Here is a 230,081-nt window from a genome sequence, read left to right on the forward strand (position 1 = left end):
TCAGTCTTTCAGTGGGCTTCTTGGCAAACAGCTGGCTAAATGTGAATCTTTGTCCATCGTTGCTTTTCAGAGGATCGAATGCTCTCTTCCACGAACGCTTGACGCAATAAGCTTAAGTAAAGATCAGAAATACTTACATGACATTGCCATTGCTATTGATGCTGGTTTTTGCTCCCCAGATCTAGCAAATCGAGATCCGGGACCAATATCACACTCTCGTTGGTTGACAATTGCAAACAGGTTCCTACGATTATACATTTCTTTGCAGGAGCCATCTAAAGATCTCATTCAAATTATAAAATACATTTTGACTGTATACGCACCTCTATGATTCGAAATCAAAACAAATTCGTCAATAGTTGACGGACCTAAACATATTTTAGAATGTATTAAAAAATGTAGAATCTTATCTTCAGAAGTCCAGGCAGTAGTTCATAAGGTTATTCAAACAAATTCCTTTTTTGCCCATCCAGAAAAAATTCTTCTCTCGATGGTGGTAGATGACAGTGAGCATGTCCGCGATCTTGGATTGAGGCGAGTTCTGAAAATAAAAGAAATCCCTTCAAAAGACAAAAATATTAGAAACTTTTTGGTTCCTAAACTGAACTTTGAAGCAAATGAATATTTTGAGTTAATTAATTGGTCTGAAATGAAACTTACCTGCCCTCCAATTTTAGACAGCCTTTCTTCTGAAGATATCTTGCAATTAATTTCTGATAAAGAAAAACCTAAATTAACCATAGATTTAACAAATATTCCATGCCATACGCAAGCTGTGGAGCGTTGCGTAAAACTAGTAACTCAAGCGTCCTCAAAAGTGTATGGGAACGAGAGACGTGATGGGTTTATAAGAGCAGCACTCACTTCTCGTACAGTTATGCCTCAATTTGACACTAAAGCAGACTTTGCCACTCCCGAATAAATAATTTTTCATCTTTGGTTGGTTGGTTGGGAAGGGAGTGGGTGGAACTCGTCGTACAGTCACCTTCACGCGGTGAGTTCTGAGTCGTCCAAAAAGGGCGGGCCAAGAGCTGTACACAACTTCTTTAAGATAGTGTGGTCAGTGGGCGCGCTAAGAGGGGAATAATTTATTCTACTTATATACTCAAGAAGACTTATACAAAAATTAAAATAGAGAAACTAACCACGCGCAATTACGTAAATTTATACAAAAAATGACATTTTCCACTTCTTTTCAGGGGCTGTAGGGGCTTTGATAGAGCGGTAGACGTTTTTCTTTTCAAACTATACCTGATGTTGTAATAGTCTACAAAAAATGAACTTTATCAACATCATTTCCACCTCTTACAATTTTTCGAATATTTGTTCAATTTATTATAAAATTTGTAAATTTTAAATGCAATGCGCGAACGGAAGATATTAACCGATTTGAAATTTCTTTTTTTTCCTGAATTTGTATTGATATGTAGCAACTTTTCCCTGCTATTACGATATGATTTGAAAAAATTTACGTATTTCACTCCGGTCTAATATGCATTAATCACCTATAAATCCACCAAATTAATATACCCGTTCACATTTGGCAGATTACCTGCAAAATTGACAATCTGCTGTCAATACTGCATTGAGAGATTTTTCTTCATAGAAATTATTTTGGTGGAATATTTCGGTGGTTTTGGTTTCTTTAATTATTATTAACGATATGAGGAAAATACAAGGAGAAGGAATAGCTAATTTAATTGCGCAATTGACTGCTAATAATAAACAGTTGGAGGGAATCCGTATGCGACGTTTACTGAGGTTGCAACAAATTATGGCAGCAATACGCATGGGATATTCTATATTATAATACATTTTATAATAAGTAATAAGAGGACAAAACGTTTATGGACACGCGCTTTTTTCTGTAAAATGAATCCCTAATTAATAATAATTAACACAAATTTTATTAGAATTATGTTTATAGACCTGTTTTCTTTGCCGGCATCCATTTCATTTAGTTTTTATTTTGATGTTTCTCATTACAATCTTAATAATAATTATCGATAACACAGAAAACATAGGGTTGTATATAAAAAAAGTATTATCTAGGATTATTTTATAATCTCAGATTTTGGGAGAGCAATTTTGTATGGGAAATCGCGCTTTTTGATTACGGTTTTGAGTTAAGCGCGAAAAAGTAGATCATCTACTTAGATGTGAACCTATTATTAGGTAGCATTTATCATAAAGTTTGTATTGAAATTGACAAGGTTTTGAAAATTTTCAAGTCCATTCTCAACCTCACAGCTATTTTACATTACAATATTACGTAGTGGAACATAGATACAAGAAATTATATTTGTTGCACGTCATTGCAAAAGCCGAATTTCCTACTTGAGTTATGGCTTTATGTCATTAGATAGCGGCTTATTGTTCGAATCCTACTCTACCAACGCTCGTTTGTCTCCTACACACACGAAACCGTTAAAATTTCATTTGCTGCTCTCTAAACGGTGCTTTCCTGTTCTAACAAAATGCCCCTTGTCCTGCTCCTTGCAACCTGTCGCTTTAAGTAACAGTTTTGATCGAAATCATTGCAGGAAGCAAGTGTCAGAGTCGATTGCAATTAGTACAAGAAAACCGCCATTACAAATGAGCAAAAAGTTTAATATATAAGATTATTAACTACCTTGCAACACGCAAAACTGCGTTTGGTTACTTCCTAGACCCTCCAACTATGTTACAGAAAAGCAGTGGCACGCCTTAAAATCTTAACACCCTACTAGAAATTATAGCCTAACTAAATTAAGGAAAACCACTTCCTCTGCCATCCTAATTTTTTACATTTACTACCCACGATATGATCTCGTTCTCATTCGCAGGACTTTTAATGCACCGCTGCCACTGTTGGAATGTGTGAGAGTCTAAACGCGCAATCACAAAGATTTTATCGCGTCCACTGGCAGGAAGAGTGTAAGGAAATGAAAAAAACTGTCACACAAAAGCACCCTAAAGGAGCTAATGACAGCAAGCAATGGAACATCCTTCGCCGCGTACTTAATAGAGAGCAGCCCTCTAAAATTCCGTTGCCCGATTGATCGGTTCGTTGCTCAATACTGGAAGGGAGAAAACTCTTCGCCGAATAGCACTCTTGCAAGGCAAAGAGCGCAAACTCGATGCAAGGAGAGCGCGAGTTTTGTTGTCACAAGCAACCCCGCTAATGCTAACAGTTCTCAAAAATTGCGCCACCACCAGGCCGAGTATAAAAGCAGTTTTAGGCGCGGTAAGTAGTCAGTTTGTCAGCAAATGTGTATGAAACTAAACGTTTTTCATTAGTAGATTCGAAAGCAGTACAATGTTAAAGTGGACGGCATCAGCGCAAAAGCTAAATCAGCTAACACCGAACATCAAAGCGGCCACCACAGCGTTGCACCACAATGGCACACCACATCCACTAACTGAGGCAAAGCGGCGACATCGTCGTGCCACCATGACTAACAAGGAGAATGTACTCGTACCATACACCTCAACTCCGATGCGCATGCGAGAGCGCAACAGCCCACTGGTGCTTTCGCCATTAACGGATATTTTGAATGTTACACCGAAAACTTTGTCACCGCTACGGACCACGAGTACAAGCACAATCAGTCGACCACTGCCCACTCGCCGCCATTCAACAGTTGGACTTTTTCTGCATACGGCGCCTAACTACGCCACCACGTTGCCACGCTTCGAGGAGGAATACTCGCCCAGTACAGCACTGCCTACTGGACATCAAGTAGCTTTGAGAGGATTGCTGCCCGACCCCTTTCTGAGCAATCTTCGCTACTTTAGCACGCCTGAGTTGGCCAAGCGGAAACAACAGGAGGAACAAGAAAATCTGAGGGCCGACAGAAAATCATTGCCACGTAAGCTGGAAGAAGATTTTGCTGAAATTGCGCGGGAATGTGGCGGCGACAAGCAAAAGAAGCTCATCAACGATGAGTCACACTCGGCCGGTATGAGCGATCACACTTTGGATAAGCTCATTGACGCTATTTTAGACTCGGCATGCAAAGACGAAAAGAAGAAGGTTAGACCACGCAAGTCCTTTAACCTACGTCGTCGCACACTGCTCAAGAATCAAGCCGAGCAAAAAGTCAGTGAACTAGTATTGTCACCATCCTATGCCGCTGGCGATGATCCAGCGAGTGATCTTAGCTTTCTTTTGGGCGAACCAATGTCGAATAGTAAGCAAACGGCACAGAGGAGTGCCAAAACATTACCACCAACTCCTGCACCAGCTACACCGTTACCCGGCACTCCCATGTCTGCTGAAATGCTGCGCAACATGCCCACACCTGACATCTCCACCAGCAACTACAAGTGTACAACACAACGACATATTCTGCGTTCAACAGCTAGTGAGGAACCATTAGATACCACCTTCCAGCTGGAAACACCAGTGCGACTGCCCATGCAGAGGAAGCGACAACGCCGAAAAACTATGACAGTATCGATTAGCGGCAGCACAAAGCGTTTTAAAACCGATGGTAAAAACTATTGCGAAGTCGGACTGGCTTTGCCGTCGATCTATGTCTAAGGATATAAATAAGGATAGAATGAAATTTATCGTTGATCTTACAGTTGCCGTTATATGAAGTTATTACTGTTTAAGTTCTGGTTAAAAAACTATTTTTGTTGATTTGTTGACAAGCTGGGGGAAAATGCTCGCTTATTACGCTTTTAGTTTTTAAGTCTATTATTTGTTTTTACTTTTAGAGTACTTATTTATTTATTTATGTAAGAATTTGTATATGCAATTTTTAGATTTAAGTTTTAATATTAAGAAAATTATGATTTGATTTTATCAAACAATAAACTGCTTCGTCATTGGTCAAGATTGTCATCACAGTGGCTGAAACATCCATTGATTTTCAAGTGAAATAAACAAGGTCACTCATTGCTTCTTTGAAAAAAATATTCAGTTTTTTAATTCTCAATGGCTTAGTTTCGTTTACTCCCCTTGGAGCCAATTTTCAAATTTTATCAGCATCTATCAAATGCCTCTTAACTTTCATGTTTCACCAACTAATGAATAACTTCAGCGTAATGCAGCAGCTGCAAAAGCGATAAATTTGTTTCAACGCATTATACAAATTAAATTTATGGCTTTCCGGTGGTAAGCCCTTCTGCTCTGGCCTGCAAGCGAAGCGCAAATTGATTATTTGAAATTTGGTAAAATTAATGAGGAGGAAAATTGAAATTGAAGAGACACTTTTTATTATTAAAACAGGTTGCCTAATACGGATTCAAAGCAAAGGGTAGCCCTCGTCTTTAGTGAGGGCGTTAGAATATTGAAGCCATTGCAATCACAAAGTGTGGAGGATAGTCTGAACGAGAATGGGCAGAAATATGTAGCGTCGTCGTAGCTACAACTTCTAGTAGGAACCTTATCAAAATTAATCTAATTCTTAACTTGCTAACAATAAATGCTAGCAACCTGAGCAGTTGCACCCACATAATTCCATTTCTTTTTAACACGCTTTTTTATACTTCAAATATTTCGCCTGCATTTTACCCATCTGATCTTATTGCTGCAACTGATGCAGGTAGCAGTCAGCAAAGTCTTTTGGCGCATGCCACGCCTATCAATTAGCTAAGTCATTTGTTTTCTTAGGTTTGATAGTCCAAACAAGCATTCACTGCTTACGCTCAGGTGCTCTTCCTTACCACAGGTACACCACACACACATACATATGGACCTATATGTGTATACGAGTATGACTAGCAAGGCTGCCACGTTAGCTCATGTTCTGCATTCCACGGTTATCGGTTCACGCCTTTTATTTCGGCACATCTCTCCGTTGCCTAAGCAGCTGTCACCTAACTCTAACTCTACCCATCGATTAGCGCGACACTTGTTAGTACTTCAACGCCTCTAACCGCTGCCTCAGCTATGCACATTCTGTCACCACCACCATGCCACAAACCATTGCGATCATACACCAGCATGTGTGTTGGTTACTCACAAATTACTGCTACGTAATCCTGTTTTTCGAACGACAGGTTTTTCTATCTAATTCGATTTCGCATTTTCTGTGGGTTTTTCCTTCACACCGAGGGTTTTTTTTTTAAATGCATACGGATTTGGATTAGAACTCAGTTTGTCAGTAGCGTCTGGTGTCAGTTTCATGGATTGTTGTTTGTTGTACGATGTTAGAGTAGGAGTTGTTGTTACCATCGATCGTGCACGTGTTTGCTGTCTGAGGTGAATGACAAATTGAAATTTCGTCTTACGAATTGCAGACTCTTACCACCGGCTCCCCGTCGGTGCCTCAAGCATTGGAACCTGCTGGTTGAGTTTAATTGGAATTGTGGTTCCGAATGTGTTGTCCTTCTAATTGAGTGATGACTTGTGGTAAAGTCAATTCCAATTGTAAAATTTAACAATTTAAAATTTGTGTCCTAAACGGAGCGACTTAAAAACATTTGGCTGTTTGCGATGTGTACCGACAAATACTGTGCAGCATAACAAATGAGAATTCCATATAATTTTAGTTGAAAAAGACTTTTCGGTATACCGCAAAATGTCCCTGAAGTGGTCGGTGATTGGACAGTCATTTCTACATACGATATCGCAACGACTCAGTTTTATATGCGGCCAAGGACCGTCAACTTAGCAGCATTCCTCAAGCGGCTCATTCACTGGCTATTCCACCCATTCCAGTAGATCATTTTCATTTAGGTTCAAAGATCATTTAAATGTAAATGAGTTTCCCAAGGCTCGAAAGCAGTAAATGAGGAAGCTATTGTCGAAACCCGGGCTCATCATTCTAAACCCTTTCTGGTCTGTAATTGTCATTGCGATTTTTTACGAAAAATAAAGCGGGAACCGCAAATAGCTGACCATTAATGCCTCAGAGAATGTCACTCAACTTCCCATTACGAAATATTTGTATATCTGCCATAAGGCATGCCATACTTTGCGTGTCAATCAGTTCATCACAATGTACCCTGCCTGGCCTCATCTCAGCTGCATCGACCGCGTATCTTTCAAGGAATGTTGTACGAGCAGCGTCACCAAAAGAAAAACTTCGGCAAAAAAAAAAAACGGCAGTCTGCCACTTTGTGTGCTTCTTCGGCTAAAGTGAATCCTTTCGTGCCCTTGAGCGACGCGCATCTATAAGTATTTTACTTTACTTAATTCTGCGGCTGCGTGCGCGTTTTGTTGTTTTTGTTGATCTTATTTGCAGGGCGTGATTTTTAATTTTCGATTTCAATTCATGCAATTCTGGTACATAACTGCTGCCTTCGAAGCTGTTGGCTTCCGCCGTTTCGGCTGCTGCACCTTTGTGCGCTTTCCTGCTGCAAGCAACGACGGCTGACTCTCGTTTGCCTCTGCGCCTTTGCGGTTATTATTGCCGTAGGCAATTTTGCGAGTTCCTTCGGCTGACGGCTGCACTAGTTGCTGAGCGAAGAACGAAGAACGAAAAACGAAAGGAGTGCAATTTGCGAAATCGCGCAAACATCTGGGTAGCGATTTACCTTCATACAATTTTTTTAATTTATCCTTTTTGGCAGTCACAGCAATGACTTGCAATGGCGGTGCGTGTGAATATGTGCGTGTTTGTCCTAAGTATTTATTTAAGCACAAAAGCATTTCCTTGCGGTGCATATTTACTTAGGCAGGCACAAAAGTTTTTTTGGGCAATTGTTTCCTCACTTTCGAAGTTTCTGTACAATGCCATAAGACATTATACTTTTGGGCGCTATTTTAAGTGAGAATTTATCGAAAATGTTAAAACTTGTTTTTAAGGCAAAAACGAGTATTTTTGAAATGGAAATGATTTTCCATGTTCGATGATTTGCTTTTCGTCAACAAAACCTATCTTAAACGCTATCCCACGCTACCACAGACGGCCCTAATTATCTTCACCAGACACAGCAGTGCAGAATCCTTACAAAGGCTGTGCCTCTAACTGCATCTAATTATATCTGCTTAGTTATTCCAAAGCCACAGCAATGCACAAACCCTAACACATTCACAAATCCACTTGCGCTCACTCCTCACAGGCAAAAGTGTACATAAAGAGAATATAGGGTTGAGGAGATTTGCTCTATAACCTGCTATCGGAGCGCTGCTGCTAAGTAAAATCAACCAAAATGTAATTACGTACTAGGCAAATATTATGCAAACATCCTGCGCGCCCTGCAGTGAGCGGCGTGAAAAGTGTACAGCCGTGCTTTGCCTAAATATTCGATATTCCGTTTTTGTGTGTTGTGTTGTTGCTGTTTAGGCTTTACAAAACTAAACAAGATGCAAATCCCCTTTTTATTACCAGCAAGGCTAAGCTCAGCGGACTCGGTGATTAGGCCGCTAAAAAGGTAAACGCCAGTCAAAACGAATAATTATAATTCATTTTGTATGCCTGTGTGTGCAAGTAGTTTGTTTATGTGCAGATTTAAGGATGTGTGGCCGCACACGCCCATTCGGCAGGGTAGAAGTCCTGCCGTGTTGGAACGCACACCCCACCAAGTGAAAGTTGACTCAAACTAAGCTATGGAAAAAACATTTACATTTGCTTTTGCATAGGCTTAGAGCTTCGACCGTTTTTTAGGTGCAAATAAACTGCATAGAAAGGCGATTTTGTTTGAGACATTTGCAAGAAGGTTACATTTGATATTTATGGCAAAGACGTGCGGTCTGTTTTACTTACGTTTAATGATTCAGGTATTCTGTTCTGGCCTGATCTTAATTGTCAAATAAACACTTGTGATGCCAAATAAATTGACAATAAATTCAAGCCATGAATTCAATTTTAATCACATAGTTTTTTGCTTACAAGCGTAGAAAAGGAAAATAAGCTGACATCGCTCGAGTTGCTTGGACTTGCAGCTTAAACCTCAAATAGCTACCTCACGATCTGTTTTTATACTTAAAGCTTAAGGGCAGCTTCACACCATAATGCAGATAACGACTCCTTTTCGGTTCATTTTCGATCTGATAAAATATTATGAAATATGAAGCAATGCACGCAGTCAATACTATACGAAACAGCCAAGTTTCGGACCAATTCCGTTTCAGTTACGATCAGTCTCAAAGAAGCTTTTGAATAGGTTAGATCGAACTTGGAATCGTGAGCTGATTAAGACTGTATAATGTGAATATATTAACATTTTACAAGACCGAGAACGAACTACGATTGGCCTATGGTGTGGGGTGGCCCCAACTGTGTTTCCGTACGTAATAATAGCCCCAAGTCCTCAGGTCAACCGTTAGACATTTGCATAAACACTATATTAATTCCTATCTTCATTCCGGTGAAACGGCATTGGGACAGTAGCTTACAAAATTTTCAATATTTTACGGTTTGAAGTTACAATGCCTGATATGAGCGAGCACTAAAACTGACATCGAAGTGCTGTTCGCTGTCTAAATCGTGTTTGCTATTATCTTTAAGTATGCTGATGGCAGATAAGGAAGAAACACAGTGTCCATGGCCTTTTGCAGACTTTAGTGTTTTGTTTTTACAAATAATTTGGTTCGTTTTAATTTAGTTCCCTGAAAGATCTACATTTTTTACATACAGATCTACGTTCTTGCTGTATGAATTTTTACATATTTTTTTCACATACATAAAAATGTTCATATATGTAGTGCCTTCCATCGGCATTTCCATTATGTACGTCGACTCCCACTTGACTTGCGCGCTTTGTTGCTTTAACAATCCCGCGCTTGCATTCAATTTTAATCTCATCTGCCACGTAATGAAAGCCACTCAAAATGATTCGCACATAAATCCGGGCTGAGTGCGCCGAGACAGGATATTTGTATGAATGCTCGTGTATGTTCTGGCCGGTAAGCGCATTGTTTTGCACCCTCAATGCCTCCTCGGGTCCTGGGAGGTGTTGAGTGATGAATGATTCCCGTTGATGCGGAGGGAGGGCGATTGCCAAACAGGGGTGGTTGCGCAAAGGATGTATTTGTTTGCAATTACGATGACATACGATTTCATTTTTTTATATTTCTCTGGCTGTTTATATATATTTTTCTTTATTTACAAGCATTGTGCAGTTTTGGGAAATTTGATGAAGTGACAAAGCCAAGGAAGAAGTACGCGCGACTTTATTATTTTTGACTGAATAGCTTCTTGCTGACACCGATTCTCCAATATTATGTATGAAAAATGATATGCGATTTTTTTGTGGTTGAGTTCGAAAACTGCGCATTCACTGTTGCTAAAAGGACATGAATAATTCCTCCAGTATCCACATGGAAGTCTTTAAAGTCTTCTGCTCTCAATGGCACTGAAGACATCTGTCTGATGGCTAAAAGTGAAGAAAAGAAAAATAAGTGTACAGAAAAAAGCCACAATATGACAAAAGTACTTGAGAATAAACGAATCGGGCAGAGAAAGCAGTCAAGTACCCTAGGAGACCGCCAGATCGGTTATGCTGAGACTGAGTCATTGTAACCGTTTCGATTCGCTTTTTTTGGTTTGAAAATAAAAACAGCAGCATACTTGAAGCAATCCAAAAGTCATCATCCATTAATTCAATGTTATTGACAGCTGAATAGTTTGTGGATGTATTGTTGCAACATGTACCACTTCATTATGCAAAAAATGGCGCCGCATTAAATGAGAACTACAGAATGCAGCATGAATGCAAGGAAAGTCAAAAAGTTAACGTAGTGCATTCGGCACTTTGCGGCGCTTAATAGAGGAATATGCAAATTGAGGGTACGTACTGCAGTATACTGCAAGTTCTGCCGCGGCAGGTTAACTGTGCCACATGCGCCGTTGGCTGCATCTCCTTGTTATTTCTATACCATCAACCTACTGACTCCGCTAAATGGCACCGGCGGGTTTATTAAGCTATCAACCCACTGAGAGGCTGACGGTCATTTCAGCCGCCCTCATTAGAAAACCACCCCTAAAAAGTGATTTTCCTAAATACATTAGAAACTACGCGCAGTTACAATAGTTTGCTGCTGGTGCGAATCTAACCCTCCTGATGCAGCGCCGCATAATTTACACATAAAATGCACTGTAATGGTGAATAAAAAGATTTTAAATATTTATAAAGCATTAGGAAGCTCGAGTTTCCACTTGTGAGGGAAGGAAACGTTTATTTCCAAGCGATTGCGCGCGTCAGCACGCGCTCTCAGCTGCCCAAAAAAAAAATATATCTACATGAAATTCCAAAAAGGTGAGGCCCAGCGCAAGTGCATCAGCTACAAGCTGGAAACTTTTTCCGAAAAACAGCATTTCAATGGAAAACTTATTGGCGGTTGTGGCAAGCTGGTCCAGTATAGACCACTGACGACGATAACTGCGAGCAGCATAAAAGCTGCATAAGTTTAATGGAGTGAAAATAAGTGAGGTCGGCAGTGACGGCTTTTGCGCTGGAAACTGGCCGTTCAGTCGTGTGCTCACAACTTTACAATGGTGGAAAGTGACATTTAGCTGTCATTGTTGACAGATCAAATGCTACGTTTAGAGTTGAAAAAGTAAGAGGAATGAACAATGCGAACTATGTAAATACAAAAGGCAGCATGTGGAAGTCGAATAAATAGAAACTTTGACATCAGTGAAATGTATATAAAGTCACAAAAAACAACTAGCGGGGGTTGAACTACATGTCGGATGGACCACATGAAATGCCAAACCTAATTTAGTGAACCGACAAAAAAGGAATGTAAACAGATTTTCCAATAAAAATACAATGCGATAGGGAGTACAGAGGAGAAAAGTTAAATATTATAAGAAGATGCATTTAAGCGGAACATAACCGAAATTTTTTTGGATGTAATACTGTTATCCCAAGTGAAAATTCATTAAAAAATTTGTAGTGTTGGAGCGTTTTTCTGTATTTAGCCACTAAAGTTTTGGCAACCATAACTTTATTGTATTCTCACGTTTTTAGTGTTTTTGCAGGGAATAATGAATCCAACTTGGATACGCCTTCAAGAAATACAGTTGAAATTGAATGCAATTTGCCAACATTTTCTGGATATTGTGGATTTAGTGGACATAATACACACACATAATACCTTTCCACTATTAAACTAAAATTGTTCATTAGTCCACTGTGGATAACGCGCAAAATTTTTAGAAACGCCCAACGATTGCGAGACAAAATTAGTAAACCAAATAGGGCTCAAAAATCATAAACATTTTCTATACTTTTGTTATCTATAAATCATAAGCAAATTTGGTACAAGAAACTTTTTTATCACTTTTTAAGTTTTTTTATATCGATTTTTTAAAAGTACCTTGAGTATATAAGAAAAAATTAGAACAAATTCTTTCTGAACAAAGTGTTTTGAACTAGTCTGTATAGCGCTTGGAAATTCAAATCCAAGCAAAAAATTTTGATATTTTTAATTTGTTAAATTTGGAAATTACTTTAACCGGCAGTTTTAAGTTTCAGATAAAGTTTATTAGTTTTTCTTTTTAAATTTATTCAAGTTAACTCCGCGCTGGTACACTAGAAGCAGAAAAGGCTTCAAGGCTGGTATTACACAAAATCTTATGTGAAAGTTTTTGAGCCATTAAAAGCCCATATTAAGTAAGGCCAAATGCCTGCTCTTAACTATTCCACATAATCCTGTTGGGTCACGGAATTACCAAGTAAAGTATGCGGTGTTCGTTACATAAGCACGCGCCGATTGACTTAGTATTGACGTAAAATCATGCATGCAGGTTTGCGGTCACGTGCGCATGCGCAAGCGCGGCTCACCAACCCACTTATTGCGGCAATTTAACGTTGCTCTAGCCACAGCAACACTTCATTTGCATAATCAAAATTTCTAATATTTGTTGAAAATTCCTATGAAAAGTAAATAAAAAGAGCAAATAACCGCTGGCGTAAAGGGGTGGCAAAATGGTAGAATTATGAGTGTCCTTTAGAAGGGCATGACAATATGAAAGCATTTTCGAAAGTATTTGTTTTGCATGGCTGCGAGCTATTTGTGGAGGAAGAGCTGCAAAGCACAATAAAATTGATTCATGTTGGCAAGCATTTAAGTTGATTTAATGCGCTATGTCGTGGTCGTCATTGTGCGCGTAATGAGATCACGCGGAGAAATTTGTTTGCGGCAGCGTGCTGCAGCCTAGTAACAGCGGATGTGAAAAAGTGAAAGATGGACTGAGTGGCGGTGGAGTGCGATGTGCACACGCAAATGATAAAATACTATGCGCGACATACAAACACAGCACAAATACAAAAATATGACGTACAAGTAGAACTAATTAAAAATTTATTTGAAACAAAACTCAACTTAAAAATCAGAAAGTACGAAAATGAGAGTTAATGGCATTGACTGGTTGCGTTGTTGAAAATTGTACACAAAAGGATGGCAAAGAATCTATCATTGTCAATCTTCGAACCGCAGCAAATGCTTATATCCACAATGAATTAAGAAAAGTACACACCGAAATAACCGCGTTGGAAAATCCCATAAAAAATGCCACGAAAGTAAAGAAAAATTGCATTGAAAATTACAAACAAAAGGCAGCAAAAAAAAAAAAAACCGGCAACACCAAGACCCAGGAGACAACTTGCAGAGGCTTTGCACAGTTGGGAATCGCATTGTTGGTAATGGCTTAATGACGTACCGAGCTCTACACTGAATTCGTAAAAAAGTGCGTTAAAAATTGAATTAAAAAACACTAGCGTCCTGACAATGAGGTTGGTGAAAAATAGTGAAAGCAGGCAGAGGCTGACAGAATAAACATTTGGATTATTAGAAAGTAATGAGGCTCAAAGTCACGTGGGATTTAAAAATAGCAGAAACCAATTCTTTAAAAGGGGGAAAATCACAATAAAATCAAAAAGCAGATTAAAAAAGTGAGCAAAAGATGGCGAAGTAATGGAAATAGTTGTTTGCCAATATTGAAGAGAGAATAATGTGCGCACATAGCATCGCATATGCATAGGATGTAAGAAAGGGGAAATTTAAGATGGTAACAATTTCATAGAGGGAAAAACTCGAGAGAAGTATTAGCAAAATGGAAATTCCACGGGTGGAGACTAATGGTATGAAACAAGTAGGGATATAATATCCAATATAAAGCAGAAAAAATGGTATTATAATTTTGTTATTCATTTTTAGCAATTATAATTTTTTTAAATATTTAAAGCTAAAACAAAAAACAATGTTAGCCACAGAGAGCTTTGTCTGTATATTCATCCACGGCGCCCCTTTCAAAAACATACACATATATACGCATGATGGTAACCATGCGCTTAAGTAAAAATTTTAATTTCTTTTCACTATGTATGCCAATGTAAGCTTATTGCTCATCGTCCATTCCTTTCACACCTCTAAAACCCCAGAAATGCTTTCCCATTTAAAATATAATTTGTTTCGCATTGGACACAACTGAGTTCATTAAAAGGTAAGCCCTCTAAGACATTAGGACATAAGCCCGATAGCAAGAGGTCATTTGTTTGTGGGTTTAATAAAATAATATTTACATTTACTCAAAAAAATATATTTATTTTTTATTATTTAAAAAGGACAAAATTCTATTTTTGCTACCCATTAGCAATAACGAAATTGATGTGATTTATGTATGCGAATGTATTACAGTTGGAAGTGAAAAGGCATATTTAACTCTCACCCAAACGAATTTCACCTCAAAATTTCACAAGAAAATTCATTGCAACCAATACAAATTTTCTTTCATTTTCGCACGGCGATCTGTAGATGATTGCGCTGGAAACGTAAAGATTTTTCTTTCTTCTTTGTACTACGCCGTAATTGCGCATGTCTAATCGCATTTTGAATATTCTAAGCTTAAGGATAGCTAAGAATTTGGCTATGCAAAAATTTATTAGTGCGACGTCAATAAAGCATTGCAATTATTGGCATGTTTCACAGCGCTCATTCCCCGACTGAAGCGACGCGCCCGGGGAAGGTATACAAGGACGTGGGGGAATGTGCATAGGAATGCACCTAAGGGATGCTGCGTCCAGGGAACGTCACAATGGGATTATTATAAGCACAAAGTTTATGACTGTGGCGCAGGCCTACGTTGTTACCAAAACAATTTTCTTTATTTTTTACGTTTTTCTTGCAATTTAGAAGAATTTATTTTTATGTATTTTAGTGTATTTTATGACGTTCCATTGGGACCGTCAATAGAGGTGGTGAGGAGGGTAAGTATAAACCGAGATTTGATTGCACGTCTGTGTACCTTTGGTGTGTCACTTTGGCATCAACTATCAATTTGCGTGGATGTTTATGTGTCCGGTTTTGTTTTCACTTTTGATGTTTTTTTCTTCGCCTTACAACAAACGTGGAAACTTAATAGACATATGAAATAGGCTCGTAAAATTTAATTAGCAATTTGATTTGTTTTCGTACGTATGTATTTAAGTATCAACACCGAAAGTAATTGCGAAAACGTCATAAAATGTGACTCCTGACAAGCTGGAGTACCTTTTGAGGGAACTTCTCTTTGTTCTTTTTGGGAATATCTTAAGCAAAACAAAGCAATAATAATGTCTACCGGCAAGAAGCATAGGAATAATTAAGTTTGAGTTAATGAAATATCGAAATGTGTCAAAATTATGAGATTATTGGGGAAAAATATTAATTATGAAACTACCACAAATATATCTACAAGGAAAGGATAACAAATCCACAAATACTATTGATTCGAAAACAACTAAAAGTCGCCTGGTCTAATGTTTGATATTGTATGAAGAAGGAGCTCCTTGAGATGTATCCTAACCCAGGCTGAGTTTTTTTTTTAATTAAATTATATTTGATGGCAAAAACTGAATAAACACGAAATTAAAAAAAATATTATTATTTTAAGAAAACATTTGCAATAAAATAGTTTTTAATGCGCAGAAATTTAATTTACACGTGCAAATTACTTTTTAAATAGTAATAAAAAACAAAGAATGGATTACTGCATATTCACCATTTGACGTACATTAATTAAACTGGAGAAAACTCAAACTAGAGGAAACTCAACATGTGAGATTAATAGATAGTTTTCAATTAAAAGGAGGCTATTAGACAAAGGAATATAGTAGGAGTTAGAGAAAGGAATAACCCATATCGTTGACACCCTAGACTCGCCTTGGAAAATAATTGTTTAATATGGCGTCAGTGGGTGATATTGGGAACGCAAGCGTTAATAAGAGTCCTATTTCAGGTCACAAGCCTCACCACATTCAATATTGAAATATACATTTCAGTGACTATTTCTTGGTATTTAGAGCCTAATGCTAAACCCATATCAGTTGCATACAAAAACAGGAAGTAGAAGCGATAGGAGTCATTTTACAGGTGTAAATGGTGTTGTTCGCAATCTTCTTTTAAAGAGCTTCATTGGAATATATTTGGAAACATGCCTCGGAGGAAAATCATATAAATTAGGAGATTATCAGTTTTAACACCATCGTAGTAATAGAGCTGTAGGCCTTGAGATATTATACCCATTAATATCAATTCGTATAAGTAACTCAAAAAGAAAGATGAAATTCTTATCCATATTGCACTTTTTGGCTTGAAAGCCAACTGGTCACAAAAGTTGTGAACAATCAGAAAATTGTCAGTTCTTTTCAAAATGTAACTTCTCATTAAATTTCACCAGTTAGAAAGAGAATTATGATGTTTTGAAAAGGGTTACGTCAGAGACCCGTTACTGTGTGGAAGCTCCACATGTTTATGCTTCCATTGAATTGCGACGCATTGTGGCCATATGGCTGCACCGTTTCCAGCTGCGGGATTAACTCATAAATTATACAAAACGCCTGGTTACGCTTCCTGAAAACTGTATTTTTTATTTATTAAATTTACATAAATTTAACTCCTGTTTGCAACAAAATAAAATTTTCATTGTCTTCACGTTGAAGAAACATTTGGTTGCCCTTTGTTTGATTGTTTAGAGTTTTAGATAAGCATCGACAAGTAGACGACAGCTCTGAAGTGGTTGCTATTTGAGCGGCAGTATTAGTGCTGGTGGGTGCATGCGGTGAGGGTTACAATGTAAGTGACAAGCGTTTTGGTTGCACGCTGGTTGCGCACGCGTGTCAAGTAAGTCACCTTGGCAGCACTTATGAGTAGACCTCGCAAGTACACCATCATCTTCACCTACAACAAGAAGCAATGAATAAATTAACTCTGCAACGGCCATAGCTTGAAAATTCGATTGCGATCCATCGCGAATGTGAGTGCACCAACAAAAGCCACATAATTTCATTTGTTTTATTGTAGCGCTTTCTACTTGACTGGCAGTTGAAGTGCACTTGAGCGTTGGCTGGCAACCCTTGTGGCGGAGCGCGTGCCGCGTGCCATATGCCTATACGCCTGTGCTGGCTTCGTACAATCTGCAAATTAACACCCTCAAGCCAGCGCGCACGATTAGCAATGCCGTACACAGCCAAAAGCAGTACTGCGAGCGCCGTGTACGCGTAATTCTGCTTGACCGCATTAGTTTGTGGTTGTTGCGCCCACCACTTCACGTGTTTGTTGCTGTTGTTAATTTTGCAGTCATTGCAGTATTTTTGTTGCTTTCTTTGTGGCAGCGCTGCTGGCCTAATTTAAATTACTGTAATTAATACAATGACATTGTGCGGTTGACCAATGTGTCCTTATTGTCCTGACACAATGAAGATGGTTTTGAGTATGGCGAGCGTGGCCGCAGCTATTAAGGGTATTGTATGTACTTTACGCTTTTCTTTTTATTTGTTCGAGAATTATTAATTTCGTACATATTATTATTAATGGATGCAGGAATACGCGAGTGGGTGCTAATTTCGTTGCTTTGTTTATGCGTATTAATATTTTTTGTTTCATTATGTATAAAGCGAGTCGCCGTAAAAAAAATTTAACGGAAATTTCCAAAAAAAGAAAATTAATAATAACATGCCACTTATTGCATAACTGTTCATACATAATTCTAAAATCATGAACAAACTAAAGTTGCCTTATAAAAACATTAATGAATATGTAAACGTTTTAAACTATTATTACGACACTCACAACTCTCTAAACGAAAACAATTTCCAATGGCGTGATTAATGCTTTGCGTTTGCAGATTACCCGATTATTTGGTTGCACTACTGACCGATTCATTAACAGATTCACACAGCGCAAAATACTGTCCGTTTAGTTAAAATTCATTCTCCCTACTACTTTTGCGAACTGAATTGCACGTGTGATGAATCATTAATCAATTTGTTGAATGGAATGGATCACATAGAACTCTGCTCATTGGTTGGTGATGACAATTTTAGCACTCAACATCTAATATGTTTGGAATGAAGAAAAGTCCTGACATGAACCCGTATATCATTAGCAGAGTTAAATTGTGACCAACATGTGGTCTATTGAACATTGAACAGTGGCCGGCCGTACAGACATTTGAATGTTGTTGACCAGAGACAATTTATATGATCCTAGAAGTCCACGGTGCTTGCCTGTCGATGTGCGCATGCAGGTGCGGTTTTTTTAATAAATCAAGCATCTTAAATCCTTGAAAAGAACAGGAACCGCCGTTTTTCATGCCAATTCCCATAGACTCTTTGCTTTTATTACCTTTTAGTACAGTAATTGAGTTCTGAGTGAATGTCCGGGACTCCATTTTCTACACTCTACACTTAGTTTCAAGTCCTTAATTATGGGTTTAGGTATTATTTTCAGCTTAGGAAAGTTTGAAATTATGTGAAAATATTATTGTTTATTCTAGACTTAGCATCCGTATCGGCGGGCACGAAATTCTTTATAATTGCTTGACAGTCATAATAGTTGGAAAGCTACCCCTTTATTGTTCGGCTTTTCTATAATAAATGTATATAGTAAGTAGGCAACACAAACACTGTCCAGTTTATCCAGGCCAATGCTTCGATTTCCCAGTTTACTGTTAAATATGTTCATTATGCTGTAGTTAACATAACATTACTGAGTCTTAAGCACAGTGTTAGTAATAATACCTACAATGTAACCTTCATTTGGGGCTGAACTTACATAATTGAGCACTGCCGAAGGTGAAAATTGTCAATCAATTGCTATGTTGTGTAGTCGCTAACTTTCCTATACCCGAAATGGGACTATTCCTGTACACAAGGAATGAGCTAACCCTCCTTTACTTGTTCTGATACTCTTATTTATATATCTCTTATTAGGGACAAGACGTCGGTAATTTTTGTTACATTAGTACTTAATTTTGTTATATTTCGCTGAGGCTCTCGATATTCTGTGATATTCGCTCTTGTTTGTTTTGAGATTTGTGTTTAAATACTGACCTCAGTAACTTTGTAATGAAGTTTGAATCGCATTATTATTCGAATAGTACGTATCTGCTGAGTCCTGATATGTACTTGGGCACTAACACATGTAGATAAGTACATGAGGTATTGTTAATATTTTTACTACATATCCATATTTTTTCAGCCAAATCATTGCGTAAACCTAGTTTTGGAAGATAATAGCGTCAGAGCTATTAATTACTAATGACAAAATGTCGCAAGGTATGGTTAATCTGGCTTTCAAAGCATGCTCAGCCATAGCTACTTATAGTCCTGGTATGCCTTCTTCCTTTTCATGTCTTATCTTCTAAAATTACCACACATATCCTGTTAAACATGGTGTAATATCTTTGTTGCTTATATTTTTTATGAGTATTTTTATTTAGCAAACAGTAGCAAAGTAATACAATGCGACGAATGTTCGACCTTTTCTGCATCTGACCAAATGTGCGCTGGATGCACTTTTGTGGCCTGCATTGAGTCATTTTATGACTTTTATGTGGACCTAAAATTCGATGAGTGCTATTCCCAATTTTTTATGGTGATTTTATGTGTAAAGTAAAGTTAATTATGCAATTTGGCAAAGAAAATTCGTTCCAGTTCATTACTTATTATTCAAAATGTGTTTGGTTGGCCCAAAATTCTAATTTATTATTAGATCTCATTGAAAATAGATTTTTTATGCTGGTGTGAACTTTTATTTACTCGAACGCCGTTACTTTGGGTTTTCAGTTCACGCATTTTCAGTATCATTTGCCAACCTTTAATCATTGTATTTATTTAATTTCGTTGTCAGTGAAACGCCATTAGAATAGCGTGCGGCCGATAAATAGAGTAATTAAATATTTATGTCCAACACAAACAATTCACCACTCGCCAAAATCCCTTCAAATAATTCACCTGTGTCAGCTACTTGTCTTTACCTGCCTGCTGGGTGTGAATATGAAAAGAAAAAGGCGGCTCTATAAAATTCTCATTAGCAATTGATAAGATCAAACGTCCGGTTAGAATTTCACACAAAGTTGGCGTACCGGGCGGAGAAAGTAGTTTGCGTTGAATATTTCCGTTTTCTCACGACTCGGCAGCTTGTACCAGCGCGCCCTAAAACTTTTTAATGTGTTTCTATTGGAGTGGAGAGACATCCCTCGTCCTTGGCCATCATGCTGAGGTCACGTAAAATTTCAATCCAACACTTTCACATTTATATAAATATTACTTGAGCATACATACATACCTACTTATATGGAAAGTTGGGTGAAATCAGCCATGCATAGAGTGCCGTTTTCCTTTTTAAACCACTGACCACATTCAAAAATGCCGGGTCACTCGGTTAGAAGAAAAGTGCTAAATGTTTGGGACTAATAAATATGATACATATGATATATATATCTTGGGTATTGGCGAATATGCGGGGTAAGGCGAGAGAGAGTAAAAGAAAGAAATGGCGTATCCCGATGTAAGAATTCTCCGGAGGATCAGTAAAGTTATAAAAGGTCGGAGCAGGAATAATGAATATCATATTTGCTAACTGTCATATAGTCGATTAAGAAAGGTTTCATCTCAGGTATGACTGCTTACGTGCTGCACAGAGCACACATACATACACACAGGCTATTACCCAAAGCAGGGCAAGCAGTTAAGCCTGTGTAAATGTTATGAAATCGTAGCTGATGATATCCGCATATTAAATACATCTACATTCATATGTCATCTCACTTTTCAATTCGGTACTGATTCAAATGCTTCCAAAATCAACAGCTGTCCACCAGACCCGCATCTACTTTTGTCCCGCAAAACACATACAATGTAGCTAAATTTGCCAAAAATTTCATTTTATTAGCATGCAATATGGGTTTTATTCTTGAATGACTTTTGAAAGCGCTCGCCGGTGCAGTTGCACTCAGTCACTATGATCTGTACAACATCAATAGAAATTGTTACAAAGCAATTTTGCATGCTTCATGTCTCGTGTTGTTTTTTTATTATAATTTTATATTATTTTATGCTGTTTTTGTAGCAGCTATTGCATATTCATCAGCGAACAGTTGAGCAACAAAAGTACGCAAGGATGTTTACCGACACTACAAATAATACGCAGCGGCTTAACTTGTTTTACTCGAAATATTTTCTTAAATCTATTCATTCATACTTATTTTTATCTGGCGTAAATCATCTCCAATATCCATCCATATGACATATGGACGTTTAATTCACATTAAAGTTTTTTTGCCGCTCCTAAAACGTCCAAAATGTCTGCGATGATGAATGCGCGCTGTGTGAACTGCCAAAAATCCACATAAATATAGGCATGCACGTAAAAATCTTTCATTTACCATACTCCGAAAGCGCTGCGCAACTGCATACAAAACTGCATTGTTTTTTGCCACAAGAACCAGAAAAAAAGCCGAAAAATTCCCACTAAATGCCGCGCTTTTCGTCGAAGGGCTGCAAGACTCTACATAGCAACCGAAACAGCCGCGTTGCAGAAGGAAGATGCGCCTCGAAAAATGTAAATTCACTGCTAAATTTTAATTAAAATAGGCAGCTAAAATCAAAATGTCTAAAAAATGAAAAAACTTGTTGTGGAAGCGCTTCGCGTAACGCTAATTTGTTGCATTTGGCGCCGCGGGTAGCATCATAGCGCGCAACCGTCAGATCGAACGGCAGATCTGCAAGAAGATACGCGCGTTGCTAGATGCTGCTTGGGTGCGTGGATTAGTAAGACACAATTATGCATATGAAGTATAAAATACACGTTGAAGGGTGCATGGACAGACGGTCGCCGGTCGAAAGGATACATGTGAGGTGAAAGGATATCTGGGGTGAGGCGCGTTACTGACAAGACGCTGTTCATTTTTTGTGCTTACTACTCACTTTGTTGCATGCGGCATTTGCCTACAATGGCTTTGTGAGTTGATGGATTTTTTCTTACTAATTTTTTGTTTAGGTAAATAAATCCAAATATGTTTTACACATGTGCTCAATGCCGAAGCAACAACGTAGCAAGAGAGGTGGCAGCGGGCAGCGCAAGAGGCGCATCCTTCAACTGAATGTACGCGCTTGCTCCATATGTAAGTTTGTTTCTGGGTGGTATAACGCCACGCGGTATGTATATGGGATTGGCAGATATGACCATATCTCTGCCTGGCGATCAAGGTTACTGGGCTGTTGCCTTAATAGTTATTTGTCTGCTAGAAATTGCATATTTTTGTGCAAACTTACATTATTCAAGTCTCCTCCCTATCTGACAGAGAAGTTGATACCAGTAAGGTCTCGCAGACACAACAAATTCATCGTTCCAAAATTTAATTTCCTAGCATAATCTAGATTATTTTTCATTAACGCTGTTAAAGTGTGGAACTAATTACCCGACACTGTGAAGGCTGGACTTAACAGATTTAACTTTAGGGCACAAGTCTATAATTACTTTAAAAGTGTTTGATTGCATTAAATTAGGGCATTAAATTTCTCTCTACATTCTCTAATTACTACTTTTTTTTTCTAAATCCTTCTTTTCTTTTCCTACTGCTTCTTTTCTTCTTATTATTATACTTAAGTTAAATATATTGGATTGATTTGTAAATGAACTGGTGTGAGATTTAGATTAAGAAACTTGTATGTTAAAAATATTCCAGTTGTTTCTGATATTGTTGAAGTACTATTAAAAGACCTTAGGCTTACTATGTACTATTTATATAAGCAAATAAATAAATATTTTGTGTAGCCATTCATCAGAAAGTTTAACAGTTTTCTGTTCGGACTTGTCACACGATCTTTCCACCGCTGATCCACGGTTGGCCAATTCGTCGGCAATTTCGTTTCCTTGAACACCGGAATGTCCCGGAACCCATATAAGTACAAGCCTGTTTTGTCTTGCGACAGAATTAAGCCTCTTCTTACATTCTTAAACAATCTTCGAGGTTTGCTTCGTGTCCTCCAGGGCCTTCAATGCAGCTTGACTGTCACTGAAGACTCAAATCTGTTTCCCGCTCCATCTCCTCTTGATTATCCATTCGGCTACTTTTAGGATGGCAAAAACTTCTGTTTGGAAAACAGTTGCCATTCCCTCCATAGCATAGTGATAGTTATTACTATCGTTTAAGTACCATCCGGCTCCAGACCCTATTTCATTCTTGGACCCATCGGTAAAGAAAATATCCGTCAAACCTCCCTGAATGCATTCTGGATTGCTCCATTGCTCACGCAATGGAAATCTGACATCAAATTTCCTTCCAAATGAAACTGTGGGTATCAGGTCATCTTTAGATGCCAAAAACAGTGGATACTGCTCCGACAGCAACTTAAAGATTTTTCTGTGTCCCGAAGTTCCATCTTCGTGCCAGAAACCATATTTATGGAGTCTACACATTGCTTTTATTGCTTCCTGTTGTATCTTAAGATCCAGGGGGAGTAAATCAAGCATAGCATTTAGGGCATCACCAGAGGTTGTATTCATGGCACCCGTGATTCATAAACATACACTTCTTTGCAGCCTGTATAGTTCCCGGATTGTGGACTTAACTATGCTCCGTCGCCACCAGACCACAGAAGCGTAAGTGATTATTGGTCTGATAAGTGCTGTGTACATCCATGGGACCACAGCAGGTTTCAGACCCCAGGTTTTACCAAAGGCTCTACGGCATTGCTGAAAAATCTTCAATGCGCGATTCACCTTCAGTGAAACGTGTGTCTCCCAAGTCAGCTTCTAATCCAAGATTACTCCTAGATATTTAACTGTATCGGAAAGACCAAGTGTCACACCTTTCAGTGTTGGAAGATTGAGTCCATGCAATTTCCATTTTCTCGTAAACAAGACTATGGTTGATTTGTCCGGATTAACGGAAAGACCTTGTCTTATGCACCAGTCATCGATTTTGTCAAGAATCCTCTGCACTTTCGTGCAAAGCCTCTTTAAGGATTTATCCGATGTTAGCGCACATACATCGTCCGCATATGCTTGGACATGAAAACCGCATATTCATCTCTCCTAGTAGAGAGCCTACGACGAAGCACCACAGCAGCGGAGAAAGAACACCCCCTTGGGGACATCCTTGCTTGGCCCTGACTGTGATTAGTTCGTCACTGCTCCCACCAGCGGTTAACAACCTCTCAGAGAGCATGGAATATATCCATTTTAATTATGGTTTGATTAACTCCGTGTCGTTTGGCAGAAGAACATATTGAGCCGAAAGTGGCATTATCAAAAGCCCCCTCAGTGTCCACGAACACGCCCATTGTGTACTCGTCAGCTTCCAGCCGGGCTTTCATCTTGCTAACAAGATTGTGTGATCGTGTGATCACATGATTTTCCACTCTGGTAAGCGTGTTGATTTCTACTAAGTGGACTTCTCGACAAAACCCCCACTCGAATATGTTTCTCCACCACTCGTTCTAGACTTTTCAACACGAACGATTGGTCTAAAACTTTTTGCTAGGGAATAGTCATCTTTTCCTGGTTTCGGAATAAATACTACTCTTACGCGTCGCTATTGGGATGGTATATAACCAAATGCAAGACAGGCTGTGAAGATCCTTTTCAGGGCCTCAATCAGCCTGTCTCCTCCTTTTTTAAGCACCGGGTCATGATTTGTGTACAGTTACTTACATTATGTAACCAGCGTTGATGCTGGATATATTCCGTCAGATCCAGGGGACTTAAAGTTCTCAAAGGAAAACCTTATCGATTCTTTTGTCACTATCCAACTAGCAATATACCAGCTGTACCTAGAGGTTCCACCGTTGTTACCTTTATTGTTCATGCCACTCTCTACTTCAAAGAGAGTTCTACTACAGGGAAAATGGGTTTCGAGTAGAGCATTAAACGTTTCCGATTTGGAATTGGTGTATGAACCATCAGGTTTTCGAATGGAATCCAGCCTTACTGAGCGGTCTAGATGAAGGACCTTACAAAGTCTCGCTGTTTCCCTCATTTCTTCGACGTTTCTGCAGAAATTTCTATAGCGGGCAGCGCAAGAGGCGCATCCTTCAACTGAATGTACGCGCTTGCTCCATATGTAAGTTTGTTTCTGGGTGGTATGCGCATCTTTTCAGTGTAATTGACTCATTTGAATGGGTTCACAAACACAAAAACACTGGCATCGAATGAAAATCTAGTAGCTTAAATTCAGATTCGGTGGAAAATTGTGAAATCTGAGATTTCGCTTCGGCGATAAGCTTCCCTCATTTAATATAATATCATTAAGAGGTTATTATTGTAACTGACAGTCAATAAAAGTTTCAAAAAGTGGAGTGGTTTGGCACTTCGTCATGTAAAGGGAACAGATACTATAAATGGAGTTAAAGATATGAATCTTTCATACTTATAAATGACTAACATTGAAATATTGTTTATTTAAACACCGGCAGCACTGCCAAAGAAGTCGAGTACTAGTTTCTTTTCACAGAAACGAAAAGAAACCGCAAAATAAATAAAGAGATTTCCCATAAGAAATGCGAAAAACCAAAATTTTACATTTAAAGTTCGCGATCATGCTGTAATCCATAAATGCACAGTAAATGAATGACTATCAACATATCAAAGTCAAAAATCATTGATGCGTAATATTTTTAAATTAATCGGAGCCGAATTCTGTTCTATTCCCCCTATTTTTAACGCCCAACGCAGCCATCTGCAATTTTTACACCCGCTCACTTTTTCATACAGTACATTTTTGACGTTTGCAAAATTTAATCGAATGATATTTGTAACTTTTTTCGTAAGTGACTTTGACTGTCATCAGCGCGGTGCGAGTATGTCAAAAATGACACTCATTTGACAGCGGAGCATGTGATAAAAAATGAGTACCGAAAGCACCGAAACACCGCAGCGCAGCCTATTGAATATAAAAAGAGGCGGACAGTTGCTTTCATTTGCGATTTTTAGATTAATGGAAAAGTGAAAGTAGGTTGGCACAGACCGATGAAATGCATGTAATTATCTAGGCGCATAGATGTAGGAAAGCCATTGTCGTTGGTTTTTTACTACACTCCGCAAAATGACTGGCAAATTTTCCAGCATTTTGAAAACCGAAACCGCAGTACTGGGCATATTAATATTTTAGAGATTTTTCAGAACATAAGAGCGGATCGCATGCTAGAAATAGTTTTGGAGTTAAATGTTAATTTTGCGTTGAATAGACACTGAAATTGAAAATTGCAATTCGAAAAGGTCGAGCTAAGGAGCACCAGGAGATTTGGTGGCTCCTAAAACACTCAGGCTAAACAGCCCATTATATTTAAAGCTCTGGAAAGGGAGTAGATAGTCAAGGAGGGAAGGAGAAAAGTATCAGAGAAAGAGATAGGAAAGAATAGAGACAGAGATAGAGATAGTTAGTCCTGTGAGAATTTTCCAGATTCTTTGGCAAATATTCTGTAAATATTCTCCAGTTTTAGAGAACGAATATTACTTATTCTCATGACATCGGAACTCAAAACTCGTAGCCGTGCTCTAGCAAAGGCAGGACACTCACAGAGAAAGTGCTCAGTGCTATCTGCCTCCTTCAAGCATGATGGGCACACTGGGTCCTCAATGATTCCAATGGTGGTCATATGCTGGCCCCATTGGTTGTGTACTGTAATGATACCGACCATCAACCGAACTTCTTTCCTTCTCGACTCCACATCATGCCATAAACTTCATGTGGCGTTTAATAACGCCACGCGGTATGTATATGGGATTGGCAGATATGACCATATCTCTGCCTGGCGATCAAGGTTACTGGGCTGTTGCCTTAATAGTTATTTGTCTGCTAGAAATTGCATATTTTTGTGCAAACTTACATTATTCAAGTCTCCTCCCTATCTGACAGAGAAGTTGATACCAGTAAGGTCTCGCAGACACAACAAATTCATCGTTCCAAAATTTAATTTCCTAGCATAATCTAGATTATTTTTCATTAACGCTGTTAAAGTGTGGAACTAATTACCCGACACTGTGAAGGCTGGACTTAACAGATTTAACTTTAGGGCACAAGTCTATAATTACTTTAAAAGTGTTTGATTGCATTAAATTAGGGCATTAAATTTCTCTCTACATTCTCTAATTACTACTTTTTTTTTTCTAAATCCTTCTTTTCTTTTCCTACTGCTTCTTTTCTTCTTATTATTATACTTAAGTTAAATATATTGGATTGATTTGTAAATGAACTGGTGTGAGATTTAGATTAAGAAACTTGTATGTTAAAAATATTCCAGTTGTTTCTGATATTGTTGAAGTACTATTAAAAGACCTTAGGCTTACTATGTACTATTTATATAAGCAAATAAATAAATATTTTGTGTAGCCATTCATCAGAAAGTTTAACAGTTTTCTGTTCGGACTTGTCACACGATCTTTCCACCGCTGATCCACGGTTGGCCAATTCGTCGGCAATTTCGTTTCTTTGAACACCGGAATGTCCCGGAACCCATATAAGTACAAGCCTGTTTTGTCTTGCGACAGAATTAAGCCTCTTCTTACATTCTTAAACAATCTTCGAGGTTTGCTTCGTGTCCTCCAGGGCCTTCAATGCAGCTTGACTGTCACTGAAGACTCAAATCTGTTTCCCGCTCCATCTCCTCTTGATTATCCATTCGGCTACTTTTAGGATGGCAAAAACTTCTGTTTGGAAAACAGTTGCCATTCCCTCCATAGCATAGTGATAGTTATTACTATCGTTTAAGTACCATCCGGCTCCAGACCCTATTTCATTCTTGGACCCATCGGTAAAGAAAATATCCGTCAAACCTCCCTGAATGCATTCTGGATTGCTCCATTGCTCACGCAATGGAAATCTGACATCAAATTTCCTTCCAAATGAAACTGTGGGTATCAGGTCATCTTTAGATGCCAAAAACAGTGGATACTGCTCCGACAGCAACTTAAAGATTTTTCTGTGTCCCGAAGTTCCATCTTCGTGCCAGAAACCATATTTATGGAGTCTACACATTGCTTTTATTGCTTCCTGTTGTATCTTAAGATCCAGGGGGAGTAAATCAAGCATAGCATTTAGGGCATCACCAGAGGTTGTATTCATGGCACCCGTGATTCATAAACATACACTTCTTTGCAGCCTGTATAGTTCCCGGATTGTGGACTTAACTATGCTCCGTCGCCACCAGACCACAGAAGCGTAAGTGATTATTGGTCTGATAAGTGCTGTGTACATCCATGGGACCACAGCAGGTTTCAGACCCCAGGTTTTACCAAAGGCTCTACGGCATTGCTGAAAAATCTTCAATGCGCGATTCACCTTCAGTGAAACGTGTGTCTCCCAAGTCAGCTTCTAATCCAAGATTACTCCTAGATATTTAACTGTATCGGAAAGACCAAGTGTCACACCTTTCAGTGTTGGAAGATTGAGTCCATGCAATTTCCATTTTCTCGTAAACAAGACTATGGTTGATTTGTCCGGATTAACGGAAAGACCTTGTCTTATGCACCAGTCATCGATTTTGTCAAGAATCCTCTGCACTTTCGTGCAAAGCCTCTTTAAGGATTTATCCGATGTTAGCGCACATACATCGTCCGCATATGCTTGGACATGAAAACCGCATATTCATCTCTCCTAGTAGAGAGCCTACGACGAAGCACCACAGCAGCGGAGAAAGAACACCCCCTTGGGGACATCCTTGCTTGGCCCTGACTGTGATTAGTTCGTCACTGCTCCCACCAGCGGTTAACAACCTCTCAGAGAGCATGGAATATATCCATTTTAATTATGGTTTGATTAACTCCGTGTCGTTTGGCAGAAGAACATATTGAGCCGAAAGTGGCATTATCAAAAGCCCCCTCAGTGTCCACGAACACGCCCATTGTGTACTCGTCAGCTTCCAGCCGGGCTTTCATCTTGCTAACAAGATTGTGTGATCGTGTGATCACATGATTTTCCACTCTGGTAAGCGTGTTGATTTCTACTAAGTGGACTTCTCGACAAAACCCCCACTCGAATATGTTTCTCCACCACTCGTTCTAGACTTTTCAACACGAACGATTGGTCTAAAACTTTTTGCTAGGGAATAGTCATCTTTTCCTGGTTTCGGAATAAATACTACTCTTACGCGTCGCTATTGGGATGGTATATAACCAAATGCAAGACAGGCTGTGAAGATCCTTTTCAGGGCCTCAATCAGCCTGTCTCCTCCTTTTTTAAGCACCGGGTCATGATTTGTGTACAGTTACTTACATTATGTAACCAGCGTTGATGCTGGATATATTCCGTCAGATCCAGGGGACTTAAAGTTCTCAAAGGAAAACCTTATCGATTCTTTTGTCACTATCCAACTAGCAATATACCAGCTGTACCTAGAGGTTCCACCGTTGTTACCTTTATTGTTCATGCCACTCTCTACTTCAAAGAGAGTTCTACTACAGGGAAAATGGGTTTCGAGTAGAGCATTAAACGTTTCCGATTTGGAATTGGTGTATGAACCATCAGGTTTTCGAATGGAATCCAGCCTTACTGAGCGGTCTAGATGAAGGACCTTACAAAGTCTCGCTGTTTCCCTCATTTCTTCGACGTTTCTGCAGAAATTTCTATAGGATTCAAGTTTGGCTTTCCATACTTTTTTCTTATATTCTCTCTGTGTAAGTCGATAATTAGCCCAGACCTCTTCTGTTTGGGTCTTTAAGGCCTTATTAAGAAGTGGACCGTACACGAAGCTTCGACAGTTCAGGGTTCCACCAAGGAACCGATTTTTCTTATATTATCTCTGTGTAAGTCGATGATTAGCCCAGTCCTCTTTTGCTTGGATATTTAAGGCCTTATTAAGAAGTTTCCTGGACCGTACACGAAGCTTCGACAGTTCAGGGATCTACCAAGGAACCGCTTTCCCCTGTCTACTTTGCCTGAGTGGGCACAGTTCCTCAAAGCAATTGATTAAAGTGCCTTCTAATTTCTTAGTAGCATCTTCAATCATTTCTACTGATTTGAGTTTTTTCAGGTTTGGTAATCGCTCTGTTACAAGCTCACCACAGCTGTCCCAGTCCACATTTCGCGGATTCCTACCGGAAGGTATTGATATTGTATCAATTCCTAGTCGGAATTCGATAAGACGATGATCAGAAAGAGAGTCCTCTTCCAAAACTCGCCATCGGTTGATTTGATTTCCAACTGACCTATTGGTAAGTGTTAAATCAATCACCTCTTGTCTCCTCTTGGTCACAAAAGTTGGTTTGTTACCAGTTTGAATGACCAAAACGAATGACAAGATAAACTTCAGTAACTTGCGACCTTTGGGGTTGCATTTGCTGCTTCCCCATACAATGTTCTGTGAATTTGCATCACAGACCTCTATTAGCCCCAGATTATTGGATTCTGCATACTTGACCACTTCTCTTAGACACTACTAAAGGCCCTTCCACATAGAGCCTTGGTACTTTGATGAAAAAAATGTAAAACTGAGTATGTAGAATTACTTTATATAATCTATAGTTTCACGTACATATGAAATTTTTCCTGGATAAAAAAAAAATGTTAGTTTTTCTCGCGCGTGTAACCAATTCTTTTAAGTTTGCATGGAGATAAAGGAAATATCTTTCATGAGTTAAATTATTCTTCTTAACGTTTCATGGCTTGGAGAGAGGTCTCTCTTCACGAATTTGTATCAGTTATTCGTAAGAAGTATGCGAGTTATACACTTTTTTAAGTTTCGTGTCAAAATAGGAGTTACATGATATGACCTCAGCGTTTTAAGTCTCGCGCTTCAGCTATTTTTTTAAATTAGGAGCCAAAGCTAATTGCATAATAAAATGCAAGGCGAACGCAAAAGTTTCCGGACTAGTGCTAAATTAAGAAGACGAAAAAAATTTGGCAAATCAGACAATATGAACTGATTGCCTAACATTTTTTGAGTAAAGAAACATATAATTACGTCATAGTTTTTACCTGATTTTACCTGCGCTATGTTAAATAACTTTAACTAACCAAAGATCATCGACATCGAAGAACGGACAATCATTCCAACCTGCATAAATTATTTATTTTACACTGGGAAGTTAAAATCTTCGATATCTTCTGTAGCATTTATTCTAAGTTTACAGCCAGAAAATGATCACCTTAAACAGGCGTGTTGAAAACCAACAACAATGTTCTTAATGAACCGTTAAATACCTTTCGAGTGCTTCACACATTTGTTTAGAGCACGCAAATCCTGAAAAACGATACTTTGAATCAGCTGTACATAAAAAAGTAAATAATCTACTATTTGCTCTCAGGCACATCAAAATATTTTCCCAACAAATCATTGCAATTTACATAGGAAAGCCATAACTCTCCAATTGCACCAATAATGACAAACGAACGAGCATTAGTGAGTAAATGAGAACTTCTACAGCAAATCTTTAACATTGTGTGTGCTTTCTTCCCACTGCATCGCATTGGCGGAAGGGGTTCGATGACTACATAACTACATATGTATGTGTGTATGTAGATGTATCTGTCATAGTGCAATCATAAATTTAAAAAAGCAGCGGAGAATTTGCCAAAAATTAGCCGCTATAGTGGCGTGACGAGCGCGCTTAATCTTTGCCAATAAATAGGTCACAAAATCGTTGACAGGAACAAAACTAATTCGCTATCGATTTAGGAGTGAAAGACAAATTACATGAATATTAATTAAAGGATCAAAGGATGAGCGGATTTCACAGGGTTGTGAGTATTAGCACCCTTGCACGCCCGATCAAAATTTCACATATGTATTTTTGCATATTTAATGAGCTGCCTACTTTTACAAATCGGCGGAAGAGCACTTGCCAGTAGCTTTGGACAGTTCGCAGCCTGGGTAGCCTCGGCATGAGCCCTTCGTAGCAACCTTTACTTTATAGTATTGCTATGTAATGCAATTTATTTGCAATTTCTGAATTTGATGCGCATTTGAAATTAAAAATGTTTCAGATGATGCGAAACCTATCGATTACAGTGCGTCTGCAAAAGGGTTCTCTGCTGATAATTTTTTTTTTTTTAACTAAGACGTTGATTCGAGTGTGCCGCATTGAAATTGCATTCTAATGCACGGCGAATGTTGGTTGCATCTTAGTTTTCTAGAGCAGAGGGAAATATTGTACTCACATAAGAGCAATAATAATGCATAATGCATATTTTGATTGACAGTTGTTTTTGCGGCAGTGTAAAGGGTGGCAGTAGAAGTTATGTCGTACAAAGGAATAATTATACTATACACATTTGTGTGCCTGTAAATAACATATAGTGCATTTATGTAAGAAAATTTTACGGTAACTACTTTCCATAATCCGTATTTGTGGTTTGCGCTTTGTGAAGTTCAAGAAGAAGAAAATCTAACTTCTTTGTATTTAATAGAACGATTCCCGAATTTTCCCCAACTTGCCTTCAGCTCAGGAAAACGTTGCTCATCTGACATTAACAGTAGCATTTCTGATTTCATGCACTTTAAATGCCAACATAATATCACATTTATAGCACTCCAGTTACCCAAAGGCACTCAAACGGTTATGAAATATTTGACACATATCGCATAAAACTCGCATAAATTGCTGCACAATGGACTTAGTAGCTGCTGATGCGCCTGAGCAACGTAACAGAATTCAGATTTAGAGCAGCGCAGCTGAGGACGAAACCCAAAGGTGTAGTAATATCAATAATAAACAAAAGAAAGTGAGAAGAAAATTAAGCGCTCAATAGCGGCACACACCCACACATTAGCTATAATAGATGCTACTGAGCGAACGTTCATATGTACATAGTATGTACATATGTATTGGAGCTTCATTGACATACACCAATAAAAGAACATGGAAAAAGTTCATAATGGCAATGATACTGCATCTGGTCAAATATTTATTCGGCGCATGCAAAATGTTCAAAGTGAAAGCCAGTTGATTGTCAGTGACCAGCAGGACAGTAGCGGCAGCGTCATTATTTAAGGAAATACATATATACATATGTATGTGTATTGACACATGACAAATAGATATACAAGTTTACAGTGAAAACTAACAACAACCATATTATATCCTCTACACCACGTGCACATAATTTTCGCAAATATCTTCACAAATATTGAAGAATTTTTACAGAACGAAAGCAGCTGCCTCATTTTTCACTTTCAAAGAAGTGCAGAAAGGAAAGGCTCAGATTAAGTGAAAGAAAGGAAAGTAGCAGCAGAGTAGGCAACGAAATGGGAGAGAAAACACGGAAAAGTAGTTCGTTCTCTGTAATGCGTATGTGTGTGAGCTCGTGATCGCCCATTCACGTGGTTGCGCCGATTTGCGTTGGTTGGTAGCCTTGCTGTATGTATTCACTGCCATTTCTCATGTGAGTATATCAATAGTCAACAAAACAAGCGGCCAAGAAAAATAAACTGTCACAAATCGTAACAAGCGCAACGGATCGACGCAGCTTCTATCAAATCACCGAACAGTGGCGGTCCGAAATAATCAGATTAATTGTATTTTTCATGGTAGCAGTGGCGAATTCGATGTTTTCTAGTTGGTGTATTTTTCCATGATATGCAGAGGACTTTGCAAAAGCGGTAAAGATGTACATACAATTTAGTTCGCAGAAACTGAGGGTTTGCCGGAAGTGCGATTATTTTTCACAAACGCGCGTTCTGGTAATATCTGCTGTGGTTATATAAACTTTACATCTATCTTGGCGGAAAGAGAAAGTGCTTTTTTCTGAGGTGGCTTAAGCTGCAACTCGGTAAAAATTAATAATTTAATTTTTTTTTGAAATTACAGATATGTGTACATACAGGGTGGGCCATATAGCGTTTACTTTTTGAACCACCTATTTTTTTGAGAATGGTAACACAAATGACATGTCAAATGTGTTCATAATTTACTTAAAGGTTTGACATTTACGAAATGAGACGCTATACGCTTGAACAAAATTGGGAAATATTAAAAACCTTTTTCCAAAGTGGTGAGTCTTCTACTCAAACTGTGAGAAATTTGAAAAAAAAATTCCAAAAAAAAGATTTGCCAACAAGACAGTTTGTGGATCAATTCATTAATCGTGTTCGTGAAAGTGGATCGTTTGTTGATCGGAAATTTGAAAAAAAAATTCCAAAAAAAAGATTTGCCAACAAGACAGTTTGTGGATCAATTCATTAATCGTGTTCGTGAAAGTGGATCGTTAATGGATAAAACAACACGTGGACGTGCTCCTACAGTGTGTACGCCCGAAAACATTGCTGCTGTAGCCGAAAATGTGCGTGAACATCCAACAACCTCAACTCGTCATCGTTTTCAAGAATTGAACATTTCACGCACTTCTTTGAGGAGAATTTTGCATTAATACCACGGTATGAAGGCTTACAAAGTTCAATTGGTGCAAGAACTGAAGCCTAATGACCATCCAATGCATTTTCGGTTCGCTCAATGGGCAGAAAATCGTTTGACCGAAGATGAGCATTTTTACCGAAAAATTATCTTTTCTGATGAAGCTCATTTTCACATCGGTGGCTACGACAATAAGCAAAATTGTCGGATTTGGGGATCAAAAAATCCACACGTTACTGTAGAGAATCAAATGCATCCACAACGAGTCACTGTTTGGTGCGGTTTTTGGTGTGGCGGCATCATCGGGCCATTTTTTTTTCGAAAATGAGCGAGGAGCCGCGGTTACAGTAAATGGCAAGCGTTGCCGTGACATGCTCAACGAGTTGTTTCCAAAAATTGAAGAGGATGACATGGACGACATTAGGTTTCAACAGGACGGTGCAACTTGTTACACTCGAACTTTTGGCTACTGTTTTTGAATTCCGTTATCAGTTGGCCGCCTCGGAGCTGTGATTTAAGGCCGTTGGACTATTTTAAGGACAAATGCTATGCGAACCATCCACAGACGATTGATGCTTTAATACACTTAATTTAATTTTACATGGCCCACCCTTTATATTTGGACAATATTTTCTTACATTTTCATTGCAAAATATGGAAAATATGGCGAGTGGCAGTGAATCTCCGAAGATAACTCAAAAAAAAAAAAACCTGGTTTACGGTGCACATAATAAATTTCAACAGAATCATTTGGATTTTTTTCGATTACTACGCTCTCTAATTTTATTTTACAATGGATTGAATTCTCAAACAGCTCACAAAATTTATATATAATAGTAAATATTTAATCAGGCTACTTGATATGTATTTGGGCTAACGAAATATGGGTACTGTTCGGGAATTTTAGGAGTCGTTCAAGCTGCAGTTCAGATACATTCTAGTCTTTCAAAACTGAGAGCACCCAGCTAGAATAGTCTAGTTTTCGAGATACATCTTGGTTACAGAGGTGTGAAATATCTCATTATCTACTTTTTTTTTTCAATACTACCCATTCCAGCTTCAGTTCGTAGCAACGTAAGTAAGAGCAGCTTCAAGAATGAATTGAATTCATATGGACTTTCGTTAACTCACATAGAATATTGCACTATGAGTTTTGCTCATCCTAGTCATTCAATCATATTGCCTTGTTATTATTTTTATTTGTTTCATGGCTGTTGATGTACCATATTATAAATCTTACTATTTTTATTCTATTTATTATCTTTATATATATAGAAAAAAAAAAAAAATGGGCGCTTACACTTGATGTTGTTTCACAAATGGAGGGACCTACAGTTTCAAGCCGACTCCGAACGGCAGATATTTCTAAGAGGAGCTTTTTCATGGCAGAAATACACTCGGAGGTTTGCCATTGCCTGTTTCACCGAGATTCGAAGCTACATTCTCTCTGTGAGTTCCGAATGGTAGTCACGCACCAACCTATTCAGCTACGGCGGCCACATGTTCTTATAGTATTAATAAATTGTTAAATAAATAAATGAAAAATGAAGGAATTATCGGTCCAAACTGAGCAGGAGTCGAAGATCTCAACTCCTATACGATATACTACTACTACTTACATTAAGATTACCCTGACTTCGTTAAGTGTGAATAGAACTTTACGCACCAGCAAAAAGCTCTACATCACTAGAGCAAAAAAAAAAAAAAAACAAAAAATCAGTTTTATTTTGGTCTTTTGCTGATTTATACACAAAAATTAATCTCATTTTCCGAACAAAGCTCTGCCACATACTCCCAATCGCTCGAGTATTCGCAACAACACATCGCATGCAACACTAAATCAAAATAATAATAATAATATAACACTCATATCGTTTCTATTGGCTGTTTATCCAGGTGTAGTATCTCAAAGCAACTCTTAGTTCCAATGAAGAGCATTTGGTGCACTTACCCACTCTTTATTACCACAATAGCCCAGTAGGAGACACGAGAGCCAATAGCTACCATCAATTGTAGTCTCGTGTCAATGGTTTACTCGCTGGATCCTTATTTGCTCTCCCAAGACGGCGCTGAGAGCAACCCCGCAACTACCCAACCACCAACTGCGCCGAGAGCTGCCGGATATGGCCAGATCGAATCGCGCAGTGTAGTTCGCACGCGCCACCGCATGCCAGGATCATTCGAGTTTACCTACTCAGAGGCGACAGACGTGTATAAGCAATTTCGGCTGTGCAAACATAATTTTTGCAATTTTTTTTGTCAAATATCTTGGACTTTACGGAAATTTTTACACAAATTTTTAAACACGTAAATGAAAAAATTGTGAGTGCAAAATAAAAATAGACGATGTTGTGAGATTTTTATTTATCTTTTGAAGATTTATTTTAACAAAATTTAAGTGTAGTGAAATATAACAAGAGTTTTGAAAAAAAATTAATATAAAAATTATTTTGTGTGCGATGGATTTGAGAAGCACGTGACGTCTAGCAGTAGCTGCAGGTGAGTGTGAAGCAGTTTTAGCTCAAAAAGTAGACTTCATTATTCTATTTTGTAATTTTTTGATTGATTTGTGTCAGTCGTTAATCCTCCCATTTCATCCCATTCTTGCAACCTTTGCATAACTGGTGACACGCCTTAAAATATTTTACATTTTACGCGGCACGTAAATTGAAAAAAGTGCACTAACACACAGTTAAATATGTGTGCCTAACAAAATTGTTCCATATGTGCTTGAAAAAAAGGAATGCAGAAAAAAAACGATCCTAGGGATATAATTCGTCTTAATCGATTTTGTCGGTCGTTTATTCATTCGCCCATTTCGTCTGCTTCCACCAATCCGCCAGTTGCCAAGTCCCTCTTCGTTTTTTACGCCTTGCATCTTAACGGCTTTTGTTCTTCCCATATCGCCCGAGGCGACCTTCAAATTCCCTGTTCCCTGTATTCCTCATACCGCTTCTTGTCTCATCATTTGTCTCGGTAACTGCACTAGTTCTAATTTTAATTTATCTAATTTCCAACCCCTCTTCAGTGGTACTAGAAAACTATACTGAGAAGCAAACACCTTTGGCGTAAGCCAACAATCTAAACGACGTTGATTACCTTCAGCCATCCCTCTCGGCACAGCACTCCGTTTGCTGACGTCCTTAAGTCTGCTGGGTAGAGGAATTGTTAGTGCTGATCAGCTGTAGGGCTGAGGCGGTAACGGTATGCGTTGCTGCTTCGTTAGTTTTTCTCCTCTTCTGGGGGTGACGTGTATGGATTACACCAGAGATGCCACTTTTACTACACGAATACACACGTACACGTACACGGACACACACATACATTTCTGCAAGCAATCCACTTTTGCCGCATCGTATGTATGCACATATGTTGTTGTTTATTCGTAGGTAATCTTTTTTCATTTTTTTCTATCGGTTTGTTGCTTACAATGGGCTGCAAATAGTTTCACCCAGAGAACAATCGCTCTACATTGCTAACCGCATCCTCATTCTGAATCTTGCCTCATCAGCATCTTGTTCGACCTCGTTCGCCGGGCCAGCTAATCTTCTGCTCTTGTCTTCTGCATGCACACCTTTTCTTTTTGTCTGAATGCGTACTTTCTTTTTAGTCGATTTTTGAGCGATCGACGACAGTAAGCCAATTTGCTTAGCGTTACGTATCCCGGTGGGTTGTTTGGCCTAGTCACACTCATACACGCAGCCTTAACCCAAGGTGAGAGTAATCTGTAAATGTTGTTTTTGTTACGCCACAGATTTTCCAATTTGTTGTTTTTTATTCACTAAGTCTTAACATACATTTTTTTTGTTTGGCAAGAGAGTTTTCTGCTTAGACAGGATGCTTTGCACCTTTCACTGGTATGGCAAGCTGCTGGCTGCTGGCAAGGGAGTTAATTAAGGTTGTGAGTAAGAGTTTTTAAATAGTAGGTATTTTTTTTTTAAATTTACTGTATAGCCCGGCATATAGGAGAGGAAACAGTGACGGCAATAGTAAACCTCAGGCATATACATAGACAATTTTTTGGGCGGAATTATTAAAAGGGTCAAAATTAATGGAAGTTTGTGGAAAAATAATTGTAATTCTCAATGCAATTGAAGATGAAGTGCCAAGAGAAATAAAGTTCATTCACTACGCATTTAGGAACAATGATCTCTGCCGGTGTTCCACGAAGGAAGGAGTGAGTTCGCTGGAATAAGGAAGCAAGAATGTGTTAAGTACTTAGTGCTTAGTTCTGTTTTGGGTCTCATAAATAAAAATTCACTGTAATATCCCAGCAAAGCGCAGGCTGATCAAATGGCTTTCTGCTTAACCTCAAAGTCGGCTAGTCGGTTATTTATTTGCTATATCGTACCGATAACGACTGGATATAGCTTAAGACCTTAGAAGGCATAGTTCTACAGTTAGCTTTAAACTTAATAAACTTTTCTAAGTGCAATAAATAAATAACAATACCGATTGGATATTACTACCGAAGTCATTTTTTGCAAATCGTTACTTTCTAATTCAGAAAAGGAGATATTTGTGATCAATCTGCTATAAATAAATATAAATACCATTGGATATATTTGGGATCATATTGTGAATGTGTAAATTTATCGGAGTGATAAAATATCGTCTCTGTGTGTAACACTATGTGACGTCACACATGTCTTTCATGTAAGGCTAAAAGATATTTTGGCTCTATGCTATAATTGATATTTAGGTGTTTTACTATTTTTATCTTATTTCATATCTGAGCAGTTTTTCTTTAACCTCGTTTTGAAACAAGTTCTTTTCCTATATGATCTCTCAATCGCACGGCACCAGTTATCCGTATGATCATATCTAACCCCCTGCGCGAATTCTCCCTTCTACGTTTATGTTGCCATTCAACCCATTCTCCGCTTTCTTCTTTTTATTGCAAAGCATTTACATGAAATAGCAGTAAATCAATCATACTTTAGCAAAATACTTCCCTAAACAAACTCGCTCACTACGCAGCAGGAGTGCGCAAAACCAATTCCTTGCAAACTTCCTGTTAAAAATATTTCGCAAAAGCGCTTGTCCGTCTGTATTGCTTTGTGTGGCCATTCATTTGCAAGCGCTTGCGCTGTCCCATACGAAGGCAGCCAGTCAGTTGGCCCGTCTTATGGCAGGCTGTTTTGGTCTGCGCGAAGCTGAACAATGTCAAGAACCCACTTAATAAACACCCAGAATCGCCTTCCCGTTTCATTCGCCAGACACTGTTCGCTTTGCCACACAACAATTATTGGAGAGCAATTTAGAATTTCCGGAAGGGAATTACAATAATAATAATTTATAGCAACAAAAAGCATGAAGAACAAAACAGTAAACGGCTAATAAAGCAAGCAACGTTGCATGCAAAAATTTGTGAAAGTCCTGTGGAAGGATTTGCGCTCATGCAGATTTTCATGTTTGGGTAATTCTTACATAATAGGACTCTTGTCTCTTTAAAGGGTTTGAAGGCTTTTTATGTGCTTTTCATTGCATTAACAAGCGATCGTGTAAGTCTTCATACCATCAGTTAAAATAATAAGAAAGATGAACTAAAAGAACAAGATAAACACAAAGATCATAAGTAGAAAAATGCTATAAAAGTTAAAAATTAGAAAGTCGGAAAATGCTTAAATTTAATTAAAAAATTGTGAAAGTGAAATTATTTAAAAAACAGTTCCGAAAACCATTTTAAAACAGCGTCGCAGCGTCATTTTATTTTCGAGTAATTGCATCCAGAGCCTGCACGAGTGTATTTTGAAATACTCTACGTAATGTATGCAATAAATCCCTTTAAAACTAATTAGACGCCAACTTATTCAGACAAAGCGCGCACCCATTGAGGCAGCTAAAAACCAGAAATGCGAAAAAGGACTTGCATGCGAAATTCCAGAAAAAGCAGAAAAGCACCAACGGCGACTCCGGCAAATTGAAACTGATTGAATTGAATGGCAATGAATGCATTAAATAGCCGCGAATGTGGCCCGCATACAAGCCAGAAATAATGTCAGAAAGTGAATGTACAAATGAGCAGATTGGCTGTCTTTGCGGGATGCGCGGAATGTGGTTGATCGCGTACGCAAACCTGAAAGCTTCTGTAGCGGTTGTCCCCAAGGCACACACACAAACACACACACGTCCACAAACATTGACAACAAAAGATACAACAGAAAAATTGAAAAAGAATTTAAAAAAATATTAAAATCAATCGCAACATTTCGCAAAGGGCGAAAACGGGTTTCCAACGCAACCACCAATAAAAAAGCTCGGCTGGTGAAGCGCGGCGCGTCTTTAAGAAGCGCCTGTGCAGCGAACACGTCGCAGGCAATAAATGCACCACCAGTCGCCAGGCAAGACTTGTAGCAAAAGCAACATTGAGACAACGTAACTTGCGTAAAGTTCTATTATTTAATTTTTGCGATTTGCTTCTTTTTCGGTTTTTCAAGTAGTAATTTTTTTCGTTTAGCAATTTGCTGTCTGTGCGCAGTTGAATCCGTCCTTTTATAGGCAGTAAGTAAATCATAAAAATTACCAGTTTTAAGTAACAAACTGGAATTTTATTAGTAGTAAACAAAGCATTTTAGATTTGCAAATGATGGCGGTGGTCACAGCATCTCTCTACTTAATTCTGTACAATTGAAATTTGTACTTGCCCTGGTCAGAGCGATGCGCGCAATAAAGGACATGTAAGGCTATGCATTTAATATACTTGGGGGAGAAAAAAGCAAGAAAGATGGCTGTAAGGTACGCCATGCTTCACCATGAGATGCTTGGAAAGCAGTAGTTTAGAGATTTGATAAAAATAGAATTTTTGGTTGACGGTTTGGTGCGATTTATGACGTGGCGGCATCAACGGACCTTATTTCTTTCGAAATGAAGAAGGAGACACACCATACCGTCAATGGCCCTCTGCATAGGTCGATGTTAACGGCCTTTTTGAGATGAGAGCTTGAACAAATCGATATAGCCGAGTAATGATTTCACCAAGAAGTCCCTACATGCAATACAAGCGACGCAGCGCTCGAAGTTGTGAGGGAGAGATTTGACAACTGATTCTTTTCACGGCGAACTTCATCAACTGTCGCCTTGAATATTTCTTTGTGGCTAAGATAAGCTCTTAGTCTGCGCTAACAAGCCATCCCCTTTTCACGAGTTTGAGGCTATAATTTATCGAAAATAGAACCGATCTCTTGAAACACTTGAGCGTAGCCTGGAAGCCTGGTATTATGTAGCTTCAAAACAAAGCCAGCATCAATTTAATATCTTACACCGTTGTTGTTTTATTAATATTATTTTTCCTATCATTGATCTGATCACCCTATGCCATATGTAGTGTGCTGATAATAGAAATGATTGCCGTACATATAACGAATTGAGGGGATCCAATTTAAATTTGCAAGTTCGCATAGGCAGTAAATATTTCGATAGTAGTCAAGGCCTAGACAGCGCAAAGTAAGGCCTCTAAGGTCTTATTCATGGCACAGCCAAGGTGTGCGCGGCATAAAAGCTACACAGTGTGACAGCTGTCAGTCAATAGAAACCACTTTCGTGCATGCCTTCGCATGCCAACAAAAACACCGGGTACCCATATATAAACATAAATACGTACATATATACATGTGCACTTGGAAATGAAAAACAAGAGCAATCAAAATGTTACTTGCAACGCGTATCCTTGACAAAGAGGAAAAAGGTCACATTCAGTCATGTGACAATCAAAGTTGACTGAAAGTGAGCGCGAAATTTTTCCATAACAACAATTTAAAGAAAACTAAAAACAAGGCATTTTCTCAGCGTGAGCAAATTCGAGCAATCATTTCGATTGCTTTTACGGTACTCAAAGGACGATGCTGCGCATAGTCGGAGGATCACAGCGAAGCAGCCAACAAATGTCACAATTTTACACCGCTGATCAGCGAAGCAAAAAAAAAAAAAAAACAGAAAGAACAGAAGCAGGAATGCTGTTTTACTTTCTCTGCATTCAGGTTGAATTCAACAATAGCGACAATAATAGGGCACGAGGCTCGATTGGTCGGCGCAGAAAGTGGCAGCAATTTTCCAGCGTTCAACTGGTGAAAGTCCATTGCATGGCACTAGAATAAAGGAAATCAGGCAAAAGAGATGATAAGAAGCTAGGCTGCGCACATTCAATACACATTTGCTTGCCCAGCTCTATGCGAAGGTATGCGTTTGTACTGCGCCATGTAGGTGAAAGGACGCTTATGCATTGGCATGCAGTGTAGGCGCCTTCCTTTTATTCACCTTTGATTTGTGATTCAATGACGTATTTCAGTTACGCTCAAATGATTATCTCGACCAGCGCTTGCCTCCATGCCCCGCTATATTTTGCTTTAGAGAAATTTACTTTTTTTGGTAGCTGATCCATTCCTTTGTTTGTCATCGATTGTGCGTTAAAAATGCTGGAGCAGCTGCCAAGCGAATTCTCGAGATTACATTTTATGAAAATCAATTCCAAACAAAGGAATTAACTGTATTCTAATAAAAGCAAATTTTTCAAGTATAAAATTGTGCAATGCAAGGAACTCTTAAAGGCATCTGTCTGATTTTCCACAGGTGGTATACGACATAATCAAAATTTCATGAGATTTTAAAACAGCGCGAGAAAGTTTGCCAGTTAGATGAAAATTTTAATAAAGAAATTATTTCTTAGTGCAAAATTGAAACACAGCAATATTAAAGTTATTTTCATCATTATTTTAAGCTCCTGAACTTGAGTTAGTCTCGCAAATTCGTTAATTTTGTATACAAATAAAATTATGTCATCCGTTATTAAACTAAAAATTCTAAAATATTTTGTCAACCTCTAATATGCATTTCATTCGCGTCGCCCTGTCCTTTTACATAGATTGCATTCTTTTGAGGCATCCTGTTTTCTGGTCTAGCAAATACAACAACCTCTCCGTGTTATTCAGATAAACAGACAGTCGCGGACATCGAAAATTACTATCCACAGTTGTTCAAATAGCGTAAGTAGCACTCATAACCCTCTGAAGCCAAATTGTTTACTCTCGCTTAACTTTTCGTTCTGTGAACTCACCACTGTTTTATATATTTTCTGCAGAGTTCTCGTAAACATGGTTTATGAAAAATCTAAATTTTTAGGCGAGCATATTTATCTACTTTTTATTAGGAATTTCGGAATTAGAATTTATGCTAATGCCGATTTTTTGTTTTAGTGGTAGAATTGTTGAATATTTTTGTTAAACAAAAAACTAAAAATTAAATGTAAAGTCTCTTAGTGTGTTTTGTAGAGTATTTATTTTATTCTATTCAGTAAATCTCACTGTTCCAGTATTTCAATGCCGCTACAGCAATGCTTAAATGGACAAAACAACAAACATTTTCGTTTCCTCTAGACGTCTCTCAACTACACACAGAACAGCCTTTCAAAAACAACAACCCCACCTCCAACACTCATTCGAACCTAAACTTTAATGTCGTTTCCAACATTCGATCATCGCGCCCTATTAAACGACACTGCAGTGGAAATTGTCTAAAAGCCCATCCGCAATTTATCGTAGCCAACAATCAAGCCTCCAAGAAAATGCCCACTATGACGCACGTCCTCGAACGCCGGCGCATTCAACGCTACTCGCTTGACAATCAACTGGATACACATTCCCCGCGTCGCGTCCGCCATTCACTCACCACCGCAGCCAATAAGGAGAATTTCGGTGTCCATTTTACGCGCAGCTCCTTCGGCAACACGAGCCTCACCGCCTTTCAGGATCTCAGCAATGGCAAGAGCCCGCTACGTCAAACACAAACCAATGTGACTTTAAATGTAAAGCGCCAAAATGCAAACAATAGCGGTACGCCGACAACGCGAAACCGTTTCTCTGATGACTTTGCCTCCGGGGAGCCGGAAGATACGCCTTTGAGCCACCTTCGCTTCCGAAACGTATCGCGCGACGATTCACTCTCCTCTTCGAGAATGGGCGATGTGACACTGGATCGCATGTTGGATGCGATTATCGAGAGCGCTCGCAAGGATGTACAGCGTATGCAGGCAATGCGTCCAACAGAAAGTGATCAGCAGCAGCAGCAAGTGGCACTCACGCCCGGCAGCGACTCGCCGGCCATTGTCAGCGATAACGAATTGAGCATTCACGAAATGGAGGTACGTACGCCAACGCATCTGAAGCGACAACGCGTGGTGCGACGTAAGAACACCAAAACAACAGATACACGTCGCAAAATAGATGCGCACGTGGCAACGGCAACGGCAACAGCATCGCGGATAATTTCGCCGCAGCCATTGATCGGACTAACTCTGCCCGAAGGCATACCGAGCCCAGACACGCCGCTCTTCAAGAATGTCGACACGCATAAAGCACAACTTTCAGCATTTATGATCGGAAATAATTATGCGGCTGCAGTGGCAACAACGATGACAGAGACCGAACTGCAGCTGCAGCAACGTTGCTCAACGCCGACTCTGGAAGATACGCACTCGATCAAGCGGTGCCTCAGCTTTTCATCTGCTAGTGATGACGAAGACGACGTGGACTTCAGCAATGCCGCAAAACGCAGTTCGATGGCATCCTCCAACACGAGCTCCACAATGGGCGATCATTGCTGTTCGGAGCGTGCCTCACGTAACTCGCAGGGCTCGTGGAAAGGTGCAGGTGGTACCGCAGTGCGCGGCAATGTCGAGTTGTCCATACATGTGGAGCGGCAGCAATTAAATGTACATGGTGAGTTCCAATTTATTGGGCGGTGGAGAGAATTTAAATATCGTAGCATAAAACACTGTTACTTTCAATTACTCCTTCTTCTTTTTTACAGTTATACGCTGTCGTGATTTGCAGCGTCCGAATGGCTCTACTGCGCTGAATGCGTACGTGAAGGTGGCGCTCATAAATAACAATCCAGCTACCAAGGCAGCGGAGAGTTGCTTCCAACGCACTGCTGTGCATCGACATTCGAGTCGGCCGTACTTCGATCATAGGTTCAGATTTAATTTGGGTGCGCAGGCGGAAACTGACGCTACAGGTGCAGGCGGACGTCTACAATTGGCAGTGTGGCACCGAGACCGCCAACTAAAGTGAGTACGATCGCAAAGAGCTCACTGGTATAAAAATTCATACTTCTTAGAATTAGATGGTTTTGAGTTAATCGCTGGTTAAATGCACGCAGAAGCCGTGATAGATGCGCTTGAGCTCCAAATTTCTAAATGGCATTGGAGTGGTACAAATTTCAGATTATTACTCATACAAAATTAGTTTCTAACAACGCTGTTAACTATTTGGAGCTCTGTCAACGCATTTAATAGCGTTTCGATATATGTATTGAGTCAAATTTAACCAACGATTAAAAAACCAGCCCCAAATCGCCTTTTAAACATTCCTATTAAGCAGGTTTCGAGCTGTAAAACAAGTAAAATTTTCCCTTAAGCAGGCGTAAATCCTTTAACTTTTGCCAATACGCTACCACAGTCCTAATTGTTGCGCCTGAATATTTTATGACCCACTTACATATTAATAATTGAAAAAGCAAGCGCTCACTTACTAAGCCTCCAATGTCACCTCCGTGCTCCGTCTTGGCGCTGGTGTGCCTGTCGTCTTTAGGCTCTTAGGTTTGTAATTAAAAGAGTGACAGCTAGCGTTCATTGTCCTCGCCAAATATAGGCGGGGAGAGTAAATTGGAAAGGACGAACGTATCTCATAGGTCTTACAGGAAGAACGATTATGCGTTAACCCACTCACACATACCCATCCACGTGCTTGTGAAAAGACGGATTGTACAAAAATGGCAACAGTGCCGCTCATAAAATGTCATTTATTTTTAATTAGGATGCATCAATTTGTTGCCTTTGAACAGGTGGAGTAGTAAATTTAAATAGAATTAATTAAAAAGTGCAACATTTGATGGAGTAAAAATTGTCGCGGCCCATTAGAGATTTGCCTCAATCTATCGCCATGCCTTTACATTCTTCAAAGCTTGATATACTTAGTTATTAGTTCTTAAGTTGTATTGTTTGCTTAACTGCTAATGAAATTTTTCTAATTGCAAGCCCCGCTGCAGACGGTTTTTTTCCTTTCTCTCCTTATTCAATCTTCACACAATCAAAGCATACTTTTCCTTTCATTTGCTTTGTTCGCTTTCACCATTTCATTCCTTTTCAATAGTGCAGCTAAATGTGTTCTTGGCGCTTTTTGGCTTCCACTCCCTCTATTTCGCTTGTGCTTCTACCCCTCACTTGTGCGTTTTTGCAACACAGGCTTGTGTAGTCTCACATTTGTCTCTCGCCCCTCACATCCTAAAAATATGCTACACGCAATGCACCTATAGCGCAAACATTGCGGATTGAGCGCTCCAGGCGACGCCGGAATAAAGTGGCAATGAATGGAAAAACGCTTAACGGGTGGTAAACAGATAGCCCAGCGCAGGGCGGAATGTGGTAGTCTGTGCAATACTGCACGCGCTTTCGTGCATTTCCACCTAATTTTTTATATAAACAAAGTCACACGGCCTAGTTGAGCGTCTCTACTTCGTTGCTGGTGTGTCTACATGTCAGTCCATCTGTTGGTGTATATGTTAAACAGTAGTGGAATTTTGGCGCATGCGAATTAGATGATTAGCGATTGAAAGCGAGCGAGCAAGAGAGCAAGCGGAAGTGAGAAAAAGTGGAGAGAAATCGGATGAACTGTCGGAAAATGGTTCAACTTGTGGCATTAAGATGCGGACAGCTGTTTGAACTGGGATCCACAGCACATGGCTAGCCATTTAAAAATATATGCAATTACAAAAACTTACACAAAAAAAATATTTTACACTTTTTTATTGTTTCAAATTTTTTTGTTTTTGTCCACTTTCTAAATTCAAAATTCCTCACGACTGAAACTATTTTTCTCTACTTCTTATCTACTTCTCAATTTTCTCCCACAACCCCAACATCATTCTAACCTCAAAATTCAACCCCGCTTTAAGCATTCAGGCATGTAAACAAATTGTCGGCTGCCGGCAAAATTAAACGACTTCACGTGCACCCACCACTTGTCAGCTCAGAGTACATCGGCACGCAAGCTAAATTCCACAAATCAACCGATTTCGTAAGCTTTTCATGGGCGCTCTCGCAAAATTTCGTACGCTCTGGCCATGCGCTCAGCTGCGCCTAGTTTCATGCCCTCAAAAAATTTCTGGGCGAAATTTTCCATACTCAAGCTCGACTGAGCTCAGTTTGTCCTTTCTGCTGATGGTGTCAAAACGACTTCGCGGAAACCGAAACGCTATCAGGACGGTCCAAACAGTGCTTTCCATAGCCTAGACTGAAGTCAGTGGGGCACCTTGTGCAAACATCACTAAAAAGGCATACATATGGAAAAATAAAAAGCAAAATTACTGAGCACCAGCGAATTATGTGCTTGCTGTATTCTTTCTGGAATACTGACGAAGAAAATCAATTTTCAATCAAATGTGGCGTTCGCTGTGAAAAGTAGGGTAGAGAAAAAGCAACTGGAACATGCTTCAAGTGAAAGTATGTTGCTAAATTATATAATTCATTAACGCGCAACGATCGAACGAAGACGAGCCGAGCAGCATGGAACTCTAAAGTGGATAAGTGAATGTGACAGTGCTGGCTAGCGCGAGTTGGTGTGCTGGTGTATATGAGTTGAAGCAAATTGTAGCAAAAGTATTATTACCAAAGAAATATTTTCCGTCGAAATGCATGCACATAAATGATACCAAACACGAAGGAAAGGATATTGAAATGAAAAAATCAATAAACTCTCAAATAACGTGATTGAAAAAATATTTAAATATCGCATTTCATATCCTAGTTTTCGATACTTCATATCTGTTTGTGTGTGATTTTGGTTGTGTGCGTGCGCCTGTGCTTATGGCGTGATTCCCGTTAACTTTCTTAGATATTGGGATAACAGGAAGCGAAAGAGCAACTGCAAAGTGGAGTTGCCGACCGAGTGAGCCATCGAACTATGAGTGCATAGTAAAATGTGAGAAGTACATCAACGAGCCAGCTGACTAAGCGACCGAAAGGCGCACGAGGCAAGACGCTCATGAAATGCTTGCCTCTGCAGTAAGTTCGCGAAACGGGAATTTCATGTGTTGGCATTTCGATTGCGACGCTTATGTCAGCAGCTAAAGCAAACAGTTAACATTCGCCCGGTACGCAGCGGTCTTTTCGTAATCTCCTCAACCGCCTGCTGCTTGCACTGGACTGTCTATATCCATTTATATATTATCTATATACATATACATATAATTCGCATACACATATGTATATGTATGAATATGTCTACAACACGTAGAATATCAGTACAAGCAAGTATACACAGTCGGGCTTACATCCGTATCCGGTTCCCTATACAATTAGATTTGTGTTTTTTGAATTTGCTCCGTCTGTGTTTGCCTGTTTGCAGTTGTGTGACTGAGTGCGTGCGAGCAATGGCAAAGTGTGTTGTGCCACAGCAGTGAAACAACGCACCTCTGAGAAGACAAAGGACAGCGCAAAAGGTTAATCGAATATTCTACAATGATGTAGAGACGCACGTAAAATCACTGTGAGATAATCGAGTTCTTTTTGTACGGCGACGTTCAAATGTAGAGCGCGTGAATGCACGCTTAGCATGTAAAATAAAAACACGTTTCGTGATTTTTAAACGCGAAGAAATTTAAAAACAAGAAAGGGAGTGATTGCGGTTGAGCGACCAGAGTCAAGGATAGATGTGCAACTATCAAGCAACGGACGGCAGAGAATGTAAGTGAATAAGGAATTTGAAAATTTTATGCACGCACAACATTTTCGATACAATAACTCAAATAAAATGGAATGACACAATGCGATACAAAGCACGAAATGCACAAGCAACAAAACGAAATATTTTAAAGTAAAACGAAGCTAACAAAAATTAATCAAAATAAAAGAATGCAAAAATTTTTCTAAATAAATGTTTAGTATTTTTACCTAGACTCTTGAAAATTACCGCACTGCGCTGCCAAAAACCTAACCTAGCTTTTCAAATTTCATAAACTGGATTCAAAGTTTGGCAGAAACCTGCGATATACTGTAATAAAAACAAAACAAAAAATAAATTAAATGAAAAAACATTAAATTAATCAGAACAAAGTTAAATGAAAAACTATGCCAACTTAATTTTTAGAATTTTAAAATGACCAGACTGTGCCTTGAAAACCTAGCATTTTAAATTTCACTACGATTTTCCATCAAAAAATCACATTTATTTAGTCGCCAAAAACTCGGTATTTATTGTTTGTTATCATTCAATTTGTTTTCGGAGCATAAAATGAATTTTAAAACTCATTCGCCACAAAGCTGCCATCATCAGCATCACCACATAGCAGTCGCACACATACAGCAGCAAATACGAGCAATGGCACGTGCCACACCTGGCACTCAGTTGGCAACAACTCATTACCACAACTCGCAGATACGAAGGAGCCTGCCCCAAAATTTCCACCGCGTTAATACCAATAAAATCAAGCATCCACCTTCCACGCTGCCTGTGAACTCGTAATTTGCTAATGGTTTTTTTTTGTAGCAAAAGCAAAAGGTGAGAACAGACAGACATTGGCGTGGTGTTGCACAGTTGTGGATACGAGCTGCTGGAAGGACGTGTTGGCATGCTGCCGACTTTCGCGCCATCACTTCCCATGCTTGCAGCATGGTACACGCCACTTGCTGCTGCACGATCCATTCGCAAATTCTCACTTTTTACAGGCGCACATTTCCCACATCCGCACACATGCTTATACATGTACGTGTATAGCACAGCAGGAGCGGGGCACAAGGGAATAATATTCGTAATTTAGTGCTAAGCCAAGTGAACGCCAAATGAAATGGAATGAAGGTGATGGAGCAAATAAAAAATAAGAAGCAAGTAGAGATAGCATTTCGCGTGGATGAAATTCGGAATGAGCGGAGTCCGTGTCACGCTCTTTTGAGCCAAAATAAATATTGCTTCAAAGCTACGTTAACATGCATACATGCACACGTCCACTGCCTGCTCGTCTCGACAAATCTTTTTCTGTACTATGTTTCGTATTTTATTGCTCCACTTTCTTTGAGTTTCGGTTATTGATGAGCAGCTGCCGCAGCGTTGAAAGCGTTGCAGTGGTAGTGTTGGCATCCACGGGGCTGCTGGCGTTTGGTGTTTGTGTAAATCGTGGCAAGGCATACGGCCACATAGCTAGTATTGGGAGATCTATTCTCCAACTCACTCTGCTACCAGGCTACCCTCTCTGGTGCCGTCCTTGTGGCCGTTGTGACCTCTGTGACTGCTGCTGTCGCTACTGGCATCTGTAGTTATTTATAAATGAGTTTACGAAAATTTGGTTATCTTTTGACAATTTATATTTGCTTATTCGGTGGAGACTTTTGTATTGGCGGAATTGGTGAAGCAAAAAATTGAAACTTTTTTACACTTTTTTGAAATCGGGTTTTAATTGAATCATATTTGCTATATCTGGCGATTTTTTACTATACATTTTACTTTCGCTTGGCTTTGAGAAACTTCAAATTAAAAAACTTTTAAATTATAATTAAAATAAACACCGAATAGTGAATTTATTTAGCCATTGCGGTTACGAGCATAAAAAAGTTTCCAAATTAATTTTAATTGCCAAACTTTGTCTGAAATGTCCTTTCACAGAAGAAAAAAAAATATAGTGCTGCAGGCATTTATCATAAAAGTTACTTTATAAGTGCTTAACTTTTTTCATCTGCAAGCGAAATGCTTAGTCAGCAACCACAAAACAAATGAAGTCAATTCATTGTTGGTATCAAAAAATATCAACTGGAAATTGAAGAAAAATTTAGGCGAAAGCATTTGTAGCTGTATAGAGTTTTAAGCAGTAAGCTCCTAAAAATCAGTCTAACGATTTTTGCAATAAAAACTTGATAGAACTTAATAGAAAATTTGATTGCCACTTAAGTCATGAACCATTTTTTTTTTAAATTTTAGATTCTTGCCCTTTGACCGCAGATTACATTTCGATATACTTGAACTTATACTTCCCTTTTCTTTAGGGTAGTTGCAACCATGCAAAATAATGACGCTCACAGGCACAACTAACTCACTCACTTGTCCTGGCCATTATTTCGCACTTTGCACTACTAAGTAGCAAGAAGAAACTAGCTTGTGTAGATTTTCTATGAAGTTGTGGCTATGCCACGAGATAAGCATATCTTGCTCGCCAGCTCGAACCAGCAACGACAGCCATGGGGCTAGTCATTTTGTTCAGTTGTTTTTGTTGTGATATTGTAAATTTGATATTGTCGTTGTTGTTGGGTGAGCCATTTGTTGTTTTTATTGTTATTTTGCGTATTTGTTCTAAGAACGGCGTCTCTGCTGCTTTTTGTTTCTGCTTCTGCCTACTTTGCTCACCAATATTGCCATAATCAATGGACATACATACTTTGTTGCACAACTGAAGGCGCATGCATGGGCTCACTTATATGCAAGTGTGGGTATGGTGGCTGTTTGAAAAGACCTGTGCCATTTTAAATTTTCTAAAATGTAATTAGATGTGAATTTTGCTTGAAAGTACTGCTGTGGAGGGCGCTGTGGGTGCACTCCACTTACCAACGAGTAAATCCACACACATATCCTTAAGTCCTATGTATGTTGGCATGCCATTTCAAGCATGATGCAAATGACAAATGTCCTCAAAACACTCGTCTGACATAATAATGAAAGCAAAAGCAAAACGAAACATTTATGCAAGAGCAGCAGCAGCAGAATGGGCCTGGGTGTAGAAATATTGAACTTGCATGCGAGCGGAAAAGCACAATTTTAGGCTCAGTTTTGTAAATGCTTCTAGAACAGACAAGTAATTGCTCGGTATTTATTGCATAATTCTTTTCTTCTCACTTACAAGAAGGAATATTTCTAAGCGCATGCAGTGCGTATGTAGTAGTAATATGTCTGAAATAGATTTCTAAATGTTGCCATTCTATATCAAAACATCGATCATAACGAGAGTGTTGCTGCTATAAGCTGTTGTTGTGTTTGTTTTTCTGCGTAGCCTGCGAAGAAACACAGCAATTAATTATGCGTTAATAATTTTGAATATCTATTAAAATTACGCATGCAAATGCCTTGTCGCATTAATCAAATTTTTATTAACAAACACCCACCCACAAGCATAAATACAACATACACAGATATGTAACCATTATGTAACATTTGTTGTAATTATGCCTGCAAATAACGTGGATGTTATGCGAGGTTACTTACATGGAAATAATTTGCAAACAAATGCGCACTCGTACTCATACATGTGCATTGTTACAGTGTGTGTATGCTGCTTGCGGCTATGCTTTTTAGTCATTATAAATAGGCAATAATTCCGTTACGGTTATTGAAAACCACTAAGCTACGCCAGCAATGCACATTAACGTCACTCAAACGCACACCATTGTATAAAACAGTAGTAATGGGGAATTTCAAGTATTTTTGGGTGCCAAGTGTTTTGGTTCTACAAAAATATTGACGGTATTTTGCACGGAGCTGATTTTGAATGCCTCCAATTTGGACATTTTTCATAAAAGCCTATGACATAGCGACCTGGTTCATACAAGTATATAAAAAAACTCTAAAGCACTGCGGAAATACCTATAACAATTCCTAAAAAGCAACTCAGAATGTCAAAAAAATTGATATTAATGACTCTGAAAGAGTGTTTTTTTTTTGTTTTCAAAAAAGCAAAGGCTTCCTTATACGGAGAGATTAATTATCAGAAAAGAAAAGGAAAAATGTGAGCATTTTATTATTCATTTTTTGTTTTTTGTGAATTTTTTTATGTATGAGTATTTATATCAAAAATATTAAACTTAAACATTTTTTTGCTTTTTTTCCTACTAAGATTTGTCTTTGAGTATCAATCATCCCAGAAGTTTGAGTATCAAAGAGTTTGGAAAACACAGCCGACACAGTTTGCCTTAGAAATATATTTATTCACAAATACTTTTATAAAGCCTTACAATTTTTTGTTCGATTTTTACTGGACACACTTTCTGGTTTGAATATTATTAATTTTTGCAGTTCAAGCAAAAGTAATTTTTAAATGCACTTTAATACCAAAAGTATTTAATATCTTTGCAATATTTTTGGAGGCTTATTTTTAGCAATTCAGCTAGCGATTTTGATACACATTCAAATTCACATGTTTGATTATTTCTGCAAGTATTGAACAAGAAAAATATTTCAAGCGCTATTCCGACAGAGTAAGGCTACTGCGTTTAGAAAGTATAGTGACCCCCTTAGACTTATTTGCTATGTTGAAATATGCATTGCCACACAAGTGAGTACATTTGCACAGGTTGGCTGAAAAGTATCGAAAGTGACCCCTTGCAGCCAACAGACCAAATAACATTTCTGTGCTTTCATTTGAACACAAACAAAATTATTTCGAGCTGTCATTTCATTCCTTGCCTACAAGCCATTTGAATTGTGATGCAAGTGTATTTTTTTAGAATGGAAAGAACTGAATACCGGACTCAATACCGAATTCTTTGTTTTTGTAAGTTCCTTATCAACAGAAATTCATTGAAAGTGGAATCGAATGTCTACTTGAATTCTGGCTGCACAATGATGAGGTTTAGAGTTTAAACGCGGTTGTACAACTGTTGAAAATAAACAGCTGAATGCAAAAACACCAGAAATCATTCAGCTAGTATTTAGCATTGTTTGTGGACGTCTAAGTTTGACTTAAGATTAAATTACTGATACTATGGGCATCTCTGATGAACGAAGACTTACGTATTGAAAATTTGTTCTGAAAGTTAGTGGCGAGTTCGTTAAGAATTCAACAAAAAACTGTGGAACAGTATTCTTCAGAGGTCCCAGAAAATCGTCACAGAGATAGCATAGAAATATTGGAATTGCAATAAGGATATTGAAATTTAGGGAGTTTATGTGGAATATAAATTAAAACATTCACTTTGTTTTATTTTTGCCTTCTCACTTTTCGACCAACCTGTGGCAAAGTGTACGAATACAAACTATAAAAATATTTTTCAATTCCTTTCGTTCAAGTGTTTATAGTAGCTGGGCAGGTTGGCTATTTTCGCCATTGATTGCATTAAAAATACAACAGAGTTTACTTCCAACTTTCTATTTACTGCTTTCCCTACTTTCTGCAGTTTGTTGGTTTAGGCAGCTACTAATTTGCCACTTGCCTCGCTTCTTCGGTTGGATACCTGTAATGTTTAGGTTGAAAATGTCATTTAAATTTTTAATAAGGCACTCAAATTTGATAGACACATACATATGCTGACTATTTCTTTTCCTTAAAATGCAATGGCAAGCCAATTTGCAAACGCTTTGAATAAATCAGTGACGAATTAGAAACCACGTCAGACTAATGCAAATAAAACGGCTTGTTGAGCGAAAGCAGGCACGCGTAAAAGAAAAAAACTGATTTTGACTTGCCACTCAATAATACATTATGCTCAAATTGAAGTTTCAGTTTAAAATTGAATGCACTCACGCCGCCACAGAGCTTTCAACACAATTTAGCCACACGTTACTTATACGCCTCGTCCTAAATCGGATTTCAATTTGCTGATCGCAGTGTCGCATTAAAAAATTGTGATAGAGAAAGAACAGGAAAATAAATAAAGGAAGAAATTGAATGGATAAACTACTGCTTTGGTTTAAATAGCAAAAATCTCTCCCGTGTGCTACGTGCTTTACTAGGAAAGTGTTTTTTAGCGGGCGTGGTTTGTATGTCAAGCGAGGAATGTGTCTTCGATGGTGTATAGTACTTTATGCGCTAATGGAGCTTATGGGAATATGTGCTTGTACGAGCGCATTATATGCTTAACCTTTCGCTTATACTCAACTTCATTTAATACTAAATCCTTTTGCTTCACTCAGCTTTCAAATTCAAATTCAAATAACAATGCTGCACGTCATAGCGCCATGCGACAAAAGATTTCTTCATCTCTGGGCTTGGCGGTTGCTGGGAGTGGGTGACATATAAAAAGCAATTTTCTGTTATTAAAATAAATCTCTTGCAGAAATGTGCTAGCGAATAGAAGGAAGTATACGAGTATATTGAATGCATGTAAAATATGAATAATATGCTGAATGGGAAATGGAAAATAGAAAATGCATTGTGAAGTCAAAGTTGTCGGCAAATAGATGAACGTTAATTTGATCAGAGTGCCGAACTTCATTCCATACCATAGCTGAACAAAATTTATGTATAATTCAATCACATTCGACACCTAGTGCCACAAATTAGCGCATAACTGAGATTTAAAATTTGTTTTTATGACCGATGAAGTCGCCAGGGTTCTATGAACTTTACTTAGAAACTTAGATTTATTTATTATTAATTTTAGATCAACCTCCACAAGTCTTTTTATTGCCAAGTTCAGCTTAGCAATGTTACAAATAAAGCTTTCTATTATTATTTCAGGATTTTTTTTTTATTTTCTGCACTTCATTCGTTTACTTCAAGCACTTTATTTTCGCAAACCCATTGTTATATACTATTTTGAAGTACATACAGGGTGAACAATATGAAGTGTTACCAACTTCACACTGCTTGTATCTGTAAAACAGCTCATGACATCAACGTCAAAATTGTTCTAATGACAATTCAATATACTATATTGTTTATAAGCCATCAAAAGCATTTGCGTCTCAGTTTTGTTGAATTTTTTTTCTGTGATGGAGTTCAAACGTAATAGTGTCATTGCGTTATATTTGGCTGGAAAATCACAACCTGCCATTGTTCGTGAGCTCAGTCACCTCAAAGTGAATAAAATGTTTGTGTATCGCACTATAAAACGTTACAATGATACTGGTTGTATTGCAAAACGCTATGGAGGTGGACCAAAAAAACCGCAACAACGCCAGAAATGGTTGGGAAAGGGAAGGCTCGACTTGAACGAAATCCACGTCGAAGTAGAAGAAAAATGGACAAAAAACTGAAAATATCGCAAGACAGCATTCGACGCATATTGAAAAATGAGTCCAAGGTCAAGGCTTACAAGTTCCAAAAATCACACGATCTTTCACCCCAGCAAAAAAGAGTTCAGTGCGAAAGAGCAAAGGCCGTGTTGCGTTTGCACGAACGTGGCGAATTTCTGATGAAAAAAATTTCCCAATTAAGCAGTTCATAAACACTCAATACGATCGTGTTTACTTGACCGAACGCTCATACGAGAATTTCAGCCTACGTATGGCCACTCGAAGCAATTTCCCATCGCAAGTAATGGTTTAGACCGCAGTGACCGCTGATGGACGCTCTCCAATCGTTTTTATCGAGCCTGGTGTCAAAGTGAATGCGACTTATTATCGGGAAAATGTTTTAGAAACCGCTTTAGAGCCGTGAACACGCAAACATTTCGGTCGTAGACCATGGACGTTCCAACAGGACTCGGCACCGTCTCATAAAGCTCGTGTAAACCAAGAATGGTTAAAAAATCATGTTCCACACTTCATTTCGTCCACAGAATGGCTTATAAATTCGCCAGACGCAAATCCGGTGGACTATTCCATCTGGTCCATTTCGGAGAACAAGGTGAGGACTAAAAAATATGCTAGTATGGATGCGCTGAAAAAAGCGATTATACGAGAATGGTCCAAAATACCTCAAGATCACATTCGTACAGCATGCAGCTCATTTTTTGACCGTTTGAAGGGTGTAGTCAAGGCAATAGGTGATCATATCGAGCTAAAGTGAATATATGTTAAAATTGTAATCATTTTTGAACAATTGTGAATTGAAATTGTAATCATCTTTGAAATCAATAAAAACTAATTTCACACAAAAAAGTTATGGTGTTTTGAATGGGTGGCACTTCATATCGTATCACCCTGTATATAAGTACATATGTAAGTGCATGCGCACATGGAAATGTACAAATATATGTACGGAAATATAATCGAAGGTGCTTGGTTCTGCCGACATCATGCAGCGTGCTTATGGGAAGTTTTTCTCTGTGCTGCCGGCAACAAAATCGCATTAAAAAGGCATATTGCGCAAAGTGGAAATTCTGATAACTGCATACTAAGGACCGTATATGCATACAAAAGTACTTATATACCTATAGTACTGTGCAAACAGATAATAATACAAATATAGATATGAACAAATATGTATATAAAATTATGTAGTTATGTGGAAAACCACAAACGCAGCTACAAAGCATGAGAAAATTGCAAACTTTTAAAGACGTGTCTATTCGTTGCTATAACAAAAACTGCGACTGCGTTAGTGCCTTGAAATATGCATTGACTTTTTTTAAATAAGAAAACCAGTCAAAGTGATTGGCAGAAGAAACGCTTAAAACCTTGGCAGTTGCTGTTTCTTTACAAGTATATTCTTTATTTTGTGTTTCTTTTTTTGTACTTTTCCCTAACTCTTTTGCCTCATGCAAGAAACTAAAGTACATTGTTCATAAGTAGGTTTTGTTTGCAACACAAAAATGTGTATAACATTTCCATTAAAATATTTACCTGCGCCATTTTTAAATGCCCATATGACATTGTTCTGCGCTTGGGCCATTTGATTCTCATTTTTTGTAACATCTGGAAAAAAGAGGGTGTTGTTGAGGATAGCTGTTGAAAATTTCAAAAGTAGTAACAAGAAATTTTCAAGTTTCTTTTCGACTTTAAAAAACTTCTTTATAAAAGGTGGTTTAAAAAAAACGTATTAAAGTAACTGAGAGCAGGTAGTTAGTCCGGCACTTGCCAAGTAGCACTAAAGCGCCGTTTTGATACCATTATGAGACCTCCAACAAGCAGATATCTACAGCCAGCCAGAGCTGTTGGTGCAATGGAGAAGATTGATGGAATTCAAGTTGGCACTCTGTCCCAGGTTGACGAAGAAGGGAGCGCCCAGTGAAAATGCTCAACAGTCTCCTTCTCTGAAAGGTCCCCGCAGTTTCTGCAATAGGGTTGAATGGTAAACCTAGTTGTTCCGCGTGTGTTCCGATCATCCAATGACCGGTAAACACACCTACGAGTTTGGAAATTGAATGGTGAGGAATCGCCAGAACTTTTAGAGTCCTCCGTCTATTGTACTGGTGGCAAACTCCATCTGTCCTGCGCTATTCTGAGAAATAAGTTGTGCGATTCCCCTTTAACAACAGTCGAGAGGATGCCGATGTCGGGTAGGAGACATCTGAGGTCAATTCGGTCGATCTCTACCTTGCAAGTTCATCAGCAATTTCATTTCCCCTGTACGTTTCTATGTCCTTGAACTCAGATCATAGAAATGTTACTTGCACAACCAAGAGATTTGATCTCCTCCTTACAGGAGTGAACTAGTTTGGCTCTGCTCTATGGCGTCGTCAGATCCTTGATTGTTGCTTGACTATCGGAAAAAAATTAATATCTTCTTCGCTCCCGCATTTCCTAAGCATTTTGCATGCCGGCAGGATCACAAAGACTTCTGCTTGAAAAACACTAGGCTGTTTTTGGCTATTTAAAGGATTAGGCTGATTAGGAGAAAATCTCTGATCTGACTCTCGATCTCAGCTTGGAATTGTCAGTGAAGACAGAGGTATCAGTATCGGTACTGATTTTTCTTTAGTTTCAATCCTGCCTACTTGGAAACATTGCCCTGGCACGACCATATCCCTTGGGAGATTACCTCCAGAAAGCAACTTCCTTTAACCTGATTGTACTTTAGGCAGAGATGGAAATAACGTAAAACGAAACGATATTCAGAGCAGCACTTGTGATGCCAATGCAAACAATCCTTTACAGCCTCCCCAGTTTAGTGATATTATAGCCCTTCCGAAGGGCTTCCCACAAAACCAGGCATTTATCAGTTAAAATTGGCAGAACCACTACGTTGTTCATCCAACGAACATCTTGGGTTGAGCACCCAAAATGTGCTCTGAAAGGTTTATTTTAAGCGCTTCAATTATACCATTAAATTCTAAATATGCCTCAAAACTGTTTTTAAAATCTTATAAGCCTAGAGATATACTTTTAAAATTTACATAAATTGATTTTAAAAGCACAGAGACATATTGACAATTTATTCGTTTCTTAATTAATTTTGATAATTTTTTTATGAAAATATATTTCATGCTCCTACAAAAAACCACATAAATCCAAGTTCAAATTAAAAAAAAGAAATGTATCAAAATTTCAAACTATACAAGTTTATTACCCATTGAGTTGTGGCAATGTAAGGTGCAAGTTTGAAGTAGCTCAAGAATCGTTTTGATTTATCACAGTTTTTTCTAGCGGTCGAATTAATATCCTTTCGGAGGCGGCACAAAACTGTAGGTCCCTCCATTTGTGAGAAAACACCATAAAGCACAACACCCCCAACAAAGGGTGTAAGCGCCAATAAAAACTTTTATTCGTGCGGAAATTGGTGTGTACTCGTATTGCCAGCTGGAAACACCTTTACATACGCCAAACAACCAGTAGTGAGTGTGCAGCCTGCGTGAAGGACATGATTGCCTGAAGAGCCGCCACTCGTGCTCGTCCATATGTATGCGAGAATAAATGTTTTCATTTGACTTCCGTGCCCATTTAATGAAAAATAAATGAAATCAAAAGTTAAACAAAAACAAAAAAAGGGGGAAATGCTGAACGAAAAATTTGCTTACACACCATGCATTTGGATTACGTTTGCACTTTCAATAACTAACTTTAATTGCTGCTGCCATAAATGTTTAGTTCGCAAATGGGCCAGCGAATGGCGCATCGCTTTGGCGTTAAGAACGCTAAGGGTGTTTAAGGGTGCACCTGCGTGCACGCTGGAAAACATACACGTATATTTTTAAATGCGCCACACATCTATGTTGGCAGCGATTTTTCTTCTTATTCTTCCTGCGTAAACACCGAGTCCTTTATGCTTAATGCAGCGCACTGTTGCACTGTTACATTGTGCAGGGTGCAACAACAACATGAATTGAATTTGAAGAGGTCGAGCCAAGGAGCACCAGGAGATTTGGTGGCTCCTAAAATACTCAGGCTAAAAAGCCCATTGTATTTAAAGCTCTGGAAAGGGGGTAGATAGTCAAGGAGGGAGGGAGAAAAGTATCAGAGAAAGAGATAGGAAAGAATAGAGACAGAGATAGAGATAGTTAGTCCTGTGAGAATTTTCCAGATTCTTTGGCGAATCTGTAAATATCCTCCAGTTTTAGAGAACGAATATCACTCATTCCCATGACATCTGAACCCAATACCCGTAGTCGCGCTCTAGCAAAGGCAGGACACTCACAGAGAAAGTGCTCAGTGCTATCCGCCTCCTCCAAGCAGGACAGGCATACCGGGTCCTCGATGATTCCAATGGTGGTCATATGTTGACCCCATGGGTTGTGTCCCGTAATGATGCCGACCATCAACCGAATGTCTTTCCTTCTAAGTTTTAGTAGAAAGTTTGCCAGTTTTCTGTTCGGACTTGTCACAAAACACTTTGCAGTTCTGCAGCGTTCTAGACCGGACCATCGCTCTTTATGTAGATTGCCTACATAATCGTTGATCCAATTCTTGATTCCTGCGGGACTGATTCCGATTATTGGCTCTGGCCCCTGTGGGGGCACCGCTGATCCACGGTTGGCCAATTCGTCGGCGATTTCGTTTCCTTGAACACCGGAGTGTCCTGGAACCCATATAAGTACAAGCCTGTTTTGTCTTGCGACAGAATTAAGCTTCTTCTTACATTCTTGAACAATCTTTGAGGTTTGCTTCGCGTTCTCCAGGGCCTTCAATGCAGCCTGACTGTCACTGAAGACTCCAATCTGTTTCCCGCTCCATCTCCTCTTGATTATCCATTCGGCTACTTTTAGGATGGCAAAAACTTCTGTTTGAAAAACAGTTGCCATTCCCCCCATAGCATAGTGATACTTATAACTATCGTCTAAGTACCATCCGGCTCCAGACCCTATTTCAGTCTTGGACCCATCGGTAAAGAAAATATCCGTCAAACCTCCCTGCATGCATTCTGGATTGCTCCATTGCTCACGCAATGGAAATCTGACATCAAATTTCCTTCCGAATGAAACTGTGGGTATCAGGTCATCTTTAGGTGCCAAAAACAGTGGATACTGCTCCGACAGCAACTTAAAGATTTCTCTGTGTCCCGTAGTTCCATCTTCGTGCCAGAAACCATATTTATGGAGTCTACACATTGCTTTTATTGCTTCCTGTTGTATCTTAAGATCCAGGGGGAGCAAATTAAGCATAGCATTTAGGGCATCACTAGAGGTTGTACTCATGGCACCCGTGATGCATAAACATACACTTCTTTGCAGCCTGTATAGTTCCCGGATTGTGGACTTAACCATGCTCCGTCGCCACCAGACCACAGAAGCGTAAGTGATTATTGGTCTGATAAGTGCCGTGTATATCCATAGGACCACAGCAGGTTTCAGGCCCCAAGTTTTGCCAAAGGCTCTACGGCATTGCTGAAAAATCTTCAATGCACGATTCACCTTCAGTGAAACGTGTGTCTCCCAGGTCAGCTTCTTATCCAAGATTACTCCTAGATATTTAACTTCGTTGGAGAGACCAAGTGTCACACCTTTCAGTGTTGGAAGACTGAGTCCATCCAATTTCCGTTTTCTCGTAAACAAGACTATGGTTGTTTTGTCCGGATTAACGGAAAGACCTTGTCTCATGCACCAATCATCGATTTTGTCAAGGATCCTCTGCACTTTCGTGCAAAGCCTCCTTAAGGATTTATCCGATGTTAGCGCACAGACGTCGTCCGCATATGCTTGGACGTGAAATCCGAGTTCCTGCATCTCCGCTAATAGGGAGTCTACGACGAAGCACCACAGCAGCGGAGAAAGAACACCCCCTTGGGGACATCCTTGCTTGGCCCTGACTGTGATTTGCTCGTCGCCGCTCCCACCAGCGGTTAACAGCCTCTCAGAGAGCATGGAGTATATCCATTTTATAATGGCTTGATTAACTCCATGTCGTTCGGCAGAAGAACATATCGAGCCGAAAGTGGCATTATCAAAAGCCCCCTCAATGTCCACGAATACGCCCATTGTGTATTCGTCAGCTTCCAGCCCAGCTTCAATCTTGCTAACAAGATCGTGTAAGGCTGATTCACATGATTTTCCACTCTGGTAAGCGTGTTGGTTTCTACTAAGTGGACTTCTCGGCAATACCCCCACTCGAATATGTTTCTCCACCACTCGTTCCAGACTTTTCAACATGAACGCTGTCAAACTGATTGGTCTGAAACTTTTTGCTAGGGAATAGTCATCTTTTCCTGGTTTTGGAATAAATACTACTCTTACGCGTCGCCATTGGGATGGTATATAACCAAATGCAAGACAGGCTGTGAAGATCCTTTTCAGGGCCTCAATCAGCCTGCCTCCTCCTTTTTTAAGCATTACTGGATATATTCCGTCAGGTCCAGGGGACTTAAAGTTCTCAAAGGAAGATAAGGAAAACCTTATCGATTCCCTTGTCACTATCCGACTAGCAACTGGTATGTACCTAGAGGTTCCACCGTTGCCACCGTCATTGTTCATGCCACTCTCAGCTTCAGAGAGAGTTCTACTACCCGGAAAATGGGTTTCGAGTAGAGCATTAAACGTTTCCGATTTGGAAATGGTGTATGAACCATCAGGTTTTCGAATGGAATCCAGCCTTACTGAGCGGTCTAAATGAAGGACCTTACAAAGTCTCGCTGTTTCCCTCATTTCTTCGACGTTACTGCAGAAATTTCTATAGGATTCAAGTTTGGCTTGCCGTACTTTTTTCTTATATTCTCTCTGTGTAAGTCGATGATTGGCCCAGTCCTCTTCTGTTTTGGTCTTCAAGGCCTTATTAAGAAGTTTCCTGGACCGTACACGAAGCTTCGACAGTTCAGGGTTCCACCAAGGAACCGCTTTCCCCTGTCTGCTTTGCCTGAGTGGACACAGTTCCTCAAAGCAATTGATTAAAGTACCTTCTAATTCCTTAGTAGCATCTTCAATCATTTCTGCTGATTTGAGTTTTTTCAGGTTTGGTAACCGCTCTGTTACAAGCTCACCATACCTGTCCCAGTCCACATTTCGAGGATTCCTACCGGAAGGTATTGATATTGTATCAATTCCCAGTCGGAATTCGATAAGACGATGATCAGAAAGAGAGTCCTCTTCCAAAACTCGCCATCGGTTGATTTGATTTCCAACTGACCTATTGGTAAGTGTTAAATCAATCACCTCTTGTCTCCTTCTGGTCACAAAAGTTGGTTTGTTACCAGTGTTTTGGATGACCAAATCGGATGACAGGATAAAATCCAGTAACTTGAGACCTCTGGGGTTGCATTTGCTGCTTCCCCACACAATGTTCTGTGAATTTGCGTCACAGCCCACTATTAGCCCCAGATTATTGGATTCTGCGTACTTGACCACTTCTCTTAGCTCCCTCGAAGGAGGTGGCTGTAAAGAGTCGTAGGGTAGGTAGGCCGAAACTATGATAGCTTCGACACTGTTCCCACTTTTCAAGTACTTTATTTTTGCAGCAACGATATCTCCAGAGCATAGCTCGTTTAACATCGTGTGTTCGATCAACCTCGGCATGATAATACATGCTCGCGGTCTCACATTCCCTTCACAATGAAGTATTTGTCCCCACGACATAGCACTTAGACCACAGATACGCTTGTGACATACCCATGGTTCTTGTATAAGTATTATGTGTGGGTTTGTTTGCAGTTTTGCATGCCTACGGCACAAGAGAGCCGTAGACGCTTTGCTATGCTGCAGATTAATCTGTGTAAATATTACTTCAGTCATGAGACTGAGTATATTTACGCTTTGTCCTCCACCTTATCCTGGACGCGGAACTGGATCCGCCCCAGATGTAGGTGAGGACGGCACCCGTACTTCGACTTAAGCACCTTGAGGGACCCAAGATCGATACCCAGTACCAGGTGGGAACCCGCCTCCGAAGTGGTAGCGGATTTCTGCCTGGTGCACGTGTATACTCTCCAGAGAGTCGTGTCAAGATCCTTATTCTGAACACGGATGCGTTTGAGGAGTTCTGCTGAATTACAGGAAGGACCCGGAATCCAGACACTCGCTCGTACCAGCCTTTCTTTGCTACTCTCAACAAGAATAAACTTGCTGTTTTCGCAGGCTGGAATCTTTGCTATAGCTTTTTCTAGCCATTCTCGGGAAAAAGCATTGGAACAGTGCACCTTTACGATGCCGTCCACCACGCTTTTCCCCTCGAACGTCGGCGCGTCTTTCGACTCACCGATAGCTTTCCAAAGATAGCTGTCAAGATAGTCTTGTTGCCCTTTGGACAGTAGACCATCTTGTTTGTCGGTGTGTATCTCCACCGTCATTGCCTTTGCTGCCATTCTCGCGAATGATTCGCCAGACGTTGACGGAAGAGTGTCATTCGACATTTGAGGTCCCTTAGCCTCTGCCTTGTCAGGCAAAGGTTTGTCTGCCTTGGATTGGGTCGAGGATGCAGGCATTTCCGAATTCCGTCTCTCGACTTTCCTCTTCTTTGCCTTTCTCCTCTTCCCGGTCGTTGGCACAGACCTCGTTTCGTTTCCGGAAGAGCGCAGCGCTACAGAGGAGTCCTCTGTTCTGCCACGCTTTCCCGTTTCCGTTACAGGTGTCGAAGTTGACGGAGCTTGAGTCCTTGCCTTAGCTAGTGCTTCGGCTTGCCTCGCCTTCTGTCTTCTTCGTTTGATCTGCCTTGCGGTTAGACCAACACCTGCGTTCGAATCTCCAATAACTTCGGTCTTTTTACCGGTACTTACCTGATTCGCACCAGGTTTAACCGTTGTCAATGACTTACTCGGTACCAGAGATCCGTCTGAGTCTACTGAGAGATTGTCCGCCATCTCCACATCCTCCGCAACTTGTTCAGTTGCTTCCGATCGTTTCGACGGCGGTGTATTGCTCACACTCACTCGGCTCTCCATTGGCATAGCCAATGTGCCATGTTTCACCACTAGTAGTGCGCTTCCTCCGGAACCCTGGGTGTCAGTTCCGGTCTTAGGGGAATGTGGGGTTCGGGCCTGCACATCCGATGCCCGAGCCGTCGATTGCTCGACGGGAGGATTTCCCAAAAGTGGGTTACCTCGTGCAGAAATATCCATGTTTAGCCTCCACATTAAATAAAAGAAATGCATTTTATCCCTCCTGCCAGGTTGTCGGTACGGTACTCTCCACATAGTACTTGGGTGGCCACCAATTCCGCCGTTCCGCGGATGAGTGGATACCCAATTCCTATATGAAGCTGCCCTCTTAGTTCGTGGTAGGTTAATCTCCAAAGAATGGGGTTAACTCGCCACTTAAGCCTCATCCCCGCGGCAAGGAGACCGACATGATAAGGGCAACAGCAACATACTGCAGATGTGATGCACTTGCGTAGCAGGTCTTCAGCGCAAAATGTCTGGCACACTAGAGACCGAGAGCCGAAAAGCAGCCTTATGGTTATTTTTGTTTTGCAGTTGCAACGAGTCGATGTCATTTTCTCAAAGCCTTTAAATCAGTTGAGTTTTTGGTTGCGTGTGCTTTGATAATAATCGTGCCGCATATACGCCAAGGGGCCGGATGCCTCTGCGATGCTGCTTTGTTTTATGAGTACAGCAAAGCTTTACGTGCATGCATGTGTGAATGTGGTATGCTTTGCCAAAATAAACTAAAAAGCAGTTCCGCAGATGGAAGGCGAAATCTGTGAGGAAATTTAAGAAAATCAACTTAAATTCTGGTTCATATGGAGAATAAATCTGATAAGTGTATTTTTGTTTTTATTATCAGCATTTATTTTATTTCGAAACATGGAGTTAAAGGATCTCACATGTTCTTAGTTCGTTTTCTCTTTAATTACATATAAAAATATATCTATATAAATTTATTAAATTTTTCTAAACAAAAATAAATTAGTAGAATTCGAAGAATCTACAGATTTTTCATTGCGCTTGGACCATGCATTCGAAGCAATAATAGCTTCATCTATAAGGCGGCCGCCGGAGCTGAATGAGTTGGTGCGTGACTACCATTTGGAAGTTCGCAGATTCGAATCTTCGTGCATAAAACACAAAAATTATAGAAAAAGTTTTTTCTAATAGCGGTCGCCCTTCAGCAATGGTATACCGTCGACTGTATTTCTGCCATAAGAAAATCCTTGGTACAAAAGTATATGCCATTCATGGTTGGCTTAAAACTGTACGTTCCCTCATTTGCAGAACAACATCAGGACGCACGCGAAAAATAGGAGGAGAGCTCGGCCAATCACCCAAAAAGTGTGTAGGTGCCAATTATGTATAAACATATATAAGGGACTTTGTGGCAACTTGTAATTTTTAATAACCGTTATACCACTCTTATACACTAGAATCTTGACTATAGCACGGCCGGCTTGTTTAAAATAGTAGGTGTTAAGAAATCGAAAACTTTATATATATTTGACGTTCGAAATATACAAATTCTTGAGCACCTAAAAATTTAATTAAATGAAATCGAACTGAATGTTGGTATTTAAAACAACTAAGTCATACTGTAAATTATTTTGCTAAAGCTAATGAATTTCAATTAGAGTCCATTTAAATATATTTAGTTTGCTTGTAAAGGCAACAGAGAGTTTTCACACTTCTCGCCCAAATAATTTTTTCTAACTTTTATTATTCCCAATGCATTATCACCAGCATTCGACTTTTGCCTGAAGCCTAGCGGAAGTGTCAGTGGCTCCAGTGAGCTTTACAGTGAGTGCACATGAATTGGCACCATTTCAAGGCACTGCTCCCAGCCACCATCATTGGTTTACCGGTTGTGACTGGCTGGCGGCTCGACGTGCCATAAAAAATTGCACGAAAATCAGTGAGTCAATATGTCGGTGGCTCTGACGCCCATCAGTGCCTGTTAAATTGAAAAAAAAATAAAAGCCTAAAACAAACAATTGAGAAATGCAAGAGCCGGAAGCTTTCGCCTCGAAATAAACGACTCACCCGTAGCACGGCGTGCTTCCGTATGTCTCACCACTTAGCCAACCCCGGGCCATACAATCATTCAACCATTGACCAATTCGGCCCTCTGCAGCGCTTTCGATCTCACCTTGTGTCCGACAAGTGCGCAATTAATTTACAGTTGCTGCTCGTTAAATGTTTCCATTTGGCCGGAAGTGTAATGTTGAGAATGTTTCATGCACGTGCATGTGCAATATGACAAGATCTTCATCTATACCATAAAGTAAGCCAGGGCAACCCCAGCATACATGGCCGAAGCAGATCGAAAGCGAAATGAATCGTGCGAATTTAAACACCGAGAAGAGCTGAAATCAAAGAATTTAGCGACTAAAAATTAGGAGAACTTATCTCAAGTAAGACGAGACAAAAGAAAGAAAGAAGAAGATTTACTTTCTATTTGTCCCGCTACTTAACTTATTGACTCTTTTTTATTTGCAAACTTCGCAGGGTGGTGAACTTCAGCGCGTCATAATTTACTAATTTCAGTACTAATTTAAATAAACACTTATACATGCATACTCTTGCGCAAGGGTGTTTCGTATGTATCGTATGTGCATTACTTACATTGCGTGACCAAGTGACTGTTGGAATTCTCAAGCTTAACACGCATGCACAGATATGCTAGAGGAACTTGAAAAATTTTCAGCAGTAATTGGAGAATTGAAAGGTTGGGAAATTAAAGGATTGCAAAGGACAGGAGAGCGCATGTGTAAGTGAATAATTGACAAAATGCTATACAAAGCAAGCGGCCTCTATAGCGTGAGCTTACAGATACTGGCGCAGCATGGAGGCTCAATAAGAGGTTGGTTAGGAGGTTAATGATGTTCATGATTTTATGGCAGATTTTATAGCTGAATTCAAATCCTCAGTAAAAAGCCGTATTCACCCCTTCAATGAACTTGGAGGACTGGATGATTTATAAGACAAAGATCGATCAAAGGCATAACAAATTGTAGAACCTTAACACCATTGGAATACTGAAGCCTTAAAGACTCGATTCATATGATTTATTTTGGATATTTTATTTTATGCATGGAAGTTAGGTTCAGTGGCAATTAACAAAAAGTACCAAATTTACTTTTCGTCATTTTTAAATTACAATATGGTAACTTTACATGACTCTCCAAGCGATAAGCTAACCTGACTGAAAGTTTCAAGGAAATTAAACAAAAATATAGGCACTAAACTAAAAAAATAAAAAATAAAAAAATAAGCAGCGCGATCAGAGAGAAATTCGTTTTTTTTTATGTTTTTCTTGAAAAGTAATATTAGCCGGGTACAAGTGAGCAAATAGATTACTTAAAAATTAATTTAAACTTATTTTTGGCGTTTTTTTGCGTACCTGTCTCCGCTTTGTCGACTTTTTGCCAAATCACATAGAAAAAATTGGGCAGTGAAATATGCATTTCACAAAGTATATGAAATACACGCCAAGTAAATACTCCAACAGTTCTCTGGGTAAATAAGTCAACGAAAGCATGTATTATGTAAGTGTGCCTGTGTGTATTTATGTACACATGCAAGAGAAAAATATACAATGAACGCGTCATAATAACTCAATATTGAATTCCTTAAAGTTTAAGGTTTCCAATTTTCTTTTTATTGAAGAATATAAAAATATTGCTCATGGCGAAAAAGTTTGCTTAAAATCATACAAATAAATATGTACTCACACACACACAACCTATAGCCTGGCTGTGGCTGACGAGACAAGTGTGTCACTGTAGTTCTTCCGCCACAATTTGTCTTTACCTTCCAGTCAGTTGATAAAAGTCATTTGGAAAATTTTCCAACTACTCTGCACAATGCTAGTATTCTAAGTTTAAGTGGCACACATATGCACACAATTTTCCATAGTCACTCTCATGGTAAGACAAAGCAACGGAAGTGAACTGAAGTGCAGAGAAAATAAATGGAACGAAAAACTTTTCCTCACGCGGTTGGACATTTGTTTTAGCAATTGTGTCACTGACTTTTTTATACATACATACATGTGTTGTATATATGGATGTGTTTTGGTTATACTTTTCATAAAGTTTTGTGCGTCCTCACTAAGCCAGAGGAGAAAAGGAGAGAAGAGAAGCAAACAAAGCGCGTCTAGTTTCAACAAATTCTTTTACCATTTCGTTCTGAAATTCATTTAACGCAAATCGTAACAGCGCTCCCCAAAAAGCTTTATTTAGCCACCACAAATAGTAAAAACGCGAATATATAATAAGTTTTTTTTGGTTCAAGGCAACTCTGAACCACTACATTGAACCAGCTACCGACCGCCAACCACGAAACCACGAAGAAAAGCTAGTCATGAGCCACCAACTATGGACGGCAGAGCGTACAGCGCAACTCAACGTCACTTTCTTCATTTCGTTTATTGCTTACGACTTACTTTGTGTATTACTTAACTTTTTTGTGTATAGGAGTACTTAGTTATTTATCCTTTCGTCATTTACAAGGTCTTTTCTTCACCACTACTGCACTCTGAGTCACTTACAGATTTGATTAGCACAATGAAAAGCCAAACAAAAATACAATAACTATGAAGTAGCATGAAAAGACGTCAGTTGTGCACCCGTCAGAGCAACCAACGCCTGCGTCACCAAGCCCCAATTATTGCATCAGCATTTCGAAATTTCATTTCGGTCAAAACGGAAACGGCTAAACATCTAACAATGACGCCCACGACCCGCTGCCTCCGCTTTTTAGCATTTAGACACACACACTCGACCTCTACTGCCCACATGCTAGCTATTTTTAAAGTTCATGCAAACACGCAAACTTTAACGGCACATTCTCTTACATTTTGAAGATTGCACAGCTGAAGAATGAAAGTACAACGTAACTTCCACAATTCATCCAAGCCAAACCGATGTATTACAAACTTCCATAATAAATGCAGTAGCATAAAAGTGTGAGCAGGATGCGGTGGGAAACGACGGCCATTATTTAACAGTTAAAAGTTGAAAAATGCCCTGAATGCGGAAGATTGATCGTTAGCAAATGCAAATTTTAGCATAGCCACGGGGCGTATGCGCAACATTTACCACGTACAGGTCATCACCGCAAGCGGTCACCGTGAACTTTGCTAACATTGTGATATAACGCGAAGCAACAAAGTGCGAGAAAATGCAAGCAATAACAAGGTATTTCAATTTAGCGTTACTCGCCATTCGTCGCCTTCTGGTGCCCCCGGACGTGAACGAAATCGTTTGTGTTAGTGTGCATATTTACAGCTTACATTGTTGTAAACGTTTAAGTAAAGAGGCGATGTTTGAGACTTTTGATGATTTGTTTGCATTGCGCGCAAAAATTATTTCACTTTTGAGTGACGGAAGTCTTGGTGTAGTGAAATTGCTGCTAACTGAAAACAATCTTTTTAGAGTTTATTTATATTTGTTTATAAATTACAACACAATAAAAATATTTTGCTTTCTTCGATTTCCTAGTTTCCCTATATGCGAATTCTACTATTTTTTTAGTATTTCTTCATTAAAAATTGTACCGTTTAACTTTTTCTCTTCAAAATTGCATCATTAACATTCCCATACCCACACCCTAAGCCCGAAAGCATCCCCTACTCTCTGCTCTCTAACTATTTCCTCTTTTCCTTTCTGCTCTCCTCTCTCGTTGACTCATCAATATTTCATTTGGCTCATACACATCCAGTTCAACTGCTGCCCTCAGGTGTTTTAATAATGAAAAAGCCATTTGGTCGAGCTATTTGTTATTTTGATTACACATGAACTAAGGCAGTATCCTTTAACCCAGACTGCCTCTACGGACTAGCCTGTATGCCATTGCACTCACATAAAAACAGTTTCGGTCATAAACAGTTGGTAGTTTGTTGCGAAGGCGCTGGATTTAACAGCAATTTTACTACGCTCAGTATTTGTGGTTGTTGCTGTGCACCACTTACATTACCGTGAAAGTACATTTTGTGTACTCCATTTGTGTTTTATGTAATGATAGTGGCATAGTGGCCACATTCCTCGGACATGGGCACGCACATACAGCCGAGCAAACTCACCCACTTTTTCTATAAATTACCAACCATTAACTTTTTTTTTATGAAATGTTTTATTTTGCTCTACTCACTTATTACTTTTTTCTTGAAATGCCATCTGGCGTTAAAATAAATTCAAGTGACCGCATTTTGATGCGCACTTGGGGAGCCAGCTCTCGTGCCCGCGAATTATGAACGCATTGGCGTGTTAAGCTGGCGGAAATTGCTATTTGAGTTGAGTTACCACCGCAGCACAAGCACGGACGATTAGCGGCAGTGACAGTGTACTCGTATGCCTTCTGAAAAATTTGAGAAAGGAAGCAGTCACCGAGAAAGCAAATTGTGAACAAAATAATTTCATTTGAAGTCATAAAGCTTGTTTTGGTAAAAGGTTTAAAAATACTGATTCGGAAAACATTTTCATTAAATTTCTCAACTCACGACATCAGTACGAAAACTGTGCTTATTATAAATATATTTATAAATGACGCTTGTACCTTTTATGTGGTATTTGGCCGACCTCCTCCTCTTATTAGTGGTGTGTGTCTTGATGTTGTTGCACAAATAGAGGAATCTACTGTTCTAAGCCGACTCCTTTTTAAGCCGTGAAATTAGTTCTTTCCTTTAAATTTGTTTAGCCTCAATCTTAATAGCATAGTTGATTGCATATAATATTGACTCATTTCGGAAAATATACATTTAAGATTTTTTAATTAGTCTTCCTTCTAGTATAATACAGCACTGAATATCACAGCTGGTCTGTTTGTATTTGTTAATGGAAGGGGGCCAATGACGTAATGATGGCTATGTGTGAACACGCAACTTTACAACATTCTGAGCCCAATTTCATTCAACTCTCCAATAGTCTGGCTTGACTCAAACAAAATTTTTTTTTGATTTTTGAGCTAAGTTTTTGAATGAAATTTATGCGCCACTCTTTTGATTGAGGTTTAACAGGTAACATTATTCGATACTTTCTGTCAAAAAAAGATGTTAGACAAAGGAACATAGAACGTAACGTAACCAACATCTTTGTTGCTCTATAATCTCTTTGGATTAAAATTTATTTCAACTCTCGTCACTTCAGTGTATGATGGGAACTGAAGAGTTTAAAAAGTGTTCCCGCAACAACGAAAATAATAAATGTCCAACTAAAAGCCTACAGAGTTGAACAGCGATAGAGTTAAGTGCAAGTCAAAATTTTAGCGTGTGCCACGGTACGCACAAATCCTTGACGCCTTCTCAGCCTAAGTCTTAATTTTTCCACCCCACTTTCGCTTCTTCTGATCATGAAAAGCAACGCCTCAACTTTTTAATGGAATTTAGCTGTAATTAGTATGACAGAAATACGGCACTTTTTTCTCAACAAATTTTCCTAATCGTTTCTACCACACCTCTGGCCACACACAATTAAATATTCCCACGCTATGCCCTGTTCCACTCACATCTTGATTTCTCGACACCTTAACAGCCTTTTTTCACAAGATGCACTTATTAATTTGTAGTTCTCTCTTGCCAAGCACTTCAGTTGTTGGCGCTATATTGGCAGTCCAAAAAAAACTTTGGGAAAACTAACAAAATACCCAAAAAGAAAAATAAATGATGCGGCCATATGCGCTGACTTTGTTAGCCGGGCTATTGATTGACCATATTGCGGCTTTTACTCTGCATTAGTGTCACATAACAGGACTTCTAACTCCCTAACAAGTTGAGCTTCACAGCTTACTACAATACGGAAGATGCTACTTGTTGTATGTCACACTTATTTGTCGCTACTTGCCCCTGACAGTTTACGACAACACGCTTGTTAGTTGTTGCTACAAGTACAACTTTTTCATTTACATTTGCATATACTGCACATCAATTCTCACCTTCTGCTCGCACGTTTCCACATATTGCTTAGCTGCTTACTTCAGTGACTAGTCAAGTATGTCTGATTGGCTGCTTGGTCGATTGGTCATCTCATCTCGTCCGTCTCTATGTTTGATTTTATACTAACATTTGTACTTTTGGTTTGTTACATTTTTTGTAAGTTTATTTACTTCTTGGTTACTGTCAACGTAGTCGGTGATTGTCTGAAGATTTCCACAATAACCGCAAGGGGAATCGAATGTAAGCGCTTGTTTACACACCACAGTAGGGCAAATGTTACAGGAAATCCAATTGCTATTGTACCAGAGCGAAAAGCAAACAAGCAAGCATACTTTATGGGGCGCTTCCTTTACATCACGTAAACGCCCGGAATGACCTCGTTATACACACGGAAATTTTGTAAATTGTGTGCAGATTGCAATTTATTTCCCATTAAAGGGTGTTGAATCAAATAAAAGCCGTTACTTGGTCACATACAAAATATGAATTTGGTGATACTTGTTTTACTAGCGGTAGCAACGTAATATAGGAGGAAGTACGACGCGTAATCACCTGGACAAGCTATTACTTTGTGTATGAGTAGCCGGATGTATAACGGCTTTTTGGTTAAACGCATTCAGGTGATTAACAAAAAATGGTATAAAATTAAGATTTCCGAAAAGTATACTTGGAAAACAATAATTCCAAGCCGATATATGGCAATTACCCTAAGGGAATTTCTATAATGAAAAAGAAAAATAATAAAAATATGAAGAACTGGTTTTCAAATTGAGAAGAGTAAAGTTAAAGAAATAATTATGGAAAGCAACTAAAACAAATTACACCTCTTCACATTGCTCACACTTTCGAACTGCCTAGGGCCATTGCAAGTAATTTGTCTTGTCGCATGTCCCAATGGCACTGTAAAAACGGCTCATTGTCATGCAATTGATTAAATGATTTCTTCCGTTCGATTGCCTCATTCAATTGGCATGCACTAAAGAACGTTTGATATTCATTATATTGGATACATTCCTGCCTTCATCCATTCTTTTTCACATTTTTAATGACATAATAAAGACATGCACAAATACAGCTTAAAAAGAGGAATGTGGGCGAAGGGAATAAAGAAATAAGGAATAATAATAAAACAGACAATACAAAATCAAGAAAAAGTGAATAAAAAGAAGCGAAATTGAAATATAAAAGTTGCTAGAATTCAGAATAGACGTTAAATTGCTACGCGGAACAACAATCAATCATTAAGGATATGAACTCAGCGCATGAATAACCAAGCAAATCGAAGCCAAAAGAAGTTAGTGAGTAGAGAAAATGGGAAGGATCAGTACAAATTACGAATAAGTGGTGGAAAGTTGAACCAACAAAGCGGTGGAATTAAGTTGTTGCCAAATAAATATCGATGACCGGCGCGCGTGACCAATCGCCAGCGCACAAGCGCACAAACACACACACACACAACAAAGCAGACCTGACGGACGTTGCTTTGATGTTGGAAAATTTGATATTTTTCACTCTTATTTTGATGTATGTTTGTGGTGCTATCATAAACCGTCACCTTCAAAAGGAAATTCCTGCAGTTTTTGTTTTTAGCTTAATCATAAACACGTACTGCACTTGATTGGCTATTGGGCAAGCTGAGTACACACACAAACACACATGAGTAGAGAGATGCACACACATTTCTTTTTTTGTTTTATGGGCTTAAGGTTTTATGAGCTCGCGAGTATTTGAAGGCGTATTGCTGTTGTGCTTTTAGCTGAGTTTGCATGGGTGCTTGGCCAATGGCCATGAACAAAATGAAGCAAAATTAAAAAAAAATTACTCTTTGTAGGAGCCAAAAATTTCATAATATTCAGAATGTCACAAATTCCAATTAAAAAACATTGAAGGCGCATTCAGAAATTTAAATTGTTTGACTAAAATCATTAAATGAAATTTCAAAATCCTCTAATAATCTATTTGTAATAGCTGCCTTTAGAAAAATGCTCGCTTGCATTATTTTCTCTAAAAACGACTAAAACTGCTTTAAATGACTTAATCAAACAAAAATTTTAAATTAAAAATTAAACAAAATTGAGTAAATGATTTAAAGAGAATGCAAAAAAAACTAGAAATTCGGAATATGCCACACTTCCAATAATGCAATGAAAAGGCAACTGATTAAGGAAGAGAAACGAATAAAAGAACTAATTTATCGAATGTAATGCACTCGCGCTCTGGTGTCGTTAAAACTGAATTATGACAGCTGAGTACTATTTTTTAAACGGCTGCATAAGTCTTTAAATCCAAAAGTACACAAATTTGGCGGCGCCTGATAAATCTGTGGTTAATTATTCAGTTACTAATGTCAAACCACCATGGCAAGCAGACGATTGAGCAGCAAATGCAAATGATAAACCTTTTTCTGAAGTCGCTGGTCCATGTGTGACAGAGCTACTGAAAATCGGGACTCCCGGATAAGTGACAATATGCGAAGCCGGACATCTGCACAGTCCTTTTCAAATAATAAAATGATTTCTTTAATATTCCAATTTCTAGTACGCCACACAAAGCTGCTGGTTACTAAATTTATAGTGCTATTGAAATTTCGACTGACAATTTCTTAACAAATTTTAATGATTCTTAAACTACTTTCGGAATTCCATTTCTAGGAAATACCGTTTTAAATTAATGCACATTTCAAATTGTTTAATGTATGAGCCAAAGGAACAAAGCCAGAAAGCTTTGCTGAAATTCACCGCAATGTCGCGTGATTTTATGGCATTAAAAATTTCCCTTCTCCCTGCGCTTCGACTGAATTTTATGTGGCAAAGCCATCGCAAATGCATGCCCCTTGCGTGAATTTAAAAATATTGCGGGTAGCATGGGAATGGCGGAATGAAGAAAATGGTGCAAAACGTCCTAATTAAATGACAACAACAGTGATACTGTTTTCACACGTATTGTATAAGCTTTAATCCGCATAAGTTTCAATGAGGACATTAAAGCTCCTTGTGGGGCTTGCAAAGCCAAAAATAGTTGGTTGGAAAAAATTAAATTTTTTTTAATTGTATCACAAAATTATCTTTAACAAGGAAATAAGTATAAAAAAGAAGCTACTTAAACGCTAAGGGAATGTTTCAGCAAGTGAAGTTGATTTAAATAAGATAAAATACATAATAAAATGTAAGCTATCGTAATGCCAAAAAGGAAAACAAGTAAATCAAATCAAATACAACTAGAAAAGAATTAAAAGTTTCACTATTCACTTGCGCTGCAACTTCGCTGGTGCCATAAATTCGATGGTCGTTTTTGTTTTTCTTTTCTTTTAGCCACGCACTTCCCCGCACGACAGCTTCAGTAATTTCTCAGCTTTTTCACAATTCACTTAAATATTTTTCGCATGTTTTTTGTTGCCATCGTAGCCGGCGTCATTGATGCTGATGGGCGTTATGCTGTCAGCTGCTCTTAAACTCAGTTAACAGCCAATTTTGTCCTTGAGATGTTGCTACATAACATGCTTACTGCCTGCCACTTGTAAAAGTTGCATTTTTTCTTGCTTCACACGATTTAGTTTCTCTCTTAGTGTAATGTGCGAAGTTGTATCGTCATCGTTGAGGTCGATGATGGGTTTGTTGGCAGCAATTTTCGTCTACTCTTACCGGCACTCAACAATTTTCTTCTTTGCTTTCGTTGGACAGTATTAGCCTTTTGTTTGTTTTGTTTTCTTTGCGCTTTTGTTGCTCATAAACTGTGGGTGCTGCGAAGGTTATCGGATGAATGGACTGACTTGAATTTATAGCCTCCCCACTTGGCAGGGATTAGGTGTCTAGATAAAGTCTCGCATTATAAATTCAAGCGTATAAAGCGAAAGAATTCAGTTGCAATTTTGGTTTGTTCGCCTGCAAGCCACTGGGCGGATAAGTCATATTGAACTGCAATAAAAAAGAAATATTTTAATAAAATACAAAATGTTGTACAAAATAATTAATTTCGAGTTGATTTTATTAGCCTGTTGCTACACTTCTCTTTTATTTTTCAACTTACAATGAATTTTTATGCTAATGTTTGCTTTCATCCTTTTCTTTGTAGACGTAGTGAGTTTCTAGGATGCATGTCCTTTCCTCTCCAGACGTTGCTGCAACAACCTGTTAATGGCTTCTACAAACTACAATCGCAGGCATGTCTGAATAATCCACAGCCGCCAGTATTGTTACAGCATCCGGCCAGTGCTACACACGCCCAGCACCCACAAAGCCAAACACACCAGACTTCGTGCCCAAAGCCTCACAATCCCAACCACATTCCCGTTCCCGTTCACGTTCAACCACAACTGCAACTGCAGCCACAGTCGCAGCCTCCACCACAACGCCAACCATTTGTGCCACAGGCGCGTGTTGTCACCGCCACATCTATAATGACCTCAACACTGACGCGCCAGAAAAGCGAGGAGGATGTTGTGAGTATTGACAGCATGGCTCAGGCGACTGCTGGCAGCAACATTGAGCACCCGATGACACTGAGCCGGAAGGCTTTGCATCAGCGCGACGCCGACGAAAATCTGTTTTTGCGTTTTCTGGAATTGGATCCGCCCACGGAGACGCCGGCTCCCACAAATGCTGCTAGTGCCCCACCAGCCGCCTCAAGCGGACGTCGTCTATCAGCCGCAAGCAAACCCGTTGGGCGTACACCCTTCACCATGACCAAGAAATTAACGCGTACCGCCGAACGCGGCTTCGGTTTCTCCATTGTGTGGACGCATCCGCCACGCGTCGAAAAAATTGAGCCTAGCCTTTCGGCCGATCGGGCCGGCATACAACCTGGCGACTATGTGATTTTCGTGGATAAACAGAATGTGGTGACGATGCCGGAAGCGGATGTGCTAAACCTAATACGCTCACAGGGCTCCACACTGACGCTGGAGGTATTCAGAAGATCGGGGCCTGCCGGTGGTATTGGACTAGGTTCTATGCCACCGGCGCTCAGTGTCAGCAGTAGAGGTCATCCAACGGCGCTGGTAATGAATGGCAAAGCTACATCAAGCACACGTTTAGTGAGTGGTATGAGTGATGAGCACCAGTCGATTGCAGGAGGCACTGCGCAGTTACTGCGACGCGTTGGCGCGGCAAGCGCAATGCCGATAGTATCAACAGGGCCGACAGCAACGGTTGCCGCAACGAATGTGCGTCCGTCCACAGCCTGCTCAGGTGGCACCACCTCGTCAATTGAGGCGGCAAAGCGTCGTCTGCATCTGCCGCAGGTCACCTTCAGTAAGGAGGTAGGCAAAGGCGTTATTGTCTAAAAGATCTGGAGACAGTATGAGTTTGGGGGGTTGAGAAAAATGGAATTTACCAGCGCCGAATGAACGAATTTATTTGCATAATTTTAGAAGCCAGATAAGTTTTTGTTTACTTTGATATGTCTGATTTAGATACTTTATTTTCTCCCTTAATTTCTAATTCTAATTTTTTAACACATTTCCCCATTTTATGCTAAACACAAAGTTGCCTCGACTGACGCTCGAAACAGAGTGAAAAAGTTAGATTTTTGGGAAGCCAAGCTATATAAATTAAAGATTTAGGGCCGATTCCTCAATGTCCCATCATCATCTGTTATATTTATCGAAGCTGTTGTTGTTGGATTGAGTAGCAGATAGCGAATGCAACTCATTGTGAAAGCGAGTTTTTGTTATTTTTGAGATAGTAGGACGCATTTCACTTATCTGGTCATTGAGAAATCTACGACTTGTAAGCCATAAGTTAAGCCTCACTGTTTATCAAAGCAAGGCAAACAAGTAAAATTTGATTATAAAGACAGTGATTCAACAACGTTAAACAAATATTAAGAATCTTCATAACACTTATATGGACAAAAATTTTTCCAGCTGATGCTTGAGAAATTTAATTTTCTTTTGCTTATTTTAAAACTTATATTGAGAACATCATTATTGGCTACGTGCAACTATTCATAATATTCCAATAAAAAAAACAAATATGAAGGAATGTTGAGACATACAACTAAATTTTTTAAAGACATCCGTAGAAACAATCGGATTTCTTTTTTTATGTACTGGAAATTAATGTGATTCCAATTTAGCTATATAATTTATGCATTATTCTTACATTCCGCTGATCTTTACATTTTTGTTTAAGTTTATGTGTTTCAGTAATTTTGTTCAAATTATTATTTTTGTATGTATTTAATTCGTTGTATATTTGGAAAATGCTGCTATGTTGACAATAAACGCTTCTTTGAATTTAATATTATAAAAGAATCGATTTTTTTTTTGAATGTGTTTAGTTCTCTTACGTCCAGCCCATCGTTCGCTTTGTAAATTCTTGTATGTCCACAGCCTTTTACACAATTCTCCTATCTTCCTTCAGTCCATTGGCCCCATCACCGACAATCGTCGTCGTTTACTTCTGCAGCTGATCAGTCGTGAACAGAACTTCATTTTGGCCCTAAACTTTGGCTTGCAACGTTTCGTGCAGCCGTTGCAGGATCGCAAAGATCTAATTTCGCCAAACGATCATCGAACACTCTTTCAGAATATCGATGAGCTGTTGCGCATCTCCGAGGATATACTAGAACAACTGTGCAACGATGATCAAGAGCCACAAATGAATTTTGCGTCGCGCGTCTATCTCTCGAAAACCACAGCCATTTGCGCAGCCTACAAAAAGTACTGTAATGGTATCAAGCGAGCCGATTGTGTACTGGTAAGCACTGCCGCCACACAAGGCAATTTATGGCAAGCATTTTGCCCTATTAACGCTCTATTTTCTATCTTCTTTGTAGGTAAATAAATCTCGGCAGATGGGCTCAGAGTTTGTTGCTTTCATAACCGAACCGCAAGTGCCACGCAAGCGTCCCGATCTCACAATGTTCATCCACAGACCTTTACAGCATTTCCGTGAGATATTGAAATTAATGCAGCTACTCGCTTCTAACTGTCACGTCGATACAGAGGAGCACAAGAATTTTACAACTGTAATTGCCGAGCTCCAGGCTGCCTATCGCGAGATTACTGTTAGCAGTGGCTTAATGGAGCCACTAGGCGAAGGCCGACCTTTGCTCACGTTGCAAGATCTCGAGTCCCGCATGGTATTCACGAAGTGCAAACCATTCACGCTGGCTGTACAGGGCCGCCAGTGGATTTTTGGTGGTGATCTGTCACGCGTGGAAGGCCGCTCCGTGAAACCTTACTGGACCTTGCTCTTTAGTGACATCATCGTGTTTGCAAAGGTCAGCCGAGACCGTGTTTTATTTATAACCGAGGAGCCTATCCCAATCGCGAATATTGTAGATTCATGCTTTCACATGCGCAAGAAAAGTAAGTAAAGGCGTACTCCCTTCAATAGAGTTTGATGTTAACTGCATTTCTATATTTTGTTACAGCCACGGAGTTTCGACTTACAATTGATCCAAACGGACGTTTGGCTGAGAGCCCAACGGGCTATTGTGCTCCGGATTTGACTCGGACACCGAAGAAGAGTGCACGCCGTAAGAGTCTGCTGCTGCGCGCGCCATCTTTGGAGCTAAAGGCTGTCTGGCAAAACCTTTTACAGCGTCAAATGTATATTTGTGTTTCGAATTTCTGAAAATTTCCTATCTAGTGATAACGATTTTTTCGTAGTTTCCTGGTGAATGCTGCGCTTGGCTCGACCCCGCTTTCCAGTCCACTGGATTCTCCCGATGTGCTCAACACCTTGGTGCCACTTAGTGATATTGGCCTCGCGTCCGCATCCATAGGCTCGGTAAAGCACTCATCCATGGACAGCATCAACGTAAAGAACAGCCAGCAACAGGTGCGTTTATTACGTCATAGTAGTCAATTGGCCACCGGCGATTCTTATGAGAACCTACAACGTCTCGCAAGTACACTAGTCTCTTCGCGCTGCAGCACACGCATGACCCAAACCACGCACACCGCTTCCTGTTCCTCTCAAACCGCATCGCCGGCACGCCATACGCTCACTGGCTGTCTTGGGGGTGTCGGCGGTGGTGGCATAGCTGGTATTGGCGGCTTTACGGACAGCGCGCCCTCCTTGCGTTCACTTACACTCACACGTCGGCACTTGATCGCTCAGCAACTAGACGCACGCCCACTGGCCGCTGCGCGCGCCTATAACTCGAGTACAAACAACTCCAGCAATTGGCTCAGTCTCAGCGGCAGCAGCCTTAACACGCAAACGCTCTGTTCGGGCGAACATTTGCCATCCTGCAAGTGCCTCACCGCTATTCCGGAAGCGGCATGTGAGGCCAGCACTGTCGATGCCAAACATGACATCGATACATTTTTCCTGCAACAACGTTGCGCCGATGGCGGTGAGCGGCTGCTCTTGATCGACGGCCAAGGGCGCTATTGTGTAACTACCACAGCGAAAACTAGTGCACGATCGACTCGCCGAAGTGATAGTGCATTGCAAATGACGCCAGCGCCAACGTCCACGCCAGCGCGTAGTGTACGTAGCGCCGTCACAGCTTCCACAGCCAACCGACCACCCAAGTTACTTGAGTTCTCGCTTAGTTCTGTGGGTCGTTCCTTTATCGACGAGACCGATGTGGCACGGCCAAATGACTCCCAAAACGCTTCACTGACGACACCTGACACGCCTACACCGAACATTTCACCCTCCTCGCAGCCATGTAACTCTGATGCATTCTCCAATGATTTTGTCCCAACGCAGAACATAAAAACACAAGCACTTGAAAACCCCAACAAAGCGGATTCAAACTTCAACTCAGACCTGAAGACTAATAACTCCATTATCGCAAATATGAACGGGAAAGCAGGAAAGAAGAAAGAGCGTACAAACTCATTATCCGCAAAGGGCATACCACTAGCTGAATTCGGGGGCTCTTGGGACCTACTAGAGTTAGATATGAACCTGCAGGACGTGAATATAGACCCTTCCTATGACACGGATGTGGAGGAATGCATCTTTATGGGTGACGAGCACGAGGTGGACGAAGATGACGAAATCGATGTGAGTGTCGCTGTAGACGATCCCTTTGGCGTACTGCCGACAAAGCCAACCCCACCGGACTCGCTGGATCTGTGATTTGACTTCTGGCTGGAAGATGCAGGTGTGTGTGGCGAGGACGACGAACTGGACATTGAGGGCAACGGAGATGACGAAGACTTTGTGTGCCAAATCGAGTACCAAGTGTTGAGCAACTAAATTATAGACTTGAGTGAAAACCAAACAAACGTATTGACAAATCGAACAGCGTAACTAAATGTATTTATGCACATATATACATACTGGTTTTACATGCATTAGGCCACTCCGTTTGTATGTGTACCAAAATGCGTCCAAGACTTTTATGAATTACGAGCTTATTCTGTGGTTGGTTTTATTTATTTCTTTTCTAAATTTCACCTCAACTACTAAAAAAAATTTAAATTAAAAATTAAAATCAAAACTCTTTAGTAAATAGTACTGAAATCTCCCCACCGCTACAGTCGACGAATTTTACGCACACCGTGACACGCTCATCTGCAGAACCACCGATTACTCGCGATCACAGATTCAGCGTTTGCTTACGCTCACCTGCACGCTTCACATGCCATACCCGCAATGCTGCATTGAAACAACACCAGCAAGTGTATTTGTTATCCTTGGTGCTGTTTTCGTTGTCGCTGTTGTTGTTGTTGTTTTCGTTCCCTTAACCCAGCCCATTTTAACTTTGACAGGTACTTCATTGCGGTCAGCGCTTGTGTGCAGCGTTGTGCTGTGCGCGGCATACACCCTCGTCCACCCCAAATGCGGGTGTCCAGCAGGTTTTCGTCCAAACACAGCCGTAGCGGTAGAAATATATTACAATTCTCATGTAATTTTGGTTGCTAAGTCACATACGTCTGAAGCGCTTAGAGTAGTGGAGTTTAACTCAAGAAAGGAAAAACCCAAAGAAATTTGATTGCTCAAACTTAAATTTGTTTTTCGAGTACTTGTAAGCAAACCTGTATTAAGACACAAGAAGCTACACAGTAGTTAGTCGTACCGCATAGGGAGCACATAGAAGTAGGCTCAAATTGCAACTAAATATGGTTTCGGCTTGATTCCTTATTTGTCCCGCTGTGCATTTGCTACATCAGTAAGTGTTTTTCGTTTGAAAAATGGAAAATTGGTAATGATGGCACAAAATGCGAATGCGCAAAAAAAAACCAAAAACAAATTTTTTCGAAACAATTTGTGAAGTAGAAATAAATGTAAGTCAGTCATTTTTATTTGTTGTTGTGTTAACAAGTAAGTAGTTATTCAAAAACGGTTGTTACTCGTTAAGAGTTTTTGTAATTAACAAAGTTGTAGAAAGTCTTTAGTTTTAATTAGAAAGTACATTAGCGAGTAAGTGGTTGAAATTGGAAATTTTATTAATTCTAATTGGCGAAGGAGGCCATAGTCATACCAATGCGTACGTTTGTATATCTTCCAAGTATTGCAAAAGTTACTAGTAGTTATAAAATTATTTTATTTAGCTAAAATAGTTAATTGTAGAGATTTATTACCGGAGCTTTGAGCATTTATATAAAAAATAATACATTTAGAACTTCTCCTTCTATCGTCTGGTTTCTGGTTTACAAATTAGTTTGCAAGAAATTTAAAACGAAGCCCGTCATCGTATGTACAATTTGAATTCATATATCAAAGATTATTTGTGTTTTTATATTTAGCAGTAGCCTATAAATAGTAGTTTGGACGACATCACAAGACACCTGAGAAGAAATTAATATAGTGAACGGCCAGACCTGGCTTACCAAGAGCTTTCTTGCTGTGTACTGGCCGTGAATACCTCACAAGTTCTCGCAGCCCAAAACGTAGAACAAGACATTATTAATTATTCTGTAGAAGTTTTATAATCAAACGTTAAATTGTTCAATCTTTGAGAAAGGGCAATCAAAACTTAGTGCACTGGTCTATTTGAAACAAGCTTGAGAAAATTTTTAGTTAATAAAAAGGGCAAAATAGTATAAACAGAAGATTTTAATTAAGAAAAAACATGAATTTGGCTGAAGCTAAAGGTATCCGCTTTAACTTGCAAATATAATTTTGTGATCAGTGTTCAATTCGCATACCGCAACAGCTTACGGAGATTTATATAAAATGCGTACCTAGTCGAAAAATCGGTTTTTGTTAAATATTATTTTTTCTTTTGTGTTTCAACATATTGTTATTGCTCCTAAAACTTAAAGTTTAACGTCAGTGAACTGCCGTTCCGCTACGCCTAACAACGCTTCCAAACACTTCCCTTTGCAAATGCCAACATTTCTGTTTGATGGCGAAGCTCAAATTTGTTTATAGTTAGTACAAATTTACACAAAAATAGTAAAAAGAATAGTAATTAAATTTGTGTACGAGTGCAAAATGAAAACAAAAACAGAATAAGAATCAGTGAACAAAAAACTACGCCAAAAAGCGACAATTTGACAAATTAGCTAAAAATCAGTAATAAGGCGAAAGATAAGAAAAAATATATCCACAGTTTCATAACACACAATTGCATATGTATAAGTGTAAGATAGTAAATATTATACAAGCAATTTACAATCAATTCTTATCGAATCGAAATTCTGGTAAAGTTCTTCAAATAATTATAATTATATACATATGTAACTACATCGATTTTTGAATTATAAAGAAACCAAACTAGCTCTAGTCTAGTCGCTCTGCAAGGTTCAATAATAAACTAAATATCGCTGCAAGTTTCACTAGTAAGCAATACATAGCATACTATACATTCCAAGGTACGTAGTACATAGGCACACAATTACGAATACGTAGAAATACATGTACTACCTACTCCTTAGATAAATTCACACATGTATTTATATATACCTATAGTTAAAATATTGTAGCATAATTACTTATAACTTTGCAGTTACATAAATGCATTCAGACTAAATTATTGATAATTAAAAAGAGATTTTCATTCATCGTAACTTATTTTGCTGTAGCTTATAGCCTAAAGGTCGAAGAAGAAGTCAAGTAATGGAAATTAAAATTGAAATAATAAAAATATATGAATTAAAATAAAATAAAAATATGGTTCTTTGAATAAAAACGCTTGTGAATTTATTTCGTCGTTTTGAGTGATGTTTTTCAGTTTCCGCTGCTGTTCACTTTTCGTGCCTCCCCTTCATTTCGAATTTATGATTTTCTTTACCAAATAAACCTCTTGATTGGTATTTTCCAAAAAGCACTTAATTATTTGATTATTTCTGATCTGCTAATTTTGCTGTCGTTGCATTTTAGTTATTTATAATAATTTTTCCGAACAAAATTGCATAAACTCTTAATTCCTACTTTACTTTAAAACAAAAAAATTAAATCAGGCATTAAAATAACTGAAAAAAAGAAAAAAATCACCTAACTAAAATCGAAAGTTGTGATGGACTCTGTTTCTAATTTGAGTTACCAAAACTATATATTGAGCACTTACGCAGAAATACCTTTCTTACTCCTTTTTTAATTTCGCGCGCAACTCTTCTGTCAACCGTCATTGCCAAATTCGTATTCAAACATATAGCTTTGCTATCTTCTAAATATTATTTGTTACAAGCGTTTTTAATCAAAGATTAATATGTCATATCAATTCTATATTCGTAGCCATTTGTATTAGACCTTTGAATTATGGTTTTTGTTTTTTCAAGTGCAATATTTTGACCTTAAAGGGTTATGCAAAGTAACATTTTTGATTTTTTTATTGAAAACAAAAATGGCTGACTTGCACCAAAAAATGAGACCATCACAATTTTCCATTTTAGAACAAAAATCAGCGATTTAGCGAAAGCAAGTTCGTTTCTTAAGTCTTTTGTTTATTAGAAACCATATTTTTTTGTTTGGATTTAATGTTGGAGGCGTCTCAATGTTGTGATAGTAAAACAATACAAGTTATGCTTTTTTACGGTCGTTTTGAAACACAAAATGATCGTGAAAATATTTTTTTGTATTTCCTTTTCCTTTTGTTGTAACTTTCACTCCCACATCTCCAAATGACTATGAATGTGTGCATTTGTATTGTTTATGCAGCAGAAACGTCTCTCGAATGCATCGGATCAAATTGAAATGCTCATCGATGAGAAGTGTCGCATCCTGAACAAGACTGGAACCTCCAAGTCTAATGCACTTCACCTGGCCAACTGGATGAAAGGTCAACTGGACAAGCAGCAGGAACAGGCGCGTTTGGCTGCGCAGCGTTCGCGCGAAAACATCAGTCATGAGGATGAGCACCTATTATACCCGGAGAGCGATCAAGATGAGCGTATCACGTTTTGGACTCGCCAACAACTGGAGAAGCGTACCAAAGAATTAAATTTAACCAAGGAAAACGGAAATATGAAGACCCGTCCGAATTTCGGTGGCAAGCGTCTCAGCGGCGTCGAGGAGCTTAGTATGAGTGACGCCTACTCGGAGAACGTAAGCCAGCTAAGTCAATCCCATAGTACCACTTCGGATAGTCAGGTAAATTTCGGTTTGGTTTTGCACGCTCACATAATATAGAATACTAGGTGAAGCACTTCACTGAAGCTTTTGTCTTTCGCTCATGCTTCTCTACTCATTGCCAGATCACGGTACGCTCTAGTCCCATTGTGCTTGATAAGCTAGCCGTCTGCCGCCATTGCCATAAGAACTGTCAGCAAGCGGCTATGTCGCACCTCGCGGCCATTTCCACCTCACAAACGCTCCCACCCGCTATAGGCTCGGTAGCCAATGAAAATACTACTGGTGTTGGTGGATGTGGCAGTGCCCTGGTGTGCACCTCACTTAAGGTGCAGCATAGCCAATCGTCACCTAATCGTTGCTGCAGGCTCAATGGCAACGTCAGTCAGGCGGGCAGCACCACCAGTATATCATCGAGTACCATTACGGGCGACCAACCAAGCGAACACTCATCCAAGGTAATGGCTAGTAGTAGTAAACGTGAGACTGGAGACACGGAGAGTGATGTGGCTCAACTAATCACTGACGATCTTTCGCAATCAGAGGCCACGGACGACAGCATTGGTGGGATTCCAAGCAGCAGCAGTGGCGTCGCCGGAGCCGACGAAGCACGACGACTACTCACCAACAGCTTCAGTAATCTACGAGTTTTAGATGAGAAGCATGAGGCACGGAAGTTGGATGGACAGCATAGGCCACAGGCTGGAACGCGAAGTCAGGATTCTAGACAGAATCATCAAACAGCATTAGTGAATGGATATTGCTCGTCGAATTTATCTGGTGGTGATGAGAGCATTAGTGTCAAGGCGAGTAGCGATAAAAAGCTGCAACCACAACCAAGAACATACCGAGTAACGCTACAAACGGCTACCGAGGAAACCACAAAGGATACTGCTGATAAAAAGGTGAAAACTACTGTCACGATTACTGAAACAGCACAAATTATACGTACACAGGATCAAAATTCCGAACACGAACATGGGCATGAACGATCTAGGACGGCCGATACACCAACAAAAAGTTCCAGGTCGCCGCATACGCCACTCACACCAAAGTCGCCAAAATCGCCAAAGGCACCTGGCACTCCATCATCATTTTCGCGGTTTACCCCTTGCAACTGTCAATGCAGACCCGCTGATTTTGAGAATACGACACTCAGCCCAGATGAAGTGGAGCAGCAGACATGCAAACTAATTGAATCTCCGAAGCAGTCACCACAAATACCACGGCAACTGCAGCTGCAGAAAGCAATGGAGAGTTTAAGTAATACCCAAAAGAAGCGTTGCAAGTGCATTTGTGGTGCACAGTCCGCAGTCGGAGTAGAGGACGAGCTCTCATCATTTCTGTTTGGGGATTTGTCGGCGAGACAGCTGGGAACAAAGCCAATACCCACGGCTCCTTTGCCAACACCGACATCAGTTGGTGCGCCAATTTCTATTTGCGATGCCAACTTCTTGCCGACTATCGCCGTAGTTCCGCCCACACCTGAAGCGACTCTCACAATGACCTCCACCAATGTGTGGGATAACAGTGGAACGAATTTAGCAACTAGCACAGCCACACAGAAACAATTAAGTAACATGCCGCGACAGGCTGTCATTGAACATATACCCGAGGATTCTTGTGATGAGTCACCCCTAGACGAGGAGCCGCCATATCGACCGATGAGCAATGCCTTACGACGGTACGGCACAATGTCCAGCCTTGAGAAATTGCCCTCTGACGACCGGATGGACGGAGATCTGGACGAGTTAGATAATGACGACGACAATGGAAATGACAAAAACGAAGTGGCCGACGATGAAGAAGATTATGATGATGATCTAGACGACAAGGCACGCGCGGACGCGGTGGATCACGCGAAAGAAGCAACACAGTCCACTACGTGCACATTCGAAGATGTGGCTAGCGGGTCATGTGTACTGGTTGGTGGTGTCTGGACAAGCCGAACGAGTGGGCTGGCTGGTGGCAACAAAATGTCTTTTTTCGAAGAGTCACGCGCATTCATCGACAAATACCTAGGCAGATGGAATCAAGACCAGACAACGTCCTCGCCCGCGGTCACTACTTCCGAAACCGATGAACAAGCTGACGAATGCACCTCGGGTGCAACCTCCGGCGAGGAGGTGTGGGGTACCCCAACCAGTGGCGGAGACAACGACGACATGCACCTAGTCAACTCGGAAAATACGTACTCGGTAAGGGACTTGGGAAAACCCTTATGAGACTTTGAAAAACACTTCTGAATACAATTATAATCACTTTTTAGTCGCCAACGAAATCGAGCAACTCGCTAAATGATGATGACGACACGGAGTTGATGATGGACGAGTTACTTATGGCCCCGCCGATGACGGCCAGCACAATACGAGGACTGTTGCCACGGTAAGCCGCTTTGAGTTTCAAGTAATTTCGATTAGTCGCAGATATCACAAAGATTAACTTAATTAGATATGAAGTACTTTAACTGAAATGGTGTAGTCCCATTAGTGCTAATTTTAGACAAATATCAGATTAGAAAGTAAACAAGAGTAATTTTTAATGTTCTCGCTTTCTTCAAAAAATATTCCAGTTGCATCCAGGTTTACACATTTCAACACATATCTAAATTTTAATGCGCCCAAAATATATAATATGTATTAGATAAGAAAATGTACTTGTTGAGTTGCAGGACTTTGATTGTTAAAACTCGAATAGAAATCGTATATATTTGTGTAAAGTATGCCATATTGAATTCAACCATAACATATTAGGTGTAGAGAAATTATGTATAATTATATAAGAAGGCTTCCAGGTACTCCCTCAAAGCCTTCTCAAGCCATCGTAGGCGTAATTTCCAGAACTCTCGTTTAATGTAGACTTTTATTAAATATTAATTTAGATTTAATTTCTAGAGTTTTGTTTATTGGGTATCGGAACAATCACTAGCTTTTAATTCTCATTGTTTTTTCGACTATAATTTATATCATTCACACCATTTTGAAATCATCAATTTAAATATGAAACAAAAAATCAATTCATAAACGCTGTAGACGTCGCTTAGAGCCACTTTTCGAGGAGGAAACAGAAAGCGACGAAGAGAAAACCCAGCAGGGAAGTGAAGATGTTAAAAAGGTGGGTCGGCTTTTCAAGTTTGCATGCCTAGAAACAACTTTTGAGGTTTCGTTGGTCTTGTTAAAAATACGTATATGTAAATGTTCACTTAATCAATTCACATTTTACTGCTTTCGATTTTCTTGCAATCGTTTGTTAAATAGTTGGCAAATATACGCTATTACACGTTGCAAATATCTATCGTATCAAACACTTTGATTTTGAATACAATATATTAGCCTTATTATTATGTACATTCATCACCATTATTGTTCGCTTTCATTCAATTTCTTTCTTCTTTTCTCCATTACTTTTGTTTCTTTTCATATTTCGTGTTCTTCATGCTTTCTGTTGCCCATTGATGTATGCACTCACGTTGCCATTTTGCCATATTGACAATGCGCCACGTTATCAATATGTTTTGTGTATGTATGTACGTATGTGTATGTGTTTTGGTATTCTAGAAAGTCGTAGTGCGGCTGGTGAAGCTCTAGCACAGCTTGCAACAGTGCCAATTTATACAAATCAACAAATGACATTTGTGACATTCCCTCTTCGCTAAATGCGACAAATCAAACAGCAAATTACGTTGTCCTGACAACAATATGAAAATATCTGAACAAGCAAAACAAAAAAAATTAAAACAAAACGATTACTGGAATTGGCTTCCGCAAACTCTCAAAAAGTTTAACCGGACTCCCAACCCACCGAAAGTATTTAGAACTGAACCGTTACAAATGTGTAGCACGCACCAGTACGTGCACCATACCAATACAATCAAAGCAAACACAATAACAATACTAACTCTTGCTTGCAACATTAACAACCAACATATACCATTCACTTAAGCCACATCTAAACGAATCACTAATTCCAACCACGTCCACAAACTATTCACGACTCTCCAGAACCAACTACACGCCAACTACACGCCAACCACAACAAAATTATAATTTGCTTTAAACCAGAATTGATTAGTTGAATTCTATTTCCAACAATTGGTAGGGGGAAACAACGACAAATGGCCACTATTTAAAGGATTCAGCTGGAAGCTCAAGCGACGAGGATCTATCGAACGAGGCGAGCTACGAGCTGCAGATGGAGGAGGAGGTCGGGAAGCCCATACTAATCGAACCGAAGGCACCACGTACACCTGGTCATATTCCACCGCCGATGCCGATGGTGGCGACGAGTTGGGAACGGGCATTCAATCAGTCCCAGTCGCCACATCTAGTGGATACCGCACCTCTGCCAGTGGCTGTTCTGAAGGCATCATCTTGCGAGTACCTACTCGAACAGCGTACAATGGTACCTTTGCGTACTACCAGCATAACCAGCAGCAGCCCGCCAGCAGCGAGAGCCGCATCAGCAACGGCGGAATTGGCATCGCCATCGACGAAGATGGGAGTGGCCGTAGAGACGGCATCACAGCAGACACTCACGATGCAAGTGGAGATGAAAGCGACGATGAGGAGTACTACTACTATGATGATGACGACGACGCGGAAGATCAAGATACCGCCAACGCCACGGAATCAACCTCCTTCATCGACTTTTACAACAATCAGCAGCGCGAACGCCAATATCGTGAACAGCAGCTGCAGCAACGTCAGTGGGCCCACCCCAACTACTACCAACGCATCCACAACGACTGTGCGTCCGGCGAAGTTCGTACCACCTCCACCACCCCCGCGCCGATTATTGCTAACACAAACAAATTTACAGACAAGTGGCGTGAGTCCACCGAAGGCGGTAAGCGTTTACCCGCACAACTTGTCACATGTTCACTAGGAACATCAAATTTATTTTTCAGTCAACACCAACTCAACAAAATTCTGGCGCTTCTGCTGACGCTGGCTGCTTAGCGGTTGTCACCACCGCCATCGCAACAAGCAGCAGAAGTGCCCCGCGCGCAGCCGCTACGCCTACCACAAAAGCAACACCGTCGGCAGCGATGAAGATGAAAACGGAGACAGAGACGGCGACGGCGACAGTGAAACCGGCAACAGCCAATGGAAATCAACGTTCTGTTGCAGCCGGTACCGTGGCTCAAATGGTCGCAAAGCGAGCATCCTCAACGATAATAGAGACGTCGCTGCTGGGGTCGGGCGACAGCAAGGCAGCCTCCACATTATCAACAATAGCTTCGAAGACGACGAAGGTACTGCAGCAGGAGCCGCGAACACAGGCGTCCCAGAAAATCTCAGGCGCGACAGTGTCGAAAACATCGGCAGCTACACGCGACGACGGCGTTTCAAACTCGGACGGTGTCCCAACACCCATTGGTTCCGGTTTAAGTCCACGACTCGAGATGCGATTGGCACTCAACCACGACATTCTCGGCGACGAAGACTTGATTTGCTACGAGCCTGGTCCAGATCTAACAACAATATTGGGGTAATTAGCACTCCCTTCGCTATTTAATCTTCAACCTTAGTATAATAATTTTTACAGGCACGACCTCTCCACATTTCAACGACTGACGGGTCGCGATTTATTGAATCGTTCAGCAACGAATCGCGTTCAACCAAAAGAGGCCGTCATATCATTCTCTCAACAGCGAAACTCGAAGATGGACACACCGACGGTCAATCGGCGTCCATGTCCGGGTTACGCCAATACCAGCAGTTCCCTACCAATCGGCTTAGGTGGTGGCGCACGTGTCGGCGGCGCTCCACAACCCCTGCAACCAAATCGAAATACATGGAGCAATTCTGTATCTGCGGCTCCGAGCAACGACGTCTACGCAAGAGGCGACGGAAACAGCAAAAGTTACAATTACAACAGCGACGAGAGCAAATTAAGCGATCTCGAAATTTTAGCGAGACGCGAGAAGACGTCCTGCATGTCTCAATTGAGGAGTGGCTCACGAGCCAAGACGAAGACGATGGCGACACCAACCACAACCACAATGACAATGGAAGCAATGGCGGCAACGATGAGCAGGGATTCATCGACCAGTCCTCAAGCGACGAGGGCGAAGAGTACTACTTCGATGGCCGTGGAGACTGAGAGCGGTATCAAGCGAGTACGAAAGATCGGACGCGATGAGACTGCGCTAATTGAGACGGGCAAAGGATCCCGACTGTGAGTGGAAAATCAAGAAATAATACAAAGAATCCTATTCATATAGTGACTTATGTACCTGTATTTTATTATAGAATTAACTTCATCAAGCGGCGCAACTCTGAAAGTCCAATCTCTCCGAACTGTTCTCAGAGCTCACTTAGTGAATCCAACGCTAGTGGAACACCAGTCCACCGGCTAGCGGCACAGATGTCACCGCGAAAAGATAATGTGAGCAAAGTCAACTGTAGGCTCCGACTTCTTCTACAACTTTACTGCATTTGCTTTTCTTTGCAGGATAAACCCTCGCTTAATCGTCGACTGTGGAAACACATCACCAAACGACGGCGCGCCAACTCAGTCTCAGAGGTAACCGCCAGCTAATTTTGCACACGCATGCTGCAGACACCCATACGCATGTCCACGAACTGTTCCCCGAACCTTCTTATCTGTCTGTCTCCAATAAAGTTCGTGCAAATCTCGCAAGGGATAGTTAGAATTCTCCAAATCAACGGCAAATGAATGTAACGAAAAAATGGAGTAGTAAACTATTGGCATATTTTTTTTAGAATATAAGCGTAATTGTTGTTGTAATTATGTAGGAAATGCTGCAGTCCCGGTAGAACTGGTATAATACTATCAAAGCGGCGGATTAGTGGTCAGGGCTAAACGGCTTTTAGTAGAACAAATAAATTTTTCGTAAAATATGTAGTGGAATTTGTAGAGTAAACGAATTTTGGTAGTAGTGAAAAAATAGGAAACCGGTGGAAAGCCAACAGGACACTTGCTAGCGGTGTCTTTGTTAAATCGTATGGTGTTATAGCAGATGTGTTGAGAGATCAGCTCCGCTTGTTGGCAAATTTTGTTTGGTTTTTGATAGTGTAAATTTTAGGGTGGGACCAATAAAAACTCGACTAACCCGAAGGTGTTATGCATTAAAGCTTTACATGCAATATGTAGATAAGTGAGCGATAAGAAAATTTTAAAATCGAAATATTATAATAAAAAATAACGGCACGGTATGTTTTTTCGGCGCTCGCAACAAAAAACTTTAAAGGTATGAGTGCGTCATTGTAGTTGTTGTGAATGTGGTTTTTACTTGATTTTAAATGAAGTAATCGATTCGTCTAAATAATTATTAAAAAGATGCGAAATGTTAGTGCAACTTTGTCCAATTAACCGCAAATCGGTCCATTTATTTGCGCAGCTAGTGCAGTGATAACACGCTTGTCCATAATTTACTTATATTGCACACACGCATACTTCACAAAAAGACTCAGCAACTTCCTGCCACTGACGAATGTAATGATGAACAAAGTGAAAAAAAAGAAAAACAAATATTTTTATTACTAAGCAGCATTTAATTTTAACTCACGGAACATTTTATATAGTTTATGCGGCTTATTTACTTATTTCTAGACTAAGAAATCGTAGAAAAAATCTCATTGGAAAATTGTTAAGCTTCACAGTTGTGAAGGCTGAAAAATTAAACAACCTCACGTAAATTGTTTCAAATTTCTAAATCTTTAAATATTAAAAACCAAATATCGCAAAAATTAGTTGAAGGTTCCATTAGCAAAGGGTATAATAAGTTAGAAAAAAGTTTTTGTTCGTTATTGCATACCATTTCTGGTGACCCAGGCGACCTAAGAGAACCGTTGCACACCAACTTGCTGCCCTAACGAGGTCAAGAGGCACAGTCTCTATGTAGCATACTATTACTCATGTCCACTGCTATAGACGTATATGGCCATACATTTTTTATAACATCAATTCATGTGTAATATGCGATATTTGATCCCAATTACGAGTAAAACTTATAACTTCATTATAAATTAAGAAAATAAAACTACATTCTTATGCTAATATATTAAATGAAGAAATAATAATTTAAATCAAATTTAAGCTTTAATGAAAAAATCAATAAAATATTTAAACATTTAAAATTCACTAGGTATTTTAATACATAACTGCATTACTATTGAATTTATTCAAATTTTATTGTATTTGAAAAAAATAATTATTGTAAACAGTTATATCGAAAAGGTCCATGAATAAAAAATTAAATACTTAGATTTAGTGGCAATACAACTGTCGATTATTGAAAAATATCTATAGACTCGTAAGAGTACTAACATAAATGTTTAAAAAAGAAAATCACATTGCTACAATCACAAATAAGCAATTTTGTTTTCATTAAGCACTTCACGAAATATTTCAAGGCAATTTTGCAGCGTCGAAACAGGCGCGTAAAATTCAAAATTGGTGAAGTATTAAATTTCTTTAGATATTACAAGTTAACTCAAGAGTGTGGGCTAGAAAGATTCAAACATTTTTACTAATAAAAATTATACTTTATTATGTATTAATCTTTATTTCATATATACCTATACTTATATATTTAATAACGGTATAAACAAAAACAAACAAAATAAAGAAAAGTTTAATAATATTCAAATGCCATGAGCGGAAAACGAAGTTTTTATTTACATTAAGAAAAGTATTTTTCGATTAACCCCTTTTCTCTCTCTCTCTCTCTCTATAACAACTCTCGCTCAGCCAGCTTTCAACGAGCGCGCGAATATTTCTCAAATGAAGCAATAAACAAGTTCTTCGGCTACGAAAATGGAAACGCCAAATAAAAACAGCATTCGCCATCGTGCAACAGAAAACAGCATTGGAATAAAATATTTCTGTGTGCAACACATACACGCTCACACACGATTATGCAAATGAGAGATTTCGACAACGTGGAGATATCAATGAATTTAACGGCAAGGTCGCGTGTGTGAAAAAATTCTTGTAGAGCCAGTTTTACCGCATTAGAAATGAAAACAAACAAAATAAGTGAAGAGTATAAAATGAAAAACAAAACAACTGCGAAAAGATATAACTGAGATCAACAATGGCGTATCGTGGAAGTGTAATATAAAATGGATTTATCATATCTAAGAGGCAATTTTAATCTGCGTAAGATATCGGTGGGCGTACCTAAGTGCGTTTGAACATAAATATCATTCTATTGGTCACGGGTGTAATGCCCGCTGCGGGCTTAACCTCAGACTAAATGTTAGAAAATTTGTTTCTCATGGCGGTCGCTCTTGAGAGATAGGCCAAAGAAATCCGCCGAGCGCATCTATGCGTTTTCATAATAACCGTCTGCCATACATACGTAGCATACAAGTAAGCCAAATGAAATACAAACATTTCTATGCCGCAATATATAGGGCATATATGTATATACATAATCCCATATTGTATTGGAGAAACCATCTCATATCATTCATTAATTGTGGTAGTTGAGCGCATAAATTAAATTGAGATATAAGTAAAAGTTAAACTTACCGGATGGTGCGCCTGCGTCGTACTTGCACAACGTCGTGGTCGGCACAAGAGGACGCAGGTAAGGACAAGTGTGTAATCAATGTATATGCATACACTAAAAAATTATATCTAACACTTAGTCTAGAAAAAAAAACACAAGGACTGGTTTTCTGGCCAGAAGTACGCTTCACAAAATTCTGCTGATTGCGTAAGGTAATGTGCAAAGGTTTACTAGGTAGGCGCTCCTGAGCTGATTCATCATGAATCCGAATCTCATGTTTTAGGCTTCAAACGTTAGATGGCCCACCCTGTGCATAATGCATATAGATATATTATAATGTAAAAAGAAATATATGTGCGTATATATATAAATATACTCAAACAAAAATTCCATCTACAAATAGAAGATTAAAAGGCACTTACATCACGAAATGCAATTTTATTTCACTTCCGTATGTTAAAGCTTCGTCAACGTGCATCCTTTGGTAGGGCGCCTATAGCATGTTTTAATATTTTCACCTCTTAACACTTCCGTCTGTCAACAACCGTAACCCCAATAAGCCGCTTATCATTCCAGTCATAAGAAAGATAAAGAGAGAGTCAAGAGAGTGTGGAAAAGGGTGGAGAAAGAGATTGGCAAGCATTTTCAATCTCCGAGCGCAGTTGAGCGTGATCAGTGAACAGCTGTTTACCAAAGGAACACAAACAACGGCGCATTCGCATAATAAACACAACTCACTCGCTACTTCCAGCCAAAAGCTCGTCAACTACTAAAAACTCCCAAAAGCATCGCTCATGTCATATGATCAACACGGCGTCCGCTGCACCAAGTCGTAGTTGAATTTTCAAAGCGGCTTTCAGTTTTGAAACTAGTGTCACGTTGTGTGGTTGGAGAGGTGTGTGTTATTGTGCATTGACGGCTTTTTTTGTCACGGTGTTTATTTTTCGTTAAACGACAGCAGTGATGGTAATCCGAACTAATAAAATTTACGCTATTGCAGCGCGTTTGATTGTGTGTGGCAAATCGGGTGGTTTTATTGAATTAAATTTGTATTTCAAAATGTGGCCCAATAAAAAGTTGTAAAAACCATTAAAATTTGTGCAACTGTCGTTGGCAGTGAAGTAATAAGCTGCTAGATTTTTAATTTTTTATAACTTTTCTAACTACGAAATGAACAGCAAAAAAGATTTTTCAATAAACAACAAAATAGTCAAAAATATCACTTTTGGTTTAAACCTTGAAGTTACAGTCGAAATTAAAAAGCAAAAAAATAATAAAAAATAAATGGCTTTTCACGTTAAATGTGCGACGAAATGCAAACTTACAGTGAAACAGTTATAAACGAAATGGAATTTGGACAAAAGAATCGCAAATATTACTGAATGCAAGCCACACAACTGCAACAAAATACTTTGATGCTGTAGTATGTGAAAGAGTGTCACGGGCGTTGCTGATGTTCTTGTACACGTAATTTGTGCGATTATGCGTTACCTTTTGGCCTATTTATTTGTATTGTAACAACAGGGAAAGGTGACAGTAATAAATAAATGTAATGTAAATGTAAATACCTAAGAAAAATACTGCAAAAGTGCAAGTAGGTAGCAGTGTGTAGGTTTGCTTTGTTGTTGTTTTGTGTTGTCAAAAGCAAAAAGTATGTACTAGCATATATTCCAACAATACGGACAAAAAAATAAAAAAAATAAAAGTAAAAACTAACAGCAGGAATATTTATAACTCGGCTACTTTATTTCATAATTTAGTGTCTAACGCGAGAACCCGCTAAACGCTAAACCAGTTTACTTATAAACAACAACTCATTTAATTGTTTTTTCAGTTTTAGCTTTTTGTTTTGGTTATTAAAAATTAAAAAACGTTTACTGAAAATGCAATTATTTTTAACGCAGACATTGTGCATTCGTAATCGTAATAAAAAAATGTATTTTAATTCACAGATTATCTTTGAAGTTACGAGCACTTAAATTCACACAATAGCGACAGTGCATATGAAAAGCGTATTTTACAAATTTCCGAAAACAAAAAATTAATATAACAGAAATAATCGAAAAAAGTCGACACGCAGTGCGAATAAAATCAAAAAACACAAAAATCCAAAAACGAGGAAATCACTTTGTAGTGTCTCCAACCACGAAGTTATTTAATCATTTACAGAATCGAACAAACCAGGAACAGACTGTCGTCGTTCTGTCACTCAGCGAATCGTTCAGTTTTGTGCGTAAAATTGCAATTGGATACTATTCGTTTTGTCATGTGATCTTTTTGCTTATTTTCTTGGCATCATATTATTATAAATCAGTACGAGTACAGGCTTACATAAATGCATTTATATGTACATATGCATACTTAAATGACGACGACAGCCACAGCGACATTCGCATCATATTACCAGCTGAGTAGCTCTACAGTCAGCCGCATGCCAATGCAATTAAACACATCTGATTGTGGCTAAGGCAGCAAGAAGACAAATTTTAGAAGAGGCAGCAACTAACAAAGAGTTATGTCACCAATATATAAATTTTGACTTGTTGTCTTACAGTCATCATTTAGCGTCAGACTTGGGAGCTGTTTTTAATATGGTGAGTATTTTTGATCAGTTCGGTAGTTGCTCCTGCACGGCGCACCAAAGTCTATAACATAACAACGTGTCTTTCTTGTTATTTAGTGCCCCAAAAATAAGCGTTTGTTGTTGTTGTCTACAGTTGGCACACATAGGATTTACATAGGATTGTTTAATAAAAAGAGGTTGTCTGTAAAGTCGGTTTACTGATGATAGTTTAACATGACAACGTCATAAGAAAATACTGATGTAATGTTTATTTGTTTATATAAATAGTACATAGTAAGACTAAGGTCTTTTAATAGTACTTCAACAATATTATAAGCAACTGGAATATTTTTAACATACAAGTTTCTTAATCTAAATTTTACACCAGTTCATTTACGAATTAATCCAATATATTTAACTTAACTATAATAATAAGAAGAAAAGAAGCAGTAGGAAAAGAATAGAAGGATTTAGAAAAGAAAGAACAAAAGTAGTAATTAGAGAATGTAGAGAGAGATTTAATGCCCTCAAACACTTTTAAAGTAATTATAGACTTGTGCCCTAAATCTGTTAAGTCCAGCCTTCACAGTGTCGGGTAATTAGTTCCACACTTTAATAGCGTTAATGAAAAATAATCTAGATGATGGTAGGTAATTAAATTTTGGAACGATGAATTTGTTGTGTCTGCGAGACCTTACTGGTATCAACTTCTCTGTCAGATAGGGCGGAGACTTGAATAATGTAAGTTTGCATAAAAATCTGCAATTTCTAGCAGATAAATAACTATTAAGGCAACATCCCAGTAACCTTGATCGCCATGCAGAGATATGGTCATATCTGCCAATCCCATATACATACCGCGTGGCGTTATTAAATGCCACATTAAGTTTATGGCAAGATGTGGAGTCGAGTTTGCTATATACCACCTCAGAGTACGTAATTAGAGGCATAACTAGCTGGAGAACTAATTTGCGCCTCGTTTTCTCTGGCGTGAATATTGCAGAGATTCTCAGCTTACGCAATGTAGCATAAATGCTCCACACAACCCTATTTATATGGTCAGAACAGGTAAGTTTTGGGTTGAGAATGAACCCCAAATTTTTTACCTTATCCATAAAGGTAAGGGAACTTGTACCTATCCACAATTTAGGGATATTGTCAACATGCACGACACTATTACATATAGGTAAGACATATGACTTTGACGCGTTCAGACATAAAGAGTTTTCATTAGCCCATACAGAAATAGCAGACAAATCACTGTTTATTTTGAAACATAAATCTTCAACGAGACCAATACGACTGGACAAGTACAATTATATATCATCAGCATACACATGGACATTCACATACTGACAAACGTTAAAAACATCATTGACAAAAAGACTAAATAAAAGCGGACCAAGGATAGACCCTTGCGGAACACCAGTGTGTACCTATCTAGACTGAGATGTTGATTTACTGGTCTTGACCTTCTGCGTTCTGTCTCCAAGGTAGCTGGCCATGAGCTTCACCGCACTGGCTTTGAAGCCGAAGTAGTGTTTAAGCTTCAAGCATAACAATTTGTGATTCACTGAATCAAATGCTTTAGAAATGTCAAGTAAGCAAAGTAAAGTCAAGTCTCCGTTGTCAAAACTAATTCTAATGTCGTCCAGTATTTTAACCCTTGCAGTCGAGCAACTGTGACTTTGTTTGAAGCCAGATTGTAGTGGAGAGAGTAGACGATTGTTCTGTACAAATGATGAAATTTGCGTGGCCATCAAGTTTTCGCAAACTTTGGAAAATGTGGGCAGTATGCCGATAGGTCTATAGTCCCCAGCGTAAATAGCATTTGCCTTTTTTGCGACTGGGAAAACTATAGCCTTTTTCCATACTGCTGGGAAACATGAACTAGTCAAGCAATGGTTTATTATATGGGTAAGGGGTCCTATTATATATTGGATGACTATACGGACGAATTTTAGCGAGATACCATCGTCACCTATTGCATTAGACTTTATTTTGGATAAAGCTTTCAGGACATCTACCTCACAAACTGTCATAAATTGAAATTGTTCTTTTAGAGTAGCACAAGGTGAGGACTCTTTTAAAGTAGGAGCACAATTTGTTTTCTTACCAACACTAATGAAGTAGTCATTAAGTTCATCAAGGTCAATCTCACATTCGGGACTTTCCTTGCCATGAATTTTAAATTTTTTTAGGTTGCGCCACAGTTCTCTTGTTGGAAGTGACGGATCCAGTTTTGAGTAACTGTACCAACGTTTCGCTTGTCGTATTATTGCAGTGGTTTCATTTCGGATTTCCTTGTACCGGCGCCAAGAAGTATCCGTCAAGTTTTTTCTCCACTTAGCATAATACTTGTTGCGCTTTCTAATGACAGCTCGAACTTTCGAGTTGTACCAAGGACATGAACTATTTAAAACATTTACGAAGCGGAACATGCATGTTAAATAACGAGGATAGGTTACGGTTGAGGAAGTCAAGTTTATTATCAACAGAACTAAGAAACCAACATTCATTCCAATTTATAGAACCCATGTCTGAATACAAAGAATTAACATTCAACGTTTCAAAATCACGATACTCATAGGTGGCACCTAAATTTGGACGATTCATCACAACATCTAAGGTACAAAATATTAAGTCGTGGTCAGATATAAAGTCAGCTTGGTCGAATTTTAGAATATGTGACAAGTCACATGTTATAAAATAATCAAGAAGACTAGGTTGGGAGTTATTTGAATATCTCGTTGGTGTAATTCCGTTAACAACACAAAGTCCTGCTGTTGCCAACTGGTCGAATAGTTTACTACTACTAGGCTCATTGTTTAAAATGTTAATATTAAAATCACCACACAACAGGATACGTTCGTAATTTAAGACAAAATCAGACAGGTCGACAAATAGTGTATCAAGAGCAATACTTTTGTTAGGATTGTAAACACATGCAATTAAAATTTTACTCATGCCATCAGATACTTCAGTAAATAAGTATTCATTTTCACAGTTATTTGACTTTGCTATTAGTTTATATTTCAAACTTTTTTTGCAGTAATGGTTGCAATTTTCAAAACAAAATTTAAATTTTATTTGTTTGATAGATTTTTCGTATGGATATAGAGAAGGAGGTAAATGGAATCGCAATGGAATTGATCAAGTTACATTTACACAAACGTGAAAAATGACGAAACATTTATCAAATTCATGAAAGATATCTTCAATTTCGATTGTGCATCAGACGTTAATAAGTCAACAACACTAAGAGGCAAAAAAATCGATTTACCTTTTTCAAGACACATTACACTCGAAACACCCCCTTTCATTTCATTCTCTTCCTATCATCGTCCTATTCTCAACAGAGAAATGGTTCATTACCATGCACACAGGAATATACAAATACAAATATGTAAATTTTAATTCATATGCACATGTACATACATATACATATATGCTCACTCAAGTAGGAGAGAGCCAGATGTCGAACGTTGCCGAACGCGGAGGCCGATTTTGCGTCTTTGTCGTTCGTTCCGAGCTCTCGCTTGCAGTTCAAGCAATGTACATTAGCTTACATTTGCTTGCGTACAGAATAGATTCGTACATTTGATATGTCCATATGATTTGTATGCATCTTTACATATATGTAGATTTGTTCTTTTTGTTTGCAAATTGCGCGAAATTGTATGTATGCATGTTTATATGTATTGGCATAGGACAAATGTATATTAGACTATGAAAATTGCACCTAAGTATATGTATGTATGCATGTTTATATAATATACATATATTAGAATACAATATATCTTATAAGGTATGTGGTAAATATTACCATACATTTTTTCCTTCATATATAATAATAAATTAATAATAAAACCATTAAAACAAAAGGTATTATTAACAACTAGTGGTCACTAATTATAAATTCGGTAAGGATGACGATAATACACTAGGTTTTATTTTAAATTCTTCAAGTAAATCAAATTAATAACAATCAATAAGAAGGCATATGCAAATACAAATATGTAAATGCATGATGGAAAGAATAATGAGGTGGCGCCTATCGTGGTCCCGTTACTTTGCGCTCAGCGAATTTGACAACTATATTAGTTACGTGATTTTAGCTCCAGTATGGCCAGATTACCATTTTCGTAACTTGATTTATCATTTTTTTTTTGTTATTTTTATTATTTTTTGTCTCGGAGTTTTAGTTCTTTCTTCATGACATTTTTCTAGCTGTTCTAATTAAAATGTCATGTTTATAATTTTGTAAAATATACATTTTTTAATAATTATTTAAATAATTCACTCAGTTTTATTTAGCTTTACTTTTTTTTAACATCTGGTGGCATTGCCCGCGATTGCAGGTGTTGTTGGTGTTCTTCTGCTTTCGGCAGTCAAATCTCTCTCTCGCTACTGCAGTTTTGCCTAGCTTTGGATATAAAAACGCACTAAATGCCCATTTAAAGAAAATAACCCAACAAATTTTTATTGAATCACTTAAAGAACTTTGTATGCGTGACAAATTGCCTTTAAAATGTGCGTTTTCTTAAATAAATGTGTTATGCTTATGTATAATTTAATTTATGAGTTTTTTTTAAGCGAGACTCTTTTGTTAAGGGAACGACTTTTTTGCTATATTTGAGGTTATGTAACTAGATAAGGTACTCATTTTGTAAAAATGTCAGTATGGTTTCTTTAGTATTTTCTGGTATTTTCTTGTTTATTTTTACAATGAATATAACTTTTAATGTCCTATGTCTCACTAAGGATTGATGACCGGAAGAAACGATTACACCTCTATGGTTTTAATTCGCATTCAATAAATTCAAAGGCTTTTTAAAATGTGCAAAAAGGTTTTCAATCTTAAGAAGAGTTGAGAGAGGGGCATTTAATATTTTTGCATAACCTTAAATGGAGCCAAAAATTAAATTCACACTTTTAAAATATCAAATTTTATAAAAACCAACTAATTTTCATTAGCACTAAAATCTTCTCAGAGTGACCTTTTTTTGTTTAATATATTAATATAGTTTGTTTTTTCACCTAAAGTTTCGGTAGCTTTAAATTAAAAAAAAAGAAACAAACACGAAACTTCAAAATTTTCGCATTTTCGGTATAAAAAAGCACTAAATTTATTGCGAAGAGCAAATGGTTGGCAATACTGCACAACTCAGCAAACGTGACGTCACGTACGCTCTGATGGGCGCAATCTTCTTTCTATCATTCTTGATGTAAATGTACATACATATGCGCATATACATGCATATATATGCTTATTCAAGTAGGAGAGAGAAAGATGTCGAACGTTGCCGAATGCGGGGGCCGATTATGATCTTTGTCGTTCGTTTCGCTTGCAGTTCAAGCAAGGTAACGACCAATGAGCAAGATAACGACGATTGAGCAAGATAACGACACAGTTTTTCGTGCGTGCAGCCGGCTAAATCGAATTATAAGACGTTATCACGTCAAAAGGATTTGTTTGTTTTATTCCATTCCAGTATCCTCTTGCTCTTGTAGGAAAGCCCTATGTAAATTTTCACATACATTTACGTTACGCCGTAGCCGAATGGGTTGATGCGTGACTACCATTCGGTAGTACGTAGGTTCGAATCTCCGTGCATGAACATCAAATAATAGAAGAAGCTTTTGGGGAAAACTTTAGTATAATGTATATCGCTTTGGAAAAAACGGTTAAAAGGGGGGGATAGAGGGGTGTATCCCCATCTTAAAACTGAAAACCGAACCTGCCGGAGGCTTATAGTTTTAAAGTAATTAAATGTTAAAATTCTCTAATTTAGCGAAAAGTTGGTGTTGCCATACGCCTGAAATAAAAACGAAGTTCATATGTAGGGATGCTCAGGGGGAGGGTTCATTGTAAAACTGCAGTATTTTTTTTGCTGTAATTTAAAATTGAGAAATATTTTTGAAAATAAAAATATACAACTCATTTAAACTTAAAAACAATGATATTAAGCGTATCACAAAAAATCATATAGTAATTAAAATTAAATTAAGTTAATTAACACAGTATTTTTGCGTAGAACTCCTGACCGCGTGGGCGGCCTTCGGCCGCGCTTCAAAAAAATAACCCTCATCAGTCCAACTCCGGCTACGCAATCCACAGTATTTTTGCGTAGAACTCTTTTTCGCGTGGGCGGCCTTCGGCCGCGCTTAAAAAAAAAGAGGTTGTCTGCAAAGTCGGTTTACTGACGATAGTTCAACGTGACAACGTCATAAGAAAATATTGATGGAATGGTTGCATTTTTCAAAACAAAATTTTAATTTTATTTGTTTGATAGATACTTTGTATGGATATAGAGGAGGAGGTAAATGGAATTGCAATGGAATAGGTCAAGTTACATTTACACAAACGTGAAAAATGACGAAACATTTATCAAATTCATGAAAGATATCTTCAATTTCGATTGTGCATCAGACGTTAATAAGTCAACAACACTAAGAGGCACCATCATCGATTTGCCTTTTTCAAGACACTTTACACTCGAAACACTCCCTTTCATTTCCTACTTTTTCTATCATCGTCCTATTCTCAACAGAGAAATGGTTCATTACCATGCACACAGGAATATGCAAATACAAATATGTGAATTTATATATTTACAAATGCGCATATAAATACATATACATACATATATAGGACAGAGCCAGATGTCGAACGTTGCCGAACGCGGGGGCCGATTGTGCTCTTTGTCGTTCCTTCCGCGCTCTCGCTTGCCGTTCAAGCACATTAGCTTACATTTGCTTGCGTACGGAATAGATTCGTATATTTGATATGTCCATATGATTTGTATGCATCTTTACATATAGATATGTTCTTTATATACATAATATATATTAGTATACAACATATCTTATAAAGTATGTGGTAAATATTACCATACATTTTTTCCTTCATATTGTATATAATAAAAAAATTAATAATAATAACATTAAAACAACAGGTATTATTAACAAACTTGGTTTTATTTTAAATTCTTCAAGTAAATCAAATTAATAATAATCAATAAGAAGGCATATGCAAATGCAAATACGTGAATTTGTATATGTACATATGCGCATATACATACATATATACGCTCACTTAAGTAGGAGAGAGCAAGATGTCGAACGTTGCCGTTCGTTTGCTTTGTTCGTTCCGCGCTTTCGCTTGCAGTTCATTCAAGGTAACGGCAATGAGCAAGGTAACGACAAATAAGCAAGGTAACGGCAAATAAGCAAGGTAACGACAAATGAGCAAGGTAACGACAAATGAGCAAGGTAACACTAATGAGCAAGGTAACGACACATTTTTTCGTGCGTGCAGCCTGTTTTATCGAATTATAAGACGTTATCACGTCAATAACCCTCATCAGTCCTTTCCGTATTAAACTCATTGAACCCAAAATTAAAACATCATATGCGTGTATGTAGTAAGGAGGCACAATAACACCCATCCCCATCATTAACACTAAACTTAGCTACTTAATTTTGACGTGATAATGTCTTATAATTCGATTTAGCCGGCTGCACACACGAAAAAATGTGTCGTTACCTTGCTCATTTGTCGTTACCTTGCTCATTGCCGTTACCTTGAATGAACTGTAAGCGAAAGCGCCGAACGAACAAAGCAAACGAACGGCAACGTTCGACATCTTGCTCTTTCCTACTTAAGTGAGCGTATATATGTATGTATATGCGCATATGTACATATATTAATTCATGTATTTGTCTTTGCATATGCCTTCTTATTGATTATTATTAATTTGATTTACTTGAAGAATTTAAAATAAAACCAAGTTTGTTAATAATACCTGTTGTTTTAATGTTATTATTATTAATTTTTTTATTATGTATGAAGGAAAAAATGTATGGTAATATTTACCATATACCTTATAAGATATGTTGTATACTAATATATGTATATAAACATGCATATACAGTCGAACTTCTCTACAGTGGACTTCCGTATAATAAAGCTCTCCTTATAATGAACTGGTTTCGAAGACACTGCTTTTTCGTTCTACTTTCGGTGTATTTTTGTCTCCTTATAATGAATTTCTATATAGTGAAGTTTTCTATATAATGAACAAATTTTACAGCTGGAAATTCAAGCGTCCTAAGTTTTTGTCTCCATATAGTGAATTATTTCAAAAGTTTTCTGTTGCAAAAAATTACAGTTAGATGTGGACAAACTGTAATGAGGGAATCCCAAAATTAAAACAGAAAGAGCTGAGCTATTACAGTTTTATTCAGTGATTGAAGTTAAAATGACGCATCGAAGCAGCATTTCGCTTGAAAAAAAGTTATTAATGATTAACAAAGTTAATGAAGGAAAGAAAAAAAAAGATATTGCCAATGAATTCGGAGTTCTTCCCAGCACTTTATCAAATATTTTAAAAAATAAGGAAGTGATTTTAAAAAATGCGGAGGATTTGGCAGTAAATACCAAACGCAAAAGGCTTCGACCTTGTCATTTTGAGGATATTGACGAAGCAATGCTGAAATGGTTACTCGTTGCACGTGGTAAGAATCTCCCTTTATCTGGACCATTATTGAAGCAAAAGGCCAAAGATTTTGCGGAAGCACTAGGACACCACGAATTTGAGGCAAGTACAGGTTGGTTAGACAAGTTCAAAAGTCGGCATGGCGTTATTCAAAAGACATTATGTGGGGAAAGTGCTGACGCCAACATAGAAAACCGTGATGAATGGGTAACGAACGTCTTACCGAAATTAATTGAAAATTACAACATTAACGACATTTTTAATGCCGACGAGACTGCTTTGTTTTTCAAATGCTTGCCAACTAAAACACTGGCATTCAAAAATGAAAAATGCTTTGGTGGGAAGCAAAGCAAGGAGAGAATAACTGTCCTGGTGGGAAGCAATATGACTGGATCAGAAAAGCTAAAATTGCTGGTAATCGGAAAGGCCAAAAATCCGAGGTGCTTCAAGGGAATAAAATCTTTAGGTGTCGATTATGAGTTTAACAAAAAAGCATGGATGACCAGTGAGATTTTTACGAGATGGATTGTAAAACTCGACAAAAAATTTTGTGATCAAAACAGAAAGATGTTGTTTTTTGTTGTTAACTGCACTGCCCACCCTAAAGATGTAAGAGACAAGTTGAGAAACATTCATCTCGCTTATTTTCCTCCCAACATGACTTCGTTACTGCAATCTATGGACCAAGGCATTATCTACAACATGAAACAACATTACAGAAAACGAATTTTAACGAATATATTGACTCAAGTGGATGAGGGAAATTCTGTTATGGCCATAGACTTGCTGCAAGCAGTTCGAAATCTTAGCAATGTATGGAATGCCTATGTTAAACCAGAAACAATTGCCAACTGTTTTAAAAAGGCTGGATTTTCAAAAGATGCTATGCAGATTCCATTTGAGCATTGGGATGAAGAGGACCTTCTTTCAATATCGGATTTGGCTGCTTTACAGTCTTCATTTAAAAAAGTAGCAAATATCGAAGCATCGTTTGATGACTACGTAAATGTTGATAATGGTGTGCAGACTTGGGACAACCCATCCGATGAAGATATTCTCAACAGCATTTTTGAAAGTCGCGGAGTTCCAGCTGAACCTGGAAAGCATTTATCTTTTTATAGTCAAACAAAAATTTAATATGTAAATATTATTTCAGATAACGATGAACACGATTTGACCGTTGAAGAATTGGCAGAAACTGAGGAGGCATTACCTACGTTGATACAAGCTGCTTCATCCATTAGCGTAATTAGAACCTTTGTGGAAATGAGGAGTGACGTGCCGATTAATGTTTTCAACTCTCTACATGATTTGGAAGCTTTTATTGAAAATGAAAAATGGAAGACTGTAATTCAAACCAAACTTATTGATTATTTTAAATAATTTACCTCCTCCTCTATATCCATACAAAATATCTATCAAACAAATAAAATTAAAATTTTGTTTTGAAAATTGCAACCATTCCATCAATATTTTCTTATGACGTTGTCACGTTAAACTATCGTCAGTAAACCGACTTTACAGACAACCTCTTTTTTGTTCATATTTTTGTTTCATTTGCAGGCATCCGGCAACACCATACTGTTGTTATTCCAATCTTCTTCTTATTCGCGTTTAAAATTGGAAAGTGATTGCATGGACAAATGAATTGGCATTCAATTTTAATAGAAATAATTCGATTTTAAGCATAAAAATCAGTAAAAACACGCGTGTGAGTGTATATTTGGTGAATTTTAGTGAAGGGAATTTTGAAGGCAAATAATTATGAAATTATTATTTCCCGAATAATTTGGAGTTATAAAGAGTGTTTCTTAACACCTCACTAACATTTGCCGTTCGGAATCGGCTTAAAACTGTAGGTCCCTCCATTTGTGAAACAACATCAAGACGCACTCCAGAAATTGGAGGAGGAGCTCAGCCAAATACCTAACAGAAATGTTCGCGCCAATTATTTATTTTTAGAAGAAAATTACATATTTCTTTTTGTAAAAAGTGTCTCGTTTTCGTACACTATTGGAATTTGGCAGTCTTTTGCGCAATTCCCTATCGCAATTCCCTTCAGCACAACAGCAGCAATACAAACGACAGCTTAATGTCAGTGTTGCTAAAATGCAGAACTATCCAACCAGACACTGAACCAACCGTTGTGTACTTATTTCCACAATTTAAATTAAGCATTACTAATTTTCCACTAAATCAAAGCAGCAGCGTAAGCAAAAGCAGTCTCGCCCAGTAGAAAAGACTATACAAATAACAAATGTGGGTATTCGGTAGCAGCGACAGTAGCAAATCACACGGAACTCGGACATCAATCCATAATTACAAGCCAGCTGGGGACTGAGAGGAGGTGTAACTATTGGATCGTTGGTAGTTGGGTAGCGTGCCAGTAGCAAATTTTCCAAATTGCAGATGCATTTAAACGCCCCAAACCCCCACTTATGCCCACAAATAGCAGCTCCCGCTTGTTGTAGGATTTCGCGCAGCTGCCATTTGCTTTTCCACATGCGCTATTTGCTATTTTTCGTCTGACAACTGACAACTGGTAACTCTAATTCGCATTATTATGTGAATTTTATGTCACACGTGACAATCAGTCACTCAGCCCGACAGCCAGAGGCAGTCAGCACAAAGGCACACATGCCTGTGTATATATACATAAGTGTTGTACAAATACATATAAACGTGCATTGTGCGCGATTGCGATACTTGCAAAGACGCTCAGCTCGTTTGATTCTCATTTGATTTGCTGGTGACCTGATACTGTCGACGAGCACTACCTAGGCCTTAGCAGCTACGACAACTGCGCAATTTCCCTTTGTTGTTTGCAGGCATAAGTTGCCCCATTTTCTATATTCCACTGTCGCGTAATGTAAATGGTTGTATATATTTGTTTCGCAAGCAATCAACCGCCATTTGTGTCGTAATATACACTTCTATTCGCACGATATGCTCAAAATAGTTTTCGAAGCTGCATGTTGTGTATGAAGAATAGCGAAGGCTCAACAGCTGCGCGCAGTGTTTCACAAGCTAAGCAGGATGTTTCTGGGGATTCTTTCGCTTTGGTAATTTGAATTATGATTTTTTATATTATGATATTTTATATATATATCTCTCGACTGGTTTTTAAGGCCGTGCGTAAAGCACAAAATCGTATAACTGCGCATGCCCGCATAGTTTTTTCTCAGTTTCCAAACACGCAGCACAAGAAATGTAGGAGAAGAAACATTCAAGAAAAACATATTTTTTTTATCCCCTTGTCATAGGGCCTGGGTTTGGGTACACTGCGGAATTTTTCATACATTTGTCACTTTAAGCCGCGAACAATGAATTTAAGTTTCCATACACCCCACACCCTTTGGCCTCAAGAGAGCACTTTATTCTGGCTGGAATCGCTAAACATTTTTGTCTGTCACATAAACTTGACAAGCACTCCAAATATGCACGGTTTTGTATTTATCACCGATAAATAACGTGAAAAGGCAGCAGCAGCAGCAACGAACTTGCAGTGGTGTTGCGGGCGCGGTTGCCATTGTTGCAGCGCGCCTATCGAATACAATGTTTATTTGTATGTGGGTCGCCACTTGAACCTGCTAGCCGCTCTCGTTCAGCGCACTGACCACGGCCTCAGCGGTGGCTTCGTTCACCGGACCTGATACCGCGGTTACTGCACGTTGCACAGACATACGATATGCCCAACTGCTGCAGTTTAAAGGCTAAATAACAATAAAGCAAGCAGAAAATGCAAAAAAATACTGCCAAATAAAATAGAAATAAGTTAGTTGCGCATTTGCAAGTGAAACGCGGCGACCAAGCGAAGTAATGCATTTTTTGATTGCTTTTAGGTTTTCTTTTTTAGTAGCCTGGCTGCTGTAAATTTAAATTGGTACCTCTGTTTTGTTGTTGGGTCAGTTGCCTTGAAAAATGCTGGTTGCGCCGTGTTTTTATTATTATTACTATGGTTACCGTTATAACGCTATAAATATATGTAGATGTGTGCAGGTTTGCAATTTCAATGTGGAATTTCTGCTTTTTTGCATTTTCAATTCATCCAATTCTGCAAATTTTTCCAACACAGCAGCCACCTCTACAAACACAATCGCAACATATTTACCGCTTCATTCTGAAATCAATGAGCCAGCAACTTTAGAGACTTAATAAACACACACACAACCACGCACACACATGGGTAGGTACATATGTAAATTCATATGCAAAAGAACGTTTGACCAAATGAACAAATAAACGAATGGCTGCCAGAGCAAACCAAATGAAAAAGTCTGCAGCCAGCCGCCATACTGCCAAGTTGTTATGTCGTCGGCATAACATTGTTTTTCTACAGTTCATACTTTTTAGCCCAGCGTTTAGTATTCAGCGCCCAGCTGGCTGGTTAGTTAACTGGCTGTTCGAGTGTTCCTGTCGCCACGACCGCCGCTGTTGGCACTGCAGCAGCGGTATTTTGCTTAAGCGTAACCATTAAGCGTTAATTGATTTGAAGTGCCTTAGCGCGAATTTCTTATTCTTTTTTGCTATATAAAACAAATGCAAAAACTAGATACAGCTGCACAAACGCTGCGGCAGCTTTAATGTGATTTCTGCAGTTTGTTAAGCGGCTGCTTGGCGACAGCGTCTCTCTGCTTGCCCACTTCGGCGCGCGCAGCCGAATTGGCGGTTCAAAGCATTTTCGATGATGTTTCAGCACCTAAGGCAAATACGCGAAAAGATTATAGTAATTGAAGTAGCTAAAGAACTCGATAACTGTGGCAAATAATTTATGCTGAAAATCAGTTCCCATGATTAAAATTGTTTGTAATAAAAACCAAATAGCAAAATTATATAAAGACTTAAAAGAAACAAAAAACAAACAAAATTGTTTTGTAAAGTCTCAATAAATTTATAATATAATATAATACAATTTATAATAATAGCAGTCGTCCCTTGGCAGGCAATCGCTAATCTACGAGTATATTTTTTGCGAAAAACCTTCTTCTAAAACCATCTGCAATCCGGAGGCGGCATAAAATTGTAAGATTCTCCATTTGTGGAAAATCTCAAGACGCACATCACAAATCGGAGTAGAAGATCGGCCAAATATCCAAGCAAAGGGTATACGATTAGCTACAGACTTACAGACACATCTTGTGAAATAAATGGCAAAATTGGTAAAAGAACAGCTGTTTGTCGCTTGAAGTAGGAGATAGCGAGTTCTACGCAACTAATTCATTATTTTGCAATTTATATTATACATAGTATTTATTAAGACATTGAGAAATGGACCCCAAGATTTAAAAACTTTCTGTTAGGTCTAAGTTTACCGCTCATAAATCAGTTATTTCCGAATAGTGTTTCTCTCTCTTCGGATATTCATTTCAAGTCAGTTGGTTTAGTTGGCTACACTACTTGTTACCCATGTTCAGCAGTAAAACTCACCCACCAGGTTTTGTAGAAATGACTTTGGACTATCAACGCCTTGGAACTTTTAACATTTTACAGTATTCTAGAAAAAGTAGGACTTTGAAGTGAATTCCACTACAGAAGGACTGGCCTAGCAATAATAATGAAAATGTTGGGTTTTAATTTCTACCTTGATGTCGCTTTTTTGGACAAAAATTTCCCCTTGTATCTCCCAATGTAGTGGTGCCACTTCGTTTCTCTAATAAAGCATGGAATATTGTAAATGTCTGCCAGACATCGAATGAAGTAAGAGTTTAGACAGCATACCGTATTTTGACAAAAGCGTGACAGTGGCGGAAAAAGTGTTCAGCACTCTCAATTCACACTCGTTTCTGCAGGTACGCACGAAGTCCTTACAGGGAGTCCTTATTCACTTCGCATGTACGCCTACGTCGCTGTCTAAGGGAAATTCGGTTAAGTGGAACCTAGATCTCTTTCCATCTTCCCTAGGCAAGATCTATCCGGTTACCGCACAAGTGGGTTCCGTGATCCATCTATTTTAGTTTCCTATGGATAAATTAATTTTGTAAGAATTAAATTCATTTATTTTCGTGTACAGTTTCATTCAAAAATTTTGAGGAAAATGCTGAATACGAAATTTTAGAAGACCACGGCTTGGTACGCTGGTCGTCATCTCACAACAGTCTATAGTGTATAAAAATTTTCATTTATAAAAAAATGGCCACCTGGGTGCGACTAAAATTACCAAAACATGTTGGTTATGTGAACTCGCTTTAGTTTCAAAGTTTACATATTTCAAAGGCGCATTCCTCAAATATTTCTCAACACTTGCATCAACTAAGAAAGAAAATATTTAGCACGCGCCGGAAATTACCCGAAAAAATTTGATCGAAATTAAAATTTCTTTATTTAAGCACTAATTCGCGCACCACTCTAGTCAGTCAATTTGCGCTTAAGCGCGGCAACAACGTGTTTTTGTAATTTTGTTGTTGCTTGGCTGGATGGATACTAATGCTAGCAGCAGGTCAACAGCAAGCTTTTATTATTTTATTGTGTACGTATTGTTGCCTTGTGGCATGCAGGTGTGTCCAGCAAGTGAGCGGCCATAGCAGCAATTGAAATAACAACAAATCAAACTGTCACATAACAAAATACTTGGCACCCAAATATTGGCAAAATGCAAGTGAAAATTTTACAAAATTAAAATATTATATTATAATAAATAAATGAAAAAAAATTAAATAGCAAATTAAATACCTCAGGCACTAGAAAATTAAATTAAAACAAAAATAACAGGAATTTCATGCTGAGCTATGCAAGCCAAAAATATGCACAATTATTTACGCCTCGAAGCGATAAATTATTTTAAGTTCGACAGTAAAAAAACATTTTATTTCTATATCAAGTATGCGTTAATAAAAAATTCCGAGGCCCTTGCAAAACTTTAAATGTTTGGATGGTTAAAAAAAAAACATGGCGAAAGTCATAATTCAACATTTACTTTGTGTTGTTTTCTTGTGCAAAGCTTCTGATTTACTTTTTTATCATTGAATCGCTACTAATCCTCTCATTCAATCATTCACACACTCAGTCTGTGAACCACTCATCCGGTCAATTCATCATTACAGCAAGCCTTCATGCAGTCATTCCCAGTTTATGACTAAAATCAAACACTTTACGGATGCTCTGAGGCCACAGCTGAGGCGCTCGAGAGCCTCTTAACCCAAATAGCAAAACAAACAACAAAAAAATACCTCTAATTGACGTGATTCAATACAATCGCAAAAAAGTGTACCTTTATACTCACCATACTCGTACTCTTGCACTCATATTCATGTTGGTGTACTTGCTTATACATACACGAGCAAAGTTAAACCAGCGTACAATAATACTTAAGCTACTTCGGGCGCCCAAAAAGTCGTGCACAAAAATAACAATAATAACCGCATTAACAAATCTAGTATTGTTTCTGTTACAGCAACAAATACTATTACAACAACAGCTAAGCATGTGGCACTCAATCGCTCTTTTATTGCTACTTTTTATGTTCGATTAAATTTTACTTGGCTGAAGATTCTTGATCACCACAATTTTGACACATTTTCGCGTTGTGCCCGGCCTTTCGCTGGCGAATTCTTCTTCGATACGAGAGTAGATTGCTGTCTGACAGCTCTGCGCTATGTTGTTGCAGCTATTTGCTTTGCTTTTAGTGCGATATTCCGAAAAAATTTAACTTTGACTTTTTTACTGGACGAGCTGCGGCTCCGCCTCGGCCAAGTGGCTCTACCTGTCAGGGCCTCGTCGGGTGTTGAAAGCTTTTTTATTGTTATTTATTTATTTATAACATACTTCTTTTTTGCTTATTTATGCTTGCTGCGTTGCAACGAGGTGTGGTGAACGTTGTAAAATCCGCTGATAGAAGCACAAAATTAATTAAGCAAATGAAAAATTAAAAAAGCTCGATTTTTATGCGCTCGCTGACCTACTGATTTCTCGGTTCAGTGCGGACAGTGTGCTGTTGTCGTTGTTGTTGTGGTAGCTAGCTAAGTGTTTATTGCCACTGTATGGAAACAGGCATTCGTTGTAAATTGTGTTTGCATTCTTGGCCTTTTCCACACAGCCCCTTTCCGCCACTACAACTCCTACCGTCGCAAGCGTCATTTTTCGGTAAGTACCTCAATACCTGTTTTTTCACCTCGAAGCATTACTGTTTTTGTCATTAATACATATTTTGGATTTTGAGCAACCGGTTTTTTGCTTTTTTGCTTTTGTTATGTGATTACTAATGGCTGCAATTAGTTTCAGTAAAAGTGGCTCATAGCGAGCGCAGCCAGTCGAACCACGCCAATCGACTCAACGTTCGAAGTGTGTATGGATACAAGAGCGAGACAGAGCGGAGGATAATCGACTACGGTGGCCGAGCTCAAAGTATCGGAAAGTGCATGAAACTTTACAAATAATAGCACTCGAGTTGATAATGAAGCACTTGACTTGATTGAGCCCCAAGCGATGAAGACCAATAGAAATTGCACAGCTGGCAGCGAGCGGAGTGCATTAGTGACTTGCATTAAGCTACGCAGCAGTGTGTGATGCAAGAAACACCTCCATGCCTATAACCGCAACGGGTTTATAAAGCACCACTTCCATTAGGAAGCGTGCAATCACATGTTGGGTAGGCAGTATAGTTCGGCGCCGCCCTAGTAATTTCAAGGATACGAAATCTATTGAACTCCCACTCGCTAGAAGCGAACCCAGTGCACTCGGAACAATAAAAGTGAATGAACTCGCTTGGAGAACAACACTTGTCTTCCAAATAAATACGTAACACAAAAACAATGGCAATCATTACAACAACTACAACAACCACAATGTCTTCGCACATTTAATAAGCTTCGCGTTGTTAGTATTAATTAGAAGAAATGCAAGAATGGCAGAAGGAAGTGACAAAAGCAACAGTAAGCAAACGAAAAAAAGAGTAATAAAAGAACTACTGCATTAAATTACAGTATTAACAAGCAAGCATAACAACAAAAATAGCAATTACACAAATAAAGCCAAAGGAAGCACAGCAAACGGTAATACAAACAACTACACGGAAAGCAAATGGAATAACATATAAGTGGCAAGCACAAAGTCAGGCACAAATACAACTCCAATGGGTTCCACTAACATCACCACCGCAGCAGCACAGTAGCAAAAACAACAAAGTTGGTCTGAACTTTGGCGGTGTCAGGTGGAATTTTGGTATCTGCAATCTACTCTCAACCAACAAGGCAGTCTTTAATGTATCGCCGAGGTGCAACTTGCGAACATTCACTACGCGTGCTTAAGTATGCCTATGTGCAATGGTATGTGCAATCGTAAAAAAACAGTTTCAGTTTCGTGCGCGCGCATCCAAACAATTGGTATCCAAATGGGGCATTGGCACTGCATACCCACCAGTCCATACTTGGCAGAGTGCGAATGCACGTGCACGCAGGCAAAGATCTTCTAACAACATTTGGTAGATCGCCTGCAACCTCTATGCACTTGTACGCCGAGTGGAAATTAGCCAGCTGCTGACATACGAGCGCACACCAACTGCCCAACTACGACAGACTCGCCACAAAGTCGCTGCTCCACTATACCGCTACTTATCAAAAATTTTCTGTGATTCCCTCTCTCAACCTTCCGACCCAACAGCATGTGAAGAAATTTCCGGCAGTAATTTATGGACTATGGCACAAGTTTTAGTTTTAAATTCTGGCCTGTTGACTGCCTCTGAGGTTTCTTGGTTTTAGTGGATTGTTTTATTTATTTATTTTTTTTGTTGCAAAGTGTTGCTCTTGTTGTTGTAACAATACTAACGGAAATCTGAGGTAATTTTTATAGCTCACGTTGCGCAAGCTTCTGAGGCAGTTAGTCAAGTAGTTAACGACAGGTGAGACAGTGTAGTAGTGAGCAACAACAGCTAATAATACCAAAAACATTTTTTAAATCTTAAATAGATGCATATGTACGCATGCGCTTGTGCACATATATTCACACAAAAGATAAAATATTTTACAAAACTAAAGTACAAGCAAATGCAACGACAAAATCTCCACCAGCAAATTTCCTAAATTTGGCTAATTATGAAGATTCTTTATAACAATAATAATAATAATAGAAGGTTTGTTTTTCGAAAGTTTTGCAATGACGATGCAACTCACTATAGTTCCTAACTTTTAAGGTGCACAAACTCATTTCATATATGGATTTAGGCATATGTAAATTTACACTCGGGCCAACAGAATATATATTAGTTTAAGCCAGTTTTGAACGCAATGACTTACATTTAAATATAAGGACTAGGATATAAGGAGGAAAATTGTATAAGGTAATATGCCACTCCTATAGTTAGCCTAACTAATTAAACCTAACTTTGCATTGACAATAAATTCCACATCCATACTTTCATTAACCGATCTCTGACAACCATTAGAGATAGAATAAGATGCCTGCAAAGGGGAAAAACTCTTGGCGAAAGTAATATGAAAGCATTTCGTTATGTTTAAAAACAAACTACCATTTCTACACCAGGAGCGAACTTTAACTTAAAAAAAAAATAGCGCATGAAATACAACTTTTCAGTTATTAACTCCAAGATAAAGCACGATGGCCCAAAACACTACTTTTAGAGGCGACACGACAAAATAATGAGCCTAATAATTGTTAACGAATGCCCAGGCAAGTTTCTTAACTAGGATTGCAGGCAAAACTCCAGTAAAGAGCTTAGGGAGATCTGTATTGTATTTTTTACTGTATTTTTAAAGCTGATACGCGATTTTAATTAATTATGAGAAGATAAAAATATTGTTAATTTTGCTAGCCGCTCTGAGTTTCAAAACTAATTATTTATACTAGACTTACATAATAAAATTGATAACTAGTCTTTGAGGTATAGCATCAAAATTATGAAATCGTAGATCTACCACTTTAATCCACAAAAAGGTCTTATCTGTAATACACATTCAATCAGTCAAGGTAGTCGAAAGCTCGGAGATAGATGATCATTTACTTGGATAGCCAAATATTTAACAAAAAATATAAGTTCATTAGCTTTTAGCTTAAGAAAAGTAAATTAAAATGAAATACCATTAGCGTCTAAGTTATCACTTCCACATATTCGCAAATTTCTAGACAAAGCAAATTCAAGAAAGAAAAATGTAGCCAAAATCAAATATGCCGAAAATTCAAATTAACTTACATTAATTACAATATAAAATTATATTTTTTACTTAATAAAAGCATATAAATTATTACCCCAAAAGTAGTTTTACATTTGTCGAGCCAAAAACTCGCTTGAAGCGCAAAATCAACCTGAAATTTTTAACAATCGACGACAGGTTATTATAATTTGGATAATTTTATTTTTTTGTATGCGCGTACTGAATAAACGAAGTATATATTTCGTTGCGTCAGCCATTGCTTGTGCCTGGTAGACAGTTCGAAAGTGATGAGTTCGAAATATACAGAATGTCAGTGTTAAGCCAAACACCTGAAGTTTAAAAATATGATGGGCCTAAAGCTTTGAAATTGAATGCGTCACACTATTGAATATTAAGTATTCAACAAGAGAAAAAAGAAAAGAGAATAACAAATAAGGACGATTTCAGTTCATATCAAACGACTCAAATACTAGAATGCGCCAAAATTTGTCCAGAAATTTGCGGAAAGCAAATAGACTTGAAACCTTATTTGCATATTGATTAGCACCAAATTACTTCAGAAGCATACAACTTTGAAACTGAGATGAATATATTGAAATTAATGACAGATCGGCGAATTGGTGCTGCAGGTGGAACAAAATGCGTGTGCCGTGAAGAAATTCGTTTCCATTAATATCATTTTGCAAAAACAATTTCCAAATTCAAAGAATTTTTTAATAAACAATTCCATCTCAACAGAGCAAGAATTTAGAATTTTCGAGCATTTTTTTCTTATTTTTAGTAGTTTTGGTTCGTATTATTAAACCAGTTATTTTTAGATTAATCCAAATGCATGCAACATTTACCTTCCCACCCCTCCAGCCGCCTGTTTGCCCAGCAAACACGTAAATGCGGAAACCTTTTATCTCTATTTAAAATACAATTAAAAATATTTTTTTCTGTTGCTGCTGAAAATGAATTGCGATACGTCAAATTATGTTTTGTATGCTGCTACTTAGGACTTCGCATTATTTGATTGGCGCATTGAGGGCATTCGGTGAATGCCGGAATGTGAGCGCATGCGCCATTCAAAACTCACAAGCACGTATAAGTGGTACAGTGCGCGTACTTATCTGTGCATGTGTGTGAACGAGGGCAATATGCAGCACTGAACTGCAAACGAACGAATGCCTTCTTGATGGGTTTTCTAAGTATCTTTGCAGTTGGGTGAGAAGTAACGGCGGCACAGTGCACCAGCAGAAAGAGAAAGGTTTAACATAACACCGAAAAAATACAATTTTAACAAGCATACCTACATGCACACATCCATACACACACGTAGTATTTATTAGCAGTTTTATAGAGCTACTTTCATGGATTTGGTTCACAATTGGTGCTAATCACTTTTCGGCCGCCTCACTAAAAAGTTATGACCAATATTAATGGCAAAAATAAATTTTCCATTGTAATACATACACACATCAGCAAGCGCATGTAACAGTGCATAAAAGAACATAAAATGAAGTGAAGACCTTGGGTGAAAGAACGGCCGAAACCATTAAATCCAGCAACCAAACCGGAAAATTACATTAGAAAGCCGATACAAAAATATGCCCACATACAGGGTTGGCCATATTAAACTGACCCATGTGATTATTAAAAAAATATGGAAAAAGAAACATTTTTTTGTGTTTCATTGTGAAAAACATTTAATTTAGTTCAAGGAGATTCGTTTACATCACTTTTTGAATATGATATCGCGCAAGTGGTCGCCCTTAGCACGTATTTGGATATGTACAGGGTTGGCCATCTTAAACTGACCCATGTGATTATTAAAAAAATATGGAAAAAGAAACATTTTTTTGTGTTTCATTGTGAAAAACATTTAATTTAGTTCAAGGAGATTCGTTTACATCACTTTTTGAATATGATATCGCGCAAGTGGTCGCCCTTAGCTCGTATAGCGTAATGTGCCCGTTTTTCGGCGTTTTCCATAGTTTTGGCCAGCGTCTCGGCCGATATGGCGGCTATTTCCCGTCGGATATTGGCCTTAAGTGCGCCTAGTGTCTTTGGCTTGTTGACGTAAACCTTAGATTTCAAATTACAGTAAAAAGTTATAGGGTTACTCAATGGGTCAGTTTAATATGGCCAACCCTGTACATGCACATGTATACATACATACGCGTACATATTTACGTACATTTATGCTTTTGTATATGCATGCCAACCTGCGATTCTCGGTGATTTTATCGCCAAATTACAAAACTGCGGAATTTATTTATAAGTCATTTCTCGAATTAGTTTCCTTTGAATTATGGTAATGCGGCTTTTAATTTTTGTTATTGTAAATTTCAATTAAATTCAACATAAAGCGACTTCTCTTCTCAAGCGTCGGATGGTTGGCTCATCGTTTCTCTGCCCCTAGCATGAATCTCGACGCTTACAACCACAATGGCAATATTAATAATACATGGAGCAACAAGAACAATAACCGCAAAAGCAATTGCAGTTAGATTCCGCCTAAGGCCGCCTCGCGTTTGGCTTATCTTAACAACATCAAATTAAGACCTCTGGTCACAATTACTGATTGCAGCAGCCAACACTGTTGATCATCAGCAACAAGAACAACAACGGCAGTGAACAGCAGTAGTTGCTGCAAAAAATTGGCAAGCAACATAGAAACAATCACACACTTATCTATACACATACATACATATCTACATAGACACAAACACACAGTTGGCAAAGCAATGGTATAGCAGAAGAAATAAAGACTATAATGAAGCCGGTTCTTGAATTGAGAAATATAGAAGTAGAAGTATGTACATATGCACGTTGGTAATGGAAACAATGGAGAAAAGAGGCGTCTAGGCAGCACGGAATAGTTGTCGTTCCAGTCGATACGGCTGGCGAAAGTTGACTGCCATCATTTGCAATTACTAAGCGTCATTAATCAGGGCCAAAAGACTTTTAGCTCGAAGTAGAACCAGCGGCGTTAGCAATAGCAAAAAAAACTATGGTGAAAGATTGATGAAGAAGTCGACAATGCAAAAGAATTCTACGTAAATAATTGCGGCAAGATTGTTGCATAACCACCATCTGCTGCTTTTGCTGCTTTTGCTGCTTTGGCACTCAGTGGCGCGCCACAACAACAAAAGAAGTGCGCTTCCCAACAACCCTCTTACACACTGAGCCAAGCGTCACCGTACATTGTCGTGAAAGTGAGTGCGAACGCGTCTAACCGCGATATTGCGTTGCTGACGACGATCAGTTATAATGGAATGGCCAGAAGTGGTCTCTTGGCTTGGAGATGCTCCCCGGTTGACCGACGGACAACCAACAACGGATTCAGCGTATCGGCTAAACAGCAAACTGATTGTTTTCCTATGAGGCACGGTAGGCGAATTTGTGAAATCCACCAGAAAAAAATTGCAAAGAGTTTGCTTAAGAGCTTAACAATATTGTAAGTTGGAATGATCCCGGGGTGAGATTTTCAGGGATTACTAAAATTCGCAAAAGACGCAGTCTTATTACAAGATGCCTACTATAGAGAAACGTAAAGGTCTAGCTCGATCTGGTACCACTAAGGACCAATAGGTCTATGTGATTGGTGATAGATCTATGCGAGGGGCTGTTCCAAACTAAAGTGTAGTGATTGCATGTCATAAATTTTACACCAATTATCGTAAATTTAACGCAGTTTATTGAAGAGTGAAAATTGAAACGCAATCTCTTACGAAGGAAAGAAGTATTAATCATAAAATAGGTAAATCCACAATTAAAACAGAGCTCCGCGTTTTGTTCAACATTACCCCACGATAACTCCAACTTTCATCGGCAATCTAAGCCAAATCATCATAAACAACAACACAGATAGCAGCGAAACAAACAACCAAAGAGGCTCGAGGGTGCGGCGTCATCATAGTGGGAGCACACAGTACTTGTGAACAAATCGCACCAATGCGCCCGAGTTCATCGAACTCAAAACCAAAATAACAATAATAATTGTGGCGACGTTTGAAACACAACAATGAAATGGCAAAGTCTGCGCCTTTGTTGAAAACATCGCTTCAACTTTTGCTACGACCCGTTCGCAATACGTACATTCACGTGTAATATTATGCGTGAGTGTATAGCTGTAATGTGCAATGAGATCCTGCGGGCGTGCGTCCTTCAGCAGCGCCAAACCACTTTGACAGGTTCGCTTACAATTTATGGCACTCTTAGCTTGTGTTGCAAGTATTGTAATAGCTACTACACACCACTACGTTTCCTGCATGCGTTCCAATTATCTACCTTTGAGTGACCTTGACAAGGGCAGCTATCTTTAACCTGTTGCTTTGCTAGCGCCAGCTTGGCGTAAAATTTATCAGATATTTACTCCTGTGCGAGAAATATTTTTACAACTTTATGGGCAATGCGAGAGCAACAAAAGCAATAAACTACTTATATATGCAGCACAGCGGGAAAAAAGTAAAAAACAACTATTAAATGTGACTTAAAACACCTCGAATGTTGGCGGCTGATCACCGGCGACTTGCTCGGCTGCGTGCAACTATTGAGCAAAATGCGCAAAATGAGTCGAAGCGACTGTGCGCTAGCTGTTTAATCAAATGTGTGTGTACGGAGGTACGTGTGTGAGTGGGCCTCTAAGCGCGTGTATAATTTTGCCACTGGGATTGTTGGGGTCGGCGGCAGGCATTGCGCAGTAGTGGCTCATTAGGCGGGCATTTATTGTAATTTTTTTATGCTAAGACTGCATATCTTTATTTTTGATTGTAGAAACCCCTTGTTGAGGGCCATTGCTAGATGATGATGGACGCAATATCTTACCATTTACAGCAGCAATAAACTTAAGTCCGTGGAGTATGCCGCAGCGCCATTTAACCGTTCAGCGGGCAGAGCGCATTCGCGTGTTGTATGCTTTTTCCCTTTGCCCACTTTTCGCATGTTGTTTATTCTATGTACATCAATAGGCGCACCTGCATTTGCAATGCTACTGCGAAATGTTGTATGTTGCAACACTTTGTATTGGAAGTAAAGCAAGAGACAGCCCTGGGCAAATCACGTTAGTTATGCAGCGTGTCGCTCATGCTTTTGTATAGCGTGAGTAGCGCCGTTTCTAATGCAACTTGCTACTCGAATTTTATTGAAGTGTGATTTATTAAGTGCCACAAACGCAGTTTTACCATTTACTTTAAAGTTAAGAGTTGAAATGCACTTTAGGTTGGAAATAAGCCCAGAATAGTTTTTAAATATTCAAAAAGACCCATTATCACTTCAATGTATGTATAAATATTATTTTACTACTCTGTGAAATAAGCCCACTATTGATTATTAAAAGAGTATTTTTCATGTTTTTTATCCACACTGGTTCCACAATAGCAGATATCTTTTCCTCTCTAGCTCCAACCACTCTACCTCCAACCACTCTAAAAATCTAAAAAGCCTTGTTACCAGACAATCGGGGCACACCCTATTCTGTGCAACAAAATACTTAGCTAATTTGCCCAAACATTGGCAGCACTAAAAGTGAAATTTGATTGAGTTTTAATTTATATAAATTCATTCAGCCTCAACGAGCGACAGCTCACGAGCTGCTGAACCAAGCAGAAATCAATGAGCAATTAAAGCGTCGGCAGCGCATGGAAAGCTGCAGACGTGAGACACAAATGGTTTTTAGGTCAATTTTGCAGTGGAATAGCAGAAGAGAATTTAACAAAAGTTGTGGCAAATAAAAATGTAAATAGAAACTGCAAATTACAAAAAAAACAATAACTACAACACCTAAAGTATTAAATAGAAGGTCGCTTTCACATCAAAAAATGCGCCCGATTTTATTACTTGTATTTGCATCAGACTTATTACTGATTAGTAGTTTGTGTGAGTGTATAACTATGTATACAGTGCCTGAACATGAAAGTGAAAATTATAAGCAATTTTCGCAAACGAATTGGAGATTTAACATAATTCCAATACTTAACGATATCTTTGGCCGTAAAACTTTTACTTTCTTTACAGAAAAAATTAAAGAAAGAGCAGTTTTTTGTTTACTGCATATTAAAAATATAATATATGAATATAAGTAAATTTAAGTAAAAGTATTGTGCCATAATTCCTCTAAACTTAAAGCAAATGAAGCAGTAGACCTCATACCGCGCTGGGATTCGCCACATTTATGTTTCATTAGCGCTTTTGCAGCCACACAAAGCGACTCATTAAAAGCAAAGAGCAGCTTAGGAAATGTTCAAACAATCATATTACACATACACACGCATATACCTAGATTTATTTCTTTTTTTGCATGAATAGGAACCATTTCGCTCAGTTTCAAAGCATTTGTGTTGACATTTGATGTGAAATTTGCAGTTTCTCGTGAAAGTGTAGGAAAACAAAAGTAAAAATGCCGCTTTGTCATTCAATTTTGGGTATTTGTTGTGAGAACATACAAACAAAGATGTATGTACATATGTGTTTATATATTTACAGCCCAATAAAATTGTTTAAGACGTTTACGTTTATGAAGTGCAAAAAAAGCTAGTTCGGGGTTCCGAGAAAGCATACAGTGGGCCTGACCTTTTTACGTTATCATGATTCACATGTTTACAGCTACAAAAGGAGTATTTTTGCTAAGCACTGCAATAACAGTTTGCACAATATAATGAGAAATGGAGAAATGCCATACTGACCCAAAAAATGTAGATGGGAGGCCAACGAAACTGCCTCAACCCATGACAAAGTACCAGAAATATCTCACTGTTCCAAAATACATCTTAATTTATTTTTATTTTTACAATATCTTAATTTATCTGCTTTTATTTATTTAGCTGTAATATTTTGAAAAATATGCCCTAAAATATAGAAATGCTAGAAGTGCCAGCTGCTAAGGCTGTCGAGCTCTAAAAGCGATAAAAGTAACACTTTACAAAATGTGGTGGAAAAGTTTATGCTGTTGTGTATTTTGAGGATGTCGTTGGTGCATCAAACCAAAGCTTTGCTAGGGGATGTGCATTCGAGGCTTTTTTAACAACTTTATTTATTAAAATTAGTAACCTTAAAACTAAAGTAAACTTAGTGAGTTGGGAGAGAAAACTCGAATGATACGTACAAAGTCTCTAAACCAGCTCTCAGCCATAAAATTTCAGTAGTATAATATTTATGGAATAACATTTTCGTAACTACTGAAATAATTTTTTTTTTTTTTTGATGCAGGGAAAAAGGGAACAAATGCGATGCATATTTTATTGAGAAAAGCGTGGTTAAAAAATACAATAAAAAAGAAAATGATATAAATTATACGTTTTCGTGATTGTTTTTCAGCCAATAGTAACCTTTTTGGAGACGGTTTTCGCCACTGATTATCGATCACGAATAACGTAGACCTAAGTAGTATATATATAGTTCGAATAGTGTATAGTGAAAGCTATGTTTGTCTAAACATAATTATATTTTTCCTTATTATTCTTCCCAACTTCTTATATGAAAGCTAACGGTTAGTTAAAATTTGATCTAACTTAAAAAACTCAAGAAACTACAAGTAATTGTAATTGGCGTGTACATCATTTGTTGGGTGTTTCGCCGAGCTCCTCTTCGAATTTGTGGTATGCGTCGTGAAGAGTCTTTCACAACACACAAATGGAGGGACCTAATGGCAGATGTTTTGTATGAGGAGCTTTATAAGTAACTTATTTATAGATATTTATTAGGATTGAAATTTCTCTATTAGGTTTGCGTTTGCTTTAAATCCTCTGGTAAATGTGTTGGATAAACTATAGCTCAAAAATGGAAAACATTTTATTTTATGCACACTTTTATGCCTCACTGAATTTCCATATATATTAGCAATATTCAATAGCCTGCCATTTATGGCATTTATAAGTACAATTTTTGCATAATAAGGCAATTTGTTGTGTTTTTTGCATATTTTACAGTCTGCTTTTAATTATTTGCTCAAAATAATCGTGAATTGTGACAAATATTACTATATAAAATTTTTTGCATAAAACTGACGACGAAATCACTCGAACCTTTAACAGCAAAAAAACTGTATAAAAATAATAAATAAAAAAATAATGTTTTGTATTTCGAAAAAATAAGCGAAGTTACTTTCCGGGTTGGGTTAACTGCAAAAGGTTGAATAGTTGCGCGAAAAAATATATACCTGCAAATGAAAATACAATAAAATATTACGACTTTGACATAAAATGAAATATAAATAAAAAAATTATATTAACAAAATTAATTTTAAGCGCTGGTTATAAAAGTTAATTCAATCAAAATTTAACAACACCTTTGGCGAACCAACCACTTTTTCCCCCCACTGATAGTTTTGTAAATATTCAAATATTTATGCAAAACTGTCGCTTTTGCTAACAAATATTACTGCTGATTAAAAAGGCATGCCCGAAAATTTCAATTGCAAGTTAAACTTTATTTACTTCTCAACATTCCGCTGTTCATAACTTCGCAAGTTCAAAGAGTTACAGCTGACCGCTTTTACAATCAAATTAAATTACATATTTCGTCGAATTGAAATATTTTTCATAAAATTCATCAGCAGTTAAATACAAATTTTGTAGCAAAAACTTCAAAATAGTTAATAAATATGCATCTATGTCTTACATTCACAACCACAAAGGCGGAAGTATCCAGGTCCCCGAGATTCATGAAAAATTCAATTACATTCACTGCGGCTACGAATAATTTTCACAATTTTCTTGTGACACCGCACAACAGTCGAAATACTAATTAAATACAAATCATAACAGATTACCCAATATTTGACGCAGGCTGCGCTGGGTTGAGAGAGCATTGCAGCTGCTACTGTCACCACAAGACACGACCAGTTCGTAAAGACATAACAAAATTAGGGCAAAATGCAAATACGAGTATGCGCCGCCGAACAGAGTGGAATGTATTGTGAAGCTCGGCATCGTGGATGCGCGCATTTTCAATTCGGGTGCCTTGTAGGACCGCGCAATGAAATCGAATTAACGCTCAACCAGCTGAGACAGCAGCGAGCTCGCTGGACGTCACAGGTAAGTAAGCAGCTGAACGGGCGGCGTATACCACGAAATCAGCCACGACATGACAAGTGTCTTACAACTCATTTTAATTTCATTGCGCTTTGCTTATTCGCTTCAAATTTTGTTTTAACGAGGCCAAACTAGCAAAAGGAGGTGTGCGTTTTCATGTGTGCATACAAAGGTTTTAAGACATTTGCTTTGACTGTATGGTGTGTGCGCACATTTCACAAATGCGGTTACAGAGTGAATCTCGTTATGCCGCCGTTGTCGATTTCGTCACACGGTAAAATATGACGGTTAGGTGAAATATTTCGCACGCATTGCAATTTAAGAAACATCTGCAAGCGCAGTAGATTATAGAGCTGCTCTATCTAAATCTAAATCCAATTCGTTTGCTCCAATTCCGAGGGACTGGTGGCGTAAATATGTATATTTCTGCGCGCGTTACTAATTTATTATTTTTTTGTTTTGATTGGACTTCAGGCTAACCCCATTCATTCACTTTAAATAAATGTTTGGTTCCTTCTTACCTTTGTATAGCTTACATAATCACCGAAAAACAAACAAAAATATTCAGGTTACTGTTAAATAAAATTCCATTAATAAACTTACTTTACGATGCTAAAATTCTTCCCTTCTCTTCTTTTTTATAGATTTTTAAATTCTTGTTGTGTAAAAGGTAAGTTCAACAACAACATCGCTGCTCGCATAACTGCTAATTAGATACAACTACAAAAACACTTAGAGGTGCCATAAAACACGCTATTACTGGTAAATCAGTTGCGATAAACGTCCAATCGGGCGATCGGCCAATCGACCATTCGTCCAATGTCCGCGTTATGGCAGTCCCGCTCATACAACGTACCGCCGCCTACCCGTCGCCGCTTCGAATTGGCTGGCTGTTTAATATTCGAGATTGGTGATTTAGATATGTGATCGCTGCTTGCTGGCTTGCTTTGTTGTTGCCTCTCAACTATTTGTAATACACAATTCAATACATTCCCAACAACAAAAGCAACAGCATAAGTATGCAGATAATATTGAAAAAGTGGGAGACCTAAAGGTATGCACATAGTAAACGTTCATATAATTCAAGGTCGCTATTTCACGGGTCGGTAAAAAATTGCGTTGTAAGGCAAAAATTAAAATGGAGGAGTATCATGAAAAATAGCCAATTCTGGCGTTGAATTTTAAGTGTATTTTCAATTATACAACCAAATGGGAAGCAGTTGTAAAATACTAATGTACTGATCCCGAGTGAGTAGAATATTTAATATTGACATAGCAGACAGAAGGAGTGTTTGCAGAAAGATCCGCCTTCAGTTTTTTGTTTTTAAAATGCAAACGTTCTTCTCAAATTTGGTTTACCCGCATTAAGGTTGTTTGATGGATAGCTAATTTAGTAAGATTAATAGTGAAATTTGAAAAATTGTCTAGAAAGCGCAAAAAGCTTCTAATTAATTCAACGTTTCAAATCAAAGGTTTCACGATGAAATGTGCGATATTTAAGTGTTTAAGAGCTCATTGTGTGGTGGAAATGTGGGCAAGGTTATATTGGTGTTTTGGTCATACTAGCCAGCATTAAGGAAGTACTTATTATGCCTCAAAAAAATTTAAAAAACTCAAAATCGACTTTCTCTCTCTTGGTTTTGTTCCTATTTGGGGTCAGCCCACCTTGTCCTCTTGTGCCAGGTTCCTTGTCCTACGTCATCACATCATTAAGATGCTGCCCTTTTATGCTCCTTTGTATCGTATTTAGCCTCTAGGTCTTGTTGGCTCAGTTATGTCCATGACGATGTGGTCTTTGTCATTTCGCCTTATGTGCCCGTACCATCTTAGCCTGCTTTCTCTAATTTTCTACAAGATTGGTGCAATTTTAATATCTTCTCGTACCTTGATGTTTTTCACTTTGTTCATGCGCGTTATTCTTGTTGTCCAGTGAAGCATTTTCAGACCCCATGCATCTTCTGGTTGTGCTTAGTTTATGTCCGACCCAACATTCCGACCCGTACAGCACTACTGGCCTCACGCAGGTTTCGTACATATTTTCCTTATTCGTTAATGGCATTCTCCTGTCACTTTGACCACGCCGTAATAACTCTGTATGTGGCATCTTCATCTATGTTTCCATTTTCGTTCACGATTCGTCCTAGGTACTTGAAAGTTGTTGTTACTGTTATTGACTGCCCATTAATAAAGGGTTTTTCAATAAGGGCGGGTAGATGTTGAAATGGAATAAAATGGCGTTTGCTGTGTGGCACGTAGAGCCGTCCTACTGGAACCACATGTACAAGAAGAAATTGGAAGGGCCACCACGTCTACCGAAAATAGGGCGCAATGCGCGCAACGTTTGCGTTAATGAACACTCATTTTGATAATAAAGTTTTATCATTTGAACGTGCTGTTCAATCGTGTAACTTGCCATGATGATTTGGCATAAACAACTGAGTAATAAACAAAAGATTTGACAGATGTCACCAAAACAAAATGGCTGCCACAGGGCGCCAAAATCGACCCGCGCTAATTGAAAAACCCTATATAAGGGGCCTCTCGATAGTCTATTTCCTCTTCACCCCATGTGCAAACATTAAAGAAGTATTATGCCTTAGAACAATATAAAAAAACTAAAAATCGATTTTAAGAAATTAAATCAGTCACGCATGTTTAAGATTTCGCCAGTTTCAAGTCTCCCTTGCTAGACTCCTCGGTCACAGTCCCAAATCGCGGTTATGAATTTCGGTTAGCTGCGGCTCTTCCAACGTTACGCGAACGCAAAATTTGTTGCCGGTTTTTTCGTTGCCACTGTTATCGCTGTTGTACTTTCTATCGGCGAACTTTTACAAGCGGTAACCTAAACAATTGCCAATAATAATAATAATAAATGAGTAAAAAACATATAAGATTCGTTTGCTTGTACCTGCCGTTATTGCATGCTGCATGCAACGTGCCAAACGTAACAACGGCTTAATGGCGGCTCTGTGTCAGACTGTGCGGAAAATACGCCGTTATAGCACAGCGAATACAGTGCAGCATTTACATTGTTTTTGTATGCGTACTTTTATTTACATTTCGCGCCTATCTGCTTGTATCTGTTTGAAACAGGTTGCAGCGGAACGGTACAGCGCGGAGCGGTGCTTAGTTGTACGTGTTGCATGCGATTTGCCGCTATGGCCCGCAGAACCGCACACGTAACCAAGCGGAAGCGCAGCAGTGCACAAAAATGAAATAACGCGGTGTAGAAAATTCCAGCGCAAACCGATTTGGCCAAGCATTAAAAAACTAAAGATGCGCGCGGCACCATCAAATGTTGGTTAGTGGACAAGGAAGCCGAAATACTGAAAGTGTCGGCAACATTTTTGCTGAAATTTTAGTGCTTAATCTTTTTGGAATTCGACCGCTGCACCGGGAAGTGGTCAGAAGTTAAGTTGTCACTGCCACTTTCGTTCACTTTCTCAAATGCGCAGCTACACGATGTGCAACTCTCCAACCAGGCGCTGGCTGCGATGGAAATATTTGTGGAAAACCAACAAATGAAGAATGGAAAGTTAGCAAAGTCAAAAGTGTGTCACTAATTACCAAAATTCCATTTTCAAAACTGGATTTGTCCAATTTTAAAATAAAAAATGCTAAACAACACACTTCATAGCTATGCGCCACAAGTTTTCTTAACCCAGCAATTGCAATACTATTTCGTGCGCGATACGTGCCACCATAACTGGTAGGCCAGCTTTTCTAGGCAAGCAGCCGAACAAGCCAAACTAGCAACATGCCAACCACTCCGCCACCTATCTACTCTACCATTCAGCCAACCAAGTGTCCGTCAATCCAACCAGCCAAGCGTCCGTCCGTTCATCCATCCATCCATCCATCTGTGTGTCCATCCATCCAATCTACCAACCAAACACCCAATAGGGGCCGCACGTACATGCAACGTAAATAAATTCAACAGTTGTTCAAGCGAGGGGAATCGTGGGGGATGGATAGCAGCAATGACAACAAAGTGACGGCGAATTGGTTAGTTTTCGATTTTCCTTTCTGCTAGAAATTTACCGCGGCGCGTGTGTTGCACCAATCGAGTGCACAGGTGGTCGCAGCTGCTGCTGCTGTTGGCCAAAACAGGTTCTGGGCCATAAACATAGAAAGGAGCCAGCGACCAGGAAACGGCGTAAGACAGCGCGCTCAAAAAGGCAATGAGGCAGAAGAAGAAAAACAAAACGGATACTACCAGTGAATTTTCAGCCAACTCGGTGTAGCGTTCCTCAGCCTCAGGTGCACATACGCAGTGTAGGCGCAATGAAGTAAAACTGCTGAAAATACGAGTTGCTATTTTGTTTTAAAAATTTGGCTGATTAAAATATACGTAAAGCCATTGAAAGACGCACTGCCATACAAAATTTAGTCGCATGAACTTAATCTGCTTATCGTGTGATATGTACCTACGTATATACACAATAAGTTTTTTTTTCTTTCTTGAATTCTTTCCATTTCATGTGAGCGAGTATAAATAAGAAAACTGGTTTTCATGCTGCTGTGATTCTACTTTACGCTTCATTGTATTTTGCTGACTGCGGCAGTAAGTTTGTTTATTTTAATAATACCTTTGTTGTTGCCTTTCATATAATTCTATCTACAGACATATATACGTGCTATGTAAATACAAGCCTACAAACGCCATTAAGTATGCCCATTAATATAATATATGCGTATGTAAGTACTCACTTAAGTCGATCGTAAGACGACCTCATTTCAAGGTCGAAATTTCACACATTTTATTGTCATCTTTTGATTGTTGTTGCCGTTGCTGTTGTTGCTGATATGGTTCTAGCACCTTCTATGCTTAATAAGTGATTTTTATTTATTTCAAGTACATTAATATTGTGGCTATTGCCGCTTGGTATTTGCTACTGGTTTCAGGTACGCAATGTGATATTGTTTTATTTCACGTACATGCATGCATACATAGTACAATAATACATTTTTTACTTAATATTTCCCTTGCATTGTGTTGAGAGTATGAAATTCCAAAGCAGTAAATAGCAAATCGCTTGTTGACTTTCGCTTAACTGAGTTACCTTCAAAGCTGCCGACAAATACTCAACAAACAAACTAAGTAGCAAGCGAGTGAAGAGGTAAAATTAATAGTAAAAAAAAGAATAATGAGAATTAATTAATCAAAAGTAGTTTTGTTTACTCAATTGAGCATAAGTTTTCTTGTACTGATTTCAAGAAGTCTGTTCGCGGCGAAGTGATTGTGACAATTCGATTAATTAAATTATTCCATTGATGGCAGTGATGGTAGAATACCAGTTATTTTTACAAAAAGTTACTTGAAAGACAAGAAGGGGCACACTTAAGCTAAAAAGTAGGCGTACTGCGCTCTTGAAATATTACTTTTAAAGCTTTAGCTCTACGCCTCTCCTCTGATGTGGTTTCTTTGAGACCTATGTAGGTCCATGTGCGCAATTGTTACGCCTCTACTAGATGGGGCCAAAAGCCGAAATAAGTACATACTTTCTCATCTTCACTGCAGTGCCGATTCTTTTGCCAAGGCATTGAGTGTCTTTTGGCTGCGCTACTAATTTTGATTGCTTCGTCTAATCACCCTAGTATCCCTTTTCTGTTAGAAAACTTATAATGACGCCACATCGATTCGATACGAATTACTCGAATGGTGAAGGAAAGGTGTTTCCGTAAGCACTAACCCGCAATCCTGGCAATATTAAAAAAAAGTAAGCATGAAAACCAAAAGGTGTATTCAGATATTTTAATATGGATAAATAACTATTTATGCTTATCCAAGTATGAACACTTCTCTTCCTACAAAGAGCACGAATTAGCTAAAAGTTTAATAAGTAACAAAAAATCTCGGTTTTATGTAGACTAATCCGCAGTGTAACATGGGAAACCATCAATATCTTCTCACTTGAACTAGGAGGCAAAAAATTAAGTAGCATAGATTACAAAACTCAAAAAGATTACAAAAAACTAAAGTATTCCCATAACCACCTCAAGGCAAGTGAGAAGGCGGATTGGCAATCGACTATTCGTAATGGAATGGAATGGAACACGTTAGTTGATTACCACGGTTGCTGTCCAATTCGACTCATTCTTTTATAGAAACTCAACAAGTGAGAGTGACGTCATTGCGTGTCAAATCGAATATTTTAATCCAGAACTTGGTCGATAATAGTTACAGAAACGGGCTACAGATAAGAGAACATTCCCACATATTCCTCGTTTACTCAAAGAACGTCATAGCTCAAAAAATCAAAATTGCAAAAGCCGCTTCAAAATTTAAAATTTACCATGGCTTCCTAAATGAAAGTAAAGCAATATTCTTCTCAGAAAATTCTTCTTCTATTAATAGATATCGCTAATTTCATATTAATCTAAATATTTATTTTTTCGATTATGCCACTCTTGCAGCAATTCAGCTAAATTTACTTGTAAATGTTTTTGCATTTGTATATGTAAACGCAAAGAAGTCTCGCTACGTAGCTATAAATTTGAAAAGTCAAACAAAAAAGTACATTACGCCCCCATATAGTTGCATGCAACTAAATCATGTTGGAATTCCACACATGCAGCTGTCGCTTGTCACTTTTGGAATGTTTTAACAGTAAATGTTGCAAACACACTCGCATACGGAGCTTGCCGTTCACTAAATTTGTTAAAAAAATATTTCGAATTGCTTTGTTGTTGGGTTACATTTAATAAACTTTATCAGCACTTTTATTGTGGCAGTTGTTTTTTTTTTCTTTTTTATTGCCAGATTGTAGTTGACAAGTTTATCACTTTGGCACAATCAATGCTAGTTGCTTCCTTTTCAATCTGTGCTTGCAATTCTGACAAACGGCAACAACAGCAAAACCCAAAGTGAAAAAACGCAAAGCGGCGTCACAGTGTGACGGCGATACGCGCATTTTGCGCCTGGTGTACCCCCTTAAAAATTTGCTACGGTAAAATAAAGTAGTTTGTTTTGCGCATTTTGAGCAAAAAACAGACCACAATTTACAGTCACCGAACAACTTTGCTAAAAACAAAAAATTGTTTGTGAAAGTTTTCATTTTTTCACTTGCGAAATTTCTAATCTAATAACAACTGGCTGTCTGTTGAATGCCACATCCAAAACTTAACATGTGTATGTGTGTGAGCACACCATAAGAGCGCACAAAAGACACCAAGCCCTGCCGAGGAACACCACTAGAGGAGCGCACACTTGTGACGCGACTGACTGGTCGGTCGCCTATCGGCGTGTTGCATCATTCGGTTTGCAACAACTTTCGCACGTTCGAAGCGATAGAAAACAAGCCACAAATAGGCATCTGTTTGCAGGGGTGTGTGGTGTGTGTGTGGTGGCAGCATCAGTAACAAGCAGACAAGTGGAATGTGGAAAGTGGCAAAGCCAGTATACAACTTTCCGTCGTTGCAATTTTGACGCGCCCCACAGCAAATATAAATCTAAAAAAGTCCTCTAGCCAAACCATGTCCATGCTCAGCTACGTACGTACAGACAAAGATACAAATGTGCGTACGTACATTTATGAACAGGTCGTTGAATGATTGCAATTTAAACGTTGTGTTGCAACCCATGCAATTCCAACAATTTATAGACAATCAGCGCCCGACTCCTCACCCAAGACTACAAAAACACGAAATGACAACTTGGCATTTCTAACACTTGCGCCTTCCAAAATAATGGCAATTTATTAGAGGTAAAATAAAAGACAACAACCGCGCGTCCATGAACGGCACTCTTACATATGCATTGTACGCGCAAAATGTGCATATGTGTGTTTGTATAAAAACGAAAAGTGAAATTTGTTTTGCTTACTGCAGCGTTTGTCAATTTTTTGCGAGACAATTATTTGTTACGCGTCACGCTAAGGATGTAACAAATTAGTGGAAATATTATAAAAATATGACTTCTTAAATGGCCATAGAAAAATATGTAATTTTAAACGCAACAGCGAAGACAAATACGCCTATTCCTTTTTTCAAAAAATATTTATATAAATCCACTACATAATTTAAATAATCGTTACAAACCCAAAGATTTTCACAGTAGTCCAAAATTGAACACTTCGATATCTTATTTCTAGAACAAACAAAATATTTAAAGCTTTTACAATCTTTATAAAAATAAAAAAATGTACCTTTTCCAAACTTGGGTATGCATCCTTCCTTTGGTCTCCGTATTATGCGTGCCATGCTGCTAGAATTGAACGAATCCAAAAAGTAGTCTCACATTTTGCGTTGCATAATTTATGCTTCTCGAATCCTATCCCTACCTAAGAAGTGCGATGTTTATTGCTTGTTCTAAAATCATTGCATATCAGGAGAATAAACTTATCTTTGTCTCTCATTTTCGATTTAATCCGTAGTGCTGCTGAATGTCTCGTGCTTCTTGATATTCCGGCCAGAGCTCATCGTAGTTCTGACTTTTTCTGTGTTGGTCTCTCAAAATCTTTTTAGACAGTCCAGTCCATGGATATGCATGGAGTTTTGTATCGAATGAAGTTTTGGCTTAAAAATAACCTAAGCGAAGCTTAAAAATTAAAAACAAATAAAAATTCACGTGTAATTTCTTGAGTGTTAGTAATAATAATAATAAAGTGGCGCGTACATCCCTAAAGTCTGCTTAGGTCAAGCTTCTTCCATGATTTATAGTGTGCTTCTTGATATTTTGCTACAAATCAAGGTGAAAGCTTTCTCCGAACGGAAGATAGATTGTTATGACAGCATTTTTTAAGCAAAAGTACACTCCGGAATTCTACTATTACTTGCCCCGAGATTTTAGTTGTGGCACAAATCTTTTTTTCATTTCATGTCAATCACATGTGAATACTATCAAGAAACTATTTAATTTATATTTAAAGTGCATCGAATTTAATTATATCCATTCACCACCACGATGGTATTGGCGGGATGGCATAGTATAGCGTTGTAGTTGCAATTTTGTGTTCATCGCATAAAACTCTTTAATTAAATTAACCCAGAGTGTGAAAAAGCAATATATGCATCCACATTATCAAGGAATCAAATTTCTGTATTCGTGCATTTAAGGATCGGCCACTCCAGGCTAACCCATGAACACCTTCTTCTGTCCACGTCTACTCCCACATGTCCTTTCTGTAACGATCAACTTAACCTTATACACATAATAGACATCTGTGCAAATTTAAATGCTAAACATGTACCTATCTTTGGTTCCAAAAACCCCTCCGAACTTTTGAAAAATACCACAACTTTAACATAACCTTATAATTACCAAGCACCGAAGGCCCATGCAGCTAGTGTGCTCTTTTTTTTTTGTTTTTAAGTTAGTGTAATATTTTATATTATTCTAATAAATAATAATAGTAATTAAATTGCATTTAACAATCAACATGAAAAGACAACGAAATTTAAATAACCAAACATCACTCGCAAAAAAGTGAAAATAAACTGCCGAAGACATGTGAAGTAAATTGAAGAAAATTGAAAATTCAAAGCCGTGCTTTACAACTTTTACTTTTTCAGCTGATCCAACTGCTTTTAATATCGATGTGGCATCAATATTGTCGCCATCAACCAGTAGGCTGAAGTGGTATGCTGCATGTGGCAGGTGTCATTGACGCTGTCGTGCGTCACCTTCAACTGCTGAGTGTGCTGCGAACTGAGGCGTTTTTGCAGCAACTGAAAAGCGACTGCACCAAACGCGCGGCAGCGATGCGCCGTAAAGTCGCAATAAAGCATCAAGTGAAGAAGACACTGGTAAAAATGCTTCGAAAATCTCGTTTGTCACCGCTTACTGCGCGGGTCAGCAAGGGTCATTGATCGCAGCCTACCAGCCAGCGGTGACCAACAGCCGTCAACTGATTGCTTGCGTATTTGCCTACAACGGATTTTGAGCTGCGTCACTGGAACTCTGTTTGGTGCATGCACGACCTTTGCTGGCGTTAATCAATTTTTTAATAATTACTTTCATTCATTTGACGCAAGTAGCTCTCAGTATTTGTGTAAGTCAATTACACATTCCCTCAAATGACGGCATAAATTACAAGTAAAGCCAAAGTCGGTAAGAAATACTCCATGTTAACAAAAATTAAATATCTATGACCATCTGGAAGAGACTTAGTAGAGAGGGCATTGTTGACAGACGTATTTGGTTAAAAGCTGGTTCGCTGGAAGCTACTATAAAGCATTTTTTACAATGTTCTAAACGACCTCATATAAAAATTTCATTTCTGCATTCCGCCATAGAAAATTCTCAACAGCATTGAAACTAGCATTAGCAATGGCAACAACAATAGACAGCCCGAATTTTGTAGCGGTGCAGTAGTGGTTCTTCCCAGCTTTTCTGGAGGTTGACGATTTTTGCGCCCAGTTGTACCACCGGTGTGTTGCAAGTAGGTGCTGGAGCTCACATTGCAGTTGGGTGCAATTGAAGCGGCAACGAACGTGCTGCCTCTGCAAATGATAATAGCAAACGGCAACTACCGCTATTGAAAGATTACTTAATGCCAAAACAAACATAAGAGCGTCTGCGGCAATAAGGAATGGAAAGCATCTAATAGCGCGGAGGCATGCAAACAGCACAGTTGCAAGCGGTGCTCCGGTTGTGATGCATTGTTGTGCCGCAATGCATTATCGCTGTTGCATGTTGCAAGTTCAAACCTCAAGCGGAATTCTTCCAAAGAAATAAATGTAAAGCCGTGACTTTTGCAACAGATAATCATAACATTTCCGGCTATTGTTGTTACTCTATCTGCCACAGGGTAGTTTTTCTTTCTCACTCTTGTGACTTCTTATTTGTTGTTCACATTTCGAGTCAATGTTGGACGTGATTAGTGGAAAATTTCGTACTGTCGTTAGAGGGCAAGGTGCACGAACAGTGGAATGTAGCACGTCGTTTGCAACAACTCGTTGTAGAAGGTACACAGATAATGTGGCAAGTGGTATTAGTTCTAAATTTTACCAGCGAAAATGTTTGTTGTTTAAGAAATGTGTGTTGAAAATCCACCGTTGTAAGCCCACCGAAAAGAAAGCAACAATTCAAAGTTTAAACAAAATTGCCAAAGGCAAAATACACAAAATAGCGTAGCAAATGCGTGACAACTGTGTCAATGTGTCAAGCAAGCATACCGCGAAAACACTAAAACTCCCAAAAGTGTAGCCAACGGCAATAGCAGCCTGAGTCTCAGCAACGGCCAGCTTCAGACTCGCTGCCAACGCGAAAACTAATATTGCCAACATTGCCGCCGGCGGAACAATTAATAAAAATAGACACACACAGACGTTTGCATTTGGAATGCCGCTATTTTTTATCGGTGGACGCAGCTCAATTACCATAGCAAAAACAACAATAAACAATAATAAGCAAATAACAACACAAAATTTAAATAAAACAAATTCGCAAAATGAAATTAATTTGTACAACAAGTGGCAATCAATTTTCATAAACGACAATATCAATGGCAACAACAGTTGTGTCAAGCAGGCCGCATTGATAGTTAGAGCAACAGCACCAACCACATCCCCAGTATTACAATAATTGAGATGAGCCATTGCCTCGCGCTTGTCCAGCTTAACATGAAGTATCAAAGAATTAAGCTTTGAGGTGAATCAATAAATCTGCAAGGCTAGCTTCCAAATAAAATATAAAACCTTTCGTTTTTGAATATTTTGAATATTTTGAGCCATTTAATTGATTTAATGAATACGCCATAGACTTGAATTTAAGCATAGAGAATAAATTTAATTTCCTAAATACGAGCAGATGAGATTTTCAGGAGTTGTTGCTTTGCGATAAACACCGAAATGGCTTTGTTGATTGCTGGCCTAGCTTCTGTTAACAATACATACACATACTTATAGGTATATTCCACTGCAGAACTGGCGAGATGATTAATAAACTTGAAAGGCACACTTAAGTCAAGCTCCAGATTTTTCGGCGTAATATAACAGCTCGAAAATAACCCCAATAATCCACAGGATCGGCTATTCCACTGCAGAAAATGTAGCCAAAGGGAATTGAAAAAAACAACATGGGAAAACAGTATAGAATTGAAGGTTCTCAAGGAATAAGGGTAAAGAAAATAAGACAAAAGTTCGAATAGCTAAAGTAAAACTTCATTATTTACCCAAATGATGTAACGTGCTTAATAAGCGGCACTCTTTCTCTATTTGCTTTCAAAAAATATTAGAAAATATTAATGTTTCAAAAAGAGATTTGAGTGAAAAGTCATTCACACAACCCGTTTGAATAATATTCGTTCGCGCCACAAAACATTTGAACCCAGCGTTGATGCATTGTGCAACATTGCCTGGAAAATTTATATCAATAATGAAGTGGCTCGTTTTAAAGAGGTCAAATGTTATATAGAAAGGCACCTCTTAATGCTGCATACCACACCCCAATAGACTTTGTCCGAATTGGACAAGGAACCAGAGTCACTTGGAGTATCGGTAAAATCGAAATATAAACTGATTTTCTGGAAAGCTGGTGAAAGTTTTACTTCATTTAGTAGTGCCATTTGCCCCAACTCGTCAATAAAAAGTAAATTACCTAACAAGCTAACTCTTATTTGTTGGAACACTGCCCAGTGAACTCAAACGATTAAGATCGCGTTAAATTCATTGAGCCCACTGCGATCACCAAATTAATAGGACTATGAATAAGTTCGTGCGGTTTTACAACAGATGGCGTAACTTGATTATTATTCCATCGATCCACATTTCCAAACATTCATTGGAGAGCTACTGTCGTAAGGCACAAACGTCAGTATAAGTTTTTTATTTGAAGCGTAAACAACAATATTTTTACCACACTTGAAAATGTCGAATTTCGTGCCAAATAATGTGTTTTTGCGGGGAATTCTTTAATATGAAGAAAAAAGCAGCCGAAAGTCATCGTATCTTGGTGGAAGTTTATGGTGAGCATGCTCTAGCTGAGCGAACGTGCCAGAAGTGGTTTGCACGCTTTAAAAGTGGTGATTTTGGCTTGGAAGACGAAGAACGCGAGGGTGCGCCGCCAAAGTTCATGGATACCGAATTGGAGGAATTGCTAGATCAAGATCCGGCTCAAACGCAAGAAGAGGTTGCAAAAACTCTGGGAGTTGATCAATCAACCATTTCCAAACGTTTAAAAGCCATGGGAATGATCCGAAAGGTAGGCCATTGGGTGCCGTATGAATTGAAGCCAAGAGACGTTGAACGCCGTTTTATGGCATGCGAACAACTGCTTCAACGGCACAAAAGAAAGGGTTTTTTGCATCGAATTGTGACTGGCGATGAAAAGTGGGTCCATTACGACAATCCAAAACGTCGGGCAACGTATGGATACCCTGGCCATGCTTCAACATCGACGTCGGCGCAGAATATTCATGGCCTGAAGGTTATGCTGTGTATCTGGTGGGGCCAGCTGGGTGTTGTGTATTATGAGCTACTGAAACCGAATGAAACGATTACGGGGGATGTCTACCGACGACAATTGATGCGTTTGAGCCGAGCACTGCGAGAAAAACGGCCGCAATACGCCGATAGACACGACAAAGTTATTTTGCAACATGACAATGCTCGGCCACATGTTGCACAAGTGGTCAAAACATACTTAGAAACGCTCAAATGGGATGTCCTACCCCACCTGCCGTATAGTCCAGACCTTGCGCCATCCGATTACTATCTCTTCCGATCGATGCAACATGGCCTGGCTGACCAGCACTTCCGTAATTACGATGAAGTCAAAAAATGGATCGATTCGTGGATTGCGGCAAAACCGACCGAATTTTTCACAAAGGGAATCCGTGAATTGCCAGAAAGATGGGAAAAAGTAGTAGTAAGCGATGGACAATACTTTGAATATTAAATTTGTAACCATTTTACGTCAATAAAGTTTCAAATTTCGAAAAAAAACCGCACGAACTTAAACATAGTCCTATTATTAGAGTAATTTAACTATTTTCTAATTTCCTCATGCGGCATCGGTGCACTTCAGCGCGGCGCAGATAGTAAAGCAAGTTTCAAGTTATCTCGAAGAAATATGGCATACAATTTATAATACTCGTAAAATACCTGCGGAAAATATACACATCTTAATGACTTTGGATTTGTTACCACTGTGGCCTTTTCTCACCGTTTAATTCCTATGAATATTTTTTATTGCAGTTGCTATTTTTATTTTTAACATTTTTTTTTCCGCTACTTTCGGTCGGGCGTTTTAAAACGATTTTGTTTCATTTCACGCTGTTTTAAGCTAGCAGCTCCAGCAGTTAATCTGAAAGCACCAAAGTGTTGTCAGTTGTTGATTGCGCTGCAATTCAGCGGCGAACTGAAGCATAACAATGCAGAGAGTTTAGGTAAATCACCCAAGTAATGTATGAACAATCATATGACTGTTTAAAGGCTGGCGGACCAACGTCGAACGGCGGGCGTACAAACGGGCGGATTTCCGTGCTACACGAGAGCAATGCGGCCAATAAAATGCGGCATGGGATGTAGCGATTGTTTTATGGCCCACTACTTGCACGGTGACCCTGTGCTAAGCAAAACGGATATGTAAATGGGTGTACATATGAAATAAACCAATTCATATTCAAGAATGTGCATGCTACATCTCGTAGCAGGCAAATAAAATATTTGAAGTAGAGTGTCGTGATGTGTAAGTAGCCCGTTTTCTAAGTTTTATTTCAATGTGAATAATTTCAAGTTTTTGGATCTGCCGTACTAGTATGACCAACATTTTGTTGTTGGTGTTGTAAGGAGCTCTAAACAAAATGAATGACAGTCTTTAAAACACAGATCAATTTAATGAAATAATTTACGGCTTTTAACTAAGTATTTAGCTTTGAGATTTTTCAGCATTTGCAAGTCCAAAAATCTTGAAAATGCTCTTGGCTGCACACCTTTTCATAAGTTATGCATATTATACTTATATATACATATGTATTTAAGTGTAGCATGTATGTAAGTATATAGAAGAATGTATGTTATTAAAAATCAATTAGTTCCAAATTGCCAATGTTCACGTTTTCCAGGATATTTTGCCTTACTTCGTGCATACATGCATTTCCATGTGCAAGATCTGTCGCAAAAGTTCCCAGTCTGCCTTTAGATCTCAGTAACCAGTGGCACCATCTGGAATATTATGTCAAAATTTCATCACATTTACTTTAATATAAACTGATTTTTCGCATCTAATGCAACAGTACTTTTGAACATTCGGTTGAAAAATAAATGATTTCAAACTCCGAGATCGATTCGAGAAGTACCAAATGGTGCAAAAAACGTACACCTCTACTTCTGAGTGGGTTATAGAGAAGGTCAGGAAGTTTTGGAAGACGAGTTACCGGCTGTCTAAGATCTATTGTGATCGCAAAAACCTTGAAGTTGTGCGGAATACCTAAAAACGGAGACGAATTCTTCATTCCATTACATTGAAATTGAACTAAATATATTCCGTGATTCCTTTCAACGTTTGGTGTCACGAACTCGTCGTGTTTCACCAGATTACTGTGCTGGAGCTGGCGCTTTTGATATAATGCGCATGCTCATCCCTCAACATTAATAACGAACTTTTTGGCCAAAAATGGCATTTTATCTATCAAGAACTATCCGTATTCACCTGACTTAGTTCCATGTGGCATTTTTCTGTTTGGAAAATTACATTTGACTGTAGAAGGCAAGCGTTATGCAAACATTGAAGACATTCAAACGTCGACGACCACCATCATGAACAAGATTTCCAAAAGCAAGTTAAATAACCCGTTTGATAGGCTTCCATGCATAGAGTCCGAAGGATACTTACTATTTAAATAAAATATTATAAATAAACTTTTCATTTTTCCACGCAATTCTACGCTAGTTCGGCAACTTTTGCGATAGACCTTGTAGGTATGAGAAAAATATAAGCTGGTGCATACTTTGAATTCCTTGCATTAATACATTTTAATTCATAATATAGTTTTCTCTACAGTCTTTTTCTGCATTTTTCACACAACACTTGGCAGCCCCATTGGTATGTATAACAAAGTATAAATGTTTTATGCTCGTTTTATTTGTATTTTTCTTTTGCAATGAGCTCATTTTCAACAAGTATGAGTTTACTTTGGCTCTTTGGCGTAAGGTGAACCGCAAGTTGCGGTGGCGGCGCACAGCCAAGTCAAACGTTGCGTCTTCACGATTGCAAATAGCAATATTCTAGAGTTCAATGCTCCACGCCGCTTATATCCTATTTAAGCGCCTGCGTGCTATTGTGTGTGCCTCCGTTTGACACGCCTGTGGTTGCTATCCCAAGCTTTCAATGCAAGCTCCAATTGCAGTTGTATTTACTGCTGCGGCGGCGCAGGCGCATTGTTTGCCACAACGTGACTAAGTGGCAGACAGCCTGCCTGCCAGCCGCATTGTGCTGACTGTCTCTTAATAATATTAAATGTGAGTGACAAATAGCGTGCCAAGCAATGCGACAACGAATGCGGGCTGTCGTCGTTCTTGGTGTTCACATTTTGTTGCTCTGGTTAATACCACTTATAATTATGTATGTATGTGCGTGCATATGTTTGTATGTCTAAATTGAAACACAAAGATATTGACAGCCATTGAAGAGCTGGAGCGGGTATTAGATAAATAAATTGATAAGAATACGTGGTATGGAAGACATCCAGATCGAATCACCGCAAAAAAGCTGAGCAAAAAAGCTCAGGCCGGGAACAGAACTGCCGCTTTCAATGAAAATTTGAACAAAAAAAAAAAGAGGTTGTCTGTAAAGTCGGTTTACTGACGATAGTTTAACGTGACAACGTCATAAGAAAATATTGATGGAATGGTTGCAATTTTCAAAACAAAATTCTAATTTTATTTGTTTGATAGATATTTTGTATGGATATCGAGGAGGTTAGGTTAGGTTAGGTTATGGTGGTTGCCCAGAGAGTAGGGCCCACTTGGACGAAATAGTTTTGTTCGTCCTTTGTGATACCATTTAAGGACAGAAAAGGGGGAGGAAGGGAAGGGATGGGGGAGTGGTGAGTGTTGGTGGACTACGAACGGTGACTAGTCCGCCGTTGTGTTAACCTCATTATGCTGCTGATGTAGTTCATCAGATTTTTGTTATTAACACCTGCTATATCAGCAGGAGCAGAAAAGAAGTGGGAACCAAGATACTTGAATCTTAGTCCCGCGATGGCTGGGCAGCTAAGGAGCAGGTGCTGAGATGATTCCATCTCATCCTTCATACAGCTGACGCAAAAAGGACTCGAAGTAATTCCGAGTCTCACGGCATGTGTACCTCGCGGACCTCTTTGTCGTTCGTTCCGCGCTCTCGCTTGCACTTCAAGCACATTAGCTTACATTTGCTTGCGTACGGAATAGATTCATATATTTGATATGTCCATATGATTTGTATGCATCTTTACATATAGATTTGTTCTTTTTGAAAATTGCGCGAAATTGTATATGTATATGCATGTTTATATACATATATTAGTATACAACATATCTTATAAGGTATGTGGTAAATATTACCATACATTTTTTCCTTCATATATAATAAAAAAAATTAATAATAATAACATTAAAACAACAGGTATTATTAACAAACTTGGTTTTATTTTAAATTCTTCAAGTAAATCAAATTAATAATAATCAATAAGAAGGCATATGCAAATACAAATACGTGAATTTATATATGTACATATGCGCATATACATTCATATATACGCTCACTTAAATAGGAGAGAGCAAGATGTCGAACGTTGCCGTTCGTTTGCTTTGTTCGTTCGGCGCTTTCGCTTACAGTTCATTCAAGGTAACGGCAATGAGCAAGGTAACTTTAATGAGCAAGGTAACACTATTGAGCAAGGTAACGACAAATGAGCAAGGTAACGACACATTTTTTCGTGCGTGCAGCCGGCTAAATCGAATTATAAGACGTTATCACGTCAAAAAAGAGGTTGTCTGTAAAGTCGGTTTACTGACGATAGTTTAACGTGACAACGTCATAAGAAAATACTGATGTAAGGGTTGCAATTTTCAAAACAAAATTTAAATTTTATTTGTTTGATAGATATTTTTTATGGATATACAGGAGGAGGTAAATGGAATTGCAATGGAATAGGTCAAGTTACATTTACACAAACGTGAAAAATGACGAAACATTTATCAAATTCATGAAAGATATGTTCAATTTCGATTGTGCATCGGACGTTAATAAGTCAACAACACTAAGAGGCAACATCATCGATTTGCCTTTTTCAAGACACTTTACACTCGAAACACTCCCTTTCATTTCCTACTTCTCCTATCATCGTCCTATTCTCAACACAGAAATAGTTCATTACCATGCACACAGGAAGAAGGTATATGCAAATACAAATATGTGAATTTATATGCACATGCGCATATACATACATATATACGCTCACTTAAACAGGAGAGAGCAAGATGTCGAACGTTGCCTTTCGTTTGCTTTGTTTGCTTTGTCGTTCGTTCCGCGCTTTCGCTTGCAGTTCATTCAAGGTAACGGCAATGAGTAAGGTAACGACAAATGAGCAAGGTAACGACAAATGAGCAAGGTAACGACACATTTTTTCGTGCATGCAGCCGGCTAAATCGAATTATAAGACGTTATCACGTCAAAAAAAAAGAAACTGCTGGAAAATCTTAAATGGGATTTCTTCAGCAAATCTTAATACTGCAGAGAATTTGTAAAGGAGCTAGTGATGATCAAATACAATAATTATACTTATATACATATATACCAAATGATGATACACAGTATTCGATCTTTCAAATCTTTTTGCACACCACCATTAATTTTACAAAACCCCTCATAAAAAATATCTGCCATTCGGGGTCGGCTTAAAACTGTAGAGGACGCACGCCACAAATAAAAGGAGGAGCTCGGCCAAACACCCAAAAAGGGTGTAAACGCCAATTATTTATTTTATTTTTTTAATTTTTTTCACGTAGGTATTGTATACTTGTATTGCCACGTAATGCAGATTAGCGCCAGTTTATACTAGATATACAGATATATGTACGCTATGACGAAAGAAATATTACACAAAAATGTGAACAAATTACAAAAAAGAAATATTAATTAATTGTTTCTTATTGCAAGTGGCGGAAAACGAGTAAAAACAAACATATTTACACATCTATCTATGTGACTCTGGTGGGCCAAAGCTGCTGGCAACTGAGCGCATTGCATAAGCATTCGCATCATGTGGGCCACAAGTGGCGCTAAATGCCACACAACACAAATCAAACAACAATCAAAATTTACGTGTAAGTAATATCTGCTGACCGCCTGCCTGTTGGTCTCTTGGTCCGTCTTTGTGCTTGTTCGACTGTCAATCCGCTCGCTCCCCACTTAACCGATTATGAACTCGTCGTAACGGTTTGTTCATGTGTCCAAGCTTACATATGTAAGTATCCATCATCGCAGCCGACCACCAGCCGGTCGTTTGGTTTGACTCCGCGACCATTGGCGAGTGCAAATACGCACACAAAGTAAACGAAATGCATGCACATACATATGCATTTGTGTACACTACGCCATCGATACGTACTTATGTAGATAGCTAAGTAATCTGGAATGTGGCTATCATCGAGTGCGCGCGAATAGTATCTCCAGTAGTACACTTTGTCCGTCCGGCAAAAAGCTCGCAATTTTTATTTATTTGCTGCACAGTTGTCTCGCTGGCTTTTTTCGCTTTCAGTTTTCTTCGTTACGTCTACTTTTTTATTATTGCCATTATGAAGGTATGTATGTATGTGCGAGCTCTGTGTTGTTTTCAATATTATTATTTTATTATATGTTAGCTTGATGAACCTTTTTATAGCCATGTCTCAGACGATTTGTTTGCTCATGGAATGCTTGTATGTGAATGCGTCTGCAATACGTACATTAAGGTGTCTTCTTCTCTCTTCTTAATTGGCGCGATAACCGCTTACGCGATTTTAGCCGAGTTTAACAAAGCGCGTCAGTCGTTTCTTTCTCGTGCTAACCGGCACCAATTGGACACACCAAGTGAAGGCAAGTCCTTCTCCACCTAATCTTTCCAACGCAGAGGAGGCCTTCCTCTTCCTCTACTACCACCAGCTGGTACCGCATCGAATACTTTCAAAGCCGGAGTGTTTGTATTCATTCGGACGATATGAGCTAGCCAACGTAGCCGCTGGATCTTTATTCGCTGCGCTATGTCTATGTCGTCGTAAAGCTCATACAGCTCATCGTTCCATCGTCTGCGATATTCGCCGTTGCCAACGTGCTAGGGTCCAAAATTCTTACGCAGAATCTTTCTCTCAAACACTCCAAGCGTCGCTTCATTGGATGTTGTCATCGTCCACGCTTCTGCGCCATACGTTAGGGCGGACATGATGAGAGTCTTGTAGAGTGTTAGTTTTGTTCGTCGAGAGAGGACTTTACTACTCAATTGCCTACTTCGTCCAAAATAGCACTTGTTGGCAAGAGAGATTCTACGTTGGATTTCAAGGCTGACATTGTTATCGGTGTTAATGCTGGTTCCTAAATAAACGAAGTCTTTTACAACCTTGAAATTATAACTGTCAACAGTGACGTGGGTGCCGATACGCGAGTGAGCCCACTGTTTGTTTGAAGACAGGAGGTACTTCGTTTTATCCTCGTTCACCACCAGACCAATTCGCTTTACCTCTTTATCCAGTTTGGAGAAGGCAGAACTAACAGCGCGGTTGTTAAGGCCGATGATGTCAATATCATCGGCATACGCCAGCAATTGTACGCTCTTATAAAAAATTGTGCCTGAGCGATTAAGTTCTGCGGCTCGTACGATGCTCTCCAACATCAGGTTAAAGAAGTCAGACGACAGCGAGTCACCTTGTCTGAAACCTCGTTTGGTATCAAACGGCTCGGAGAGGTCCTTCCTAATTCTGACGGCGCTGCTGGTGTTGAGCAATATCATCTTGCAAAGCCGTATTAGTTTTTTGAGGATACCAAATTCAGACATCGCGGCATACAGATAACTCCTCTTCGTACTGTCGAATGCAGCTTTGAAATCGACGAAAAGATGGTGTGTGTCGATTCTCCTTTCATGGGTCTTTTCCAAGATTTGCCGTATTGTAAATATTTGGTCGATGGTAGACTTTCCAGGTCTAAAGCCACACTGATAAGGTCCAAACGGTGGGCTTCAGCCTTTCACACAATACGCTCGCTAGAACCTTATAGGCGATATTTAGAAGACTTATCCCGCGGTAATTGGCACAGATTGCAGGATCCCCCTTCTTATGGATTGGGCAGAGCAGACTTAAATTCCAATCGGCAGGCATGCTTTCATCCGACCATATTTTGCATAAGAGCTGATGCATGCACTTACCAGCTTATCGCCGCCATATTTGAATAGCTCAGCCGGCAGTCCGTCAGCGCCTGCGGCTTTGTTGTTCTTTAGCCGCGTTATCGCTATTCTCACCTCGTCATGGTCGGGTAGCGGAACGTCAATTCCGTCGTCGTCGATTGGGGTATCGGGATCTTCACATTCTCTGTGACATGCGCAGCTGTCACTATTTAGTAGGTTCGAAAAGTGTTCCCTCCATAATTTAAGATTGCTCTGGATGTCAGTCAGCAGTTCGCCGTCTTTGTTCTTACAGGAAAACGCCCCGGTCTTAAAACCTTCTGTAAGCCGCCGAACTTTCTGATAGAATTTTCGGGCGTTTTTCCTGTTGTCCAGCATCTCAAGCTCCTCGCACTCACATATTTCGGCCTCTCGTTTCTTCTGTCGGATAATACGTCTCTCTTCCTTTTTCAGCTCCCTGTAGCGATCCCACATGGCTCGCGTTGCGCCCGATTGCAGTGTAGCTCTATAGGCGGCATCCTTTCTTTCTGCGGCAGCATGACATTCCTCGTCGTACCAATTGTTTTTTCGGGCTCGCCGGAATCCGATTTCTTCTTCGGCGGCGGTACGTAGGGAACGAGAAATGTTGCTCCATTGCTCGTGCATGCTGGTTTGTTGGGCAGTGCTCTCTGAGAGCAGGAGTGAGAGTCGAGTGGCGAATCTTCTGGCTGTCTGTTGTGATTGCAGCTTTTCGATGTCGAACATTCTTTGCGTAGGTAGATGTACGTTTTTTGCTGCACAGAGGCATGTGCGCAGTTTGGCTGCAACAAGGTAATGATCCGAGTCAATGTTGGGTCCTCGGATCGTATGTACATCTAATACACTAGAAGCGTGTCTTCATCTATCACAACATTATCGCTCTGGTTTTGTGTTTTTCGATAAGGGGACAGCCAGGTAGCTTGGTGGATTTTTTATGCTGGAATCTGGTGCTGCAGACTACCATGTTTCGGGCCCCGGCGAAGTCGATCAGCCTCTGTCCGTTACGGGATGTTTCGCTGTGCAGGCTGAATTTTCCGACTGTGGGACCAAAAATTCCTTCCTTGCCCACCCTGGCGTTGAAGTCGCCAAGCACGACTCTTCCGTCGGGGGCGTGGGCGCAAATTAGCGATATGTTAAAAAAACGGGCTTTGATGCGGATTATGGCGAGACGCTCGTCCACCGGAGTGAACGACAGTACTTGGCGACGAAGTCTCTCTCCCACAACAAATCCGACACCGAATTTGCGCTCCTTTACATGGCAGCTGTAGTAGATGTCGCAAGGTCCTATGGTTTTCTTGCCTTGCCCCGTCCATCGCATCTCTTGGATGGCAGTGATGTCAGCCTTTACTCTCACGAGGACATCAACCAGCCGGGCAGAGGCACCTGCCCCATTAAGAGGTCAGTTGGAGAAGGACTTGGCTTCACTTGGTGTGTCCAATTGACGCCGGTTAGTACGAGAAAGAAACGACTGGCGCGCTTTGTTAATCTCGGCCAAAATCGCGTAAGCGGTTATCGCGCCACTTAAGAAGAAGAAGAAGATGTAAACTTTTCTTTAAATTACTCCAAACTCTCAATATTTGTTTATAGATTTTGACATTGGAGGGACCAAAAACAAAACAAAAAAATACATTTTCTTGTTGGTTTTGGTTTACTTCTACTACCAGTTCAATAAGCCTTGGTAGAAGTCATAGAATGTAAAAAAAATTATAATTTAGTTGAGGCAACTTTGTTTTTGGCGGAGCACCTTAATCTGCATACATGTATGTGTATATGTGTGAGACTGAATGTGAGTTGGTGATCATGTTTACAAAACAAACGTGTTTCTTGTGCCTTTTAAGTGTTGCATGTGGCACGTACCGCGCAAGCAAACATGATAAATACTGATAGCGAAATTTAAGCAATTATGTAAATATATATAAATATACAATTCATATTAAGCAGGTATACAAATTTTTATGTATTTATATGATGGTATGTTCATGCAACACCCTGCCTTAATTGCCAGGTATTTAGCGAAGAGTTGGCAATGGTTCCACAAAGGAAAGTCAGGAAGTTGCAAAATTTAGTAGCTGTGAGTAGGCGAATGGCGGAAATACATACATATGTATGTGCATGCGTATATGTGTGCGCTTTATTCAAAATGGTTCCCATCAGGAGCCGAATAAGCGCAAACTAGTCTTTGCGAAATTTCACAATGCCGCGTTGCTGAAGTAAAGGTAAAATAAGAATCCAGCCAATTGACGCGTACACCCGTTTTGGGTGTTTGGCCGAGCTCCTCCCCCTATTTGTGGCGTGCCTCTTGCTGTTACAGTTTCAAACCGACTCAGAGCGGATATTTTTATGAGGAACTTTTTCATGGCAGAAATGCACTCGGAGGTTTGCTATCGCCTGCCGAGGGCGCGACCGCTATTAGAAAAATCTTTTTCTTAATTTTGGTGTTTCACCGATATACGAACCTACGTTCTCTCTGTGAATTCCCAATGGTAGTCACGCACCAACCCATTCGGCTACGGCGGCCGCCATAACCACGAAAAAAAGAAGCATTCAATTGTGTATATAAAGTGCAAAGGTGTTCGATTCGGTTTCGGTCATTAAAAATCAATATTGCAAGATTAATTTCATAGTGGCGGGCAACCTTAGATATGCAATAAGAAGTTTTTCAGCCAATTTCTGCCATACAAATTTGTCATAAAAAATGTCGCCATATAAGGCAATGTCGAAATGATTTGTTTCATATTTTTACGATACGCATAATTCCGATCGCTTCTGATCGCTCAATTAAATTGTGCTAATAGTAATGAAAATTTAAAAAAATATCCAAGGATGCTCTAAACCCCTTTTATATTATATTAGAAGCAAAAAATTTTTGAGGACAGAAGAATTTTTTGCAAGTATTCGAAAAATATTGGCTTGGTGCCACATCTAGAATATGATATACAGCGTATGATAGAATTTCGCATTCAAACTTTCAGAGCTTCTAGCTTGTCTTTAAAGATATGTTCGGCCTGTTGGTGACTAGATTGTACACAACACCTTTCCTATTCGCATGCCTCATCTTCGACGACCATATTACCAGAACAAAACAAGTGAAGCCACCGCTTTGATATTGCAATCATAACTGTATTGACCTCGTAAAGCATATACTTTTGGCTACCTTGGTCGTCAAGGTGCAAAATAATATATCGAATTTTCTAATTTTTGTTATCTACATATTGGATCGACATACGACATAAATCGCTTCACCAAACACAAAACTGTCAAAGAGCTTTTTTTAATCGTATTACCAACTTTAAGTTGCCATGTAAAATGACCCGAAAAAATGGGTATAGGTACATCGTGAAATATAGCTCACTAAATATAGATAGTGATAAATGCTCAGAACTGTCTACTTCCACCAAACTGCGCCCAATGGCTCAATGCCCCTTACTTTCCCTCAAGCATGCATACATACAAATACATTTGTACTCTCTCTATTCCCTATTAACATTTATTTAAAGGAACATATGCAAAGAATTGCGAGTGGAAGTTCACTTGTGGAGATGTAGCCAATTAAAGAACCACGCACATATACAAGCAACAACAACATCAACAGAAACAAGAAACAACCAGCCCACATCCAGCAAAAACTCAACAATCAAGAGTTTGTACTGTGCATCAGTAGCAGCGCATGTGAATAATAGTGGGGTGTGAAAAGGGTCAGATGCATGTTCAGCGAGTAACCAACAAGGCACCTAAAAACAGTTATATTCAAATACTTGTGCAGGTCAAGGATTCCACCCCATAAACATTTTCGATTTGCCACACTGCCACTTCTATGCGGAAAACAAAATGAAGCAAAACAGAGTTGAAAATTCGCGCCAACCAAAGTGCACGGGTCACTAAGCGAAGTTGGGAAATACTTGCATGTGTGTGTGAATCTAGGTATGTTTGCCTGCTTGAGTCATCATTGGTATACAGATAGCATAAACAGTATTTGTAATAAAGCGTTAAAGGTACCTACTGTATTACTTAATGAGAAAAATTATTAGCACAAGTTTCAGCTTGCAAATCACTTGCCTAACCAGATTTCGTTTTAGTTATGTTTTGTTACAAACAAATCAGATGGCACAATTTGAAAGCTGCAGTTTTCAAAAAGGCATTTATTATGACATTTTGTGCCATATTTACTGCTTTTCATTTTTTTCCATTTAATATTGAAATTATGGCGGCCGCCGTAGCCGAATGGGTTGGTGCGCGACTACCATTCGGAATTCACAGAGAGAACGTCGGTTCGAATCTCGGTGAAAACACCAAAATCAAGAAAAACATTTTTCTAATAGCGGTCACCCCTCGGTAGGCAATGGCAAACCTCCGAGTGTATTTCTGCCATGAAAAAGCTCCTCATAAAAATATCTACCGTTCGGAGTCGTCTTGAAACTGTAGGTCCCTCCATTTGTGGAACAATATCAAGGCGCACACCACAAATAGGAGGAGGAGGAGCTCGGCCAAACACCCAAAAAGGGTGTACGCGCCAATTATATATATATATATATTGAAATTAAACAAGTTTAGACATTACACAGCAAAAATAATGAAACTAAATATGGCATGAAAATAAATTAAAATTACTTAGCCGCACAGAGTACAGCAGATAAGTACATAAAATGCGCAGTAAAAGTAAAAGAAAATTGAAAGTGAAAAAAACTGGAAATAATGGCAACCTGTAACATCTATTCTCACTTACAATACTTCAGTGCTAAAGTACTTTCCAAGTTTTTATGTATTACAAAAACAAATACAAAACTTCTAAAATACATTCATGTTTGCCCATTTAATGGGCAGATACGCACGCGTGTTATAATTAAAAAAATCCTGCTTTGTACCACAGAACCCCAGCAGATTTTTTTGTTTAATTAGCGCCTGGCTCCCAAATCAAGTAGAAAATGTTCCAGTATTGCTTGGGCTTTCAAATTTTTCTGCCTTTACATATTTTCGACTTCAGCTTACAGCAACAAAAGGTCTATGACCCCTCTCCAATAGTTATTCATTAAACTAAATACTTTTGTGAACTTCTTCTGGAAGCTCACACATAGAGAGCTTATGAGTATATGGTATATATGCCTACATACATATATACAATACATTAAGCTACCACTAAACCACAATAAGAAATTTACAGAACGAACTATTCAACGCGCACGCAATTAACGAACTCCATATACACACATACGCAGATATTTACTCAGAAGATTAACATTCGCTTAATGCTTAAATAAAAAGTTAAAGAATACGATACTGGGATGATTAATTTTTAAAGATATGCACGCGCGGTTACAACAAAAAAAATATTTTGGAAGGTAAATATACAAATATAAGGTTGGCCAAAAAGTCTTGCGGTATTTCCGCAAGCTTGTCTTTGCAAGCGCGTAGTTCTAGTTGTATTCGTCGCATCGGTTCACGCTAGAGCTTAGGAAAGCTCTTTTCACGTGCTAACACGTGTTTGATTAATTGTTGTTTGCTTTTAGCCGTTCGTGAGTTATAGCGTCGCTAACATGGAGCAAAATAAAGAGAAAATACGGCATATTTTACAGTACTACTACGACAAAGGCAAAAATGCATCTCATGCTGCCAATAAAATTTGTGCAGTTTATGGACCCGATACAGTTTCCATTTCCACCGCACAACGATGGTTTCAACGTTTTCGTTCTGGTGCAGAGGTGATCGAAGATGCGCCACGGTCCGGAAGGCCTGTCGTCAAAAATTGCGATAAAATCGCTGAATTGATCGAAAGAGACCGGCATAGTAGCAGCCGTAGCATCGGCCAAGAGCTGGGCATGAGTCATCAAACCGTTATAAACCATTTGAAGAAGCTTGGATTCAAAAAGAAGCTCGATGTATGGGTGCCACACGATTTGACGCAAAAAAACATTTTTGCCCGTATGGATGCATGCGAATCGCTTCTGAATCGCAACAAAATCGACCCGTTTTTGAAGCGGATGGTGACTGGCGATGAAAAGTGGGTCACTTACGACAACGTGAAGCGCAAATGGTCGTGGTCGAAAAGCGGTGAAGCTGCCCAGACGGTGGCCAAGCCTGGATTGACGGCCAGGAAGGTTCTTCTGTGTGTTTGGTGGGATTGGCAGGGAATCATCCACTATGAGCTGCTCCCCTATAGCCAAACGCCCAATTCGGACCTGTACTGCCAACAACTGGACCGCTTGAATGCAGCACTCATGCAGAAGAGGCCCTCTTTGATCAACAGAGGCCGAACTGTCTTCCATCAGGACAACGCCAGGCCACACACATCTTTGGTGACGCCAGAAGATCCGGGAGCTCGGATGGGAGGTTCTTTTGCATCCACCGTATAGTCCGGATCTCGCACCAAGTGATTACCACCTATTTCTGTCCATGGCGAACGAGCTTGGTAGTCGGAAGTTGTCCACAAGAGAGTCCTGTGAAAATTGGCTGTCCAAGTTTTTTGACAATAGGGAAGCGAGCTTCTATAAGAGGGACATTATGAAGTTGGCATCTCGTTGGGAACTCGTCATCGAACAAAACGGCGCATATTTGACTTAAATCGCATTATTATAACCAATTTTATGAACAATTGAAAATTCAATAAAAATACCGCAAGACTTTTTTGACAACCTTATATATACAATTTGTACAACCATCAAAGGTGCACTTTCATCAACATGTATGTATATAATATATATAATAAATGATAAGTTAAATAACACTTAGTGCTAAATAAATTTACTCGCGATCAAGTTTTTCTGTTCTTAGTCACTCACGCTGATGTCAATTGAAGCCCAGAAGCGTTTGTCAAGCTGGACCAATAGGTCAATCGACAGAGAAACTTTCAGCAGCTGAATCCCAAGTTTAAATTTGTTATCAAACTGGAGCGATGTTTCACTCTGATGTTGAAATCTTCTTTTCTCTACATGAATCAAGCAGCCAGGCGAGAAAGTAATATATTTACTTTTATAAATTTGATAATACCTACTTTCATTGATACACCAATAACGCTGAACATCAGCAAAGTAAATATCAGCTGTTTTCTACTTTATGTATCTGGTACACTTGACTTAATTTTCTTTTTAGTCCCCTCATTCATACTGAATCAATGGGGCCACAATATCGTCTTAAGTCCCCATTCTTTCAGGGCTACTATCTAACCTGAAGAAAAACACCTGCCTTGAGAGACAACAAACAAATACTCCTCGTAAAACAACAACGTGAGGCGTCAAATTGATCTGGCTTTATTTTCCCATTATGCATGGAATATTACGGAATATGCGGCCGCCATAGCCGAATGGGTTGATGCATGACTACCATTCGGGAGTGCATAGGTTCGAATCTCCGTGCATGAACATCAAATAATAGAATTAGTTGTTTCTATAGTGGTCGCCCCTCGGCAGGCAATAGCAAGCCTCCGAGTGTATTTCTGCCTCTTCATAAAAAACCATTTCCCGTTCGGAGTTGGCTAAAAACTGTAGATCCTTCCAATTGTGGAGTAACATCAAGATGCACATCACAAATTGGAGGAGGGGCTCGACCAAACTCCTAACGGAAATGGTAGAATAGCACTCCAGTCAAATGGCTATCTTGGCTTTGCAGGCAGTGTTTCAAACGGTCGGTGCAATTTTTGTTGACTTCGTCCAAAATGTGCGGCGTTACTCCAGCAATAGTGTCTTGAATATTGGCCTCATATCCTCTTCCTCATTTCGACAGAGGTAAGGTCTGATGATGCCGCCTTGCAATAAATTACACCAAACAGTCAATATTTGTGGATGCATTGATGTTTGGTGCAATACTTGTGGATTATCTTCACTCCAATAACGTCATTCTTGTAGACATCAAGCCAAAAAAACCTCGCCCGCAAAGATGATTGTTTGGCCGAAATCAGAATCTCCGATTTACAACTGAGTCGGAATTTCAATAATATTTTTGAAAAATTTCACCACTCTCAGCAAGCATGCAACCATGCATGACGATATCCTACGAAACCTTTACTGCATATTTTCACAATTGAATGTAATTCATAACTTTGACAGCACTGAAATGTAAGAATTGTCATTGCTATCCGGTCACCCTTTAATAAGTTTCATGTAAGTATTGCAATCTTTTTAGGCAGGTTTAAGTATGCCCTTATATACAAATATATGTATGTGTGCGTATATCTGTTTGAACGGTGACTACAACTCCTTGCAGCTATGAGTAGTAACAATTGTAAGTAATTGATTATTCGCGCACTCAATGAGTTCAAGTAGTTGTTAGACTTATTACGGCCACACATCCGTATGCATGTGCACATAGTGCAAGTGAAAAATGGACAAGCAGCAGATGGCAGACAAAGGCCAAACGAAAGCTGACAACTCCTGCCTATTATATAGGGTGATCAATCATGAGGTGCTTTTTTCAATAGTTAAAAAAAAACAAAAATGTAACTTATGTTCAAAACCTTTATTTATCATTTGAAAGGACATTCTTTGACATTTACTTTTTGAATATGACTTCATTCAAATGTTGGCCGCAACTACGCTTAAGGTGGTCCATTCTGAAGGTCCAATTTTCAATCACTCGTTCGAGCATTTCGACTGGTATGTCGTGAATAACACGCGTAATGTTGGCTTCCAGAGCTTCAATCGTAGCTGGTTTATCAGCATAGACCTTGGACTTCACGAATCCCCAAAGAAAAAAGTCCAAAGGTGTGATATCACAAGATCTTGGTGGCCAACTCACAGGTCCTAAACGTGAAATCAGCTGCTCTCCGAAATGACTTCTCAATAAAGTCATTGTTTCACGAGCTGTATGGCACAGAACGCTGATTTTCATAATACAGTTGAACAATTTGTAGACGTTGTTGCGGTGTGAGTCTTTCCATGATGAAATGCCAAACGCTGTTCAACAAATCCACGATGACAGTTTGCCACAACTCGCGCGCGATCTGTAAAAAAAACGCAAATGAAAAAAACTCCTCTTAATTGATCACCCTATACAAATGACTGTCAATTTAGTGGGTTGTCCGTCTGCCAGCCTACTACTTGTCTTTTTTTTAAATCGAGTATACATTTTTCTGGCTCGTTGTGGGAGTGAGTGTTTTTTTTGTTTATTTTGTTTTATTTGCGCAACTGCCCCACTTTATGCGATTTTGCACATACTGCTGTACGTCTTACTAAATTTATATTTATTTATACATTAAGTGGCTGCAAAAATATGTTATTTACTGCGCTGCCTGCATGAGATTTTTTATTACTTCGCTTAAACTTTTTTTTATTTTTATGAAATTTTCGTTGTATTTTGGCATTCCATTAACACTTGAAAGTGTGTCGAAGCGATGCATACATATATACCTACATACATATGTTTATGAATTTACTCATACGCAAGCGCATATTTATTGTACTTACACATTTGTGAGGCGCCAAGATCGCTATCAGTCGTGAATCATCGCGGCAAGCTTATTTAATGAGATGCTTAATGTGCCACAACAACAATCACAATGGCTACATTGGCAAGTGTTGGAAAGTTGACAATTCTTCGCAATTACTTTTTACCGTCTCAGTGGCAAAATTACGATACCTGCATTTTTTGTTGGAATCCCTTTCTTTGCTGCATTTTGTCTTTGCTTGCCCTTAATCACCGACCTGATTGGTTGGTAATGTAAATTGGAAAGGAAAGTGGAACTAATGAACACTCCAGCAGCTATCAGCGTGTGCAACAGAAAGCAACATCACCTGAATGCAACATATTAAAATTGGGGCAAACAGTTTATATTTGTAGAGACAGGAAGGCTGCAATTCTCAAGTAACGGAAATGCTTACAAAAATTTCACCGCTTCTAGTAATCGGCCCTTAGCTATAAATAGTTTCAGTTTTACTTCTTGTCAATATATTTTGTTTTATGCTGTCTTGAAACGTTGAAAGTTGTTTTCTTTTTATCTTTGAAAGAAAAACTGCTTTGTATATGAAAATATTTCGAAAACTTCATCCGCGGCGTCTGTATAGTTCAATTTGCCATTATTCCAAATTTGCAATCTGTTTGTATGTGGTTTGCAATGTTTACGTTTTATTGAATTTTGTACTTATACATTCCCCTGCTTATTTTTAGTAAGCATTCCACATTTCTTTTGAATGCATTTCACAAGATCGCCAATCTGTGAGACTTCGGCACGATTTCGGGCTACTTTTCCTCAATATTCACATTTTTCTTTATGTAGTCGTTTATCAGTTTCTGTATATGTATGTTCGTCATTCGAACAATATTTGCTGCAGCAAATCCAGGCCATCGAATGCCAGAGCGCCAAAGCGTGGAAAGCATCATCACTGCAAAGCACAGCTTAGCATCTGAGTGATGGCATACACTGATGGCATTAGCGTATCTCGGGGGCAGTAGAGTATGATTTTTTGCCACTGACTAGTCCCGCTTTAATTTCGCTGCTGCGTCAACTTGTAGGTATACTGTCTACTTTTCAGTCTCACTGCATTGAATTTCTTTGCGGTTTTATACTTCATCGCTTCTTTGTTACGCATTTCACTTTTCTTTAAATTTCTTAGCGCGGTTTTCAGATTTTCACATTTTACGCATCTATGCGGTGTGAGAATCAGTGCATCATAGCAAAGACAAAGCAAAGTCAATTTCTAATTCTGCAAACAAACAAACGCTGCACGACGCTACATGCCTTACTTGGCTATTGGCCCACAAAAGAATCTCAGGCGCATTGCCAAAGTTAAGGTTGCGGCTGCCGTTGCTGGGACGCACCCAAAAAACGGAGCTAGACAGTCAATACGCGACTCAGGCACGAACTCGAAAAGCGGCCAAAAACCACAAAAAAGACTTAAAACAACAAAAGCTGTTTACATTCAGGAAACTCAAGCAACAAACCAAACGATTGTGGCAATAACAACAAAAAAGAAAACCGTACAAGAACTGCTGTGTAGAAACAAAGCGCAGAAAATGAAATTAAAAAAACGGAAAATTGTTTCGATTGCTTTGACTTGATAAGAAAATGTAGTGGCATTTATTTTCTAACTATCTTACTAGCATCACAAAACCAACAACAGCTAAACAACCACTTCACTATACGTGTGGCGATAAAAAGCCACAAATACTAATTGATTAGCCAACACTAAATTTGGCCATAGGTACCAGCGCCCTTCAGCCCTCTAGTCCACCAATGCAAAAGCGATTTAGTCAACTTTTGAGTGATAAACTGAATTGCCCAGGAATGGATGATGGGGATGAATCACTGTTGTGGTATTCAACGGCGTCCGCTGCCACCGTAGCAGCACCCCGAAAATGACGAATTGATGAACTGCTACAACAACAACAGGAACGAAACACTTGGCAGGTATTCCCGCCAAAAATGTTATGAACTTAATTCACAGATTATGTGCCCGCATTAGTCTGCAGTTGCTGGACTTCACATGTTCATGTCAGCACAGGCTTACGTTCACTGTCAATGGAAAACCCACAACAACAAAAAGCATTACTAACTACGAAGACATTTTTGAATGAAATGTTTACGTGCGGGAATAATGAAATCACACAAATCAAATTTAAATAAAATTTACGTTCAATACGCGCGTGTGTGAGTTGATATAAAAATAGCAAATTAGTCAAAATCTCTTGGAAATGATTAGCAATGAAGATCTACCATCTTCCACCCCTTACCCAAACGCATACAGCAAAACACTGAGTTGCCTCAGTAGTGCGCGAACGCAAGCAGTGGAAGCTCCAATGCAGACATTTCAGCAATAAACCCTTCCACACGCTCTTTCCTTGTGTGTCCTTCCCCTCAACAATTGATTTCCTTAGTATTCAAGTCGTTTAGGTCTTCCGAATGGCAAATGGTTTTGGGGGTTGGGTTTTCACGGCGAGAAGGCGGGAGGCTCATGAGAATAAACCTTTACAGGGATACTAAAGACTTTGTTTCATTTGATGTTGTGTATTCACTGTGCGCATCGAGCCCAGACCAACTGAGTGGTATTCTCACACAAGTCCACATTACAACATCACCCTCGGGTGATTTCATCTGCGGGTTGTGTACGATTGCTTAATGGCAATAACTGTTAATTACCCAATTGTCACTTTAGGCCGCAGTTGCAGTTTCGTAACCGTGTAAAATGGCTAACAAACAAACAAAGTGTAAAAGCACGCGTCAAGCGCAATCGCTCAGCACAGCAGCTTGCGAGCTGCCCCCCAGTTTCTGAACAAAGACAAGCGTTTTGACATACTTTGTATGCGCATTAAATTGTCAATTATAAAACGCAAAACCGCCATACCAACGACCAGCAGAAACAGAAGGCCGCAGTTAAGCGAAATTTTCACGCTGTGTGTTGCGTACGTGCAACAGAAGCTTAATCGTTTGCTGCCATTAACTGCTGTTAGTGGTAATAAATAAACACGCATGAGGACAACAAAAGTGCAGTGAGTAACAAATGGCTGAAGTAAGACACCCAAACAAAGCAACCACGCGATAAGCTAGGCGTGGCGTGGCATTTTTGTGTCAAAAGCCACTACATTGTCTCATTGATGAGCTCATCGGCGCCCCCATCCTCTGATTGATGGCTGACAGGTGCGCGACCGCTTCTTCTGATTGCCAAGCAAAGCAACTCACAAACAAGGGTAGAGCTTCCTTAGATAAAAGCTTCTAGTATTTATTTACACGTGTATGCCCAATAAAAGCACCATTGCCTAACCAGTAAAGAATTTCTTAAACCACGGCGCGTAATACTTGCCAAAAATGGTAGCACACCGCTCCTTTTCCGTCTGCGGTAATGAATTAAGTGAGCATTACAACCTACTTGAAGATATTTGTTCGTCAATTTTCAAATCACTCACACACACGCATTGCTTGCATATTTTGGTGAAGTAAATATGTCATTAGGAATGGCTGCGCCGATATTTCTGGGCGAGCGCCACCCAAATGCATTTAAGTTTAGTTCTGTTAAAGTTTTTCTCAAACAGCAAAAAGAATGCAGTTTTGTTTTAGACCTCGTTTGGATCGGTTGTGAAATTCTATTCGATTTACATACTGCATACATATATAAGTATTTACATATAAACTGCTCACGAAGTGGTAGATTTTGTAAAGCAGCAGACAAAACACGAGTGAGTATTTTTTTATTTGCATAATAAAACATTTTGCCAACCTAGTAAAACTATATTTTCCAAGAACATTTTATCCTCCTAGCTCTCTGTTCACATTTCTATGTTGAGCAGGTTAGGGCGGTCTGAAGGCCGTTTACAGTGCACCCTTACTGTACCGAGCACATCCTCTAGTTCCCCACTCCGATCAAATGATTCGCAAAGCTCAACAGATGCCAACAGCATTAACAAAATGGTTACCATATAAACATGCGCGGTCTGCTGTAATTTTTGCTTGCAATGAGCTGGCGTGACACGTTCATGGCCTCTAAGCAAACCAATCGAAAAAAGAGTACTGAGTACTGAGGGGTAAAGCGATCTTGCTCGCATATCGCTGCTGTGTCATTTGATAAGATAAGTTTGGCGCGTATCGAAGCACAAGAACAGCTTCACTGATAAACCAGTTAGGCATCAACAAGCATACAAAAACAAATACACGGCATACGTGAACATACGTGAGCAGCGATAAAAACAAGTAGCTTGTATAGGAGGAAGAGGAATAGAATACCTAGATTTCTTAAAAAATAGAGTTTGTATGCAGAACTCAGATCATATCAGACAAATGGAAAGCACACTTTTGAGCACCCGAAAATGGAAGTAGTGGAGTAGTTCGCGACTGTCGCGGCCGCGGTGGAGCTCTAGCGTATGCACGAGAACGGTACTATATTGTGAGGTTCTGTGACGCTTACGCCGCAGTCGAGTAAGAATATTATGTTATCAGGCATTGCTACGCCTTCGCTGCTCCCACGCACCAACCGCCTTTCCTGCACGTTGGTACATTCAAGTGTTGGTAAGCAGGTGCTTTTGTACACCTGTGCTCAAATTAGAGAGCGACTGTTATCGTACAGCAGACGATGGCGTTAAAGTCGGCGCTATACCTTGAGGCTGAAGTCAGCGGCAAATGTTAGTCAAGGTATTATCGCTTAGTCAGTCGTTTACGGAATTTTCAACCGAACTCAACGACGTTTTTCGTCGCTGCTTTTAAAGCTACTCACTTTAAGAAAACCATCGCACAGAGACTTCCAATAACAAACAAGCAGGAAATAGTGGATGTCAGTGCAAAACGCGGAAATTAAGCTGCCATTGTTAGTATATTACAATAAATTGCAATTCTTATGGGAGAATAAAAAATATAAAAAAAACAGAAAAATTTGTGAATATTTGTCACATAAAGAATTAGTGAAGACATAAGTCACCGAGGAAAGCAAAAATAAAAATACAGTTAGTGGAAGAGGAAGTTGTTGCTAGTCAAGAGACCAATAAAGTCAGGAAAAAAAGGCAAACAGACTTGTTTGAATTTAACACATGGGCTGAGTGTGGGAAAACTACGCATTTGCAAATGAGACTAAAATTATTGCACTAAACTACTTAACTAAACTTCTATGAATGTCGTAATATGAAACACCAATAACAAAGCAAGCTTTTGAATGCGTTTCATCAAAAATATTATATTTGTAACTTTGGTTTTTCTGCATAACTCCCTGCAAGTATTCTAAATAAAAATAATAATATTTATATGTGTATGTGTGCGTGTATGTAAGTACATATGCGCGTGAAACGTAGATTTTATTTTATATGTAAACATCTGAAAATAAAATTCTGATTGAAATACCAACACTTACAGTCTTGAGTCCACGTAATTTGGCTATGCGGTGATATATGTATGTATACGTGAAGTGTGAATAATAGTGTTTTTCTTTTTGGTTGCCTTTCGCAATTAAAGTCCAATTATGGGCGTCCGACTGTTAAAATTTGCCATTAATTGCTACAACAAAGGGCGGAAGATAACGGTAGATTTCCGCTCATTTTTGGCACAGTCTTTTGGAAAATACAACTCTGCAACCGTTGTGCACTTCTACGTGATTCCATACCCATCCCATACGCCTAACAAAGATAATAGCCGAGCGCTTATGGTCTTGACAGATTTAAATTCTGCTTTTTACTCAAAAAAAAAAAATGGAAAAACAAATATGTATCGACTTTATTTTTTAACAGCCGCTGAGTATCAGCCGCATCTTGAAAAAAATTAGAAGTACTTCTTCTTCGTCGACTATTGTGGGCGGTTGTGAACCATATTCTCAAATATTTGCTTTAAACTTTTATCAACGCCCTGGTAGACAATAGTTAACCTCGTTCATAGCGTTTTTTATTTATTCATTTATTTCCAGAAGTTGAGAATAGTTATAAATAGAGCGACAACCATATTAGCTTCCACGGGTGTATTTAATCGCTGGCAGCTTCTCACTTCCTCACCTCCATCTATTGTTATTTGTATCTATTTAGCGTGCGCTTCGTCTCCTCAAGTGCTTGTCGATTTTAGCAATGTACGCAATCGCTTTGCAAATAAATGCCTAAATTTCCACACTCGAATATCACTTCAAAAACGTGTTAATTTATTTTTATTGGATCGAATACTTATGGGAACACCCAAATAGAGGCTCGCATTGCTCTGTCGCGTTTTTATCACGAACACGTCTTTAACTTTCTGTTGTCTTCTCTAGTAATGTGTTCTCTGCTTGTTTTTCGTTATCGTCGCGCCAGCGGACTGCTCGGCATTTCAATTGAAGGTCCGCTTTTTACAATGTAGATTCTGAGCTTACAAATATTTATTCTTTTCAACTCTTATTTTTCATACAATGTCCCATATCTAGAAGTCATTTTACTGTGACTATTGTAAAACAAGTATCAATTGCGCTTGATTAGATTTTGAGCCCACTTTAGAGATATCGAGGGCACATATAATAAATACCCACACATACAAAAAGGTAAAAACTGGCACATGACTGAAACACTCAGGAATTTTATATAATCAAAACTATACAATAGAAAAAACGTACGTTTTACGAGTAGTTTCCTTCCAGAGAACAGAAAAAAGCATATCATAATTACTCGAGTAATTATTTTATTGCAATTTCTTTTACTTGCAGGCAATCCACTGAATGAAGAAATAAGAAGAAATTGTCGGGAAACCACGAAATAAGGCGCCATAAATTCCAACTGAACAGAAAAAGCAATTAAAGGTATGCTAGGAAATTGAATATTTAATTTAAATACTAAAAATTATATAGCAGCAATTTCGAAGAAATAGAAATTGGTGCTTAAGCTCGCGCGTGTGTGTGTGATAAAAATAGTGTGTACCATAATTATAATGATTAACACAAATATTCGCTGCCTTCAATGGCACAAAAAAGTAACGCAACCAAAGGTGGTCAGAGTTGAACGACTTGCCGGCGTGCATATCATTCCGCAAGCACTCAACCGACTGCTATCATCAACATGGTCCGCCAGCTTCTCTCACAGCCATCCAGCAGCAGCAAGTCATTGCCGGCGCAGTGCGGCACGACGAGGCTTCACAAATAAGCCGTGTTCACGTTCGCACATTCATACGAATAATCCACAACAATAAGAACGCACGCAAACAACAATACAAATTATAAATGGAAAGAAGACACATATTTCTGGGTTCAATGCGGCCAAAATCCTTATATGAGCCACCTTAATTATGCGTGCCACTTTGCCACCATTGTAGTACGAGTTTACAACTTTTATTATTGTGATTATTATAATAATTTTTGCTGTTGACCGAGCTGCTGTTTGTATTTGTTTACTATGGCTGACTAAGTACATTGTTATTATTGTGGCATGTCCATAATAATGTAAAAGTTGTTTATGGTTACCAAGTGTCGTTCATTTGTAGAATCTGAAGTTTGGAGTATTTGGCGATGTACGCTTAACATTTCTTTCGATTAATACGGAGTCTATAGTGAAAGAGCAACAACTCACTGACGGAGACTTATATACAATAGAGGCGTGTCGTTCCCTTTTGCGTTTTATTCGAAGTAAACTTATTTATTCATAAATATATTATAAATATAATATAGAAGCCCGCAGTATAGAGTACAAATAAATATTTGTTTGATATTATCGGCATTAAAAAGAGAGTCACATCAAAATTTACTTTACTTATTCTACTTTATTTACCGCGCGCTATTGGCGGATTAATTTGCGTTCTTATGATTTATGGCGTGGCACATTTTCTTGGCCAACAAATTTAGAGTTGTGTCGGCTTATCCAAACGAGATTTTCAATTTATTTTTTACTTTTTTCTAAACAACTGGAGTTGCATGTTCACCAGTTTTGTGAACATTTTTCACATTAACCATTATGGCTTATCATTTCTAAGGGACATTACTATGGATGTTTGAAAGTTTGTAAAATACAGTAATACGAATTTTAAAATTGAAATATTTTTTTCATATTTAAAAATAGCAAAATAAAATTTGATGCATTCATTTAATTTATGGACAAAATAATTGCAAAAAGCAAATGGGTTTTCGCTTACATACATATTTCTCTACAATGTGAACAACTTTGCGTAGGTAGTAGAATGTAAATTCATCGGACCAGTTAGGAGAGAGCGTTTAATACAGCCATCGAAGCATGGAAAGATTTTGTCTCTGAAATACCAACGTTCGGAAAGGTGTGCGCAAGATAAAAAGAAACATCCTGAGAAACCATGTACATATGTGTATATTTTTGAATATACATTATAAATATAAATTTGTTTTTTTTTTATATATAAATACTACATACATCCTCTGCTAGGTATTTTGTTAAGATTCATTTGCGTAGTTTTCTATTGCCAACCAAAAGGTCATTGCTATTAAAAACGAAATGTGTCTATGACTTACCATACATCGAACTCGGGACTAAGCGAATGGTAATCATCAATGCCCTCGCTCAGATAGAGCGGCTGTGAACTATATAAATACTAGCTTTAACCCGCGGCCCCGCTCGCGTAGGAGTAGTTTTGAGGGATTTAGGATATGTATATAAAAGAATTACAAACAATAATTTCATAGAAATTATTTTTTTATTATATTAATAACCATAATATTGCAATATCCGGCATCAGTTGCTATGCCTCGTTGAATAAAATCAAAACAACCAATCAGAAAAATATCAATATCAATATTATTTTTATTAATTTTCTATCTCAAACCGTTTTTGAACTTTGCATTTGGGTCATAGTTGAACAGCATTATTTATTATAAGTGTAAACAAGTGTACTTTTTTACAAACTAAAATTTGCCAGCTGGAGCATTACTTAGCCACAAACCTGTATTCTATTTAAATACCCAAAATTGAATATGAAAAATATTTGCGAAATTCAGCTGGTTCATGTGACGGCTTAAAGAAAGTAAGCCGCTAATAATAAATCGACAGTGACTTCTAACGAATCGCCAGCCTTGGTTTTATATGCTAGGTTATATTTTATATAGTATATATACATACGTACGTACATAACACACGAAAGCTTTAAAAGTGCTTGCGTAAAAACAAAACAAAAAAATACAAGTGAAATTCAAAGTCGAATTTGGAATAACTTTTGGCTTTAAATAAGTTTAGTGCTCGCGAATATATGTATATATGTATGCATGTTGTTTACTATTTTTATTCGAAATTGTTCCATTGATAGTGTGTAAAATTGGTAAGAACAAACACGAAGTAGTATCTACGTTTTCTCATAAAAACAAACGGTTGGCAATACAGCGACTCCTAACCGCCTTTAGTGAGGATGAGGTGTGAGTGTGTTTCAAAGACTAATTATAGTGCAGCGCGTGCTATGTGTAAGCACTTTTTTATTGCTGTCTGCTGTTATTTTTCATTGTTACTGCCTTATTTCGTATTTTTCGCTTAATTAAGCTTGAAAATAGTATGCAATAGGCTACACGCCTAGTATTCATATGAGTGCAACTTTGTATGCATGGTGACTGGTGCCAAACGAAGACAGCTTTCAAGAACGTTTTGTATTTGTATACGAAATTCCAAAGGCATTGGAAACACCGATTTCGTGGTAAAATATTTTGCTAAGTTTCATTATATATTTAATTTAAAATCTCCGAGTCATAGCTTCATAGTATTTTTATGATTTGAAATTAATCAGCTAATTATAGCGAATTTCATCCAACCGCGCAACCGCCGAGCAAAATATACTCGCGGTATTCGCTCACTAACAAAATTTCCCATCCGTGCGATCATTCATGACATTCACACACATACGACTCAAAACTCAGCTCAATCAAATGAATCTACTAATTTCTTCCAAACTCTCTGTAAATATAAGTAGTTGCGAAAAATTTACGACGCAAAGGTAAGCAAAATACTGCGACATAACGAATGAGTAATCATGGTCGAGTTTTGAAGAAGGGTTTTTCGTGTTTATTTTTAAAAATGTGCTTAGCTTGGAGTATACAACGACGAAAGTTGTTCACATATTTTTAAACGTACAAAAAAAAGCTGTCAAGCGCCCATGAAACTTTAATTATATCGCACCATCACACTTACATACACTTAGTACATGCAAGTAGAATGAAACGAATTTTTTAGAGCTCACTATTTTTGGCTCAAAGGAGTTCATTAAAATTAAAGAAAAAATCATATTTTAAGTTGTATTAATTCCGTTGCTACGTGCTCATAGCTGCTGGCGACGCGTTCATGAACTCTACGTTCGCAATAGGCAGACATGTGTAGTTGCACATAATACCAACATGCACGTCCATTTTTTTACTATAAGCACATTTTTTGTTTCCACACAATCACGCACTGAATGTCAATTCTCTTGATTTTCTCGCCCTCCTTCCCCCCCCCCCATTTGTAGTATTGCATTTTCACGCAAAAACGCTGGCCAGAGGCAGCAACAATAACAATTGTAAAGCGCCAAGTGCGAAGTGCCAAGTGCCAAAAGCAGTGACTCCAATACATCGTAGTGCATAATAATGCAGTCGTGTCACGCTTCAAGCCGGATTGTATCATCTTCTAAGTTTAATAGCGAGACACAAGCATTTTATTCAGCACCCAGTCATTAAGCGCATATAATTTCATGCTTGACGCGCCTAGAGCTTTTGCTACTTGATTGCTTTCGAGCGCTGGTATTTTTGCTTATACTCAAGTGTGTTTCGATTTGTGAGGTTGAGTTAAATGTACTCATACACAACAAAAACAATTAGTCGTACTTGAATGTGATTTTCACTGCCAATCCGCTGCATTTTTTGTTTGTTTTGGCTAGCAGCGACTAGCCGACAAGTGTAGAAAATTATTTTACGTTCAGAAGCTTGTTTGTATGTTTGAACGTGGTTTTACTTAATTTATTTCAATGTACTTATATGTACATATGTATTTACGTTTAATATCGATGAAAATAAAATTCAACTCTGTTTACTAGAAATCCTCACAAGAGTGGCCTAAAATATTGGCAAATTCGCAATTCACAACTAATTCCATAAGCTGCATATTTTCCCAGCTGTGAATTAATCATAAAATATCTTTAAGCGTTTTGTACAGGAGCAATTTTTTTAAAACTAATCCGCCGTAGCAAAATGCGTTGGTGCGTGGCTACCATTCGGAATTCACATAGAGAACGTAGGTTCGAATCTCGGTGAAACACCAAAATTAAGAAAAAGATTTTTCTAATAGCGGTCGCCCCTTGGCAGGCAATGGCAAGCCTCTGAATGTATTTCTGCCGAAAATACTTGCTGTTCGGAGTCGGCTTGAAAGTGTAGGTCCCTGCATTTGTGGAACAACATCAAGACGCACGCCACAAATAGGAGGAGGAGCTTGGACACATACCCAAAAACGGTGCACGCGCCAATTAAAAAAATAATTATATTCACTGTGTGGAATAAGGTTTCATGAAAATAAAATAATGTATCTAACAGCCCTCATCATATGTATATGTGTTAGACGGCCTAGCCATTTCCAGCTAACCCCTTTGGATACCTACTTCGTTAAAATCTAACATTAAATTTTATTTGATGTAAGTTTACCGCCTTCTTCTTACAGCACCTCCTAGAGGCGCCAATCTATCAGCGAGACAACATGTGTCCGATCGCGTCTTCATCAAATAACAATATTTTGAAACTAGAAAACAATTATTCGCGTAAGCAATTTTATATTCGTTGTGATTAATACATTCAAGCACAAATCCATCTGACCGCTCTGCTGTTACTCCCGGCGCATCCCAAACGCTCTATCCTTGGGTGTGGGCAGTCGTGCGCAAATGCCATTCAATACGGCTGGGGCGATCACTTACATATGTATCTGCGACTCAAGTGTTCATTTGTATGCAAACAATTAATAATACAAACACAACAAAACACCGCATACAAAGCAGATAAATAATAAGCAGCAACTTTTCTCAAACCCATCGACATTGCATGCTTATAAAAAATTGCAATCAATTTTGTTTTTTTTTTCTTCCATAAAACCGACAAATATATTATATTAGAAATTAAATTACGTCAGCACTCAGTGGAAAACACCTGAGATATTTCTAAACGTTGATAAAATATTGAGCAATGGAATCTTATCTTTTTACTAAAGCAGATAAGGCGAAGACATTTGACGCAATTCACTTTTGGCCGTGCAAAGTAGCCAAATAATTTAGATATGCTACACAAAATAAACAGCAGCTAAAACGAAAACAATATGATCAACTAAATTAGATATTCAGCCAGTACATATTAAAAAAAAAATTGTAATATGCGAAAACTAAATATTTGGAGACAATTGAAATAAATTAAATCATTTTACCTTGGCTCGTCAAAGGCGAAATTATCAACAGATCTACCCAGTGTTCGCAATCTGAACTCTCGACTTTTTTTACTTTAACAGCTAAAATAACAATTTTCTTGCTTAGTTTATGGTTAGAAATTTACAAAATAGTTTCCTTTTGCTGAACAATGTTGAGAAATATTAAAAAGGAATAACTGACATCGAAAATCGACTAATCATCCAAAACGAAGATGTAGGTATGTTGGCCACTTAGCAGTTGCGATTTGACGCGATCAGACTATTTTTTAGTATCTGCTAATTGAAAATTGCTCAAATAGAAATTGCGGTTGGGGAGATAAGTGTCGACACTAGAAATTTGAATAATGAAAAGTTGGGACTGTGAAAGTCATTTGAATGCCGTATTTAATGACAAGGTTTAATATTTCCAATAAAAAAGTTTAGAAAAATATTCATGCATCTTTTATTTACAGCCGAATTAAAGTAAATATCAAAAGTTAGATGCACCGCCCTATATTATCGTATAAAAAGAGCACCGTTCAGTTTCACCAGAGGTTTTTATAAGAGGGTTTTTGCCATTGGCTACCGAGGGTCAAGCGCTATTAGAAATAAACTTGTCCTAGCGCTGTGATGTTTTTGAAAATATAGAGGGTAGAGGAAATCATCAAAAATCAGAATTTCGGACTCAGTCACTGTTTTACATAGGAATTGGATTGTCTGGTTCTTGGGGGTTTTTAGATGTAAACTGGTGTATTCTGTATTTTATTTCCCAGTATCTACTAGATAAGCTTTCATTTTAATGCATACGCTGGAAATACCTATTGGTTGTCGAGTGTAAAGAGTGACTAAGCTCTAAGTTAATTCTGGTAATAAATTGCCGTTTTGTCGCAGTAAATCAGGTCTGCTAGCTCTTATATAAAAAACGTTTATTTGGCATATCAAGTTATGCAAAAAGAAATAAACTACAAAAAGGAATCAATAATTTGCTTGAAATTACTTGAATAATGTATTTCAGTCTCAACAATCCAGTCCATGAAATATCAATAAAAATAGTCAGTTATTTTAACCACAGTGCCTTTGAATTGTTTTCGGCCATTATGACTATATTGTATAGTATCTTCATTAATTATTCGGGCAGGTATTTTCTTCCACAACAAAGCCTTTGGGCTTTGCAAGCTGCACTGAAACAAAGGCATTACTGATAAGGTTTATAACCGCTCGCTTAGAAATGCTTTTCCACTTGGAGTAAATTTGCGTTTTTTCTTTAATTTTAGAATTCAGAACGTATGGTATTATGGCTCAGCGCATAAGTTGAATCACGGAACGGAAACAGAAAAATTCCACCAGCGTATAGGAGTGCGACGTAAATAATCTTTATTTTTTCTCTGGTCGTAGGTTGTACGCATAAATTATGAGCAGCATGAAAAATGGTTTCTCTACACTCAATCGTTGGTTGGGCAAGAAGAACAAGAGTGAGTTTTAAAAATCGTGATTTTCTAAGTTTGTATTGTTTTGAATGAATTATTTATTCACAGCCGATAAAGCCACACCCAATGGTAAGCTATCGAAATCGAGCACAAATCTAAGCAGTCTGTCCGTCTCGTCGACGAACATCAACGAAACTAGTCAGCTGGAATACAACCGCATCACGCCCTTGCCGGCAGCCACAAGCAATGCGCCCTTCGAACAGACCTTCCGCATTACCGTGCTTTTGCCAAAGGATCAGCTATATGTCGCTCGCCTGGGCGCAAGAGTACCACTCAGCAAACTGTTAGAATTGGTGTGTGAAAACAAACTTTTGGATGCATCCAAATATGAATTTAGAAATCCAGGTAACACTCTTTTTAAAAATGTAGTCAAACCAATTATATAACGAAGTTGTGCACTGTCTCTTCTGCATCTTTTTACATTCAGTTGACCCCAGTCAAGTGTATAGCTGCGATTTAACTATTGGCGCTGTGGGCCTATCTGAAATACGTTTGTGTCTCAAGTCCGAATCGTATGACAACTTCAACGCAGACGAAATTATAAAGCTACATCGCACTGCGATCATACGTGACTCCCTGTCCTCGTCCGAGTTCAGCAGTCGGTACTCAAAACATACAACGAAGACCACTAGTCCCTATAGCTCAAGCAATTCACTCAACTCGATGGATTCGACAGGTATGAACTGTGTTCGGACTCCGGTCACTCCGCCTGCGACCCTTTCCGCATCAACGCCTTCAAACAAACTTACTGCTCCTCCACGAAAGAAACGTGCGGCGCCACGACCACCGAGCCAGACCGCCATACCAGAGAAGACGGTGCTCGTGACTAATGGCGAAGCACAAACAAAAATGGCGCAATCAAATAACATTGAAAATTTCGAATTCTCAGATGATTCACTGCCACGAAATAATCGCTTCGCCTCAACGCCGAACCTGTCAATGCAAACCAATACTAATAGCATTGATTCCAATGGAAACATTAACAACCACTCCATTGAAAGTGAAGTAGAGTCAAGCCTGAATGGTTACGCGCAATCCGATGTAGAACAGGAGCAATCACAAGTACAACAAAAAAACGCACGTAACAAGTGTAGTGGCAGCGTACAGAATTTGTCTGGCTCAGGAGCCTTGCAACAGTCTATCGATTTCCCTGAGCCATCACCTCGTAAGCGCATGATACAAATAAAGAAAAAAGTAACTGCACCCGCACCACCACCCAGAGGTAGCATATATGCAGATTCAGATACGGTTTCTATAAAATCAATGACTCCCTCTACGCCAGACACGCCAGTAACTCCGTTAACACCGAACTTGGCAGAAACGGTCCTCGAATCGCAGACGACACTCAAAACTTCCCCCGACAGCAGTAACGATGAACGCGATTCGAAACCAATCAGCACGCCAATGGACTCATCCACGCCAGTACTTGAAAATACTTCTTCGCAGTCGGTGCAAACGTCTGTGGAAGCATTAGCTGTCGTGCCTAAGCCCCTACCAAGGGTAACAACAAATACTTCTGTAAATTGCATCACCACTGTTAGTAAAGACCCTGGATCTCCCCTTACAACAACGAATATTTCCAAAATCCTGCTAAATCGTACGCCAACGCCTGAGCCACGATCTATTTCTGCTGAATCATCGGACTCTTATAGCTATCTGAGCGCGCAAATCACAGCACCTGACACCACATTCGGTTTAGAGCAAGACGATGACGAACCACCAAAGCAAGCAGACTGCACTAGCTATCTAGGTACACATATAGCGACACTGAAAAATGAATCTGCTTTAGAGCACGATGATGAAGTTTTGTCCAAGCAGGCCGATTCAGGTATTGGCGAGCCGGTACCATCTCCGATACCAGACAGCCTGCCATCAGAGGGCTCGGCCCATGAAGGTAAATCAGTATTTGAGTCGAGCTCAGATGATGACGATATTGTTAAAATATATAATTTTAAACTCGGAAAAACAGTAGTCAAATCGCCACCCGAACCGCGAACTTTAGAAGATTTCGTTGTTTTATCCGCCGAGGCTCAAACCGACAGTGAGGATAATACACCAGCACCAAGAACGCAAGAAGCAACTCCAAATTTTTCTGATAGCGCATCTTGGAACTTTGCAATTCCAATATCCCCTCCTCCCAATTTCGCTGATGGACGGTTTACGAAAGGTTTTGAGAGTGAGAAACCATCAGATATGCCCATCACTCCCAAAATCAAACAACGGCCCGTACTAGACTTTCAATCAATTTCAAACACAGAAAATTATTATATCAAAGTTGCTAACAACAAAAATCACGAGGCCGCAGAATTGAGGGGAAAACAGACCAATATTGAAAAAACAGCAGTTTTACCAAGTCCAACCACACCTTTGAATGAGATCGTAGACGAGCTCTCAGCAATAATTAATGAGAATCGATTGGATTCGCTGATCAAAAAGACAGAAGATCAACCAAAGATTGAGGCAGCCAAACCAAACACATTATCGAACTTTAGTATAACAACAATCACACAACAGGCTCAAGACAAACAACCAGAGATAGCAAAACCTACTGAAGTTAAAACCGAAGTAGAAACCTGCGATACAGTAACAAAAATTGCAAACGATGAGCAGAGTTCTAACTCAATCGTGCTATTATTGCATCAAACGCATCTGGCCACAGATATTACGAACACGGATAAGTTATTGTCAGAGTCAAAAATTGAACAAAATGGCTTCAGTCCCAGCCGGAGACGTTCATCTGGCGAATTAAGCATTGGCGAATCGACTTCTCTTCAAAGTCCTGAGGTTATCAAAACAATTCTAAACTCCCGCAAAAATAGTTTCGCCAGCAATAGTGATGGCGAATCCAAAGCAGCAGCAGGAGAAACTGAAAAATTCGTCGAAAAAAAAATGGACGATAGGACTAATATTGCTCCAATAGCGGAGATACCAAAGAACTTTGGCGTTAAAGAGAATACCGAAGAAAAGAAACTCACATCTCCCGAACGTGGTGTCACACACATTTCAGAACGCACAAAACCAAAGGAGTTGCCCAAAATATACCGATACTCTGGACCGCCAAGTATTAATTTCTCTACCTGGAATGAGCGTCCTAAGGTACAAGTGTCCATCAAAAACGAAGGCGACTACATTTTTGGCGGCAAGAATGCGGACTGTCAAAGCGCTGCTGTTACAACGGCTGCCATCGAGATTAACACAAATTCACAGATGCGCAACAGTCGCGTTTCAATGCCAGCGAGTGTCTTCTGGGCCGAACGTGAGAATGCACCGCCGCCCGTATCACCTAAGCCTACAACAATTACGGAACGAATGGGAATACCCGAGAAAGATTATCGCGTGCCAATAACAGTTAAGCCGCTGCGCGATGTAACTGTTGAGAATGTGGACCAACATAGCCAAACAAAATTCCGTGCGCCGCAAGAGGAGGCAACAAAAACAGCGCATCGAAAATCGACCAGCATCACAACAGTTTTACTCAACGGAGATTCAGAATCGGAAACAAACAAAAACGAAGCAATTACCAAACGAACCTTCGCTACTACAACGCACACATCGACGTTGCCGCGCAGCAACGCGAACCGGTTCAGCATGCCGGCAGCAAACATAGTGGGTCCAGCGTTGCTTCGATCATCCTCTATTACCCAGTTGGAGGCTAACAAACCGAAACCCAATCAGACCGAAATACCCGCAGCACCTTTTGGCCAAAACACACTGCGCAAGACTGGGTTGAAGGAAATAATACTCGCCAAAGAGGCGGAGGCACACCAGAAGGCTGAGATTGAGACCAGTGCTCCTACACCAATTTCAAAGCACCAACAGTCAAACAATAAATATTCAAATACGATTTCAAACGGTTTCGTAAGCATAACAAAACCAGCACCAACAACAGTAAAAACAAGCGTCAATCAGAAACCGAAACCCATACAAAGTGCCAAATTGGAGCTGAAGCTCCAGAACTCGACTAGCGTCTATTTGAATCAATCGAGCACGAATTTAGCAACGACCATTACAACGACGTCTAATACTAAGTCAGCCGAAGCACTAGCGGCCGTCGCACCACCACCACCACCAGCGCCGGCCAAAGATGTGATGCTGCGCACACCAAACAACCGCACAACAACAACACCCAGCAGCCCAGATCCAAGGGATCAACTATTTGTAGCGATACGCAACTTTAAACGTGAAGATCTAAATCGTGTCTGAGGGGAAAGACGCGATCGCGCGCTGGGGGATGCGAGTAATAGTGAACGAAAGTAACGTAGATTGAGCGGAAATAGTCACAAAAATCTGGACTGAAATGTTGTAAATTATTGTTGTAAATGTCTTTTTATAAATACGTATATTAAAAAGGATTAGAGAGAAAAGTTTTTAAGCCGAAGTCAACGTAATTTTATTAGTTTAATTTAAATCGTAAGGAACGCGAGAAGTCATCTGCGCAAAAGCATAGCCGCGACTTCAGTAGCGGCTATCGCCCACCCAAAAAATTATGTGGGGTGATAAGTACGATTGTGGTGTAAATGATGAATAAAATTATACAATAACAAATACTTATATAAATAAACACTAAATATTTGAAGGATTAGCATAATCAAATACTGTATATTCTCAAAGTTATTAGTTTCTAAGCACCAAAAATTAACCAAATGTTTTTTTCGCAACCTGTTAGTTGTTGAATTCCCATTTAGGGGTTCTTGGCTCAACATTCAGGATTAAGGCGTACCCCAATTAAAATACCTAATAAATACTTCCATGTGGACTCAAATGCGGTCCAATATCTGGTGTAAATTATATCAATATTCAAATTAATCTATAAAGATGCGCTATTTTGTTTATAAAATGTTTTAATACGTTTTATTTATATCTTTGTATACTTCGTTTTATCCAAATGTATAAAGAAACACTAAAACGATAATAATAAACCCCAATAAATACTTAAAGTTTGCTTTTATTGTAACTCCTGTGCACCCAGAAGAAAGGTTAGTAGCGCATAAACTGGAATATAACAAAACTTCGTTTTTAAATGTATGATATTAGTGGCGTGGAACTCGCTACCTAGCACCACTTCAACCTACAAATAAATGAAAAATATCTATAAGTATTATATATAATTGGCGCTTACACCCTTTTTGGGTGTTTGGCGGAGTTCCTCCTCCCATTTGTGGTGTGCGTCTTGATGTTCAGTTGTAAGCTGACTCCAAACGGCAAATGTTTTTAAAGGAGTTTTTTTACAGCAGAAATACACTCGGAGGTTTTCCGTTGCTTACTGAGGGGCGACCGCTATTAGAAAACAGTTTTTCTATCATTTGATGTTTCATGAACGGAGACTCGAACCTGCGCACTTCCAAATAGTAGTCACGCACCAACTCATTCGACTAGGCGGCTGGAAAAAATATCTACTTTTATATAGAACTTTATTTATACATTGAGAAATTGATCCATAGTAGGTTCGATGGCAATAAGTCTTATTTTTTAAAGGTAATGATTTTCTGTGACCTTTTTAAAACAATATTTTCGTACTTTTAAATTGAAAATTTTAAAACCGTATTTTTGTACATTTAATTGTATTCCAATTGTTCCCACTTTATGACCTCTTCTCAAGAAAATATGGACGAGATTGAAAGACCTAAAATAATTTTGTGAGATGGAAATTTCGTTTAAAGTTTATTTATCCTTTTTAAGTAATCTTATATTCCGGAATTCAAACAGCGAAAACTCGATTAATTTTTTGTATGTATAAAGAAATTATGTGCAATAAGAATATCAAGGAAAGGAGTAAAACCGTTTAATCATTGGTATTTAAAAGTAAAAGTTTAAATGTTAAATTTCATTGGTTGAGATACGACTATATATGTACATTCGTCAATAAGATTTTACGTTGCGATCGGAGAGGGCCTTGCTACTGCCAATTTTTTGTTTTTGTTCATATGAACGTATGTGAAGTTTCATTTCAATCTGTCAATGCATTCTTTATTTTCAAGCCATTTAGTATCGACGTGTCACAGTATTTTCTGCAATGGAAAAAATCAGGTGCCGTGCAGTACGAGTAATTGAATTTTTATTTTGGAGGATTTAAAAGCAAAGGAAATTTATGAACGAGTGTTGAAGTGCATAAGACATTTTCGCTATCAATAAGTACAGTTGAATGATGGGTTGCTGAATTTAAACGTCCACATACAAGCCTTGAACACGATTCATGTCAAGGTCGTCCAAAAACAGTAACAACACCAGAAATCGTGGAAAAACTACAGAATTGCGTATTGGAAAAGCGTCGAGTAACTGAAAGAGATTTAATAGAAGTCCTAGACATCACATTTGTTAACAATGGAAGAAAAACATATTCGAGTGTGACTTTCTTAGCAATATTTAGGGTGTTTTCGAAAGGATAAATTGGAGTTTGTGATTTTCATGATTTTTGAACGTCTGGAAAGCCTAACGCTTTTGCGTGCTATAACCCGCTCAACTTTGCTCTGATTGGCTTGAAATTTCGACACGTAATTCAGAAGCTTCAGCCTTTCTAAATAAGCAAAAATCATAAGAATCGTCAAACACCATAACTGTCAAATCTGCTGAAAAAGTGCTGTAACTCCCTCAATTTTGCTCTGATTGGCCTGAAACTTTGGCATATTACTTTCCAGTAAAAGTGATATAACTCCCCCAGCTTTGCTCTGATTGCCTTGAAATTTCGACAAGTGGATTAATGTTCAGGGGCGCTATACTGAATAATAAAGTTTTGTTTTAAACCATAAAATTGCATTTTTCTTATCGAATCGCAAAACTTATTGTAACTAGTACCTGGTATGTACAGTAGGATGCGCTATTGTTTTTCCATTGGAATATATATTAAGAATTTCCAAAATATTTCGGAAAATATGAATATTTACTGTTTAACTATATTTATATTATTTCAAGAGAATAGATGAGTTCAAAGTTAAAAGGTCTGTGGGAAAAATCTCTAAAAATTTGATCAACAGAATCAGAAATGGTGAAAATTGCTAAGAAAAATCGGTACGTAAAGTGTTAGTTTCCAAGAAATGAAAAGGGTTTTTGGCACATTTGGACATTATTTAGACATTTTTATGCAGACCTTTTAAGCATAACTTCTTGTTTTGTAGCAGTATACTTAACCCCGTGAGGGCAGTGTAGATTATTGGCCGTCTTCGTCTAAGCATAACTTCTTCCTCTGAGGCAATTTTTCGGAAAAAAATTTTTAATAACTAGGTTTACTCGCATTTATAAAACAACTCGATATTTGTAACTATTTTTATATGGATCCAGCTTCAGATCTACGGGAATATTTTTGCGAAATATTTTGGCAGAAGTCTAAAAATATATAGGTTTTATAATCCCAGTGGAAACCCCACAATTTAATGTGGTGTCACACCCATATACATCCATACATATATATACGTACAGTGGGTAATCAGTCAATTAGCACGCTGTGAATGATAAGCATTAAGCCATTTTTTTTTGTGTTGTTTATTTACATACTTTTATTCAATATATTTTTATTTAAAAAACGTTTTAATGCTTAAGATATTATTTCATTTAAGCCATTTCAATATTTTGTATCTTCACCGTTCAGCAGTTCTTGATCCGAGTTTCTTTCCTACTGCTCCATATCAATGTTTCCACATATGTTTTTTCTTTTTTTTTGATAATCTGTCGTTATGTTAATGCGAAACTAAACTAATAATTTACTCTCCATCGTTCTCTACCTTTTCGTTTTCATCGTTGGAAAATAACATTGAATATCAGTATTATGATTTTCGATACAAATCGTTCTCAGCTACTGGTTTTTATTTAGCTTTTCCATTATCCTCTTCTTTCTATTTTAAACACAGCATTTCATACCGTTATTTTCTTTTATTCAAAATTTACTAACAAATAACTGATGACTGTTTACATTGGCTCATTGATTCCCACTTTTGTTTTAGTGAGCAAACCGGTGTCACCCATGTCTTCATTGTAGCCAGGACGATATTTCATGCCAGGCGCCTGTTAATTAAACCAAAAATTGTCGATGAGTATAACCACAGGGTCTAGTTCTGGAAGACGATACTCACATTATACCATACATCGCGCCATATCTTACTGCTATCGGCATCGCGCACCAATTCCGGAACGTCATAACGTGGTACGTTGAAATAGTTCATCAAAGTGCTTTTTTCATTGCAGTACTTAATTCGGGCCTCGCACCATTCGGATTCGAGTGGAAAACGCCAGTCCTTCATTTTCTTGTTGTGGTGGTCCACTTCGAACTGCCCAAAATCTATGCGTTCGATATCTTCAACCACAACTTCCGTCTCACCGCCAGCAGTCCAATCGTAAACTAAGATTTCAGCATGAGTGCTGATATCCTTAAGGAAGTGCTGTTTGTAGAACGTTTCAATGTCCTTTAAGTAGCTATCAGTGAACACATTTGAATTTACTTCGTAGTTGATATTGCGGGCCTTGATACGTTGCTATATTTAACGGAATAAAAAAAATTAGATAATGCTTACAATTCACAGATTGAACTTTACCTTAACGGCATCGACTGGGCAGTCCAAATAGATCACCAAATGCGGCTTAAGCAGTTCACTAATAGTATTTTGACGAATTTCATAATACACCGAATGGGCACCACGGGAGATGTAACCGTTCTTATGCATTGCTTCCAAGAACACGAAGTCCGAATAGCAACTTCGATCCAAAACCACACCCTGACCAGTGGAAAGGACATGTTGCAAGGCGTCTATGTACTGTGAATATCTCAGCATGTACATGCGTATCTGGAACTGCGCAGCCAAGGGATGGTTGGGCTCACGGCAAAAGTTCGCCACATCATAGGAACGACAGAGTTCTGGCAGCTGTGGATCTAATTTGCGCATATCATAGCCATAAGAATTGATATAAATCAAATCCAAATTGACTTCGGGAAAGTAGCACATTTCCAATTCATCAGCTAACTCTTTGGCAAACTTGCTTTTGCCCGCACCAATTGGGCCCTCAACGCAGATGACTTTGGAGTTTTCATCCATACGCTTCGATGTTTTATCGAAAAAGGAATTCAACACAGTGTAGTTCTTTTCCTTATATGGATATGGAGCGGCTTTTGGTACTCGTGGGCCACCACGCATAGATTTACCCATGATGGTGCACTTCTGCGTTAGAGCCATTGGAGACGCCGATTGGGGATTCAACAATGCGGGAGCAGCATTACGGCCGCAGAGGCGCACAATGCCCACACGGAAAACGGCAGCCATACTGAAAATCAAGAATAAAAAAATGTATTATAGTTTAAAACCTTTACGGAACGATGTACGATTTGATGCGAAAGACCATTGCAACCAGTCATTACATCACAGTTTCGCCAATGAAAATGTGCCATTTGTGATTTAAGCAAAACACTAATTTTCTAGTGCAAAGTTTTAAACATATGTAAAACCACTGCAAAGCCGAGTTATAAACTATTTGTTTTATATAGAGTAAGGTGATTGTACAATATTTTTCCCACCTTAGCACAATTTATTCGGAGCTTCCCTTTTATTTTCCACACAAGAAATTAGAAGACCCATCACCAACAGCTGTCAATTTCGGCTGTCAGCTGTCAGCTGTGACGCTGCTTGGCAGCACTGGATCACTACAGAGTGATGAGGAGCAATAAAATACGAATCCAAACAAGATGAGATTTGTGTAAATAATAGATTTACCTTTTGAGACCGGTTTTTCAGTGAAAATTCAACTCTGCTGTTAACATGCTAAAATAAGTTTTAACACCCACTTTTGCAGCCTTAAACCTGGTTTCAAAACTCACCACAGTTAAATTAGCACTAAAAAACGGACCGAAAGTGTGGACACTTGTATTTATACCAGTGAACAACTTTATTAAAATTTCAATGCTTTATCTACTTAGAATGTTTTGCCAGAACTTCAGTTTTGAAAGCACTGCTTAGTTTTGGTGAATTATGTGTTCAAGGCGGGATCGCGTGTACAAACACCGCGCAGCCGCGGAAATGAAATTTCCCAAATCCTGTGCACATTTAGGGCGGAAACTCTTTTATGATATACCAGAAATATTTGGCATTACAACGTATCGAACGGTTTTCAAAAGCGGTCAGAGTCATACGCTTCATCAAAAATAATCATAAATATTTAAATTTTTATTTTAGTTGAGCAGAAAATAATTTAAATGCTCCCAAGATTGCAGCACACCTCGAAGTTTTAATTAGGTGTGTAAATGAAGAACCATTTATTACATATACAATTGGTCAAGTGCGTCATACATTTAGGTGTGCAGCGGAGCGCTCAAGTGCTTAAATTTAATGATGCTGTGGATATACGAGTTTCCTCTGCAAAAATTGATTACGCTAAATGTTTTGTTAAAAAAATAAATAGTGATTTAAATTATTAAATTGTGATAAAATTGAACTCTCCAGATTTAAAGACAAATATTTTTCATTACCTTACTAGCAAAACAGAAATGGAAAATGAAATTTTAAACAAAAAATATTAATTTTCTATGTTTCGCATAATTTGCACAGTCACATAAAATATAGAGGAAGTCACGCACTACAAATCGCCAGTTCTTACAGTTCTTCTTTGTACACGTCAATTAAAAATTGCCAAACGAGTACCTTTAAAACCAACAACAGTAGACGAACAAGCAGCCTTTTGCACAGATAGCTCCTCTATTTGCTCGCACTCCGACCCCCACCCTCCAGGGTCAGTGAAATATCAAAACGCTTGTCGTCAGCAAAGAATGCTTTCACCGCACTCCTCCCGCCAACCCAAACGCACTGTGCAATGATATGCACAGTCCGTTGCACAGTTTAAGCGTCACTGTCGGTTGTGCACTTGTCGCGAAATTTCAGCGCACCACCCCAAATACCAATGCAAGGAAATTAAATAATTTCCCTTTTGGTGAGAAATGCCGTCGTGCATGTGGTCGGAGCATGAGCATTGGCACTGCATGCCGGCTAAATACACAATAGTTGTTGGGTACGCTGTTGGCTTGCGGCGCGGCAAGGGCGAGAACTACGTCGAACCATATTTTGAAACATAAACAAACAGAATATTCGCTGCGAGGATGTGTGGGACATAGGCAGCACCTGCTTCATATTTACTTTTGTTTTGTCTTTTCTCTTTCTCTCTCTCTCTCTCTCTCTCTCTCTCTGTGTTTTACTCGTGCAATGTTTGCACTGCAGTAGAACGTTTGCACTGCCTTTAGCCACCTACAAAATATTAAAAAATGGAGCAAAAAATCGGTCATTATAAAATCCAAAGACCTATGTTACGACACTTGTGTAGCGAAAATATTTGCCCAGAATTTCTAATCAACTGAACTGGCCATTCAAGTACTGGAGACACTTACCCAATTGCCTAAGTACACAAGCTCCACACACTTACTTCAATATAAAAACATACAAACATACCATGCATATGTATATGTACATTGATACTTGCCCAATGCTAATGCCAACATTTAATGCTTTCCGGTCGACGCCGCAGTCGTCGCAGTCCAACCAACACATACGAAGTGCCACACGATGCTGATACGTTGGAAGAGCAAAGATAAAAGTTCATCGAACCAGAGCAGCAGCAACAGCAGCAGTAGCTCATCAAAGAAAAAACGAAAAGGACGCGAAGGAGGTGGGTATTGGGGTAAATGTGAATATTTAAACAACTCAGGTTTGGAGTAAGTCCATATTAGAATGCGCTTATACATATGCATGTACATATATGAGCAAACACGGGGGGTCAGTGTGGGTGTAAAATCCACATGTGTGCACTTTGCCTGATTGTGCATTTCCGTGTGCAAAGGTGTCCGTTGAAATCAACACTCATAGCATGAACGTGTCCGCATTTGTTTGTTTGTTAACTCTATTTTGCCGGTGGCAATACTCATTGGTCGACTAACATGGGGATCACAAGGATAATCACTTGTTTGTCTATTTGGAATAAGCACACGCACACTCGTGCACCAGACTACAGAATAGAAAGTCATTTTCAACGTCATGTCAATTTATCAAAAGAGCAGACTGCAGGCACAGTGATTTGCGTTTTTCTACTTTTCCTGACAAGCCAAATGACCAGCAATTTCTCTTCAAAGCTCGCACAATGTGCAGCTCTGACACCAAGATGGCGAATAAATTCAGATAATTGCTTATCCTTGGGGAATATAACCCAATTGAAGTCAAAATTAATTATGCTGGACTTTAACGAGGGTCTATTATGTTTTCACCCACTGCATTCATGTTTTATACGTTGCTTCCAGAAGAAGACTGGCAAAATGAAGCGAAAACAGGACGTCTGCCGACTAATGAGCAAGGTAGGCCTATATAATATAAGTAAACCCATTCACTCTATTTACGAATTTATATTTAGTTGATATATCAATAAATACACTTTGCTTTGTTTTTACAGCGAACGATCATCGGCGCGGCCTGCGCCGAGACGATCCGCGTCGACACACACTAGGTGGGGATATGATAATGTATGCTGGTAATCAGGGCCAGCAGCAACAACGCGCCATGGATCTAGAGGTAATTTATACATACAAAATTTGCATAATACATAGTAACATTTCTTTTCTCGGAAAATAGATGAGCACGAGGGCACAAAAGAACAAAAAGGTATTTACAGAAGGCAACTTTGAATCTGTGTTTAAATACATATAAAAATTTGGAAGTCTCCATTACATTATGAGTAAAAGGAAAAATATGCTATTGACTCTCGATGTTTTCCAAAACAGCAGTTCGAAAATTATCCTATTTTAGCTTTTTTGCATTTTCTTCTTTTTCTTAATTGGCGCGATAACCGCTTACGCTATTTTGGCCGAGTTTAACAAAGCGCGCCAGTCGTTTCTTTCTCGTACTAACCGGCGCCAATTGGACACACCAAGTGAAGCCAAGTCCTTCTCCACCTGATCTTTCCAACGCAGAGGAGGCCTTCCTCTTCCTCTGCTACCACCAGCTGGTACCGCATCGAATACTTTCAGAGCCGGAGCGTTTGTATCCATTCGGACGACATGACCCAGCCAACGTAGCCGCTGGATCTTTATTCGCTGCGCTATGTCTATGTCGTCGTAAAGCTCATACAGCTCATCGTTCCATCGTCTGCGATATTCGCCGTTGCCAACGTGCAAAGGTCCAAAAATCTTACGCAGAGTCTTTCTCTCAAACACTCCAAGCGTCGCTTCATCGGATGTTGTCATCGTCCACGCTTCTGCGCCATACGTTAGGACGGACATGATGAGAGTCTTGTAGAGTGTTAGTTTTGTTCGTCGAGAGAGGACTTTACTACTCAATTGCCTACTTCGTCCAAAATAGCACTTGTTGGCAAGAGAGATTCTACGTTGGATTTCAAGGCTGACATTGTTATCGGTGTTAATGCTGGTTCCTAAATAAATGAAGTTTTTTACAACCTCGAAATTATAACTGTCAACAGTGACGTGGGTGCCGATACGCGAGTGCGCCCACTGTTTGTTTGATAACAGGAGGTACTTCGTTTTGTCCTCGTTCACCACCAGACCCTCTCGCTTTGCCTCTTTATCCAGTTTGGAGAAGGCAGAACTAACAGCGCGGTTGTTAAGGCCGATGATGTCAATATCATCGGCATACGCCAGCAATTGTACGCTCTTATAAAATATTGTGCCTGAGCGATTAAGTCCTGCGGCTCGTACGATGCTCTCCAACATCAGGTTAAAGAAGTCAGACGACAGCGAGTCACCCTGTCTGAAACCTCGTTTGGTATCAAACGGCTTGGAGAGGTCCTTCCCAATTCTGACGGCGCTGCTGGTGTTGAGCAACGTCATCTTGCATAGCCGTATTAGTTTTGCGGGGATACCAAATTCAGACATCGCGGCATACAGATAACTCCTCTTCGTACTGTCGAATGCAGCTTTGAAGTCGACGAAAAGATGGTGTGTGTCGATTCTCCTTTCATGGGTCTTTTCCAAGATTTGGCGTATTTTTTGCATTTTACATTCTCAAAATATAAATACTTTTGGTAAAAAATGGCGATTTCCAAAATGTTGCAACTTTTTATTTCATTTAAAGAATTTTTTAATGTTTTTTCCGCATCATTTAATTGCCATTTTTTCTTAATTTGAATAACTTTTTTGGTTTTTTATTGAAGAATAATGTGCCACGTGGCTATACGCCCCTGAATCAAGGACCCTTGTTCGACGATGACCCGGGTATTATGTCAGAGGTGGAAACCGCAAGCACTGGTTTCCGACGTGGTAATAAACAACGCTCGTCGTTACCGGTAGTTCGCACTCCTTCGAAAACGTTGGAGCGACCTTTAGGTGAAATGAAAGCTTCTTACTATCATATTTCTCCGTAATTACTAAAACCACCTTTACCAATTACTAATACGACTATTTCAGGCTTAGTATTTCTGCAGTACCGCTCGGAAACGAAACGCGCACTATTGCCTAACGAAATCACCTCAATAGACACGGTGCGCGCGCTTTTCGTGCGCTCCTTTCCTCGCCAACTGACCATGGCATACCTGGAAGGGCCGAATGTGAAAATCTACATACATGATGCCAGCAAGGACATGTTCTATGAACTGGAGGATGTTCGTTCACATTTGCGTGAAATTCGTGATCGATCTGTGCTACGGCTATTTGAATCTACAGAAGTAGCTGCTCCGCCACAAATTTTACCTGGTGGCCCTGGAGTACCACAACCGCTCCCTCAAGTCACGCCCAACCATTGGGACCAAGACCAGGTAAGAAACTCCTATATAGCTTTTTGAAATATTAGTAACCGGAAGAAATTAAAATTTTGCTTCCCAGAGTTACTTCAGTGAGCCAGAATTCGATTCAGATTACAAGCATCAACACATTCACAAATCAAAGGTGAGTTTTTTATTTGTTAAATAATATTATATAAAATAATTTTAAATAGGCATAGGCAAACATACATATATACATAAAGTTCGGTAAAAAAAATAATTTCTAAAAATTAAGCTAATGAATGCAAGCATTACCGACAGCATAGGCCGAAGCTCAAAATTAAATGCGTTTTGAAAATGCGCCAACACATGAAACAGCCACAAATCCCTCTAGCGCTCAAATAACACTCTGCTGACTAGTGCCGTCCCTCTTACGCGCCATACTATCTAAAAATTGCCACATCCGCCCACACTTAGTCCCTTGAGTGCATTGTTCATTTGCTCCTTCGCATCCTTCCATGCAAACACGATTGCTCCTTGAAATGGTTCCGAGTCACAAGCACTACACAGCGCTATTACCGCCTTAACTTCCTCCTCGGCTGGCTCGCGATCATGTTCGTGAATCTCCGCTTCGATATTCATTTTCTGAGTCAAATCCTGCTTGAACTGTTGCCCCCCAAAATCGGCCAGGCCGTCATACTTGAAATTGTTCCCGACCAACGGGTCGTCCACTACACTTCCGTCCTCAAGCAATACCAGACCACGTTTCTGCAGATTCTTCTCTGCCAGCGCTGTCGGTCGCGTCTGCCCAAAAGCGGCAGCACGCTTTCGTATCACTTTTTGACCAAAGGAAGTTTCCGTATCGTTGGTTTTTGCCTGACGCTTGAAGAAAATGCGGGTCTCCGTTTCGTCAATAAACTGCACGTTGGCCGGGTTGTTGAGCGTACTATATTCGCGCGTCGTTGAACTGGTTTGCACGGTCTTCGGTCGCACTGCCAACGCCGCATTCGGCTGCGCAATATGTCCCAATAGTTGTTGGGATACCAGCCGTGAGCCGGTATTAATTTGACCATTCACAAAATTGGTGTTGATGGTGACGGCTTGTTGTTGGTCGGACATTGGAAAGATCGTGTTTTCACTGCCCGCCAACTGCTGCACCGGCTGTGTTAATTGTGACTGCAGCAACAATTGCTGTTGCTGTGGTTGTGCAAGATTTAAACGCACGCGAGTTGGTATCTGTCCGCTAGCCAGTAGGCTATGCATTGGTAGTGGCCGATTTATCTAATAGTCAGAGAAAAAGAAAAATATTACATTCGGTCAATTCAGTGGTAATGCCAAATGGTAAACTCACAGCCGGGGGAGCTCTTGTTGTTGTTGATAGCTCCAGTCCCTCGTGATCGAAGTGATGAACATGGTGATGCTTGTGGTCGCGGTGAGCCTTACCCGCACTAAGAGCTATATGATAAATCTGGATCAATGTGATTTCGAAGTGCAGGCCCTGAGACAAATCACCCGTCGGCGAAACTCCACCCGAGAACAATTTGCCTTTCGCGGGTATTGTATGACTAACCAACTGCAAGAAAGCAAGCAAACCATTATTTTTAGGATAAATTAATTGGTACTGTGTGCAATGGCCATAGGAGCATTGAGCGGCGGAGTTTAATTCTTTAACTTCATTTCCTCCAATTGCCCACAGCTGGCTGCCATCGACTGTTTACTATAAACTATCCGATTGCGGGTGTTGACTCGTGGCTATTGGCATTTGGGTTACTTTATGCAAACTTAAAACCAAAAAACTGAAACCCGCACGCCCAGCAGCTACTCGTACCACTCCACACTGCGAACAAAATAGAGTTGAAAAAAAAAACAAAAAACCATAAATCCTCACCGCATTGTGAAAGCCACGCCCGACGCGCTCTGACTTCACCCAGACCTGCCATTCACCTGTCTTTCCATTCCAAGACGAACACTGATGATGCCACTGGCGCACACGCAATGGATAATTGAGCCTGCAATTAAACGTGGCGCAACCGCAGCCACAAACAAGTGGAATCAATCAAATTTCATAACTTTTCTAGTATGACACAAATTTATAATTTCAGCATAAGGATTTTAAATCGTGCTTACCTGTAAACCTGCTGACCTTTTATGGCCATCGAAATAAAACTGGAATTTTGTGAGTTCGAAACCCAAAATTGGAACTCACGCGGTTCATCCTTAACTGGCATTTGTGGAATTTCAATAGTCAGCAGCAATCAGCCATAGCAAAAAGCAAAGAAAACAAAAAATAAAAAAGGAAAATGCGAGCATCAATATATTGGACTTGTTGCATATGAAAATGTGACAGTAAAATTGGTTAAAAGTCAGTCAAACATGTTCGCCTTATAAGGCTTTTTTCGAGAAATGGGAAAATAGTTAATCGGGCCAATGCAACAATCGAGTGGCCTACTCTGCAGTCCACACAAAAGCAAACTCATTCATTTTGAAGTAAACTTTGTTAAATGAATGGACAAGAAAGGAATCAATGGAATTTCGTGAGGAATGAGATTCAAATAAATTGGCAAATATGCACGTTAGGGATTTAAAGAATTCTAAGACAAGAGTCTATGCATTTTGCACCTCATTCGGTTAACATTTTTTCACAGCAGGGTAATTAATTTGTAACCAAAAATTTAGCCACAATTCTTGGAAGTTCTTAAAAACTACTAAAGTTTTTATTTATCTATTATTTGAATTAAAGCTATATCTATATATATAAAAATGAAATGATGTTCGTTTGTACGCATTTTTTTGGGCCGATACGAGGCCAATTTTATTCGTTCTTTTTTCATATTATAGGGATCCACTAGAGGAAGGTTTTTAGCAAAAAAAAAATTTCTTTTAAATATTTTCTTCATATAAAAAAAAAGAAAAAATCAAAATATTGTGCAAAACAAAACTTGCTCGATTCTTAGATTATAGTAAGTTTCGAATCGACATTCATTTTATGTGTACAAAAATATATTAGAAAAAAATTGTATAGTTTTTCAAAACATTTCATTTTCAACTATTAACAAAGATGTGGCAGTGGCAGTGGCAGTGGCAGTGGTGCGCCATTTGAAAATGTCTATGCGCAAGGAAAGCAGCGGGAGCCGGCTGGAGGATGATAGTTACCGATAAGTTTTCAGAGGTTTTGTTGAGCGTGTGTGCACGAAAGCGCGGAAATGCGTTTGCTAATTTATAGTTTTCTCTTTGAATGAGTTTTAGTTAATTTGTTTTCTTAACTTTCGTTTACTTCATTTTCGTGTCTTCTGTTGGAGCTACGCTGCATTTGCAAAAGAAAAATTTTGAAAATATTTAAAATTTTTTTCGTTTTTTCTGCTTAATTTGTTATTCTTATAAAGTAGTATTCGGAAGCGATAGCAAAAAGAAGGCAAATACTTGACGCTACTTTTTACTTGCATAACAAACAAAAAAACGGTAAGGATTACTGGAAAAGAATAATTTTCATAGAAAAATACGTATTTCTCTACTGAAAATACACGAACGGCAAGTACCGACAGTAAAAGAGTCGATGTAGTATAATAAAGAAACTGCTCAATGTATTATTATTCTTCTTATAAAGTAGTATTCGGAAGCGATAGCAAAAAGAAGGCAAATACTTGACGCTACTTTTTACTTGCATAACAAACAAAAAAACGGTAAGGATTACTGGAAAAGAATAATTTTCATAGAAAAATACGTATTTCTCTACTGAAAATACACGAACGGCAAGTACCGACAGTAAAAGAGTCGATGTAGTATAATAAAGAAACTGCTCCGCTGCCACAAAAAGGAAACTGCAAACATATCTGATGCACACTTTAACGCATGGTTAACCAAAGTTATTTCAACACACAGTTATCCTGCTTATGAAGTGTTATGGAAGCTAGAAAAGAAAAGAAATCATTACTCAAAAAAGGGTTACAACAGTTTCATGCGGTAGAAATAAATGCATTCTTCAATAAACACCCAGACACACACTTAAAGGGGGTTTCAATAGGTGCACTCTCACTTTGACTGTGTACAGCAGATCGATTACATGCCAAGGCATCCCTGTATTTTGGACTAATATTTATTTTTTTTGAAAATTGATTTATTCAAAACGAGTAAGTTCAGAGCGCGCAGATTCGATAATCAATGCATGAAATACCAAATGATAGAAAGTTTTTATAATAGCGGTCGCCCCACGAAAAACCCCGCCACCGACGGGACGCGGAGCTCGGCCAAACACCTAGAAAGGGTATAACCGTCAATTATTATATACACATACATCTATATATATAAAAATGAAATGATGTTCGTTTGTACGCATTTTTTTGAGCCGATACGAGACCAATTTTATTCGTTCTTTTTTCATATTATAGGGATCTACTAGGGGAAGGTTTTTAGCAAAAAAAATTTTTTTTTAATAATTTCTTCATATAAAAAAAAGAAAAAATTAAAATATTGTACAAATTGTGTTTTTAGTGAAAATTGCCGCAGAACTTGCTCGATTCTTAGGTTAAGTTTCGAATTAACATTCATTTTATATGTACAACTTTTTTTGAATAAATATGCGAATTTTTCCTTATTGTGAAACGATTTGTGTCGTGTTGCTAAGTTGCAAATTTTTTTCGACGCGGAGTAAACATAAACAACAACATGTTTATGATACAGTCATGAATAATGTTAGCCATGGAACTGATGGATTGTTTTTCTTGGATGCTTCTGGGGGAACAGGAAAGACCTTTTTGATTTCATTGATATTAGCAACACTTCGATCAGATAATAACGTTGCATTGGCACTCGCTTCTTCCGGAACTGCGGCTACATTACTGGAAGGTGGTCGCACAGCACACTTGCATTAAAGTTGCCTTTGAATATGCAGGTAAATGAAACACCAACATGTAATATTTCGAAAACATCTGGAATGGCAAAAGTTCTTAAAGTATGTAAGCTCATCGTATGGGACGAGTGTACTATGGCACACAAGAAACCATTGGAAGCACTTGATAGAACTTTGAAAGATCTACGAGGAAGCCAAACAGTCTTTGGAGGTGCCATTATTTTATTGGTTGGAGATTTCAGGCAAACATTACCTGTGATCCCAAAATCTACGGCTGCAGATGAAATCAATGCATGCTTAAAATCATCGTATTTATGGAGACATGTAAACACGCTTACACTTGCTACAAACGTACGTGTTCAACTACAGAACAATCCATCAGCAGCTGAATTTTCACACCAATTACTGAAAATCGGAAATGGCCAAATGTCTGTCGATCCAACAGGAATGATTACATTGCCTAACAACTTCTGCACTTTTGCACTGTCTAAAGAGGCATTGATACAGAGTGTATTTCCAAACATAGTTCAACATTACAAAAACCATGATTGGCTCAGCGAAAGAGCAATTTTAGCTGGGAAAAATAAGGACGTCAATGATATAAATGCAGCTATTTTGGATCAAATACCTGGTGACATAGTTGCATATAAGTCAATGGACTCTATTACTGATCAAGATGATGTCGTAAATTATCCAACTGAATTCTTAAACTCACTCGATTTGCCAGGCGTACCACCTTATAATTTACGGTTAAAAATTGCAGCACCGATTATTATGCTGCGCAACAGTAATGTGCCACTACTTTGCGACGGTACCAGACTCGCTTTGAAGAAGCTAATGGGTAACGTTATCGAAGCAACAATTTTGAAAGGGAAGTACAAAGGAGAAGATCACTGATTCCGACGGGTTTACCATTTGATTACAAATGTTTGCAGTTCCCTATTCGCCTTGCCTTCGCTATGACAATTAATAAGGCGCAAGGACAGTCTCTACAAATGTGCGGTATTAATTTAGAATACCCAATTTTTTCTCATGGACAAACGTATGTAGCTTGCTCACGAGTAGGTAAACCATCGTCATTATTCATTTACGCGAAAGATGGAAAAACCAAAAACGTTGTCTACCAAAAAGTGTTACAATAAAGTTCGAATGAAATTGTATCAAAGAACTTGCTTTGTTTTGTATTAATTTTATTCTCTTTTAGCAAATCATTGAATTTATCGCCTAGCGAAGCGGGGGAGGGTACGCTAGTACATATAAAAAAATTAAGCCGAAAAAAAGTGTGCATTTGTCCGGGGTAATCTCAGCAACGCGTGTAAGGAAAATAATGAAAGTTTCACACATTGTTGGTGTTGCTTTGGCAAAGGTTTCTGTGAAGTTTGGTTGAAATCCGATAACGCGTGTGTGTGCGGTGCATCGGTTAAGTGAGTGTGTTTTTGCTATTTGCCGCACGTATTTTTTGTACCGCACATAGCATTCATTAGAATTGAATACATTTTGGTCGTGTGTGTCTGGGCCGGTTATTATGAAATTTGGTATATATATATTTTTTTCCACGGAGAAGGTTAGTATAATATGCTTATTGATTCCACTCGACACCAGGTGGCGCTGCCGAAGGCCAAAACGAGGACCCGGGTAACCCTAGGATGTATTTTTACATTGAGGGTATCAAATCAAAGCTACTGATGAGTGCTTTAATACAGAGTATTTTTTAGATCTCTGAGTGACCAAGGTCTCGAGATATAGCCGAAAAGGTGGACCAAGGTACCCTTGGATGTGTTTGTACAATATGGGTATCAGATGGAAGCTGTTGATGAAAGCTTTTAAGTGAAGTCATTTTTACTGCCCGTTTCCGGGATAAAGAAAGGAGATGGAGCTGGGGATGGAAGAGGAAAAGGAATAGCTACAGGAAGAGGAAGAGAAAAATTAAAAAAAATTCTAAAAAAATTTTAAAATGTTACATATACGCTTATTATATAAACGTTAATCTGAAGTCAGCTATAGTGAAAAATTCATTGTATCATTGCCGGCGTGATTGGTGATCGTTTCCTTAATTTTTTGCAGAAAGGTTATGCTAATATGAGATATTACCTATATCATTCATATATTTACGTATTACCTGTGTACTCACAAATATACGGTTGAAGCAAGTATATGTCAGTTTTTTTACTTCGCCTGGAGAAGTTTATATAAATTTAAGAAGAGTAAATAGAACTTATTTTATTTCAGACTTCCCGCAAAAAAGTCATTTGCACCTGAACACATAGCTGGGTTAAAGCGGGGGGGAATAGAACAGTTCTCTTCTCCTTCTCCGCTTTTTTGCACACGTAATTGTATGGGATGAGTGCACGATGGCACATAAAAAGTCACTAGAAGCGCTTGATAGGGCATTAAGAGAATTACGTAGTAAAAATGAAATGTTTGGTCGTGCCTTAGTGCTGCTGGCAGGTGATTTTAGACAAACACTGCCTGTTATTCCTCGAGCAACTGTAGCAGATGAATTGACTGCATGTTTGAAATCATCATATTTGTGGAGACATGTTCAAACACTCAAACTAACTACAAATGTACGTGTTCTAATGCAAAATGATCCATCAGCTGCTGAATTTTCACAGCAATTATTGGATATTGGAAATGGCAAAGTTCCTGTCCATAATTTAACTGGCTTAATAACTTTACAACCAAACTTTTGACAAATAAGTCAAACGAAAGAACAGTTAATTCAAAGTATTTTCCCAAATTTGTCTCAAAATTACAAAAATCATGATTGGCTTAGTGCACGAGCCATCATGGCTGGCAAAAATAAAGATGTGAAAGAAATGAATGCGGCTATTTTGGCTAACATACCAAGTCCAGAACAAGCATATCGATCCGTTGACACTGTTACAAATCAAGATGATATTGTAAATTATCCCACTGAATTTTTGAATTCCTTAGATTTACCTGGATTACCGCCACACATGCTAAACTTGAAAATAGGAGCACCGATTATTATGTTGAGAAACATAAATCAACCACGACTATGTAATGGTACAATGGATTAACAGTTCAGAGATTGATGAATAAACTCATTGAAGCAACAATTTTGAATGGAAAATACTCTGGTGAAGACGTTTTAATACCGCGAATACCTTTGATACCATCGGATATGCCGTTTGAATTCAAACGTCTTCAATTTCCTGTTCGCCTTGCATTCGCGATTACTATTAATAAGTCACAGGGCCAAACTTTATCAATTTGTGGTATTGATTTAGAATACCCATGTTTTTCTCATGGCCAACTTTATGTTTCATGCTCAAGAGTTGGTAAGCCATCGGTATTGTTCATTTATTCAACAACGAATGGAAAAACGAAGAAAATTGTATACCAAAGAGCATTACAATAAAAAAAGTAATAAAGTAAATCACATCAAACGTTTTTTAATTGCTACTACTATTTAAAACTTCTTTCATTGCTATTCATGCGTGAGAATTTTTATAAAAAACGCACAGTATTTTTCGGCTTAATTTAATTAATTAATCTAGATTTTTTTAAAGACGACCAGGGGAACGGGCGGGTTTTCGCTAGTTTTATAATATTTATGCATCTAGCTGCAATTCGTATCACAATAGTTTTAAAATCGCAAAGTGAATACAAATTCCATTCATTGTATTTTGCTGTGCACATTAAATACGTAACCGCATACGACACTTAAGATGTGTTTACATGAAATCTACACAATTTTAATTGATCTATCAGCTGTAAATATTAATGGAATCTCAAACAAAGGCTGAAACAAGTTTCAGAAATTCCCACCAACCGTGATCAAAATCATTGCCAAGACATGAGAGTTCATCAACTCAGAGAAGCAACTGCAAGCAAACCGGAAAAATTATTGTGAAGCACAATAGCTCAACTACATATACGCATACATATATATGTACATATGCTTTGCAGCATCTTATTAGTTACCGCGTTGTAGATTTGTGACAGCTTCGCACGCACTCACATTAACTGCATCATTCACTTACGCTTTCGCAGCGACAGTCGATTAGCAATTGGGGAAGTCTGGATGATCACGTTGCCTGAGTAGCTGACATTCATCTGCAATTAGCATTTGCATTACACTACCCAATTTGCTATCGCTGCGTGCCTCTCTTAGCCCCTCCACCACTCCTGTGACTTATCAATAATTTCTTGTCATATTCCGTCGATAATACGCGCACAAAGTGCCAGCCCATTATAGCAAAACATTTCGTACCATAGTTTTATGAGATGATGATATTACGACCGTTATTGCGTTTGTTGCTTCGCTTATTACTGGTACCGTGTGGCGTTAAATTGTGTCAAATGCTGAAACCTGTAACTTCAATTATGCAACTTTGGCACAGACTTGTGATGTGTGTATGTAAACCTAGTTTTGCAGTAGCGAAAGCCAGACGCCAGCGGAGGCTGCATCAATTACGAGCGGTACACGCTATGTGCTACATTGCGGCATCGTGGCAGAGGAGCAGGAGCTGAGGTTGGAGTCACTGTAGGCGATATGGCTCGTACGCAGCACTGCGACTTGGGTGCTGTCGTGTGGCCACAAATTATACTCTCTTGTGTGCCGATGAATATTTTCAAACTGAAGACAGCAGGAAGTTTGCTTCCTTTCACTTTTTATGTAGCTCATAATAACGGTGTAGTTGCATAACTTTCTTCTATTAAGCAGAGCCCAGCGTTGACGGTCGCGCTGTGGAATTTCGAATTTAATTGTTTCCCTTGAACAAAAAAACAAACGTTACATGCTAATTTCGTGGCGTGGTTGTCTGAGTCGGTATCCAAAACACTTTTTGTGTGAACTGTAGCGGCGCATGAATACACGCACTTAGTCTAAAGAAGGGAAGCTGAGGGGATTGAGGTCGAGTCGTAAGGGGTCGTCGCTGCAAACAGGTATCCACAGCAAAATGGTGTCACGCCACACCCAACACACGCGCTCAAACCAATTTATTTACAATTGTAACTCAATTAGCATTTGCTTAGAAAGATCCAAATACAAAAATTGAAAAATTAAAATAATTACTACACAAAGTCGAAAACTGCAAATCGCCGCTGCCTAATTAACCCAATTGAAAAAGATTCCCTAGGCTAGTAATCTTTTACTTACATTTACCACTTACCCGAATAAGTTAACAGCACGTGATCCCCGCTGTGATTTGTGTAGCGCGACCAGAAGCAGATTGTGAATTGATTCAACTCTGGCAGTTCATTCTCGTAAGCAACGGTACCGTCGTGATTGAAGGCATACTTTTTAACCGCACACTGATCCTGAAGAGGTGATTAAAGACAATAGAAAAACACAAGTCACTATAAACCAATTGATCCATTAAAATTCAAACAACGCATCGCACTTGAGCATTTAAATTACCTGATTGTAGTCGCCACCACCGAATAAATCGCGTTCATACTCGAATTCGTCGGTATCGAACTTCAGTCCGGAATGTGCGCCAGGCAAAGTCCCTAAAGGCGCCGATATTGCCACGGCATCACTAATACCAGTAATCACCTTGCTCGCGGATTCCTGTGGCAACAATGGCGACGACGAGTATTCCGCACTTTCGGCGGAATTGCCACCAAGGGTTAACGTTTTGGCGCTAGTTGCCGATCCAGGATGTGATTGCTGCAGATTGAAAGAGGTTGTAAACGAACCACCAACTATGGGCTTCCAACCAAAACTTAAAGGCAGCAGCCCTAGAAGTCCTGACACAAGGACATACACACGAAACCAACTCCACTGCATTGCTTGGTCAAATATAAAGTTCTTCAAGTTCTTACAGTTCTCCACATAAAGAAAAACAAACAATATCACTTTTCCACTTTTCCTATTTCTCCTATTTCACTACTTTCTTTACTGAATACACTTTCGTTTTCGCATTTAAAGTTCGCAACTTATTTATTGCATTTGCGTTTTCAATTCACTTTTATTATGTGTCTTCGATTTACGAGTGACTACACGTAGTTGCACGTCTGCACGCGACGATGGCTCAAACTTTATTGGCAGTCAACTGTAGTGGTGGTGCATGTGGAAGCGTCTGTGGCTATGCGACTTGGACTGGGAACGCGCGCGCAGCCAGTAAACAAGTTTGGTAGCACAACAAGCACGTCCCTACATTACACCCCTGCCGCCTGCCCCTGTCGCAGTGAAACAAACGATTGAATAGCTGCAGAGACGATAGCACAGCGCTAATCCGCGCCAGTTCCAATCACTACCAACAAATTTCATTCATTCATTCAGCCGTCAAATGCATTAAAGACGGCAAAGCCGCCGTCCAAGTATCATTTGCAAGCGTCGGCTATGTGTCGAACACTCAAGCAATTGACAGCCGAACTACGAGATAATTGCCGACGGGCAGCGGCATTGATGCCACAACTCTGCTGACTGATTGTTTACACTTTTTATGCATTTATAAGCAACAAGAGAAAAAACAGCGAATCCATTTGCATTTGATGCTAATTAGCGAAGACGCAACACAAGACGGAAATTTGTTTGGAGTAGCTTTAAGGAGGCAGATCAAGAGAAGATGGGAGAATCGGACAATTTATTGTCTGACAACATTGAAATTGCTCTGACACTATTTCTACAAAATTTTACTACGCCACATAATATATTTAAAAATATATGTACATTTATGGTAGGCATATACAAGTACTTGACCGATGCAGTATTCGTCTGAAAAAACTATTCAAAAGTGAAATTGCATTGAAAATGCAAAGCGCGATCTATAGCCGACAGCCGCCAATCGATCGTTGATTTGTTCAGTTTGCGCGCCAAATAATTTACGTGTTCAATAAGTCCGACAGTACTTTGTAGCTTTTGATAGAAAAGAAATCAAACCCACTACTTCAACGATGAAAATTTCTATTTCGGCTGCTACTGCAAATTATTCTCACACCCAATTACAACCGCTCAGTTCCAGCAGCAGCTCCAGCGAATCATAATTACTCTCAGTCAACGAGATTTATTACATTTCCAAAAATTTCACATGCATACATTAGTTATACTGGTAATAGACTTTATGATATCATATTGCTCATCGCTTCGCTTCTGTACTGACGACTAACCATCTCAACGAGACGTAATGATTTATTATTGCAGATTGGCAAACAAGCCGCACCGTATTATGTGGGCGCCTCACAGACCTTACCGCGCGGCATGTACTCGTCCGAGCGCACCAAAGTTCCGATTGGTAAGTCAGCGCAAAGCTTCGAATTTATTTAAAAAAAAGTACTCTATTGAGATAAATCCAAAAATGGATGGCATGCAAAATGGAGAAATTAATAGAACATTTTTATTGCTTGCTTAATTTTACTGTACTCATTTATTGCATACCATTCTATCTACTAACATATATTTAAATTTCGTGTACAATAATAAAACATATTTTATGAATGTTCAGTGTATTTTGTTTTTGTAATTATTCGGTCTGCTAATTAGAAACAATTCATCTCACATCCATTAAATAAACCTCGCCCATTCATGTGTATATATGTATTCGTATGTTGTTCTCTTCATTGTCAACTGTTCACGCCCACTAACGACTACCGCTACCACCAACCACACTCCATAACTGTACTGTGCTCTGAACTTGAATATGTGCGTATTAAGGAGCGCCAGTGAAACCCTTGAGGACGCATAACTCAAGAGGTAGCATGGAGCCCTTATTTCCTTATTCCCCGGATCAGTTATATAGCATCCCAGGTACTTTGAATTCATAGACATTCATTATCTCAATTTTGGTTTGGTTTGAAGATAATCCAGTAAATAAATAGCTAAAAGAAATACAAACTGGGAACAGTCCATTTTTCTTTTTCATATCATAACAATTAGATACTTTGCATCTTTAATGTTTATACATATTTTTTTTTTTTTTTTGTTTAATGTAACCATTCTAACAATCTGACTAACACCTTTTTTATGATTTGAAATATGCTAAATTATGTAAATATTTTCTTCAGCTACTACTATCTTTATGTGCTGTGTGTATTCCAAAACATGCCTCCAAAAAATGTGATAGCTGTTATAAACACAAATATCTGATACAATTTTCAGATGGTTACTCCAGTTCGCCGGAACGCAGCACACGTGGTAATTACGAGGAGCCTTACTACAGCCAATACGGTACCCGAGGGCCGGTGGTCGCGCCCATTATTGACGAGGAACAGAGGTTGGCAAATATTAAAACAGGAGGGTTTATTAAATTGTTGTTATGATTAACTTTTATTTTTCGCCACCGACAGCGAAGTGGGGCTTGCTGAGGATCAGTATGCCGTATACGGAATGAAGGTGGGACCAGGAAGATTACCAAGATCGAATCAAATGTATGATTCTGCACGGTATGTGTAGAGACAATTTTAAGTGTTACGTTTCGTGTTTCTTTCGCATCAGTTTACAGAGTTTATGAATTAATATAAAAAATAAAGCATTAAAGTGTTACAGGAAAGTATTGACCATTTTTCCAAAAATCTAACTGTATTACAGATACTTACATATGTTGAATTAAACTTTCAAGAGTGTACACTTTTTTAATTCATGCCAATGTGTGAAGCAGTGCAGTGTTTATGGAGCAGAAGCTTTAATATACTTCTCTTTAAATAATTCGAAATTTTTAATGTCACTTTCCTCACATTTTTTATAAAAATAAATCTTAATGTTACCAAAAGTTAGCCAAATAGACATGATTTATTTTCTCATCAGACAGACTCAGTATATTTTCTGGTTTAAATTGCACACTTCTGCGACTGCGTCGATAGACTTTTATTCTTTTAACCCCCCCATTGCCGTTGGTTACCATGGTGGTTGCAATCGGATGTAAATAGGTGGCACCTGGTGTAATATTTTCATTTAGCGACTTTAGTATTTTAGTGACTTAAATTCCTACTACCAATGTTTTTCTCCTACCTTTACTCTTTATAGCCTGCACAATGAGACAAAGAAGATATCCGCCGAAAGAAAGAAATGCTAGCGCCGTAATACTAATGTGGAATAAAGTCTGCAATTTAGAAGGTCTTTCCTCCGGTTGCCAAGGATGATAATCGTAGCTCCTTCAATTGAAATATTGTTTATATTTTAGGCAATTACTCAGTGAGAACTCCCGAAAGTAGGCTTCGTTAACGTTTTAATGTGTTCTTTTTACTCAAAATCCGAAACGAAATATTTTAACTTTGCTCTCCGAAGACTTTCAGGAGTTTCTACTCATAGAGCTGATAATTATTACCGTCTTTCGGCGGTTAACTGCAATGCTTGTGGGATCACACATGACCTATTTTTATTTAGCTGAGAAACGTCACAAACTCCCAAAACGCCCGAAGTTCCATTAACTTGCTTTTTATCGTTTCGTCCAATATCTTCTTCTGTCAATTTCTCCAATGAGCGCTGAAGACGTAACAATTCCGACATATCCAGTTCCATAAGGCAATCTGTCAACATTTCCTTTTCCAAAATATCTTGTGGTTTTTCCATTGTGTTGGAAACAACTATTGCCAGTACTTGCAACCAAAATAGGGATAGAAAACCTTGTTCCCGCAATGCCGCCATTTCAATGTACCAACATCCTCAAGAAACACTTCAAAACTGAATATCACCGATTGGCACGATTTAAGTTGCCAAACAGTAGATTTGTTCAACAGTCACGGTCGGAAGGCGACATAATCGGTACCATGAAAATAAGCCAAACATTCACAGAATGTCTGCAACAGAAATGCAAGGAAATGCGTTCGCTGTGAAGTGGTTTGACACCACTAAAAATGAAGTTCAAAACAAACTGCGAAGTATTATTTAGCGGCTAAACAGAGTGGAAAACTGCAAGACAATTACGTATAATGAGAATAAAAAGAATTACTAATTGCGCAAAACAAATGTAAACACTCTTGCACACAATCACGTCGGTTTTATAATAACTCTGCGTAGAAATGAGGAAAGCCCCATAAAACCCATTTCATGACTTTTCAGCCAATGCGCAAAGCGAATGTATTGTGGGGAAAGTTGAGATACTACAATACTATTACACCAACAGCGCTGTCGCAGCTTTATTTGCTTTAGAAGTTTTAATGTGACCGTGAGTGTCTACTAGATGCACTTCAAACTAGTTCAAAATAGGTACAGAATGTGGCATTTGCCACAACCAATATGCGGGTATTAAACACTGTGTACAAAAGCTCAAAATACTTGATCTGGCTAGATACAGTGAAGCACATTCTGAAGTATGTTTGTATGTATTTATGCTTGTTATATAATTACTAAGTGGTACACTTCTTTTTACAGCATTGCCCAATACCCCAAGTTATCTTAGTTTATATTTTATCCAGGCCTGAAGACTTGCATCGAATACGTGTGGAGCACATGGAGCGCCAATTGGCCAATTTAACGGGACTAGTACAGAAAGCGCTCGTAAACCAGCATCCACAAATAGCACCTATCGCTGTGCCAACACTGGATCAAAACTATTTGGTTGTACCTACACAGTGCCAAGGTACGTATGAAAGACTTTACCAATCGTGTCATTGTTTGTCTGTCTGCTTTCACAGGCGTAATGTCAATGCAAGTCATATTGTACTGCCTTAACCCAATTGCCCAACGTTACCAACGCACGCACTTGCAATTATCAATAATCCATGAACATAAACACCATCACCATCACAATCACGATTACCATAACCCATCACCACCATCAACTTCACTAGATCACATTGTTGTATTTCTTGTAAAAATAAACCATTCGGCGATCACAACAAATTTGTTAGCCACTCGCGCGACCTTTTGTTATGCAAAGCTATTGCTGATTTTAGATGCAACATTGAAAATGGTTTGAATCGAAAGTATTCATTTTTTATGTGGCAAAATGTTTCTTATACAAACGAACATCGGTTGCGCGCGTGATGAAAGGTAAACTTTACACGCGTACGTGTATGTTTTGCACACCTAAAAATCGATTTGAAAACATTTACGGACATAATTTTCAATTTAAGCGACATCGTGTGGTTTTGTACAATACAGAGATTTTAGCTACACAATTGATTAGGTATCTAACGGCAAATCAATTGTTTTATATGGGCCCGCGGCGATTGGAGCCGAACCGTCTGAATACACCAGACGTGGGCATCATGGGTGATAAACTCCATGATAAAGCCAGCTACTGAGCTGCGATATTCACATAAATATGTATTACATATATGTATGTAGACGAATTAGCGTAGGTTGTATCTTATAGGAGAGAAACGGCCTTTCGTGAGAAAAATAAAACAATATTACCTTTACACATTAAAAATATCATAACAATGAAAAACGTGCATAAGTATACATATGTTTTCATATATCATATTTACTTATAAGTTGCTCACTACCTTTTATAAAAATACACAAAAATCAACATTTACGCTGTGCTCGCAGATACTGCGCGCGTATATATTTCTATATCATACATCATTACATTTAAGCCTCTAAGACTTTTTTAATTATATACCATTCAACGGCTTGTCTTTTATAACCATTTCATGTAGCTAACGGGTCGGGAAATGATTTGTATATAAGAGAAAAAGCACCCAAGTTAGGGAAGAGCTCATGTCGTAAGTTCCACAGCAATAGATACTAACTCAAGAAATAATTTTTTAATGCTCCTGCATGCTAAATCTAAACATTAGCTTAATTTACTCATATCAATTTATAAGAGAACATTAGCAATTATGTAAACGGAGTATTTGTACAACGCGACATATAAAGTATGCAGACACATATGTAGATACAAATGCGACTATATCCTCGTGTCTTATAGTGATGGTAATTTCATGAAATTTAACGCTTGATAACTGTTGCTTACTTGTAAATAAAACACGACTCAAGTAGTAGTATTTCCCACATCCAATTAATTTTTTTATTAATAAAATGCATGCTCCATCTATTCAATTTTGGAAAAAAAAATTTTGAATATATTCTCTATTGTTGTATATACTATACATATGTACATACATATTTACCAAGAATAATGGAATACAATAGTGCACCTTCCCATTTGGCGTGACGTCAGTAAAGAAACTTTTGAGCACAACAACTCGTGCAAATACTGCTGAAATGCAGAAATTGCTATTATTTTAAAAAATGAGTTTTGACAGACATTAAATTTACGTTCGTATGTGCGAAAATCGTCACTATCGGCAATGAGTACGATGACTGCCTTATTGCTCTATTTTGCATCTTTAATACTTGTACCTTCAAGCCCAGACTAATTTTCTAACCGCATGACTTACCGTTTGATGCCTAAGATGGTAACCTTTGAACTTTCTGATTGATACTTAGGCTGGTAACTATGGAATCTTAACTAGCAAAATAAAATTCCGAGTAACAGCAATAATCATGGCACCCTTTCAGGTTTTTACAGTAATACTTTTCGCCCATACTATTTCTTATACACAATTTTAATTGCATTTTAAGTTCACGTTCATGCCCTCAATATGTTGTACAAGTGCTCCTAGTAAGCACTTCGGCCAAAGCCTTTTTAAGTTTTAGTGCATGCTTCAGCTTAAATATTTAAAAATTAAAAAAAGAAACATTCCTCTTCCTTCTTAGATGCTTTAAGACGTAAACTACTTCAAAATTTAAAACTATTTCGAAATAAATACATGAATAATTGTGCTTTATATGTTTACACGGTTCGGGGTTTCTTTTAATGCCATTTATTTGTTTTTCAGAAAAATCAGTGTCGTTCGAAAAGTCAGTCTCCTTTAGCGACGACATACAAGGAATACCTAAATCTCATAGTCCTCAACACGCTGGTAATTCTCTTCACTGATTTTCTTCTTGCTTGTTGTTGTACATTAAAGTTCATTGTATCCATTTTATAGTTAAGTGCCTGCATGTACAAGTGCATACAAACATACATGAATACCTATGCTTGTTTGTGTAATCAACAACCAACTTTAAGAGCATGCTAAACTTCATAAGTATCTATATATCTAGGACTTTCTCATTGCCAAACACGTATTTGCGAATAGTAGATTTCCCTATGTTGTTCGACGGGCATACATACATATATGCTAACAGCTGATATACATATTAATAAAACGCTCCATGTAATCCTGCATGCATAAAGTTATTCAGCTGCATTACTAGATATCATAATTTTCGTTTGCATGTGATTTTCGAGTGACATATGTATAAGTACATGTGTGTACATATGTATATGTATATTCGTAGCCACTGCTGCCGTGCATATTTTGTAATAATCTTTCTTATTCCACACAAACAAACGAACTTGTTACCACCACTCTGGTGCCGACGATCGATCATTTTACGACCTAAATAAATTACAAAGCCGATACCAAACCAACTAAACCAGCCATTAAATCATCGACTTTACCTCGAACATCTTCACAGGGTAAGTACAGATGCACATTTTAACGATGCACACTCTCGGATCCACTCACACAAATATACACAAACTTATGTACAATATATGTCCGTATAGGCACAAATAATTGCAAGCCAAGATTTCCTTAAATAACCACACACACACACATAGAAATACCTACATTCATGTAAACGATTCAAGTTTTGAAATTGTGAAACATTGCAGTAGAAGCGCTTAGCATTCACACATGTCACGCCTGCAACCGTACTAACCTATATTTGCACATACATATGCACAATGTTAATATGCGTTGACCTTTCGTCTGCAAATTTGTCTCGCCTTAGCAGAGAGGGACCGCCTCAAACCGCCACCACCCCCCAAGCCTTTGGTGCTAGCCCAGCCGCATCAAACCTATCGCGCCGATATCGCACTCGCTCCAGAAGTCTATAATCATTTGCGTGGCCTACAGAAGAAGGCCAAAGACTTGCGCATGGAGGTGCGTACACTGCGTCGGCTCTCACAAGCACAGGCGGTTGCAGTGCGCGAGGACATTAAGGGAACTTTCATGCGCATACGAGCCACACTTTTGGCCAGCAGTGGCACCTTCTTGGGCAGTCATCAAGGAGACCAGGATGCAACACGGATCTCGCGTGAGGAAGAGCTCTACAAGCAGGAGGTTATAAGACTGGAGAAGGACCTTAGTGACCTAGAGGCATCCGTAGAGACTTTGCGTGGCGAGGTAATCAATCGGCGCACTCGCGTCAATATGACCGCCGTAGAGGATATGGCATTGGTGCTAAGCAGAGCGAGGTATTAAAAACTCGAACAGAAGGAATAAAAGTACCTAATGTGTTTTTGTTTTTAATTAATTGCTTCTTACAGCAAAACAGTTGCGGAGTTAAAAATGAAATTTCCCGGACTCTCTAATGGGCTGCGCTGTATGCTTTCAAGCGAGATGGAACGCGTTGTGCGCGAAGAGAAATTTCTCAAGGAAGAACCCGACAGACTTGAGTCGGCACTGAGACGATGCAAGAAGCTGACTGGCACATTGGTGACACTTAAAAGGTATGTTTAGTTATTTATCTCACAGGATTATTGCATCTAACTCTGTCCCGCAATAGATTGGCCAGTGTACAAGAGCAACGATTACCCCCTAACGAACCGCAAATCAACGAAGAGCCACCACGCTCCGCCGAGATCTCGAATACAGACAAAGTAAGTTCACATCTAGAAGCTTTCACAAACAATTACCAATTGCAATTATCATTACAATTACATATAGAAATTGCATAGGAAGCATTGCCTAACATATCGCAATAAAAAAGATAATTTTAATTAAATATTCAATTACAATTATATAAATGCCTACTGCCATTTGACTATTGCATTCATTATAACCGACTTCAAATTCGCATTAGAATTTGATTACTTCTAATATACTTTTCGTTTCACCTTCCACCTTATTACATTTACCGTTATAATTTTGCAAATTTTGCAAATGATTTCCTTTTCTTTTGGTATATGAAACCGTTGAGTAAAAAGTAGTTGAAACGTTTCCCAAAATACTACCAAATGCTATATCTAGTTTTGTGTGTAAATAAAGTACATTTAATTACATTATTAGTTGAAAACAAAAATAAAATTACTTATGAATGGCATAAATAAATCGGTTTTTAGTTGATTTGAATTTATTTTGCGATTGGCTGTTTGCTTATACTTAGTTGAAGTCTTTATATTTTGAATTTAGAATAAATTTGAATATTTGGTCATCACAAACGTTGATATGGACGGTCCTCCATCCACATTCTGCTATTGAATCCCACTTCATTGGAGAAACATAAACTACAAAACGATGCGAAAATTACTTCAAAATGTTACGTTAAAATGTTACACAGATTTGACGTGAAGTATAAAGCTGCTTATAAGCACCTCAAACATTGCAAATATTTTCTGCAGTAGGGAGCTATGAGTTCAATAATGCTTTCGTGGCAACTCCTGTCAAACGAATTAACCGGCAATTTACAAATCAATTCAAATTATTTTCAAAAAAATATTATATTGATTTGCACCGAAGTTCTCAATACACCCATAAATACACGCACTAGTGTACTCGCATATGCGTGATTATGACTCACGCAAATAGAAAATGCATTTGCTACCTTCAACCTGCGCTAAATCCATTTTACGAATCGTATTGTAATGTTTAATTAAACAAAAGCTTTTGTTGTAGCCTTGCCTTCTATGTATAAATATAAGCCGAACATTGAATTTCGCATTAAATGCAACTAGAAATTGAAAATCAATTGCTAAGCACCGATTCACCAGTGATGTTTTCTATGCTTACCTAACTCTTTAGTTGTTGTTTCAAAAAACGCTTCACCAATTCACTTCACGCCTAACAAACACTTACATGCAAGCATTGCATTACAAACCATCCTCTTTTTTGGACTTATTATACTCGTACCTTTTTTCTATTATTTTCGCATTAAAAAAATATACATTCAATGAGAATCGCTAATCGAATTCGATGCTACAATAAAATTGCTGCCAGCGTCCCAATCGAATAGTTTCGAATCGGTGCGAAGTGGCTGAATTTTGCGATGAGTGGACGTCGGCTGACTGCAACCGAGAGAAAAAGTAAATTTTAAACACAGAAAAATTAGTTATAGTAAAAAATAAAACATTAACAATTGGCCAAAATTATCTACAAGTTTTACAAAATAAACAAATTATCTATTGTGCATAACTACACCAGCAGCAAAGCAACTCAAGCCATTGTAAATACATACATACATATTTACGATTTCCAGTTTGCGCATTTTTCGCATTTCTGTTTAAATATTTGTCATCATACATACCTGTGTATGTAAGTATGTATATATGTGCTGACCATTCTTCCGTCTTTGCTGCGTCGCGTTGTACAACAATTGGGCTGCATCCATAAAAAAACCAAAAAACAAAAAAAACCTCACGAACAAAAACACCAAATTAATTGAGAAAATAAAAAACTTCACGTTTTTTATCTTGCATCTGTTAAATATAAAACAAAAACAATTCGTTTATCGTTGTTACATAATTACTTAATTAAAAACAACAATACCAATGTGGTCTCGTTTTCTTCTTGTTCTTCTTTGTATACTACAGTTTAACTGGCGATGGAGTTCTAACTTCAGAGAGGCAATCACTGAGTAATAATCGCATTTTACTATCCATTACAATTACAATTTTTGTATGAATTTTTTTCTATCACTAGTGATCCTTTTAAGCTTACTCAATCCTAATCTATTCAGAGACAAATTTTAAAATAAAAAATTCAATCAAAATCAAAAATTAAAAATCAACAAACAAAATGCAAACAAAATTTAATCAATAATAAACCAAAATGCTTAAAGCATAAAAATTGAAATTAAACAGAAAGTTGATATACTATATTAAATACTAAATACATAATTACATAAATTGGTTGATGTTACAATAATGTAAAATAATGTTTTCTTTAAACGAAAAGCTTGTTAATCATTCATATTTAGTTTCCACTTTTACTTTTCAAGTGCCATACTTCTTTCATTACCTTTTCAATTTCACGATTCTGTGCAAAATCTTCAATTATACTTTTAACTGTATGTTTAGCCTCACAATAACTCTTTTAATTACAATTTTGGGTATTTGTTCTATCTACAAACGAGTTTTCATTTCCCTTTTTTCTGGCGCAACAATTCGAACATATTTGTTGCTTCCTTTTCGTATTGATGTCGAAATTGCGTATTATTTATTAATTCTATAACTACTATTGTGTTTTTTTTTTTTAATTATTATTCCTTCGATTACTTTTTTTCTTGTTTTCTTTTTGAATGACACATTAATGGAACATCATCATATGTAATCATCATATACTGTAGTGTAATCTGAATTGAAATTATTCATGATTCGCCATCAAATCTCTGTCTCATTGCATCCAACCGCTTCTACTTAATACATTTGACACACATCTTGTTCTCCCGTACATGCATACAACATATGTGCATATGTATGTACTCGGTTCAAAAGGAAAAGTTTTATCATGTCTCTAATAGTATTTTGACTATTCATTACAAAAAAAGTGTAAATAATCGTAAACTCAGTCGTCACAAAATTTAGAAAGCCAAAAAAAGTTAAAAATTAAAAACTTCTTGTAGCTGAAACCAATAACAAATCGTAACAATTGGTGGCAGATAAGAAAAAGTTTTGCATTCACTTGTTCAATGTCAGTTTATTGTTTTGAAATGTAAGTTTAATATTATTTATAAAAAACCGTGTGTACGTATGTAAGTGTTTTTTTCGAACTACGCACAACAAGACTGCTTAAGTCACTTTGGCTTTTTCCAAAACGAAATAGCCGGATAGGATGTTATTCGTAAATCGGAATCAGTATTTGAAGCAAAAGAATGATTCACACCTAATTGCCTCGCTTCAAAATAAAATTAATTAACATACACAAATTCAAACAAATTTTCAAAAATTGTAAATAAAATAATGTTGCACTAAGTTTTCAAAAGCTTTCGGCCTTCAGCATTTTCAAACAAAAAGTAAAATGCATTTTCGTCACACTGCAAAGATACTTTTCAGGCTTCTCCGAAATCACCTTATCTTATATGGGCGAATGTCGCTTGTTAAGTTGCTCATATCCCTCACCAGTCAACACTTGCTTCTTAGGAAAAGTAAAAAAAATTAAACACATTGAGCGAAATTCGAGCGATTCATTTGCTTCTTAAGAAAAAAATGTAAACACATTGAGCAAAATTCGAGGGATTCATTTGCGACGAGGTAAAATTTAATCCGTTTATGGTTTTACGTTGTACAAAGCTAGGACATTGAGTTTTGATCCAAGTTTATAAGAGATAAAATGATATGAAGCATTCTGCGCATGTCAACCGAAAATTTGAAAAATTCTCCACTGCTCGCGATATCTAATATTTAGGTCACGTATGCGTATGTCAATACATTCCCCAAATATTGCAATATGTCAAAATTTCGATTTGCATTTAGTATTTCCAATCGGTGAAGTATTCTTAGGACGACGATCTGTGCTTTCGACTCATGTGCACGAATTACAATGGAACCACACTTGACACTCACTTTCACTTGCTGACTATCACTTGAGTTGCGATCGTCATCTTTCTAGGGTGTTTATCAATACAACCCGTACTTGAAATCCCTCCCCTACATATATCCTGGTGTTTTGTTTTACAACTGTTCAAACCCCTAACCGTGCAGTTCATTACCGAATTGGTAGTGTGAGGTTTTCTTTTATTTTTTTTTTGTTTTTAATTACGTCTTTATTTTTTTTTTGAGATTTTTTACATTTTAATCGGCTTGCATGTGAAAATTGTGCTTTAAATGCTTCTTATTACTTAGTTTATCGTTTGGTTAGTTTTTGAAGTACACTGTGATTGCTTCATATTCGATTTATGTTAGCGTTTATGTGGTTTTAGATAAATAATAGTTCTTTTGCATTCGTGAATACGTTAAGGTAGTTATTTAGTAAATTACAATGCATCTGTACATAATATTTTATATAAATCACAACTATCGTAAATGGACATTGACAGACTAATAACAATTTTGTGTTGGACCCATGGAAATCTTCTCATTCCAAAACGTAATCGATATTTGCGGACACTCTCTCAATGTGATTTACTTTATTTGTATACTAAGACCATATTGAACTATGTACCTTCTAGTCTCAAAATTTAAACTGTGCACACATACATAGGTATAGAGCATTCTTCGCACTTTTTATATGTGCAACTGTATATAGAGTATTAAACATTCACATGTTTTTTTCCTTAGTTTACACTGCCTTGTAAGAGCACATGTCCTACTCTTCTACCAGCATTTACCTTATCCACTAAATTGTTAATTTCTTCAATATCTACTCCAACCCGCATTTATTATTTCGACAGCTAATTCCGCTTTTTCGTACTTATTTTGAATGTATGTTATCTGTACTTTTTAATATCGTCACGAACGCGAAATGCCCAATTATACATATTGTACAGTTATTGTTGCTATTATTATTGGAAATTTAATACTTTAGCCAGTCCCAACACCCAGGATGGGGTCGTTCGCTATCAGCGGGGGACCCGAAAACGCACTCGATGCTCTGCTAGACGAACTGCAGACCTTCTCGAAGCCATTCGCACAGAATAATGAGGTTAGTAAAAAATTCTACTGCTTAAAGAAAAGGACTATTCTATACATATACTCCTACTTTATACAGATACGCCCTGACGAGTCGACATCTGATGACAGCTCACAAGCTGTACAAAGCACAGTTACCACACAAATATCCCAAGCACGCCTGTACATCCAAACTACGGACATAAACACCGTTCCAGTACAATCACAACCAATTCCCACCATGGTCACCGGCATTGTGAATACTTTGCCACATAAGCTAAACAATAATGCCGCCAAAGCAGCTATAGTTAACCCGGCCGGTGCTGCCTCCCTAATGGTGCACACGAATGTTGGTAGTCTTCGACGGCTCCATTCATATCCCAGCGGTTCAGACACGGACATATCCCCCCCGCAGAATGTTCGTGCGGTCACCACTAAGCCACCGGTTCCCGAACGCACCGCCGAACTGATAACGAAAGTGAGCAGCAAACGAATACCGCCACCACCACCACCGCGCACTAGCTCGCGCAGCCCATTAGCCAGCCCCACCAACCCGAGTGTGCCACAACAGCTACCAACAGTTAATGAAACCGATGTTTTGGGCAACAAATCAGATAGTGGTGGCGGCAGTGGCAATTCGAGTGGCAACGAATCGGCCAACGACCACGTGCAACGGCAGGTGGCTTTAGAAATGCGTCACCAAGAGTTGCTCAAAAAACAGAAGCTGTTACAGGAACAATATCAACGCTTGCAACAGATGACCAAGATTTCTGGTGTAGAAATGGCCCACGCCGAAAATAACGTTCAACTACAAAAGATCGGTAGCGAATCAAATTTACTGCAAAAGATCAATTTCAATAACACCAATCCGGAAGATAAATTGGAATCGCAAGACAATGGCTTGTCAGAGGTTGACAAAACTGATAAAGCAAAACAGGTACACAATAATAGCGTGGCCACTCCGGATGTTAAGGGTAACTCTGGAAGTGGTGGTGGCAGTGGCAGCGAGAAGAGTGTTGGGGGTAGCGGAGGCACTACTACCAAGCAACTATACGAGACGGAGATACTATAACATAAGCCACTGATAATGGTGGAATGGCAGGAAACTGAGATCGACATTTGAGTAAAGCATAAGAAGCACAAACAAACACAACGCACTGGAGCACAGGTATTACTTGGAACGCGATTACCACTGGCGACCGGCAACTGGCAAACGCTGTTGTAACAAATTTGCAAGATACGAGTACATAAAAATATGTAGGTACGAGAACATAGTAAACTGCACAGAAAGCGAATGGAGAAGTGAATATCAATGAAGCAAAGATTCTGACAGTACTTAAGAAAACATGAAGGGAAAAAAATGTTAGGCAGCAATAGGAAATATATGATCTTAGATGTCGCTAGGAATTAATAATTGATATGCATAAGTAGTGATATATATGAATATATGTTTGTATGTATTAGTCGGTAAATACCTTGCAACACGGGGAAGAGAGTATCTTAAATCCAACACATTTCCACACTAACTTTGAAATGACCATCAAAGCTGCTTACACACGAGTATGTATGTAGATGCAGGGCTAAAAGCTAACGAGATTAAATCGTAAATTTATGCGTTGCGGTAGAGATAAACAAAGAAAATCACTAACAAATTAATCAACTGAATCTACAGGCCACACATAAATATTTGTTTTAACCAATTCCACACATATTTTTAATAGATTACTGTAAAATGCAGACTCATTAACGACAAACTGTTACCACGCATTTATATCTTAGTCACTTTACACAACATTCCCTGCTGGAAGGACGACAAGTTCCAAGCCATAACTAATGCACGGTCATGCTCTTTATCACATAAAAAGTGGTATTGTCCCTCCGCTGCATGATTATTTCATTGACCACGAAATGGCAAAAACAAACTGAGATCGGATTTTTTTCCCACTCAGTATAGGTTTTTGCTGCGAGCCTAACACTTCGTCGCACTTGCAGCAGTCACGCACACCCCTATGTACTCACATAATTAATCACATCTGTACACAAGTGGGGAATAATGATATTAAAACACTTGTCTTAACATTAGCGTATATGGTAAGCTATTGTACTCGTAGTATAGGATACAGCCGTAAGGCTTTAGATATAGAACCGTAATAGCTACATACACACACAAATTGATTTTGGTATAATACTTTTGAATATGAAAAGATATACATTAAATACACACATGCATACATATATATGCATGTTTGTGTATTATTACAATGTACAGTCGGGGGCTAGAGCTCAAACTGAATCGAAATCAAAATCGAAACCGAAATCGGAACGAAAATGAAATTGTATCTGCTTAAATGAAATTTAGAAGGCGTAAGTTTCGCCTAGTTGTTATTTAGTTAATATTTTAAAGTCGCTAGTTATATATGGTTGAATATTTAAATTAAATTATTTGCACTTACATAGATAAAGAAGAATGGAATGGTCCTACAAGTCCCCGATTACAAAGTGCATATACCACAAATAAGTAAAATGCAATAAAATTGAAATTGAACTCATTCAACCCATAGATGTATGTATGTACGAATATGAAATGTTAATTGTTGTGATGCACTTGAATTTCATCATGATTTTATTAAGCAAAAGTTGAGATTTTAAATATGAATACATACCATATATATATACCTAAGTATTTTGTTTTTGTTAAATGTTCGTATATAATAAATGTTTGCGTATATGTTTGTGAGCTTTGGTAAGCCGATAGTCAAGCTACAGACACACGAATCACCTATTCCTATAGAATTGAAAAATATTTATGTAAGTGTACGTATGTATACTAGGCAAACAAACGAATTAAATCAAATCCGTAATTGTATTGTGAAAGTATTTATGTATTAGCATAGAGAAGGTATACTGAGAAAGAGCTGAAGGGAAGAAAAGGTAAAGAAATTAAATAAAGCTGCTTGAACCAATGCTCAAGACACCGGGGCATACACATAGCACTTGACACGCCTGGAAAGTGAAGAAATTCACAAAGCGCTTCAAGTGTACTTATGAGTGTGCAGCTCAAATATGTTCAGACAATGTCCCTATAAGTTAACCAGAAATAATAAACTAAACACTAAACTAAACGAAAACTTATCACATTAAAGCAAAAGTCACGCCAGTTATAGATGTACTTATGTTACTTGATACATTTTTTGTTCAATTGGCAAGGAAAGTGAGACTGATAGTTTTATGTATATTAAACACATTCAAATAAACCAATGAAAAAATATTCACATTTTTAGAGTTCTTATGAATGCAGATATAAAATATGATTCAAATTTTGAATTTTAACTAAAATAAATTACAAGAATAACTGAGGCGGCAATGATCCCATTAAGAACTCAAAGCACAATGTGCTGAAAAGAAAATGGTTGAATGTTGCGCTTAAAGCGCGGAAACATCACACTTAAATACTTTTAATCGGATTCAATCGGGTTTCTAGTTTATCCTCCGTCTTTCTCAGCCATTTAAACAAAGCATTGCCGCCGCTAATCACATAATCGTGGAATCAAGGCATAACTAATATGATTAAATCGATAGCTAATTAAATAAACGATAAATAAAATATTAACCCTACCAAATACACACCATTCCATTCAGCAGTCTCTACGTCATTAAATCTCCAGAATTAATTATAAAAAACACACACAAGCAAACGCATACTCACTTATGTATAGATATAATGAAACTTCTTGTTTTTAATCACACCGAATATTCGAGCTACCGCAGTATGTTCGAACGGATGGAGTAATAAACTTATTGTAATTATTTCACCCAATAATTGTGAAGAAGTGGGCTTTCAGATTCAGGTGCAAGCAAAACTTGATAAAACGTCTCATATACATATGTATGTATAAGTACATATGTATGTAGGGTATAATTTAACGTTGTGTGCCACGAATATTCAGTGTGGTTATTTAGTAAGACTTAAGATATCCCAAAAGTATGTATGTATGTGCCTAATTGGCGTACACAAATTTATGTATGTATTTGGCTAAGAGCACTAAACATATGTGAAATTAACTAAATGATGCAAGTACTTAACATTTTTCTTCATAATAAATTAAATGAATGAAATCGTACCCATAGTGAAACATTATTTGGAAAGGTTTAGTGCATTTCGAATCATATTCTCGCGCCGTTGAGAATATATTGGCTGACACGGCTAATTTTTCCACCAGCTGCTTCCAGCTCATGCCATGTTTTTGTTTTTGGTTTTGATTTTTTCTTTCCTTGATGCTTACAGAACCTGACAATTTTCCCGCTTTGATTGTTTGGTCAGTCACCGCAGAAACGGAGATCATTGTTTGTGACAGAAGATAAATTAGGCCACCAATTATACTTTGTCTCGTACTGGCGCTGGCTCAAGCCCCTTTCCAATAAATTTCATAACAATTGCGCAATTTTTCAAAAAACAAACACCAAACAACATACACAATAACACGATTGGAAAGAAGGAGGGCTGAGAAGGAAAAAAGGTGAAGTAATGTGCAAAAGAATTCTGCAATGTTTACACAAAGAAATGCAAGGATTGGTAGGAAAGGAAAGGTGACAACCATAGGGAAGGGAAAACACATCATATACTAATACAATCACAGGCAAATAGCAATGGTTAGAATGTGAAAGTGAGAAAAGAAAGCCAACGAATACACTGGCGAGGAGTCCCATGTCAGTGAAATAGAATGTAATGAATTGTGAGTGTAGATTGAGCAGATGTTTTTGTTAATATTAGACAACTGTTTCGTTAATTCAAATGCACCCAGTAAATGTGTGTGTAAGTAAATTCTCCAGCTCAAAATTCTAGCACTGCAACAGATTATTTGCCTTCGAGGTAAATAAAGTAACCGTTATGCCCGTAGTTGTACTTGTACATATATGTGTGCCGATTAGATTTGGGAGTTAAGCAATTCGAAAAAGATTTTTTTGCACATTTGTAAGTAAACTCTTGGGAGATGTTAGCAAAATTCAATTTTGATACCTTCCAGGCGCATACTGTGATTTCCGAAAATGTTTTCAACAGAGGAAAATAAGCTTGATTAAAAGCTTAAGACATATCTTGCTTAAAAAAATGCATACCGTAAGTGAATACATAATTCAAAGACAATCTTTTACTTTCATATTAAAAGGTTTGTGTCGGCAATAAACTGCTGTTCACGTTACTCTCATAACTGAGCAGCTCAACAATTGCAACTCTCCAACATCCAACCCTTGATGCAACAAACTCGTACAAAGTGTTCTTAAACATATGAACATATGTATAGTTGATTAGCGGAGACTTTTATACTCTCTTCACTTGGCCTTTGTATAATGAGAAGTGTCTAAAAAAAGTGGTGGCTTAGTGACTGAAGAGATTAGAATACGAGCTGTGCCGTAATTAGGCAGTCATACCAGCTGGTATTCGAGTTTTGTACACAGTGTTGATCGAACGTGTTTTTCCTCAAAGTAAAAATGTAAGAATGGTATTTTACGTGATTTTAAATTAAAAAAAAAAAGATATGAGCATAAAAATCCGTGCTAAAGCAGAAAGTGATCAGATCCATTAGAAGTTATTATTTTCATTGAAGTGTCTAATAAAGGTAAACTAACGTAGTGGAAAATGTATTCTAAAACAAGTGAGAACTTTAAGCTGCATAATAATTAAATTATTGCCGCAATCAGCAACGATCCTGTGTAGCAAAATCATGTCCAAGCACTTAACATGTTTTAATTACATCCGAATTGTTTAAATACCACAAAGTGCTCTTAAAATCTGTGAAATTTGCCAATAAAGGTTTTTTTGTGATCGATCAACGCATAACCAATTCATGCGGCCAAACTGCAAATGCGCATGCGCAACCACTCGTATCGAACAACCACTTGCTAGTGCAACGATATTCACCCAACTTCTACATCGAGCACCACTTAATACCACTCTAAGCGTAAATGGAACAAAACGACCAAACATTGCCTGTATTTTGAAGGATGAAAGGCCTAGCAGCCTCATTTTTAGCCCCGGAGCAAGAGAGTTGAGCACAACAAAATAAAATAAATAAAAGGACAAAAAAATAAATAAGTTGAGGAATTAAATTTGCAAACGCACAGTCCGAATACAGCACGTTTTTTTTTCTATTAATATTCCTGTTTTTTCGAACATTACCGGTTTCTGGTGCTTGCAAGTTATGCTGTCTTATGGAGCTGAATATAAGCAGGAATCTGCCAACGGCAGCGACACATTCTCAAATTTCGCGAATACCAATGCATGCGCCAGCAGACAGCTTGCTTGCGAAATGCGCCAAATTCAATCATTCGTGAACCTGATATGCATTGCCTTTATTTTAGCACAGCACTTATTCAATTCAGAATTCGCTTTCATTGCGCAGCTGGAATTCCGGCTGGCTGATTTGTCTACTGACCCTTGATTTGCCATACTGCGAGCGCTTTGAATAGCAGTGAGGTTAGCACAAAAGATTTTTAAATTACCACAGGCATACGGTAAATTAAACTGAAGAAGGCTAATGCGACTGGGGTCATATAGCTCTAGACTCATTCAAAACGAACTGCTGAGTAGAGCAAACAAATGTTATTAGTTTAATACAGAATTAATTTCTTTTATTATTTAAACAAATTCGGTACATTCGTTATTTATTATATTTTACATTACTTACAGTTGCCTGCCTTAACCTCATTCCACCATGCTTAAGTGGGCGTTAAATACGCCCCGACTCTCATATCTAACAGAGACTGACTCCAAAGCGAACTCGATCGAATTTAAGTCCAACACTAAAAATAAAATTCGTACACCCTCTGCCAGGCGGCAAAGACTCAAGCGAAAATCTTCAGATTTCTGTCCTTCACACCGCTTACAGAATTGGTTGGAAAAGGAAAATCAACTTGAAGAACGAAGTCAAGTAACATCCACGCCACTTCACTCAACCTCAAGGTCACATGGCAGGAGATGTCCAATACGTCGGTTAAACAGCCTAAAAGATTTAAGCAACATTACTCCATATGAAGGCAACAACCCCAGCATTATACCAAAACCAATTTCCTTAGAGTTCAATACACCGACTTTAAGTCTGACCAGCTGCGGAATAACACGTAAAAATCCCTCGAACTATGCTGCCACACTACCTACCCTCGAAGTAGAATACTCGCCGTGCGGCTTCGTGCCTGGCCCAATACTAGCATTACGTGGCTTGGGAATTGCCGACACATATTTTGACAAGCCACGGTATTTGTCACCCGATGAACAAAACCAAACTCTGATACAACCCCAACCAACTATCAGTACCACAAATTCCACTTTTCAAAGTCAGCGAAATACGTGCGATGATACGGTTTCGTTGAGCTCTTCAAAGATGGGCGATCAGACGCTGGAACGCATGATAGACGCGATTTTGGAAAGCACACGAAAGGAAAAGAAGTCCATTAAATTCGCAAAACCATCGCATCATCATCAACGCACCGTTATGTCCCCTACATATACACCAGCCGAAGATCCCGCAAATGACTTAAGCGAGTTTTGGAGTGAGAATCAAAATAAAACACCATTGACACAACCGAGGCGCAAAAGGAGGCGATCGCTGCCTGTTAAAATGGCAATGACCCAGCTATTTAGTGAGCGAGAGGTGCGGTCGCCACTGGGAGCAGGGCATCGCATGCGAAGACTACAAGATAGTAATTTTTTCCCCTTACGACGACAACGTGTAGTGCGTCGGAAAAGAAACACATCTAAGTCCAATGGAAAAACTACAAAACTCTCTCCTCATGAAATCGTTGAGGCAACAGAAGTAAAAGTTTCGCCGGAACTCGCAGTGCTTGATTCCAAAACGATAGAAAATTCGAGTCCTGACAGTGGGCACAACTCTTGCAGCGAACTGGATGAGAACACTCTCGAAGATGACTGTTTGACAGTAAGAGGCTCACTAGAAAATACCGGCTTCCGTGCGCTCGACGCTACTAAACGACGTCTCAGCTTTTCAACCAAAACAATGTCAGCCAGCCAATAAAGCGCAAAGTTCGATGCACATAAACGCTTACTAAATTGTGTGCATTTATATATGTTAATTACTTATATATCTATTTAACTGTGTTGCCTGTTTTCTTTTAAAATCAAACATCATGTTTTCTCATTATCAAATAAAGTAGTAAAACTTATAACTTTTCCTATAGCAAATGTCGTTTTAATTCACATAACCTAATGTTTGTACTATGCATATACATTGCGAGATGTGGTGCTAACGAAGAAGCAAGTAAGTTTAGAATTCATGCTCTGACTGCATTATACTACTTTTTAAAAATAATTTATTCAAATTCTTCACCATTTTACAATTTATGCCGACTCGACCAATTTTCATTGCTGCAACTTTAAAACACTTTTTGCGGGGTAGTTCGTACTGCAAACATACGTATTAGTATACTAATAGTAGGTAGTGTACAAATGATCACAAACCGTGACTAAGATATGCGTAAAAGCAGCGGAAGGGCCTCATGTGAAATTGGACCCCGGGTGGTGTCATATGAAAATTACTCGCAACAGCAAGTACTCGTACACCGACTCTGGTGATCAAGTAGAAGTAAGTACAATAACAAAAAACTCAATGGCGAGAGTATCTAAGGATCTGGGAAATCAACTGGCAGCATGTGAATTTTGCGAGAACAGAATGAGCAACTAACAGCTGCCGTTTGAATTAGAATTGCTGCACTTTACAGGCATATGTATCTGCTTTGAATGGTTATACCGACATACATATATAACAACACATGTTTCACATTATGTATAAGTATAACTACCAAGCATATAATAAAAAAATCAATTTCAATTTTAGTTTAGTATCGGATACTAGTAGTACAATGCGTTGTGTTGTCTGCAATTTGAGGAAATTATTTTGTAATATATCTTTGAAAATGCGAGTAAAATTGAATATCTCAAAAAAGATAATACGCCTATCTCATATATGAGTGTTTGACTAAATGCATTTTTTACTTACCTAACCGTTAATACATACATTTGCACTTCCAATATGAATCGTTTTATTTCCCTTGTTCGGAGTTCCAATTGCCTGTTGCAGCTGCTCTGATTTAACTAAGAAAATGTGACATAATTTCAACGAAGTTAAACAATTCGCTTGTAGAACGGAAAAGATCTCTTGCATGAGTATGCAGACGTATAAGGATATACCTATACAAAGGACACAGATACTCGCACACGACATCAATGGATGAATAGCATTGCGTCAATCTGAATCACGAAAATACAAATTGACATACCTATGAACGCCGACAACACAAACGAGGAAAAATAGTCCACGTAAATAACACTCGTACTATTCGCAGACACACGGACATGTATGCGTGTGTGCTTGTACATGCAGTTCACTGCTCACGTATTTTTGCGCCAAAATTGCCAAGATGGTAATTTAGCGACATATGCCACATACGGAAACGACAAAGCACATCTGCCGCCAAGAGTAGCACGAGTCAAATACCAGCAGCGCCAGCGGCCGAACAAAGGCAAATAGCTACCGAGGCGGGTGGTTTGCGTTAGTACTGGTGGTACAAATTGCATTACGACGAGGACCATTACTTTCTGCGAGAACTTTTATGGTGGGCGAAGTGCTTGAAATGCACTTAGGGTTAACAGTAAAAGCGAGCAATGTCGCCATCAGCATTTAACCATGGGCCTGCATAAATATGTACATTTGTTTCAAGTGTTTCATCTCTGCTCTTTATTAAACTGTTGTTTTCCTGCACTTCAGTTAGCTCTTTGAGTGGAAAATTTCATTTTGTGCTATTAAAAATTTGCAGCGCCCAGAACTATACTCTATATACTATATATTAAACAAAGGCGTGCACATTTGTATTTAAACGAATGAATGTCGCAAATCCAATTATTCATTTGAAATTTTGCCTGCTTCTGGCTAGTTTTACTTGTTCAGATGCATCCTCTGGCATTAGAAAAAGGATTATCTATACATTTGCTCTCGATCAATCAGTAATCAGAGCACAATTGACATATCCCCATATGCTCTCAAGCGTCTACAGCATCCGTGACAATTTCGTCGCACATTTAATTGATGCCTATAAAAGGTGTGTGTATATATGTTAATACAAGGTGTCGCAAAATGAATCACGCTGCCGCAAGATTTATAATTTGTGCGAATGTACGCCGTTCGTCAAGCATATTTGACACTTGTGACCTGGACAACTGCAGTATACAAAAATACAAGCAATGGAGCTTGTAAAAGTAAAAATAAAGATTTCCAACACTCAAAATATTTTTTTTGTGTTTAGTAAAAGAGTTATTAAAAACAAAATTGGATGATTAATTTGTGCCACCTTGTTTGTGTGTAGGTAAGTAAAACGATATGGGAAGCACTTAACGCGAATTAATAGTTCCTTTTCCGCCGTAGTTGTCATTTTTCACAGACACTTTGTGCACACACACATGCACGCGAGTGCCTGTGCTAGTAAATATACGACCTCACAGACGTTGATTAATCGCAGTAAAATTGTTACATTCTTCAGCATATCCGGCAGCATCTTCTTTTGACAAGGCATGACAAAAATAAAAAAAATTTGTAAGTGGCACAGAAAAGTGATGAATTCCTGCAATATCCTAAAACGTTTTGTTCTTGAATTTTTTCTATAATAACATTGTACCTCTTGTGTCCTTGCTTCCGTTTCTGAGTTTTTCCGTGCTCCTTTGCACTTCTTTGTACTTCTATCTATTCTTACTTCACATTCATTGATGTCGACTTATCTTTGTTGCCCTTTTGAGCTATTGCTCCATAGTTTCGGCTTATCCTTTCCTTGATATGCTTGCTGTTGTGTAATTTGGTAGCGCTATTCAGAGCGCCTTAATGTGTTTTATAATGAATTATAACGGTATTTGGAGCAAATGTTGGATAAAATTGAGCATTGTTCCGCATTAGCATTGCCATGATAAGTCGTTTTCCGTAAAAGTTCATAGCTTGCATGCATTGGCATTGGTGTGTAATCCATGCGCATTAGAGAACCTTAAACAATTTTTACAGATGCTTTCCATTTCAATTCAACCGGGCTACTCGGGTCATGTTCTTCGATTTCGATGTAACTTAAATATGTTGCTCTCTGGTCAAAATAATGAGACACGTATTTTTTTGTTCGCCCGAAAAAAATTTTTTTCAAGAGTTATCGGCAATTTTGTTTTTTGCCTCAAACTCGATTTTTTTTAATTATATAAGAAAAAAATTTTTTGAAATGCCCATAACTTAGTCAAAAATGAACCGATTTTAATAATTCTGGGTTCAAAATGATCGTAATTACTTACACAAGCGACTTCATGTAGAAACAATTGCAAAAAAGTAGTTGAAAATTTTTTATTTAGTAAAAAAGAAAAAAAATTTAAATTTTTTCGAAATTCAATATTTCAAAAAGTGTATTTTTTTTTTTTATAACTTTTTCCAAATCAAAAGGACATCTCAAACTTTAATTGAGCTGAATGCCTAGTAGCTAAAATGCGTTGTTTTTGAGTAATGAATTTTTGAGTAAACACCCTGTTTCGCACTTTTTGTTTTTTGCAAAATAAAAAATTTTCAACTACTTTTTTGCAACTATTTCTACATGAAATCGCTCGTGTAAGTAATAACGATCATTTTGAACCCAAAACTATTAAAATCGGTTCATTTTTGACTAAGTTATGAGCAATTAAAAAAAATTTTCTTATATAGATTATTTCCATTTCAATTCAAAAGGGCTATTCGGGACATGTTCTTCGATTTCGATGTAACTTAAATATGTTGCTCTCTGGTCAAAATAATGAGACACGTACTTTTTTGTTCGCCCGAAAAAATTTTTTTTCAAGAGTTATCGGCAATTTTGTTTTTCGCCTCAAACTCGATTTTTTTTAATTATATAAGAAATTTTTTTTTTAAATGCCCATAACTTAGTCAAAAATGAACCGATTTTAATAATTCTGGGTTCAAAATGATCGTAATTACTTACACAAGCGACTTCATGTAGAAACAATTGCAAAAAAGTAGTTGAAAATTTTTTATTTTGCAAAAAACAAAAAGTGCGAAACAGGGTGTTTACTCAAAAATTCATTACTCAAAAACAACGCATTTTAGCTACTAGGCATGCAGCTCAATTAAAGTTTGAGATGTTTTTTTGATTTGGAAAAAGTTATAAAAGAAAAAAAAATGCCCTTTTTGAAATATTGAATTTTGAAAAAATTTAAATTTTTTTTCTTTTTTACTAAATAAAAAATTTTCAACTACTTTTTTGCAATTGTTTCTACATGAAGTCGCTTGTGTAAGTAATTACGATCATTTTGAATCCAGAATTATTAAAATCGGTTCATTTTTGACTAAGTTATGGGCATTTCAAAAAATTTTTTTCTTATATAATTAAAAAAAATCGAGTTTGAGGCAAAAAACAAAATTGCCGATAACTCTTGAAAAAAATTTTTTTCGGGCGAACAAAAAAATACGTGTCTCATTATTTTGACCAGAGAGCAACATATTTAAGTTACATCGAAATCGAAGAACATGACCCGAGTAGCCCGGTTGAATTGAAATGGAAAGCATCTACAAAAATCACTTTCTGTAAATAGCGCAATTTTGTTAATTTAATATGCAAATTATTATATGCCTTCAATCTTGTGTCGCCATGTGGGTCAGTGCAAGCAGTCATTTCCAGCCCCCGGATTTACATTCGGTAGGTAAAGATTCCTCGCGCTTGCAAGTTGTCTGCCTTTCATTAATTTTCCTCCGCATGTGTTTGCCGTTGTTGAATTACTGTTTTTGATTTAATCAATTTCAGTGTTACGAAAGATGCCGATCTTACTCAGTTTGGCCCAACGAACGGACATGGGACAGACATGTCCGCAGTACTCTTCGTTCATACCGCTTGCACCACTGCTTGCCTCAAAATGTCCTGAAAAAGGGTTAAATGTAAATTACGCACATAAACATAAAAAAATATGAAAACAAATGCAGATGCTTCGACCCTTCGTCATAGTTTTCTTACCATTAGAAGAGTCCCACATGGGACGAATCACATACTTGCGCCTCATAATAGCAACAACTCACGTAAAAACTGACAGCAATAGAAAATATAGGCAATCCTACGTCAGAAATCTTGCCGAATTCGTTGCTTAAGTCGTCCATGCAACGCCTAATGAGTTGGGTAATGTTGTTGCTGCAATTAAATTTAAATAAAAAGGTACAATTCGTGTAGTTTATGTGAGTAGAAGACACAACAAACTCGTACAGGCGGAGTCCTTAAACAGGATCAATCACAAAATGTACATAACAAACAGTTACTTTCGCACATGGTGGAGTTGAACATGTGACAGATTTTCACAAGCATATCTGCTTAATTAGCCGGATAAAAGCCGACTTAACAAACAGTGTCGCTCCGTCCATCACGTTCCCGCAATCAAGAATGAGGAAGTTAGAAAGTGAGCAGCTGAGGTTGAAAGCGTTTGAAGCCAATTTATGTAGTTGAGCTTTCATTCTTGTTCGCGGTGCATTGGTATCATCGACATGATTGCCTTACAAACTCATTAATCTCCTACTGCAGTTTATTCACTCGTACCCGCGTCGTGAACACTGAATGCGCTTTCCGGACGTTTCTACGTGGCTATTTTAACCAATGCATGGCTTATATGAAGGGACGAACGGGACACCGCACGAAAAGAAACTGTGGCATTTCGAAAAAAATTAATGGCATTCCGAAGTGACCTCCGCCATACAATGCGCCGATGGCTTGGTTTAACCGCGAGGGACAATCGGAAGCAAAGACATCAGCGTGAACACATTGTAAAAGGGGCATCATTTACTTCTGATTAGAGGTGTAACAATAGTCCACAGTCCGATCTATACACTTCTAATTGATTTACCCAAAGTTCGGCTGCGCTACTATGATAGATTTCTCAGACTTTGGTTAATGGCCAACCGACACGTCATGACAGCACCTCACGGAACTGTTGGCGCAAATATTTTGATTCGAGGGCGCCTTTTTATTGTGCGTTAGTTTTAAATGACCATTGGTTACAATGCCCGCTTTAAAACAATACCCACGGTTCTCCGCTGGTTATGTCACTTTCTGCATAGCAATTCATCCGTGACAGGCCGACCATATATGGACATGTGTATATACATTTATTTTTATGTAGATGACCCTTGTCAAGCATAATGAAAACAGCGTGGACAGGAAACAAGCAAAGCAGTCAGGGCAGTTAATGTAACGTGGGCGCTTTCCCACAATCGGGAAATGAAAACTTGCTTGTGGAAACTCATCCGAGATAGAAGACATGTTTGTTTACAACTTGAAAATGAAGTCAAATAAACAACAAAAAGTTTATAGTCAACTGAGCAAACTAAGACAAATCATTATATCTGGAATCGAATGTAAGCAAAGAGTTATGAAATTAAGTAAAGTAAATTACATACAAATGTATGTGTGGACGTATGATAAAAATAAGAATTACCCCAAAATATAGTTTGTAAACTTTACCTACAATAATTAGCCTATTAATGTTTCAACAAAACATAACGCAAAATAGAAAACTATTTCATTGCCATAGTAACTCTGACTTCAACTTTGGGAACAAAAACTTCACAGTTCACATCCTTACTCATTTTCCTAAAGAAGTTTAATATTGATTTCCAAAAGATAGGAGATATGCAGGATGCTTCTAGTTGTAATTTCTCATTTGCACACAAGGAGCAAAATTTTTTTTTTGTAGAACAATCATTTCACTATATTCACTGACCGATTTAAATTTTTTTTATTGAATAACCCATTTGCATGCTACGGAAATATATTTAAAATAATTTATGCATTATATACGGCTTCAAGGTACATCTTGCTTTTATTTTTGAAACTACGTAGAACGAATAAAAACAAACCCCATCTCTAGACAAAATTTGAAGAGCAGCTACCTATGTAAACGTCCCTTTACGAAAATTATTGGAAATTTCCAAATTTAGATTTTAGTTTATCGTTTTTTCGGTTATGAGTTTACTCAATATATACAAATACAAGAATAAAAATAAATTGTTGAACTAGAACGCTGTGGACTCATATTGTAAATAGAGAATCTGATAATTTTCATGTTCTGCAAACGGTACGATTTGAATTCAGTGAAGTTTACATATAAAACCTGTTTCGGGGATTTCTTAACAAAAAGTCAAACATTTCGCACTAAACCGTTGGATATGGCGTTGATGATGTATTTCTAGCAGTTTCCACTTGGAATATTTATTCATTTCGGTGCAAACAAATTACTTATAACAACAACAAGTACTACATATGGTATATATAGTGTAAGTGTTATGTAACAAATACATTCGTTAAAAAAGTACGCATATAATTTCCCTCACTCAGTTTAAAACGCAAGGCAATCAGGTAAGGATATGAAGTTGTTATATGTATTTGTGTACGAGCATCAACTTTAGTCTTAATTCACATTTTTCCATTACTTGAAAGACTTAACCATTCAACGCGCGGTAAGTTTAATGTTTTTTATTCAACACTCGCGACATTTCTTTTAAATAATTTTTATTTTTAAATTGTCCTTTGATGTCTATTTATTTTATAACTTTTTAATGAAGTCTTTTAAGTAAATTTAACGGCAATTCTACACACTTATGTATGTTTGTATAAGTATATGCATATTTGTATGTACCTCACCACGAAGATGTTCACTCCATAGGGGTTAATCAAATGATAATCGATAATCAATTTGGGACTTTTGTCCAAACAGCGTGGATGCTGTTTCGGTATCTATGCACAAGCACGAGTGCACACTAATGTAGCTATTGTTTGTCACCCGCATCAGTGACGGCAGAGCGTGCGTACGAGCTGGGTGCTCGATTCATTATTTGTAGCTATGTTTTAATGATATTGGCACTTAAGTCAATTAAGGCACAAAATGAGGAGAGAACACGTGCAACATAAATATTATTAGCACACAATCGCCCTGTGGTGGCTGCAGTCAAATCGACGCATATACCAACAGATTAACGAACAAGTTTGCCTAATTTCATGCATTCACTACATGAATTTCCAAAGGTTTGCATACTATTGCATTTGAGTTGGTATACGAACAAAAAGGACATTCTGCAAAGTTACGTTGGCCAATAGCACGCGCTTCCTTACGTGCTGCTCAATGCGAACAAAAAGGAAACAACTACGAAGATGAGCAAAATGAAGGAAAACATTTCCAGTCTCAGCTTTTTATGGTCTTAAACTCGCAATCACACACATACACACATATAATATGTAACGCCGAAAGAGCAGAGTCGAATAATTTAATACATTATTTCATTTCGAATTTTTAGCCATACAAAACATCTGCCCTTTCAGGTTATACTTACCCATACTGTGATTAGGCGAGTGTGCGCGCCATTTATACATATACTTATATACATATGTATGTACATATATACTTATATACTTACGCATGCTATTGCGGCATGCGCCAAACAATGAATTTCAAGCAGTTAGAGCTACATATGTGCCACACAGATCAGCGTACGCCTGCGCTTAGTACGAGTCGATGTTGATCGGACGAATGTGTTCCTTTGTTAGTGCACCTGTAGTGGCGCAACTCGTGTCTTCAGGTGTTCACACTCACAATTGATTGTTAGTTCAAAACATTCGTATTTATACGTGCATATGTATGTGTGTAGTTTGGTCATGTGTTTAAGCATGTCTTCCCCTATTGATTTCTTATCAAAGCGCTAACCGGCAATGTCCGGCAGGATGACGGCACATCAGGACCTACCGTTCTTTGGTATTTCACTGCAGGCTGACAGTCTCGACCGACGCAATAATAGGCAGCAGGTGATGTGCAAGAAATTCGAAAGTCATTCAACGGAATCTATTAATTGACTGGCAACTTAAGCTGAAGATGTGTGTGTATGCAAGGCTGTGTGACCGTTTTCGGATTATGTTAATGACTTAAGGTAAGGCATTTTTAGCATCAGAAACTGTCATACTCGCTTGTATGAAAGTACTGCATTTCGTTATTCTACCTCTACTTCGCAAATACCTCAAAATGCAAAAAAAAAATTAGCAAATAGCTACTGCAAATAGAGTACACAGTTTTACTTTGCCGTTGTCCATACTTCCATGTGCATCTCCCAAACTGGTTCCCTCATATACACATACACACTTATAAACATACTATATACAAAAAAATATTCCCAAAAATTGACGAAAGTTATTTAGCCGGCTATTTTGTGTTTCCCTCCGCCTTATTCTCCATTTTCTACAGCACGTCACAAAATTGAATGAAAATTGCGTCGGCAGTAGCAACGAAGCATGAAACTTGAATGTTTATAAATTTCACCCAGTTGAACCGTGCAAGGCATATGCATGAACCGAAGCAAAGGATTTGCCGTGGGTACCATATGACGCAGCCAGTTTGCACTGAAGAATAGACACTTCAGCATGTGTCGTGTCTGTTTACAGGAATTTGGAAACGTTTAGTTTGCTATTTGGCCATTTCGAATTGAAACCGGGACAAAACAGCTCTGGACACACTTGAATTGCTAAAGGCTAGGTAGCAGTACTAAGTGGAAAGGTTCATTTTTTGTTCAAGCGATTATGTTAAAGCGATTTAGAGTACGCTTCTGACACTTTCTCATCCATGCACAGTTTTTGGCTATTCTAATTCTTCTACTTATAATATTTCATTGTAGAGCAAATCGTCTAACTTGTGGTATTGAAATGTGTAGTTCAGTTTAATACAAATACATACATAGGTATAATGTTATGCATTCACCTACATATACATATTTACCTACGTGCGCATGCGGATATGTACAAAGCAAAGCAAAGCAAAGCGTCATAATTTTAGCAGTCAGTAGTGAAAGTCGCTTGCGGCCGAGTTGCATAGCTAACAGATGTGCGGTGCTATATGACTTCTCGTGTGACAACACATTTCATCATTAAGCAATCACCAACATCCGGTCAAGCGACTTCAAACCGGCCGCTGAGATCCTATCGGCTGTATGTTAATGTGTCGAACGCGTGCCCAGTGACCACCACCACAGGGCGGCTGTAGGCTGCATCTCTGTCTAATGTTCGATGCCACCAGCTGCGTCGGGTGGTCTCGATCCTTTTGTTTTGGTATTTAACAGTTAAATTGATGTTTTTTAAAACAACTGGTAAAATATTTGTGGTCCTGTGGTCCAACATGTGTTTAAATTTTGTGGTTTACTGTTTGTTCGTGCCCGCACACCGCCCACTGATTGTGGTGACAGATAAGAATGTGTCCGTACAAATTTGCACGAATGCTTATGTGTATGTGTATATGACGCTAAAGTCAACCCGATTGTGTGACAGATTATGTAAGTCGCTTTCAACGGTGATGCCAACCAACGCATACACAATGGCCACTAATGTACATACGCACGCACCAATACACATACAGAGCGTATATATTAAATTAAAAAAAACATCAAAATTAAATATTTGAATTTTCCGAGGTAAAGTAATAAAACCTGCACAGCTCGTAGCTCAATTTTTTTTTTTTTTTTGATGAGCAATGAATGTAAAACAAGCATTTTTGTGGCCCATATGACCACCATGCCACAGCGAACATTACCAAAATAGGCCGTTGTAATCGCATTAAAGAGATGCGATCTCGCGGTTACACGGACGTACCTATAATTAATGATTTCGATATTTGTGGTTGAATTGTAGTCCCCTCAAATGTGAACACTGCATAATTGAAATTTCGGAACATAACTGTAAACGCTTAAATGTAAAATTGAAAAAGAAAAAATATCGCTAGTATTAAACAAATTTTAAAGATAAATGAAGACACTCACCAACAAACACTCGTCCAATCAAACAAGCGAAAGAAGTAACACAATTTTTTTTATACTTAAATAGCAACGTGTTCGCTGCCAGAAAATAAATTGGCCTGAAATCAATGGTAGCCTAATTTTCAAAATTCACGCCATACTCACTACCTACCGCTCCATAATAGGAAAAAAGCAGCTGTCATATAAACTCGCTGCGATTCGATTAACGCGGGGCGATGTGTGAAATACTGAAGCTGCGCCTCCATTAATAGCGATTCCCACCATTGCCTTTTCTCTTCCTCTCCATAACCTAGAAAAATATTCACATACTCATACAGACGTACAGACATATGCACACTCACAGAAAGGTATTCTGTGTACTTTTGTAATAACAAGCCAAAATATTG

The 230,081-nt window shown here is 38.5% G+C and overlaps 7 protein-coding genes across 22 annotated transcripts; 5 read left to right on the top strand and 2 right to left on the bottom strand.

Annotated features, from left to right (window-relative positions):
* The first annotated feature begins 3,298 nt into the window (after positions 1–3,298).
* Positions 3,299–4,525, top strand: LOC129238029 (uncharacterized). The gene has a single exon (XM_054873064.1). The coding sequence runs from the start codon at positions 3,299–3,301 to the stop codon at positions 4,523–4,525; it is 1,227 nt and encodes a 408-aa protein (XP_054729039.1).
* A 39,472-nt stretch (positions 4,526–43,997) lies between these two features.
* On the top strand, positions 43,998–95,232 carry LOC129238026 (uncharacterized). The gene is made up of 16 exons (XM_054873058.1): positions 43,998–45,150; positions 45,242–45,500; positions 77,298–78,483; positions 79,589–79,924; positions 80,004–80,538; positions 80,604–80,781; positions 80,842–81,013; positions 86,240–86,671; positions 86,776–88,848; positions 88,920–89,035; positions 89,683–89,764; positions 90,749–91,495; positions 91,557–92,140; positions 92,198–92,830; positions 92,905–93,040; positions 93,107–95,232. The coding sequence occupies exons 1-16, from the start codon at positions 43,998–44,000 to the stop codon at positions 93,191–93,193; spliced, it is 8,709 nt and encodes a 2,902-aa protein (XP_054729033.1). The 3' UTR covers positions 93,194–95,232.
* A 1,745-nt stretch (positions 95,233–96,977) lies between these two features.
* LOC129238027 (mucin-2) lies at positions 96,978–176,757 on the top strand. Of its 5 annotated transcripts, XM_054873060.1 has the most exons (7): positions 96,978–97,100; positions 98,087–98,728; positions 127,959–127,984; positions 164,690–164,782; positions 171,608–171,805; positions 171,869–172,165; positions 172,248–176,757. In XM_054873060.1, exons 5-7 carry the CDS (start codon positions 171,745–171,747, stop codon positions 176,021–176,023), a joined length of 4,134 nt encoding a protein of 1,377 aa, XP_054729035.1. In that variant the 5' UTR covers positions 96,978–97,100; positions 98,087–98,728; positions 127,959–127,984; positions 164,690–164,782; positions 171,608–171,744; the 3' UTR covers positions 176,024–176,757. The 5 variants fall into 5 exon arrangements, with proteins under 5 accessions (XP_054729035.1, XP_054729036.1, XP_054729037.1 ...); XM_054873061.1 differs by lacking the exon at positions 127,959–127,984; XM_054873062.1 differs by lacking the exons at positions 96,978–97,100; positions 98,087–98,728; positions 127,959–127,984 and adding an exon at positions 161,612–161,726.
* Positions 176,758–179,577: 2,820 nt separating this feature from the next.
* Positions 179,578–181,426, bottom strand: LOC129238817 (NADH dehydrogenase [ubiquinone] 1 alpha subcomplex subunit 10, mitochondrial). Its single transcript, XM_054874009.1, has 4 exons — positions 181,317–181,426; positions 180,343–181,066; positions 179,884–180,282; positions 179,578–179,815 (listed from the first exon to the last, which is right to left on the bottom strand). The coding sequence occupies exons 2-4, from the start codon at positions 181,063–181,065 to the stop codon at positions 179,720–179,722; spliced, it is 1,218 nt and encodes a 405-aa protein (XP_054729984.1). The 5' UTR covers position 181,066; positions 181,317–181,426; the 3' UTR covers positions 179,578–179,719.
* A 428-nt stretch (positions 181,427–181,854) lies between these two features.
* On the top strand, positions 181,855–214,971 carry LOC129236955 (coiled-coil domain-containing protein CG32809). 11 transcript variants are annotated; one of them, XM_054871284.1, is made up of 21 exons: positions 181,855–182,031; positions 183,311–183,451; positions 184,077–184,130; positions 184,226–184,344; positions 184,405–184,434; positions 185,939–186,110; positions 186,192–186,538; positions 186,606–186,668; positions 198,448–198,538; positions 199,402–199,516; positions 199,590–199,685; positions 201,657–201,820; positions 202,848–202,913; positions 204,033–204,116; positions 204,656–204,718; positions 205,039–205,501; positions 205,574–205,756; positions 205,813–205,906; positions 207,836–207,879; positions 210,768–210,884; positions 210,951–211,058. In XM_054871284.1, the coding sequence occupies exons 2-20, from the start codon at positions 183,349–183,351 to the stop codon at positions 210,838–210,840; spliced, it is 2,424 nt and encodes an 807-aa protein (XP_054727259.1). In that variant the 5' UTR covers positions 181,855–182,031; positions 183,311–183,348; the 3' UTR covers positions 210,841–210,884; positions 210,951–211,058. The 11 variants fall into 11 exon arrangements, with proteins under 11 accessions (XP_054727259.1, XP_054727260.1, XP_054727253.1 ...); XM_054871285.1 differs by having other exon boundaries at positions 184,080–184,130; XM_054871278.1 differs by lacking the exon at positions 207,836–207,879 and having other exon boundaries at positions 205,036–205,501; positions 210,951–214,971.
* Positions 186,695–197,322, bottom strand: LOC129236957 (uncharacterized). The gene is made up of 6 exons (XM_054871290.1): positions 196,720–197,322; positions 196,472–196,619; positions 188,612–188,705; positions 188,373–188,493; positions 187,836–188,057; positions 186,695–187,765 (listed from the first exon to the last, which is right to left on the bottom strand). Exons 1-6 carry the CDS (start codon positions 197,089–197,091, stop codon positions 186,932–186,934), a joined length of 1,791 nt encoding a protein of 596 aa, XP_054727265.1. The 5' UTR covers positions 197,092–197,322; the 3' UTR covers positions 186,695–186,931.
* A 1,310-nt stretch (positions 214,972–216,281) lies between the features above and the next one.
* LOC129236958 (uncharacterized) lies at positions 216,282–218,956 on the top strand. 2 transcript variants are annotated; one of them, XM_054871292.1, is made up of 2 exons: positions 216,282–216,339; positions 217,536–218,956. In XM_054871292.1, the coding sequence occupies exon 2, from the start codon at positions 217,561–217,563 to the stop codon at positions 218,875–218,877; it is 1,317 nt and encodes a 438-aa protein (XP_054727267.1). In that variant the 5' UTR covers positions 216,282–216,339; positions 217,536–217,560; the 3' UTR covers positions 218,878–218,956. The 2 variants fall into 2 exon arrangements, with proteins under 2 accessions (XP_054727267.1, XP_054727266.1); XM_054871291.1 differs by lacking the exon at positions 216,282–216,339 and adding an exon at positions 216,364–216,465.
* Positions 218,957–230,081: the final 11,125 nt, after the last annotated feature.

Source organism: Anastrepha obliqua, chromosome 2 (genome assembly GCF_027943255.1).
Source record: "Anastrepha obliqua isolate idAnaObli1 chromosome 2, idAnaObli1_1.0, whole genome shotgun sequence".
In the NCBI taxonomy this organism is placed as follows: domain Eukaryota; kingdom Metazoa; phylum Arthropoda; class Insecta; order Diptera; family Tephritidae; genus Anastrepha; species Anastrepha obliqua.

What these genes read in the sequence shown, in the direction of transcription:
- LOC129238029 (XM_054873064.1), top strand. Translation starts at nt 3,299, where the DNA reads ATGTTAAAGTGGACGGCATCAGCGCAAAAGCTAAATCAGCTAACACCG.
- LOC129238026 (XM_054873058.1), top strand. Translation starts at nt 43,998, where the DNA reads ATGCCCACTATGACGCACGTCCTCGAACGCCGGCGCATTCAACGCTAC. An exon ending in AGGTCACCTTCAGTAAGGAG is followed by an intron (nt 78,484 to 79,588) that starts GTAGGCAAAGGC and finishes ATCTTCCTTCAG; the next exon opens with TCCATTGGCCCCATCACCGA. An exon ending in AGCGAGCCGATTGTGTACTG is followed by an intron (nt 79,925 to 80,003) that starts GTAAGCACTGCC and finishes TCTTCTTTGTAG; the next exon opens with GTAAATAAATCTCGGCAGAT.
- LOC129238027 (XM_054873060.1), top strand. Translation starts at nt 171,745, where the DNA reads ATGAGCAGCATGAAAAATGGTTTCTCTACACTCAATCGTTGGTTGGGC. An exon ending in GTTGGGCAAGAAGAACAAGA is followed by an intron (nt 171,806 to 171,868) that starts GTGAGTTTTAAA and finishes ATTTATTCACAG; the next exon opens with CCGATAAAGCCACACCCAAT. An exon ending in ATATGAATTTAGAAATCCAG is followed by an intron (nt 172,166 to 172,247) that starts GTAACACTCTTT and finishes TTTTACATTCAG; the next exon opens with TTGACCCCAGTCAAGTGTAT.
- LOC129238817 (XM_054874009.1), bottom strand. Translation starts at nt 181,065, where the DNA reads ATGGCTGCCGTTTTCCGTGTGGGCATTGTGCGCCTCTGCGGCCGTAAT. An exon ending in GCCCAGTCGATGCCGTTAAG is followed by an intron (nt 180,283 to 180,342) that starts GTAAAGTTCAAT and finishes CGTTAAATATAG; the next exon opens with CAACGTATCAAGGCCCGCAA. An exon ending in GGCGCGATGTATGGTATAAT is followed by an intron (nt 179,816 to 179,883) that starts GTGAGTATCGTC and finishes TTTAATTAACAG; the next exon opens with GCGCCTGGCATGAAATATCG.
- LOC129236955 (XM_054871278.1), top strand. Translation starts at nt 183,349, where the DNA reads ATGCTGATACGTTGGAAGAGCAAAGATAAAAGTTCATCGAACCAGAGC. An exon ending in ACGAAAAGGACGCGAAGGAG is followed by an intron (nt 183,452 to 184,076) that starts GTGGGTATTGGG and finishes CGTTGCTTCCAG; the next exon opens with AAGAAGACTGGCAAAATGAA. An exon ending in CATTCGCACAGAATAATGAG is followed by an intron (nt 210,885 to 210,950) that starts GTTAGTAAAAAA and finishes TACTTTATACAG; the next exon opens with ATACGCCCTGACGAGTCGAC.
- LOC129236957 (XM_054871290.1), bottom strand. Translation starts at nt 197,091, where the DNA reads ATGCAGTGGAGTTGGTTTCGTGTGTATGTCCTTGTGTCAGGACTTCTA. An exon ending in CGTGCTGTTAACTTATTCGG is followed by an intron (nt 188,706 to 196,471) that starts GTAAGTGGTAAA and finishes CACAAATGCCAG; the next exon opens with TTAAGGATGAACCGCGTGAG. An exon ending in AAAGGTCAGCAGGTTTACAG is followed by an intron (nt 188,494 to 188,611) that starts GTAAGCACGATT and finishes GTTTAATTGCAG; the next exon opens with GCTCAATTATCCATTGCGTG.
- LOC129236958 (XM_054871292.1), top strand. Translation starts at nt 217,561, where the DNA reads ATGCTTAAGTGGGCGTTAAATACGCCCCGACTCTCATATCTAACAGAG.